This window comes from Chrysoperla carnea, chromosome 3 (genome assembly GCF_905475395.1).
Source record: "Chrysoperla carnea chromosome 3, inChrCarn1.1, whole genome shotgun sequence".
Taxonomy (NCBI): Eukaryota; Metazoa; Arthropoda; class Insecta; order Neuroptera; family Chrysopidae; genus Chrysoperla; species Chrysoperla carnea.
This window is the reverse complement of record NC_058339.1, coordinates 91,503,781-91,792,138: the sequence shown is the minus strand read 5'-3', so window position 1 is coordinate 91,792,138 and position 288,358 is coordinate 91,503,781. Positions and strand designations below refer to the sequence as shown.

At 29.3% G+C, this 288,358-nt stretch overlaps 1 protein-coding gene across 1 annotated transcript; it reads right to left on the bottom strand.

The window, feature by feature from the left end:
• Window positions 1-54,271: 54,271 nt before the first annotated feature.
• On the bottom strand, window positions 54,272-174,371 carry LOC123294539 (5-hydroxytryptamine receptor-like). Its single transcript, XM_044875600.1, has 3 exons — window positions 174,346-174,371; window positions 61,632-61,741; window positions 54,272-55,510 (listed from the first exon to the last, which is right to left on the bottom strand). Exons 1-3 carry the CDS (start codon window positions 174,367-174,369, stop codon window positions 54,295-54,297), a joined length of 1,350 nt encoding a protein of 449 aa, XP_044731535.1. The 5' UTR covers window positions 174,370-174,371; the 3' UTR covers window positions 54,272-54,294.
• Between the last annotated feature and the right edge of the window lie 113,987 nt (window positions 174,372-288,358).

Sequence of the window (288,358 nt, the reverse complement as noted above, 5' to 3'; positions counted from 1 at the left end):
TCTCGTAAGTACGCAAGTTAGAGCGAAACTCTGGTGTGCATTTTCTCCAAAACTATAAATGATAGAGAGTTGAAAATTTGTACGTAGCTTCAAGTAGTAAGCCTTCAAGAACTTTCGAGAAATGGCAACTTTAAATTTGTTGGACTTCTACAATTTTTCTAATTTATTAAAAATAATGCAAACACTCATTTTCAATATTTTCTCTCAGTAAATTATTATTTTTACTTGTAGGGCCTTTTTGAATAAACTGTCAGGCCTTTATGAGTAAAACTGATTTTAATGTATATAAAAACTATGAAATTACTTTTTCACCTAAATTTCTGCTTATTAAAATATTTACTTCTCTTAGAAACCGCTTGTTCAAGCTTTTACATATAACATAAAAAAACTATAGTATTATTGCCATAAATGATATTCTTACTTGTTGAGTGTTAACGCCCCATGTATATGACGTAATTTCATATCAAAACCAACGATATAACAGCAAAATTTCCTCTTCACCCCCACCACTTCAATAAAACAACAATAAAAAAACTTTTCATAGAACCACACATACCTTTTTGTAAAGAAAATATTTTTCAATTTATTCCCATAAAAAGATAAAAATTTAATTGAAAATATTTGACGTAATTATCCACCAATTTTTATGTTTCTTTGGTGGGAAAGAGAAGTTTTTTCAAATATAATGACGTCATAATATTTTCGTATATCGCCCTCTTTTAACCAACCCCTTTTATGGTACATATTACTCTTCGGTATTTAATTATCTCATCCCTTCTCGTATGAAAGTTTTATAGCACAATAAACCGCAGATGAAAAAGGTTGAAGAAAAAAGATAATAATTACAACAAACCTTTTATAATCGTTAAATTTTCATTTTCAATCAACATTTTTCACGAAGCGCCGGAGCACGCTTTACAGTTTTTCTTTCAAAAAAGTTTTCACAAAACTCACACTCAAACATTCACAACTTTTATATGTCACATTTTAAAAAAAAAAAAAAAAAGAAAAAAAATTTCTGCACACTATTTAAAAAGAAATCAGGAAAATGAAAAATTCCTCCGGAAAATTTTTGTATGCACAGAAAAACGTTTTTCACATGATAACTGGATCAAATATTGACAACAACTAAAAATATTTGTATATAATACACACACGATATTTTTTGAGTCATTTGCCACTTGCTAGCTCTACGCGCGACTCGAGACGACTCAAATAGCCGCGCTCCACTGGTGTCAGACAAGGATGACACTGAATGTGCAAATAATAATTTAACGGACAATGTGTGTATATGAGAGGTAACAGCACGGGGGCATCATACGAACGACACCAGCTTCAGAGAGTCTCCGTTGAGTAGTACCTCCGTTGTTGTTGGTTCCAGAGAGCGTGTTGTAGGTAATATAACGACTCGTGGAGTCCGCCGCCGATGTTGCTCGTATTACTCCATCAGCGAGCTAGTATTATAGTATTTACGTTTGTATAATACTATAGGAGTACGTGTAGTACCCCCGACATAATGTATTAGGTTGTTTCAAAAGTTTTATTTGTTTTAAGGCAAGTTTTTGTGGCTCCATATCTCGATAAATATTTATTGTGTCGTATATAGTGAGCGATAGAGAATTTTGTACTCTATACATTGATACTGTTCAATATTTCCCAACTTTTAATTTTTTCCTCTTTGATGATTTTACACGTATTGGAAAGAATCGGTTTTTTTTTTTTTAATTTTGTAAATTTCACTTGTAAATCAAATTTCTCCCCAAACAATTCTTTTTGATTTGTAATTTGGTATTAAATAAATTAATTTTATTCAATTTTTTCCATGAACCGTTTTTTCAGGCAATTCTTTCCCATTATTTTCGTACATAATCTTTCTATCTTTCTTCTGATACCAATATCGATTAGCTAACAGATCGGTGTAGATCTGTTAACACTATATAAACAGGTAAATCAATATAGGTAACTACTTCGATCTGTTAATCAATCGAAATTGGTATCAGAAAAAAAGATAAATTAATTACGAAAATAATGGAAAAGGATTGTCTGAAAAAACCGTTCATTTAAAAAATTGAATAAAATTAATTTATTTAAAAATAGCCATGAAAGTTTTTCGATAGAAAACTATGATAGCAGTGTCTAAATATTATTAATATTTCCAAAAAAATGACTCAACCTTATACCGTCTTTTAAACATATGACGCCATTCTTTAGAGTGAACTATCGTGGGATTAACTCAAGGATATTAGTCTGTGATCAATGGTACATTGTGATATTGTGCCATATTTCAGGAAAATATTATGGGTGTACACATAGCAGTACCATCAACATATATCCAGTTTTATAATTTAAAAAATGGCTTTTTAAACATTTTGATCGCTGGTACTGCACTCTCTTCTGTACTATAAAATATTTGCAACACATGCGCAATTTATGTTTCCATCATTGTTTAATATGGTACATTTTCATATGGGTTGTACTCTTTTTAATAGTTTTCACATCTTAAATAGAAAAAATATCACTATAGTAGAGAGTATATGTGATATTATGAGATATATTTTATCTGTACGTATCTGTTTACTACTCTCGTACACAAAATATTAACTATTTTAGATTTCGAAACTATTGTTATTCAATTACGACTACCAGTTGTCATGAGAACATCATTTTCCTTTCAATAGCTACATAATTCAACCTATAAAGTCTCTCCATATAAAGTTACCTTCTTTCCAGATTTGCTCGAGAAATCCTAAAAATTGTGTACTATCCCCGGCTGCCCATAATAGTATAAATTCAATTAATAAACAGATATTTTGATTATTTTTTTCATATTCAGGTAAATTTTATGGATATTTATTTGAAATTTTTAATTATGAAAAAAATGTAATCTCGTGGCTTTTGAGTTGACCTCCCGACCTGCGCCAGACTTTTGCGGTAGCACGCCTGGCCCCATATTGCAAAAAGTGGTTTTAGTCGGTATTCTGATCTGGAAATTTGAAAAAGAAATTTTTGAAAAGAAAAGAAAATACTTTTTTGCATATTTTCAAAATTTAGACACTTAAGAATATGTCCTCAAATGGATTTTTCAAAATTCCAATTAATTTTGATGATACAGTGGATTTTGATACGCGGCATCAACGGACCATCAACGGCAGCTGTTTCTAGAAGACTTGAAGACTCCTTCTTTCCAGGAACTACAGTAGAAAAAAGTTCCATTTCCAGTAGAAGATGTAAGGATCTAAGATCGCCGATTAATCCAAAGTGAGTATTAAATATTATTATCCGAGTGACTTTTCGAAACTACTTTTTTCGAGGTGATGATGGTGACATGATATCTCAAAATAAATAACCTTATCGACTGTGCTTTGGATTTGAAACAATTTCAATTTTGAATATTTTACCAGCCTATTCGATGAATTATTTCTTTTTTTTTTTACAATTTGTTTTTATTCTTGAAATGTCAATAAACATCATATGAAAAAATGGCAACAAAAGTATTTTTCATTGTTTTAAATCTAAGTTTGAAAAATGCCTAAAATTTAATCTTCTAGGCCAGAATTCCCCCTTAAAACATTGCGTCACCTTCTCCCAATCTATAAATCTTGATTTTTCATGTCATTACCTCAAATCTTTAAACTTTGTAAAATATGAATGATAGATAAAGTGTTGAATAATATTTATAGTCTGGCAGTATTAGTAGGTAAGTATACATGAAGCATGTTGAGTATTTTGAGTAAATATACATGAAGGTTGTAGGTACTGTAGTTTACTCACATATGTGTTGTGTTAAATGTAATTCTCATGCTGATATAAATTCTCCAAAATTTGACAAATGGAAAATTTGTTACTTCTTTGTACAGAATGTATCGGGTTAGTTAATTTTTCTTCTAACTTCTGAAAGATCTTGTATTAAATTATATAATTTTGCATCTTCAAAAACAATTTTATGGTTTTAATTTTTACACCAAATAAATTTTATGATTTTACGTTCTTGAGAACGTCGATTTCGAAAACTTTTTTTAAATGTAAATTATCAAAATTATTTATTTAAATTTGTGAGACAATAATATTAAATTTTCAATGTAGGTCTTAAATGCAATCCATACAATTATATATGCATCCATACAATTCTATAATTAAAGTAGTGTATCGTTACCATGGAAACATAACTCACGCACGGAGCGAATATGTAACAATATATTTTTTAAAAAATATATAATATAAGAATAAAAAATTAACAAATTATTTTTTTACATTTTTAAGTGTTTAAGTAAGCTTGAGTTCATTATTATTAGCTACTTTTATTTTTTTTATATTATTGATATTATAATTCGTAGCTGTAGCAGTGTAGTTTGATTGTGTCGTTGTTCGTAGCACTTGAAATTGAAAACGTTACAGATACTTGACCGACTTTGTTACTTGTTTTTACCCAAAACAATAGATACCTACAGAATAAAAGAGAGGTTTTGAATATTTATTATTAATATACAGAGTGTGTAACTAAGTTGGGTACATATGGAAAACATTTTTATTATTCGCTCCGTGCGTGAGTTTCGTTTCCATGGTAACGATACACTACTTTAATTATAGAATTGTATGGATGCATATATAATTGTATGGATTGCATTTAAGACTTTCATTGAAATTTTAATATTTTTGTCACACAAATTTAAATAAATAATTATGATAATTTACATTTGAAAAATAATATTTGTGCAATTTGATTTCTTATTTTCACAATTTTAATGCATAAGTTTAATTAATTCGTGTTTTTCAATAATTTTAATTTGACATTTTCTATAAGATTAACATGTAAAGAATTGCAAATTAGTCCATAACAGCCCCCTTTAACGCAAAAATTTTTCACTGGAAGCGCTGGCATCGATTTTATTGTCCCTACCATGACTACGCACACAACGAATACCCTGTATATCTGTAACTGTACATACAATGAATTTGTGGTGGAGTTGGAGCGTTTTGATGGGTGTAGGTAGGTACATGTGTGTGTGTGAGATTGGTAAATGTCAAATGTCAATTTTATAACTCACTTTTTGTGAAAATATTCTTCTTTCTTGTTGTGTATTACTACGAAGATAGCTGCTCTTGAATGGATGCACCTTAATAGAATTATTTAAAAATATTTGAATGGAAAATTCTGTTATGATTAAATTAAAAATTTGAAGAAACCCTCGGATATAAAATCAAGTCTGCTCGATTTGTTTGTGGCATCGTAGCTTCCAAACGCATAAACCTTCATTTGTTTATTTAACAATTTATAAACATTTATTAAGCAAAAAGTTTCAAGGAAATTGGTGAGATATCTCCATTTGTTTCAGTTGCAAAATTGAAAATTAATAATTTTAAGTTTTGTACATATGTAACATATATCAAGGTATAATATGCTTAGTCCCAAGTTAGTAACACTTAAAAATTGATGCTACAAACAAAATTGTGATATAGGTGTTCATAAAATCACCTAAAAAGTACATTTCCGGTTTCTGTTTTCTGTCTGTTATCACGATATCAAGCTAAAATTTTTATAGCATACACTAGACGTAAACTGTATACATCCCGCTTTTTTAGTCGGGGGTTTAAAAAAATTTAACGGGTTTTGCATCTAATTCAGCTTAAACATTTTTTAAAGATGGTTTTTACATATACAAGACATTTATTTGTTGTTATTTTGATTTTAAAATACAATCAAAAGTTATGAAAACATTCTCAATTTATTTATAATTTGAAATAAAGTAAGAAACAAGTGAAAACAGTGTAAAAACAATTGACTGAGTTAATTGTTTAAATAGCCTGTATAGAAAGTGTTCAATGCGAGTGCTTGGATTATTTTTAACAAATTAAAAAAGTTTAAAAAAACAACACAATTATGGTGAACTTTCCTTATTTTTCGTTTTTCGAAAATCTTTCACAAGACCAATAGTTGAAGTTACGTGCAAATTTTCAGCAGCTTTGTTTTTATAGTTTTGGAGAAAATGAACACTTAAGTTATGTCCTAATTTGCGCCCTCACGGGTAAAAAGTAATGTAAGCGAAAAAATGTTTCAAACAAGAGTTTTTTTTTCTAAGGATTGTTTTTATATTTAAATTTTTATGCTCTCTCGAACGGTTTACAATATGGGTCTTACGGACCCAAGACCTTGATCTTGGTTGCTCATTTACGAACTCAACCTCCCGTTTTACGCCCTGACAAGCTATTAATTTCAGCTTGATACCCCTTTTCGTTTTTGAGTTATCGCGTTAACAGACGTACAACCCGAAATGGACTACATAGGTGATTTTATGAACAGCTACACCAAAAATTTGTTCATATCATCAATAGTTTTAAGCGTCACAAACTTGGGACTAAACTTAGTATACCTTGATTTATATTTCGTATATACAAGGTATAAAAACATGATAGTCTGCTTTGCGGGCTCGCTAGTGAATGGGAACATTTAAAGTTGATAAAAAGTTTTTTAATAAGTTTTTGTTTGTGAAGCACAGTCACCAGTAGGTAGCTTTAAATTGGTATGTGGTATGAAGCTTGAAGCTATCAGCCAAATAAATATGAACTAAACAATATTTAGTACCAGTAACAGTAAGTAGTACATTATATGTAGTCAAGTTTTATGAATATTTATGGATTTTACAATATTATATTTTGGTATACGTGCGTAGAGTTCTATCAAAACTAAGTGGCACCGAGCAAGAGAGAGTGTATGATGTATATGTATGTGTACTCGTATCTATACTCTCTCTTGTTCAGTGCCACTTAGTTTTGATAGAACTCTAGCTGTATATTTCAAGTAATAGTGAAGTAAATGAAGCCGAACATACGGTCAAACCTCGGAATTTATTTGGATGAAACATACTGCATTCGATTCGATTTTGCAAAGATTAAAAAGTTCTGGTTTTAAAAAAGTATGGATTTTTTTGAAAAATATTTGGAAAATACTGTGAAAACAGAAACTCAATTCATTATAGAATTTATTTAACATTGCGAAAGCGTAATTTTTGATAAAGTGACAAAGCTAAATTCAACATGGCGATAAATAATATTCAAGTTTTATTGTGCTGAGAAGTGCATGTGCAATACGCTAGTTTCCTGATGTCGAATTTTACCATATTACGCATTAAAATGTAAAACTAGACTTGATACCATAACAAAATTTGGAAGTAAAATTAAAATTGATTAAAAAATGAAAAAGTATTCAAAACTTGTTGCCCATCTCCTTTAAGCAAAGTTTTATATGTATTTCTATGATGATACCGGACAATGACGTCATTGACCTATATCTTCCTTTTTCCTTAATGAGGAATTTTAAACATTCATATTTTGCGTACTTCTTAAGATTTTCAAAAACAACTTCACTTTTCTGGGCGTGCAAATGCCTATTGAATTACTGGCATAAGAATTCATGTTTTAATAATAATAATTGCTTTCTTTACTAATGAGTAATGACTGACCTATAACTCACCCAATTGGTGACCCATTGTTACCAACTCATGACCAATTGAATAAGCGTTTAATAAGCAAAGTATGTTTACATAAGGGTGTTGGGTTTTTTTTTTGGTGCATCATTGAAAATATCGAAAAATTCACAAAAAAATATTTGATATTTTAAAAGGTAATTTTGGTCTAAAAAATTCAAAATTCGGGTTCATTTAGGCGATTGAGCTCGTATTTTTTCGGGTCACTGTAAAGTTTTTAACAACCCAAATAAATCATTCTGTATACACTGATATAAAATACATATTCCACAGAATCAATCTATATACATTCATGCATAGTTAAAAAGACACACATAATATTTAAATAAGTTTTTCTTTACATTTTTTTTACTTGGTTTTTTTTTTCTTCGAAGTTGAAAAGAAAGTAAAAGTTTTTTAACCAAGAGTAGATTTGATAGAGTAAAAACTTTTTTGAAAGTAAAAAGAAACCCCTGCTACTATTTGTTTATTTTTGCAATCGAAAGTAAATTTATAAAATATACCGATGAATTTGTTGCTTTTCAGAACAGAAATAAAAAAATTACCTCTTCGAAAGTGTAAAAGACAAGGATGCCCTTGAAAGAAGCAAAATTTCACGTTCAGACATGGAGCTACGCCATAGATCAACATAACCGCTAGACGTCAGTCTTGAAGTCATTTATCATAAGTCAAATATTTTATTACCACACTTGTTCGTATATTTTCAACATTTTACTGGCATAATGTTTAAAATTACACAATCAAATGACTCTCCGTGGGTAAGCATTGAAATATAGTCGACATACGAAGTAGTAATAAAGGGTCCTTTGTAAATCGTTGGGAGGCTCACTGGCAGCCTACATTTCGATTTTCATGATTCCAAGTCCGCTACGTCATTACGTCATCCACCATCTTGAATTTCAGGGTGAATTTTTGTTTATTTAATAACTCGATTATTTTCAATTTTACACGGAAAGTGTAGTACAAAAGTTGTTAAAAATTAAATATCCTAAAATATTGGTCGTTATCTATTTTTCTTTAGGATCGATATTTTTCGATTTAGACTCGAAAAGCGGAGGTGTGTTCTTGTTTAATAAATAACTCGTTTATTTTCAATTTTACACAAAAAATAGTTATTACCAAAATTATTTATAATTGAACATTTGAAATGGGTATAATTTTGAAGATTCTTTAAGAGTAAACTGAAGTAGGATATAGGTTAAAATGGTTCAAAGGCCGTATATCAATACTGAGTCTTTTAGATGAATTTACCTACTTCCAATTTTACGCACATACTTTGAGTATCTATTCGTTTAAGTTGAATTGAGCTACCAAAGATGGTTCTACGTTCGTATGTTTGCGAACCAATATTTATAGTTAAACTAAGTATATTAAATGTCACCATCCATCAAAAATATGTAAAAAAGAATACTTACATTACATTACATTCATGCTACTAAACAAAATTGAAAGCAGCATTTGTAAAGAATAATATTTTTTTTAAATAATTTTTAAATTTATTATTTTTAACATTTTGTTACATCTATATATATAACAAGTGAAAACAAACAATTGACTGAGTTAATTGTTGAAATACCATGCATAGACAGTTGCTAATTGCGTTTACATTTTACCCAGAATTGCTTTAATCTAAGATCCCACTTTCCCAAATGAAAGCTTACCCTGATAAAAAATAGAAAGAGTATTAAGTCTGTTTGAGTCTTGAATCACTTTTGTAAGATACTTGAACTATGTGAGGCGTGCCATTGAATTACACAAGAAAAATTTAATTAAGATAAAAATCAAAGTATCAAAATATTTGGAATAAATAAGAAAGATATCTAGGACATATCGACAAAGAAACTGAATTTGAAAGAAAACAAATAAAAAAAAAAGAGTCTAGTAATCAGATTAAAGTAATTATCTTGTAATAAAATTAAAAAATTGTTTAACTGTTGAAAACAATACGTATTACACCGCCAGTATGCCTCTGCCCCGTAGAACAGTCATGCACAATGCCAACGGTGGTCGATCGACGTGCTATGAGTGAAAGTAAATAATTTTGTTAAGACCTACTGTGTTGATGCCGGCTCAGCTCGACTCGGCTCCTATTTATAAATTCATGATATTCATAATTACATATTTTGTTTCAAGTATTAAATAATGCCCTTAATTTATTACATGTACTGCAACTCTGCAAGTCATTTTATTTAATATCAAGTATTTTATAACGCAATTTTACTGTAATTACCTGTGAATGACATCGGTAAAGATCGATTTAACACGATCTTAAGAATTCAGTGCAAATTTTAAATAAAAAAATAATAAAAAGTTTAAAGCTTGTTTCTTTCTTGACAATCGAAGATACAAATAAGGTTTTTTATTTCGCATTTTATACTATTTTACGCATATAGGGACTGATTAATCTAGTTGGGAAAAATGTTCTGGGAACATGAATTCTGGATATACAGGGTAGAACATTTTAATCTATTATGGCTAAAATAGTTCGTTCAGATTGAAGCTAGTTTTTGGGGTTGCTTTATTAATCAATTTTAATCCTAAAATGTAAGAGATAGCATAACACATTAAATTAGGAAATTGGTTGAAAATATTCTTTCGAAAATTGTAAGATTTCGGAGGAAATACGACGAAATACGAAAAATATATCATTGTTGCATTGAATCGAAAGAAAAAAAAACGCAAGATACAGAAAAATGCTTAAGCAAAAGTTGTCCAAATGTTAAAATAATAAAATAATATTTGCAACTAATTTAACAGCACTTAGAATCGATATCCTAAGCCAATATTTATGTTCTAGTGATCAATTAATAAATTATTAATTTATAAAGAAATAAAAAGCACAAATTTTATTACAAATTTTATATTTTCCGGCATTGAAACTTTATGATACCTTCAAATATAATTTATATGAAACAAAATATTGAATCACGAAAACCATTGAATCTTGTTGAGTTGGATAAATGTTGTTTTGGATGACTTATTTACAAGAAACATAAAACAAATACTCACGTGTGCTGTTAAGTCTGTTGTTTGTTTAAATGTTTGTTGATATTATTTATATTCGATGGATATACTTGAAATTTTGGCAGATCGTTGCATTTTTAGCCAAGATTGTCATTTGTAACCCAAAATTCTCACTGTAAAAGAAAATCATTATAAAAGAAATTTGTATCCGTTTCCACACTACCATTGAGGTAGGATACATCAGCGCGTTTTTTTTTACGTGGTATCCCCTATAGGCCTAATCCACGATCTTTTCCTTCTATTTAAGTGCATCCGGTTACATTTAAACAGAAGAAAAAGATAAATAATCATCCAATTTGTCGTGACCGGAACATGACAAATTGGATAACATTATCGCAATTCCTAAAAAAAAAATTCACAATCCCCAAATACTATCAGCCTAAATTTGACATCACTTAATATAATTACAGGACAGGTATTCCTAAAATATAAGAAAGAGATAAAAAAAAAACATAAATATCCCTGGAAAAAAATTCAATTATTTCAAAAAGAAAAGGGATAAATAAAAATTGCTTAATTTACAATAACCTTTATGCATAAATATTTTTGAAGGTCCATTTGAATTAACCATATCAACCTAGTTATAAGTAGACTTACCCCAGAATGAAACCAATCCAAAATATCACAGGCTATAACACAGGCGAAAAATCCATGTAATCAAGATCATTTTTTCCGTACATTATCTGTCTAGATATACCTAACTCACTTTAAGTGATGACTGCGCTTTTTTGCATGTCCCGTCTCACCGTCATCATGAGTTGATACATAATCCCCTATCGAGGCGCTTAGCTTTTAGACAGACATAACGAGAAAAAATTGATTTTTGACTACACAATTTGTCATAGTGTTATAACACATGCAACAAATCGAACGAGTTTTTCCTGAGAAACATCATACTAACCTTAGTTAGTCAACGTCGCTTCTCAGAATTTAGGGCAGACCGAATTTACAAATTTAAAATAATATATTTAAAAAAGAAAATAAAAAAAATTTAAAAAGAAAAATTAGGCAATTTTTCAACCCAGTTATAAGTTGACTTACCCCAGAATGAAACCAATCCAATATATCACAGGCTATAACACAGGCGAAAAATCCATGCAATCAAGATCATTTTTTCCGTACATTATCTGTCTAGATATACCTAACTCACTTTAAGTGATGACTGCGCTTTTTTGCATGTCCCGTCTCACCGTCATCATGAGTTGATACATAATCCCCTATCGAGGCGCTTAGCTTTTAGACAGACATAACGAGAAAAAATTGATTTTTGACTACACAATTTCTCATAGTGTTATAACACATGCAACAAATCGAACGAGTTTTTCCTGAGAAACATCATACTAACCTTAGTTAGTCAACGTCGCTTCTCAGGATATAGGGCAGACCGATTTTACAAATTTAAATTAAAGAACTGATATTTAGAGTAAAATAAATTGAAAAAACCAAAAATATCTCTGGGCATAAAAGTTAAAAATTGCTTAATTTGCAATAATATTTATGCATAAACAATTAAAGAAAGTTCTAGGATAGGATATGATAAAAAAAGGTAATTCTAGGATAGGATATGAATTTTACAAGTCACAAACACAGAATTATACGAATGACATTGTCGGAGATGAAAAAGCATAAATATCTCTGGAAAAAAATTCAATTATTTTAAAAAGAAAAGGAATAAATAAAAATTGCTTAATTTACAATAACCTTTATGCATAAATATTTCTGAAGGTCCATTTGAATTAACCATATCAACCTAGTTATAAGTAGACTTACCCCAGAATGAAACCAATCCAAAATATCACAGGCTATAACACAGGCGAAAAATCCATGTAATCAAGATCATTTTTTCCGTACATTATCTGTCTAGATATACCTAACTCACTTTAAGTGATGACTGCGCTTTTTTGCATGTCCCGTCTCACCGTCATCATGAGTTGATACATAATCCCCTATCGAGGCGCTTAGCTTTTAGACTGACATAACGAGAAAAAATTGATTTTTGACTACACAATTTGTCATAGTGTTATAACACATGCAACAAATCGAACGAGTTTTTCCTGAGAAACATCATACTAACCTTAGTTAGTCAACGTCGCTTCTCAGAATTTAGGGCAGACCGAATTTACAAATTTAAAATAATATATTTAAAAAAGAAAATAAAAAAAATTTAAAAAGAAAAATTAGGCAATTTTTCAACCCAGTTATAAGTTGACTTACCCCAGAATGAAACCAATCCAATATATCACAGGCTATAACACAGGCGAAAAATCCATGCAATCAAGATCATTTTTTCCGTACATTATCTGTCTAGATATACCTAACTCACTTTAAGTGATGACTGCGCTTTTTTGCATGTCCCGTCTCACCGTCATCATGAGTTGATACATAATCCCCTATCGAGGCGCTTAGCTTTTAGACAGACATAACGAGAAAAAATTGATTTTTGACTACACAATTTCTCATAGTGTTATAACACATGCAACAAATCGAACGAGTTTTTCCTGAGAAACATCATACTAACCTTAGTTAGTCAACGTCGCTTCTCAGGATATAGGGCAGACCGATTTTACAAATTTAAATTAAAGAACTGATATTTAGAGTAAAATAAATTGAAAAAAACCAAAAATATCTCTGGGCATAAAAGTTAAAAATTGCTTAATTTGCAATAATATTTATGCATAAACAATTAAAGAAAGTTCTAGGATAGGATATGATAAAAAAAGGTAATTCTAGGATAGGATATGAATTTTACAAGTCACAAACACAGAATTATACGAATGACATTGTCGGAGATGAAAAAGCATAAATATCTCTGGAAAAAAATTCAATTATTTTAAAAAGAAAAGGAATAAATAAAAATTGCTTAATTTACAATAACCTTTATGCATAAATATTTCTGAAGGTCCATTTGAATTAACCATATCAACCTAGTTATAAGTAGACTTACCCCAGAATGAAACCAATCCAAAATATCACAGGCTATAACACAGGCGAAAAATCCATGTAATCAAGATCATTTTTTCCGTACATTATCTGTCTAGATATACCTAACTCACTTTAAGTGATGACTGCGCTTTTTTGCATGTCCCGTCTCACCGTCATCATGAGTTGATACATAATCCCCTATCGAGGCGCTTAGCTTTTAGACAGACATAACGAGAAAAAATTGATTTTTGACTACACAATTTCTCATAGTGTTATAACACATGCAACAAATCGAACGAGTTTTTCCTGAGAAACATCATACTAACCTTAGTTAGTCAACGTCGCTTCTCAGAATTTAGGGCAGACCGAATTTACAAATTTAAAATAATATATTTAAAAAAGAAAATAAAAAAAATTTAAAAAGAAAAATTAGGCAATTTTTCAACCCAGTTATAAGTTGACTTACCCCAGAATGAAACCAATCCAAAATATCACAGGCTATAACACAGGCGAAAAATCCATGTAATCAAGATCATTTTTTCCGTACATTATCTGTCTAGATATACCTAACTCACTTTAAGTGATGACTGCGCTTTTTTGCATGTCCCGTCTCACCGTCATCATGAGTTGATACATAATCCCCTATCGAGGCGCTTAGCTTTTAGACAGACATAACGAGAAAAAATTGATTTTTGACTACACAATTTCTCATAGTGTTATAACACATGCAACAAATCGAACGAGTTTTTCCTGAGAAACATCATACTAACCTTAGTTAGTCAACGTCGCTTCTCAGGATATAGGGCAGACCGATTTTACAAATTTAAATTAATGAACTGATATTTAGAGTAAAATAAATTGAAAAAAACCAAAAATATCTCTGGGCATAAAAGTTAAAAATTGCTTAATTTGCAATAATATTTATGCATAAACAATTAAAGATGGCTCATTTAATCTTAATTTACCTTTATTAACATAAACTTACTTAGAAACAAACCCGAAAATGAAATTTAAGATTTGGAATTCAAATGAAGGGAATAGATAAATGTCAAATAAATAAGCTATTCATAGTGAATAGTAAAACACACACTCAAATTAATTATATTACTAAGAATAAATTATCACATGAGATTTAGAAAATAAAAATAAAAATTTTACTTACCTGGATTTTGAACTCCATACCTGTGTAAGAGGAGTAGGACTCGCTATACTCTCTGCCACACGACTTGATGCTTGTTACAATTTAAACGGCCATAATCGGTGATAAAACTGGACCAACCTGATGAATAAATATATTTTAGTGATAAATAATTAAAATAATTAAAAATAATTTTATTATTAGTGTATGTACAAATATCAGCCAATTGATTCTCTGTAGGTATATGTTCAATTTTTAAATTATCTTTTTTTAATTCTGATCGGATGAAATGGTATTTAATGCCAATATGTTTACTTCTTTTACTTTCCCAATTCTTAACTTATTGAATACTTGATTGATTATCCTCAAAAATTACTGGTTTAACGATCATATTAAAACATTTATTTTGCAAACCGCAGCTAGCTAATGCAACAATATTCTGTTTTTTAGATTTTCAAAATATATTATTTCCAAATAATTGAAGGGCGTACATGCGTCAACGATAATAGTAGAGAAATAAAAAACAATATGGTAATGCGATAGTTTAAATGATTTTCTATGATTTAAGACAAGAAAAATAACCTGTTATCGAATTATTTTCATTGAATTTTAAGTTTAAAAAATTGACTAAAAGTAAGATTTAATATGGGACTAAATGGAAAATATAAATACGATATTTTTCTAAAATTATATCGATACCAATACTTTTTTTTACAAGCTTTTACCAGGTAATAATTATTTAAACTTTTAATAGAATTTCAAAAAAATTTCTATTAATTTAAAATTCTTTAAAATTTACATACTGTTTCCCTATGAACGCACGTAGCAAAACAGGTTCACGCATGTACGCGAACTTAAATAACATTTCATTCGATCAGAATTTTAAAAAAAATTGATTATATACCTACAAAAAATGAACTGGCTGATATTTGTACCAAAGGTTTATCAAATCAAAAATTTCACAAATTTGCTAAGTCCATAGGAATCTGTTTTGTTTGAATTGAGCGGAGTGTTGAAATCAATTGAATACAAATTTAGTTTTATTTATTATTTTGAGAGAATTTTTTTCGATATTTAGTAACGGAGTTGTTGATTAAAACAATAATATTAAAACATTTCATTAATATTGTTCAAGTGATTTTAGAGTTATTTAGTTATTCATTTAAGGACGTACATTCATGAGACTTGTAAGTAGACAAATAAAAATAATTATGATGATAAAAAAGTTTAAATGATTTTGAATGATTTAAGAAAGAAAAAATATACAATTATATAAATTAATCGAAACGTAATTAATGTTAAATTTTAAATTCAAAAAGTGACAAAAATTAATCTTTAACATAGGTTTAAATGGAAAATATAAATCGATATTTCTCAAAAATTATATCGATAACTATACTTGAAACTTTTATCAGTTAGTAATTATTAAAAATTTTAATAAAATTTCAAAATTATTTCAAATTTAAATACTGTTTCCATATAAACGCACAGAGCAAAACAGGTTGATGAATGAACGTCTTTAAATAAAAATTATAATTATTAATATTAAAACTGTGTGTTTATTAGTAAACTCTACATCTAAAATAACACTAGCGTCAAAAAATTTTATCGAACCATAGTACATATTCATTTTGTTATATTTATTATAAATAAATTTTGTATAAATGAGATTGAATCTCTTGGGAATAAACACAAGCTCGAAAAATTTTGAAAACAAATAAAAATACTTGTAGTCAATCACTAATAATAAAACAACTAATTCTAGAATGTGATTTCAATTAGAAAAAATAAACAAATGATTCAAACATAATTTTTTAAAATTAATATTAAAAGTTTTGTGTAAAAAAGTATTTGGACAAAATGTGAAACAAATTAAATATAATATAGAACTTTACAATGTACAAAAAAAGAATTAGAAAAATGTAAATTGAAACAAAAACTTACTCAGAAACAAATTCGAAAATGAAATTTGACGTTTGGAAGTCAAATGAAGGTGAAACACAAAGCACAAATGTAACCAACTGTCCACTATGAACGATGAAACACTACTGACCTAATGAATAATTTTGATTGACCACACCCGAAAAAAGCGCGGAAATTTAACACGCATTTAAATTAATGAAATTAATTTGAATAAATCAGAACATGAAATGTAGAGAAAAAATTTAAAATTTTTATTTGCCCGAGCTTTGAACCATAGACCTTACATCTACGAGTCGCACCGGCTTAACACCGAGCTGCGACACCTCTTATATGATGAAACAATATCAAGAGACATTATGGGTGATAAAGCTGTACAAACCTAATGAAAAACTTTGAGTGACTAAAACACCTGTGGGATTGTTACACAAACTTAAATTAATAACGTAGGGAAAAAAAAATTTTGTACCTTAGTGGGTTTCGAACCCACGATCTTAGTACTAAGAGTCGGACTCGCTCACCACATCGCCATATGACCCGACATATATACATACAATTTAAACAGCCAATATCAGTGAGAAAATTATATTAACCTAATGAATAAATAAATTTAACTTATTCCAAAATAAATGCGGATTCAAATTAATTTAATTGATTTGCAAAAAATCATATTAATAAATTCATTAAAAAAAAATTAAAGTTTATACTTATCCGAGATTTGAGTGAGAAAACCGAATAAGTATAAACCGAAAACACATGCTTCTAAACCGAAACACATTAAGTCATTCGGATACAGTGTAGTAATAACTATTCATAGACCCTATTTATTAAGAATTTTTGGCTTCTATTATAAAATGTTCTATTACAAATATCAGGTTTTTCCTCGGTTTTTTTACTACATTTATGTTGTAGTTAATCTCTTATACGAAAAGTTTTTTTTACAGATTTCACATGATTAATGCTTTTTTTTCCACTGTAAATGATTAACATAATGATTATCATTAAAATTTTTCGATATGTGGATTAATTTTTAAAATATCGAAAATTGAAAATTTTGTTTAATTATTTAGCTTTCGATATTTCGATAACCAAGACAAATAACGAAAAATTTCGTATTTTCATGATCAAAGTTGAAAATAAAGAACAAATAATTTCAACCACGAATCTCAACTTGATATTACTATGGGCCATTTTAGGAACCGGACTCTCTTAGGTCAAGGAAAATCCCAAATCGTTAGAAATATTTTCTAAATCGATATTAATGTATTATTTATGTATTTTTATTTATTCATATTCCAAAGTATTTTTCTTATTTTAAATACACAGTTCGTTAAAAACTTTTCCTTCATTCAATTTTTTTTTCTTGATACAATTAGAAAGAAAACAAATTATTTGTGCACTTCATTAAAAGGGATGACTTTCTCCAGATTACGTACCTACACTAAGATCAAAGTAATCAAAAACAATATAAATGAAAAAAACTCAATTTTCAATTACTGTTATTAAAATTATTATGATACAAAGAAATATAATCACAGTTTGAATTTGATTTTATAAATTTTATAAATTCTATTTCTAACGGTTTACAAGATGAGTCCTACGGACCTAAGACCCAATTGACCAATGTTAATATTTTTAAGCGTTACAAACTTGGGACTAAACTTGGTATATTTCATATACATGTTATAAAAGGTTTTTGTTTTTTACTTGCAACCATTTTACTTGATGTTGATGATTTTATAATAAAAAAAAACAAGTGAAAACAAACACTGAGTTAATTATATTAATACATACTATAAAATGTGCACCTAATTAACGCCCTCGTGGGTACACAGTGATGTTTACAAAAAAATGTTTCAAACAAAAGTTTTTTATTTTTTTATAAGGAACATTTTTTACATTTTAACTTTTGTTCTATCTCTAACGGTTTACAAGATGGGTTCTACGGACCCAAGACCCAATTGGCCCATGATGCTCATTTACGAGCTTGACCTCACTTTTTACGTCCTGAGTACGCTGTAAAAATTTCAGCTCGATATTTTTTTTCTTTTTTGAGTTATCGTGACCACAGACGGACGGACGGACGGACAACCGGAAATGGACTAATTAGGTCATTCTATGAACACCTATGACCAAATTTTTTTCCTAGCATCATTATTTTTAAGCGTTACAAACTTGGGACTAAACTTAATATACTATGTATATTTCATATATACATGGTATAATAAAATGAAATAAAACCATACTTTAATTGTATGCTATTTCCAGCTGGCCCCTAAAAGCAATTTAGAATGAAATTTACTTTCTTGGCGTAATTACTGGGTAAGTGCCAATTTCTCAGCTAACCTGTAATATACCTTGAACAAAATCTAATGTAAAATGTAATTTGATTTATTTAGTTCAGGAGGACTTGAGTTAAGTCAGCAAATCATACTGGAGCTACGCGAACCATATTGGTTAATTATCAGAAAGTTGTGAATCTGAATGGATAAGGATAAAATAAGGTACACAGATAGTTCGAAATCTGGATTAACACACAGAATATTTTATTTCTTCCTAGACCCAATTCTGAAGTCCAGGCAGATAGACACTTTCAGTTTTTTGCCGCTTGATTTCTTTTAAAATGGCAATAAATGTAAAAATTATTTGCCTTTTTTGACAAAAATAGAAAGATCATATAAGTTTTATAAAAAGGCTGTTTTTATTTTTCATGATAGTTTTAAAGTTGAAGGCAGTTTTAAAAGAACTTTTCAAAAGAGAAACGAAAACGCCCGACAAAAATGTTCGAAAAAGATCGTGTAACGTCATAATGTTAATTAATAATTGTATACAGTATATATAATATTCAATTAACATTATTACGTAAAAACGATGTTTTGCGAACATTTTTTTTTGTCGGTGTTTTCGTTTCTCTTTTGAAAAGTTCTTTTAAAACTGTCTGTAACTTTAAAATTATTATGAAATAATAAAAACAGTTTTGTTGTAAAACTTATGTAAGATATTTCAATTTTTATCAACAACAAAAAATTTCGTTCAAAATCCCATTTATAGACTGAATTCCCAACTATAGAATATACAAAAAATTTCGAGCCGAAATCAGATTAATTTCCTTCGTGAGTTTGTAGAGCAACCCATGTACATTTTTCATATTTCATATTTTGGAGAATAACAACAAATTTGTGTATTTCGATGCAGGTTCAATAACCTTTTGTTGTTTGTAAAATAGATGTGTAGCCATTTGTTCGTCTGTTATATTTCAATTGATGTTGAGTATATTTTATTCATACATAATTTATATCCTTGTGCTAGCAAATAATTCAGTTTTATGGCAAGTTATTCCGCTTAGTCATCCTGATGACACTTGCTGATGATAAATCTTAATACAAAAATTTTTATGTAATATTTTTTGACAATACAATCTTCTTTTTTTCATATTATTATCCTTCAGAGAGCTATAACTGGATGAATTTATTTTTTATTCGACTATATATAGAAAAAAATTCGAGAGACTTTTATTTCAACATCTATGAAAATAGCCCAACTTACAACCCAATTTTCAATTTCCCAACTAAATTTGGTAATGCTGGCTAGAAGTTCCAAGCAATAAAAACCGCGAAAAAAATATAATAAATTGATATAAAACAAGTAAAAAGAAACAATTGACTGAGTTAATTGTTGCAATACACTGTATAGAAAGTATTGATTGTAAGTTCTTGCATTATTTTTTATAATTTAAATAGCAACACATTTGGGTGAACATTTTGAAATTTTTCAAAAGTATTTTCTACAATTTTTTTTCATTTTTTGAAATTGTTCCACAAGACTACTACTTAACTGAAGCTACTTGCAAATTTTCATCTCACTATCTTTTATAGTTTTAGAATGGACACAGAAATTTTGTCCTCGTGGGTAAACAGTGATGTTTACGAAGAAATATTTCAAACAAAAGTTGTTTAATTTTCAATACTGTACATTTTTTACTTTTAAACTTTTGTTCTATCTCGAACAATTTACAAGATGAACTCAACTTCACTTTTTTACATCCCATAAAAATTTCAGCTTGATATCTCTGTTCGTTTTTGTGTTATCTTGTTCCCAGACAGATAGACAGGCAGATGGACAACCGGAAATGAACTCTTAAGGTGATTTTTATCACACCTATATCAAAATTTTGTTCGTACCATCAATATTTTTAAGCTTTACGAACTTGGTACTAAACTTTGTAAACCCTATCTTATATATTTAAACGAGCAATTATTGTATATATATATATATATATATATATATATAAATATATCAACGATCTTGGAAATGGCTCCAACGATTTTCATGAAAATGAGTATGTAGGGGTTTTTTGGGGCGATAAGTCGATCTAACAAGGTTTCATTTTAAAAAAAACGTCGTTTTATTCCTTTTTTCACGAAAAACTGAAACATACATCGCAAAATATGACTCTTCCTGACATCTATTGGTGTATATCGTAGTTAATGAAATACAATGCAAATTATAACTCTTCCTGACATCTATTGGTGTATATCGTAGTTAATGATTCAAATTGGTATTTGTGTGGAGACATTTAAAACGGTCTTCTATTAGTGATAAAATTTGTGTCTTTTTAAGAATACCGAGCAAAGCTCGGTCATCCAGATATTATATATATATATATATATATATATATATATATATATATACAGGGTATAAAAATACAGTGAGAAGCAAAATCGTTAAATGAAGTATAAATCTATGATTATTTTCTTTATTGAAAATTATCAGCTGGGTGACCTTATAAGAGATTCATTTTCTTACTGTCACGGCGCTGAAACCTTAAAAATTTGTTCGAATATAATTTGCACTTATAAATACGACGCCATAATTAACTTGATTGGTTTATTTTCATCTACATACCATACCATATATGTCTATGAATAACACATCCTTCTATCAATCCATATAATATTGAATACAAAAGGGTGTTAGGTTATAGTTGAATTATCTTAATTGAAATCTATATGAGCAAACAATATGCAACTTGCTATACACACATGTTGTACATTACAATATTTCGTATTATTATAGTACAAAAGATGGTAGGTATAAGGTCGATTTTCACCCATCTGATAATCAGATAATAGATATTCTTTACCCAATTTTATTGATTTATAAAAACGTCGATCATAGTTTTTCTTTCAACAAGTGTTCATGGCTACTTTTAATTTTTTTTTTTTTTTGATACTCGAATACTCTGTTCGTTGTGTGCGTAGTCATGGTAGGGACAATAAAATCGATGCCAGCGCTTTAAGTGAAAAATTTTGGAGTTAAAGGGGGCTGTTATGACTAATTTGCAATTCTTTACATGTTAATGTTATAGAAACTGTCAAATTAAAATTATTGAAAAACACGAATCAATTAAACTTAATGCATTAAAAATTGTGAAAATAAGAAATCAAATTGAACAAATATTATTTTTCAAATGTAAATGACAAAGTTCGCGATTTTGAGGGTCATGTCCCATTTAAAGCATGTAAAATGTCCGGTCTCTCCAACTATTTTTATGATATTATTATATATTGAAGAAAAAGTAGAAAAATTTTTAAACAATACAATTCTAAAAAAAAAATTTAGAAATTAATTTTCACTTTCGAGATATTAATTTTGACGTAAATTGATCGAAATTGGGACGTTGGCATAATTATTTCCCATTTTAAACGGTCAAAATTTCTGAAACTTTGGGAATTAATAGTAAGCATTATTAAATTCTTAAATTTAATTTTTCGTTAAATTCTGTCGAAAAAAAAATTGTACCATTGCTTTAACATAGAAACTGCAAATACCATGCTGGAACATCGTTAATGAACATTCTGTATGTTTTTGTTTGGCTGGATGCTTTATATACTTTTAGTTTTCAAACGATTTTCGTTGTAACTATAAATAACTAATGATTCGTGTATGACGTCAACAAACGTATTCTCATGGTTCTGGGTTATTGATTTTGGAAAATCCCTTGGGAATACTGTATTAGGTATATCTATAATAATTCCTTTTTATCGAAATGCATAATTAAACATTATCGTCAATCAATCAATTTGAGCATTTCATTACTTGAACATCGGAATTTAACTTGATGAAATATGAATCGAAACTTTTGTGTATGGGGCTATTCTGATAAAAATCGTTTTGTTCCAAGTATTCACAGTTTTTATTTTTCGAAATATTTGCCAAAACGAAAAAATTAAAATTAAAAAACCCGACTGTGCTCAATAAAATCTGAAAATAAAAAAACAAGTCCAGTAGCACATTGCAAATTTTTCAGTCGGGGTCTGTTAATATCTAAACCGGATAAAATTTTCCCAACAATGGACCCCGACTGTTAAAGTCGCTATGGTTTTTTAAATTATGTAAATTTCACTTGTATTGAACGTATTATCATTTCACGACAAAAAGCCGCCATTTGGTTTTTTGTCAAACACTTATCTAAGAACCTTTGAGCTAAGGCGAATATAACGATATCTTAACTGAAAATCTATCGAGCCGCTTTTGGAAGATACGAAGTTATAAGTAAATTTAGATACGCGCGAAAAACATGACCACTCCTTGAGAGTCGCAACCCTAAGCTGTGCACTTGAAACGTATTTAAAAACAATCTCCATTAAATTACATTTTTCATTTGAGCCTTCTCCAACCTGAATCGATTTTGACGTTCCTTGCCTATTTTTTAATTTCTCAGGGTACATAGCCCTAAACTCACACTTGAAACATAGCTAAAAACACTCCCCATTAAAGTACCTTTCAAACGAAACAAAATCCAAATCGGTTCAATCGTTTATGCGCTGCGATGCCACAGACAGATACTTAGACAGACACTCAGGCAGACACACGGGCAGACAGACAGACACACATAGTGGTCAAACTTCTAACACCCCTTTTTTCGTTCGGGGGTTTAAAAAAAGAATTCAGGAACCGTAAAGAATCACAGAGAAATATAAATCGGCCATCTTATATAAGTGGTCATGTACGTTCGCCTGACTTACTTTTTGAATAAAATATTTGAACTGGGTATCTGTGTAGCTTTAAGCTTTGATTTTTGTGGTCACGTAACTAAATATTAAAATAAAACTATATTAAATCATTTAAGTTAAGAATGGTTGTAACTCTAGGTAATATATTTTATCTAACTATTCTAGTTTTAACTACAAAGAAACTTTTTTATATTACATCGCGTCGTTTTATTTAACATTGTTATAGGTTTAAAACCTTATCGTATGATAAGTTAGGTAAGGTTCTGTTTACTTGCTTGCATGCATGTTTGATGCCAAATATTTTAAATAACTATATTATTTATATAATTTATGGTACTTCACCATAGATGTATTTATACTCTTACTAGCTGTTAAGCCCGCTTCGCTGGGTTGTTTTTGCACATTTAAATATCAAAATTGTTAAATGAAAGACTTTTTATTTAATTCTCTCTGTGTGTACGGAACAGTAAGATTTTTTTGGCCGATCCCAACATTATGTCTACACTCTCTGTGTGTAAGAAAAAGTAAGGGAAAGATCGATAGAAACCCATGGAACATTCCAGACTATTCGAGAAAGTTCTAGAAAATTCGATAGAAATCTATAGAACATTCCAGAATGTTCGAGAAAATTCTAGAAAATTCGATAGAAATCCATAGAACATTCCAGAATGTTCGAGAAAATTCTAGAAAATTCGACAGAAACCCATGGAACATTCCAGATTGTTCGAGAAAGTTTGATAAAATTCAATAAAAATCCATACAACATTCGAGAAAGTTCTAGAAAATTCGATAGAAATCCATAGAACATTCCAGAATGTTCGAGAAAATTCTAGAAAATTCGATAGAAATCCATGGAACATTCCAGAATTTTCGACAAAAATCGAAAGACATTTGCGCCAGTAGCGCCATCTAGTGAAAATTGTACTATTGACAGTGGGGCCTATTGTAGTATTAGAACTATTTTTTTAATCTATTTTCTATGAATTTCTAGATCATTTTTAATTCCACCCCCACCAAACTCCCTTATTCACAATGGGAGCCTAAGGGCTACCCAATGACATAATCCCCTACCGAAGGTCAATGGTTAGTTTTAGGGAAAATCGGGGACATACAAACAAACACTCTCTTTTTATATATATAGATTTATGGACATCTGTTCAACCAAGGCTAGTAGACATAGTACTTTTTACAAAAAAATTAATTATACATATAAACTATTGCTTAAAAAATGGAAATAAGTAAGGAGAAACTAGGATTAAAACTAACCGTTAAACAAACTATTTTTTTTGTATTACGTAAAAAAGATTATTTCTTTTAAACTACGTCTTTTCAATGAATATGCAATAATCAAAATTACACTTCTTCGATTGTTTTGCATAGATCAAAGTATATGTATCACATAGATTTATGAAATGTCAAAACAAAAAATATAATTTCTTAATTTTTTTTTTTAAATAAATCCTTAAAAAATGTTTCTCATGTGTTATTGTGATGTTTGGGCTATATTTTTTCAAGTTCCATTGAAATCCATTCAGTAGTTTTTGTGTGAAAGCCTGGCAAACAAACAACAAACAAACAATTTTAACAATTCTTTACATTAGATAAAATTTTCCGAAATAATTAACTTCTCCCGTAAGATTCAAAAGTTTCTGTGGTATAAAAACGTTGATTTGTATAAGGCTTCTGCATACGATAGTAGTACCAATTTTGTGTCCAACAATTGGTTCCATAACCTTCAACGTGACCGATAAAGAATTGCACGTTGGCATGCGCTAGAATGATTTTCTTATAATCTGAAATGAATTTGTCTTCTTCTCTTATTGTGAAATGAGTTTTTCTGAACAGGATATAAAGAGACATTTCTAAATGCAAAATAGTACAAAACATAAATAATCGTATGCATTTTATATAGAAATTTATTGGTTCGGTGAGGTTTGGCCTCTCTTTACAAATTGTACACATAGGAATGATTTTTATGACTCATCCTTAAAAATGCATTGATGTTTTTAGGTTATATGTTGACATGTAGAGTTCTATATGGCACGCCATTTTACTATTTAATGTCCGAAAAAAAATGATCGTAATAATAATACATTATTATTATGTTATCATCATAATAATAATCATTTTCATTATGTACATAATTTTAATTCAATCATTTTTATTATGTACATAATTTTAATTCAATCATTTTTATTATGTACATAATTTTAATTCATATTAAATAGTAAAACGGCGTGCCATATCTTTCCATTATGTACATAATTTTAATTCAATCATTTTTATTATGTACATAATTTTAATTCTCTATTTCCATTATGTACATAATTTTAATTCAATCATTTTTATTATGTACATAATTTTAATTCTCTATTTCCATTATGTACATAATTTTAATTCAATCATTTTTTTTAATCTAATTCAAATAAAATTAACTGATTTATTATTATGTATCATCATAATAATAATACATTTTTATTATGATGATAACATAATAAAAATGTATTATTATTATGTATCATCATAATAATAATACATTATTATTATGATGATACATAATAATAATACATTTTTATTATGTTATCATCATAATTTTAATTCTCATCTCTCTTTTCTCATCTTATCTTATATCAATCTCTCTTTTACTAAGATTTATTTTACAAAATATAAAATATAAAATAAAAAATTTTTGATTGAAAAAAAATAATTAATTAATTTTTTTCTCGATAAAAATTAGCCCATTAAATAGTAAAATGGCGTGCCATAGTTCTAGAAAGACTTTAAATAGTTGGACTAAACAATCTGTACTGGGTGTTCATCCGTGAAAGACGGTGGCTTCAAAAATGAACAAGCCGTGGGTGTGGTCTGATGGGATACTTGAGGTCCCCATGATAACTCTTCTTTTAATGCTATGCATTTATTTTCGGATCATTATTCCGTTAATGCGGTCCGTTCGACACATCACGTTAATAATTTAAATTTACAAATTATGAAATTTTAATTATATTAATTTAAAAAAAAAAAAAAACTAAACACAGTTATTTCAAAGTTGTAATTTTCTCCGATTTTAGTAGCGTAGGATTACATTGAAAAGGATAGTGTACGACGGCTATCAAAATGTATGTTTCCAAGCTGCGTTTCAATTACTGTAAAGAGTAAGATATTAACCTCCTACAAGGACTTTTCACTTTTTGTAAGGTTGTATTTTTATTAAATCTAGAATTCAAAGTTGATATTTTCTGTAAATATAAATGCATAGAAATGTTAAGAATTTATATGTACAGTTAAAAAACAAAATTATAATCATATTCAAAGAGTCACAAAGCTATGGAATGCAATGTAAGCAATATAAATAAAATAATAATAATAATTTTGTTTGCAAGCTATTTATTTGCGTTCATTTATACGTTCACTGAACCTACCAAGGAATTTATTAAACGCAGGAAATGTGCATACAAAAACCGTCAACTTTTAAATATCATCCATTTTCTAATGTAAAATAATAATCCAATCATAGGAGAATCAGATATGTTTTTTAAGTTGAGAAAATTTTATAAAAACAAAAAAGATTATAAAATAATAATGATGCTAAAAAGAGGAAAAGAAAAATTAAACAGAGTAAAATAGTTAAAATAAAAATAAGAAAAGAAAAAAAATTAAAATCATTAAACATACAAAGGAGAAAAAAAGTAACTAAAAAGATAAAGTAATTAATAAATAAAGTTAAAATAATTAACTGAACACTGATAATGGGATTGAGGCACTAATCAAGTGAGAATTGTATGATTCCTTGTCTTTGGAGCATTGATATAAAACTCTCAACAAAAAAAAAAAAAAATTTTTAAATACATCTCAATGCCCCGTTTTGAGAAAAATTTGTTCTCAATGGTCCTTTTAATTGCTACCGTTCACTGCGAACAGCGTTACTGCTTTGGAGATATTTTGTTAAGAGGGCATATCAAAATTGCCGGGTTTTTCATTTTCAGAGGGAAGGAAAAGCGCACTTGTGGTACTGCAAGTCAGATAGACTCGAAGTTCAAAATCTTATTCTAAATCTGTACCGATCTCTTATTTCACTTCAAAGTGCTCTATAAGTACACTGTCCAAGCGGCGGGCACGCTGAACGATTAAATCTACCAATACATCACGATTATTGCAGTTGTTTCAATGACGGGGTGGAGGAACCGATGACTCATTTTCTCTGTTACTCTTCAGGTCTTGGCGTGAGAAGATTGGCTGACTTGAGTCAGATCTGAAGTCCGCTGACGTCAAGTTCGTAAACCTCTCCAAATGGTTTATATAGTAGAAGCCAGGGACGAGCTAACCCGACATCTTAGTCTTACAATCATAGGGTCCGGTCTAAGTGTGTATTACCTCAAGACTTCTGTATTAATTTTAGTGATAATACTTGTGATAACAATTAATATTTATTAATTAATTTTTTGTATAATAATTTTAATAAATGCAGGTGACGTTGTTGTAAGTATATTTTTTATAATTTATTTATAATTTTTATTGAAAGCATTCTTACTTGTACATAATCTATTTATTTTCTATATAAAATCGTATTTTTTAAATTTCCAAGAAAAAATTCAACAAATATTCACAATATAATTAATGAATAAGATTATATTTATTATATTTAGGTTTTTTGGGGCGAAAAGTCGATCTAGCAAGGTTTCATTTTTAAAAAACGTCGTTTTATCCGTCTTTTCATGAAAAACTGAAACCGGCAATGCAAATTATAACTCTTCCTGACATATATTGGTGTATATCGTAGTTAATGAAATAAAATACATTACCGGGACATTCAAATTGGTATTTGTGTGGAGACATTTAAAACGGTCTTCCATTAGTGATAAAATTTGTGTCTTTTTAAGAATACCGAGCAAAGCTTGGTCATCCAGATATTAACCTAATTATACGATGATTCGTCCGTCGACTTAAATATCTAAAATCAAAATTTTTCCGTACTATAATAGTAACATGGTGTAACTCAGGGTTGTACTCACATAAATTTGATACATAAATGCCACATATAATAATGAAAGTAAATGAACACATATCGTTTGTGCTTTGTGACACGACAGACAAACAGACAGTACAATACATTATTCAGTTTGTTGTGTATGTTTTAGATAAGAAATTGAGGACAAATTGTTTGCAGGTTGTTCCACTCTCGCAAACCTACCAAACTGTTGTTGGCAACAATACTAGGAATGGTATGAGTTGTGAGTTGCTTGTGGGAAGAGTTGGGAATAAACGAATAAGTTTGTCAACTTGTGTTGTTGTTGTTGTTGTATTATGTATGCATTTAAATCAACATTATTACCATATGTAATATTATGCAGGTGGTTATAGGCTCATAAATATGTGTACCTAGGAGTCCATGTGCTGTGAGCTGTGAGCTAGTGTGCTTATAGTGCAGCGTGTTCTAGAAAAACTTTAATAGTTCGAAAAAATATGATATCCCTATCCCCATTATATTATAACTGCGAAAGTAAGGATGTTAAAATGAATGCTAATGAATGGATTTTAATGAAACTGAACAATAATGTAGCTCATACATAAGAATAACACAGGAGCTATATCTTATAAACATATATTTAAAAAAATTCAAAAATTGTCAAACAATTCATGGCCTTCTTTTCTGATATACTCAATGAATTATGACTATTATTCTCTTTAAAAAATTGAAAACTGTATATATTTTAGGTGTGTAAAACAATCCCTGCGACTGTTATGGAAGTGATATCAAGAGACATATAAACTACTAGCTGGGAACTACCCGCTTTGCTGGGCAACATCCCCACTTGCACCCCTCCCTCCACATTTCCTTGCGTTGGATAACAGTTTTGTAATGTACACGTCATGCTCTTTTATTTGATACCCCACTTAGGTATATTTGTAAATATTCGATATTTCCTTCCCACTTTCTCGCTACACCTTTCTACCCTCCGAAGGTTAAAAAAATTTCTAAATGTAATTTAAAACATTCTGACCAAGTTTTGAACTATTAAAAGCCATAATTGAAAAATATGAATTTTTTATTCATGAACACCCCCGCAACCCCCCTTGTGGGTAGAATTTCGTAAAATCCGTTCTTAGCTGACCTCTACTTGGCAAAAGGAATATTCATGCCAAATTTCAAGTCTCTAGGTCTTATAGTTCCAGAGATATCGTGATGAGTGACTATCTATATCTATAGAAAGTCTCCTATATATTTATAGATAAAGCGGTGGTTTTACTTTTAAGCCCAGTGAAGCGGGCGAGTATCAAACTAGTATATTATATGAAAGTAAGAATGTTTTTTGTTTGTTTAATACGCTTTCACGGAACAAACTAGCGAATGGATTTGCTCATACACAATAAAGCTCATACATCAGAATAACACATGAGCTATAATTTATAAAAATATATTTAAAAATAAAAAACATTAACCAATTAAATTTATCCTGACATTTTCCTGCTCCATGTATGATCATCATTTTGAATCATAAATTACAGTTCTGTAAAAGTTTAAAGTAGTAAATGAAGAATTATTCATGGCTATCTATTCTCAAATACTCCATGAATTATGGCTATTTTACACTTAATTGCACTTAAAAAATCGAAAACTGTGCATATGTTATACGTGTTTAATAAACAATCTCTTCGATTGTTATAGAAGAGGATAAGTTAGATCAAGAGAGATCAGGCTATAAGGCGGTGGTTTTTAATTTAAGCTCAGTGAAGCGGGCGCCTATCAAGCTAGTATTTAATAATCGTGAAAGTTGGATGGATGGATGTTTGTTATTCAATCACGCCAGAGGAAGCTTATAGTATAGAATAGCACATAGGCTTTTTATCCCGGTAAAATTTATGGTTGCTGTGGCATAGATTTGTTTTAATTTTTCATAGAGCGCACGATCGACACGATTTTTAGCATAGGAAGTGGGGTCCGTTAAGGGGTCCGAAAATAACCTTGGTTAATTTTTATCCCAGAAAAATGCACGTTCCTATGGGATAGTAACCGTCTTTTTTAAAGGGTTTTGTTAAAGTTGTTGAAATAGATTTTTAGCGCGTTTTTCACAAGAAGGCTTGACTAATTTACACCATTAATGAGAAAAACTCTCAAAATCTCTTTTAATCGCGGGGTGCAGCTAGTAGTTAATATTTATAAATATCCGAACCATTTTTTCAGAAAATTTGATTAATTTGTTTAGTTTGGAGAAAAAAGAGCTTTGAGTAAAAATTCTTTTAATAGAATATTATTCTAACACAAATTTGGACACATCTCTTACCAGTAGTAGTTCAGTTACAAACATGAGCTATTTTTTAGTCCCATACATTATTAAAAATCTACGACAATTTTGTACTTAGCACTCATACATGTCTCATGGACCGCCTCTGGAAAATATCGTTGTTAAATCACTGCCTATTATGCAATATTTCATTTTTGAACTAAGGAAGTAAAACATTAAAAAGTCCAGTCGTCCTAAAATGATACTGGATCATTCTGTACCTAGAATACATTGTTCCCAATACTATGCAAGCTAATGTGTTTGAGCCACTATATCCATATATTGATGATGTGAATCGTATGTTGCTTATACCCGTATGTTGCTTACAGTGTTATTTAGATATTTAGCAAAACGACATTGGTTGTATGAATACTTTGAAGATAAGGTCTTGTATGTTAAGTGAGTGTTTAGGACTCTTTTCATATACTGTTTATTGTAATAATAATATACTGTTCTATACATGTATAAAAAAATATTATTGTCTAGATTTCGCTAGAAGTTCATACAATTGTACATCCTCAAATTTTCTTGTGTTTATCGAAGATTTTTGCAAATTTTTTCTGAACGAAAATATGGATCCAAAGTTTTTTGTGTTTCGAATTTCAAATAGATTACACTTCTTGTAATCTTTAGGAATTAAACACTTGTTGAGTCGAATACATAGTTTATTTGTTTAATAATAATAGTTTATAAGTTTTCTATCGAGTGTGGGCAAAATGCTCATAACAGGAGTGCTGACGCATTAAAAAGTTTATACCTGGCTGAATTAGTGGGAGTTGTATAACAGGAACCATGCGAAATAGCTAATAGCCGTACTATGACTTAAAAAAAATAAAAACTTTAAACTTAAAGTTCCTTCTAATCAAGAGAAAATTGTGACAACCCCGCCGTGATAAACGACTTTAAACAAAAAAAAAAAAAGATCGACAGTTTAATAATATTTATAGTGGTACGTGTTATATATATAGAAACATTTTTGATGATAAAACTGTTAGCAAGTAAAATTTTATTCGTATTTTCTGTTTATTAACTTTCTAATAGAAAATTATTTTTTCAGCCCGAAAATAAAAATGAGAATGTATATCTGGGCTTTATGCATTAAGCTTTAAAAAAATGTGTCGGTGATGACAAAATTTTGTAGATTTTTTTTTGTATTAATGAGCAGTGTCTTTTAAAGTGGGATATCTGTGGGTTAATGGCAGTACAAGGTAAAATGTTTTCGTAACAGAGTGGGTTCTTCAGAGAAACCTTTTGATTATTTTGAAAGAAGAAGTATGCCGCTATGATTCACCACTGGGTAAAAATACACGAACCTAGCATAATTTTCTAGATTATATTGAACCTATCGAAAATCTTCTTGACTTTTCCTGAGCGAATCTAACCGAATAATACCTGCCAAAGGCCAATGGTGAATCTGATATATATTATAACCAAGAAAGTTCGGATGTATGTATGGATGTTTGTCCCTCAATCACGCCAGAACGGCCGAACGGATCTGGATGAAATTTGGCAAAAAGATAAACTATAGTCTGGAATAGCACATAGGCTAATCCCGGTAAAATGAGTTTTCGTGGGATAAATTTGTTTTAATTTTTAAGAAAGCAAAGAATCGACACTATTTTTTGCATTGATAGTGGTAGTTTAGTTATCAGAAAATCGCAAGGGATAATTTTTATCCTGAAAAAATGTACGGTTTCTATGAGATAGCATACAGGAATCGTGTTTCTTAGAGGATTTTGTAAAAGTTCATGAAATAGATTGTTAGCGCATTTTCACATTTTTCTTAAGAAGGATTGATTAATTTACACAGCAACTACAAAAACTTGCAAAATCTCTTTTAATCGTGGGTAACATCGCGGGGTGCAGCCAGTATTCATATAGCTTACAGTAATTTACTTAATCAGAAAGTTATTGACATAGCAACTTAAGATTGTACCCATCACGTCGTGTTTGATTTGATTCAATAAGTAATTGTGACCCGCATCTTAACCATTATTACATTAATAGTATAAAATTCAATTTAATCTGATTTCAACTTTACACTTAACTATTTAAATTGATAAGCCAAGTTTGTTTTTTAAACTACTAATAATGGATGTTATTCATAGATCTTAAAATGTTATTTGGACAAGAATTTAAACAAGTTTTTTGTAATTTCATTTAACCCGTTTGTACTCGCGTTATGAGCATTTTGATCATGCTCGATTAAAAACATAAATAACATTTATTTATCAAATGGTATACGTAAATTAACTTTTTCTATCTTCATGTAATTTTATTTATTTTTGAATTATGAATTTTTCAGATTCTTTACAGAGGGTAAAGATGTAAACAAAAAATATAAACTTTATAAATTTTCGGCCCTGCTCATCTACTTTCATTTGTGTAATATAAGTCGTACTCAGTAAATTCAAAAAACTTGTGATAGAAATATGGTGAAATTAGTTAAAATGAATTTAATTATTTAGATTATTTCTCTGCTCTAATATTTTCACTCTCACACAACATTCAATAATCACGTAATCAAACTATTTTTAATTAGCTACTAAAGATTGTCGAACGGTAAACGCTAGTGCTGACGGGTTAAAAAAACCAAAAATTAGTTTGTAAAGTTTGCAGACTGTGGTTCAGATTAAAAATGATAGCAGATGGTCAAAAGTATACTTTAATGTAATACATAAATTATTTTAACACGTTTTAGGTTTTCGGTTGAAAAGTTTTCCATTTAGAAAGTAATTAGATTATCAAATATAATATAATGTGATTCTTTCGAACAATAAATCAATTTTAATTGAAACTCTGGTTGTTTTAAAACGTTTCACATGAATTGATTTGAAATAAATTGATCATTGACATTGATTCATTTGCTTTTCACAAACAAGGAATAACATTCTCAAGATTCAAGTTCACCGGTATTACTTTCTCAAAATCAATAAAAATAATGATGTGGGTGGCAAAACAGGCCCCGGGATTGTCAAGACAGTTTCAATAAGGAGGTACAAAACAGAAGATTCTAGATTCCTGCTAGGAATTTCAACCATGCTACGTTTGGTATATCTACGTGGAGACGTTACGCTGAGCTTCAAGTTAGAATGTATCTAGGAATACCCAAAATAAATTTTGTCGCTGAAAAATGATTACCTATTTTTGCCGTGATTGTAATACTGTTTTTACTTTGCACAAGAGAGTAAAAAAGGTGAGCAATTCTATAGTAGTAATATGTCAATAAAATCTTACAACAACAAAAAAAAAAACTAAAATCGCAAAACCCGGTGTAAAGCTGCTTTTTGGAATGTTATTTGGACCACTTAGTAGTAAAACGTAGTTTCACACTCCCTAAAATATCGAAATAAAATACCAAAAAAGCAGCCTGTCACCATTTGTCCTAGTATTTTCTAGAAAACGTTTTTTGATTCACTAGTTGAAGCTATCTAAAAATTTTTCATCTTTTATGTTTTGGAGAAAATGAACCCGTAATTTTCTCCTCACGAGAAAACAATGATGTTTATAAAAAATTGTTGCAAACAAAAGTCGTTTATTTTTTAACGACTAAACATAAACAATACTCAAATATTGAAAAAAGTTTTAAAAATTATCAGTTTTTCACGAACTACGCGCGGGAAGCAAAAACTCCCCTCAGGATACCAAAAAAGCAGCTTTACATCGCATTCTGAGATTTTAATGCAGAATTTTTACGTATAATCTGATGTCAAATATCAGAATAGTTTTGAGCAGGTAATTTTATCAGTTAGTTGAGGAAATGAACCCTTAGTTCTTGTTTTTGAGTAGCATCCAATTTAAAAGAAAGATTTTAATGCATTATTCATTTTCAGAACAACAGGGATATCTAGGAACAATAATAGGATTCAGGTTCCCTTTTATCACGAAGGCAGTTTAAAAGATGAAGCCTAGAAAACACTTTCATAGATGGCTCATGCAAAATAATGATGTAATGAAGAAAATTGATATATTGTTAAAAGATTAGTTATAAATTTTTCTAATGGAAAAGAAAGCTGTTATATTTGTGAGAGGAAATAGTAAAATTGGCATCATGTATTAAAAAAAATTTGTGCGACCTCTGCAAAAAATTGCGTTAATTTCAGAAACTAGTCTTTGTGTATTTATGCGTTACCTGAACTTAAACGTTTTTTCACGGACGAAGAGAATTCGGAATTCTATATTTTTTAGAGGCACCTATATCTTAAACTACGGACATCTACCTTTTCTAAAAGGTGAAGACAAAAAACAAACGGTTTGAAAACACGAAGAATCAATTGTTTGTAAATTATGCAAAAATTGTAAATTTTCACGTAGAATTTAATCTGGTGGGTGGTTTTATGCTAGAGGAACCATCTTTTGAGAAAAAGATACACTATTTTTCATGATAATAAATATTTCTATAATTTACTCCCCGATAGTGGTTATATGTTGTATAGAAAAGAAAATCAATATTTTCCTATAGAACAACTGCTTTTGGTATAAAATATTTCTAGTGTTCACTTCTAGATAGCTGTTAGTGTATTATACACAAAATTAATATTTTCCTAGAATCTAACTGGTACAGCCGTTATCAAATATCGCAGTAATATATCCCATTCATAGATGGGACTCGCATCAACCGTTCAGTAATCATGTGTCAAATATTTCGCGCGTTAAATATTCAGTGAATAATTTGAAAACATAAATCAAAATAATCATAATCATATTCAGGAATTATACTGAAAATATTGATTGAATTCATTCTTTGCATATTAAAAATGCCGATTCTTATAGAGAAAATAAATATACTTGTACGTTATTTACCAGTAAGAATGCTTTCAATAAAAATTATTATACAAATAAATCATAATCAACATTAATACATGAACAGGTTCAAAAATTTCCGAATGTAATTTTTTTTCGTCTACATCTTTAGCTCTTTCATAAAAAAAAATGCTCACAACATCTAAACAGCTTGAATGTTCATTTTTTTGGAGTAAATGATGATTTTGAAGTTCAATGTCCCTTGATTACAATAAACAGTTTTGGGCCCTCTTGCGGGGCAAAGTTTTGAATTATTTCATTTTAAAATTGTGATTTTTAACACAGTATCATATGGAAGAACTCACAATAATGTTAATTGTACAAAAACTAATCGATGCATGAGCTTCAAAAAGTTTTCATCATGAAGAAAATTTATCAGAAATTCTGTTTAGGAAAAAAAAAGATTACCATATGGTGATTTCCTAAAAGAAAACATAAAAAAAATGTTGGTTTTTGATGTTTTTTCGATATTTTTAGGGCATTTTTTACATTTACGTCATACAAATTGCCTAGTTTACGATATTTTTAGAGCATTTTCTTACACTTACGTCCTTCTAATTGTCTAGTTGACTAGTTGACTAGCGACGTGGCAGCCGAACCACTTTAGATACTGTAGATAGGTTGAAAAAAATCTGAAAAAGTCATAATTCAAAAGTAAAATAATATTGGTAAAATATTGAAACTTTAATTAATGATTTGTACTTGTTACGACATTGTGATCAAAATTTTTATACCATGCATATATGAAATATACATAGTATATTAAGTTTAGTCCCAAGTTTGTAACGCTTAAAAATAATGATGGTAGGAAAAAAATTTTGTCATAGTTGTTCATAAAATCACCTAATCATCCATTTCCGGTTGTCCGTCCGTCCGTCCGTCTGTGGACACGATAACTCAAAAACGAAAAAAGATATCGAGCTGAAATTTTTACAGCGAACTCAGGACTTAAAAGTGAGGTCAAGTTCGTAAATGAACATCATAGGTCAATTGGGTCTTGGGTCCGTAGGACCCATCTTGTAAACCGTTAGAGATAGAACAAAAGTTTAAATGTAAAAAATGTTCCTTATAAAAAATAAACAACTTTTGTTTGAAACATTTTTTTGTAAACATCACTATTTACCCACGAGGGCGTTAATTAGGTGCAAATTTTATAGTATGTAGGTATTAATATAGGAATATCAAAGTGAATATCTTTTGTTATTTACGTGACGTCAAAGAAACAAACGATTGCGCATCAACACTGTCTATACATTTTTGTATGTGTCATGTGATAAAGAAATCAACACTGACTATGCATGGTATTTCAACAATTAACTCAGTCAATTGTTTCTTTTCACTTGTTTTCATTAATAAGTGTATAATGGTAAAAATCAAAATAATAATTTGTATATGAAAATTTTCAAAATAATAACAATGATATATTTGATATTATAAAAAAAGTTTCAATCACATTTATCATTTGCAAAATAAAAGTTATTTATGTTTTGAATGGAGCGTATTTTTGTTGATTTCATGAACCCTCGTAGTTTACAAACGTTAAAATTAAGTTTATTTAATTTTTTTTTCTGAATTAGTGGTGTCCATTTTATTTATCAATTGGTGTTGAGGATAACAATATAAATAAAAATTTGATATATTTTCGATTCCAATCAATATGTTAAATAATTTTGTTGAATTATAGCCATAAATAATGCCTGAATTGGGAATTGATTGATATAAAAATCATCAAAATCGACCCACGATATATATATATATATATATATATATATATAATATATTTATATATATATATATATATATATATATATATATATATATATATATATATATATATATATATATATATATATATATATATATATATATATATATATATCGACCAAACTCGTGGGTCGATTTTGATGATTTTTATATCAATCAATTTGTATTAACTTTGAAAGTGCTACTGAAGATATATGACTGATATATGACACATTACCACTCCTTGCGTGGCGTAGTCGGGTAAAAAACTTCTACTTTGTTATACCAAAAATCTGTCCATTCGTTACCCATGTTTTTATTCCTTTTATTAAATTCGAGAACAAACCTTGAATGCCTTGAATGCCTTGAATGTTTTCTTTTTTCACCTAAAATATTCAATAGACTTCCTGTATAAATATATGATGCATCAGTATCACAAAGAAGTTAATATTTATGTTAAACGGATGTTGATTTCTAGTATTCTATATCTATTCCAATTGTTTATTTGATTTGATGACATAGAAATGTTTTCTATCTTTTCTAATATAATTTTACAATTTTATATCCCACCCACCCATTCGCTGTACTCACCTGCTCACCCACGCCTACACCATGTACATACAAAACTGATTCATTTGTTTAGGTATTGTTTTGGAATTTATGAATTGTAAAATTATCGACTGTCTCTTATTGTTTGTTATTGGTAAATAGTGACCTGAATGCTTGAGGGCAGGTGTACCACAAATACCTCTTTGTTTCCCTTTTTTGAAAATAGTTGAACTGTGAAGATATATAGGAACGGGGAATTATTTTGATTTCGAAAACTTTCTATATTTACTGTCCTCTAAAACCTTCTAGTACAAGTGATATTTACTAAATTTAAAAAACCCCGATAAATTTTTCAGATAAGGAACCCTAAACTTGCACTTAAAACTTATCTAAGAACACTATTAATTAAATTATATTTTTCCTTAAAGTCTTTTTTCGATACGAACCCTTAATTCGAATTTGAAACATAGCTCAGAACACTCTCCATTAGACAGACAGACAGACAGACAGGCACACTCACATAGCGGTAAAACCCCTGTTCTTTGCTACGAGTGTTAAAAAATTATCAAAGATAATATATGCAAAGTCTAAGTAATTGAAAGGCTAAAATAGCGTTCAAACGGCTCAAAAATGTATTTAACTATGATCCAAAATAATTGTAGCTTGCTTGAAGTTTCGACTAAATTTAGGGTCTCTTCATGACATCTACAGTAAAATCCTAACTAAAAATAGATAAATAAGTTTGCAGTATTAGGTATTAATTTCGATTTTCACTTGAATGTTGATTAAAATTAGAACCATTTCGTATAAAACCCATAAATATCGTTCAATGGACTTCGAATAAAGACATATTTACCCTACATAAATAATAAATTTGAAAGTAGGAAAGGTGTTAAATTTTACTGGTAAAAAAAAACATTCACTTTCAAATAGTAATGTATATATAGACGATTCTTTGCTAATAGAGTTATAATTGAAAGAAACCGAAGCTATTTTAAAATTTATGTTAGATTGTGAAATTTATGTTGTGTCGAAATTTCTGCAAATATCCATCCATGTCCTTCCTTTAAATATCTATCGATTAGTATAGATATCAAAAGTTACCATCTCAAGCAAAAATACGCTTTTAATTTTCTTCCAAGCCAAGTTTTCAAAAGAAAAATCAAATAATTGTGTTCCCTTCACAAATTTTAGACAATTCTGACGAATAATTACCGAGAAATTTTATTTTTTTGTTTTGCTCTGTTGCTTAAAAATTTCTACAAACTTTCAAATATCGCAATAACTTCCATATTTTGCTCATTTGCCAAAGGCATTATAAATATCTTAAAAAAAAGGTTAACATCAGAATTCATCATTTAAATAATGTTTCCCTCATTCCCGAAAATTATGTTTAAACTACACTGCTCTTTCATTAGTCACGGTTTTTTTCCATCTCGAAACAGGAAAAACAAAATTCGATGAAAACCCTTATAGTTAAGTATCCCAGACTCATATAATTAAAGTTTTTTAGAAAAAGATGGAAACATAAGGAAAAAAATTATTTTATGGAAAATTTCATCGAGAATTCAGAAAAATTAGTTTTGCGTCTATCAGACACCATTTGTTTAACAATTATTTAGGTGAATATGTTTATACATAGTTTCGCTCATAGCTTCGCTTTTTTATTTCCTTACGAATAATTGAAGCTTTATTTCAGTATTCTATCATTTTTGGAAGCGGAGCTATAAGTGAAAATCTGAATAAAAACGTTCACTTTTATTATAAATTGATAAATAAACAAATAAAATCGATGCCTAATACAAGCAAAAATATTTTTTCCAAATTACGCAAGGATATTTTGCAAAAAATAAATTTTTCCAACTTTGTGTAATAAAATTTTTCTTAGATACCGAACTATTACAAAACATATCCGTTTAGTTAAAAGTGAATTATTGCAAAACTCACCAGAAGAGTAATAAAAAACATGGTTTGGAGTATATTTTTTGGTGTGAAAAATTGATATCATTATTTATATAAACATATACTCAATGTCACAAAAAATGCTCGTTTTAAAACATTCTAAGTGTTACTATTATAACATAACATATGATGCGTACGCTTAGAATGGTTTTAACTGTGGCACTTTTTCTGACAGTGAGTGTACATTTACATTCGGTACCCAGCTGACTGTATAGTTGGGTACAATCAGCTATCTACAGTCTGTACAGTTTGAAGGCAGTACAACGGTCTACTGTTTACATTTTATATTTTCACTGATGTTCAATCAAAAGGTGAAAATAACCACTTTCCCAAATTAAACCGACAATATATAAAATTTTTCTATGTAGAATATATAAGAAAGGAAAATATCTTCTACATTCGTTTCGTTTATTCATATGAAATAATGTGTTACAAAAAGCTTAAATAATTGATTGATGAGAGCTTTAGTCTCTGAAAAATCTAACTCCACTTTTGCCAATCATTTAATGGAGGAAGGTCACAAACCTTCATCGGATATGGAAATTTTGCATGTCCAAAATAAGGGCTTCAAACTGGATGTTCTAGAAGCTATGGAGGCTTACAAAAACAAAAAGGATTCTCAAATCCTTCTAAACGAACAAACGGAACTTTTTAATTCCAGATTGTTCCCTTTGCTTTTAAGTAAGTGCAATATATTTATGTTTTGATTTTGACTTAATTTAATTTAATTTAATTTATTTAGTTTTTTTGTTTTTTTTGTGTACCTGTTATTGTATTTTTATATTTTAATCCGAAAACCAATATTCTTACCTTATATGGTAATTAAATGTATTATCGTTTTAGTGTAAGATTGTTTTTTTTGTTTACAAAAACAAATTTTTATGTCTGTTTTTGTCTAACACACATAAGCAATGTATATCCTTTTTCTAATGTTTACTATATAAACAGAAATATTTTGTTAAACTTCACATTTGTATGAATATGATGTAAAAATCGAAACAATTGTCACAATTATTTTTAATTAAAGTGGACTTTGCAAAATAAATATTAATTAGTTTCTAATTATTTACAAGTTTTAAAAGCTTAAATAGTCAAAAACTTGCACTTCAGAGGTAACTATATAAGAATCTCTTTTCTGTGCCAAAAAAAAAAAAAAGAAAGTAAATTTGGTGGGAAAGAAAACAAATTTGGTGGGAATGTTTGAGCAGAAAATTGGTTCTACAACCGTCTTGGTTGTACTACGCGTGGTAAGACTAATCATCACATATGTTCGCTGAAAAAATAATTAAAATAATGACAACCTCATTCCGAAGTTGGCAGTTTAATATTAAAATAAACTAAAAGTATTTTCAAACAATTTCGTATTGAACAAGTACAGCTAAATATTTGTATTTACAATAGCATGGAATTGAATTAAAAATATGAATTCATTGATACAAAATCACTGAAGTTAAATAAACAAAATAAATACTTTTATGAAACAAATTGATTTTAGTTTAAAGTCATGCATTTTATTGATGGAAAATACAATTGTACTGAGGTGTACTTAATATTTAATCGTGTAAATAAAGCGAATAGACGAATGAAAAGAAAATTTCTTTGCGTTTGCTTTAAGAATAGGAATTGGTTACAACATACCTGTCATGTCTAGCCAATGTGCGGTTGTGTCAACTACATGAAAATTGTTTTTACTAATTTACCGAGAGTTTGAAATAAACTTATTGATCATTTTTATAATACATACACATAAACCATCGGTAGCCCAGTTGACCCAACGTGGACTTAAGACACTAAAATCAATAGTAACTTCACTCAATGCTGTAATGTAGTTCTATCATATTCATGGCCTTAATCGCCATATTTGCATCGCGATGAGGTTGATACTTAATCGCGAGACCTCGTATCGGCTGATATTAAAACTTTTTCAGTGTAGACTTACTCTTGTAGAACTCCATGAATATGAAAATTGGAAATCACAGGTGAGAAGAGAAATATTACATAGACTACGCTAGAGATCCTAGATCTAAAACACTTAGTTTTCAGTCAAGTTTTCGGTAACTCAGGGAGCTGAATTTGTGGAAATTAGAGACATGAGACTCGAGGATACTGTCAGAGATGAGAAATATGAATGGAAATCCAAAGTCAGAATTCTTTCAACTATACGACCTCTAAAAAGAATCATCATTTTGGTACAAACTTTTGAAACACAAGGTAGTATGTAGTTAAAAGGATGGTAAAAAATAAATAAACTTCAAATTGATCCTCTTTAGGTTTCTTTAATAAATCCATTTAAAAGGAAGAATATGCATGGATAGTTGTATATAGTACTCTTCTATTCCAGGAATAATTTTTTTTTTTTGCATTATACAGACTGTCTGTTTTAACACGCTTTTATTAGCTTCATACGTATGTTAGTATGTTTGTATCATGTTTGTATGTTAGTATGTTAGTATGTACCGGAATCTTTGAACATGATTTTGACCCCCTTCAAAACGTCAGATTACCTCGAAATTTGGCATACTTATCAAGGGGCGATGGCAATATAATAATTAAATAAATTCATTTTACTATCCTGATCAGGATTTTCAGGTTTAACGATTTCCGTATCTGAAAAGAAGTACATTTACTTGCGCTCCCACCATATTTTTACTGAATTTTTGATAAATAAATAATAGTCTAATCAAAACTCAAATAATAGCTCTAAAAACTTAAAAACACGCTTTTATAACTAGCTGAACTAAAATATAGAAAAAATGATTGGCACCCCACGCATTTCTACGATAAAAAGATTTTTTTCATTTGAAGTAATTATTTTCTACCTTTTAGTTCAGCTAGTCACAAAAGCGAGATTTTTCGATTTTTAAACCATTATTAATTTTTTAAGTTGACATATGCTTGAAACTCGAAAATTGAGTTTTATCGATAAAAATGCTTAAAACAAAAAATGTTGGATCTCTAGGCACAAATCTTACACAGACATTAAACTTGGTCCTTGTTTTTAGGCTCCATGAAAAGCTTACCCTATTCCATATCTGGTAATCGATAGACACTTTAAATTAGAAAGTAGTTATCGATTAAAAAGGTAGCATTTTTTTTATCGAAACATTTTACCTTAAACTGTATGGTTTAGGTTTAGGCGAAAACGGCCTGAAAACGTTTGTCCAAATTTTCCTTATTTCTTCTGCGGAATCTAGGCACTCGTCGAAAAAAAATTCCCAATAACGGAAAAATAAGACTCATTTCAATACCTGTATAAGATGTATGCATTTGAAATAAGCATTTTTCGTTGGAAGCATTTTCCTCGATTAAAGTTATTTTTCGAATTTCGCACATCTGTCAAGTTTCAACACAATCCGTATACATAAAATCTAGTATATAATCCTTAAACTGCAAAAAAAGGTTAAATGTTGCTTGCATATTGTAACAAAAGAAATGAGAAGAATTTAGGAGGTGTAAAAAGGAAAACTATTGGAGTGAGTTGGGATAGAAATAATACCAAACCCTTCATCCTTTCTAAACATGCATACATAATATTTATAACAGTCTAACAGTTCATGAATATATTTTTTTTATAAGTTAGACTAAATTTTCTCTCCTTAATCGGTAATCGAATCCCCTACCCTTTGGCATACCGCGTAAATGCGCAACTGAACTACTAGGGTTTGATCGTTTCCCTACTGTTGAACCTTTTTTTGTAGAATAGCCCATATAAATAAAGTTATATAAACTATATATAGGTATAGAAAACAAAATTCTGTAACCGAATATAATGCATTATCGAATATTGAGGGTTTGTTTTAATAACAATACGTTGTTGTGAACACCAGGTGTTTGGTTTATATTTAAAATGATGGCATACAGAGCTTGTAGAGTTGGTAAAGCTAGTAGAGGTGGAACAGGCTGAGAGCTACTTACTCTCAGTTATATATTGTTACAGTTTGTTGTACAAAATTGATTGATTTATTTACATAACGTCAGAATTAGTTTAATTATATTGATTTACAATTTGTTTTTAAACAATACATTTATATAGACATGTACACGTCCTTTGCGCCACTTCCATCTATATTATCTATATCTAGATCAACCGGATGTCTCAGATCAAGCTTCCTTTTTTAAAATCCAAAGTATTTAATTAATTGATTGTTACATATTTTTTATCGCCTGTGTCCATGACTTTGACCTACAATTATTAAGTAACTTGACCTACAATTATTAAGTGTATTTTCTTTCAATTAAATGCAATATAACGGCATATTTTAAGTCGCATTTCCTCCGAAAGCAAACGATTGTTGAAAGAATGGTTTGGTTAAAAAAATCATAAAAGGATCAATTTTCTAATTTAAATTTCTTAATATTGAGTGTTGGTTGTTAAGGAGTTATAAAATCTGGCCACTGCATGTGCTCGAGGAACTAAAAGATGATGTAACGACATTGCAATTGCGTTTCTATCGAATGTATGTACATTCGAAAGATGCGACTTTGCTTTGTTGACAAATATTACCTAAGTAACGCATGTTGTGTATACTCCATATAATTGCGGAATAAATTCTCATAATTTTATTTCGTAGACAACTGAGACGGTTACAACACATTAAATTCTGAAAGGATTTTTTTTTTTTTTTTAGAAGTAGTGTACGCGTTTTTGACACAGCCAGTATATTATATTAAATTGTATCCAAACATTCGACATAAAATAGCTACCGGAAGAGCATAAATATTCGAAAAATGGGGAAAATAATCCATTGGCAACTTCAATCTGTAAAGTGAATTATGTGATGTTGTATAAACCAGTAAATACTTGCCTTTTTATACCATGCATATATGAAATATACATAGTATATTAAGTTTAGTCCCAAGTTTGTAACACTTAAAAATATTGATGCCACGCACAAAATTTTGGTATAGGTGTTCATAGAATCACCTAATTAGTCCATTTCCGGTTGTCCATCCGTCCGTCTGTGGACACGATAACTCAAAAACGAAAAATGATATCGAGCTGAAATATTTATAGCGTACTCAGGATGTAAAAAGTGAGGTCAAGTTCGTAAATGAGCATCATAGGTCAATTGGGTCTTGGGTCCGTAGGACCCATCTTGTAAACCGTTAGAGATAGAACAAAAGTTTAAATGTAAAAAATGTTCCTTATCAAAAATTAAACAACTTTTTGAAACTTTTAGTTTGAAACATTTTTTCGTAAACATCACTGTTTACCCGTGAGGACGCCAAGTAGGCGGAAATTTTATAATATGTACTATACTTGATTATCAGTTATGTATGTGTCACATGTTCGTATGTGTAATGTGTTAAAGAAATCAACACTGACTATGCATGGTATTTCAACAATTAACTCAGTCAATTGTTTGTTTTCACTTGTTTAATTTAAAATATTATTCTAACTCTTACCATTTAGCAACTCGAAAACTAAGTCCAATCAGATGTCAGAACATGATGCATCTCATCAAACTTTGCAACTTTTGTTAAAGTTGGTTAACTACAAAACGTCTTACTAGCCATAATAAACTAAAAAGGTTCATCCTGTATATCGCCATTAGCAGCATTAAAAGGTTTAATAATATTTTTAGTATACTAGTACATATCGATATCTACTAATGATATTAATATATTTGGATATAAATATTAATATATTTGGTGTATTGTTTGTAAGTGTGTTATAATTAATTAGTCACAAAACTGTCATTATTTCAAGTTAATTAACGGATATAGGTACCTACGCCTATCTATCAATAATAATTTTATTTATAATTAATATTATTATTATTAATATTAATATTAATATTAAAATTAATGTTAATGTTATTATTATTATAATTATAAATATTATTTATTGATGATTGATTAATGAATTTATTATGAGTTTGATTATATTCAATTTTCTCACAATTTCTGATGTACTTAGGGAAGAAAAATATATATATAATAAGAGAAGACAAACAATTGACTAAGTTAATTGTTGAAAAACCGTGCATAGACAGTGTTGATTACTCTATCACATTACACATACATACATGTCACACATACATAACTGATATTCTCATATAATACATACTATACAATTTACGCCTAATTGGTGCCTTCACGGGTAAACAGTGATGTTTATGAAAAAATGTTTCAAACAAAAGTTGGTTATTTTTTTATAAGGAATATTTTTTACACCTTAACTTTTGTTCTATCTCTAACGGTAGATGGGTCCTACGGACCCAAGGCCCAATTCACCTATGTTACTCATTTACGAACTCGACCTCACTTTTTACGTCCCGAGTACGCTGTAAAATTGATATCTTTTTTCGTGTTTGAGTTATCGTGTTGATATTATGATCACCTATACCAAAATTTTTTTCATAACATGTTTCACACCGATTTTTTATACATAAAGCCAATCAAATTCTACCCTTATCGCAGATTTACTTTTTTTTTTTTAATTTGTTCATTTTGAGTTCTTCTTTTGAAATATCTCGGTGTGACAACTGAAACTTGACCAAAATATCCTGACAAAAAATATTTCTGCCAGGATAAACCCTGGCACACCTAGTCTATATCGTTAAATAGTATTCATTCATACGTGAAATTTTGAAATCTGTGTGAGTGCAGTTTTACTGTCACTGGCTCCAGGACTATTAAATATATCTGTAAATATAAATACTTGCCTGTATATCTACATCGTTTTCCCAACATACTTACCAATAAATCTGTAATTTCAAAAGATACATATATTTGAAGAAAGTATTAAGGAAAACTATGAAAATAAATTTTCACTTGCATAAAATTAAATTATTTAGTATTTATTTACAATTAATTAATTAGTTTACATCAGATATTTTTTTCTTAATAATTACACTTATCTATATTTATTTATAATATTTATATTTATATATTATTATGTTAATATTTATCTACTTATAATATTTATTTAATTACTCATTTAATATATTTCATTTACTTTTTTGTATTTACAATATTTATAATATTTGTTATTTCTTAACTTTTTTTTTTTAATTTATAATTTTACTTTGATATACAATATTATTATTATTATTATTATTATTATTATTATTATTATTATTAATAATTAATTATACTATTTATGTTAGGGCATGGAATTTTCTTTCTTTTTTCGATTTTTTAAAATTATTTTTAAATTGTCCTTTTTTATTCTTTTCAATAAACATAATTAATTTCTTTTTTTTTTCATTAAGATGCTATGTTATTATTATTGTTATTCTTATTATTATGAACAATAAAAAAAGTTTTTTTTTTTTACATAAAATTACTTTTTATTAGGATAATATTTATTTTCATTGCGTAATGAGAGTAAAATATAATTAAGTTCTGTTTTAAATATGTCTCAAATTGATTTCCTGTTGTAAATTGGTATTAGAAGACAGATAATTTAATTACGAAAATAAGAGTATAGGCTTCCTTGAAAAAAAAAAACAGTTAATAAAAAATCGATTAAAATTAATTTAATTAAAAATAACCATGAACACTTTTTGATAGCAAAACCATGATAGAAGAATTTAAAAATAAATAAAATTTCAAAAAAATATGTCTCATCTGGCTGTCAGATGGGTGAAGATGAACTGTACCTCTTATACTATTATTAAGCACGAGTTCGCTCTATTAATCATTTTCAGTTAAACTGAAATTTTAAACGATTTTATTTCGATTTATTGCGATTATGCGAAATCACTTAAGAAATATTTCAAACAGTCCAAAATCTTTTCAATTTACATAATGAGTAAAAATCATTTTTTTAATGCAAAAATAAAAATTAAAAAAAAATATTTGTATTTTTTTTTTCTTGTTCGAAAAAAACTCATTTACGTAATTTTTTTTTTGTATTTGAATAATAAATAAGTTTTTATCCAGTTTTGGATCCATTTTTATTTAAATTTATTATTATTTAATTATAAGAACAAACACTGGGTTTATACTTCTTTACATACGTTTACGTTTAATTAAATATTATCACATTACTTGAGTTCAACATTTATATAAATTTTTAACATATTCTTTTTTTTTACAATATTTGTTAGATAACAAAAAATAATTTTTGAGCTATATTTACAGGAATTGGTTAATTTTAAGTCAAATAGTTTTTCGTTCCTATGAAATCAATAATTTATTTAATCTAAAGAGAATAAATATTATTATCCGAGTTACTGCCGGAATTGTATCTCAAACGCGTTTTTCTATCTACTATGTTTTTGGAGGTGGTTGACATGATATCTCAAGTTCTACTCGACCGATTCCTTTGAAATTTGGCGGGAATCTTCTTTATAAATCTCTCTATCGTCTCAAGACTGGATTTAAAAAAAGTCAATTTTGGGTACCTATTTTTAACAAAATTCGAAAAGGTAAATTTCATTTTGATGCCGTTTTGTGAATTTTTTATTTTATTTGTTGTTTTTTAGCTGAGGTCCAAACGAGAGCGACATCTTTAGTAATTAACAATTTTTCACACTTTTTTGTTTCGGATCACTACAAGATCTGGAATCGTGTTAACCAGGGTGCCTTGTTTTTTTTTCTTTTGTAGAACCTACTTCAACTTGGCTTGTAATTCGAAGAATTTTAATTTTTTTTTTCACAATTTATTTATTAAATTTGTTTAATGTCAATAAATATCATATGAAAAAATGGCTACGAAAATGTTTTTCATTTTTGTATAATCTTAGTTTGGAAAATGTCTACAATTTAGGCTTCTAGACCAGAATAGGAGGAATGCTATTGTATTGCAAGTAAATATTTTTTTTAAATTTTAGTTCTGTATTTTCATAATAAATTGAGAATCATACTCTGGATGAGTCTAATTTATTTTTAAGCATCTCGCATTCGTACGAATAGTCTGCTCGTATTCAAAATTTTATTTTTCTGGTTAAAAAACGTTTCATGTTTTTCACTCACAGCAAGTTTTTTAAAAATGTTATTTTATTAACCAATTTCCGTAGATACTTTTAATACAAAATATTATTTACAAATTCGTCTTAATGACACACACAGATATTTAAATATGTTTTATATTTTAGAATAACACTTAGAAATAGAATTTTCTAATTACTTTTTTTTTCGAAATCTAAAAAACAACATATATACTTTTATAAAAACATTGATTACAGTTTCATCAAAATTATATGAACAAATTATTTTCTTGAAAAACGTTTGGCTCAATTTTTTTTAAAAGGGAATTCTCAAAAATAATTTTTCAATAGTCTTGATTGGCTCATTGAAACCGGAATAAATGGTTTTTTTAATTTCTTGCTATAATTTATTTATATTTTTTTTTTAGAATATAAAATTTTAATAAGCGTTTTAATTTTTTTAAATATAATTTCATTTTTTTTGAGTTAAATAAGTTCATAAAAGTAACGTTTTTTATACATTCATTAAAATTAGTTTTATATTATATTTATAAAATATATGTTTCCCGTTTCACCGATAAGATTTCTCTTGTTGAAATATAATTTACAAGTTTTCCATTGTTTATTTACAATTTACAAGTTTTTTTTTGTCAAATATTTTACTTGATTATAGAAAGAATAAACTGTACAAAACAAAGCTCATATTCAATGATTTTTAAAAAATCTTCCAGTGATTTTCTGGGTTGTTTTGAAAAGTGACTTAAATATCTGATGTTTTCGATGTTGACATTCGAATTTTTATTTTGTCATCGCATACAGACAAATATATTTTTATTTCTGGATCCAGAGCAGTAATACAGTAAACAAGACAAACCGTTTCAGCTGAAATGGTGCTTAGAACTATTTTTTATTATATTGATTCAGTCAATATAGACGAAAAAAAGGCCGGACCTGGAAAAAATTACAATGGTGACTCTGAGGTTATAGATCGTTAGGGGGGCATGTAAATAACTTTAAAAAAAATTAAGAGAATTTTTCGTTCCGCTGTTTTTGAGAAAATAAAAAAAAAATGGGGGAAAAAAATTTGGAATGCGTTTTTCTCGGAATCTATTGGTTTAAGGGAAAAGTTTTTCAAATAAAAAATGTAGAAGACATTGTCAGCTACATTTTATGTAATTGGAGCAACGTCATACGAGTTAAATTACAAAAAGTAGGTGGCGTTAAAGTATCAAAAAAAGGGTTTTTCACGATTTTCATTAAGAAAAAATGCTGACAATGTCTTCTACATTTTTTATTTGAAAAACTTTTCCCTTAAATCAATAGATTCCGAGAAAAACGCATTCCAAATTTTTTTTCCCATTTTTTTTGGATTTTTTCAAAAACAGCGGAACGAAAAATTCTCTTAATTTTTTTAAGTTATTTACATGCCCCCCTAACGATCTATAACCTCAGAGTCACTATTGTAATTTTTTCCAGTCAAAATGCCAGATTTACTGTACCACATGTATTTAAAAGGATTCGAATATCTCTTTTTTTGATATATTCGAAATAATAGCAGGAAGGTTTAGGAACCATAACATTGGGAAAAACTCAAAAAAACTGCCCGAAAATAAATTAAATCCTCTCATAAGTGATTTGTTGTTGTTTATGCTTTAAATATTCATTTTTGAAGCAAAATTTAAATTATTCCAAATATTTGTAATATTTTGAAATCATAAAGAAAGCGCCGATATGATTAATTACTGACGTTTAAGTGTTATTTTTATCTAAAAAAATATCGAAATCAATTGCAAATAATTTTTTGAAACTAAATTTTTCTCTCTATCTTGTTTCTAACAATGCTTAAAAACGAAAATTTAGAGGAAACCATGAGAATAATCGATGTTATGAAAATCACCTTTGCTGTATTAAACAGTCAACTTCATCTAAATTTCATACTCAAAATCTTTTACCTTCATGGGCGTTCAAATTTTGGGTTAAATAATGTATACAGGTTCCCTTGAGAATTCGTGTCGAAGTCATTTTAAACATATTTTCAGAGTGTTAAATGTACTTTTATATATTCTACTAAAACTGTATATTTGCTATATGACATGTCAGCTCAGATAGATATCAAAAAAATGAATTTCATATTTTAAACTTGAATATGAGCTTAAATTAAATATTGCTTTATTTTTCATAATCATTATTTTATTTACAAAATTAAAATTTTCATTTAATAATAAAAAGCCACAAATTTTCAATAACTACTCAACATCAAATATTTATTTTTTTTTTTATATAAATTTTCAATTTAATAATTTTTTAGAAAGACAATGTAGTAGCAATCAGTTTATAAAACTGAATATAATGATTTTTTTTTTTGGAAATATTTTTGGAATTTTTTTTTTTTTTAAATTTCTATACAATATTAATTAAAAATTAAACCACACTGACGGACAAAAAAAACGGATGTGTAAATATACGAGAATTCTGGGAAATGCATGCAGCAAACATCCATTTGATCAAAACCATCAATCCTTTTGATACGTTGCTGTCCATTTGTACTACCATTTGAAGCTTAAACTCTTGCAAATAATAACTAAGTTTAAAATTTTCAATAAAGCTAACTTACGTTGTTTCGATACCAAAAAAACTGCCAATCGCTATCAATTTTAACAAAAGACGGATCAAATTTTTTTGTTATCGAAATTTAGTAATAGAAATTAACCATATTCGCGATTATATCTCAAATGCATGTATATGATTTCGCTCGTTGCTAGTTACAAAAAATAAGTGAGTATACTTAGTGAGACACTTTCTTTACCAGTCAGTATAGTTTATTTGTTTTTCTACACAATTAAAAACAAAATGAAAGGACATCAATTTGAAATGTTTGTAGTATGCAATCAATATAAAATTATTCACGGATTCAATAAATGAATTATATTGAAAAATATAAATATGAATTATTTTCTGTTTGTGTCTATTATAATGTACAGGTAATTTACAACAAAAGTTTTCAATCTAATAATAGATAATATTTATATCTATACAAGAAATTTATCAGCATTTTTTATATAAGTTTTATTTTATAGAAGAATGGACTCCATATAGGTTGTCTTTTTTTAAGTTGACATATTATGCTTGAAACTCAAATAAATTTAATCAAGGATACGAAAAATGTTAGTTTCAATTGCACACATATTATACCGGAATGAATTGGATCTAAGTTTTCAGGTTCAATTAAAACTTCACTCTGATTCATAACTGACAAACATTAAATTAACACTTTAAAATAGAAAGTTGTTCGTTAGAAATACGCAAACATCTTTTGTTTGAAACATTTTTTTGTAAACCGAATAGTTGGGACAGTAATGGATAGCAAAAATATAGTTTATTGTGCGTTTGTCAGACTTAATAGAATCAGTTTAAACAAAAATAATCTTTATAGAAAAGTAAACCATTTTTAATGGCTTTATTAGGATATTTTTGTCTAAGAGTGGCTAGATTTCGCAGAAATAATTATGCGAAATAACAATTTTGATACGAGAAAATAATTTTGGGCAAAATTTTTCAGTCCACTTTTGCCTAAACTGTACGATTTGTGGAAAAATGTTTCGAACAAAAATGTCACTTTTTTTATCAATAACAATTTTTTTATTTAAAGTGTTCATCTATCGATTACCAGTTAAGGAGTAGAGTGAGCATTTCATTGAGCTTCAAAATCTAGGTAAAGTTTAATGTGTGCGTACGATGTGCGCCTAGACACCCAACATTTTTTGCTTGAAGCATTTTTATCGATAAAACTTATTTTTCGAGTTTCATGCATATGTCAAGTAAAAAAGCACCCTACATACTGTCTACCCTTGATCCCGAATGAAGAAATAATAAACTGGGCTCTATAGACAGTAAATGAGGGCAGCGAAACAGAAGACCACTATATTGAAAACCATTGTATTCTGATGACTGTACATTCTAAATGAATATGCGATTTTTATTTAATAATAAAAGAGTTTTTTGCGTGTTAAAATAACTAAACATATTTTAGCAAGATATTAATTTAACAACCGTTATCAGTCGATATCGTTCACCAGAAAAATTCACTATCAATTTGCATTAAAAATAGAAACAAATATTTAATATGATTTTTTTTCTTTCCAATTTTGTAGAATTCTTCGAATAAAGTCAGTTTAATTTATTTTTATTTATTTTTAATGAATTTGCATTTCAGTAGATTTTATAGTTAAAAAATTTTCATACAAAGTAATAGTTTGTTGAATTTTTACAAATGGCACTCTCAATACCCAAAATTTTTAATTAAATAAATTTTAATCAATTTTTTCCAATAGGAATTCCATTATTTTAGTAATTAAATTATCTTCCTTCTTATACCAATTTCGATTGGTTAACAAATCGGTGTAGATTTAATTAAAACCGTTCATGGAAAAAATTAACTTAATTTAAACGAGCCATGAACATTTTTCGATGAAAAAAACTATGATAGGAGTGTTTAAAAATCAATAAAATTTCAATCGACCTAATACTGTCTCTTAGATCATTATGTTTGCTACGTCTGCTTGATTAAGGTCAATTTCACGAGATTTCCCCAAATATTTGGGTACCAAATTGCACGGAAAAGTTATTTAACTGTAAGAGGTCAAATTATTATAGTGAATTTTTCTGCGTTTTTTGAAGACGGTTAAAAAGCATAACCATATTTGGATATATGAATATTATGGAGCAGAGTTATTAACATAAAAACAAAAATTTACGTTCATACTGTGTAAAAACTATTCGTTGAAGTCATGAACTATAACCTACTAAAATTATAAATTCTAATGTAGGTAAATCATAAATTCTACTTTAACTATTTCCATAGTGTTTCTTGTTTGTTCGTAATTTCGTCATCGAATGAAAAAATATTTTTTTCTGAAAACCATTTTGAGAATTATTAAATTTTTAAAATTTAAATACTCACGATAAGAGCTGGGGTATCAACTAGTTCCTAATTCGAAAAACAGGTCGATATTCCAATCTAGACACCTGCACTTATATCAATTGTTAGAATCCCTCCTAGGAACATTTTTTCTTCGAAATATAACAATCTTAATTTTTTCCCCCGTATATATGAAATATTTATCACGGTATACTAGGTTTAGTTCCAAGTTTGTAATGCTTAAAAATATTGATTTGAAATTTTGGTAAAGGTGTTCATAAAATCGATAACTAAAAAACAAATAGAGATATCAAACGGGAATACCATGCTCAGGACGTAAAAAGTCAGAGGATTAAATGAGCGACATAGGATAACTGGGTTTTGCACCCATCTTGTAAACCGTTAGAGATAGAACAAAATTTTAAAGTAAAAAATGTTCCTTATAAAAAAATACAAGTAATAATAATCAAAACAATCTGTTTATAGTGTCTTAAAACATTATGGAAATAACTAAACTAGACCATACATTTAAAAACGGTGGTTGCATTCCTCGTTTATATAAAACGCAAAAGGCAGAAGCCGTACATTTTATAGAACTAAAACTATACACTAGAAACTTACGACATACACACACATACACACCGACAAACATTCTTTTATCTAATTTTACCCGAACGGAAATTACGAGTGCCTCGAGCACCACCTGGCCCACTTCGTGCCCCACATAAGATACGTGTAAACGCTTGTCTAAATTCAGGACTAAATATTGTATATATTACAGGATTCAGTGTTGAATTAAAATAACCTAACCATAAAAATATACTTGCTACATAATCATTTATAACACAACTGGAACAAAGTGGCATCACCAGGGCCATCACAAAAAATGGTAACCAGCAAACAACAAACGCACCGGTAATAATTGCTAAAGTCTTTGCTGCTTTTCGTTCTCGCTTCGCTTCTAAACTTTCTTTTTTATCGCGTCGATTATCACGTGTTAGCGTAGCGATGTTGCTATTACTGTTTTTATCTTTATTATGATCGTGCGGATGAAGTAATCCTGGTGAAGGTGCCGTATGCGTGGCCGTTGCTTGGGGAGTCGTTATACTCAATTGTTGATCTTTTGTTAATATTTCCACACGACTGATATCACTTATATGACTTTGATGACTTGCTGAACCATTATTCGTTGTTGTAGCAGAAGATTTCTCTGGCGAAACATTATTCGAAGTTGCACCTACCTTACTTTCTGTTGGAGCGCTTTCCATAGGCATTGCGGTCTCAGTTGTTCCCGTACTTTTTGATATCGTAAACGCGGTTGTAGTTTCTTCATTGTTTGGATGATTACCACTTGACGCTTTCTCATCGAATTCCTGTACCACGTCCACTGTGGTCGTTGAATGTCCTTCTACCATAACCAACGATGAAACTAACGCTTCCGCGGCCGTAGATTTTTTCTTACTTTTACATTTTTTCATACGTAAAAATTTCCGTTTTGTTAGAAAATTTTTCGTTATTCTTGCATCATTACTATTATTATTGGTTTTCGATGATAAACTATCCGGTACACGTTGTTCTCGCCGCCGATGGATTCGTTTTCGAGCTGTTTGGAATATTTTCCAATACAAGATTAATATTACAAGTAGAGGCACGTAGAATGTTGAACATGTTGCAAATATTTGATAGCCAATATCTTGACTTGGTAAGCAACGGCGTTCTTTGTTGATCCGATCCAAATATTGATCGTCTTTCCAACCAAACTGGGGTGCTAATGATACAATTAATGCAACCGACCATACAACTACAATCATACCTCCGATTCGATTTCCGTTTCGGGTATGAATGTAATCGACATTTGTTACCGCCCAATATCTGGAAAAGAAGAAAATACATTTTTAATGAATATTTCGAAAAAATTTAATATTAAGGAAGAACATCAAAATCCAACAAAAGGAATTTGGCAGTAACAGGAGTGAACTTCAGGGTTAAATATTTAGGCCCGCAATGGTTTGCTTGTCTAAAGATCATAAGGATTCGATATCTCTGAGAAACAGACAAACATTTTTGAAAATTCATCCTAGTCACTCGAAATAATAGTTTTAATCTAATTCGAAAACGTTTTTTGTTGTTGTAATTTTTACAACATTAGTTGAATTGTTCATAAGAATATCAAAAACATTAACACTTGCGCTTGTTTGATCGATCCAATTCGATTCCAAAAATCGCTCTTCGGATAACTTAAAGCGATATTTTAGAAACTACTAATCCAATTGATAATGAACTCGGTTTTTGGATTTTATGGATCAAAATAATTATGTTGTATAGTGAGTTTTTTAATAATTTCGGGGATAATTCTTTTATTGAATTTTGTAATTTTTCTTAAATAAAGAGAAAGGAAGAGTTATATCTGAAAAATTAATCATTCAAGTCAGTCTAATTTATGTGGTTTTTTGGATTGAATGGCTTAAAATTTATTGAAATTTGATTTTGTTTGTCTTCGGTAGAACCTTTTGAAAATATCCAAAAAATCGAAAATAGTTTTTTAGATCGAAATTGGATGAACCACAATATCTAAAGTAATTTTGGTCAGTCAACCCAAATTTAAACCTCGAAAGATTTAAATTATCAGTCAATTTGATAAATAACTTTACTATATATAGGTACATCCAAAGATAAACATCCAAAGTATTAAGGGAAAATTTGTTCACCCAAAATTTTACCCTAATTTCATAGGGCTTTATCTCTTCCAAAAAATCCCGAATTGCAATAGCTCGTTTGAAAACATGTAACTTCTAGTTTTGGAATCTATTGATTAAAAACTTTTATCACCCGTTGTTGTTTTGCAACGGAGAGTTGAAAGGGTGAGAACGTTATCCCTAAATTTTATATAAAGTTTAGAAACGTACCAAAATTATAAAAATTATTTTCAACAAATTTGTTAAAACCATTCGAAAGTTGATTTATTTTTCTTGAAAAAGAGCTGTTAAAATTTCTCGTTCGAGCTTTTTGGACCAAGATATTCGCTTTCCAAGCAAAATTGACACTTCTGAATTTAGAATCGTGTAAAACACTGAAACTTTTTTCATATGATTCGAAAATTTCTAATTTTTTTTGGGCCCTGGCATATTGTTTTTGGAATGTGAATATCTTGGTCCAAATGCTCGTACGGGAATTGGTAATAGCTCAATTTCAGGTTAAAATAAACAAAATTTCGTATGTTCTTTTAGAGCAAAATTAAATGTTTTGAATTTTGATGATAAACCCAACCAAACCCAACAGTTAAAAAATATATAATTTCGGTATATAAATTCGATTTTCTTGGTAACACAAGCAAATTTGATCGGATCTTATTGGAATTTTTTTTGAAATCCACTAATTTTGGGTTATTCTTTTCAGCTGTGATGTCAGTTTTTCGCTAGTTATCACTTATGTGATTAATTGCGGGACCAGGCCTCCACATTCTTGAAACCTAATAGAGCTAGGTTAATTTTGATAATAAATTTGAAAAGTATGGCCCAAATTTAGTAGGATTTCATACTTTGTTTATCAAAATTGGATAAAATTTCGATGTAATAGAGCAAAATTAAATATTTTGAATTTTGATGACGTCATCAAGTTCAAAAATTCGATTTTTTTAAATAACAGTCAATTTTGATCCGATTTTATTGGAATTTTTTTTGAAACCCACTAATTTTGGGTCATTCTTTTCAGCTGTGATGTCAGTTTTTCGCTAGTTATCACTTATGTGCTTAATTCCGGGACGAGGCCTCCACATTCTTGAAACCTAATAGAGCTAGGTTAATTTTGATAATAAATTTGAAAAGTATGGCCCAAATTTAGTAGGATTTCATACTTTGTTTATCAAAATTGGATAAAATTTCGATGTAATAGAGCAAAATTAAATATTTTGAATTTTGATGACGTCATCAAGTTCAAAAATTCGATTTTTTTAAATAACAGTCAATTTTGATCCGATTTTATTGGAATTTTTTTTGAAACCCACTAATTTTGGGTCATTCTTTTCAGCTGTGATGTCAGTTTTTCGCTAGTTATCACTTATGTGCTTAATTCCGGGACCAGGCCTCCACATTCTTGAAACCTAATAGAGCTAGGTTAATTTTGATAATAAATTTGAAAAGTATGGCCCTAATTTAGTAGGATTACATACTTTGTTTATCAAAATTGGATAAAATTTCGATGTAATAGAGCAAAATTAAATATTTTGAATTTTGATGACGTCATCAAGTTCAAAAATTCGATTTTTTTAAATAACACAGTCAATTTTGATCCGATCTTATTGGAATTTTTTTTGAAACCCACTAATTTTGGGTCATTCTTTTCAGCTGTGATGTCAGTTTTCCGCTAGTTATCACTTATGTGCTTAATTCCGGGACCAGGCCTCCACATTCTTGAAACCTAATAGAGCTAGGTTAATTTTGATAATAAATTTGAAAAGTACGGCCCAAATTTAGTAGGATTACATACTTTGTTTATCAAAATTGGATAAAATTTCGATGTAATAGAGCAAAATTAAATATTTTGAATTTTGATGACGTCATCAAGTTCAAAAATTCGATTTTTTTAAATAACACAGGCAATTTTGATCCGATCTTATTAGAATTTTTATTGAAACCCACTAATTTTGGGTCATTCTTTTTAGCTGTGATTTTACAAATTTGATGAAATTTTTTAAAAAATTTTTTAACGCTTTTACATTTCTCACCATTACAACCCTCAGTATAACGCAGCAAGGAGTAATAAACTTTTTGAGTAACAGATTCCAAAACTAGAAACCATGAGTTTTCAAACGAGCTATTGTTGAGCTACAGTTGTTTTAAATTTTGGTAAAATTTTGTGTTAAACAAATTTTCCTTTAATACTTTGGTTTTGTATACTTGTGAATTAAACTGGGAAGGACTGTGAGATTCAGGGATAAAAGGATGAAACCATACATATAGCCTAGAGCTATGCTTGAAAAAGAGGATATTGATTGATTTTTCTACCACTATTTGAAGAAAACCCTTTTTTTAGTAAAACCTTTTTTTATCTTTTTAATTTAAAAATAAATGAATAGATTCATTTTTCTAATTAAAATACATATCTAATAAATTTAATATTGGTAAAATTAAAATAAAAAAAGAAGGTTTGGTATTCTCGTCCCTATATTCCATGTTTGTCACACAAACCTGCACTTCCCACCCACCGTTACCACCCCACATTCGGTATAGTAACAGATATAGATATATTAAAATAAATTAACACATAAGCAGCCAACAGTATTTTCTTGTGGTACGTTTGGAATATTTAATTAATTTAATCTTCAAACGAATATTTCAATTCCAGGTAATGAATAACTTAATAACAGAGAGAGAACGAAAGGTTTTAATAAATATCCAATACATATTGATTACCAATTAAAATTGCCTTTAATGATTGGATATCGAAGACTTTTATTTAAAAAAAAAAAAAAACGATTCTTTAATTTAGTATATTGGCCAACATGATTACCATTCCCGAATTATTTGGACTGTAAGTCTTTGTATAAGAAAACATTGTTATTTTCAGATCTGCCCTTCGGTAGAATGAAAAAGGTCAGTTTGTGAAGAAAATTGAGATCATCGTATGGAATTTGTGTTGTAACTAGTTTTACAATTTTGTTGTTTCAGAGGGGATTTTATTTTGATCTGCAATATGCAATATTTGCTCTAAATAAAAAAATCTTGTCGAAAATGTTGAAAATTTCATACATTTTTTATTTTTTATATGTTCTGCGATTTATTGTACGTATTTATTTTGCAAATACTTTCTTTTATCAAGCTGGTTCTTGGGACCATTTGAAGACCTCATTTTTCATTTTTCGTTTTAACCAAATTCTTCATTTTTAATTCTCCAAACGAAACAGGCATCTGTTCACTTTGATGGACTGTGAACTCACCAATCTAACTACAATTTTTTTCGATTATAAAGAGTCTATGGAAATTAGCAAAAAAGTAAACTGTTTTCGAAAACCTACTAATAGGAAAAAAACTATTGGAAAGTATGTATTCCTAAAAAACATATTTCAATGTTAAGATGGCTTTCAAATGAAGGAACAAAAATGGTAACTTTTTTGTTTTTACTATTTATCTCAAAATTAAAAGTTCTATATAAAAAAGTTTCACATAAAAGTTATAGATAATTAAATTACCTACATTAACTTATGTATGAAAATTTTTTTAGTATGAAACTTTTTTAGTTATCGAGATATGATATTTTTATTCGCGGAAATGATTAAAAATGGTCATCTTTGGATTTTGTATGGTTTATTTTGATACTACATATGTATACGAAAAAAAAGTTCTTACAAAAGTTGTATATAATTCAATTTTCTACAATATAGAGGCAATACAAATTATTTTATAACATAAGTTTTATTCAAATCGGAAAAAAAAATTTTCTCAAATTTGGTATTCGTATTTTTTAAAGGAAATTTTCGGTCACAAGTTTTCGACTGGCCTTTGTTAAGTAGTTTTAGATTACTTACTTTACCTCGGCTCTAATGAACTTCAAGAGCTGTTAATAGAATTTCATTTTGATATTCAGAGTGCAGATATCACCCACAAATCTCATTCTTCAAACTTTATACTAGCAATTAATATTCAATTTTTAGGGTACGATACACCAAATTGTGGCATCAATTCTTTTGAAAACTTTTAACTTGATAAATGTGATTTTGTTACGCCTTTCCAAAGTGATGAATGATAGGTATATATCGTGTAACATGCTACATGCAAGCCATATTTTGATAAATTTTTGTTTTTGTGCAACAAATCTGGCTAGACTACAATAGCAGGAATCTCATTAATATTTCAGCATGACAAACAAAATATTCAACATTTGGAATGTAGTCAAATAAACTGTAAACTGCACGATGAAAATTGTTTATATTTTATTTGTATTCGAAATGAAAGGGAGAATTAGTGGTTGAAGCGGTATAGGTGTAGGTGGGAGTGGAAACGGAAATGTATGTTTGGAATATTATTAATAACATGTTTGAAGTAGCTCTTTATTCATACAATACTATACTAAGTTAGAAAGAGATCGAAAACTGTAGCTTTCTGTACAATATTACGAAGAAGGATTTCTCAACGAAGGAGTTACCTAGTCATGTTCTATGTTTATCAGAAACATATCCTTAAGGCTAGTTAATTATACATTCAATACAGGAAATACGTACTCGTTAAAATTAAGTTACAGATGATCGATTCCGTCTCTAAATATTTTCTAAATAAAATTTTCGCTTGTATGCAAAATGGATTAACATATTGTACAAGCAGGTTCATTATACTTCCATATTCAAGATGTGTAATATGAGGATCTAGTTTCTGATGAGATGACTTGAAATAAAAACTCATAAATTGTGGACGGGTGAGGGCTCCCCACGTTCCGATATTGTCGCTCGATAGTTACTCAGTTCTTTCGAATGATGAAATAAGGAGTGAGTCAAGCACCCGCTTTTTTAACCCTTCGGAACTCAAGTCAACTGTCCGATAATGTGATAATAAATTTGCTCAAACGTTCTGTACCTGCGTTAAATATATTTCGCGAGTGAAATATTTCACGACTTTGTGAAAATATCATAACCTCTACATAATTTCATATAAATTTATTTTTTAATACACTTGCTTATTAAAAATAGTTTGATTACGTGACTATTGGATGAAAATATTCCCTACTAAAGACTGGTAAAGACCGGTTATAGCCTTTACCTCCCTCGCTCTCATTTATACCTATAGGGATAGGTATTATTATAGGGATAGGGATTGTTTGGCACAGGTAAAATGTATTTAGTTTAAAATTTTTTTTTTGATTAAGTGTAAAATAGTCAAAATTTAATAGTCAATATATCAATATATCAGAATAGATGGCCATGAATTGTATTTTTAACTCCCGATCTACTACAAAAAGGAGTGTTATAAGTTTCACCGCTACGTCTGTTAAAAAATTTACTTACCTATCTACAGCAATAGCCACTAAATGTAATATTGAAGCAGTACAACAAAGCACATCACTCGATGTCCACATATCGCAATATTCTGGTCCTAAACTCCATCCTTTACTAATCTGTAACAAACAAAAAAACACACAAAATTAAAATCAAACAAAAATATAAAAATGAAATTTATTGTAAAAATTGATTTAAACAAAATTTTAGTTATTTATTAAATGATCAATTGAGGATCATAAATTTTACGAACAAAAACTGAATTTATTTGTTTATCAATGAAATGATTACAATGGGCCATACAATGCCAAAATATTACGTTTTGAATTCCGTGCCGTCAGGTATAAAGGTATAAGGTGTTAAAAAAAGTCATTTTCATGGTTTTATTCTGTTGAATGTTTAATTTTATCTCCATAAACCTTTGCTTTGACATTGTGTAAAATCTGCAGTTCATATTTTGCATATCAAAGTAATATTTTCTGATAAATACTTACTTACTCTAAATAATAGACCATGGGACAGAAAAGGTGCTTCGTTAAATGATTAATACATACTTGAAACTTCGAGAGGGGCTCTTTTTTGGCGAGTCTATTAAACTTCTCCTAAGACTTTTTTCCAAATAAGTATGTTATAGTTAACGAAACATAATATGATAGAAAAGAAAAATTTGGGTACCTTAAAGATCAATTATGAAAGTAATTAAATAATTAAAAATACACTAAATAACATAGCCTGTTATGCGGATGGTTATGTCATCATCGATATGAATAAGCTAATCATAATTGACCTAATCACCTGATTGAAGCTGAGTGGCTGACGTGACAATAGGGTATTATCGTTAGTCAAAAATAAATCATGAAATTTGAAAAAAGTTAAAATTTATGTAAAAATATTAAATATTCTAATTTCGAGTCATAAAAGCACATAATTCTTTTAAAATATTAAGTATGAGTCATAGACCATCAGTTAGTTCAGTGTAGAGAGCTGGGTATATCATATACATAGATAATAAGTATTTATATTTATATTATAATCAGATGTCTATGAATATATCTGTCAAAATTATTTGTGTTATTTCGTATAGTGATACCCATATTACGTCATCAAATTGTATGCCCGCGTTTTTGACAGTTTAAAAAAGGTTTAAACTTTAATTTAAGTTTTTGGCCAGAAAGCGTTTGTATTTATCCGAAATAAATTTTTGGTAGCTTTTTATTAGCAAAATCAACATTTTGAAGTACGTTTTCAAAAATAGTGGAATACCCTATTTGTCAAATACTTGAAAAATATAAATTGTACACAAACCAAAACATAAGTTTGCAAACCGTCACCAAATTAGCAACGAGTAATATACGATATTTATACTTCATTCATACTGATGATAACTACTTGATAGTCGAAATATATTTATGTAATACAAAAATTGATCTAGGAAATTGGAGTAAAAACCAATTTTATATTGAAAAATTCTAGAGTTCTTATATAATTATTACTTCACTTACTCTTACTTCTTGTTTTAGAAATAATGCATTTAAGTTCTGCTTTATGACTTTAAAGACTGTATCAAATATGCTACCCTCCTCTTGATTAAGTAAAATAACTTCAAATGCAGTAAACATTGATTTATTTTATTTTATCAGATAATAAAGGTAATTTAACTAATAAACTCCTACTTTCTGACTTAGTACATCTATACCCGACGTAGAAAGGTTGTGAATAACAAATATCTATATCTATCCAAATGATATCAGATCAGATCATATGAATTATAAATTAATATGTTACAACAAATATATTTTGTATTGGAACAATAAAATAAAACTATTAATTTTTAAACACTATTTATATCAACAATCTATATCTATAACATTCAAATTGTTCATAAATCACTGAACTTTTAAAGGACTAGTTCAAACTGAAAGAATCATAATAATTTTTTTAAAATTTTTAACATGTCTAATCAAAATCATTAAAGGTATTCTACTCTGTTTGAAAATGTACTTGAAAATGTTGATTTTACTTATAAAAAGGCACAAACAAATATATTTTGGCAAAATAAACACGCTTTCTTGCCATAAAGTTAAATAAAATTTTAAACCTTTTTATTCTCGCAAAAATCATGTCAGCCATTTTGGTGACGTAATATTGGTAAAAACAACAGTCGTATATTATTATATGCATACATAAAGTTGATGGTAAAATAACCTACAACTACCATGAAAGAAATCAACAAATGAGTAATTAATGCATATTATTTTTGCCTATATAATGTCACATCATGGTGGTTCGTGTTTTGGGTCACGTGGTATACAAATTAAAAAAAGACAACTTTTAATTTTAATATAGTAAAACAATAAAGTGCTTTTATGACTCAAAATCAAAATTATCAAATTTCATAATTTATTTTTCACTGCCGAAAGTACCCTATATCACATTTCTAAAAAAAATTCAAACGAAATAAACACGTTTTTGTTTCTCCTTAAAAACGTACTAAATTTTTTTGTATTTGTTTGATTTTTCGAGACAGATACTTTTGGATATTTAAGATGCGTATGATTTGCTTGGTCATAGCGAATTTTCTGAGATGAACCCAAAACTTAGCTACAAAAGAGCATAAACAAATATAGATTCTTAACATAAAAGATAAAATTCACAATCAGTATGAATCAGGCATTAGAATTGTGTTGTATAAATACAATAATTTTTCACGTGACTGGATACATTTAACAAAATCAATGTAGATTGTAATTGTATTAGAAAAAAAAACTATACATTTCGATACAATTTAAACGATATTTTATGTAGATACGATATTATTCATTACTTGCCAGCTGCATTAAATAGCTAATAGAAGCTGTAGCTGTTGTTTAACGTAGTTCGGCAGTTTGGGCAAGTACGATGAATGTTAATTTTTTTTTGCGGTTTTTTTGATAGTTCAAAGTTCTTTGATCACAAATAAACACAGTTTTAGGGCCTCCTGCTGGGCAAAATTTGGAATTGAAGAAATCACAATAATGTTAATTGTACAAAAATCAATCGGTGAATGAGCCTCAAAAAAGATTTCATCATGAAACAAATTTATCACAGACTCTGTTTATGCAAAAAAAAAATGTTACCCCACGGAGCTTTCCAAAAATAAAACATGAAAATACTTTGGTTTTTGACACTTTTACGATATTTTTAGAGCATTTTTTTACATTTACGTCATACAAATTGCCTATTTTACGATATTTTTAGAGCATTTTCTTACATTTACGTCATACAAATTGTCTAGTTTACTAGTTGACTAATCACGTGACAGCCGAACTACTTTAATTATACCATGTATATATGAAATATACATAGTATATTAAGTTTAGTCCCAAGTTTGTAACGCTTAAAAATAATGATGCTAGGAAAAAAATTTTGTCATAGGTGTTCATAAAATCACCTAATTAGTCCATTTCCGGTTGTCCGTCCGTCCGTCTGTGGACGAACTCAAAAACAAAAAAAGATATCGAGCTGAAATTTTACAGCGTACTCAGGACGTAAAAAGTGAGGTCAAGTTCGTAAATGAGCATCATAGGTCAATTGGGTCTTGGGTCCGTAGGACCCATCTTGTAAACCGTTAGAGATAGAACAAAAGTTTAAATGTAAAAAATGTTCCTTATCAAAAATTAAACAACTTTTGTTTGAAACATTTTTTCGTAAACATCACTGTTTACCCGTGAGGGCGCCAATTAGGCGGAAATTTTATAATATGTACTATACTTGATTATCAGTTATATATGTGTCACATGTTTGTATATGTAATGTGATAAAGAAATCAACACTGACTATACATGGTATTTCAACAATTAACTCAGTCAATTATTTGTTTTCACTTGTTTAAAACTAATTTCAACTAAACAAAAACTACTACCTACACTATAAAATACTGTTCTACTAAATTAAATTTACATTTATATAAATTATATTATCAACTCATTTATGTATTGTGTATACCATGGGCGTCGCTAAAATTACATTCCGGGGGTGCATCTGTATTCACACCGAAAAAATGATTGCTAAGCACCACTAAAAAATGTTCTCTAAATAAGAGATATTAATATTAACAGGAAGGTCTTATTCATCAAAGTTTTCATTTTTAGCTCAACTCATTGTGAAAAAATTCATATTTCAACACATATTTTCGGAGGAAGTTTAACGTTGTATAAAAACGGGTTCTGACACTTTTTCCACTAATTTAACTATTTAAAAGATAATATCTGGATGACCGAGCTTTGCTCGGTATTTTTTGAGTTAAAAAGACACAAATTTTATCACTAATAGAAGACCGTTTTAAATGTCTCCACACAAAAAACCAATTTGAATGTCCTGGTAATGTATTTTATTTCCTTAACTACGATATACACCAATAGATGTCAGGAAGGGTTATAATTTGCATTGTATTTCATTAACTACGATATACACCAATAGATGTCAGGAAGAGTCATATTTTGCGATGTATGTTTCAGTTCATGAAAAAACGAATAAAACGACGTTTTTTAAAAGGAAACCTTGTTAGATCGACTTATCGCCCCAAAAAACCCCTACATACTCATTTTCATGAAAATCGTTGGAGCCATTTCCAAGATCGTTGATATATATATATATATATATACAAGAATTGCTCGTTTAAATATATAAGATTAAAGGGCAAAATTTGAATTTATAACTCGCTCATTAGTAAAAATCTTTATAAAATGGATATTTTTTTACGAAAATTAACTTCACTACAAAAATGGAATTTGTTGTTTATTAGATTACTACTGTAAGCGTTATAAAAGATATTCGTAACCAAAGATAAAAGCTGACCGATTTTCCGAAGTTTTTAATAATTATCTTAGGAAATACGATTTTAAATAATTTATTTTTGGAAATATTTCTAAAAATTTCGAGGTTTCAAAGCTTTTTAAAAACAATTCTTTTTTTGAAAAACAAAGCTTTTCAAAAGCTTTCAAACAATTTCTAGATAGACAAAAGTAAGACAAAGTGTATGATGGCGAAGCAAACAAAAACAAAATGCGAATTAAGAATTCATAACCGCATGGTGGAACAAGTGAATCAATATGTATACCTTGAAGCTCTTATAGTTGAAGACGGTAGATGTGCACCCAAGATCAAGAGGCGTGTGATCCTCACAAAGATAGCATTTAATAAATTCAGCTAGTTATTGGCAAAAAAAGAAGAAAACATTTCTAAAAGAAGAAAGAGTTGAGTGTTAAAGTGTTATGCGTGGGCTGTTTTATTATATGCATGCGAATCTTGAACTGTGACAAAAGGAACAAAACAACTTCTGGAAGAAGCGGAGATGTGGTTTTATTGACGAATTGAGCGTTTTTACTTTACGTTTAATTAATGGTGAGGCATGCATTTTTTTGTATGACACTGAAGTGGAAAAAAGTAGAGAACAATGAATTTTTCATCTTTTTTCGTGTATTTTCTTTCAAGACAATAGGGGCACTCTCTTACACTACCCCCTTTTCCAGCGCGCATGTGTGTATTGATTCAAATTTTGTATATTCTCTAATGTAGTAGACAACGTGACATGAACATGGGCACAGCAGGTATAGTAGTGCTACTTTAATTTTTAAATGTTTTATTTTTCAATTCTGTGAACAAATCGAAAATTAATTCCGCCAAATAGTGATAAAAATTTGAACTAATTGAAACAGAAAGAGTACCGATTTTCCAGTAATTCGAATTGTAATTACCAGGTCAATTACCATTTATCAATAGATTCAAGGTATTCAAATTCTGTAAATTATTAAATATGAAATGTTTGTCCTAAGACCACATAAACAAATATTTGTAAGATGACAAACGTTCGATATAGGTGGGTGAATGGTTTGAGGTGACTAAGTACACTTATAAAGTCAACATTAAAACAAACAACATACTATGTAAACTAATGTCTACAAAATCTTAGAATGATATAGTAACCACATGTAATATTCAGCTTATATATAACCACAAATATCTCACAAACTGTTGTTTAAGCTATTAATTTCATATTATCTAGATATCTTATCTATGATATTATTATACCTAGGGTTCGTTCAAACCAAAGTGGCACCGAGCAAGAGAGAGTGTATGATGTATATGTATGTGCACTCGTATCTACACTCTCTCTTGTTCAGTGCCACTTTGTTTTGTACGAACTCTACTTAGTATTTATCCATCCATCAATGTTTACAAATTATTGTCAACATCTGTGTACAAACTCTATGCTTATTAAAAATGCAATCAAAACTTAAAATGTCATGTATGCTTTAAGGATGTACGAGCGGTAAGGAAATTTTGGATAAAAGGATTGATTTGTTTTTTATAATTTGACTATTTGACTAAGCCTAAACCAATTCTAAAAATTCTAGGGAGGATTGTCCGATTATTTAAATAAATAAAAGACTTCAAAAGTAGGTATATTGAACATTGGTTTTATGGTAAAACGGTAGATGGATGATATGTTTTCCTAGATTTCTCCAAAACTAGTCAGTGGAAATTAAAACAAAACTATTTAAATCAAAGTAAATTAAATCTTAATAAATTCTTGAAAACAAAAGTTTGTGCTCGACTAATTAAGGATATATGAACATGGTAGTGGGGACACAAATTTAAAAAATAAATATAAATTTTCAATTTTAATGGTGAATTGTGTTATAACTTGTCAATATAAGGCGTAAAGTAAAAATAAAATTTTTCGATTTACGGGATAATTTTCAAAAATCGAGAAATGCAAATTTTGTATAATTATTTAACTTTCGATATTTCGTAAACTACGGCAGATTTCGAAAAATTTTGTTCATATTTTTCGTCTACAGTCATGAAATGTTAACAAAATTCTACATCAAAGTTGAAAATATGTAAATTTCGTAATAGTAAGCTTTCGGAGGAAATGCGACTTAAAACTATGCCATTATTGTATTTAATCGAAAGAAAACAGATAGAACATTTGCCTGTGTCCATGAATTTGATCTGAAATTATAGTTTCAAGGTCATTTGATTTTCTTCTTCAAATGATTTTGAAAATTTAGCTGGGCTTAAAAGTTATTGACACAGACGAATAACGTTTATTATCCTTGAAAACTTTTGTCAAAACAATGTTTGTGTTGCTAGCGTAGTTTCTTTCGACTAAATTGCAAAATTTTAAGTCATTATTTCCGAAAGCTAACGAATTTCGAAAAAATGTTTTAAATAAAAAATGTTTTTTTTTTTAATGAGAACCAACTTTCTAACTTGAAGTGTTATTCTTTCTCTTACGTTTTAGGATCGAAATTGACTATTAAAGCAACTCCGGAGAAATAAGTCGAATCTGATGTGAGAACATGAGGTCCTCCATCAAACTCTGCAACTTTTGTTTGACATATTTATTGATTGGTTAACCACAAAACGAGCTATAAGGGTTCATACATTTCGGTTATAACAGCTAATTTCACTGTATTTTGTTACAGTGCATATCGTACATTGCGTATAAAAATTCCTGAAAAATAATTTATTTAATTGATAATAAACAAATATTTATAAATTTAATTAATAATAAATTATTTGTGCAAACATAGATACAAATGCAACTGTAAGTGTGCCAAACCATGAACCGATCGCGATATATTGAATTATAGATAAATAAATATATATCTATCTCTATGATAGTTAATAGATATATATCATAGAGATAGATCAACGCAATTAGATGAACTAATATGATAAATATAAATATACTGAATCAATTAATTAAATTTTATAACTAACTATATAGATTATAAATATAATATTAATTATAGATTTCATATCGTTAATTGATTTTGTAAATTATTATTATTTTATTTATCTATTTATCTCATTATAATGATTACACACGAGCTGTAATACCTAGCGCCACTCTAATAATTTTGATTCAGTCATTATAGACGAAAAAAAGGCCGGACCTGGAAAAAATTACAATAGTGACTCTGAGGTTATAGATCGTTAGGGGGGCATGTAAATAACTTAAAAAAAAATTAAGAGAATTTTTCGTTCCGCTGTTTTTGAGAAAATCCAAAAAAATAGGAAAAAAAAATTTGGAATGCGTTTTTCTCGGAATCTATTGATTTAAGGGAAAAGTTTTTCAAATAAAAAATGTAGAAGACACTGTCAGCTACATTTTATGTCATTGGAGCAACGTCATACGAGTTAAATTACAAAAAGTAGGTGGCGTTAAAGTATCAAAAAAAGGGTTTTCCACGGTTTTCATTAAGAAAAAATGATTTTTTTGTAAAAGTGTAAATGAAAAAGTTGTTTGACTCAAAATTAGCTTCAACTTTTATTTAAACAATTTTTTTGTAAAACTTACCGTTTTTGAAATACAGCTTGATAAAAAATCTGAAAGTTAAGTTTTTTAAAATTTTGAAAAGGAGTACTTGATTTCCTTTTTATTTTCTTGGTTTATTTTAAACATACATTGTTTTACTATAGCTCGGAAACGGTAAGTTTTTCATAAAAATTGTTTAAATAAAAGTTGAAGCTAATTTTGAGTCAAACAACTTTCTCATTTACACTATTACAAAAACATCATTTTTTCTTAATGAAAATCGTGAAAAACCCTGTTTTTGATACTTTAACGCCACCTACTTTTTGGAATTTAAACTACTTTTTGTAGTTTAACTCGTATGAGAACTTTTGTTTGAAACATTTTTTCGTAAACATCACTGTTTACCTGTGAGGATGCCAATTAGGCGGAAATTTTATAATATGTACTATACTTGATTATCAGTTATGTATGTGTCACATGTTTGTATGTGTAATGTGATAAAGAAATCAACACTGACTATGCATGGTATTTCAACAATTAACTCAGTCAATTGTTTGTTTTCACTTGTTTTTTTGAAAATCACCAACTTATTGAAGTAATTTACCTTGAAATATGTAGATGCAAACAATTTAAATATAATACAAATTAAATAAATTACAAACGATAAAATGAAATAAAAAAATGAATAATTTTAATAACTATACCAATAAAAAGAAACAAAGCTACCGTTAACTAAAATAATTATCATTGAAATAATTTTCTTTTTATCTTCACGTTAAGCTATTACACGTGAACAGAAGAACACGATACGAATAGGAAAAATAACATTAAGTTGGATTAAAAATAATTATTATGAAAATCCTACGATTATCATTTTTATACTTAATACAATAACTTATCGTATCCTTTTATACACGTAAAAATAGAATCATGTATACACTACGTGAATACAGAGTGGTTCGATTCGGGATCACATAGGAAACAAGTCGTGGGCTGGGGCTGATACGACCCTTGAGATCCACACGAATAAATTCCAAGTATAATAAAGAGTTATAAAAATATTCCAACAAATTTATATTGAAGTGGCGTGAATCTACCGGATTTTGATTATTAATTAGGAAAATTTTGGGAGAAGGCTTTCTTTTAAATAGGTTTCTTTCGATGTAAAACAGAGAGAAAAGGAGTTTTCCGGTTCCGGAACGTTCCGCATGACAATCTGGTCGCGGTTTTGGGACAATTTATTTCTACATTATTTTCTTTGGTGACGTTTTTCTTGAATATCTCTGCTTCTGTTGATCGAGTCCTGAATTTAGCAAAATAACATAAAAATCTCAAAAAAATACTGTATTCCATATTTTCTTTGATTTTTGAAAAATAAAGGAATTGTGTTGAAATTCCGGAAAATGATGTAACTTATGATCATAAAATGTGTGGTAAATTTTAACTCGATACATAAACTCAATTTTGAGAAAAACGATTTTTCTCGTACAGTTCAGGCAAATCATCGGATTTTAACAATTTTTTTTTTTAAATAACAGAATTTTTGTATATACTTTTGAATGTTGCCAATTGTTTTTGTTTTCAAAATCTGATTGTGAGACGAAAGGTTTTTTTTTCAGGTTTTGAATACGGTTTTTTTTTTCGAAATCTGAAAAAAATTGGAATTACCTACCACTTGCAAATTTTAAAATTTGAAGACCGCGATTTTTATGAGCGGATTATTACAATAACTTCCCTATAGACCGGTAAGGTAAAAATTTCTAACATAGAAAAGAATATCTCTCCAAAGCCTCTAATGTAGATCGAAAAAAGAACACGAGGAAAAATATTTAGGTACTAAATAAATTCTGGGATCTAACCTATCATCGCAAAACTGTAAGGTTTGCAAGGGGCAAATGGGCTGAAATTACAATCTGATTTTCTGAACAACAAGACAATTTTTTGTGTTTAAGAAATACTATAGAAATCAAATGGCCTTACAGGAACGAGAAAATGAAGCATGAAATTCATAAAAGTAGGTTAGTTTTTTTACAAACCTTTCTAGTGACACAGTTTACACAAATACATACAATAAAAAATGTTTTTAAAAAAATGATTCCATATTATTAATTGATTCTCATTATCCTTTTTCAAAAAATAAAAAAGAATTATCCTTCCTTTTTATACTTGTATGTATTTTATACTCTTCAAATTAAAAATATTCGTGCAACATTTAAATAATTTTCTCCTTAGTTTGAATGTATTCTTCGTCTTTCTACCCATTTCAATAAAAATAAGTATATTTTCCTTTATTAATAATTATTGAATGTATAATGGAATTAAGAAAAAAACGAAACTTTTCTTTTAAAAATTATTTTCAATGAACAACTTCATCATATTAAATTTGATTATTATTTTCAATTTGATATATTTTAAATATTTATATATGATCCATTCAAATGCTAACGTTAATCATCGAAATAATTATTGAATTGTTACTCTCCTTTTTCGAGAAACTATTCATCTATAGATAATATTTCAAGAAAAACGACAAAAGCAATATAATAAAACAAGTGAAAACAAGAAATAGACTGAGTTAATTCGTAATAAAAATATTTTTGTTCGCACTTATAAAGTGGATATATGCTATAAACAAACAAATACATACATACTGTATGTTACATATAAATTTAAAATGTATACAATACCTGCATACATACTATATAATGCTTCTAACCTAATTTGCGCTCTCACGGATAAACCGTGATGTTTACAATGAAATATTTCAAACAAAAGTTGTAAATTTTTTTTTAAGGAAAATTTTTTACATTTTACTTTGGTTCACGCTATAAAAATTTCAGGTTGGTAACTCTTCGTTTTTTAGTTAATTTCACAAATTCTGAAAGACTTATATATTTTTTTAGATAGGTTGAAAAATTTATAATTCGAAACTATTTAAAACTATAGAAAGTAGAAAAAGATTCAAATTCCGAAAATTTAACGACCGTTTAAATAAATAAATGACTTCAAAAGTAGATACATGTAACATATGGTCTTATAAGGTAACGGTAGATGGATGATATACTTTCATAGATTTTTCAGAAACTAGTCGGTCGAAATTTAAAAAAAAAATTTTAAATTAAAGTTAAAACTTTAATAAATTATTGTAAAAAAAAAAATCAGTTGGGCCCACCTATTTAAGGATATATGAGCACGGTAGGGCAGGGGACACAAATTTAAAAAATATATTTCCCATTTTGATGTTGAATTATTTTATAACTTAACAATATAAGACGAAAAGAAGAAATAAAATTTTTCGATATGTGTGTATCGTCATTCATGAACTTATAACAAAATTCGTCATCAAATTTGAAAATAAAATGCAAACAATTTAAACAACAAGTCAAAACTTGCCTTGACGCTCACACTACCTTAAACATGAGTAAAATGTTCATAACGCGAGTGCTGACGGGTTAATTATTCTTTTTATAGCGCTTGTGTGTGAATGAACACAGTATGTTTATAAATAATATATACAAAGTTTTAAAATTTTTAATATAATTAACAAACACAATTTGATAAAATGCTACGAACAAGTAATTAAACCAACCCTTCTATGGAAAAAGTTATTGTGAAGAAAATTATATTCCTCTCATTCATTTTTTTGTTGATAGATTCTATCGCTAAGTAAAATGGTAGCTCTACGGACGTTCGTCCTCTTGAGCATTTTGATTAGCCAACATTTCGGAACGAATGGAAAAAAAGGAAAGAATTTAGAACCAGATCTGAAAAAGCTCAAAAGCTGAATGAGACTAATGGTACAGTAAATCTGGCATTTTGACTGGAAAAAATTACAATAGTGACTCTGAGGTTATAGATCGTTAGGGGGGCATGTAAATAACTTTAAAAAAAATAAAGAGAATTTTTCGTTCCGCTGTTTTTGAGAAAATCCAAAAAAATGGGAAAAAAAAAATTTGGAATGCGTTTTTCTCGGAATCTATTGATTTAAGGGAAAAGTTTTTCAAATAAAAAATGTAGAAGACACTGTCAGCTACATTTTATGTCATTGGAGCATCGTCATACGAGTTAAATTACAAAAAGTAGGTGGCGTTAAAGTATCAAAAAAAGGGTTTTCCACGGTTTTCATTAAGAAAAATGATTTTTTTGTAAAAGTGTAAATAAAAAGTTGTTTGACTCAAAATTAGCTTCAACTTTTATTTAAACAATTTTTTTGTAAAACTTACCGTTTTTGAAATACAGCTTGCTAAAAAATCTGAAAGTTAAGTTTTTTAAAATTTTGAAAAGGAGTACTTGATTTCCTTTTTATTTTCTTGGTTTATTTTAAACATACATTGTTTTACTATAGCTCGGAAACGGTAAGTTTTTCATAAAAATTGTTTTAATAAAAGTTGAAGCTAATTTTGAGTCAAACAAGTTTCTCATTTACACTTTTACAAAAACATCATTTTTTCTTAATGAAATAAATGGTGTACTTCATATGAACTATCAGATGATATTTGTGTACAGTTTAAATAAAATTTTGAAAACAATATGTTTTTGATTATATTTCTAGGAATATTTTATTCGAATAAAATTGTTCCTGGAAAATTCAGTTCTAAAAGCTATATCAAAAGACGAAAATATAAATAGCTATTTATATAGAACAAAAATTGTAAAATATAAAAAATTTAGCATCACGAAACTTATTCAGAAACCATCTGCGTTTTATATGAATATTACAAAACAATACGTTACTTCATTACGGAGCTTCTTAGACTAGTGTCAGAAAACTTTTAGAATAGGGCACTATAGTGTTTTAGTTATAAAAATTTTTCGACATATTTGTAGGTGGATTTTGTCTCCGGAAGTCGGGCAATTCAAAAAAAAAAAAAAAAAAGAAACAAAAACGAGGTAAAACAGATGAAAAAAACTACTGCCTTTCCCGGCATACATTATTTTAATTTTCTACTCAAAAACAAATACAAAAAACGGTAAAAATGGGCATATCTGGGCTCCATGACCTTTAAATAACCTTCAGTTGTCGAGAAATTGTGCGTATGTACTCGATCTACAATTTTTTTCTGAAAGATTTTTTTATCTGACCCCTCTGTTCAAAGATTGACCAAAAAAAACCGAAATTTTCATGTTCAATTCAATTTCCGCATTTAAGAATGGCCAAATTTTATTTTCTAACTTCGGGAAGCAAACTGAAAAAAAAAATTCGAGATCAGCGCAAAAAAGTACCCATTAGAAAATTATTTTCAGCAATTCGCAGTTTTCAAGACGGGCTCGATTATCTGGCTTAAGAAGGAAAAACAGATGTTAACAGCTTTATGTTAACCCAGTGCATTTCAATTTTGAACATATCTTTTAACATATAAGGCAAGTTTAAAATTTTTCGTTAAAGCTGCGCCTAAGTGTCCTATACCTTAAAGCTCTGAATGAAAGCTTTCTCTAGTAAATAGTACAACAAACACATCAGCATCACATAAATATTGTTTATTCGTTGGCTGAAAGCCAACTTTATGGAAACATTTGTTGTAAATAGTTGATTATAATTTGTAAACTTATCTCATGAAAACTTAGAAAAAAGAAGATTATTTGAATTTTTTTTGCACCCATCTACACGTTATAATGAAAACGCATTTTAAAATAAAAATTACCTCGACCATCTCTTTAAAAGTTAATGTTGCTTGAATCCAGAGTGAGTTTTTACTAATGGAAACTTTTGTTTGTTAATAGCTCACAAGAGGGTGCTTTCAGTACTTCCTCTATATACTTTTTCGACATCCATATAATGTAGAAAGAATTATTTTATATTTTCGGTACAATTATCAATTTTTGACTGTATTTTGTTAAAATATATCCCCTTCAGGATCCACAAATTTACCTTTAGTACCCTTAATTTGAATAACAATTTTCGACTGTTTTAGAAAAAAATATTTTTTATTATTCGACTGCGAGACAAAAAGAAATGGTTATGTGTCTATGTATGTTCCTATGTGGCACACTAGAAATCAAACGCGTTGACCGATTTTGATTATCCTTACGTCAGTGGATTTGTCTGACTCTTGCGAGTGCTACGGAAGAATACTCAATGAAAAATTAATATGGGGACCACCAGAGACCATATAGTGAAAAAGAAAAAAATTGGCTGAATATGTTAAGTGGGGTATCAATGAATACCTATGAAATAGACAAATTGATTGACGTGAGAATCATTGAAATCGGCTCGCGTGTTTGGTCTCTTTCGCGTCATGAAATGAAATTTTTAGTTAAGAAACTTTACCGAAAGGTGACTGCGGATTAACCTGCTTACTAGCTTGCAGTGTGAAGACAGGTGGCAATAGATTCAGACATACCGAGTACTTTTGAAGCCACACAATCATTAGAAACTTGCAAGAAATAAATCTTAGTATTTGGGGGGAGGAGGGTTGTGAATTGTATGAGGTCGCATACTTTGGGTGTACCTCAACATTCCGTATCTATTTGGCCCCCATAAAGGATGTACCATCGTCAGATCAATTTGGGATAAAAGGCTTTTTTATATGAAGTTGGAATAAGTCTAAATCAATTCTGAAAATTTTAGGGGGTTTGCCCGATTATTCAAAAGTAGTATTTATAACATTGCTCTTATGGGAAAACGAAAGATAGATTATATGATTTCATAGATTTCTCCAAAATTTTTTGGTAGAAATTAAGAAAAACTATTTATAGTTAAAATCTTAAAAAATTATTGAAAAAAAAAAGAAACCCATTTTTTTTTTGTGCTCGACTAATTTAGGATGTATGAGCACGGTAGTGGGGACAAAAATCAAGAATAATATATATATTATTTCAATTTTGATGGTTAATTATTTTTTAACTTGAAAAGTAAGATTAAAATTTTTCGATATCTAGAATAATTTTCAAAATATCGAAAATTAAAAATTTTGTTTACCTACTTATAACATGCGATATTTTGAAAAATAGGGCAGATATCGAAAAATTGTATTCTAATTTTTCGTCTTCATGCATGAAGTTATAAAAAATTCATTATCAAAGTTGAAAATAAGGTACAAAAATAATTTTAACCACAAGCCTAAAGTTGCCTTGGTGCTCATATTACCTTAACCACGGTTTGATATCGTCAGTGAGATGAAGGTGATTGTTTCGGAACATCCGTATTTATAACGTAGATAGCTTGATATACACCGGTTATGTGGAGGTTTTTATCAGATTTTTAATAATTTTTTGTATAACTTTTTAGAATTACTTATAATTATTTTTGTAAATGACTTATAAACCATTAACTTTATTATTAATATTCCAGTAATTATATTTCCAACGGGACAACCTATTTGGTTATCTGTGTTTGTACCTATTTAGAAGATTATACTTACTTATACAAAGTGGCCTATAAAAAAGATAATTTCAACCAAATTAAATTAAAGTTGATGGCGTAAATGAGCCAGGAAATCAGTTTTTTCCAATTATAAATGTAATAATTGTGAGCATTATTACACTGGAAATTAAGTATTTTTTTTATATTATAGAGCATGTAAAAAATAAATAATTAAAGAAATCTAAAACCCGACTGCGTTAAATAAAATCTGAAAAGAAAGAAACCAGTCCAGTAGTTTACATAGCCACTTTAATAGCCGGGCGTATTATTAGGAAGATTTGAGTTGGTCTAAATTTTAATAGGCTCCGGCTGATAAAGTTGCTATTTAAACTACTGGACTTGTTTCTTTCTTTTCAGAGTATATATAACGCAGTCGGGTTTAACATTTTTTTAAATTTTTATTTTATTTAAGACTTTTTAGAGACCCTGTACTAAAAAAACCCTCTCATTAAATAATATTAAAAGTTTTATACCAATTGATTACTAATAAATAAATTTTAACATATTTTGATACTCTACTCGATAGGTTTTGTTAATTTTTTTTTTTATTAACGTATTACATGAAAAACCGAAGGTCAAAATTTCGTTTTTCATATTTTTCGACATGATTATTTTTCGCTCGTTTCCCGGGATCGAAATGTTGAGAAAAACAAAAATATCTGCTCTCATACAAGGCCCAATGTTTAATTTGATTTAGACTTTAAAATACTATGGCTGGCGCTTGACTATAGAATTATATGGAACCAGTTATATATAGCTCTTAGCTACTAACTACAGCTTGCTGTGCGATAGAGCTTTCTACATAAATGTAGCACTATACGTGTAGCTCCTGTATGTGGTATTTATGATGACAGTTATTTGATGTTCACCATAATTTAATCAATTTTATATAACATTTGTTGATATATTCAGGAACGAACCATGATGCGATGAAAATATAGGAAAAATGATGAAAATATATGTGAAATGAAGTTGGTGCTTTATTCTTTTTTCATAACACACCACCGTTTCACTAGCATTATAAAAAAAATATTGTTTCAATGACAAAATTAGTTTCCGCAGTACCTGTGTATTTGTGCTTGTTTTTATCGATTACCACATATTTGAATTTGAATTTTATCTTCATTATGAAGAGTTTTAAACAACCATAATTTATTAATATTCTCGAAAGTTTAATGTTTTCTTTCGACGAGGGAAATTTCGAATTGCTTCATTATGCTAAAATTTATAAATATGGCATTATTTTAATTATTTGAGAAAGTAGGATGTTGCTAAGAAAAATTCTTATGATGTTCTACAAATATAGCTTACATCAAAACGTCGTGCGTAGGGCTTGGAGCGACCCTTGAGGTCCACACGAATAAATTAAGATCATAAAGAATTTGACTAAACCAATATAATAAAGAATTTTAAGAAAGATAAAAAAATAAATTCTTTTGCGCGATATTCATCAAGACAAAAAACACTTGAACGATTCGAAACGACTCGACTGAATGTTGTGAAATTCTTTTCGGATCATATTCACTTCGATCTCCCCGTCAATTCGCTTCTATCGAAAAAATCAATCAGGAATAAATTTTATAAAAACTTGACCGGCTCGAAACGACTCGACTGTTATGAAATGCTCTTCGGATCATGATACCGTTAGTACGCTTCGATCGAAACCTCAATGAAGTCAATATTAGTTTTTTTCGCGCGATATCGATCAAGATAAAATTTTTTAAAAATGGCTGGACCGCCTCGAAACGACCAAAATTTGAAATAATTTTTTTCTTCTGCATCAATTAAAAATTGTGCCAGACCAGTGATTATTCCAAATAGCATTGCAAATAAGCTCTCAAAGTTCTACACCAAAAGGCATCCGACTTTCTTCTTCCGAATTTCTTCCAAATGTTTAATTTTAATCATTGGAAGTTATTTGAATAAAAAAACTTAACTCCGAAAAAATATGTTTTAATTGTTCCAAATATTCCTTATATCTTAGAATATCGATAGGGAATTAGAGAATAGCCATACATCAGTTAAAATATTAATAAATAAAAGTTTAATTTTCTCTTTTCTATTAAAGCTTGGATAAAATAATGTTTAACATAATATTTCGTGTAAAGTATCATAATCTAGACCCTCCCAAACTTAAACTTAAGAACATTAAATACCCTTAAGATATCCAGATATTATTTCGATATACTTAATATGATTTTAATTAATTGAAAAGTATCATCCATGTGTGTAAGAAATTTTCCTTTTGGAAAAACCTTTTCAATATTAATATTTGAAAATCTATAGATTATTAGCAACTAGAATCTATATGTGACAATTATAAAGTATCTTTATAGTAATAATAAAATCTACAAATATTAATATTAATAATATTATTATGATACGAAAATGCAAAATAATTATTAAAACCCCAAACAATATTCTGTATCATCGAGTGTTTAAAACTATGGTATCACGTTTTATAAGGTAAAATGCCGAATCAAATTGATTGCTATATATTTCCTCAGACGATTCCAATCGTTTAATTGCAAAAAAATTTAAAAGAAAAAATTGTTGAAAAAATATATAAAAATAAAGTTTTTGCGATTTTATCAATTTTACTTATTCTCTTTTACCATAATCAAATATTAAACTGGTTCTGAGTGAATCAATTTTGTGATAACTTAAGGCGGTGTTCTGGTCTAGAAATTTGAAAAACACCACCTGTTCTCATATTTACCGAATGTACAAAAAAAACTAAATCTAAAATTTCTGGACATAATTTTTTGAAACGAATTCAGAATTCTTTTTCAATAACTCGGTTAAAATAGCTTTTCATTTTTGAAAATGCTAAGCTAAATAGTACTTAGTAAGGAGAATCTTTACATAAAATGTTTCCTAAAATAATATTTGTATTGCGTCATTGTGTGTTCAGCATTAGATATACCATAATTTTGAAACACTTGGTGATACATACAATCAATTTAAAATCTTATGAATAAGAAATAGATTTAATAAATTAAAATAGTTCTTAAGAGGTAATTCTAAGTGTGCCATAAAATAGTTATATAATATGTTTTAGTTCTAGAATCAGGGTACTTTAATCAATTTAATTTCCTAAGGATAGAAATTTTAGTGGCTTAAAATCAAGTTTAAATCTTAGAGCTTTTGCCTCGTCGAAAATTATCATAACTGCAGTTTTTTCTTATAAAGGGCCAGGCATTTTTCAAAACGGTAGTTGCCTGATGTCGAATTTACCATATTCCGCATAAAAATGATAAAGTTAACTTGATACAATGACTAAATTTGTGAGTGAAATTAAAATTGATTAAAAAACGAAGAAGTTATAAGTATTCAAAAATTTTTTAAGTCAACAAGCCGATTACAAAAATTTTTATGTTTGATACTTACGCAACATGTGTGCGTGAGCCCACTGAACTCCGTACTCTTTGAGATTTTTTTTAAATTCAATCATCATGTTATTTGAATATTCTCAGCAGATATTGATTAATCTTGGAGTAATTAAAACTTTCCTCGGTCTCTTATGAGAGCTATATATAAGAATTTGTCGCATTTTCTGTGCTAAAGATTATGCGGTTCATCACATAAGTTGTGAAATTGTATCCTGGCCTTATTCCTATAATTTTAAGTAATTTAGATTCAACACTACATCGCTAGCTTTGTATATTATTATGAATTAAGTCTTTAGTAGTTCTTATTATATTATAAGAGTACCTTGTGGAGGGAGGGGGTAATGGTAAGTATGTTAGGGGGGTGTACTTGGTGGATATACACGCATTTAATTATATATAAAACAAAGTTGTGACGTAGGTTATTATCATAAATAAATAAATACTCATTATTAAGTTTTGTTGTTTGAAAATATAGATATTAAATAAGTTTATAATCGTTGGTGCGCCTGTATGTAATTTCATCAGCAGCATTTCATTCAAGACCAGCCAAACGTGAAAGCCAAAACTAACTGTAAGACTCCTTTGATCTCCCTCTCCCATGACGATATCCAACATATAGTTCAGTAGTCGGCTCACTGGACGAGTGAGTAAAGGCACAATCGCCTTTAACCGTTTGGCTGAGAGGTTGCGGGTTCGAATCCAGGCAGCGGCAGTTAGATCAATTATAATTAATAATTAATGAGGCGGTAAATTGATTACACTGTTGTCGCTTGGATAAGAACGAAATAATTGACTCCACCCACATCATATATATATAAATATATATATATATAAATATATATATATATATATATATATATATATATATATATATATATATATATATATATATGTATATATATATGGCTTACAATAAAATAATAGCCTAAAACGCTATGGAACTTTGTTAACATTGGTCAATTGGATCAACTTGGACTAGAAATCACTTAAATCGTTAGAAAACTGATTTTCTGAACGTTCTGATTTTTTAATATGTTGTTAGGACCACTACGAGATGTGTATCCTTTATATCCTTGCAGCTTCGAAGGATCTGTGCTAACTTACCATAATTAGTTTAAATATGTAAAAATACCTTTGCTTTTTACCTGATTTCAAGTGAACTGATGTTGAATGAATGTGTACCAAAATAGGGTTAAAGGGTCCATATCAGTAAGTTATATCATGTGATGATCATTATTTATAAAGTTGATAAATTGCTCCATTGCGTAGCGGATGGATATTGGCTAGTATTTAGTAAAATAATAATAATTTTGTACTTTATAGTAAACATAAGTGTTGTGTGTTGTGTAGATTAAAATTATAACGATACGATATTTAATAAATTGTTGTTTATAGAATTCAAAATTACAAAATTATTATTATTATTATTATCATTATTATGTGTTTAGTCTTTAACCCTTCATTGCTTGTGTAAAATTGTGGTAAGTTGGGGACTGATCTCATAGCAGGCTTCGAATCATTTTAAAAATTGTCAAATAGGGATGTTTAGTAAATTTTTTTGTATCACTTCAGATGAAGACTTCTCACTGTGCGGGCAGAAAAGTGAAGTTGGTTTTTGAAAATATTTAGTAATATGAGCCATATGAACGTTTATAAATACTAATTAAACAAAGAGGGAGATAAAGATTTCAGACGTCATTGCACGGTATCACCATAGAGATAACAAATAAAATTTTGTTTTGCTAGAGTAACAATCTTTGAAAGAACTTCGTTTTTTAATAAATTTTAATTTTATTTTCAAATTTTGTTATGGTATCAAGTCTAGTTTTACATTTTTATGGGTTTTATGGCAATCACCGTGTTTAAGATGCCGATGGAAAGCGGATATAACTTTAATACTCATTTTCTCATCTGAATATTGTTTTCGCTCAATATTCTTAATTTTGAAACTAGCGGTGCAGTTAAAAATATTCCGGTCTCTCTGAAAGAAGAATCCAGGGATATTTTGTATTTTAAGAAGCTGTAAGTCAGAACCTGGACAACAAACACGTATATTTCCATCTTCTAAAAGTTCAAGCACTACAACTGGCCTAAATTGTACCACATTTCCCTATTATCTGAAATAAAAAGTTCAGACTAAAGGTTTCAGAAATATATATATATATATATATATATATATATATGTATATACAACACCGGTTAGAATGACATATCGTCTAAAACTCTAAAATGACCAATATTCCTTACCAATAAAAATTAACATAATACTGACTTTACCTATGAACCCTATAAACTTTATTTTAAGGCCAATTAACCTTATTTTGGACCGTAATTAATCATATATCCGTTAAAGCGACCAATCGACATTGGAATACTTTCATTTATGGAACATTCTTCCACTTTAATACAAACATTTACATATCGATTTTCACGATTACCGATTATATGACGATATTGATGGGACCGAAATTTTTGTTTGATTGAATAACAAGTAAACTTAACGTTGCTTAAGTAGGGTTAATATTAAATATATGCATCCCTACATTTCAATTCCAAATAAATTCCTTCGTTGTGTGTGGATTTCGTTTGGCAAATACTTTCAAAATTATTAAACTAAAATACTAAACTGAATAAATCATTTGTATTCATCATTATAGATATACATATATATATATATATATATATATATATATATATATATATATATATATATATATATATATATATATATATATATATATATATATATATATATATATATATATATATATATATATATATATATATACATATATATATATAAAACATTATATCATTATAGTTAATATTATATATCTAAAATAATGGACCATTATAATACCTTTAGTCAAATTATAATTCGTGCCTTTAGTTTGAATTTAGTTTTAGTTTGGTTTTATAAAATTGAAGTTTATTTTTTAATATTAATTCTATTTTCATATTTATACTATCTACACCCCGCGGTGTTTCTCGTTATGAAATTTTGAGAATTTTAATCGGTACTGTGTAAATTAATCAAGCCTTCTTGAGAAAAATGAGATAAGAATTTATTTCAATAACTTTTAAAAAACTCTTTAGACTGTGTCATTATCCGAACCTAAACTACCACTAACTATGCAAAAAATCGTGTCGATGCTTTGCTCTATGAAAAATTAAAACAAATCAATCCAATGGGGGCCATACGTTATATCGGGATACAACGAAGTAGCCTATGCGCTCTTCCAGACTATAGTCAATCTCTATCCCAATTTTCATCCAGCTTCGTTCAGCCGTTCCGTTCATTGACTAACAAACACGATTATAATATACCAGCTTGAAATCCGTCCGCTTCACTGGGCTTCAGAGTAAAAACCGCGACTTTATAGCCTCCACCTCCCTTGATCTCACTCACCCCCCTTCTATAAAACTCGACGGGATTGTTTTACACAGCTCAAATATATGCACAGTTTTCAATTTTTCTAAGTGTAAAATAGTCATAATTCATTAAGTATTTCAGAAAAGATGGCCATGAATTGTTTTGCATATAATATTTTGTATTTTTTACAGAAATCTTTAATTTATGGTTCAGAATGCTGATCAAAGATGGAGTAAAATGTAAGAATAAATTTAATTTTTCAATTTAAACCAATTTGGGACTGAGATAAATTAGTTTGTCCCATATACGGGACATCAGTAGTCAAGAGGTTAAATATGATGATTCTGATGTAATAACTGCATTAGTTTATTTTTTGGTATATCATAAATTTCGCATAGATAAATAGATTGATTTGATAAGCAGATATAGATGAATTTGCCACGTGTAGATAATTTGAATTCATGGAATTGATAATATCGGCATCGGTTTTAGTTAATAAATTCTTGAATACATTACAGATAGATTATTATTAGAGATAGATTCTTGTATATACATTATATGTTTGTATTATCTAAACCAACTTATTGATCAACTTTTTGTGGAACTAATTTTGGTAAATAAACTCAATTGTTGATTATAAGTACCGAATGGTCTGTTTTTATTATAAAGCTTAGAAAGCTGTTATGTTCCTGCCTGTTTGATAATAGTGCAATTTTCTTTTAAATCGCACACGTTTTATATTAAAAAGCAATTTTATAAATTTTCAATTGAATAGCAGTAGATTTTAGTTTTATTTAACACGCCAGCACTTCAAATGGTATTCGTTGTGTGCGTAGTCATGGTAGGGGACAATAAAATCGATGCCAGCGCTTTAAGTGAAAAATTTTGGAGTTAAAGGGGGCTGTTATGACTAATTTGCAATTCTTTACATGTTAATGTTATAGAAATGTCAAATTAAAATTATTGAAAAACACGAATTAATTAAACTTTATGCATTAAAAATTGTGAAAATAAAAAATCAAATTGAACAAATATTATTTTTCAAATGTAAATTATCATAATTATTTATTTAAATTTGTGAAACAAAAATATTAAATTTTAAATGTAAGTCTTAAATGCAATCCATACAATTATATATGCATCCATACAATTCTATAATTAAAGTAGTGTATCGTTACCATGGAAACGAAACTCACGCACGGAGCGAATATGTGGTAGAAACTTTTTCTTGATAGAATGGATTTTGAATTAAATTTTTTTTGACAAAAATGGACAGATCATATATAAGTTTTATAAGAAAACTGATTTTATTTTTTATTTTTCCATGAAAATTTTAAAATTTCAAATAGTTTTAAACGAACTTTTCAAAAGAGAAACGCCCGGCAAAAACGTTGTTCGTAAAACATCGTTGTGACGTAATAATGTTAATTGAATAGTATACACTGTATACAAATATTAATTAACATAATGATGTGACAAGATCGTTTACGAACATTTTTTTTGTCGAGCGTATTCGATTCTCTTTCGATTATTGAATTATGAATTTGTCAGATTTTTTCAATTTATATACAGTTTTAAAAGCTATTTTTTTTTCATGTTCTTCTGAAATTGTGACAGTTTATCTCATCACAAGAATAAAGATGTAAGTAAAAAATTAATAATAAGTCGCACCAAGTACAGTAAAAAAAAAACTTTTGATAGAAATATGCTGAAATTAGTTAAAATGAATTAAATTATTTAGACCACTTCGCTGCTCTAATATTTTTACTCTCAACTCTTGAATTAGCTAGTGCACTAAACTTTTATATAAAATTATGTAGAGGTTATGATTTAAAAATTAAAGAATATTTACCGCATGAAATATTTGACGCCTGTGCGAAACGCGTTGATGTGAGTACTGACGGGTTAAATTAGCTAAATATTTAAGGCTGACCGTACCTACAAAAAATTGATGTATATTTGACCTAATGGTCTTGTATGTGCTTATAAATAAGTCAATATCTCGAAGAAAACTGAAATTAGAAAGTTAGAAATGAATTTTTGTTTGTATGTATAAAGAAACATGTTCACCTGAGTATGTTTAAGCTCCATTCTTGAAACTTGTTTGAACACCAGGTGCCAGCCTGTAGTTACCTTAGATATGTAGTCAATATATCATATTCAATGCAGTGGTAAACATACATTTTAGATTCTAATATGTGGTTTGTAAGCTATAATAAGCTTTAAATGTTTACATTAACTAAATAATATTATATTGTATTCTATTTTGTGCTTATTACGATAGTGTTATATACACACTAGCAGTTACTCTCACGCTTTGCTTCAAAAACAATTTCAACTTTAACAAGAGAAAACAAACAATTGACTGAGTTAATTGTCGAAATACCATGTATGGACAGTGTTGATTACTCTGTCTGATACTATAACTGATATAACCATAACATACATACTATACAATTTTGTGCTCTCACGGGTAAACAGTGATGTTTACGAAAAAATGTTTTATAAGGAACATTTTTTACATTTAAAATTTTGTTCTATCTCTAACGGTTAACAAGATAGGTCCTACGCAGCCAAGACCCAAATGACCTTATGACCCCTTCGAAAAATTCGAAAAAATCGTAAAAAATTATGTTTCGGAATTTGATGAAACTCAGTTTATAAGGTAATTTTGACCCAAGAAATTCAAAAACGAGTTTATTTGGCGTTTGGCCCAGTAATTTTCGAAAAAAAAACGATATTTCGGATCGATTTCCGGTATTATCTCGAGAATTATTCGCCCAATCGTTAAATGAAACCGATTTTTGTATTTTTTGGGTCAAAATTACCTTATATACAGAGTTTTATCGAAATTGGAGACGATAAATTTGTATAGATTTTTTGCAATTTTTTCAAGGGGTACCCCTTAGAAAAATTCGAAAAAATCGTAAAAAAATATTTGTTTCGGAATTTGATGAAACTCAGTTTATAAGGTAATTTTGACCCAAGAAATTCAAAAATCGAGTTTATTTGGCGATTGGCCGAGTAATTTTTGAAAAAAAAACGATATTTCGGATCGATTTCCGATCGATTTACCTATACCAAAATTTTTTTCGTTCCATCAGTGTTTTTAAGCGTTACAAACTTGAGACTAAACTTAATATACTATGTATATTTCATATATACATGGTATAAAAACAAACACTACCGTGACCGTTATGTAGATAACCTTCACTTCCTTCCTCTACGGTTACTAATGTTTAATTTGTAATTCGTAAACACCAAAATTAAGAAAAAATTACAAATGCGAATTTGTTAATCAATTTTAACTTAGTTTCAAATTTCGTCATGGTATCAAGTATAGTTATCAGGCAACTACCGTGTTGTAAACATAGCTCAATATACAAGCATACAGAAAATTTAATGGATACATATAGCTACTAATAACAGTATACATATCATTCTATGAAATAACACACTTTAGTGCACATAGGGCAACATTCTTCAAATATCAACAGCTTTAGGCTAAAAATATTTGTAGCAAACGACTATATGTATTACATAATACAGCTGTGTATGTTTTAAAATTAATTTTGATGTTCAAAATATGTTACACAGTTACAACAAATATATTTTCTTTACTCATGCGGGCTGCGTACCGTTTTCTCCGAACTGTTTTTCACGGTCCGTTACGAACATTTCTTTTTTAAACCTGCCTGGAACTTTAAAATTCTCATGAAAAAATAAAAAATTAGTTCTGTTATAAAACTTATCTATGATTTTCCATTTTTGTCAAAAAAAAAAAAGAAAAATTTTTTGTTTCAAAATCCCAATTATAAAAAACTACTATATTGAAAGTTAATATTATCGTGCTGATATCGATTGTCTCTTTCGTGCTCGATTTTGTTCGTATTTATAAATCCGTTCTCTTAGTATTGTTAACAAGTTTAAATTGGTGGAATATAGAGATAATTGTCGTAAAAATACGTGTGACAGCTCATAGATTCAGAATGTTATTTAGATGGTACAGTAAATCTGGCATTTTGACTGGAAAAAATTACAATAGTGACTCTGAGGTTATAGATCGTTAGGGAGGCATGTAAATAACTTAAAAAAAAATTAAGAGAATTTTTCGTTCCGCTGTTTTTGAGAAAATCCAAAAAAATGGGAAAAAAAAATTTGGAATGCGTTTTTCTCGGAATCTATTGATTTAAGGGAAAAGTTTTTCAAATAAAAAATGTAGAAGACACTGTCAGCTACATTTTATGTCATTGGAGCAACGTCATACGAGTTAAATTACAAAAAGTACATCAGTCCATCCACTGCATTGTATAGCACTTGTTACACAATATACTATTATATTTCTACATCGAAAACATTGAAAATGATGTGATATTTTTAATTAAAAATATTTATACGAATGTTATTCGAATATCATGATGAATGCTAAATAATTATGATGAGTTACTGTTAAGGAAGTATGAGCGCCAGGGCAATTTTGGATGAAAGGTTTAATTTTTAAGTCTAAATTAATCTCGAAAATTTTAGAGGAGGTTGCCCAATTATTTATAATAATAATAATAATAATAATGGCATATACGCCTATAACAGAGGCCACCCACATCATTATTTGTTAACCTTTATTTATTTTAATTTCATTAATATTTACAATTACATTTTGATGTGGGTGGAGTCGGTTACTTCGTTCTTATCCAAGCGACGACAATGTGATCAATTCTGCACTCCCATTAATTATAATTGTTCACACTGCCGCTGCCTGGATTCGAACCCGCAACCTAAGTCTAGACAGACGAACGGTCTAACGCCTTAGACCGCTCGGCCATTTAGGTTGCCCAATTATTAGAATAAATAAATGTCTTCAAAAGTGAGTGGATGATCTGTTTTCATAGATTTCTCCAAAACTAGTTGGTGGATTAAAAAAAAAAAAAAAAAACTATTTAAATGAAAGTTAAAACCTTAATAAATTATTGAAAACAGGAAAAAATCCGTTGTGTTAAACTAATTAAGGGTGTATGACGGCGGTTATGGGGGCACAAATTCAATAAATGTATATTTTTAGTTTTGATGTTGAATTTGTTATAAGTTGTTGAACTAATTTGTTATAATATAAGACGAAAAGTATGAATTGAATTTTCCTATATCTGTAGTAGTTTTCAAAATATCGACAATTGAATATTTTGTTCATTATTAAGCTTTCAATATTTCGTCTACTTTCATGAAATTTTAGCAAATTTCATTATCATAGTTGCAAATAGGTACAACTGATTTCAACCTCAAGTTTAAACTTGCCTTTTCGCTCGTACTACTTTAACATCACGACACATTTAAAATCACTGTTTTAACGAGTTCACGCATTGTGAATTTATGTTTTTGAAACACGTGTTCGAGCAAAAATTATTGTTGGTGTTTTCATGTAACATAATTTAAGAAAAATTTTAACAAATTGCTACGATTTTGTCTACTTTGCTATATTTATTGAATAAATTTTATGAAATAGCCCAGAATTAAAAAAAAAATAAATGGGCCTAGAAGTGAAAACAAGCTATAAGTTTTACACTCTTTTGTTCGGGAGGGGGGGAGGGTTGACTCCGAAGTTTCGCGTCACAGAAAAAAATCATTCAGTGAAGCTACCAATAAAAGTAAATTGTTAAAAATAATTGTATTTAAAGTTTGAATGCAATTTTAAATGCTAGTCAGTAATTACTTTTAATATTCTTATGCAATTATTTTAAAGATAAGAACAAAATTACCTTTTTATAGCTTCACATGTGATGCTGATGTGAGGTGTTTTATTTTATTATAATAACTAAAACTAAAACGTGAAAATACATCTACGGTAAAAAAAAATCTATGCAAGAATACCTGACTTTATACACTGAAACCATGTTCAAGATATCTTGTACAAAAATATATATTCGTGCCTATTTAAGGATAGTTTAAATTTCTTCTTCAAACGTTATTTATTCACTACGAAAATTGAAATAATATTTTCTCATATAATTACATTTAGGTAGAGAAGTCTGCCAGGTTAAGATACCATAACACATAGATGTTGGCCAAATTTTAGGATAACAGAACATCAACCCAAATATATTTGCAGCCAAATTATGAATAGCAAAGAAATGGTTTTAACAAAAAATATAAAATACCAAATGCGGATTTCTCTGTTATTATTAGTATAAATGGAAATATTTATCAAAAACCAAATATTAATTTAGCCAAATGTTGATCGTACTCTGTACGAGTTGCAAGAATATGGACCAAACCTAAAATATTGAATAAGCCTGGCTTTATTACCATAAGAGCATCTTTCCTTTTCAAAATATCGCTGATCTTTTAGTCTAAACAGCGATTAAAGTACTCAGTTATAGTAAATTGTTAAGAAAATATCGAAATCGTTAGTAAATACGTCTATGTTTTCGTTTATAATAGGGATCATTTTAGTGTATACCCTTATGCCTTATATGCCTTATATGTTGGTACATAAGTAAACAAAGTCGTCAGTACGAGTTATACTATAGCGACATTTTTTTTAAACAGCTTACCATTCTTGTTAGCCTTTTTTCGGTTGGAAATATTAATTTGCATTGTTCGAGTTCAATAGATTTCGATCATTTTTCTACATATAGATTTTATTTTCTAAAATTTTAACATTTCCGACTGATCTGGCTTAAATTCCTCGTTGGACAACATAACTGAATTCAGGTATAAATAATTGTAATGCATTTTTAAAAGCATTCTAATTACATGAGCTTTAGGTAGTCTAATACAACAGTTGTAAGCTTTTATTTTTAATACTTCACAAGGTAACTTAATTAGAAAACGGATTAGTATGAAGAAAATTTCTATTTTTTAAAGCACGGACGTGATTGAGTTTTAAACATTTAAAGTGTAACATTTAATATCATTAAATAAAATTATTAAAAAAAAATTTTATTTTTGCAAAAAGATTTTATTATTTAAACTTCTTTATTTTCAGTTAATCTGCTACACATATTTATGTCAAAATTTGAGCTTGTCCTAATTTAGACACAGCTGTGAAACATTTAGTTCTAATTATAATTTATTTCTGAATTTATGAAATTCGAAAATATGTTAATTCGAAAATATGAAAATATACTTATTGAATGCGGAAAATTTACGATTAAAATTTGTAACGCTTAAAAATATTCATGCTACGAACAAAATTTTTTGTAGTTGTTCACCTATTACTTTTTGTCATTTCTAGCTGTCTGTCGATCTGCCTGTCCGTAGACACGATAACTCAAGAGATATCAAGCTGAAATTTTTATAACGTGCTGAAGGTGTAAAAAGTCAAGTTGAGTTCGGTAATGACCAGCGTAGGTAAATTGAATCTTGGGCTCGTTGAACCCATCGTGGAAACCGTTACAGATAAAAGTTTAAATATAAACAAATGTTCCCTATAAAATAAATAAACAACTTTTGTGTGAATCATTTTAATACCATGTATATGAAATATATCAAGGTATACTATGTTTAGTCCCAAGTTTGTAACGATGAAAAATATTGACAATACGAACAAAATTTGGTTATGTTACCTAATTAGTCCATTTCCGGTTGTCTGCCTGTCTGTCGTCTGTCTATCGTCAGTCCGTCTGTCATCACGATTACTCAAAAACGAAAAGAGATATCAAGCTAAAAAGTGAGGTCGAGTTCGTAAATAAGCAACATGGGTCAATTGGGTCTTGAGCACCTAGGACCCATCTTGTAAACCGTTAGAGATAGAACAAGAGTTTAAATGTAAAAAATGTTCCTTATAAAAAAATAAACTACTTTTGTTTGAAACATTTTTTCGTAAGCATCACTGTTTATCCGCGAGAGCGCAAATTATGCGCAAATTGTATAGTATGTATTATATGAGAATATCAGTTTTATATATGTGCGACATGCATGTGACAGAGTAATCAACACTGTCTATACATGGTATTTCAACAATTAACTCAGTCAATTGTTTGTTTTCATTAGTTTGTTAAGTTCTAACATTATATAGAATGTATTATATGGGAGCATCAGCAATGAGTGTGTGACATCACTATACAACTATGTTTATCTAAGATGGACTATATTTCTTCGTATTTTATAAACTGTAAAAATCCTTTTAATAATAGGTGATTAAAATGTTTACAATCAATTCACGCAAGGTCGCGGTCGCAATCACAGTGCATACATGAGCCTCTGTGTCTAAATCTAGAATAATTATACTTTCCCTACTTTTTATATATTCCTTTATTTTTTACAAAATTCTTTTCTAATCTATACCGTTTATCATCATCTGTATTTATTAACTTTATTGAACTAGATATAATTTCTGATTAAATTATAGTTTATAGTTTAATTTCAAGCATAAAAAAAGACCATAATACAACAAAAAACGATATTTCATTGCCGAAGGCTACCAAATTAATTAAAAGTTTTATTATATTTATTGATTATTGTATGTAAAACAAAGAATAAATATGAGTATAAATAATAGAAGTAACTTCATGTAATTAATATCTTAAATATAAATAAATGTAAAAGTATTATATGTATGTATTTATGTATATTATAAGCAATTGCTTTTAAGGGTTTTATGTTAGGAATCCTTACCTGCGCTTAACTAGGAACAATATAAATATTAAAAGCGAAAAAAAGTTGTGCTACCTGCGTAATCTGTGGAAAGCTGCACTTGCGGACTTCCAGTTCAATTCAAAAGGTATGGGCTTTTAACAATAGTTGCTACTATCACTTTGACAAGTGAAGTCAACTCACAGCTCCCGTATGTAGAATAGGTTTTGAGATATGATGCTTGAAAAATTTACATGGTTTTCTGAAATGTTAAAATTTTGAGTTTTACTTATGTTTAACTGTTAGAGATAGATCAAAAGTTTAATGATGAAAAATTTTTCTTATAAAAATCTTAACTTAGCACAACTTTTACTTCACACTTCCCTAAAGGATCCAAATAATATTCCAAAAAGCAGCTCTACATCGCGGTTTGCGTTTTTATGTAGAATATGGCTGGCGAAATGACGCAGAATGAATTTAGTTCAAATTGACACTAGAACCACATTTAACATATATATGTTTTTCAGATAAAAAAGACTGATCTTGTTTTAAAATCGATTGCACTATGCACGCTAATCGATTTCTTTAAAGGAATTGTGATCAAAAAAAGTTATTGAACTAAAAAGAACAATTTCATTCCATGATTCCAAGATTCTTTTTGAACCTATAGTTTCCTCTTTTCGTATAGCGTGAACTTTTCAACGGACAACATCAATAGCGTACATTCGGTTGTGAAAAATAAATTATGAAATTTGATAAAAATTAAAATTTCTGTACAAATATACTTAAATATTCTGATTTGGAGAAATAAAAGCACATTATTGTATTATTATATTAAAATAAATAGTCATAATTTTAAATCTGTATATCACGTGACCTAAAACACGAGCCGCCATGACTTGACATCATATAAGTAAAAATAATATGCATTAATTACTAATTTGGTGATGGCTTTCATAGTAATATATATAAAGATACATCAACTTTATATATACGCGACTGTTGTTTTTACCAATATTACGTCACCAAAATGGCTAACAGCGTGTTTTCGTGAATTAAAAATATTTGAAATTTAATTTAATTTTATGGAAAGAAAGCGTGTTTATTTTCCGAAATATATTTTTTTGTGAACTTTTATTATGAAAATCAACATTTTGAAGTACTTTTACAAACAAAGTAGAATACTCTATGATTTAAGTTGACTATTACGATACCAAACCTTTACCTCACAGTGATTAACACTTGATCGATTTATTTATATTTTTTACAAAAAATATAAAAACAACTCTTAATTAAATTTTTTTCTTCTTCTGTAATTACACATCGTGAGCTATAAGCTACACGTTTCTACGTATCAGCCTCGTAGCATCGTAGTAGCGTTTAGCATCTCTTGGCTTGCTATAGAAATTACATTTAATGTTATACAAAAACATAACGACTGACGCTGCTGTTAGTTCATCCATTTATTTTAACACAAAACACATATAGAAATTTATTGCTTTGAGTTATTGTAGTGGAGATGAATGGGAGCACCATTCTTTTTAAGAGTGTAAATGGTTTAGAATCCTGGTTTGATATTACGAACATGAAAAACTGGTTGAACAACTTATACGCGATTTTTGCTAATTTGATATTATTACTAAATAGAAAAACTTCTGATCTGGTCAACTTCTTCTTTAGAAAATTTCGATGTGAGGCTTAATTGGTTTATAAATTCCATTTCCGGTTGTCCGTCTGAATTTCTGTCTGTCCCGAAAAAATACGATTAATTAAAAACGAAAAGAGATATCAAGCTGAAAAGATTTTTACCGCGTGCTCAGGACGTAAAAAGTCAGATTGAGTTCGTAAATGAGCAATACAGGTCAATTGGGTCATGGGCCCGCAAGACTCACCCTGTAAACCGTTAGAATTTAGGCAAAATTTTAAATATAAAAAATGTTTCTCATGAAAAAATTAACAACTTTTGTTTGAAACATTTTTTCGCAAACACCACTTTTTACCGTTAAGGACGCCAATTAGTTTATAAGATTATAGTATATATTATGTGGGAATATCACACGACTGTGGCCTATCTAAAAGTGACTATCTTCCTTTACTTACATGACGCTTACTACAGTCAATTGTTTGTTTTCACTTGTTTTAAATAGTCTCATATATTATAATCGTGAAATCACACCAGAATGGTTGAACGGATCGCAATGAAATTAGACACATGGATAAATTATAGTCTGGAATAGCACATAGACTTTTCGCTATTACGGTAATATGTGTGGTTCCCGTGGGATGAATTTGTTTTGATTTTCCATAGAACAAAAGATCGGCATTTGTATAATTAGTGGTTGTTTAGGGGTCAGAAAATGACAAAGGCTAATTTTTATATCGCGAAAAATGCACGGTTACTATGGGATAGCATACAGGAACCGTGTTTTCTAAAGGGTTTTTTAAAAGTTCGTGAAAGATTTTTAGTGCATTTTCACAAGTTGACTTGATTAATTGACATAGTAACGATAGAAACTTAATCGCGGGTAACACCGCGGTACGCAGGTGGTTTACTTACATCTTTACAAAAAAAACGTGTATTTATAATGTAAAGTGAACAAGGGGACGTGAAACGTTTTACATCGTTCACCGGACATTCAACACTATTATATAATAAATAATAATAGTCTTCTGGACGAACGAACTCGAACGGTTGGGCTAGAGATATTTATTTGTTTTAGTAGCTGATGATAGCATCAACCGTAAAACTTACCACAACAGCTTCTGGTAGAAGTTTGTGTTGTATGAGGATGAATTCATTATGTTTTTAGTAAAATTATTATTATAATTATTATCCTTAAAGACATTAATCCTTTTTTTACAAAACAAAATTAAATAATAATTTTTATTAGTTTTTTTTATTCTTTCTGGTTCTACGTAGGAAGGATATGAATAGATAGGATAAATAATACATGTACATACATGTACTGAATTCATTGTTTTTGTAAATAAGGATATCTTATCGTGTGTTCCGAAATGCGATAATTTTGGAGGTTATTTGAAAATTTCGTTACTGTAAGCGTTCACCGTATGGACTTAGACGGGATCGAACCTTTTGTTGATCGACGTTGAACCATCTGAGAGTGTAAGAGATGTTTGAAATTTGATTGCTATTCCTTATTCTTAAAATACGAACCATAGATTTTTCCAATAGATCAATTTTCCACAATATTGGTCGAAGTTTGACGCAGATCGCACCTAATTGTTGAAAATCCTTCAAACAATAGTTCTAGCAAATTTAAATCGTCGTTTTTTGTTTTTTTACTAAGAATCTAATGTTTTCTTGCAAAAATATAATAATAAAAAAAGTGGGAATTGACCAAACCAATGAAATAATATAATAGTTTTTTTTAAATGTTTTTTTCAAAATAATATAATCCAATTGAAATCAGTTCATACCCCTTCTTTAGTTGCATATTATCAAATGACATTTATTAATATCTACTGATTATCATTGGCTACTGGTTATCGAATGATAGCCAGTGAATTTACTAATTTATCAATTTTTGTCATACCTGTAGCGCCCAAATTAGGGCTCAGATCCAAAATTGGTAAATGACTTTTTCCTTCGTCTTTATGAGCTTATTCTGTAGGCCCACGATCTGCAGTTAATAACAGAACGCCCTACATTTGCTGACATAATCTTTTTGTTTAATATCTTCCCCACTACTTTATTTCTGGTACACGTTATACCATTGCAGTTTCTATGTGATCTTTCAAAGAAAATTTTACTATAAAAAAGAAAATTGTATAGTTTTAGCTAACTTCCAATTAGAATTTTCTTATCTTGAAAAACTATTAAAAAATTTTTAAATTAAAAATTATTCAAGCATGAAACACCCTTACTATGCATACAATGTCTTAGATTTACAATATTCTAGAAATTCTAGAATGAAATGTTTTAAACTTATTAATAAAGATATCTGAACAATTAAATTTTCTTGTGAGTATAGAAAAATTACCAATAATATCTATTATCTTTTCAATTTTGTGAAATTATTTTAATGGGCCTAAAAATCCCTGATAAAAATACTAGAAAAAGTTGAGAGTTGAATATGAAATATAAAGGGAGAGGAAAAACATGAAACTTTAAATGTATCATCCAAATGGAGAAACTTTGCTATAATTTATTATAACTTGCTCCTGTGGTTAAAAGCAACAAATTTCGTAGAAAAAAATCAAAAGTTATTAAATAAATATTAGGAAAACATATATGAAAACAAGTGAAAACAAACAATTGACTGAGTTAATTGTTGAAATACCATGCATAGACAGTGTTGATTACACTATCACATTACACATACATACATATCACGCATACATAACTGATACTCCCATATGATATATACTATACAATTTACGCCTAATTTGCGCCCTCGCGGGTAAACAGTGATGTTTACAAAAAAATGTTTCAAACAAAAGTCATTTATTTTTTGATATGGAACATTTTTTATAATAAAACTTTTGTTCTATCTGTAACGGTTTACAAAATGGACCATACGGACCCAAGACCCAATTGACCAATGTTACTCATTTACGAACTCGACCTCACTTTTTACGTCCTAAGTACGCTGTAAAAGTTACAACTTGATATCTTTTTTTGTTTTTGAGTTATCGGGTTGACAGGCCGATTTCAGATTTTGCGAACACCTTTACCAAAATTTTGTGAGTTGCATCAATATTTCTAAGCGGTACAAACTTGGGACTAAACTTAGTATACCTTGCATATTACATATATGCATGGTATAAAAATATTAATTCTATGCCTAGAGTATTAGCTGAACATCCGTAAAAACGAACATTTTGCCTAATAATGTTTTGAGTATTATATGTCTAGACTTCTAGAGTATTTGGAGAGCATCTTTTTTCTAGCGTGTTTTTCCTAAGCGGCACATTTTTAGACCGAGAGTATATTTTCATTAAACATAGACATAAGCCTGAAAAGGACCGGTGAATCATGGAATTTGATAAAGGAATAATTCAGATAAGGGTAGGACAGAAAAAAATTGCTAGGACAATATTATTTAAATTTTACTTGTAATAGCCTTTTCTCGGATCTTGTTGTTGTAAATATACATCGATTATGATAAATTCGTTTTAAATAGATTATATTGGAAGTAAATTCTAAATATGTTGAAGTATTATATCAATTTTTTTATATGTTTATAAAACGTATTTTTTCGTTTCTACAAAACTGATTTTTTACTTAAAGAATTTTTTCATTAAATGTTTTACGATTATTTTATTTAACGAAAAAAAAAACCTTACATTGAATGAAAATTGTTTAAAAGAAAATTTTATAGGTTTCCTATGTTGTGTTTGTTAAGTTTTGTATAGGGAATATAAGCGGCTTCGACAGGAAAATATTTATGAAAATTGTTTCCCCAACAAGTAAAATTTACAAAATTAAAAAAAAAAATCCCGACAAACTTGTTAAAGTACGGAACATATAGACAGCCAGGCAGACGCACATACATAGCGGTAAAACTTATAACACCCCTATTTTTGGTTCGGAGGTTAAAAAATGGCACAAAAGACGTAAGCCATTAAAATTTGAGTAAGAATCGCTTTAACAATATTTTCACACACCATAACTCCGTACTTGCAATTCAATGTAAAATGGATTTAGAAAAAATAGAATAGAAAATTTCTGTAATTGTGTCCCATTTTTGAACGCAAGGGCTAAAAACTTTAAAACTCAACCAACTCCTCTAAACTCAATCCAACCAAATCTTAATTACCACAATACATCGGGTCTGTAAAATTTCGATCTATTTTTTGCGAATCAATCTTTCCGATTACCTTAAAATAAACGTATCTATAATAGGAAAAGAGACACTATAGAATACTTTTCCTAGCAAGTGTGTCAATATACCCCGTACTATAAGGCATGATTTTTTTTTCTATTTTTTTCGTTTTTTTATAGTTTTTCTTGTAAGGCTTATAAATATCACAGATATATGTGTGTGATATTATTTGACTCAGGTGACAATTTATTGTATTTTAGAATTACGTTCAGTTTCAAGAATATCATTGCGTGATTTTTTTATTTATTTTACCTCTATGTACAAAAATTTTACATTCCGATCTCATAAAATAATACAGAGCAATTAATGAATCGATGATTTTCAAGATACTGTGCTATTGCAAACTTTATAAGGCCACTGCCTCAGAGTTTGACACAACATACACGCTAAAAACCCGATCTCCTTACTTTCTTTTGCTAGATGACTAAAATGAGGGGAAATCAATCATGAGTTTTTTCTACATATTTTCAATCAAACGATTGTATATGGAGGTGTTGTGACGCCAAGGTGGAATTTTCATATATTTTATTAAATTTTTATCAGGTTATTTTCTTTCTATTAGCCTTATGAAAATTGTTTTAAAGATTCGACGCAACGGTATTTGAAATAAAAAACTTGAATACATTTTCTTTTTATACTATGTATTTATGAAATATACATAGTATATTAGGTTTAGTCCCAACTTTGTAACGCTTAAAAATATTGATCATACGAACAAAATTTTGGTATAGGTGTTCATAGAATCACCTAATTAGTGCATATCTGTCTGTCTGTCCGCCTGTCTGCCAACACGATAACTCAAAAACTTAAAGAGATATCGAAATGAAATTTTTATAGCGTACTCAGGACGTAAAAAGTGAAGTCGAGTTCGTAAATAAGCAATATAGGTCAATTGGGTCTTGAGTCCGGCGGATTCATCTTGTTAACCGTTAGAGATAGAAAAAAATTGTACCTTATAGAAAACTAAAATGTTCCTTATAAAAAAATAAACAACTTTTGTTTAAAATATTTTAAACAAAAGTACACTTATGGGTAAACATCACTGTTTACCCATAAGTGCGCTATTTAGGTGCAAATTTCATGGGATGTGTTAATATGGTAATATCACTTATGTGTGTGTGGCTATTTAAAAGTGGATATGTTTTTTTATTTACGTGACGTCAAAAAACAAACGATTGCGTCATCAACACTGTCTATACGTGGTATTTCAACAATTAACTCAGTTAATTGTTTGTTTCACTTGTTATTGGTATTTTCAAGCACAGCCTTTTCTTTTTTGGAAATTTAATTACAATAATATTTTAAGAAGATATTAATTGACTGTCTAGTCTTATCAACAATAATTGCATCAAAGTTATTTTTAACCCTATGTTTTTATGTTTCAAATGCGAATTTAGGGTTACGTACCTGAAAAAACTAAAAAATGGGCGATGATCTTCAAAATCGATTCAGTTTGGAAAAAGCTTTAAGGATAAAGGTAATTTAATGGTTCTAAGACAGGTTTCTAGTGCGAGTTTAGCGTTCCGTACTTTTGTCGGGGGATTCTTAAATTTTGTTAATTTCGTTTGTTAAAGATATTTAGAAGATACAATGGTGTCCTTGCAGGTCAGTAGTCTAAATGCGTGTATCACAGGGCTTACGTTCGCGAAATCGGCCTAACGTAAAATATTCGCGCCCTGGTATGATATATAAAAGCTCAGGAGAGCATCTCAGGTTCCTCCATTTCTGGCTAGTCTTTGGATTGTTTTGTCTGCGTTCGTCAGTGGTTTTTTGGCGAGAATGACGCCTCGCAGTATAAAGTCTAGCCAAGAAAGGATGACCATATATGTGGCTTCGATATGCTCACACAATATTCTTCCATTACAATAAGTATTTCTTCATTCATGAAAATAAGCACAATTTTCTAAATAGAATAAAAATTTATAATTTGTTAAATGGTTCCATAATTTTGTATGATGAATACATGAATTTTATAAGAAATCATTGAAGTGTAAGTAAATTATAGAAAAGGATAAAAAGACTGTGTTGCTTGGCTTGTATTTTGTTGTGCTACAAACAAACAAATAAACATTCTATTCAAGTCAATTCAATAATTTCGATAAAAAACTAAATAAATAAAAAGCTAGAATTGAAAACTACTCGTTTAAATTGAATGAATGGAATAGTTGAGAAAAACATATTTCTTTTTTGTTAAGCAATACTGATATTAACGAACTTCCTAACGAATTGACGAATTTTATTCATAAACAGTTCAAATCAAGCAAAAGCGCTACTAGCGAAAACCATATTCTGAATCATTTAAGATAGTACGAGCACCAAGGCAAGTTTAGACTTGTGGTTGAAATTATTTGTACCATATTTTAAACTTTGATGATGAAATTTGTTCATCCAGCCTTCATGCATGCAGACGAAAAATAAGAATATAATTTTTCGATATCTTGGTTTTCGAAATATCGAAAGCTAAATAATTTTCAATTTTCGATATATTGAAAATTACTCCAGATATAACTCTTATATTAGAGAGGCACCAAAGGTTTTTCAAAAATTTATTAAGGTTTTAACTTAAATTTAAATATTTTTAATCCAGTTCATCTATTGTTCTCCAAGAAGGCAAATATTAAATATGCCTAGTTTTGAAGTCATTTATTTATTTAAATAATCGGGCAACCTCCCTAGAATTTTCAGGATTGATTTAAAAGTCCACCTTCATATAAAAAATAATCAAACTTTTTATCTAAAATTCTCCTAGAGCTCGTACATAGTTAATCATTTCTAAATTGTAGAATCATTACCGGGACCATTGAGACTGTTTCAATAGCCACTTAGTTTTAGCATATGGCGCGTCAAATAATCCACGAACCCTAACTTTCTGAGCGTTGCAAATAAGCTCGTGAATCGATGTGCAGCATTATTTTCTTACAGGACATATATATGGCAGAACGGCTATTTTCGAGATGGAGGGTGGGTGTAGAAATCTGGGGAAAAAGTCAAGTGCAGAAACAGCAGTAAGCCAAAGCCTTCATATTTTATAAACCGGGAAAAATAGTGGTAGGCTAACCTTTATGGTGGTTTCGGGGGGGGGGTAGGTCTTGATGGTAGAATCAAGCTTTGGATAATGTTCCAGGCTCTTTAGACGCCATATACCAAAAGCCATTAAAAATGGGTAACCAATCTATGTTTCAAATGTACATCTGTGATTGTATTTGAAAAAGAAAAAAAAGTGACAATTGTCGAAGTGTATGTATGCATACACTGTTATAAAACTGTTCTAGTTCGTTACTAACACCTAGCATGTGATAAAACTGGACTTGAACATCGACATCAGAGGGGGTACACACTGATAGTGTACAATGCTTACATGCTGTGCTTGAAGAGAAAACTTTCAACTTGGAGGTAGAAGAAATATAACTGAAAATGATGTGTACTTGTCTTTAGATTGAACTTACTGTACTCGCTTCTATTAGGTCTGGGGTCAAGTGAAAAAATTTGATAGTCATATTTGATAGAAATTTTAAAGTGCCTAGCTTAAAATTGACAGACGTGTGACAACCATATGCGTGAAACTCGAAAAATAAGTTGAATCGAGGAAAATACTTCAAACGAAAAATATCAATTTCAAAACAACATTAAATTTCCGTGATAATCTGCCTCTAATTCATAACTGGCAAACATTAGACGAACACAATTAGAAAGTTCTTCTTTATAAAATGCAAACATTTTTTGTTGTTTGTCTGAGTAAGATGTGCGCCTATAGACCCAACATTTTTTGTTTGAAGCATTTCGATCAATAAAACTTGCTTGTCGAGTTTCAAACATACATCAACTTGAAAAAGACGGTCTAAAATGATTATCAAATACTGTCCGCATGGCTCTAGACCCATTTGTGTGCTCTTTCCTTGCATTTAGTTACAAGTACGTTATATTTATTTATAGTTGATATTGACAAAAATGTATTGCACTTCCATTATAATTCCCAATGGACACTTCACAATATTGACCTAAATAGCCTTTTCAATAAAAAAATTTTGTCAAATCAAATTCATGAGATGGAGAACGACGAATGGATAGAAAAATCAAATATTTATTTTACCGAGAACAATTTATGTCGAATATTAAAAATTATTGTAGTTTTTTTTTTTTTTTTTTAAAGAGAAATAATGAAATTTAAAATTATCAGAAATACGAAAAATTTCATTTCTGCATTAGTATTTGTCGCTAAGATACATGGTAAACACGTACTTGCAGGCATTTTCAGACCCCAAAGAGTGCGGCTATAAATTATTCTTCTGTTTTGAGCATTCAAGATTCTCAGTTATTGCATTTTGTTAAAAGCTTTTGAACTTTGGACATCATGAGACATATTTTAAATATTGCACTAAACATATTTTGAAGATACAAGTGAAAACAAACAATTGATTAAGTTATTTGTTGAAATATCCTGTATAGATAATTTTTAATGTTACTGCTTGCATTAATTTTTCATAAATTAAAAGAGTTTAAAAAACGAAAACAATTATGGCAACCTTTCTGTTGCCATTTATGTTGGTTTCGAAGTATTTTCAAGAATTCGCTTTTAGAGAATGTTTCACAAGACCACTAGTTGAAGTTAATTGCATATTTTCAACACCCTTTCTTTTATATTTTTGGAGAAAATGGATACCAAAGTATTGTCTTAATTTGTGCCCTCTCGGGTAAATACTTCTCACTTTTTATGTCCTGAACACACTAAAAAATGTTTAACTTAACGCCTTTTTTGTTTTTGAGCTATCGTTTTTACAAACAGACGGACCAACAATATCTTTAAGCGTTACAAACTTGGGACTAAACTTAGTTTTCTATTTCATATATAGGTAGTAATGGAAGTATAATATGTTATTTCTAGTAACAGTAAAAAAAACTTTACCGAAGCTAGCAACCAGCAGCTACGATCTGGCAGCCAGTCAAGAAGTGAGTTTAGTATAGTTTCTTAGGACATCTATTTAGACGATAACAATTTATAGACTGCATCAATAACTTCAATAAATGCCAAACCAACTAACTTTATGACTTTATTATACTGACACTGACTCTCTGCATGCATCAAGCATCATGCATCATGCTAGAACTAGCATGTAGTGTAGATCAAGTTTATTTTAACTTTATACGTAACAAGTGAAAACAAACAATTGACTAAGTTAGTTGTAAAAATAACATGTACAGACAGTGTTAATGACGTAATCGTTTGTTTTTTGACGTCATGTAAGAAAAAAAAGATATCCACTCTTAGATAGTCACACGTTCAAAACTGATATTTCCATATAATACATCCTATAAAATTTGCACCTAATTTACAAACAAAAGCTGTTAATTTTTTTTTAGGGATTTTTTTCCATTTTTTAAACTTTTGTTCTATCTCTAACGGTTCACAAGATGGGTCCTACGGTCTCAAAGCCCAATGGACCTATGTTGCTCGTTTACGAACTCGACCTCATTTTTTATAGAGTGAGCACGCTATAAAATTGCAGATTTATATCTTTTTTCGTTTTTGAGTTATCGTGTTGACAGACGAACAGACAGACAGACAGACAACCGGAAGACAGGCTAATTAGGTGTTTTTATGAACACCTATATCAAAATTTTGTTGGTAGCATCAATATTTTTAAGCGTTACAAACTTGGGACTAAACTTAATATACTATGATATATTTCATAAATACATGGTATAATAAGAGTTAGCTAAGAAAAGCACAAGCAACAAGCTGCCTACCTTCTACCTATCTAGAATAATGCTATCCCATCAAGAGTTCTTTCGACACTCAATATAAACATTCACCAATAAATTTTTCAAACTATTCAATTTTCTTAGTGTAGACACTTGAAAAATGTTTTAGTTGATTTATTTATTTATGGATGTGAAAACTTTTGAGACATAGTTTGTTTATGTTTGTTCATATACATGGACTATTTTGTCCAATAAAATCAACTTTTAAACTACCATTCAAACTGGAGGCCGGCATTTTTGAATAAAAGTTCGTTTTGACATAAATTTGAAGTATTTGAATTTTATAAAAATCTGGTTTGATTGGTATTGAAAAAGTAACAGAAAAAATTTCTGCGCAATATCAACAGTCTGGTGATTTTAATCGATATTTCAGAAATTACTCGTCTAATCGTCAAAAGAACCCTAATTTTGTTATTTATGGCCTAAATTAATATATAGCATATATTATTAGCATATGGAACACTTTTATACCATGTATTTATGAAATATACATAGCATATTTAGTTTAGTCCCAAGTTTGTAACGCTTAAAAATAATAATGCTAGGAAAAAAATTTTGTCATAGGTGTTCATAAAATCACCTAATTAGTCCATTTCCGGTTGTCCGTCCGTTCGTCTGTGGACACGATAACTCAAAAACCAAAAAAATTATATCGAGCTTAAATATTTACAGTGTACTCAAGACGTACAAAGTAAGGTCAAGTTCGTAAATGAGCATCATAGGTCAATTAGGTCTTGGGTCCGTAGGACCCATCTTGTAAACCGTTAGAGATAGAACAAAAGTTTAAATGTAAAAAATGTTCCTTATCAAAAATTAAATAACTTTTGTTTGAAACATTTTTTCGTTTACCCACACCACTGTTTACCCACGAGGGCGCCAATTAGGCGGAAATTTTATAATATGTACTATACTTGATTATCAGTTATGTATGTGTCATATGTTTGTATGTGTAATGTGATATAGAAATCAACACTGACTATGCATGGTATTTCAACAATTAACTCAAAAAATTGTTTGTTTTCACTTGTTTTCATTAATCTTATAATAAAAAAGTATAATATGCTGCTAATATATGCTGTTTATTAATTTTACCCTATAAAATACAAAATTAAGGTTTCTTTGATGATTGGACGAGTTATTTCTAACATATCGATTAAAACCATGCGACCGATATCCTGGATATCCTATTGATATCCCGGAGCAATTTTTTCTGTAACTTTACCAGTTCAATATCAAATAATGCAGATTTTTATTAACGATTGAAAATAATGTGGAAAATGATTTTAATGAATAACAAAACTAATAATTTATGGATGAAAGTATTGTCGAGCTTTCTGCCAGCATAATAGAAAAATGATTTATGCAATTATTGGAAATAAAATATTCAATCATTCAAATATTTCTATAGTATTTTGTATTTAATTCGAACTAGATTCAATATTGGAATATGCCAATTAAATCACAAAATATGCCAATTTGTATTTTCATCAATTGTTTATTATTATAGATAACGAATTTCTTTTATAATTTCAAAATAATTAATTGTATTCATTAATAATCAAATTTTCGCAATTATTTTATTGAAATCGATGAAGCTTATGATGAATTGGATCATACCAAAAATAATTGGGACGATTTAAAATTATTTTTTCTGCAACAAAATTTTTCGATTTTTTATTAAAAACGCAGCATAGAAAGAAAGTTACTATCTTGAAGTAAACGCGTTCACTTGACTATTGATAACAAGTGGATATTTCTTGTGTCAACGAAACTTAAACAAGTAAAAAACAAACAATTGACTGAATTAATTGTTGAAATTATTATTTATTAGTTTATCAGAAAAGATGGCCATGAGTTGTTTAACATTTACTATTTTAACAAAAAAATTTACTTTATGTTTCAAAATGATGCTCATAGATGGCGCAGTACAATGCCAAATCAAAATTAATTTTTTGAATAATGAATCAGTTTTATTGTTATAGAATTTCATTCTAATCCATTCGGTAGTTTTTGCGTGAAAGCGTACGTAACAAACAAACAAACAAACATCCTTACTTTCACATTTATAAAATATATATACATGCTACAAATCTATTGTTTCAGATTGTAATACAAGTTTTTATAGCAAAGTGACGAAGGAAATGGAGCTATTGCTTTTGTACTGATGATGGAATTTTGAAAAAAAAATTTCAAATGTTCATTGATCCTATCTAATAGATGTCAAAAAAGACCATCGTTAATATTTATAGGTATATATACATACATTCTTGTATACGTTAAATTAAAACAACGCCTTTTAGGACGTAATTTGTTTTTTTACTAAGAATCTAATGTTTTCTTCGAAAAATATAATAAAAATAAAAAAAAGTAGGATTTGACCAAACCAATCAAATACTTTTTTAAAATGTTTTTTCAAAATGATATAATCCAATTGAAATCAGTTCATATCCCTTCTTTAGTTTGATATTTTTAAATAAAATATACTAATATCTACTGATTATCATTGGCTACTGGTTATCGAATGATAGTCAGTGAAGGAACAAATTTATCAATTTTTGCCATTCCTGTAGCTCCCAAACTAGGACTCCAATCCAAAATTGGTAAATGACTTTTTCCTTCGTTTTTATGAGTTTATTCTGTAGGCCGACGATCTGCAGTTAATAACAGAACACCTTGTATATACATTTTTGTGTCTGTACACTCTCTAGCGGTCGAAATTTAAGTAGGGTTTTGGTATTGAAGATCAATTTCGTTAATGAGAAAAATCGTCCGATAAACAAAGAGTGGGGGGATGCGCAAAGTACAAAATTTTGAATTATTTCAAAATAAAAAATATTTTTGTATTTTTTAAGCAAAAAGTAAGTACACTTGTGATTTTTCCCTAAAAGCTTAGTTTTTGAAATAGAAATTCTTGATAAATCAAGAATGCAATATTATTTTATTTTTTAAATGTGTTATTTTTTTCAATCTCTGAGCGAATTCGCTTAGCTAACGCAACTCGTGCGATACGAATTTTATAATATCTTTTTCTAATAAATTTTCAACAATTTATAATAGAATGTATACATTTGTAATAAAAATGAGAAATACATAATTTAGATAAGGATGGAATGAGTGTAATGGTAGAACATATTTTATAGCAGTAAGATAGATATGTGGTAGTATTTTATATGCATTGAATTCTACCATCATATCGTAAAAGATATTTCCTCTTTGTAATGCTTGTTGGTTTGGTGTTCTGGTCGAAGATAGATTTATCGTCATATCTATAGACACCATCACCTATATGGTCATGTCTTATACCAGGTGGTCTGAGAAATGCAAATCATTATTTGAGTCATATCTGTACGAATTCATTGAAGTATATACAGGGTGGGTCATTTTTGTTGTTAACCAATTAAAAATAACTTAAAAAAAAGTACCAGACTTTGATGGGGGACATCATGTTCGGACTTCAGATTGCACCTAGTTCTTCGGATATCTTTAATAGCCAATTTAGATTCTAAAATATAAGAGATAGAATAAAACTTTAAATTAGAAAATTGATCCTCATTAAAAATGTTTAAAACATATTTTTCGAAAATCGCTAGCTTTCGGAGGAAATGCGACATCGTTATCTGTTGCCCTTGACAAGTTTTAGCTAAAGTATTTTTCCGTAGTTAGCGTGTTTTATTTAGACTAAATGATATAAGAACCAATTTTTTAGTCGTATTTCCTCCGAAAGCTGACAATTATTGAAAATATGGTTTAGATGAAAAATTTTAGTTTTTTTTAATCAGTATCAGCTTTCTTATTTAAAGTGTTATTCAATTTCTTACCGTTTAGGATCTAGATTGTCTATTAATGGAACTTGAAGAACTAGGTCGGATCTGATGTCAGAACATTATGCCCCTTCCCCATCAAACTCTGAAACTTTTGTTTCAGATATTTTTTGATTTGTTTACTACAAAACGAGATAATTAGTTGTATAGATTAAAAATCCCACCCTGTATATCTTTCCTTTTTGAAAAAATTCATTGACATTAATAAAATTTACATATATTTTTATAGGAAATCTTGACACATATTTTTATAGGAAATTGATCGCTCTACAAAAGAGGTATCTTACACTTTTCCCACTTATCGAACCATTTAAAAGATATTCAATGACAAAATTGGAAAAATGAGGAAAATTTCATTCTCACAGAATGAACTAAACATGTTTTTGTAAAACAAAATGATTTATAAAAACAGTCTCTATTGTTTAATACATTACTGTAAGTGTTTAAAAAATATCGTAACGAAAGTTCAAAGTAGGATTTCGAAGATTTCAATTAGGCCCTTAGAAAATATAGGTTTAACTCATTTATTTTTATTAAAACCATGAAAAAAAAATTACAATATTTTCCTCTGTATTTTCTTTTTGGAAACAGGGGTGCAAATGCACCTCCTTGCACCCCCGTCCTTGCACTTTCCATGGCAGTAAGCCTATTTATTGCTTTTTTTTACCGATATACTCATACACGTATTCATATTTTTACCCATCTGGCTTTTTGGTTAAAATTAAAGCTCTTGATTTGCTGGTGACATTTATCCAGTTGGTAAATTTTTCATAACCATTCAGTTACATAATATAACTAACTAGCGACCCGCCCCGGCTTCGCTCCGGTTAAATGCTGATACTAAATACACTACAGAAAAACTGTGAACGTTGTATATAAAAACATAGTGGCCCGCTCTGGCCTCGCAAGGGTATGAAATATATAGCCTATGTGATTAAAATCGATCCAGTAGTTTTGATTTATTCATTACTGCCCGTTGCCCGCACGCGTTAAATTTGGAGTAAAACAATCCCCCTTTCCCTATACCATGAAGATTTCCTGCTATCTTTTGAATATCTAAATTCATACACTACATTTTTACTTATTTACTTTTTACATTTTTAACTATTTATTTTATTTTTACACATCACATTAGAAACCTCAAAAATAGCAGTACTTCTCCACTATTTAATGGATGTTATTATACATATAAACCTTCCTCTTGAATCACTCTATCTATTTAAAAAAAAAACTGCATCAAAATCCGTTGCGTAGTTTCAACGATTTAAGCATACAAAGGGACATAGGGACATAGGGACAGAGAAAGCGACTTTGTTTTATACTATGTAGTGATATGTATATTTTTTCGCACTTTCTATATACATTTATGAACATTATGTGCTTCATCTACATTGCAGGCAGCTTCACAACTTTTGTACCTACTTACAGAAATACAATTTTATTAAAACCATACAACTTTATTGTAACACACTTCACTTGAAAAATGTTTTCATCAAATATTATTTTTATTTATTTACTTTTATAAAATTTATTGCCAACCAGCAAAAAAACTGTAAAAGAATCATATTTTTATCAAGAATATAAAACACATCCTTTCTGACTTTTCTTTTACATTTCTTAGTTGAGAATAATGAAAATATACCATTGCATTAGAATGAAAACTTTATTTTTCTCAACAAAAAAAAAATTACGTTATTTTCAGGGCTTCGTACCCAAACTGTATTTAACATTACCCTATTAAAAAGTCTCTGCTAGCCGCCCGTCTGTCGTCTAGTAAGCCGTATATCATTACCCACAATAGTTAGAGAGCGCTATAACTATAAACTGGTAAAGTGCAACTAAGTTTTTTCTTTTACAAAAGTATTTAATAACAATTGAAAACAAACAACTGACTTAATTGAGTTAATTGTTGAAGTAATCTGTATAGAAAATTTTGAATATCAGTGCTTGCATTATTTTTAATTAAGTAGAAATGTTTAAAAAACGAACACAATTATGAAAACCTTTCGGTCACCATTTATTTTGGTTTTCGAAAATTTTCTAGATTTTTTTTGCGTTTTTCAAAACCAACATTTAAAGCTACTTGCAAATGTTTAACATGCCCATCTTTTATAGTTTTGGAGTAAATAGACGCCAAAATTTTGTCCTTATTTGCGCCTTCACGGTTAAACAGTAATAATTACGCAAAAATGTTTTCAAACAAAAGTTTTAAAAAAGTTCTTTTAACTTTACATCCCGCCCACGCAATAAAAATTTCAGCTTGTTATTTCCTTTCTTTTAAAGCTATTTCATCGACGGCCAGACGGGCGACCGGAGAACGGACAGGCAGAGAAAGAAACAAGTCCAGTAGATTACATAGCGACTTTAACAGTCGAGGCCCATTATTCGAGAAAATTGGAAGATTCAAGCCTAGGCCAATAACCGGGTATTTTTGTTTGAAATTTACTGCAGAAATTTTTGCCATGTTGAAATATGTTAAGGGGTATTCCCCGAGTGTTAATCCAAATCCATTCCCGGGATGCAGGGGTGTGAGCTTCAGCCGCCATCTTGGAAAACACGGGCTTATTTCTTTCTCTTCAGATTTTAGTTAACGCAATCGGGGTTTTTTTTATTTATTTTTGTACTTTTTCTTAAAACCGCTTCATTTTCTTAGGTTGGGATAAGAGGTGAATATGTTTATTTTATATAACGATATTGATATGTAAACTTCTTGTTGATTGCTTATTAAATAATTATTAATTTAATTTCTAGGAAATGATAATTAGTACTAATTTATAATTAATAAGTATAATAACATATAATGATTATCTTACAGAAATAATTACATCCATCAGTGATTAATTACTACAACAGAATATGTATATCTTTATCACTAATTAGTTCGTGAGAACTGGCAAAAAATAATTCAAATTATTCTCATCGAGATTATATATAAGCGAAGCAAAAAGTGTGTTAGCCTATAGAAGTCTTTTATCCTGAAAGAATACTCTTTTTCATAAAATTAACAAGAAACTGTTCGAAACATAATTCAAATTGAAACTTTTGAAATTTGAATGTTTTCTATATGAGTTTTTCTCATCCATAATCATGGATACTTTATTTTCCATATCAAAATCACAATTGAAAAGAATGCTTTTCATGTTCATATCAAAATATAGAGGGTGAACTATTTTAATCTATTTATTCCACTAGTCTGTTTTGTATTTAACCAATAAAAAAATAATTTAAATAAAACTTGCAATTGTACCTATTTCTTCGGGTTACTTTAATAGCCAATTTAAATCTTAAAAGGTAAAAGAAATAAAAACACTTTCAATTAGAAAGTTGATATTTAACAAGTGAAAACAAACAATTGACTGAGGTAATTGTTGAAATACCATGCATAGTCAGTGTTGATTTCTTTATCACATTACACATACAAACATGTGACACACACATAACTGATAATCAAGTATAGTACATATTATAAAATTTCCCCCTAATTGGCGCCCTCACGGGTAAACAACAGTGATGTTTACGAAAAAATGTTTCAAACAAAAGTTGTTTAGTTTTTGATAAGGAACATTTTTTACATTTAAACTTTTGTTCTATCTCTAACGGTTTACAAGATGGGTACTACGGACCCAAGACCCAATTGACCTATGACGCTCATTTACGAACTTGACCTCACTTTTTACGTCCTGAGTACGCTGTAAAAATTTCAGCTCGATATTCGTTTTTGAGTTATCGTGTCCACAGACGGACGGACGGACGGACGGACGGACGGACGGACGGACAACCGGAAATGGACTAATTAGGTGATTTTATGAACACCTATGACAAATTTTTTTTCCTAGCATCATTATTTTTAAGCGTTACAAACTTGGGACTAAACTTAATATACTATGTATATTTCATATATACATGGTATAAAAAGTAAATTTCCCAGATCACTTAAACGTCAAGGTCAAATGACCATGAAACCAGAATTTCAGGTCAAAATCCTGACGAAAATCCTCCCGTTTTAAATAAAAAATGTTAGTCTTTTTATAAGGATCAACTTTCATACTTAAAGTGTTATTCAATTTCTTAACTTTTAGGATCTAAATTGACTATTAAAGCAACCCGGGGAACTAGGTCTAAACTGATGTCAGAACATAATGTCGCCCATCAAATTCTTCAACTTTTATGTATGTTATTTTTTGATTGGTTAACTACAAAACGAGCTATTAGTCACAATATATTAAAATGGTGCTCCCTGTATATGTTCCATATATGCTTATGACGGATCGATACGATTTTGAGATCATCCCAAAAATAGATTATTTTGAGAATATTGCATGTTTCTTTCAATATCAATTACAAACAATTTTAACCATTTAATTTACAAGGCATGTTATTGAATCTATAGGTATTCTTTCAATACTCGGGCCAACAAACCTTGGCTCCGGTCAAAATTTTAACTATAGGGTACTTTTGAAACCAATGAGCTCTTAACTGTATGTACAATTATTGATAATACTGTGATATTATTAAATGTGGCAACAAGTGCATAAATATATTTTACCCTTTTTTTTTTTTGCACTTAACGAAACGATAAACGGAAAAGATAACCTCTTCTTCATATTATTACTGTGGCATCAAATATGTTAACACCTGTTTTCAAACATCGCTATATATCGCTAAGGAAACAAAAATGGGGCGATGTTCACAATAGGTATGTTGCCTAAATTTTTTTTATAACTTCAGGTGATGGATTGTCCTTGCACGGCCAGAAAAGTGAAATTTTGCGGTTTTTTGAAATCTTAATCTTAACGCAAAATATGAACGTTTGAAATTCCTAATTAAACAAACAGGAAGATATAGGTTAATGACGTCATCGTCCGATATCACCATAGAGATACATAGAATAAAAATGAAGCTTTGTTTTGCTAAAAGGAGATGGAAATCAATATTTGAATCTATGAGATGTACAATCAATTTGAAAATATATAAAAACAAGTGAAAACAGACAATTGATTGAGTTAATTGTTGAAATGCCATGCATAAATAGTGTTGATTACTATATCACATTGCACATACATATACAATTTATATAATACATACTATACAATTTACGCCTAATTTGCGCCCTCACGGGTAAACAGTGATGTTTACGAAAAAACTTTGTTGATGTTTATGAACAAAAGTTGTTCATTTTTTGATGAGGAACTTTTTTTACATTTAAACTTTTGTTCTATCTCTAACGGTTTACAAGATGGGTTCTACGGACCCATAGGTCAAGACCCAATTAACCTGTGTCGTGCCCACAGACGGACGGACGGACGGACAATCGGAAATAGACTAATAAGGTGATTTTATGAACACCTATACCAAAATTTTGTTCGTAGCATCAATATTTTTAAACTTGGGACTAAACTTAGTATACCTTGCATATTACATATATGCATGGTATAATTATAAGAAGACAAAAAAAGTTTCAATCACATTTACCATTTGAAAAATAATACTTCCTTATGTTTTAAATCGAGCTTGAGCAAAATGCTCATAACGCGAGTATAAACAGATTAAGTGGTCAAGTACTTTTTTTCTTGAGTTTGGTATCAAGTACTTATTTTCTTGAATTAAGTATCAACAGCCTTGTAAATACGTTTACTTGGATTCAATATTTTTTTTAGCTATGTGTGATACTAACGTGAGTAAATTCTATTTAACTGGTGCGAATCGAACGATTGTACACTTTGATTAACGCAACGACAGGTTTTTTTAAATCAACCAATGTTATTACACAGCGTTAAAGTTATAAAAAAAAGGAGGTGCTAGCTCACTTGAAACCTTTTAAAGTTTTAATGTTTACTAAAAAATGAGAATACTGGGAAAAATAAAACAAAATACATACATACGAATGAAGAAAATTGTTTTTTTACGGAAAAACTCCAACCAAATGTATACCGTTTTGATAAAAACGAAAGAAAGGAATAAATGTCTTTTATATGTTTGTGCAAAATGTTTTGAATATTATTCGATGCTAAACAGAATGTTTAGAATACAGATGCAGGTAATGCTTATATTATATAGATGTCTTTTATTTAAACTTTATTCAAAATTATTTTTTAATCGAATTTTTTACTTATTGAGAATTGTATTTTTTTTATGTATGATCATTTGATAATGGTTTCATTTTCAACTTAATGAATAATAAAAAAAAACTTTTAACAAAAAGAAAACCGACTTCAAAAGATAAACTTTTCCAAAATAAATTAAAATGCACTAAAAAGTAAAAAAAATAACGATAATATAATGTAGTTAAAATTATTGTTATTTTTGGAGTCGGTGTCAGCCAAGCTAATGTAGCAAACTGTTCTGTCAGAGTTGTTTCCTTGGCTGACACCGATTCCAAAAATAACAATAATTTTAACTACATTATATTATCGTTATTTTTTTTTTACTTTTTTGTGCATTTTAATTTATTTTGGAAAAGTTTATCTTTTGAAGTCGGTTTTCTTTTTGTTAAAAGTTTTTTTTATTTTGTGATTTTTAGTGAATCTGAAGTACACTAACTAATTTGTCACTAAAAAAAGAATCATCGAAGTGATATTGAGTTATTCGTCCTCTTGTCGTGCATACTTAATGCACATTTAACACTCTTATGATTTTCTCATGGATGCCGCTGTCAGAACTGGATCAAAATGAAATGGGACCAAATGGGAAGCACCAGCTTTCAAACAGATAAAGAATCATCAAAATCGGCTCACCCAGTCAAAAGTTCTGCGGTAACAAACATAAAAAAAAAAAAAATAAATAAATAATAAAAAAAAAATACAGTCGAATTGATAACCTCCTCCGTTTTTGTTTGAAGTCGGTTATAAAAGCATTGAAGCCGATTTGTTATGCATTATTTGAGAGCAATGTTATGCATAACATATAGAACCGTCCCTGGCTTTTTTTTCTAAGATAATATTATCTTAAAATAGATATTTTGTTATGAAAATTTCCACAAGTATTATAGTTTTGGTTCATTTTTCTCATTTTGTTTTCTCTTCAAGAACGGTATTGGGCCAGAAGCTAACAACTAGTAAATGTTATTAATTTTCAATAAAACGCAATAAAGGCCGGTAAAATGCGAGTTGGGATCACACATGAAGGGTTCCGTACCTTCGTACAAGATATAATACTATGTACTTTTTATTAAATAACTTTTGTAAAAGCAAAAAAAAAATTGCGAAACCCTTCGTTTACCAGTCCATCTTGAATTTGACCAGCTTTTTCTTCTCGACATGTAATAGGAAAAAATAAACTCGAAAGCAATAGATTGGGAAAAAATTGAACCGAAAAACTTGACCATTTGATTGGCCCAGAGTATTATTGTAATTAGGAGTTGGTTGGGTTGAGTTTACCAACTTTAGAGGAGTTGGTTGGGTTCTGAAATTTTACGGCCTTGCGTTCAAAAATGGGATACTATTACAGAAATTTTCCGAGTGTATTTTTTCCTTAATCTTTAGTAACAGGGTTTCGTTGGTTATATTTTGAGTAAGGAAAGCTAAAACTTTAAGAACGGAATGGGAATAATTTTCGCCTCTGGTTTTTAGGCGCAGATTGTTTAAACTAGTTTACATATGGCTATAAATAGAAATTTGTTGGCTGTGTTATTATTTAGTAACAAATATGAGAAAATTTTGCGAATGATAACTATGGTGAAAATTGAAAATTAAAACCAATCAATATATTTTAAAATAGCTTTATGTAAGACAATTTTAAAGTGCTATTAGCTTCCGGTCTAAAAGAAAATCTTGTATAATATATATTTCATATATTATTATATGTATGATCACGTGTGTTTATAAAGAAAATTTTAATTTCCGCTTAAATTCACATTCACTTAAAGCACGTTTGTCTGTTTGTCTGTCTTCGTACATTTACAGCAAGCAGACGCAAGCTTAGAGACAAACTCTCACTCACTTATATAATAAGTGTTTAAGCATTTATTGAAAAAATTCGCATAAAAAGTATTTGCTCAATCATCTGGAAAATATTTTTGCAATGATAACTTCATTTTTGTATGTATGTACACTTCAAATCATTAAAATTGAATCTACTTATACGAATATCAGGTTCAAACTTTAACAAAATAACTGAAGAAAAAAAATTTATTTTAATACATTTTTGTTGTTTGACTTTTATCATACACATAAATGGGATTGTGACCTTGGACCTTGGAGATATTATTATATAAAAAACAGAGAATGTCTAGGTAAACAGCGGAAAGTGTTGATAAAAATTTTTCAGCAATAGATTCTTAAACAACAAAGGGGCTGCTTTCTAATGAGCAAAATAAGAGTTTTGATAAAGGGTTTCTTGTATAATAAATATTTCTTCTGGTGAAAAAACGCCTAAAATATATGCAAGAATTCTATTTTTTGACATGTTTGAAAAACGAAAAGTGGGAGACAGCTTCAAGTTTTTACAAAACAATATGCCAGGGACTAAAAGAAGGCAGAGTAGTTTTCGAAAGATATTTAAAAAAATTTTCGGTGCGATAATTATTTCAATGATGAAGATACAGGATTTTAAATCCGAAATGACAATTTTCTTGCAAAGTAAATATCTTGGTCTAAAAAGGCTCATGCGGAAACTCATTTTCAAGAAAAATAAACAAGCTTTCAAGTCTTAGTAAATTTTTGAGCAACAGATACCAAAACTAGAAAGTAGAAGTTTAGAAACGAGTTATTGATATTCGAAATTCGATAATTTTTCTCAGAGATACAGCTGTTGAAAGTGGTAATTAAATTTGTTTGTTAAAATAATTTTCCTTCAATACTTTGATTCTGTATTTTTAAATAAGTCTTGCGAAAATAGAGCACATTTTATTTAGCATAGATACAAACTAGAAAACAAAAGTTTTAATCTAATAATTTTTAGTTTTTCATGTAATCATTATTTTAAATTAGTATTTTTAATTAATTTATTAAATTTAAAAAAATAAAAATATAGTTTTTTTTTGCAGTAAAATAATGAACAACAATTAGTATAAATTACAATTAAACATAAACACAACAGAATTATATGAATTATTAAAATTTTGGGCTACATATTGTATAAAACTACATTCAATATGCAGGTATACCCAACTTTATATCTACGGGGTGTTTAAGAATGTACTTCAACCAAATCGATGAAAATATGGTTCTGTTTTAGGCGTTTCGCTACCAAAACAAAAACTCTACCAGAAACTGAAATTTTATGGGTCAATTAATGAGTATTTATATATACGCCTTCTGTATAAATTTCAAGTTGATTCTCTGGACGGTTTACGGTAAATTAATAGGGTATTATCGTTAGTCAAAATTAAATCATGAAATTTGAAAAAAAAAAAAATATATTCTGATTTCGAGTCATAAAAGCACATGATTCTTTTAAAATATTAAAATTAAAAATTGTAATTTTTAAACTGAATTTGTTTACGTTAAATTAAAACAACGCCTTTTATGACTTAATTTGTTTTTTTTACTAAGAATCTAATGTTTTCTTGGAAAAATATAATAAAAATAAAAAAAGTGGGATTTGACCAAACCAATCAAATACATTTTTAAAATGTTTTTTCAAAATGATATAATCCAATTGAAATCAGTTCATATCCCTTCTTTAGTTTAATATTATTGAATGAAATATACTAATATCTACTGATTATCATTGGCTGCTGGTTGTCGAATCATAGTCAGTGAATGAATAAATTTATCAATTTTTGACATACCTGTAGCGCCCAAACTAGGGCTCAAATCCAAAATTTTTAAATGACTTTTTCCTTCGTCTTTATGAGCTTATTCTGTAGGCCGACGATCTGCAGTCAATGACAGAACACCCTGTATAGGTATATACCTGGTCTGATACACACTGTGTACTCCGTAGGTAGGTGGTAGGTATTCTAGGTATAATTATTATTTTATTAAATAAACAAAATGTTTATTTAAATACTGCATACATACACTACTTATACATGTACCTATCTTATATATTATTACTCTAGCAAGTTTCTTTCTGTCCTACCCTATCTTCCTCATTCCTAAATCAAATTCCATTATTCACCCCGCATTTTAAAGCTTATTAAGTCAATAACAGAACGACTTGTATATAAACATTTTTTATTCCATGTATATATGAAATATACATAGTATATTAAGTTTAGTCCCAAGTTTGTAACGGTTAAAAATATTTATTCTACGAAAAAATTTTTGGTATAAGTGTTCATAGAATCAACCAATTAGTCCATTCGGTTGGCTGTCCGTCTGTCTGTCAACACGATAACTCAAAAACGAAAAAAGATATCAAGCTGAAATTTTTATACCGTACTCAGGACGTAAAAAGTGAGGTCGAGTTCGTAAATGAACAATATAAGTCAATTGGTTCTTGAGTCCATACGACCCATTTTGTAAACCGTTAGAGATAGAACAAAAGTTTAAATATAAAACATGTTCCTCATAGAAAAATAAACAACTTTTGTTTGAAACATTTTTTTGTAAACCTCACTGTTTCCCCACCAGGGTGCTAATTAGGTGCAAATTTTATAGTATGTGTTATATCGGAATATCAATTATGTGTGTGTGGCTATTTAAAAGTGGATATCTTTTTTTATTTACGTGACGTCAAAAAACAAACGCTTGCTTCATCAACACTGTCTATACATGGTATTTCAACAGTTAACTCAGTCAATTGTTTGTTTTCACTTGTTTTAGTCTTACATTAAAAATTTTAATAAAAGATACTTTTTAAGGGACAAGCTTTTTGCAGAATTCCGAACGGGACGAGCCAGTGTATGTATGTATGTATGTTATATTTGTTTATGTTGTGTTATATAACATTTTGTTATATTTATTATGTTTATGTTTATGTTGTTGTTCTATTATGTACAGTACCTACACCTTTCTGGAACAATACAATACTGTTGTAGGTACATTGTGCATTGTACAATACTTGTATTTATATTTCATTGTTACACAAATAAACTTCTGTATTGTTTAAATATTTTAACGTTGGTACATACATGACATGACGACTAGTGAGAACGTCATAACTATGTTATTGTTGCGTTCGTTCTTCATACTTTTTATATGGGGCAATACAAGTAACTGCTATTTCTAATGAGTAAGAAGTTAACATTGACTTCAAACCTACCAGATTTGGATATGCACCGATGTCCCCTTTTGCGAATATAAAATAAAAATGATAAAATTTCTGAAAAAAATTCCATGTTTGACGCCATTTTGTTGGTTAAACATGTTGCACCACTCCGAGAAAGTAAAAAATTTCAAAAAATACTTATTTTGATGTGAAAAAAAAACCCCAAAGTTTCGCTGAACGAACTTTTAATCCATATAACAGCCTCTTTTTGCTTTTTTCGCTTTTTTCTAAATTTTGTATGAAACTGTTGAAACTCTTTGATCATGTTGTCAATATCTAATTAAAGTAAATTGGATAACATAAAGTATTAATTTTAGTTCCCATGGTAACGTCATCAGTTTTTGTGCTGTTTAAAACATAAACAAAAGTACGAGAAAACATCTTTTCATTATTACTCCGTTAATTTTCGTAAAAATGACTTGAAACTTTTTTTATTTTCAAGATTTTTTATGCTTAAAAAAGTGTATGATAAACGTTTTCCAAAAAACGTCAAATTTTTCAGTTATTTTAGGTTAAATACTCGAATCAAAATATACAATCACTTAGTCTAATCACTTTGCGGCGCTCGTACGCCGAAACTATTGATTTTATGAAAGAAATTGTGAAGACTGTGACATAAACTGTAGGAAATTTTCTGAGACTTTTGTTTTTTCGACGCCATTTTTCCAATATAACGACGCGAGCGGCAAAGATGCAAGGTAGAAAAGTGGAAATTCGAAAAGAGCACCTCAAAATCTTAAAATCACTCATTTTCCAAACTCCCGGAAGACTATCCACCAGATGGCTATACTATATGTAGTTTTTTTAAATGTTTGAGGTTCTTTTTTTTCAAAAATAGTACAAAACAAAAACCAACCATAATAAAACAATAACCAAAAAGTCTTTTATGTATTAAAAATGTATGATTTAAGTTCTTACTCTGGTAATATACGTGAGCGTAGTTCTACGTCTCGCTACTAAAACGTAGCTATTCAACAAACATAAAAGGAATAATGAATTATATATAATGACTAGCTGTGAACTACCCGCTTTGCTGGGCAACATCCCCACTTGCACCCCTCCCTCCACATTTCCTTGCGTGGGATAACAGTTTTGTAATGTACACGTCATGCTCTTTTATTTGATACCCCACTTAGGTATATTTGTAAATATTCGATAATTCCTTCCCACTTTATCGCTACACCTTTCTACCCTCCGAAGGTTATAAGTAGATAAAAACAATAGATCTTTGAAGCTGGTTGTATATCGTGTCAATATTTGAGCTTAATCGATGCACAACTTTTTTATTTTTTGAAGCATATCCCTTTCAACCCCTATTTCAACCCCTTACTCTACTATAATATGGATGTATTATACATAAAAACCTTCCTCTTAAATCACTCTATCTATTAAAAACAAACCGTTATCCGTTGCGTAGTTTCAAAGATTTAAGCGTACATAGGGACATAGGGACATAGGGACAGAAAAAGCGACTTTGTTTTATAATATGTAGTGATGATTATAAATATATGTTTCTGTAGGTAAAAAGCTATTAAAAGACCTATGTGTACAAGGTAGAACGCACACTGTACTGGTTAAGTATAGACAATATCTATTTGATCTATATACAGAATGTCTTTCTTAAGTTGACATATGCTTGAAACTTAAAAAATAAGTTTTATCGATAAAAATGTTGGGTCAATAGGCGCACATCTTACGTAGACATTAAACCTAGGTTTGCAGACCCAATGAACAGCTCACTCTACTCCATAACTGGTAATCGATAGATGAAACAATTTAAATAAGAAAGTTGTTATTATTTAAAAAAGTAACATTTTTTGTTCGAAACATTTTTATGCAAACCGTACAGTTTTTAAAAACAGACTGAAAGATTTTCCCTAAAATTTATGTGTGTGTGTCTTCTGCGGAATGTAGAAATTCTTTTCGAAAATATTTTTAGAGTCCAAGTGATTTTTTTGTCTACAAAGACCATTATTGCTCAACTTGAGTGAAGAAACGCTTTCCTATAGGGTCTTATAAGGTATTTTTGCTATGAGTTGCTATCTAAACTATTCGATTTACAAAAAAATGTTTCAAACAAAAAATGTTTGCGCTTTTATAAAAAATTTCTTATTTAAAGTGTTCGTCTAATGTTTGCCAGTTATGTATGCCTGTATATAAAATAAGAACTGACTGACTTATCGACAGACAGCCCAAACTCCTGTCGCTTGAATTGTATTTTGAATTGTTTTTTTTTTTTGAATTTCTTTAAAACTCTAGGCGGGCACGAGGGAAAAACTTTAACTGAAAAGGTGATGAAATTTGTTTCAAAGTCGTTGAAATTACCCATCCAAGCGGGTGGGTATCTGCTAGTACATAATAAAGGAGCAATAAATAATACTACCTTCAAAACTAATACCAAATTTAAAAAAAAATTACATTTTTATTGCACTAATGAAAAATTTACCTGAGATACGTAAATATAACCATTTATAAAAGTTTTAGTCCGTTGAGTGCTTAGGAAATTAGTTTCGACGATTTCTATGTATTGTATTTAATAAGTTTGTTAAGGTTTGAATGTTCAAAATTTATAAATTATTCATCTACTCAGACAAAAGAAAAGAAAGATATTTGGTAATTGTTTTATTATTGTCTTAGTACAATAAGTTCGAGTAGCCACTTTAGAAAACTATTTCGACCTCAATAATATTTGACTACCTAGGTTACGTGTACACACTACCTTAATACCTACATAATTTGTTCTACAGATGAATGTATGTAAAAGATCTTTTATAATGTAAAAACAATAATTTTATAAATGGATTTTGTAAATTATGTTATTACGATTCCGAAATATTAATTGTTTTGTTTAAATAGCTGAGATTTAATTTAATTGTTAGGAGTTATTCAATCCTTTAATGCTGTTCAAACATATACTTAAGCCTTTAAATGGCCTTCAACGCATTATGAACGAGTTTTCTACTCTAGTTTCTATTTCTCTTTCTAAAAAAAAAAATTTTATAAAATAATTATTTATTAATTTGAGAAGTAATACGCAATACTTCTTACGAAAACTTACACAATTCTAAAATTTAAAAAAAAAACGAACACACTTATAATTTGTTCCGAGAGTGAAGAGCTGTGTAAACCTCAAATCGCTTTAAATAGTGTTAATAGTCCAATAAAATGAATATTTAAACTAGCATTCACTAAAAACCTGCATTTTTTTCCCAAGTTCGTTTTGACATAAATTTTAATAATGCATGGTTAAACAAGTGAAAAAAAAACAATTGGCTGAGTTAATTGTTGAAATACCATGCATAGTTAGTGTTGATTTCTTTATCACATTACACATACAAACATGTGACACATACATAACTGATAATCAAGTACAGTACATATTATGAAATTTCCGCCTAATTGGCGCCCTCACGGGTAAATAGTGATGTTTACGAAAAAATGTTTCAAACAAAAGTTGTTTAATTTTTGATAAGGAACATTTTTTACATTTAAACTTTTGTTATATCTCTAGCGGTTTACAAGATGGGTCCTACGGACCCAAGACCCAATTGACCTATGATGTTCATTTACGAACTTGACCTCACTTTTTACGTCCTGAGTACGCTGTAAAAATTTCAACTCGATATCTTTTTTCGTTTTTGAGTTATCGTGTCCACAGACGGACGGACAACCGGAAATGGACTAATTAGGTGATTTTATGAACACCTATGACAAAATTTCATATATACATGGTATAAATTATTGAATTCTATTCATTAGAAGAAATTTAAAAACTACCCCCAAAATTATTTTTTTGAAAATATCTAGAAAATATACGAAGATATGAAAAAAAGTTGTAAAAAATAAAATATGTAGATATTAAAATTTTCTACAAAATCAATTGTAATCACTTTTGAGGTATTTGCAATAGAAACCAAGATATTTCCAATAAAGAGGGGGTAAGTACTCCCTACCGAGCAAAGCGAAAAATAATTTTAAAAATTACTGCCACATTTCATAGGTACGATAAAAACAAATTCTACGTATTTTTTGATTTTTTATGAATTTTTTCATATTAGCGGATGAGCTGTAAATTAGATTTGTTTCTGGCAAATATCTCGGTTTCTATTGCAAATACGTCAAAAGTTACGTCGAATATGTTTTTATAGAAAATTTTGATATCTACATTTTTTGATCACAACTTTTTTCCATATCTTCGTATTTTCAAGATATTTTCAAAAAAGGGATTTTGGGGGAAGTTTTAAGTATAAGAGTGAGGTTTGCATTCAAAGCACAGCTCACCAGAGGCGGAAAGTATGGAGGGCAAGGTACTCTTTACCCACCATAAAGTTTTATTTCAGATGCCATGCTTCTCTGAAACTGGAATAAATATTTGAAAATTTGGTAGAGATGTTGGCATTAATGTAATAAGCATTATCATTATGTAATTTAGCAACAACATTTACATTAACAACCCTTAAAAATTCCCCTCGCCTCAATAGTTTTTGGAACTTGACGTCCCTGCCTCTCAACCACCTACAGAATGAATTACCTGTCAACCAATATTTATTTTATATTAAATATTAAATTTTATGTATACAAAATATTTATCTTATCTTATATATTATTACTCCAGCAAGTTTTTTTCTATCCTACTATTATCTTCCTTATTTCTTTATCAAATTCCATGATTCACCCCTCATTTTCCAGCTTATTATGTCTAGGTATGATGAAAAATTTACTCACAGTCAAAAATGTACCGCGTAGGAAAAAACACGCTAGACAAATAATATGAAAAACCAAATTTCATAAATTCAATAAAGAAATTTAAATCTCTCTCTCTATATATTATAAATTCGAAAGTAAGTTTGTTTGTTTGTTTGTTTGTTTGTTTGTTACGCTTAAACTAGCGAATGGTTTTTAATGAAACTGTACAGCAATACAGCTGACATATCAGAACTGAACACATGAACTATAATTTATAAAAATATATTTTAAAAAAAATAAAAAAATAAAATTAAATTTGACATTTGAAATTACCATAAATTACAGATTTCTGTAAAACTAGTCAATATAAAATATTTCACGGCCATCTTCTCTGATTTACTCAATGAATAATTACTATTATACATTTAAAAAAAAATATATTTTACCTCTGTAAAACAATCCCCACCATTATTTCGAGTGTTATAGAAATGGGATAAGCGGGAGCAATCTTTGTCAATCATTACTTTTAGGCCCAGTGAAGAGGGTGGGTATCACTCTAGTAACAAATAAGGCAAACATGTTCATCTTTATAGATGCTCTCCTCTTACTCTAGACATATAATTTTCAAAACATTATTAGGTAAACATGTTCCTAATACTCTAGATATATAATTACTATTTTTAATACATGCTCTCTTAATATTAAATATCTGGATGACCGAGCTTTGCTCGGTATTCTTAAAAAGACACAAATTTTATCACTAATAGAAGACCGCTTTAAATGTCTCCACACAAATACCAATTTGAATGTCCCGGTAATGTATTTTATTTCATTAACTACGATATACACCAATAGATGCCAGGAAGAGTTATAATTTGCATTGTATTTCATTAACTACGATATACACCAATAGATGTCAGGAAGAGTTATAATTTGCATTGCCGGTTTCAGTTTTTCATGAAAAGACGGATAAAACAACGTTTTTTAAAAATGAAACCTTGCTAGGTCGACTTTTCGCCCCAAAAAACCCCTGCATACTCATTTTCATAAAAATCGTTGGAGCCATTTCCAAGATCCAACATATATACAAGAATTGCTCGTTTAAAAAAGAGATAAAGATTTAAGAACATTTGATTTTTTCCAGTACTTCTCTACGAAATTTTATGTTTGTTGTTTTTAGCTACGAGTTGCGATATATACGGGAACTGAATTCTTCACGGATCGAGCTAGTGTATACATATTATACAGACCACTGCAGCGATTGTTTACAATACTTTTATGAATATATTAAAAAGTAATCCATCTCTTTTTTAAGTTGAAGTGTTGAGTTGAAGTGCTTACAGCTACATGAGATACCTCCAACGCAACAGGAAGATAAAATTATAAAGACAGATATTTATTGTTAAATAGATTTACTATGTATGATACAAAATGACTTGGTGAGTATATTTGGTTAATTTTTAATGAGATAAAAGTAAAAGGTGATTTCAAGATGGTTCTACAGTGAAATCACTTTTCAAAACAACGATGCAATAAGAAATTATTGTAATTGAACAAAAAAAAAAAAAAATTGAAAACAAACAATTGACTGCAATAATTTTCGAAATTACATAGACGATGTAAGTTAAAAAAGATTGTCACTCTTAGATAGCCACATTCGTGTATATAAAACACAGTTGTGATGTCACACACATGAAACTGATATTCCAAGAATATATACAGGTATTGCAAATATTTTAAATTTATACGCTATCTATTTTATGTATGTGTTTGTTTCCATATAGCATATATCCTATCCGCTGCAGAAGTGAGAAAACAGATACTCTGTGTGTAAGTTACTTTGTGTGTAATAATTGCATAATCAACACTGTCTGTACATGGTATTTCAGCAGTTATCTCAGTCAATTGTGTGTATTCATTTGTTTAAACTTTGATGTATAACTATAACGTGGTTATTTATTAAAATATTCTTTTGTTTTAACTTAAAAGAAACTCAATTTTTTACTACGTTACCGAGCTAGTTCGAAGATCTTGAAAATGAAAAATTTACCTGAAACAATCAAATAACACATAAATAAATACCATATCATATAAAATCAAAATTGTTACAGTTAAAAAATGATCTTTGATTTTATAACCTAAAAGGTGTAGTTTTTGAAGTACCTTTTCAAGATTTTTTTAAAGTTTAAATTTGCTACAATATGAGACTAGAATCGTCACTGAAGACTAAATAGTTGAGAAAAAGGCCACAAACTTGGATTGTTCATTGGGGTAACATCTTAAACAAGTTTGCTAAAAATCAGAACTACCGGATTTGACGTTAGCTCTGATGTATAAAGTTTCGTCGATAAATTTTGAAAGGCTTTATCTAGGAAAGTATTGGGTCTACAGAGTCCATTTTCATCTCCTAGTAGCAAATTTAGTCTACATTAAAAACTTTCTGAAAAAAATTTATCCTAATACTAGTCCTTTAGGGTAGTTATCGCCATAATCCAAAATTTTCCAAGATTTTTCGGTTTTTGACAAAGTTTCGTTCAGCGGTTGAGGTCACAAACTTGGATTATTTATTAGACCAACATCATAACTTTATTTTTATATGTTGTTTAAAATCAGAAACCTTTCAAAGGGGAAAATTATCTGGAGAGGGAAAAGACAATGTCCTGACTGGTATATCAACGCCTTGCCCAATCGCTAATGATAGAAATTTGAAATTTTGAGATAATAGTTTATACTGTAGGTGACATTTGAGAAAGGATTTTTCGAAATTTATTCCCTAAAAGGATGAATTTTTTTTATGAAAATATATACAAATTTTAATTTTTGAGTTCTCAACCGATTATAAAAAATTTTTCACCTGTATAATGCTTTTTCAATGTAAAGTTTCATCCCCTATTTCACTCTTTTAGGGGATGAATTTCGAAAAATACTTTCTTATGTGACATCCAAAGTATGACACCTATGTATTGTTACTACCACTGTATTGTTATGTGACACCTACTGTATGCAATCAATATCTTCTCGAAATAAGCGGTATAGGCTGGGTATCGATATATCAGTCGCGACATTACCTATTCCCCCTCCAGATTATTTCCTCCTTCGGAAATGTTTCTGATTTTAAAGAGTATACAAAAAGAATAATTTTGAAAAAAAAAATCATCAAAATCGGAGCTGTTATTGAGGACCCCCGAGTAAAAACATTCATTGATGCGACTATATTAAGGCTAGATTTGGATAAGCAAAGCTGGCTCCATCTCATTTCCCTCGTCAAGGTAAGCACTGTCTACTCCCATTTCTTGAATAATGGCTATTTCATTTGAAGTAGGTGTTTATTTATTTAGGTTTTATAAAAACAAATTAATCTTATTTTTATTTCATTTATTTAATATTTCAGTGTCAAAATAATAAATAAAATACTACTTAAATACTAAATATATATGTTTAGTAAAACTGTGGATAATTATAAAAGTTTTTTACCCCTCATTTGTTGTTCGAACCCAACACAAGGATACTAAACCAAGAAGTAGCTTCACTAGAACACTATACCTCCCTCATTCGTTTAATAGAAAAACTTCCTCAACAAGTTACTAACACCACATCAAGTTAGAATGAATGATATTATTCTACAAACATAGATACACTTGTATTATGACTGGCAGCAAATAAATTGAGAAGAATATGTCAGAAATAATAAGTTTTTCATTCTTGCTTTTCCTTTTCTATATATTTTGATTAACAAAATAATATTTTGATTTGATTAACATTTAGTCATTGAAAATTATCATTTAAATTTTGTAACTTTATTATTTTGAATTATTAGTATTTTAAAAGTTGTTTTGTATGTATTAATCGAGGAAATGAAACCAAAACAAGTGAAAACAAACAATTGACTGAGTTAATTGTTGAAATACCATGCATAGTCAGTGTTGATTTCTTTATCACATTACACATACAAACATGTGACACATACATAACTGATAATCAAGTATAGTACATAATTATTATAAAATTTCCGCCTAATTGGCGGCCTCACGGGTAAACAGTGATGCTTACGAAAAAATGTTTCAAACAAAAGTTGTTTAATTTTTGATAAGGAACATTTTTTACGCTTAAACTTTTGTTCTATCTCTAACGGTTTACAAGATGGGTCTTACGGACCCATGACCCAATTGACCTATGATGCTCATTTACGAACTTGACCTCACTTTTTACGTCCTAAGTACGCTGTAAAAATTTCAGCTCGATATCATTTTTCGTTTTTGAGTTATCGTGCTCACAGACGGAAATGGATTAATTAGGTGATTTTATGTACACCTATGACAAAATTTTTTTCCTAGCATCATTATTTCTAAGCGTTACAAACTTGGGACTAAACTTAATATACTATGTATATTTCATATATACATGGTATAAAAACCGTCTAACTGAGGAATTCTCTCCTCATCAGTAGATTTTTATGGGAGCTGGTGGGAAATGTTTGTCTGAGTGTATCGTGTGTTGTAAAGTATCGGTAGAAAAATATGCCATAATTGAAATATTCTTTTGGAAAACAATTGTATTATATAAAAAATAGAACTGACGATGTTTAACCTACAGATTAGGGTAGACTTAAACCTTTTTGTTATAAAAACCTTGCTTGTGTGGAAATAACGATATATTGTCATTGACTTTCTTTTATTATTTTCCTTTATTCAAATTCAAGAATTAAGATGGATGAATTCTCTGTGAACTTTTAACAAATAACTATGTTCGTCATCAATAAATAATATGTGACTGAAGCCAAACCATCTTTAACAACAAACGACCGAGGAAAGGAAGCTGGATGGATGTACCCATCTTTGAATAGTAGTTTTTGTGTCTAGTAGAAATTTTATTGTTTTTATCCCCAAAAATGAAATAAAAATATTTATGTAAATTAAGTTCTAAATTTCGAATAGACTTTTTATACCATGTATATATGAAATAGACATAGTATATTAAGTTTCGTCCCAAGTTTGTAACGCTTAAAAATATAGATGCTCATAGAATCACCTAATTAATCCATTTCCGGATGTCCGTCCGTCCGTCCGTCCGTCTGTGGACACGATAACTCAAAAACGAAAAAAGATATCGAGTTGAAATTTTTACAGCGTACTCAGGACGTAAAAAGTGAGGTCAAGTTCGTAAATGAGCATCATAGGTCAATTGGGTCTTGGGTCCGTAGGACCCGTCTTGTAAACCGTTAGTGATAGAACAAAAGTTTAAAAGTAAAAAATGTTCCTTATAAAAAAATAAAAAACTTTTGTTTGAAACATTTTTTTGTAACCGTCACTGTTTACCCACGAGGGCGTTAATTAGGTGCAAATTTTATAGTATGTATTAATATAGGAATATCAGTTGTATGTGTGTTTATTTAAAAGTGAATATCTTTTGTTATTTACGTGACGTCAAAAAAACAAACGATTGCGCATCAACATTGTCTATACATTTTTGTATGTGTTATGTGATAAAGAAATCAACACTGACTATGCATGGTATTTCAACAATTAACTCAGTCAATTGTTTCTTTTCACTTGTTCAAAATAGTTATTGGATGTCAGCTAAAGATCATAGTCTCTTCATCTAGTTGGATAGCTGGGTAATAAATATAGTCAATATAATATAATTTATCCCGTACGTCATTTATCATTGTATAAAAGAGTTGATGATGTATACGATTGAATATTCATGGATAAAAAAATAGATATTTACCAATATGGAGAGATAAATGTAGAACGTTATTATCTTAGAGGACGATTACTTCAGACTACAGAGAATTTTTTTTCTGTACTCCATTACAGGAGTTATTTTTGAAGTGAAAACTCACGGGCATGCTCTTGATTGGCGCATGCGCAGTAACCGTGTACTGAGCGCGTGGGACGCTTTTTGGATTATGTGAAATCTTGTGCGTTCGCGTCACCGACAAGCTTATAGCAGTATATCTATAGCTATACAGCTGACGTATTGTGTAACATTAGTGCTGCGTATATATTAAATATACATATAATATTTATATTTAAATATTTATTTGTATACTAAATATACATATAACAGGTGAAAAAAAACAATTGACTGAGTCAATTGTCTGAGTCAAACAAGTCTGCGAAAAGAACTGCCGGATTTGACACAAGCTCTGGTGAATAAACCTACTGGATTAATAAATAAAATTATATTTAATTTTCATCACAATCTTAATATTTATACATTGATTCATTTATTATTTATTATTAAAAAAATTACAATATTAAAGTAGATACGACAATTCTAACTCTAATATTCAAGATTTTATGTTTAACATTGATTTCTAATATAACATCACGTACGTTTGGAACATAGAACTTTCTACGTACGTTCCACGGATGTACGCTAGAGAATAAGCAAAGCAACAACATAAATGTAACGAAACATTGGTAAACGAAAATATACAGGGTGAACCATTTTAATCTATTTATCATCTATCAGTCAAAAAATAACTCTAACAAAAGTTGCAGAGTTTGATGGTGGACATCATGTTTTGACATCCGATTGGATCTAGTTATTCGGGCTACTTTATAGTGACTGTAGATCCTAAAACGTAAGTGACACTTCAATAATACTTTAAATTAGGACGTTGGTCCTCATAAAAAAAAACTAACAATTTTTAATATATTAATAGATAAAATGCAATAATAATATATTTTTAAGTCGCATTTCCTCCGAAAACTAACGACTTTCGAAAAAATGTGATAAATAAAAAATATTCGTTTTTCAGATGTCAGAAAATTGATTCAGTCAATATAGACGAAAAAAAGGCCGGACCTGGAAAAAATTACAATAGTGACTCTGAGGTTATAGATCGTTAGGGGGGCATGTAAATAACTTTAAAAAAAATTAAGAGAATTTTTCGTTCCGCTGTTTTTGAGAAAATCCAAAAAAATGGGAAAAAAAAATTTGGAATCGGAATCTATTGGTTTAAGGGAAAAGTTTTTCAAATAAAAAATGTAGAAGACATTGTCAGCTACATTTTATGTCATTGGAGCAACGTCATACGAGTTAAATTACAAAAAGTAGGTGGCGTTAAAGTATCAAAAAAAGGGTTTTCACGATTTTCATTAAGAAAAAATGATGTTTTTGTAAAAGTGTAAATAAGAAACTTGTTTGACTCAAAATTAGCTTCAACTTTTATTAAAACAATTTTTATGAAAAACTTACCGTTTCCGAGCTATAGTAAAACAATGTATGTTTAAAATCAACCAAGAAAATAAAAAGGAAATCAAGTACTCCTTTTCAAAATTTTAACTTAAAACTTAACTTTCAGATTTTTTAGCAAGCTGTATTTCAAAAACGGTAAGTTTTACAAAAAAATTGTTTAAATAAAAGTTGAAGCTAATTTTGAGTCAAACAACTTTTTTATTTACACTTTTACCAAAAAATCATTTTTTCTTAATGAAAACCGTGGAAAACACTTTTTTGATACTTTATCGCCACCTCCTTTTTGTAATTTAACTCGTATGACGATGCTCCAATGACATAAAATGTAGCTGACAGTGTCTTCTACATTTTTTATTTGAAAAACTTTTCCCTTAATTAAATCAATAGATTCCGAGAAAAACGCATTCCAAATTTTTTTTTCCCATTTTTTTGGATTTTCTCAAAAACAGCGGAACGAAAAATTCTCTTAATTTTTTTTTAAGTTATTTACATGCCCCCCTAACGATCTATAACCTCAGAGTCACTATTGTAATTTTTTCCAGTCAAAATGCCAGATTTACTGTACCACATGGTGCCCTCCATCCAACTTTGCATATTTTTGAGTGGAGCTTTTTTTTATTTTTGAGTGGTTAACTACAAAACTATCTATTACCCATAATAGATAAAAATGGTACACCCTGTATATACAGTAAAAAAAAAAATTATACATTGGTACATACTATATAATAAAAAAAAAAACACTCTAACTATATACGATGGACTACCTTTGGAGTTGTCGACAAACCGCATTTTTATAAATCCACAATTTTTATAAACCAATGTTTTTAGAGTATATTATTTTATTCCTGTTACACATTATGCATCGCGAAAGTATTAGGAACTTGGATACTTAATATTTATAGACAATGTGATAACCGTACAAATTTAGTCGGCATCGAACAACTACTTGGAAAAACGGAAAGGAAAGAAAACTAATTGGCAGCTTCTTGCTCAAATAAGTGGTCACACATATTCTGGGTAGCAGGTATAGATTCTTTACCTGGACACTTTAATATACATAAAATTAATGGAGTATTTCTCTGTATGTTAGTCAAATTTTCAAAAGAGTATCTTCAGACGAATTAGGAAAAGATAAAAAAAAGTTAAAGATCTTATGATTTTCTGAGTAACAGAGGAACCTGCTTTAACAGAGAAAACTCAATTTTTATGTGGCCAAGATATTTCGCAACTACACCAGTCAGTTCTTGTAACTTCCCTCAGACACTAACTTTAGTTAGACAGTAACTTCCCTTTCAAAAATCTTTGTCAAAAATAGCAAACTAATTTGAATGTAACAGACTGGAGTGGTTTTAGAATAAAACTTTTTAAGGTATGTATAAAGTTTCGAACATTTGCAAAAAGAAGATGATCAGTGCCGACTGCTACAAAAACACATGACATATAACGGATAACTTTTGAGACTAATATTTTGGAATACTGTTTCTGATAAATGTGGATTAGGCATAACAAATTTATGTATAAAAAGATTGGTATAGAGGCGTTCATTTCAGTAGATTGGTTTAGGTTAGCTGCTGGCTGGTTGCGCTATGAGTGTGTGTTCTGTGCCTCTCTCATCGTTTTAAAAGTCCATTTCGTTAATGGAATTTAACCTATCGTTCGTTTCTCTATTTACCACTCACTCATTCATTTTCCCTAACAACTCTTCCCTGCTCCTAGCTTCTAGTTCTCTCAATACTCGTACCGTTCGTACATGGTTTACAACATATAAATCAGTTGTAATGAACACGATCTTTAGGGGCCAAACTAATAGTTTTCTGATTCCAGCATGGTATTTGTAGTTCTTATGCAAAAACTATGGTAAAACCCACTTTACGTCAGAATTTAACGAATTTTTTCAAAGGTTCAGAAATTTTCATCGTTTAAAACACGAGATAATTAATACTATTTGCGTCAGTAATAATATCTGAAATTCAAAACGACGTAGTATTTTCAAAATCATTTCATTCAACTCTCTTTATTTTTTTGTTCAATTATGTTGTTTTTCTCAAAATTAGGGTTATGTATCGGGCTAAAATACCACATTTTTTTATGATTATAGGCTACATCTATTTCCAGAATTTCAACTCAATTCCTTCAATTTTCAAAAAGTTATCAGTGGAAGTTTCCTTGAGATTTCGAGGTTATTTTTCTATGTTCAAGGTGCGATAATAGGATAGTTCGATGCACAAATTCATAGCTAACAATTCTTTTTTTTTTTGTTAGCCTCAATCCGATCAATAAAAGCAGAGATATTCAAGAAAATATAACCAAAGAAAACAGTGTAGAGATAAATTGTCCCAAAACCGCATGGTCGTACGGATCGTTGCGGAACCGGAAAACTCCTTTAATGTATTTTTTACAACGAAAGAAACCTATAAAAAAAATAGTTTCTCCCAAAATTTTTCGAATTGATTATCAAAATCCGATAGATTTACCCAAATTCAAACCCTAAGTCTCGGTTTTTTTCTCCTCACCAAGGTTATAAGTCCGCTTGATACAAACCGAGACATTTCAAATTTTCAGTTTATACTCCAGAATACGTCTTTGCTATCTTTAAATGTGGCTTCATGTCTTTAAAACTTGAAGATAGTTAGTGAAGTATTAAATTTCGATTTTCGAGATAAAAGAAATAATTTTCTTTTAAAAAAGTTTAATATATGTTATGTTTTGAACGTTATTAGAACGGTGTTCACCCATATTATGTTTGTATCTAGTACTCACTCGTTGCTGGCCCTAGTTACCCCGGTGGCTCTAGGTAGTATGATTTAATCTTTTTTTTCATCCCAAATCGATTGTCGAGTCGAGTCGAGTCTAGTTGTTGTGTATATATCCATGTTCTATGACTGGTACATATACACATGTATATACTTCTATAGGTCAAGGTATCTTCTTTTCTATGTTTTCTAAATCTACAGGTTGGCCTCATTCATCAATTGTATTTTACGTAAGGTTAGGTTGAAGTACATGGTCGACAGTCATACGATTCATTGCCATATACTCTGTATTAGAAACTCGTTCTAAATTAAAACGAAGCTCATTATTTTTTCGATATTCATTTCTGCGCCATCTTGAAGTTATTTAGAAAATCTAACGGAAGAATTGGGTGTCAGCTCCCATGCAGTTATTTATTATTTAAAACGCATTGGAAAGCTAAAAAAAACTCGAAAAGTGATGCACTATAACTTTCTGCAATCAGACTAAATCATCACAAAAGAGTCCTTTTGTGAGGAAATCGACGCAATGTACCGAAAATTGCGTCAGCAGCAGCTGGTACTGGTCTGCAGAAGAGATCAGATTCTGCACCACGACAACGCCCGTCCGCATGTTATCAACATCCGAAAATAAAACGAATTGAGCATACGACTAAGTAAAATCTATAGATCCGAAAAAACTTTAGCTTTCACTGATTAAGAGTGAAATACTATGAATTGACTTTTTGATGCCTAAATTCGACTGCTTCTTCAATCTGATGAATTTTGATTTCTACCTATAATTTTATTCTTTTCTCAATATACGCGAATCACTATTGCCTCTGAATACTCGAACGAATCGATTTCAAAGTTGTAAGAGAGGAAGATAGGCTTGTGTCTTGATGAAAGTCATTAATTCATAGGGCATTGATTTTTCTAGTCCAATGTATAAAATGTAAATCAGCCAAGAGGAAAAACCTCAACATTTCTAATACAATTATTCATTCAGCATAATATGTTAACGTTTGGTTCATCTAAGTGTTTATTTCTGATATAAACGTGATGGTCGTTTCGATACGGTTTAACATTAAGAGTGTCCCAAATTTAAACTTAACAACTTGTCTATGCAATTTTTATGACATACGCAATTTCCCTGCGAGGCATACATTCTAAAATAATTTAAAATTGCTCGATCACACATTATCGATGGATGCTTTGTTTGGGATTACTTTTAGGGCCCTTCGATCAAACATCTCATTAATTTTCATACAAATTTCAATAATGATTTTATCAATATTAATTTAATCTGGTTGGCCAGCGAAGCTGCGGTTGCCATTTGAATGGTTTCCGACACTACAGAAATTGGCATAAAATACTGTTTCAAATAAATTAAAAAAAAATTATGATATCTTATTAATCAATTGTTTAAGTTTAAAGATATGGTACTCTTAATGAAGAACCCACCACATTTCTTTGCCTGCCTGGCTGACTTGACCGACTGTTTGCTTTAACTCTTTGTTGTTTGCTACTTTTTTTTTGTATTTTTCTCGCTTCATCGTTATTTGAATCGTTTAATATTAAAACGAGAGTGAAAAAAGTGCAATATAAATCTATCTCTTGTTTTTAAGATTCTTTCTTTGTTTTACAGTTTTTTCGCTTCAATCTTTCATGAGAAATGCTATGTCGTTATATTTTTAATGTTCGGCAAAAAAAGATTACTTATGAGGATTCAGTTCCAGTCAATATTCGTACACTGTGAAAAAATGTACTAATTTCAAAAAGAATGTTCTTTACATATGATATCAAGTAAACATTTTCCTGGTTCCAGAAAATTTTTAAGCAGTCAAATATTTATTTTGTTCAATTAAGTATTGAGATCGTTGATTCAAGAGATGGTAACTTGTTATAAGAACATCTATAGACAAGTAGTCGCGCTGACGCTGACTTCAAGCCAGTAATTTCTATTATTGTGTATAATACGCTTTGTATACTTGGATGTTCGGGGACGGAGGCAATTTTAAATAAAAAGCTTGATTGTTATACCATGTATATGAAATATATCAAGGTGTATTAAGTTTAGTCCCAAGTTTGTAGAGCCGGGTAAAAAAAAATTATATATAATCATATATAATAATACATAATTATATAAAATTATATATAGTTTACATATAATTATATATAAATTACATATAATTAGATATACTCATATACCACGGTATACCGTGTACGGTATACCGTGGACGGTATACCGTGGACGGTATACCGTATACGGTCTATTCAGACGCGGTATGAAATTATTTTTGCCCTTTTATACCGTGGGGCCCTTATACCGTGCACGGTATACTCTTTATGCCGTCGAGCCCTTATACCGTGTGCGGTATAGTCTCGTGAAAAAAAAAGTGAAAAAGGTCTTTTAGTGAAAGAAGTCTAAATAAAATATATATATATTTTGTGGCATTCAAAAAGTTAAAGACTCAACGAACAAAAATTTCAAATTAAATCAAACCAAATTCTTTTTTTTGTCATTAAAAGTCATGATTTTGACATTATATGATTCGAGTGAACAAAGATTAAATTCGAAGAACAACAACTACATAAAATTATTGTTGATATTTATTTGAAAAATGAGGAAAAATTTATATTGTTGGAAAAGTTAATATTATAAAATTATGATATGAAAATAATGAAAAGTGGAAAACGATTATATAAGTTTATAATATTATATATTACAAACAAACAACCAAACACATTAGTAGAGAGCTACTAGTTGGAGCTGTGTGCGATGTAGCTCGTGAGTTGTGTGCGCTTGAACTGAACGTAATAAACATTGTTTATGAGTTTAAGAGTATGTTTATGAAATAAATATTTATAAAATATAAAACCAATTTATCATTCAAATTTAATTTACATTTTTGTGATATAAATACGAGTACAAACAAAACTCAACTATACAAAAATTGAAAATTTTTTAAAATTTATTATGGACAGCGACTGCCAATATAGACCAGGCCCTGGCTCGAAAAACGAGACCCTAATCTGTCTAATATGTTGATTTTTCTCATAAACGAACTTGACCTTTCAAATACCAAAACCCTTCTTGACACAAAATTTTATTCAAATCGGACTTAAATTGCAATATTATTTTCAATGGTTATAAAGCTATAAACCTAAATTTCTACCTAATCTATAGAAAAAAACCGAGAGAAAAATAATTGAAGATAGAAATTGATAAAATTTTTTTTTGCAGATTTCTAAAGGAAACACAGTATAAAAGAATTTTTTACAAAATTAAATATCATAGAATGAATATTTGATACAGAAATACTAATATTTAGAGTTGTATAAAATATCTACTAAATTATTTCTTTCCTCTCATGAACATTATGTTCTTATTCATATTTTAAGTATTTCAATTAGCATGGAATTTTTAATCATAATTAATTAATTTTTTAATAATAAAATTATAATTTTTCAATAATAATTTTGGAAAAAACTTTTTCTAATCAAAAAACTAAAATCAAGTATGAAAAGCTAAATTCTCAACGAGTAGCATCATGGAATGTTTTCAAAGAGATGAGGGTTCCACTCCAAGATACTAAAACCAATCTTTGGATTTAAAATTTAAGCGAAGCGGGTGTTTAAATGTTAGTCTAGTAATATTACCAAATTTGACCAAGATCCAATTTCCGTTAAATCTGTACTAGATGATGCACCTTTTTAAGGATTTTGCACATTTTTAATGCTACAAAAACAATTGATTAAAATCATTTTCATTTTATTAAAATTAAAATAAATAAATAATTTTGTAACCACATTTTTTTTTACCCCGACTATACAAAGGCGAGGGTTATGTGTTTGGTACATGTGTATGTATGTTCATCTGTTCCCATCTAGCTTCTAAACTACTGACCATAATTTTACAAATGAGATATCGTTAGAAGCATTTTGATTGGCCGATGGTTATAGGCTATGGCGTCACACTAAATTGAATCTGGCGCCCTCTAGAGAACATAAAGTTATGATCGAACAATAAATTTCGATTAAATGAATGACTATATCCCCAAAATAGTTTAAATAAAATAAACTTCAAAAACTAAAACCTCCACAATTACAGAATCGTGCTCTTAAAAGTATGAAAACAAGAAAACATTTTCATCTGAAATTGTAATGATAAGTAAAATCGTCATTACAGTCGGGGGACTTCTTTTCGATCCTGTGGAAAACTGGTTACTCTTCGAGGTCCTCCGACTGTAATGACGATTTTACTTATCATTACAATTTCAGATGAAAATGTTTTCATGTTTTCATACTTTTAAGAGCACGGTTCTGTAATTGCCGGGGTTTTAGTTTTTAACTTTATTTTATTGTTATATTTTGTGAAAGCCCTTGCCTACCCTACATACTTAAATTAATTGTATTTGTGGATTAAATTAAATTAAATATAATTTGTATTACTTAACAATTTACGCATTTTATATAGAAAGACTTGAATCACATTTATATATAACCTCCCTTTTACTTCCACACCTATTTTGTGTTGTGTGAAGAGTTCTGATTCTGATGTTGAACTAACAAAGAAGCTTTCGTGTTGAGAAATATTTATTAGTGAAATTAATAAACTTTAAATATTAATGCCACATTCATACCAATAATGTTTTACATGTACTTTAGAAACGCAGAAAATTGGAGTGTACATTAAATAAAGATAAAAGGTAAGACCAACTTAAAATCTCAGCAACAAATGAATCTGTGGATCTTTCTGTCTGTGTGTCTGCCTGGAGCATTTTTATTCCCAAACGGATAAACGGATTATTTGTTCATGCTTGAAAAATTCTTGATCGCAAGTTTTCAAGGAATTGCCCAGGGTACAAAACGGATTTTTTGATGTTTTAAGGCCCTTACTCATATCTAGAATCCCTCTAAATTTGGATAGAGTGCTGAAAATTTGTATGTAAGCTCATGTAAGTAGCTATGCTATGCCGATTCTAGGACACATAAGGAAAGCTTTTTCGAAAAAAATTAACTTTTCGTGTGTGTGGGCGAGAAAGTGAGTGATTCAGTGGAGCGATAAAATAGGAGGTGGCGGTAGAAAAGTTAATGGACCGCGCTGGCCTTAGCTATGAGTCCCAACGCAATCCTTTTGGTTTTCATTTTTTGGTAGTAGAAAAGTCGTTTGGTCCGCGCCGAACCCTAATGCCAGCCTTCGAAGGTACATTTCGAGCCGATGTGTTTTGAAATTTTTACATTACACTTGTTGAAACACAATGAAAAATACAGTTAATAATACGGTAATTTCCTAATGTTGATTTGCCATATTACGCATAAAAATGTCAAACTAGAATTAATACCATGACAAAATTGAAAGCGAAATTAAAATTGATTAAAAAACGAAGAAGTTATAAGCATTCAAAGATTGTTGCGCATCTCCTTTTAACAAAACAGTTTTCTATGTATTTTATATGTATCTCTATGGTGATATCAAATAATAACGTTAGTAGCCTATATCTTGCTCTTTGTTTAATAAGGAATTTTAAACGTTCATATTTTTCAAAAGATTTATAAAAACCAACTCTACTTTCCTGTTCGTGCAGTGAGAATTCTTCACCTGAAGTGATAACAAAAATTTAGTCAACAAGCTTATTGTCCATTAAACAATTTCCCGTGCGTAAAAAACATGCGAACATGTCTTTAAATAAAATTTCATATGACAATGTGTGGTAAAGATATTCGTTTTACTTTACCTCCTTATAAATAAAATGAATGATTTCATTTAGAATGAAATGCAATATGATTTTCTTGTCTCTCACGCAACATACCTATGTCAAATAAAATACAAGAATAAAATTTATTATCATTTATATTTGGTGGTACTGTTATTCTATTTAACAATATTGTATGTTAGTAAGTGACGTCATTTGACATGTTGCGTTTATTGTAATGAAAGTTGTAAATGTGTTGCAAAGAAAACATTACATTACATAACATAACATACAGATAGAAAATACTTATAAAAGTGGATAAAATATTAATGGTATATTAAATCTTTTAAGATACAATCATAATATATTAATGTATACAGGTTGGACCATTTTTATATATTCTGGCTAATAGCGCGTTTTGTAGTTAACCAATCAAAAAATAACTTAAACAAAATTTGCAGATTGTTCTGACTCTATTTCTCTGGTAGCTTTTTAAGTCAAATTAAATCGTTATGAGATGGAATAAAACTTTAAACTAGAAAGTTGATCTCATAAAAAAGCATTTTTCATCTAAAATATTTTTCGAAAATCGTTATTTTTCGAAGTAAATGCGACTAAGAAATGTGCTATTATTGCAAAAGTTGTCAAGGGCAAAAGATATTCGCCAGTGTTGATGTCTTTGACCTGAAATTCTAGTTTCATTTGACCTTGATCTTCAAACGTGCTTCAAACTACAAACAGACGAATGACCTTTATTGTCCTTGCTAAATTTTGTCTTCAACATTTTTCTCAAGCTAGCGTATTTTTTTCAATTAAATGCAATAATAACATACTTTTTTGTCGCATTTCTTCCGAAAGTTTTAAATAAAAAATGTAAGTTTCTTTATGAACTAACCAAACTCTGCAACTTTTAAGTTGGTTAACTACAAAACACTTTTAGTCATACTAGATAACCCACCTTGGTCCACTTTGTGTATATTATACAAGATGGCACACTTTCTGCATCCTATTTTCATAAAAATTTGGTAAATAACCAACCACGGTGAGACAATAAGCCCTTGCATCGAAAAGCATTCCGTTTCGATAGTTATAAAAACCATTCTTATTACACCAATACCGTCTGAACCAAAAACCTCCCTGTATTCCGGGATACTATTCCATTCATGATTCGTTTCTCATGTAAAGCCACACTAATATTTCTTTTATAATATTCATATTGTAAAGAAAAATCTAATTAGAATTCCCGTTTTATAGGTATGACGTAAAAACCATTAGCCGTAGGTTATTGATACTTTCGATTTAAAGTATTTATTTGTACATTGACAATTTCAACTTCCAATTTTGAACACAAACATATGTTTTGTCAATCCTCTTCTAATCTTACGAAATTCATGAGAAGCCTACATCCGTTTTTCCAAAGGTCTTTTTTAGATAAGCTTTTTGTCGTCTTGCAAAAATTTCTATTGGTTTCATTTCCTATAAAATATATTTAATTTGATAAAAGATTACGAAGCTTGTTTGCAATTTTATTCTGTTTTTTAATCGATTCGAATGTAATTTCTAAAACCATTAATAAACCATTAATTCATTTGAATTTATTGGCAAAAAAAAAAAAAATAAATAAATAAAACAACAGGAAAATAAATTATAAATTTAAAAAGTACAACAAAAAACCAAACCAAGCTATAAATAAAAAAGCCATTCTTCAAACGAATTGATAAATTAATCGAAATATGTCGAATACAACACAACGAAATAAAATGAATAAAAAAAAGACATAACAAATTTTTCTATCGATATATCTATGTACGTATAATAAATTCCTATATGTAAATCGATATTAATTAATTTAATATCATTAATAAAAACGAGATAAATATCTATACAACGTCATGCAATAAAAACCTTAAAAAAAGTATTGAAAAATATCTCATATTATAGGTACACGGTAAGAAATGTTTATTACAGTGCTGGCATGGTATTCGCTCCGTGCGTGAGTTTCGTTTCCATGGTAACGATACACTACTTTAATTATAGAATTGTATGGATGCATATATAATTGTATGGATTGCAATTAAGACTTACATTTAAAATTTAATATTCTTGTCTCACAAATTTAAATAAATAATTATGATAATTTACATTTGAAAAATAATATTTGTTCAATTTGATTTCTTATTTTCACAATTTTTAATGCATTAAGTTTAATTAATTCGTGTTTTTCAATAATTTTAATTTGACATTTCTATAACATTAACATGTAAAGAATTGCAAATTAGTCATAACAGCCCCATTTAACTCCAAAATTTTTCACTTAAAGCGCTGGCATCGATTTTATTGTCCCTACCATGACTACGCACACAACGAATAGAGACAGATATTTAAAAAGTATCTGATAAAACTATAATATTGCCATGATGCCCATAACTATGGCGTTATTTACAATACAGTATGGAAAAAAAACTTTGGCGACAGTTACATTAGTAAATAGTAAGTTCAACTCGACAGTATGTGTGCCATATTACACAGTAGATGTCGCAATGAAACTTGTTTTCACGGTACGATTTTTGGTGCGTTTATCAATACGCCTTATTGAACTACGATCCTATTCAATATAGGTGTAAACGCTATGTTTGTTGTCACACTGCTCGTCATTCTATTATCTGAACCAATTTTATCATTTTAATACATATTGCTGGTATGCCATTAGTAACAACAGTGACATCGACATAGTAACATCGGCTCAAGCGCCCTAACTGTTTCTCATGTTCTGAAATATTTAATGGTAAAATTATATATGTTTAAAATTTTATAGCAAATCAAAATCATCGAAACCATGCAGTATTGCGTTCTCGCCTATACTTACATAGTGATTTCTACAAAAAATTTCTTATCGTGTACATATTGTCCTTATATATCAAAACAAAATGCAAAATATTAGGTTTGTATCATTTACCAGATAGGGTAAATATATTTTTTAACTAATTAAAATTTTTTTTTGTAATTTTGAAATGCATATTAATGAAGTTACTTGTGAATGTATTTGGAAATTTTAATTTGATTTTGTGTGATATAATTTATGTACTTTTTCAATGGAAATTAAAGTATATCAAAGTTTCCAAGCCTAGTAGTGTTTTTATAGATACCGAATATTGTACGTGAAATAGAACGTTACAATATTTTCAGATTTTTTCACAACTCTTAAAATAGGTTTGAAGAGATTTTTTTCATTTGAAAGGTATTTTTGTTTGAATTTAAGTACACACAGTCTAGAGTCTCAAATATTCTGCATACGATGTAGATTATTCTCATACTATCTCAAACCAAGATCCCAAAAGTAAATGGGCATAAATCTTTTGAAAATTACAATTAGGCATTTTTCCCTATATAACATCGTAGCAGATATTTATATTAAACACATTAAAAAGGTTATTATAGCACCAAATTCCGTTTCATTTTTAATTTACATCAAATTTATTATTCGTAATTTAAAATCAAACATTTTTTCTAGGTATACAGGATGTTCAAGGTTATAACAGTAGGATTTCTTCCAATTGTAGATAACGTTAAAATATTAAATAACAAATTCTAAATATACTTATAGTCGGAAAAGCGTTATTTTCTAGTTACATGGTGTTTTGTAAAAAAAGATGCTTTTGGGAATGTTGTCATTACGACTGTTTAGAAATTGGAAATTTGGCAGTATAAGCTAAAGCTAATGATTTAAGGCAATGGTGATAAATTACGATCGCAAGCTGTAAATTTATGGATGTACCTACCACCATCCTGATACGAGAAAAAACCCCAAATAAAATAACTTTATGCAATCATGCCTGGGGGTTGCATGCAAAATTTTTAGTTTTTCAAAGCAGACGCTTTCGTGATGTTTGTAAAAATATAAGTATAATTTTGAGGAGTTATATCCAGTTGCAAACGCAAAAAAACAGGTTTTTTTATGAGTTTTTTTTTTGGGAAGATCATTTATTTAATATTAATATAAAAGACGTACACATATATAAAATTTCCTTAGTTTTAAGATCCCGTTGTCCAATTTCAAAAATTTAATATGGTACTGCTTCTGTAGGCGATCTACTGTACATCCTCCGAAGAAAGTTGTTCGGTGGTGGGTATCTCTGATTTAGACTACATAAAATGAAAAAATCCAGGTTTCTTTCGTCGATAGATGAATACAGGTCGATAGATGAAAGACGTTTAACCTAAGTTAAAAAATTCTTTTGATGCATATATCTTCGTGAATACTTATCGGATGAACTTGAATATAATTTCTTAAAATGTTATTATTTGAACGTTATTCACCATTTTATGAAGTCTTGCTTTTATAACTTAGTTCGCTTTGTAGAACATTATCAAAAAGCTCCATGTAATTAATTTTAAATAACTTTAATTATATTTAAAATTTAAAACATTCGCTATCATTTGGCTACAAAAATAATTATAAAAAATAATACCTATATATTTGTTAGTTTATATTACAAAGGTATCGGTTTATTTTTTATCCTGTGTATCCTGTGTATAGGTGGGATGGTTTGGACTCTCTGGATAGGATTGAATTACGAATAGCTATATTCTATATGGAATATGTTTTTTGTAAATTTGTTATTTAATTCAGTTTAAATAACGTACACAAAATTTTTATTTTAAATTGTAAAAACAAAAGTAATATTATGTTTAGATAAACATAGTAAGTAAGAGTCGGGCTCGCCGACGAAGAGTTCCGTACCATTATACAAAATATAACATTATGTACTTTTTAATATTAAATGTTTTTGTACCTAATCAACAATATGACCTAATTTTTTTGAATTTTCATTAATCCAATACCTTTAGTAACTGTAACTAAATTTTATACAACAGAGCTTGTTTCAAATTCGGTAGTTCTGATTTCTTGTAGACTTGTTTTTGATGTTGGTTAAATGAATAATAAGTTAGTGATCTCGAGCGCCGATCTTTGGCGATTATGACTCTTAAACACTTGTTTTTGATAGTATGTTAAACACTAGTCTTTTCAGGACGTTTTTAAAGCAGACTAAATTTGTTAAAATATGAGACTAGAATTGTCTATAATATTTGCAGACTTAATATATCAAGTAAAGCCATAAACTAAAGTGACTTTAATGTTTATAGAAAATTTATATGTATAATTCATTCTTGAGTAAAAGGGGATAATCCTGATATTGAATTGGCCATATTACTCATAAAAATGTAAAACTAGACCTGACGCCATAACAAAATTTGAAATGAAAATAAATTGGTTAATAATTGAAGAAGTTATAAGCAATCAAAGATTGCACTCAAAGGTTTCCCATCTCCTTATAGCAATGCAAAGTTTTAGATATAATCTCTATGCCGATATCCACGTATGACGTCACTAGTAGGTATCCTCCTCTTTGTTTAATTAGGAATTTCAAACGTACATATTTTGAATATTAGTAAAGATTTTTAAAAATCAACTTCACTTTTCTATTCGTGAAATGATAATTATTCATTCGAAGTGATAAAAACAATTTAGTCCGATCCCCTAATGTCAAATTTTTCTTAAATTCTTAAGTCTTAAATTCTTTTCACTCATGCTCACTAAAAAATTTTGAGATACCTGCAACAACAAATTATCATAAAATATTTTCTTGCAGATGATAATCGTAAAATATTTTTAAAACTTAAAAAAAGCACAAAAAGCTCCTAAAATTTATACAATTTACTACCTATATATTTTTGTATGAAGTGTTTTCATTGTGAAAATTATGTATTGTAGGTACTTGAAAAATTTTAATACAACAAAACAGCTGAACAGAGCGATGGTAGCCACTTTATTAAGGTTTATTATTTATGTTAATAAAACCGTCAAGGAATAATAATATTATAATATTTTTAATTTATGTGGATGTGTGTGTGCTTTTGAAAATAGAAGTTTTATAACGCAAGCTTGTGTGCTTTATGTCTCCATTGGCTTTTTTAGTAGGTATGATCATTTTTAACCAAAATAAAATTATATACAAGTAATGTGTTGCAACAACGCTCATGTAGTATTATTTTTTAATGTGAGGATGTTTTAAGAAAACCGGCAAGTTCGAATCGGTCTCGATCAAAATTTCATCTTTCTATTTATTGTGGATTTTGAGATACAGGCCGCTGATAGACAGATCGATGGATTAACGGCCAACGGTCAAGTCTAAGTAATAAGGTTCCGTTGTTTACCCTTCGGGTACGGGGCCTTAAAGACCTGTTAAAAAATTTATTATTTAAGTTTTTTTTCATCTTAATTTTCTATATTTAGTGGGGTTCTAAAAACTTAAGAACCCAACTCCTCTATAGTCGATAAACTCAACCCAACAAACTCGTAATTACAACAATACTCAGGGTCTATAAAATTTTTGGTCTATTTTAAACGGGGTTTATTTTTACCGATTACCTACTTTTCTGTATGTGTGAAAAAATAACTTCCGTTCATTTTTGAAGTGAATAGAAAATATAAAAAATAAATTGGGTTTCTTTATAAACATTTTTGAGACATGATGAAAAAGTAATAAATCTGATAAACCGGAAGTTTTCAAAAGCTGAATCAAATCTGACATTGCATTGAAAAGCAATGAAATAGCTGGTGTAGAATACAAAGGGTTTTTTATTTTGGTTTTTTTGTCTGCTTATGCATTAAAGAATAAATAAATTTGCAAATAGCGAAAGGAGTTGAAAATAAAGCGCGTTATAAAAATTACACTTTTGAACTCTTTCGACAAATTATTCCTCAAATTATTTCAAAACAGATTCTTAAAAATAAGTTGAATTACATAAATCTACAAAATTTTCAATATAATTACCAAAAAAAAAAGAGTAAAGAAACTTTAGGTAGTTTAGGACTAAGGTATATTCTTAAATGCTAAATCCAAGGTAAAACTTAGTAGACACACAGAACATTTATTTACTTTTTTTTATTGTTTTGAACCTTTTCTCACAGGTAAGTAAGATTTGTGTAGGTCTGAGGCCAGACACATTACCGACTTGAAAGCTATTCAAAGAAATTTCCGTCTATGAAAAATTTCACAGTTGGAAAATTTTCATTCGGCGGACATGTAAAATTATTTTGTCAGAAAATAAAGCAAGTAGGACACCGCAACATTAGATAGGAAAATGGCTTTCTGTGAAATTTTTTCTAACCCAGCCTGTAATGTTCTACTCTTTGACTAGATAAATGCTCGAAAATTGCCCGTTAAAACCCGTTTTTGAGTAGAACGATCCGCCGAACTTTTGTGAGTGGTATGTAAATTTTCACAGGAAGCCATTTTCCTAGTCATATAGGTACTATAAATATTATATTTGTGTAGCTTTGATCGCCCGTGGCTTGATAACTGCTCGTAAAAAAAAATTTTGTCGCCGTGAGGGTTTTTGATCAGAACGATCTGAAGAACATTGTAAGGGTGGTTTGAAAAAGTTTCATAGAAAGCCATTTTCCTAAAACATGTAAAAAATTCGTAGCTTTGAGCAGCCGTACTCGAAAACAAACCCGTTAAAAATTTTTGTGGCCATGATAGCCTTTGATCAGAATGATTCAAAGAACACTTTAGGGTGGGTTAGAAAACGTTTCACAGAAACTCCTTTTCTTATCTAATCTTGCAGGGTCCTTTCTCACTCTTCTGAAATAACAAACATTGTACTTGGCCCTAAACCTACAGGTAAAGGGATATATAATTTTCTCTAAAATTTATAAATTTTGTCCGTAAGTAATCGTACATCCCTTTCGTACCTTTTCGTGAGTTAGCTATAGTGTATAATACGTTTATTACACAATTGTGTTGTAAAGTGATTTCTTGTATTATATTTTTTATTACCCAACAATAAAACTTTGGGTTTTTATGTCTCCAACATTACTTTACTTTTGTTTTTTGAAAGATTATTATCTTGTGAAAACTATTTTTTGTATAAATTATTACACTTTAGTATTGACTGTGTTATACAAGAAGGTGTTTTTATACAGGGTGGGCTAATACCTTGTTTTGTATTTAATCAATAAACAAGTAAAAACAAACAATTGACTGAGTTAATTGTTGAAATACCATGCATAGTCAGTGTTGATTTCTTTATCACATTACACATACAAACATGTGACACATACATAACTGATAATCAAGTATAGTACATATTATAAAATTTCCGCCTAATTGGCGCCCTCACGGTCCTGAACAGTGATGTTTACGAAAAAATGTTTCAAACAAAAGTTGTTTAATTTTTGATAAGGAACATTTTTTACATTTAAACTTTTGTTCTATCTCTAACGGTTTATAAGATGGGTCCTACGGACCCAAGACCCAATTGACCTATGATGCTCATTTACGAACTTGACCTCACTTTTTACGTCCTGAGTACACTGTAAAAATTTCAGCTCGATATCTTTTTTCGTTTTTGAGTTATCGTGTCCACAGACGGACGGACGGACGGACAACCGGAAATGGACTAATTAGGTGATTCTATGAACACCTATGACAAAATTTTTTTCCTAGCATTATTATTTTTAAGCGTTACAAACTTGGGACTAAACTTAATATACTATGTATATTTCATATATGCATGGTATAAAAACTTGGGACTAAACTTTATATACTATGTATATTTCATATATACATGGAATAAAAAGGACATCCTCTATTTAATAATATTATAACTAAACTTAAGTAAGAGCTTTTAACAAAATGGGAATCATTATAACTGGTCAATTGGGAATAAAAAATACAAAAAAAACGCATAACAAGGCAAAAATAAATGAATGACTAACTACCAACTATTATTATTTCATACACTGTACTGTGTACTGTTACAGTTAAGTTAATGCTAGTGAATGAAAACTGAGCATTGAAGATGGAGCTAGTTAGTTAAGTGAGAGCTACTTAATACACTTGTTAATATTAATGGTTAGGAATGAATGAAGAATGCATGCAATAATAATTATTTGTTTGAGTGAGCTTGGAACCAAGTCCGTTAAGTGTATGCTTTTATCAAATGTATTTTATTATTAGGTACTAAGTGATTATTGTTAATTCATGTTATGTAATTTTATAATGTTTTAATTCACGAACAACGATTCAACGATTCAACTACTTCCTATTATTGAATGTTTTCGTTGAAATAAGATTTTTTATTTTTCTTGTTTTTGAATATATTAGATATGCACAAAAAGGGCAAAAAACGGTAATGACATCTTCATCCCTTACCAAAAAAGACGAGAAGGGTGTCTCTACCAAAAGGCAGTTCCTTAACGTTTAATTCATTAAAAACAAATTTCAACCCTTTAGCTGAATTTGAAATCGCGCAAGGCATAAAAGCACGATATTTCGCCATAAAAAACGAAGAAAAAATCCGAGAGCTAATAAAAGCAAAAAACATCTACTAACACAATTCTCTCTAAATTATTAGAAGGTGTCTCTCAGTCTATGGTATTGGTGTCATTCTAAGGTTTATTAACTTCCCACTATAGGAAGTTCTTGTAATGGGTCCGATTTTCGAAAACGAAACTTTCAACATATTTTTAAGTTTCATGGTTAGGACAAAGCATTAGCACCAATTTGGAGAAGAAGAATGTGTGTGTGTAAGTACGTACGGCCGTAGATATTTTTCTCGTCGTCGATATCGTGCGAACAAAAAATCGATATCGACTTCGTTGAGGTGTCCATCAAAGCATATTAATAAAGGCAATATGATCCGAAAAGAATTTCATAACAATCGGTCGAGTCGGTCTTATTGTCTATAACAATAACAAATAAATATCAGGTTCATTGGATCCATTAGTAAATACCTTCTAAGATCGAAGAACGTTCTAAATCGATCTGAAAAATCTTTTTTTTTTTGACAAATTTTAAGGCACTATCCCTGCATCTTATTATCTAATTGTCAAATAAACTCAATTTCTACAATTTTTGAATCATATTTAATTAAATGCCGATATTGATTGAAATCGGAAACAATATTTTTTTTTTTCAATTTTTCGCAATTTTCTTAAGGAGTACTCCTTTGGGAAATCGAAAAATATAGAAAAAAATTTGGATAAAACTAAGTATTTTGTTTCCAATTTTAGATAAAAATAAGGTAATTTTAATCAAAAAGATACGAAAATTGAAACCATTGGACAATACGACGAACTTACTCTCTCGAATTCAGTTTAAATTTTAAGAATTTTTTATCCACTGCTCGAATAGTATGTTCAAAGAGTAATTTCTACATAATAAATTCGAAATAAGAAAGTGATAAAGAAATTTTACGCTTACAACGAAAAATAGATTTGGATAAAAACAAGTGAAATTTAAAAATAAAAAAATCTCCGTTTTCTCTTGTTGAAATCTTGAAATTTTTCGACTACAGAACCCTAAACTGACACTTGAAACATATCTTAACACATTCTCCATTAAAATAATTTTTTCCTAAGACCCTTCTCCAAACTGAACAGACTTTGAAAATCATCGTCTATTTTTTAGTTGTTCCGGACTCGGAACCCTATACTCGAAACATAGCTAAGATCACTCTCCATTAAATTACGTTTCAAACGAAACAAAAAATCAAAATCGGTTCATCTGTGTAGGAGCTTCAATGCCACAGAAAAACAGACAAACAGACACACATAGCGGTCAAACTTATAACACCCCTTTTTCGGGGGTAAAACATTGATAAATTTTCGTCTTTTAATTACATAATACCAATCTTTAACGATAACACTGTAATAGTTAGCCGTATGGCGACTAAAATACAGGAGAGCTATTTGATGTTAATAGTACCAGACCTCTTTCTACAGAGAACACAGTTCCACAGCTTCAGAGCTAGTAGGTAGCTTGTACATACCCACTTGATAATATTGTAACACAAAGCTTCAGAGCTTCAAAACACTACAAACTCACCTCTTCACCACAGCTTATTATTTTATTGTATGTTTGAATTCAATTATAAAATTTGTTCAAGTTTATTTTATTTAAGAAAATTATTATTGTTATTCATTTTTATTAAAATTATTACGCTTTTACGACCATCCACGACTGCTACCAGTGTTCCAAGCTGCAAGTAATAATAACACATGTACACACAGGGACAAACAAACTGAATTGTTATGGTTCAGTTTTCAAAATCACCAGTTACCCTGACTTTCTGTGATTTAATTAGTAAAAACTTAACGTATGTCCTTTAATTCTGACGGGGGCGTAGGGCTTCAGCAAATAAATCAACGCCACCGAACTCGATTTTGCGCTATGAACTTGATTTCTCCTTAAGACTTGCTTATTTCAGCAATTTCCTTTTCTATGCCAGGAGTGTCGGCCTTTTATTTTTCCTTGGACGTATCATTCCAATTCTCCTTGGCAACCTTATTTTCGCTTCTCAACACGTATCTAGTCTACTCATTTTTGCGGTGTTTTATGGTGGTATTCATTGGTGTTTGTTGGAATATGTTTCATAGCTCTTCGTTGGAGAACCTTTCAGGCCAGTGGATATTATGGATGTTTCCGAGACGACGGTTTGTAAAAGTTGCCTAGAAATAATTAGGACAATTTCCAGGTTTGACATCCATATAACAACCCAAATTTAACATTTATTTCGAAGATTCTCAGTTTTTGGTGCCTTCTGAGTTGGTTTGATCTCCATATTGAGCCAATACTTCTCTCTATGAATTCTTCTTACCACATCTTCGGCAGAGCCGCCCAGTTCCCAAAGTATACTATTCTGGTATTGGAATTCTGCAACTCTTTCTATTCTCGCTTTGCTGACTTCGAGGTCTTCGTTATTGTTATTGTTAGTTCTCATTTCTTTGGTTTTCCTCCATTAATCTTTCCCTCTAGCCCAACTTTCCTCTCTTCTTCTCTAAATCATTAATATTGAATTCCTTTTGGTGTATTCTGTTATTTTTAGTTTGAAAAAGTTAGACTATTTCTAGAAATTTTTGTGGTTTCAAAATACCGCTGGTCACATATTTCAAAACACCAATCTAGATAATCAATTACCTATAGAAACTTTCAAAGAAATAGTCAAAATAATTTTTTTAGTCTTAATGCGATTGATTATTTTTGGCGATAATCGATTCTCGTAAAGGTTTTTGTTACTTACAAATGTGATACATCCCGGAAAATTTTGGATATGCTGACAATTATTTAAAATAGTGAGACCAATGATATTTTTAATAAGGTTCTGAAATAATTGGAGTACCTTAAATAAAAAGATTGCTTAATTGTAAACGCATTGGTCTTTGCTGCATGTAATTTTGTGCAAGTAAGTATTCTATAATAACCGCCTATGTTATTCATAAATTCAAAACTTGCCAGACCAGAATATATATGTTTTTGAGTCGTTCAAATATTTTATTCACACAAGTAGTCTAGAAGGCTAATTCAGACGAAAAATATTAGACTTTTTTAATTAAAAATTGTTCAAAATACACCATTTTAAAGTTTGTGCACAACGAGTCACAGGCCACCTTGTATATTGTATAAACTCAACCATTATTAAAGCGACAATACAATTTATTTTGTTCTTTTTAAATTTTCTTAATAAATTTTGAATTATTAAATATTGATTCAGTTTTTTTTGTCTTTGGCTATAATAATAAAAAGTAAAAAAATTTTATGAACAAAAAAAAAAAATGTATATATATATATATATATATATATATATATACATATTATATACACGAAAATATCCCCGGAAGATAATGAAAGTAATTTTTGTAAAAACAATTTTTGTTAAATTAAATTACAAGCGCACACACAAACACATAAAAAGCTCTGAAAAAAAAAAAAAAAAAACTATGCAGTACGATGATTTTATTTTGTTTTTTTTTTGGAAAAGCTTTTTATTATTAAAAACATTTATTTATTCATAACGTTGTGTTTTCTTGACTATATTTTGAGCCTGGTTGTGCTGGATGAAGAAAAAAATTTTGTATAATAATATTTTCTTTTTGTTTATAATTTTTATGGTTCTGTACCCAAAATAAACGATATGATACGGAGTCATTAAAGTTTTTCATCTGTATATTAAACAACGAGATCATTGTGAATTTTCTTATTTGTAAATAATGACATAGACTTTCACATAAAAACTGACAATCGAACCACTGTATTGTTAACTCCTTAATTGACTGATCAAAAGTTTGCCCTTATTTGAGCCCTCACGGGTAAACGGTCACGTTTACGAAAAAATGTTGGAAACAAAAGTTGTTTATTTTTATAACGGAAATTTTTTATTTTTAAACTTTTGTTCTATCTCTAACGGTTTACAAGATGTGTACTTACTACGGACCCTAAAGACAGATTCGAGAAAACGGAGTACTTTGATCTTTCGTCATCATACGATATTTCAATGAGTCAAGACTGCTGCCCACTTGATTATAGTGTCTTATTATTATACCATGTATATATGAAATATACATAGTATATTAAGTTTAGTCCCAAGTTTGTAACGCTTAAAAATAATGATGCTAGGAAAAAAATTTTGTCATAGGTGTTCATAAAATCACCTAATTAGTCCATTTCCGGTTTTCCGTCCGTCCGTCTGTGGACACGATAACTCAAAAACGAAAAAAGATATCGAGCTGAAATTTTTACAGCGTACTCAGGACGTAAAAAGTGAGGTCAAGTTCGTAAATGAGCATCATAGGTCAATTGGGTCTTGGGTCCGTAGGACCCATCTTATAAACCGTTAGAGATAGAATAAAAGTTTAAATATAAAAAATGTTCCTTATCAAAAATTAAACAACTTTTGTTTGAAACATTTTTTCGTAAACATCACTGTTTACCCGTGAGGGCGCCAATTAGGCGGAAATTTTATAATATGTACTATACTTGATTATCAGTTATGTATGTGTCACATGTTTGTATGTGTAATGTGATAAAGATATCAACACTGACTATGCATGGTATTTCAACAATTAACTCAGTCAATTGTTTGTTTTCACTTGTAGTGTTTTATTATTTTTAATCTAAAAATAATCTTTTCCATAAGCAAGCAGTCAGGCTATTCGTTTACAGTCTTCCGAATACAATTGAGTTGATATTTAATAGTTTTTTTTACTCCCTTGTACAGAATAAAAGTAATGTCATAATAAAAATTCATTTTGATCAATTTCGCCGTTTGGTATGGAACATGTACATAACGAGTAACGTATTGTAACGAGTAACGTATTGTCGGTAAAAAGGTCGTTTTTGGAATAATACACCCTCATCTTTTCTTTATTTATGCGACTATTGATTTGAAATTTTGCACAGCCCAGGCGCGGATCTAAGGGGGGGGGGGTCACATGGGTCATGACCCCCCCCCAAAACAGCCCGCATTTCAAAAAAAAGAGCTGAATCAATATTTTACAAACCGAAAAACAAAAAAAAATCTTTGTTTATTTGGTTTTTTTGTTATTTTATTGAAAAACAAAAATGACAAAAATTCTACGAAATTTTTATGTTTTTAAATTTAAATATCCATTGATTGATTAGTTTAGAAGCATACAAGGGAGTCATGTGGAATTAACACCAAATTTTGTTTACTATTTTAAAATAAAAATCCTTATTAAACTTCAATAGTCACATAGCATATTTATTTTTATATTAAATTCCTTTTCAAAAAATACTTATCGTTAAGCGCACAACAATATTGGAGTTCGATACTTCGATATTCGATATTCGATTTATAGAATATTTGAAATACAATGAATGGTGACAATAACAAATACTTTTTTATTTTATTTAATTTCAAAAATAAATAAATTAACTATTTATTTATTGTCTTTTTAGATTTGTTCGTTCGCTTGATTTTCGTATCAATTTGTATGAATTCGAAACATTTAAAAAAAAAAAGAAACGTTCCATCTTAATTGCATTTGTTTTTGTATACAATCAATTGATTGGTTGGAATCTATCTATCGATATAATAATATTTATGTGAATCAGCTGTATAATTTAATTGTACAAACTTCAAAATAAATTTTATAACAGGGTGTTCAATAATGAGCTCACACAAAGAATAGGTACAATAGTGGATTAAGAGCGAAGCCAAAAAAATTCGTTGAATTTACTAAAGCTGATCATTTTAGGACTAATTATAGTAGTTGTGTACACACATACTGCAGTCAGTCAAGTGAACGATAGAAGCGGGGTCAGATATGATATTTTTGACAATATTATGAAAAGACCACTTGGAATTTATGTCAAGAATTGAATTTGCAACCACTTGCTTGTCAGGCGAGCGCTCTATCTACTGTGACACCTAAGATGTAATCGTGTTTGACTAGTTTTAGCAGTATAATTTTATCGAATTATAAAATTTTCAAATTTTTTCACCGTATCTCAATTTTTAAAAATTATTTTTTTTTTCAAGTCTTTTAGAAATTGTAAGAATTTCTCTCATCATGAGAGTAAAGGTGTAACTAAAAAAAATTTACTTCGAAAATTTTCAAGCCTCGTTCGTTAGTTAATATAAGTCGTACTCAGTAAATTAAAGAAACTCTTAAAAATATATGGTTCAGTAAAAGTTATTTAGATTATTTATCTGCTCTCATATTTAGATGCTCAATTATAACAAAGTGAAAGCAAGTTGATAGACAAACCGTTTGTCATTCTGCATGTTATATTATCATTTCTTTGTGCATTTTCACGTCACTGGCGTTTCGAAAAAAATAAAATCAAAAAAACATAGAACTTTTCTAATATGACTTACAAAGTTAAAGAATATTTAACGCGCGAAATATGTGACGTATATGCAGAACGTGTGAGGAAATCCCTCAAAAAGATTTTTCCTATGTAAGTTGAAACAATTTCAAATAGGCATTGGGGTCGACCGACATTTGTTTAGTTTCAACATCATCTTTCGAATTTTTGTTCCTTTTTCTGGCAGACTTTGTGGTTTAGTTATTTTTTCGATTTTAATGTGAATAAAAATTTTGTCATGAACTCTTGAACGTATATATTTTTAGTCGAAGAAATAAAACACTAAAAACGGTCGAAGTTTGAGAAATTTGAACAGTAAGTCGGATTTGAATGCGGTTTGCGGCATAATTCGGCGATTTGAATTTCGGATAAATAATATGCAGTTTAAATTAACCGTAAATGTATCAAATTCACAATTTGGTTAATAGTGATGAAAATGATTCTATACTTGTTACTCGGGGCTTTTGGGGTCGCTGAACACGAATATTGTGGCAGAATTGATCTTCGAGGTAACTGGTGTCCTGGGTACCATGTACATGGTGTCCGATTCTGTCGCGATATTCGTGTTCAGCGACCTCAAAAACCCCTGTGTAACAATTTTGGACCGATTATAAAACGAATTTTCCAAAAGCTCCAGGATACGGTGGGGATGCCGTTTACCCTGCACAACAGATATCTCGAAGATCAATTCCGACACGATATTCGTATTCAGTGATCTGAGTGACTCCAACACCCCCCGAGTAACAAGTTTAGAATCATTTTCATCACTATTAACCGAATTATAATTATAAATTTATGCAAATTGCATATTTTTAATTTCTAATAAATTAATTCACAATCCGATCACAAAATTTCCTGACGCTCTAACAAATTGAATGCCGAAAACCACATTCAAATCAGACTCTCTGTTAAAATTTTTCGGACTTCATTGCTTCGTTTCTGCGACTATTGATAAAATGAATGGATGCGATGCGATGATATAAATTGAATTTAATTTAATTCTTATGTTCTCAATGTCATCTGGTATTTATTTAGGCAACCATCTATACATGTGTGTGTGTGTGTGTGTGTGTGTGTGCGCATTATATATTTGTATATTTTATAGTTGTAAAGTTTATTGAGCGAAGCTTTTAAATCCAACAACACTCATTCATTCATCTTCTTGCCTCATCCATTGTTTATAAATTTTAAGACGATACGATACAAACCATAACCATACAAAACCAAACCATCAACATATTTTCATTTATCGAAATCGGTCAACTATGAAATTTATATATTTTATGAAGAAGTAAAATGAGATGTTAGAAATAAGTTGTGTTAATTGTTTCTGTGTTGTCATTCTGATTGTGAGCGCTTTGAAATGCTTTTAAATTATGAGGTATTAACGCTAGCTTTGTGATAAAATTCGAAATAATAAATGTATGAAGACTTTTAAAATATTTAGTACAATTAAAAAAAATTAGAATCTAAAACGGAAAAAATTAATGCATCTTTGAAATTTTCCTCAGTTGATTACAAGGTTGTAATCCTACATCTTTTTGAGGGATCTTTGGGAGTTTTAATCAGTTTTTTACAAATAACAAAAAAAAATATTTTTACTTGCTTTACGTTAAAAAATATACGATAGCGTAATAACACGGTATTTCAAAAATTAACTCAATCAATTTGTCAATTGTTTTCACTTGTGCACACCTAAAAAACTTTTTCTCTGTTTTTTTACACTAACACTCAATATGGTTCATTGTAAAATCAAGTTATTTTGTGAATATTTTATTACTTCTTTATGTTACAAGCAAAACTTTTATTGGAAAGGATTCAATCCATTCACAAACTAAATATTTATATGACGGACGGACGGACGGACTGTATAGTGTAGACTTCAAACTATAAACTGTTTGTAACTGACAATGAAATCGATCTGAAAAAGTTTAAAAGTAGTAGGTTTTCTAGCAAAATAAATTTAATACATTTGATCGTTTTATAAAATGTTTAAACAGATACTTTATTTAAATTTAATGTATTTAAATCAATCCATCAACTGTTTTTATTAACATTTTATTACTTTTACTAACAGTTACCCGTTCGCTTCGCTTTGAAATTTCTACTTTAAAAGCAAAGATTTTCAATATACAGCTTGCACTTCCCTTGCTCTCACTTTTGTTCCAAATTTCATGGGTTTTAATTTTTTGGTGTTGAACATCTATATATCATATACTAGCTGTGAACTACCCGCTTTGCTGGGCAACATCCCCACTTGCACCCCTCCCTCCACATTTCCTTGCGTGGGATAACAGTTTTGTAATGTACACGTCATGCTCTTTTATTTGATACCCCACTTAGGTATATTTGTAAATATTCGATAATTCCTTCCCACTTTCTCGCTACACCTTTCTACCCTCCGAAGGTTAAAAGTAGATAAAAACAATAGATCTTTGAAGCTGGTTGTATATCGTTTCAATATTTTAGCTTAATCGATGCACAACTTTTTTAGTTTTTGAAGCATATCCCTTTCAACCCCTATTTCAACCCCTTACTCTACTATAATATGGATATATTATACATAAAAACCTCCCTCTTGAATCACTCTATCTATTAAAAAAAACCGCATCAAAATCCGTTGCGTAGTTTCAAAGATTTAAGCGTACAAAGGGACATAGGGACATAGGGACAGAAAAAGCGACTTTGTTTTATAATATGTGGTGTTGATATCAAGGTATACTTAGTTTACTCCCAAGTTTGGAACGCTTAAAAATGATGATACTACGAAAAAACTTTTGGTAAAAATGTTCATAAAATCATCTAATTAGTCCATTTTCAGTAGCCCGCCTGTCTTTAAGCACGGTAACTCAAAACCGAAAAAAATATCAAGCTGAATTTTTGTACCGTGCTCAAGACGAAAAAAAGTGAGTTTGAGTTCGTAAATGAACCACAAAGCTCAATTGGGTCTTGGGTCTGTAGGAACAATTTTGTAAACCGTTAGATATAGAACAAAACTTTAAAGGTTAGAAATGTTTAAACGTCAAAAAATCAACAATTTATGTTTGAAACACTTTTCAACGAAATAAGTTTCGAACATTATATAGTATGTATTTTATAGGAATATCATTTTTGTGTGTGTGTGACAACGAAGTCGTGTGATATAGACACGACTATAGCTACCGAATTATAGTCACTATCTTTCTTTACTTATATGACGTAAAAAATCAAACGATTGCGGAATTAACACTATCTATACATGGTATTTTAACAATTATCTCAGACAATTGTTGGTTTTCACTTGTTTTTTAATAAAATATATCCTTTATTACTTGCTGATAGTATAACTTTCTATATGTGAAAGTTAAGCAAATTTTTGACATCTTTTTGACACTGATTTTAAAAAAAATACAGCTCATATTATTCCTCGCGAAACTTACTAGCAATCCCGACACGACGGACTGTACAGCTAGTACTTTATCACTTCTGTCTCTTAATAATTGCAAGAGTTAATTATAATTTAGAATTTGGAATTTTGGACGCGAAGTATTGGAAAAGTATCAATAAAGACAAATCAATAAATTTTTTATTGTTAAATATTCGAATAAAATTCGTGGTTAATTTGAAAATTGAATGGAAATAATTTGATTATAGGTAATGTAGGGATCATATAACAAAATACTATTTAATTTAGTTGGATTTAATTTAAAACTAACCGTATAACCATAACCTGTTGCCTTTCAAAAACCACTTGAAGAGTAGTAAACCTAAAACCATAACTCATTTATTTGATAGTTAATAATAAACAATACATAAAGTCACATTTACATGAATTAATTTTACTGGCTTAAGTAATGCTTCTAACATAAATTAGTGGATATTGTTGTTGAAACGTATGAATTGATGATTCATGGTAAAGGACCCAACGTAAAAAAAGAAATCATAAATCGGCAAGTTAATGTTAAGGCAGTCAGTCTGAAAAGAGAACTTCCCGTAGGCTATACTAACAATAATAACATATTTTCAATTTATTTGATCTTTGTAACGATATTTTCCGATATCGATAAGATTTTCTTACAGAAATTATAAATTTTTGTAATATGTATTGCCTGTGTCGACTGATATTTGGAAAAATGGGTGCTGCAATTCCTTTAATTTTCAATAATTTTTCGCTTCTTATGTAGATTGTTGTCAGGTCAAAACCCATACAAGTTAATAGAATAAGATTTTTTAAAATTATAAATACATAATTTTTAGCGATAAGAACATAGTTCCTACAGGGTGTCCCACATAGCCTTTTGCATTTTTTTTTTTTGTAGCGTTCATTATAATTTTGATCTAATCCTTCTAAATTAGTTTTTCCATAAGTTTCAGTTATTTCACCCATTCTCAACTTTCTTAAGAAACAAGCGTTGTTTCTTTCTTAAATTTTCAGATACATTAATTTAGTTTTATTCCGTGTGACTGCTTTATCAGTGGTATCACTTCAAGTTTGCGGATTTTTACTGTGCTTTGAGAAAGCACTTTATATTAAAACAAACATTACAATATTTTCAATTATAAGTTAAGCTATTAATATTAATTATTTGTAGCTTGAAGAAATGAATGTGCGGCATCAGACTCATATAACTGAAACTTAACACCTAGTTACTCTTAACAAAAGATATACAGAGTGTTACAGAACAACTGACCCTGGTATAAGAACAGCGTCCCGATCAAAAGTATATTTACCTTTGATCGGCCACCAGTTTTTATCAGAAGTTTTTGTTTTATGCAACAAGTAGCCAGTTGATTCATTGTGAAAAATTCATATCGATTCTCTGTACGGTTTGGGAGAAATTAACTATCAAAGTCCACGAAGTTTAAAGCTATTAGTCGTTAGACGAAAAAATGTGAAGGAAGAAATGCTAATTTTGTATTCGTAAAAAAGCAAGTGTGAAAAACTTGAGCAACTCGAGAAGTGTTCCATATTTTCGATTTGATGGGCGAAGGGTGATTTTTGGCATTGAAAATAATCAACATAGTCCCTCAGCATATCGACAAAATGATTTTGCGGAATACTATAACTTTTATTGCTAGTCAAAACTTGATGTCAAAAAATATAGTCAAAAGATGATCAACGTTTCTTCTTTATGATTAATTAGCTCAAAATAACAGCGGAACGTGGTGAAGGATCCTGGTGAACGTTATTTTTAGCCACATTGTATATAAATATATACATTACATATACTAGTTTTCTGTTGAATTACATAAAATAAATCTCTTCTATAATATATGATATCTATTCAACGAATATTATCATCATTGACTCTACTATATTCTATTCTAGAACCTTCTAGCTTAATAGCTATAGGCAATCTAGTAAATACACTACCTCATTTCATTGAGGTTGAGAATTCTGAAGTGCTAGTATTCAATAACACTGTTTAAACTTTTACTTTGAACTTTTCATAATTTGTAATTTAGAATGTTTATATTTTTTTATACAAATAGCTCGCTCGCTCGAAAAATGCACACCAATTGTAAGATTTGCTGATAATTCTCAATCTCGTTTATTTCAAAAAATACCTATTTAAAAACTTTTTTATTATGATAACAGCTTAGGAAATTATCCAGAAAGGGTCTACAGTTTTGAATTGATAGCATATAGTACAAGAGATGATATAAGGTCGATCTTCACCCATCTGATAACCACATGGTACATATTTTTGATTTTTTATTGATTTTTAAATACTCCAATCATAGTTCTTCTTTCGAAAAGTGCTCATGGCTATTTTTAATTAAATTAATTTTTAATAAATTCTTTCGTTGAACGGTTTTATTTTCAGACATGCTTAAACTATTAATTTCGTAATTCAATTATCTTTGTTCTGATATCAATTTCGATTGGGTAAAAAGTGTAGATATATTCAAACCACATGAACAGGTCGGTCAAACTATGGGTAAAACTACACCGATCCGAAGTTAACGAATCGAAATTGTATCAGAAGAGAGATAATTTAATTACGAAAATAATGGTATAGACTTGCCTGAAAAAAATGGAAACAATTTTTGCATATTCTCAAAATTAATGGCAAGCTGAATCGATTGAAAAAGTTTTAGGTTCCTACGCAACCTACATGTCGGTTTTTGGTGTCGTTTTTTCTTTGTAATTCTTTTTTTGACTTTATCAAACAAATCAGAACGATAATGTGCGATAAGGAACATAGTTGAAATAAAGATTTTCTTCATAAAATTAAAACTTCGTTCCGAAGAATTTCTAGATGTTCCTAAGCATTTCTTAAATCAATATACGACTATGAATACGGCTTGATGTTACGTCTAATGTTATACGGTGTCTGTAATAGACGAACCAACAGTGAAAATGAAATGCATTAACTTGAGAATAAATAGATTCTATCTTCAGTAGCTGTACGTGGCGTGGGTATGGGAACATCAAGGAGAGAGTGTGGTCATTTAATTCAAAGATTTCCTTCTTGTTAGATCTTTTTTACTGTTTTATTTTATTATTTATTCATTAGCCTGATTTCATGTTTGCCCAAGAAATAATTTACCATTTAAATGTTGTATAATTAAGCAAATTCTGAGAATGAAAATAAAAATTGAAATTGTAGTTAAAGGATTAAAAGTAATGTTTCTATAACCTTGCTGGCTTGGTGCTCAGTATAAAACAAACAAAGTTTCGATTGGCTCTAATCATTACCACATTTTTAACTATTTTCAATTAAGTTAAAGCTTGGAGACTGAGCAGAAGTAAGCCAGATTTTGGAATCAATTGTTTTTCAACTCTAGATAGCTTATCACTTGCTATTCAGAAAGCGAGTAGAAAATATCCCGGCTAGAAATGTAGTGAGGAAAGCCAAAGAGTCAGGCAGGGGTCAATTCTGCTTGTTTAACTTACGCAAGCTTAGATTGCGCCTTATTTGCCGACAAAATTTCATTGCCAGACTGGTATGAAGTAACGGTAACCGGAAGTTTTCCGAAGTTCGGCTTGCCAAATTTGGGCGCAACTTAAGAAATCTATAACAGTACCGCAGTTTGGCATACAAGAGGAAAGCCGGACTGGTTTGAAGCAAGGGTATCCAGAGGTCCTACCTAATTTGGCTTCCAAACTGCTACGTAACCAGAAAACGAAATTAGCCTGGTTTGAATGCCACACTTACCGCAAGATTGACCTTCAATATGCCTTATTTTGAGACAAATCAAAGCCACACTAAAATAGTTGAGATGATCTAGTTAGCTGTAAGACAGCTGAAATGTTGGTTTAATTTGAGAAATGGCTTTATTATGGCATCTGAACGTCTTAAGTAAACGCATATCAAGCTGATCAAGCAGTATAATGATAAAGGCACACATACATACACTGAAAAAACTCACTGAAGTTAAATAAAACAAGTGAAAACAAACAATTGACTGAGTTAATTGTTGAAATACCATGCATAGTCAGTGTTGATTTCTTTATCACATAACACATACAAACATGTGACACATACATAACTAATAAAGTATAGTACATATGTAAATGACTTTATAGGTTTCTGCATTACCGACCGACATTTATTGTATAGTTTGTACACATATTATAATATTTCCGCCTAATTGGCGCCCTCACGGGTAAACAGTGATGTTTACGAAAAAATGTTTCAAACAAAAGTTGTTTAATTTTTTATAAGGAACATTTTTTACATTTAAACTTTTGTTCTATCTCTAACGGTTTACAAGATGGGTCCTACGGATCCAAGACCCAATTGACCTATGATGCTCATTTACGAACTTGACCTCACTTTTTACGTCCTGAGTACGCTGTAAAAATTTCAGATCAATATCTTTTTTCGTTTTTGAGTTATCGTGTCCACAGACGGACGGACGGACGGACAACCGGAAATGGATTAACTAGGTGATTCTATGAACACCTATACCAAAATTTTGTTCGTAACATCAATATTTTTAAGCGTTACAAACTTGGGACGAAACTTAATATACTATGTATATTTCATATATACATGGTATAATAACGTATCTTTACGTTTGCTTTAAATATAGAATTTCGTTATTACGAACACATAACTATCATGTCTACTCTGTATGTGATTGTCTCAACTACATGTAAATTGTTATTACTGACTCACAGAGAGTTCGAAATACACTTATTGATCATTTTTATAATATTTAGCATATTTGTGTACACGACAACCATCGTGTAGCGCAGTTGGTACAAAGATCGACTTAAGACACTAAAATCAATATTAATTCATATGTCACTTGTTCCAACCTGATTCGGAGAAATCTTTTTTTAAATAAACCTAATAAACCTGCTCATATGGTTGTGACAATCAAATCAGTATTTTGTTATAATATTTATAAGTGGTAGAACCAATCAAAAAAAGATAGTGTAAAACTATGTTGCATTTCAAAACAACAATATTTTAAATTTGTTGAACAGTACATTACTTTCATTCAAACAACTCATGCGTTTGTGTTAACTTCACCAGTGAATCCCGTACGGTTGTTTTATCACATTCGTGGCCTCATTCGCCTTATTTGATCTCGCGGTGTAGTTGACACAACCTCATATCGGTTAATTTTAATAATTTTTTTCTTCTGTGTACATTTTCTTGCAAAACAATACATTCTTTCTGGGGAAGTTGAATAAAAATACCTAGTTCTTATCATTCTGTATCTCAATAAAGCAATTCAAATTTCTATTATTATTAGAAGTTTGAAAGCAATAAGAAAATCCATATTAAACATTAACAATAATGATGGTAGATTGGACTTACAAGTTGTAAGGTTTGGAGCATGAAATGGAATCGTGTAAGAACTATAAACTGAACTGACATTTACAACAAAATAATAACGAGAAAATCAATACAAGAAGCATTTGTATATCGCTCAAGATATGGACGTTAATAGATAGTATTAAACTAACTGTCATTGAGTATGTAAAAATATTTGGTCGTTTTTCAATAATAGTTGCAGTACAGGGTTATTCAATTAGACGTTTCTACGTAAATGGAAGACATTTTGTCTAAAAGAATGTTATCACTTAACATACTACTTCAATGGAGAAGACATGTATTGTAAAAGAACAATATATGTCGGGATATGGTCTGGTAATTTGAATTGAAAGAAGTATTATTTTCACACTAAAATAAATTATTTTATTTTAAGGTAAGGGTGACCGGGGCTGGTCGACCAACTCTCAGGTTAAACTTTTGTATTTTTTTGTATTTTTGTTGCTTTGGTGTTTATTTTTATAAAAAGCAATTCTATTGATCTTGACACTATTAAGCTTTGGAAAAATGGTGCCAATTAGCTCGTTATCAATTACAATTTAGTGTACAAGTTCGATTTTATAGAATGAGAAAAACTAGTCAACCTACTCCCTATCTGGGATAAGTTGACTTATCACTAGGGGTAACTTGACCTAAGAAGTAATGAATAAGAAAAAATAGGATTAGAAACAAATTTTCGAAAATTATCCTCCTTCATTCACCCAGAAGGATAAGCATCACCATCAGAGATTATCGGTCCATCTCTTGTAAACTGGTCTTTATTTAAACTGGACGCGTACCTCGTTAAGAATATTTGTCTATTTGTAGCCAACGCTCTACAAAGGTAAGTCTAGTATATAAGGTAATTTTGACCCAAAAAATTCAAAAATCGTATTCATTTGATGATTGGAAGCATAGTTTTTGAAGTATCACCCATTAGCCCATATTTTGGCTCAATATCTCCGAAACTAGTTGCCTAACCGTTATATTAATACCATTTTTGAATTTTTTGGGTCAAAATTATCTTATAAACAGAGTTTTATCGAAATCGGAGCCAACATTTTTTTTCGATTTTTGTAAAGGGGTACCCCTTAAAAAAATTCCAAAAAATCGAAAAAAATTTATGGTTTCTGATTTCGATAAAACTCTGTTTATAAGGTAATTTTGACCCATAATTTACAAAAATCGTATTTATATAACGATTAGGAAACTAGTTTCGGAGATATCGGGCCAAAATATGGGATAATGGGTGATATTTCTAAAACTATACTTCCAATCATCAAATGAATACGATTTTTGAATTTTTTGGGTCAAAATTACCTTATATACTAAGTTTTACCCAAATCAGAAACCATAAATTTTTCTCGATTTTTTGGAATTTTTTTAAGGGGTACCCCTTTACAAAAATCGAAAAAATCGAAAAAAAAATGTTGGCTCCGATTTCGATAAAACTCTGTTTATAAGGTAATTTTGACCCATAATTTACAAAAAACGTATTTATATAACGATTAGGAAACTAGTTTCGGAGATATCGAGCCAAAATATGGGATAATGGGTGATATTTCTAAAACTATACTTCCAATCATCAAATGAATACGATTTTTGAATTTTTTGGGTCAAAATTACCTTATATACTAAGTTTTATCCAAATCAGAAACCATAAATTTTTTTCGATTTTTTGGAATTTTTTTAAGGGGTACCCCTTTACAAAAATCGAAAAAATCGGAAAAAAAATGTTGGCTCCGATTTCGATAAAACTCTGTTTATAAGGTAATTTTGACCCATAATTTACAAAAAACGTATTTATATAACGGTTAGGAAACTAGTTTCGGAGATATCGAGCCAAAATATGGGATAATGGGTGATATTTCAGAAACTATACTTCAGAAACTGACCTCACTTTTTACGTCCTGAGTACGCTGTAAAAATTTCAGCTTGATATATTTTTTCGTTTTTGAATTATCGTGTCCACAGACGGAGGGACGGACGGACGGACGGACAACCGGAAATGGACTAATTAGGTGATTTTATGAACACCTATGACAAAATTTTTTTCCTAGCATCATTATTTTTAAGCGTTACAAACTTGGGACTAAACTTAATATACTATGTATATTTTATATATACATGGTATAAAGATATACCTTATTCTTAATAAGCATATCTAAACTGTTGTATATTATCTTGAAAATTGGAGGATCAATGAAATACGTAAACTTTATTAATTAATTATTAATTAGCATCCATAATAGAATATTCAATCCGTTTTTATTGTAACTAAAATATGATTATTAATTCATTCACAATGAAACGAAAACCTGTTTCTAAAGACTAAACATCGGAGAAATGACCCGAAATATATTTTTATAACATGTATATATTAAATATATCAGAGCATTCTATGTTCAGTTTAGTTTAAACGCTTAAAATATTGACACCACGAACAAAATTTCGATATAGGTGCTCATAAAATCTCCTAATTTGTTCATTTGCGGTTGTCTGTCATCAAGATAGCTCAAAAACGAGAAGAGGTATCAAGCTGAAATTTTTAAAGCACGCTTAGGATGTAAAAAGTCTCGTTGAGTAAATAAATAAGCAATATCGGACAATTATTGCATTTAGTCGAACGATAATACGCTAGCTGCAGAAAAAGTTTTTAGAAAAAACTTTTGAAGGACAATGAATCTTATTCGTCTATGTTAATAATTTTTAAACCCAGGCCAGGCAAATTTTCAATTATATGATTAAGATCAGATGAACTTGGCACTAGAATTTCAGGTCAAAGTCATGGACACCCGTAAATGTCGTTTTTTGCTCATGAAAACTTTTGGCTAAAGCATTTTTCTGTAGCTAGCGTGTTTTCATTCGACATATTTTTCCGAAAGCTTACGATTTTCGAAAAAATGTTTTAAATAAAAATTGTTAGTTTAGAGTATCAACTTTCTAATTTATAAATTTTTATTCTATCTCTTACTATTTAGGAATTAAATTGACTATAAAAACAAACCTGAGGAATTGGGCTTAATCTGGCTTAATGGCAGAGCATGATGGCCTCCATTCAACTCTAGAACTTTTGTTTGAGTTATTTTTTGATTGGTTAGCTGCAAAATGAGCTATTCGTCATTATAGATGAAAATGGTCTACCCTGTATATGAATGTAATGGCTATAACAACAATGAAGGGAAAATTATGGTCGTTATAATCGATATTAATTGTATATCGATAAGACAAGAGTCATTTAGAAAGCGAATGCAATTCACGAAATTTCAGGTGAATAAAGATACTTTCACAAATTACACCATCTTTTCGTTTCCAAGAAATGATCGCTCAATGATTCGTAAACCCAAGTTTTCATGAAAAGACTCCGTGTACAAAACAAATGATGATAAAAACTACAATCAAATGTTTTCAGACAAATGAATGAAATAAATGACTTGATAAAAGTTTTTGAATCAATTAAAATAATTGTAATTAAATGGATTTTACATCTCATCTGGTGGTAAAGCTGTTTGCTGTTATTCAAATAATATAAAATGTGCAAAACCATACACGTTCCATCCACACGGCGCGCGGCGGAGTTGGAGTAGTAAAGTGCAGATAAAAAGTTTTGAAAAAAAAAAAACTCAATTTGCATAATTTCAAAAAGCATATTTTTTTGCACGAAGAAAATTTTTATTACAAACTATTTTTTTTTTTTTTGTAAAAAGAAAGAAAATCATTTTTATACAGAAATGAAAGCAAACAATTGACTGAGTTATTTGTTGAAGTACTACGTATAGATAATGTTGATTACGTCATGTAAGTAAAGAAAGATAGCCACTATTCCACACAAAGTAATAGGAGTATCCTTCTTCTCCATTCCTCAGTGGATAAAGTATATGCGCTAAACAAACAAACACATACATGATATATGTAACCTATAAATTTAAAATATATACAATAATGTATACATACTATATAATGTTTGAAACCTAATTCACGCCCTCACACGGTAAACAGTGATGTTTACGAAAGAAGGCTTCACACAAAAGTGTATATTTTTTAATGAAAAACATTTTTTTACATTTAAACTTGTATTCTATGATGTTGCTCATTTACGAACTCAATCTCACTTGTTATTTCCTAAGGACGCTGTAAAAATGTTACCTTGATATCTTTATTTTTGAGTTTGCAGACAAACAGACAGACGAACAGATGGGCGGACAAACGGAAACGGACTGACTAGGTGATTTTATGAACACCTATCCCAACATTTTGTTCGTAGCATGAATATTTTTAAGCGTTACAAACGTGTGACTAAACTTAGTATACCTTGATATATTTTATAATATACAGGATATAAATATACATGTAAAATGTTAATCGATGTGATTTGTTCCGCAGACGATATATTGGGTGATTTGAGAAATATGTTGGAGTTATTTTCATATTCTGCCATGAAACGAATCTTCTTAAGGACGTTTATGTGCCATTATGTTCTGATATGTACGTTCATAGGGAATAAAAGTAAATTTTATGTAAATTTTAAATGATTTTAAATAAGTAGAAAATTAAAAAATTTGAGGAAAATTATGCAAAGCTAGGTAGATATTTATATATATATATATATATATATATCTACCCAGATATATATATTTAATACTTAAAAACGGACAAATTGTTTGAAGCAAAAATTTTTAGTATCAATCAAAGTATTATTTGATTTTTATCATGTTTTTAGTATCGAAAAATATCAAATCACGCAATTTGCATGTACAGTCGACTTTTGACACCCTACGAGGAGGAGACCGAAAGAAAATACTTAAGTAGGTAAAGTTGGAAGACAGTGGATACTTGAGGATATAAAGTATCGACTTAAATCAATCATTCTGTATATGTATATACAATATAAATAAATTGAATAAAAATCATGTTTTTTATCGTTGCCTCGATTCGATTAGAAAATGTGTGTTGTATGTTTCTATATAAAATTCTATTATTTTCGATGTGTATTATATTTTTATTTTCTAGTCTAAGTATTCTATGGGGCAGTAAAGTGTCAGATTTTGAAAATGCTATACAAATAATTTTAATCAATTTTTCCAAATTATTTTAAGGTAATTCAGTTTGTTTTGAAGGATGTACGAGCGCTAGGGCAATTTTGGGGCAATGGCTTCATTTTTTTTATAGGAAGTGGGACTAGGTCTAAATAAATTCTGCAAATTTTAAATAAGGGAAGGGGTTGCCCGGTTATTTAAATAAATGAATGATTTCAAAAGTATTCGTTGTGTGCGTAGTCATGGTAGGGACAATAAAATCGATGCCAGCGCTTCCAGTGAAAAATTTTGGCGATAAAGGAGGCTGTTATGACTAATTTGCAGTTCTTTACATGTTAATCTTATAGAAAATGTCAAATTAAAATTATTGAAAAACACTTATTAATTAAACTTAATGCATTAAAAATTGTGAAAATAAGAAATCAAATTGCACAAATATTATTTTTCAAATGTAAATTATCATAATTATTTATTTAAAGTGAGACAAATTAAATTTTCAATGTAAGTCTTAAATGTAATCCATACAATTATATATGCAATTCTATAATTAAAGTAGTGTACCGTTACCAAGGAAACGCCTCCTTTAAAACTCACGCACGGTGCTAATAGGCTTATTTAAATTTGTCTTATGGGAAAACGGTAGATGGATGATACGTTTTCATAGATTTATTTAAAACTAGTCGGTGGAAATTAAAAAAAAACTATTGAAATTAAATCTCAATAAATTATTGAAAACGAAAAAAAAAACCGTTGTGCCCGCCCGACTAATTAAGAATGTATGAGCACGATATTGGGGTTAAAAGTTAAATTAGTATTATTTTATTGTTTAAACAACTATTAGAGATATCGGTCAAATAGTCAATAAGTAAATCGTCATAGTCGTATAAGTCATAAACGGTTAGCGATACAAAAAAAATTCTCAACAGTAGGTAATTCAGTTATCTACAATAAAGGTTATTACCATTTTTGGTCTAAAGTGTACGGCTATGGAAATATAGCCTAAAAGGGTTTTCCTTAAAATTAAATAATTTTCACTTCCACGTCTATTTTGTAAGGATTTTGGGCATTTACATTCAATACGTGATACTGAACCTATTTAAATAAAAAATTAACTCCTGTAATTTAGTGCATTAGGGACAAGAGTAACGAGCTTCTATATAACCTGTGTAGTAAAATGCTTACTTGAATATAATTCGAAAAGCGATTTTAAAATCACCCACTTCTTTGCCGCACCACGTACACACTAGACAGCCAATGCACAATTTCGATTGACTCTAAACACAACTCTATTCAGAGTTTTCAATATATTTAATAAAATTATTCATAAAAATATAAAATATCATGTGACATGACGTCATATGATGCTGTGCATGCTAATATTAGTTTTTATTTTTAATAAATATAATATGAAATATAACAAATCGATTAAGTATGAAACATTCCGATCACATCAAACATTCAGTACCTAATACTTAATATTTGTTGGAATTTATTGACAACAGTTAAAGTATCCAGCCTTCGCAGACCTTCTTGTGAGATATTCTCTCTAGAATGCACTACCAAACATATATTTAATTAAAACGAATTTCTAATAACATGGATAGGTTTCGACCTGACTATCTTCTGCATAAGGGGTGGGCACCCTAGTCACATTGTGGAGATTACTATTAATGAAGTAACCTTGTCGCCTGAAAGTACGGGGTAATTTACGTCAAATTACGTAGTTCTGATTTTAAGCAGGCTTGTTTATGATGTTGGTCCAATGAATAATCAAATTTTGTGACCTCGAGCGCCAAACGCAACTGTGTCAAAAATCGATAAAACCGTGAAAATTTCGGGTTATTCCAGATTTTGGTGATTATAACTCCGAGGGACTAGTTTTTTACAGTACTTTCAATATCTGACTAGAATTGTCTCTGAATACTCAATATTTTCATACAACATCAGAGCTTGCGTCTAATCCGGTAGTTCTAATATTTTGCAAACTTGTTTATGATGCTAGTCCAATGAACAATCCAAGTTTGTGCCCTTTTGTAAGGTCCTAGTTTTTGATTGTATCAATTCAGGATGTTTTTTAAAAATAATGACTAAATTTTCAGCAGTATGAGACTATAACTTACTCTGTATACTCAATAGTTTCCCAGATAAAGCCTTCCAAATTTTATCATTATTTCGAACTTCGCAATGTATTGCAATATTCTGCCCTTCTAAATGAATTTTGGACCTGATTCTTCAAACGCAAGCTTTGATTTGTAAAGTTATTGAACTTTATAAATATTTAAAGATAATATAATAATATATTTAATGTAATCAAGATAAGATTATCCATCGTTTATCCTGGGTACCCGGGTCAAGATACGAAAATTTTAAGCTTAATATATCGTCATCGGGCGGTGATAAGTATTTATCGGATAATTGGAGGTAGATTAAAATAGACTTCTTTGATTTTATTATTTTTTTTTTTTGTTATTACAAATGAAGGTAATAAAAGCGCGGTAAAAAGAAAATTGTTGTTAAAACCATGATTATGATTATTTGAAACAGTACACTAGGTATAAGTACAAACTAAATAAAATATAATTATTTTAAAATATAAATATTAAATAATAAATAATAATGGTTTAATTAAAAACCATTTAATGTTAAAAATATGTTTTTAAAATAACAACTTTAACAAGATTTTTTTGTGTGCAAAATTAAAAAAAAAAAAAATGTAACAAAAAACAGTAACTGCTAGTTTTAAATAAATTTATAATAATTATCATTGAAATATTATGTCAAAAATAATTAATAACTATAATTCGATTTAGAATTTGAATGGGGGCTTAGTTTTGTTGTTTTTTTTTTAATAATTTGAAACTAAAAAAGGATTTAGTTTCATATTAATTATTTAAATAAACAAAATATTGTCATGCAATTAATACAAAATATAATTATAGAATTATAACTCTGGTATTAATTACTTTATTTATTTTAATTATTCGCAAAACTGCTATATAAACAGAATGTCCCATTTTACTTGAACTTTATTTCAAAAAACAAATTTCGAACAAAAATTGAAGAGTTAGAAATTTATACCGAAGCAGCACTATAAGGTTCACCTGAATTAACAAGGTTTTTCAAAATCAACCCTTGTTCAAAACTCGTAATCAATAGACGTATAGTTTAAACTGGAAAATTTTCGTTTTAACAAATCCTTGTTCGATACATTTTTTCAAAAACAGCTGAAAGTCCTGCGATACGAGTGACACTTTTTAAGACTTGAATAAAAAAATCTTTTTATAACCTATGTACACATTAATGAAAAGAACAAAATTTTGGTATAGATGTTCTTCAAATCACCTATTTGACCCGTTTCGGGTTTCCCACTCCGTCAGTATGTCTGATCGATAAAATGAAATTACGATAAAACTTTGGTGTCCAAAATAATGAAAAATAGGGAGTTGAAAATTTGTAGATAGCTTTTACTAGTCTAAAATGATTAAAATAATTTAAAAATTGTCAATAATTTCTAATTTAAAAGCCTCTTATAGGTGAATAAATATTTTTTTTAAATTGCTCTTCCTTAGCTAATATTTCAAAAACAAATAGAACAAAATAATTTAAAAATAAATAAATATTTACAATACCTTAAGGATTATTTGCTTCTGAAATTTAATTTTCCAAGCATCCAAGATTATTAAATTCAATTTCTTTGCATATAAATATTTAATTTTTCATATTACCTACCACACACATGGAAGTGTCAATAATATCTGTTTCTATGAACGTTCTACGTATATCGAAGAGGAAAAACTATTGGGAATTCCAATACAAAATTTTCAAATACAATTTTCGTTTCATATCATCCACAAAGATTGTCAGAAGACAGAAGACGAATGAAGACGTTATTACTGCTGTATGCAGACTTTTTTTGGTTCATCGTATAAATTTTTAAATTGAATTTTCACACGTGTGTAGCAAAAGGAAAATGCACAAATTAAATTGGATCACAAACCATATAGACTGTGTCCTCTGGATGAAATGAAGATTATATTATAATTATTTTACCTCAATTTTATTTATTATAACAAATTTAATTTTATCAATTTTCCCAAATAAAAGATAAATAACTTTTCTTCATTATACAAGATGGACCACTTTAATCTATTTTGGATTTAATAATTTAAACAAAAGCAGCGTTTAATGGGGGACATCATGAGTTGCTCCGAGATGTTTTAATACTCAATTTAGATTCGATAAGGTAAGAGATAGAATGACATTTCAAATTAAATCCTCATGAAAAAACATTTTTTTTTATTTGAAACATTTTTTAGAAAAAGGTTAAGATTCCGAAAAAATTTCATTATTACATTTTATCAAAAGTAAACACGCTAGCTACAGAAAAATGATTTAGCCAAAAGTAATCAAGGGAAATAGAGGACATTCGTCTGTGTATATGACATTGACCTGAAATACTATTTTCAAGTTCATTTAACTATAAGTCTACAGTACAGAGGAGGGAAAGACTTCGTGACTAACACACTCACGAAATTTCGTGAGTGGCTTCATTTCAGTGTAACCTACAACATTTTTATTTACGAAAACTTTGAAAATTGGGGCGTTTGCATAATAAAACATATAGTCGTTAAACTGACGTGCTTAAGGCGTAGGTCTGAGAAAACGGCTCCTAAAATATGAAGTCATACTCCCCTATGTACTGTACTATTTGATCTTCAAATTCTCTAGAATAGTTACTTGGACTTACAAGTTATTAACAACGACGAATAACATTTATTGCCTTGATTACTTTTGTCTAAAAAATTTTTCTTAAGCTAGCCTATTTTCTTTCGATTAAATGACATATTTTTTAATCGTATTTCCTACGAAAGCTAACGATTTTTGGAAAAATGTTTTAAATTAAAATTGGTATTTTTTTATAAGGGTCAATTTTCAAATTTAAAATGTTATTCTTTCTAAGTTTTCGAATTTAAATCGATAATAAAAGTAACCCGTAAAACTAGTTCCAATCTGATGTCCCCCATCAAACTCTGCCAATATTGTTAGTTAAGTTATTTTTGGATTTGTTAACTACAAAAACTATTTCGTAAACCATAATTGATTAAAATGGTCCACCTTATACAATCAAGGCACAGAGGGCACATTCATAATCGATTCCATTTCAACATGCGAAATTTCTTACGCGAAAAAATTAAGTTTTTCTTAAATTTCAGCGGAGTAAAATGTAAACCTTAGTGCTTTGAAAAATAGTTCATGAACATTATAAAAACATTGCTTTCATATTATTCCTAGTGATACAGTTTCATTGCTTATCAGGGTATTATAGATTATCAAATAAAAATCACCACTTACCTCATAAATTGCACCAAAAGGCATTACAAGGCATGCAACCATTAAATCAGCAACAGCCAATGAAACAATTAAATAATTTGCAACATTTTGTAAATTACGTTGAAGTAAAATTGCAGCAATAACAAAAACGTTTCCTGAAAAGAAAACAAAACATATTAATATTTCAAAATTGATTCGCAATCTTTACAGGGGTTTAAAAACAAATTTTCTAAATTGAGTTGAGAACGTTTTTGTTAGTATTCTGCTAACCGAAAGTATAAAATTAACTTGGGAGTTAAAATAATTTAAGATCGAACAACGCCAGAGGACGAGAATTTCATAAAGAATTCATTATTAACTTCAAAGTATAGAAAGTTTTGGTAATGGGTCCGATTTTCGAAATCGAAATTTTTCTAATCTTTACGTTTCATAGCCACCACAAGGCATTAACACCAATTTGGAAAAGGAGAATGTATGTGTGTGTGTGTGTGTACATTTTTTCCTAATCTATATCGCGCGTACAAAAATAGATATAGACATTGTATCGTTAAGTGTTGATCGAAGCATATTAACGGCAATATGATCCGAAAGAATAACATAACAATCGGTCGAGTGGTTTCGAGTGGTTTCGAGCTGGTGGATTTTTTTTTCCTGATCGATATTGTGCGGACAAAAAATGAAATCTAGTTCATTAAGGTGTCGATAGAAGCGATCTTATTGGAATTTTTTTTGAAACCCACTAATTTTGGGTCATTCTTTTTAGATGTGATGTCAGTTTTTCGCTAGTTATCACTTATGTGCTTAATTCCGGGACCAGACCTCCACATTCTTGAAATCTAATAGAGCTAGGTTATTTTTGATCATAAATTTGAAAAATATGGCCTAAATTTAGTAGGATTACATACTTGGTTTATCAAAATTGGATAAAATTTCGATGTAATAGAGCAAAATTAAATATTTTGAATTTTGATGACGTCATCAAGTTCAAAAATTCGATTTTCTTAATAACACAGGCAATTTTGATCCGATCTTATTGGAATTTTTTTTGAAACCCACTAATTTTGGGTCATTCTTTTTAGATGTGATGTCAGTTTTTCGCTATTTATCACTTATGTGCCTAATTCCGGGACCAGACCTCCACATTCTTGAAATCTAATAGAGCTAGGTTAATTTTGATCATAAATTTGAAAAATATGGCCCAAATTTAGCAGAATTACATACTTGGTTTATTTATTCACGGCAATATGAAAAAAAAAAAAACATTACCTTACAGCGCTTTCCAAAAAGAAAACATTAAAAATATTGGTTTTTTAACGCTGTTTCGATATTTTTTAAGAATTTTTTTACATTTACGTCATACAAATTGCCTAGTTTACGATATAGCCGAACCACTTTCAGCTTTGAATCCATTACAACGTGCCTTGCCCGAAAAAAACAATGTTTATATTAAACTGTTCATCCAATTTACACTCACTGGTAGGGACCAGAACAAAGGACATACTATATTACGAAGGATTATTCAGGATTATCTATCCGCACATAAGAAGGCATCTTATTATCACTTCATGATGAAATTTCTTCCTTCCTAAATTTACTTGTTTTTTATTTATATTTTGATCTACACATACATCCCTTTCTCTTTCAACATTGCGTAGCTTATTAAATAAAATGAATAAACATTTACAGGAGTACACAAAATATTATTGAACATATAAAAGGTGCTTTTATCAACTATTTGGATTTTGAATTATTAGTCGGATAAAGGAATACATAAAAAAAGCCATTCTCAGCGAGATCTGAATATCAGCTCAGATTTTGATGATTTTTTTTTAAATATTCCTTTTTACATGTCGTTTAAAATCAGAAACCTTTCAAAGGGGGGAAATTATCTGGAGGAGGAAATGCAATGTCCCGACTGGTTCATCAATTCATGTGTTTTATTTTATTTTCCAAAAAGTTAGGATTCCGCACCAAAAGTTAAAATCCATTTTTATTGTTAGTAAGTTAAAATACATTTTTTGTGGAAAAAAATCATACAAGAGTGATTTTTTTATATAAGTTGTACAAATTTTGTTTCAACAATATAAATAACTAGCAGATAGATATTCACGTTATAATCTTCAATTCCTTCGCTTTTGTTCATTATTTAATAGATTTTAACTTTTAGTGCGAATCCGTAATTATTTTGAAAAGAAAATACGGCCATGTCACTGACTGATAATGTGGCATTCTATACTTGACAGAATTTTTAAAATGTTTTGAGTAGGGAGCTCAAATATGACGGTTTTTATATATTTTCATACAAACTTTAATCCCCTATTTCATCCTTTTAAGATATGAGTTTCGAAAAAATTATTTCTTAAATCATACCTACAGTACAAAATCAATATCCTCTCAAAATTTCAAACCTCGTATCATTAGCAATTTAGGCGGGCGTTGATATAACCGTCGCGAAATTGCCTATTCCCCCACCAGATTATTTCCCCCCTATGAAAAGTCCTGGTTTTAAATAATGTACAAAAAGAATCATTTAAAAAAAAAGCATCAACATCGAAGCTGTTATTGAGGACCACCGAGTAAAATCATTCGTTGATGCAACTGTATAAATACTTCTACCGCCTGTTATATTGTAGAGTATAATAATATGTTTAGGATACTTGTATATCATTAAATTTAGGAAAATATAATGTCGCTGAATGGATAGAAAAATAGGGTTGAAAGGATCATAAGCTTATATACATAATATACAGGTAGGACGCTAAATTCATTTCTGATTATCAAGATTTGCTTCAGGTCTTTGCTTTCTTTCGTTCTTACCCAAGCGATGACAATGTGATCAATTCTACCGCTCTCATTAATCATAATTGTTCACACTGCCGCTGCCTGGATTCGAACACGCAACCTAAGTCTAAATGGACAAACAGTCGCGGACAAACGCCTTAGACCGCTTGGCCATTTAGGCTCTGTGACTCTTTAGACTTTTTTATATATATTTTTTCGAGTCTTTCAGAATTTGTGAGAATTTCTCTCACTACGAGTAAAGAATAGAAATAGAGTGAGGTGTAAGCAAGGAAATATTAACTTTGCAAATTTTTTGTCTTTGTGTGAGCAATTATAATTAATGAGGCTGTAAAATGGATGAAACTGTCTTCACTTAGATAAGAACGCAGTATACGACACCACCCTCATTATAAAAATTGGATATAGATTAAAATAAAATTAATAAGATTAAAAAAATTATGATGTGGGTGGCCTCTATTAAAGATAGATATCTGAAAAACGGAGGTGAAACCCGTTTATCATTATTATTATGTATGTCAAACTCAATAAATGAAAAAAACTTGTGATACAAATGTGCTGAAATTAGTTAAAATCAATTTAATTGTTTAGATTATTTCTCTGCTCTAATATTTCCACTCTCAAAAATTATTCAATAATCACGTAATCAAACTATTTTTAATAAGCTAGTGCATTAAAAAATAAACTTACACAAAAATATGTAGAGGTTATGATTTACAAAGCTAAAGAATATTTAACGCAACGAAATAATTGAGGCATGGGTAGAACGCATGAGGAAATCTCTCATCAAACGGTTGACGCGAGTGCTGACTGGTTAAAATTATTATTCATTTTTTGCGTTTATTTTTTTTTTTTTTTTTTTAGTTTTTTTAAGCGAATATTAATTCTCTTATCTGAAATGTTTTAAAATACCGTAATTAAAACTGAGTATCATTTTTTTGCGAAACGAGAAAAAGGTTGGTCCAAGTTGGCTGAATTATTAGCTTAAAATAGAAAAAGTAGGAATTGCTTCCCGTTTCCGTGGTCTAGTTATATTCAATTCGGGGTAATAATATTGGATAATCTCTGTGATTTAGTTTTGATTTGTTCATTGAAGAACATAAATTTGCTTGGAAATTATATATCTAATTTTTTTAAATGTTTTAGACGATTATTTCCCGAACACTCTGTATCATATATATTACTGAAACATTACATATTATATCAAAATGTGAGTGGAATGTTTATAAATGTAATATAGGGGAAAGTGTTGTTTTGTTTTGTATATATATAATGGAATGGAATGGTAGTGAGGGTAATGTGGGGTAAAAGTGTAATATACTCGGATTACAGTTAATAATTAACATATTTCAGACATTTACAAATCTGTCCAAACACAATATTACACTTGTATTCACTATACAAGTACACTCACGATACGATAGTGATGTAAAACAGTGTTCTGGTGTACTGTACTATGTTATCAAACCACTTTAAATATAGGTTGATCTATTTAAGTTAAAAAAAAGTCGAAACAAAGCTTAGTAGAACTCACTAATAATGACGCGATCTGATCTATATACTATTTGATCATCATTGTTGTAGGTTTTCTAACAAGATATGATAAAAATTGTATGCAAAAATAAAGATTTCTCATCGTTTTTACCCGACTGCCAAGGAGGGTTAATGTTTTTCGCGCATATCTTGTGTGTTCGTAAATTTCTATATTGACTCGTATCTTCCAAACGGCTGGATGAAGTTCGACAGTTAAAGTATCGTTATATTCATCATAAAATCCCGAGTATCCTTAGATAGGTGTTCGAAAAAAACAAAATGGAGAATTTTTTGAGCATTATTAAGAGTAAAGAAAAAATTAATTAATTGAGTAAAAAAAATTAACCAAATTTATTAGTATTAGTTATATGTTAAGTGTGTTAACCAAACAGATCAATCTATATTATAATATATATATATATATATATATATATATATATATATATATATATATATATATATATATATATATATATATATTAATTTGTATGTGAATCACATGTATACGCAAAAACATACGCCATATTATTTTAATTACTATGTACAAGTTTTGATACTAAAATAATTCTATGTTATTCTAAACCATTTTCTAAACCATTTAGAAATTGTGCCCATTTGGTCTTGTCTATTAAGTACATGTATTACGACTTTATTATTACAACTTATTTATATACAAAAGAGAATGTGAAACATTTATAATTTGGGAGACAATATTTAATAGACTCTGGAATTTTATTGAAATAAACTGAATATTTAATATCCTTGGATAAAAATGACAAAATGTTCTCTAAACAGAATGGAACATTTAATTTTTGTCTTAATTTTTTATTGTTCTTGTAAAAGACTCCAAATCTGTCAATGGAGGGACGGAGAAAAACACACACACACACACACACACACACACACACACACACACACACACACATACTTCTTCTTGCCCTAACCATGATTTTGAAAATCGGATCCATTACAATAACTTCCTATAGTGGAAAGTTAAAAAATGTTTGATCAGCAAAATATACTTACCAATAATAGTAATTAGAATCATAAGTCCTAGAAATACAGATGTAATCCCCATTACAATAAAATCATACAAGGGTTCTTCTTGCGTTTGACCCACAAATGTATTATTAATGCTTGTAACATTATCCGCACATGAGATGTTATTACCAAACCAATCCGCCGTACTATTATTGAATGCCAATAATAATACATCCATACTATTCGATGCCAGATTCCCATTACCACCTCCACTACCACCCATGTTACTAATCGGTTCAGGGAATTGATAGAAGCCATCACTGTTGAATTCAATGGAGGATGTTTGTAGGACATCGTTAGCGTGACCAGAGGATGTAGCGACCGGTGCACTCTTCAATGGATTCACAGTCACAGCCATGTTATAGTTTGAAGGAACCACCAGTGATTTGTTGAATTTATGATATTAGATAGAATTTCGATGATTGTTGAACATTTAATCGTCATGTTGTTGCGGGGATTATCTCAGCCAGCTTCGTTAAACCTGTAACAAACAAAATTATGACGTATTAAAACGAATATTGTTAATTGTTTAAATACTCTGTATGCACTGAAATCTAGAGTTTTATGAATAAAAGTACCCAGGCAATAATTCAAAAGTATATTTTATCATGGATGACTACATTATTAATTTCAGAAAAAAAGTTTCAAATAAAAGTTAATACATTTTTTATAGGTTTTTTTTTTTAATGGAATGGCTTAAGTGATCCTGCAAAAATAATTTGCCCTTTCCTTTTAAAATAAAATACTTGTTACGTGCCTATAAATTTAATATGAACAAGTGAAAACAAACAATTGACTGAGTTAATTGTTGAAATACCATGCATAGTCAGTGTTGATTTCTTTATCACATTACACATATACAAACATGTGACACATACATAACTAATAAAGTATAGTACATATGTAAATGACTTTATAGGTTTCTGCATTACCGACCGACATTTAGTGTATAGTTTGTACACATATTATAAAATTTCCGCCTAATTGGCGCCCTCACGGGTAAACAGTGATGTTTACGAAAAAGTGTTTCAAACAAAAGTTGTTTAATTTTTGATAAGGAACATTTTTTACATTTAAACTTTTGTTCTATCTCTAACGGTTTATAAGATGGGTCCTACGGACCCAAGACCCAATTGACCTATGATGCTCATTTACGAACTTGACCTCACTTTTTACGTCCTGAGTACGTTGTATTTCAGCTCGATATCTTTTTTCGTTTTTGAGTTATCGTGTCCACAGACGGACGGACGGACGGACGGACAACCGGAAATGGACTAATTAGGTGATTTTATGAACACCTATGACAAAATTTTTTTCCTAGCATCATTATTTTTAAGCGTTACAAACTTGACACTAAACTTAATATACTATGTATATTTCATATATGCATGGTATAAAAATATAAACGAAAATATATCACTTATTACAAAACAAAGAAAATGGCACGTTGAAAATTCAATTGTACACAAAACGGATGGATTCTCTTCTAACTGTTACGTTTTTGATTAAAAATGTTAATATTTCAAAATAAAACTTTTTGATGCATATAATTACTCTATTTTATTGTACAAATAAAAGCTTTTAAAAATTTTTATAATATCATTTTATTACTAATTAGCTATGCTTTTCACATGGTACTGACATTTTCCTTTAAGATAGCAACTTGTAATTAGTTGGTAATGAATTTAATAATATCCATTTACCTTATAATTTAGGCTAGTTATAAGTTATGAGTAAGTACAAAAATTTATTATGATAGAAAATATCAATAGTTGATGGCTGTCATCAATGCCACGGTACTGACAAATAAATTTATGACATACTGATATAAATTCTTTGCACTATATCATCAACTCGATGTTTTGAAACATTATTCGGGAGGCGTACTTTCAATATGACCTACAAAATTTATTGAATCGGAATTCAATGTTCCGACTTAAAGCATTGATAAAAAAATTGTGCACATTTTTTAAGTTTGATCATATACATTAAAATTTGTGAGATAATAAATCTGAATTTTTGATTGCGACAAAAAAAATCGAAAAAAATTTATGGTTTCTGATTTGGATAAAACTTAGTATATAAGGTAATTTTGACCCAAAAAATTCAAAAATCGTATTAATTTGATGATTGGAAGCATAGTTTTTGAAATATCACCCATTATCCCATATTTTGGCTCGATATCTCCGAAACTAGTTTCCTGATCGTTATATAAATACGATTTTTGTAAATTATGGGTCAAAATTACCTTATAAACAGAGTTTTATCGAAATCGGAGCCAACATTTTTTTTTTCGATTTTTGTAAAGGGGTACCCCTTAAAAAAATTCCAAAAAATCGAAAAAAATTTATGGTTTCTGATTTGGATAAAACTTAGTATATAAGGTAATTTTGACCCGAAAAATTCAAAAATCGTATTCATTTGATGATTGGAAGCATAGTTTTTGAAATATCACCCATTATCCCATATTTTGGCTCGATATCTCCGAAACTAGTTTCCTGATCGTTATATAAATACGATTTTTGTAAATTATGGGTCAAAATTACCTTATAAACAGAGTTTTATCGAAATCGGAGCCAACATTTTTTTTTCGATTTTTTCGATTTTTGTAAAGGGGTACCCCTTAAAAAAATTCCAAAAAATCGAAAAAAATTTATGGTTTCTGATTTGGATAAAACTTAGTATATAAGGTAATTTTGACCCAAAAAATTCAAAAATCGTATTCATTTGATGATTGGAAGCATAGTTTTTGAAATATCAACCATTATCCCATATTTTAGCTCGATATCTCCGAAACTAGTTTCCTGATCGTTATATAAATACGATTTTTGTAAATTATGGGTCAAAATTACCTTATAAACAGAGTTTTATCAAAATCGGAGCCAACATTTTTTTTTCGATTTTTGTAAAGGCGGACTGCAGCCCGCCACCAAATTAGCAAAGAGTAACATTCACTAGCTAATTCTTACTGATGATGACTACTTGGTAGTCGAAAATACGTATTTTAAAAATACAAAAAACTGATCTAGGAATTGGGGCAAAAATCGAAATTTATAACCCATTTAAGATTTACGAAGCACTTTCAGTTGACAGTATCGATATAAATGGCGATCAGATTCATTAAAAGAATCCTTATACATTTTCGGGCTTAGCACAACTCGAACAAGTGCAAATAGCACATCGAACAGTTAATATAATTATATAACTATAAAATTCTGTCATTTTATTACGATTTTTGATTGTCGTTTGAATAACGCGTGACCTGAAAGAATAACAACAAAAAGCTTCAAGAGAAAACGAATAATAAGTGATGTTAGACAGTCTGTCTGTCTGACAATCAATTGAACATGTCTGATACTCACTTGATACGAGATCAGTCTCAGAATATTTGCATAGGTATACATTTCTTTTAATAAATATTTTTATCTTAAAAATTATTTGATTTTTTATATTTTCTTAACTCATTTATGATAAGTAAAAATAATTTTTTTCGGCATTTTTTTTTTTCGTTTTCAATAAAAACTCCATAGACAGACTTAAATCAATTTATTTTGGCATAAATGTTATTGTAAATGTAGGTTGAAACGCGCTGGAAAATTATCTTTTGTAGTCAAAGTGTTATTTTTAGCCAAAAGGTCGTAAGTAAATACAAAGACTTTGAAAGATCGTAAAATCAGGTCAATGCTATACCTACGTTATTACATGACTTGCTACCTGAAATGACGTACTCTCCTTTTCTAGGTATCTCCTAGAAACTCGCTTTGAGTGTTCAAAATGTTCGTTTTCACAGTTTTCTCATTGTACAGGATACGATAAAAGGTTGCTTTTCTGATAACTAGATGAGAGATATTTTTATGAAATTTGTTTGTTTGATAAACACGCCTAAGATAGCTTGTATATCGAAAATTATTTTGCCTATTTTAATTATATTAAATTTTATCAATTTTTTATCTTTGATTGGTGTAGTCACTGGATCAACATATCGGTGTAGTCACCTATTAGTCTTACTTGTTTACACAGTATGAACAGATCTACACCGATCTGTGAACCAATCGAAATTGGTATCAAAATAGAAATAATTTAATTACGAAAATAATGGACTTGCCGAAAGGAAAAACCGTTACGAAACAAAAATTGATTAAAATTAATTTGAAAGTTAATTCCGGGACCAAGACGCCACATTCTTGAAACCTATTAGACCTAGGTTAATTTGAAAAGTATGACCCAAATTTAGTAGGATTCCATACTTGGTTTATCAAAATTGGGTAAAATTTGGGAAAGATAGAGCAAAATTAAATTTTTTGGATTTTGATGACGTCATGAAGTTAAAAAATTTAATTTTTTTAATAACACAGGCATATTTGATCCGATCTTATTGAAATTCTTTTTCAAACCCACTAATTTTGGGTCGAACTTTTCAGATTTGATGTCAGTTTTTTGCTAGCTATCATTTATGGGCTTAATTTCGGGAGCAGGACTCCAAATTCTTGAAATCTATTTTAGCTAGGTTAATTTTGAAAACAAATTTGAAAAGTATGACCCAAATTTAGTAGAATTCCATACTTGGTTTATCGAAATTGGATAAAATTTGGGGAAGATAGAGCAAAATTAATTTTTTTGGATTTTGATGACGTCATGAAGTTAAAAAATTTAATTTTTTTGATAACACAGGCATATTTGCTCCGATCTTATTGAAATTTTTTTTCAAACCCACTAATTTTGGGTCGAACTTTTCAGCTTTGATGTCAGTTTTTTGCTAGCTATCATTTATGGGCTTAATTTCGGGACCAGGACTCCAAATTCTTGAAATCTATTATAGCTAAGTTAATTTTGAAAACAAATTTGAAAAGTATGACCCAAATTTAGTAGGATTCCATACTTGGTTTATCAAAATTGGGTAAAATTTGGGGAAGATAGACAAAATTAATTTTTTTGGATTTTGATGACGTCATGAAGTTAAAAAATTTAATTTTTTTGATAACACAGGCATATTTGCTCCGATCTTATTGAAATATTTTTTCAAACCCACTAATTTTGGGTCGAACTTTTCAGATTTGATGTCAGTTTTTTGCTAGCTATCATTTATGGGCTTAATTTCGGGAGGAGGACTCCAAATTCTTGAAATCTATTATAGCTAGGTTAATTTTGAAAACAAATTTGAAAAGTATGATCCAAATTTAGTAGGATTCCATACTTGGTTTATCGAAATTGGGTAAAATTTGGGGAAGATAGAGCAAAATTAATTTTTTTGGATTTTGATGACGTCATGAAGTTAAAAAATTTAATTTTTTTAATAACACAGGCATATTTGATCCGATCTTATTGAAATATTTTTTCAAACCCACTAATTTTGGGTCGAACTTTTCAGATTTGATGTCAGTTTTTTGCTAGCTATCATTTATGGGCTTAATTTCGGGAGCAGGACTCCAAATTCTTGAAATCTATTTTAGCTAGGTTAATTTTGAAAACAAATTTGAAAAGTATGACCCAAATTTAGTAGGATTCCATACTTGGTTTATCAAAATTGGGTAAAATTTGGGGAAGATAGAGCAAAATTAATTTTTTTGGATTTTGATGACGTGATAACACAGGCATATTTGCTCCGATCTTATTGAAATTTTTTTTCAAACCCACTAATTTTGGGTCGAACTTTTCAGCTTTGATGTCAGTTTTTTGCTAGCTATCATTTATGGGCTTAATTTCGGGACCAGGACTCCAAATTCTTGAAATCTATTATAGCTAAGTTAATTTTGAAAACAAATTTGAAAAGTATGACCCAAATTTAGTAGATTTAATTTTTTTAATAACACAGGCATATTTGATCCGATCTTATTGAAATATTTTTTCAAACCCACTAATTTTGGGTCGAACTTTTCAGATTTGATGTCAGTTTTTTGCTAGCTATCATTTATGGGCTTAATTTCGGGAGGAGGACTCCAAATTCTTGAAATCTATTATAGCTAGGTTAATTTTGAAAACAAATTTGAAAAGTATGACCCAAATTTAGTAGGATTCCATACTTGGTTTATCGAAATTGGGTAAAATTTGGGGAAGATAGAGCAAAATTAATTTTTTTTTATTTTGATGACGTCATGAAGTTAAAAAATTTAATTTTTTTGATAACACAGGCATATTTGCTCCGATCTTATTGAAATTTTTTTTCAAACCCACTAATTTTGGGTCGAACTTTTCAGTTTTGATGTCAGTTTTTTGCTAGCTATCATTTATGGGCTTAATTTCGGGAACAGGACTCCAAATTCTTGAAATCTATTTTAGCTAGGTTAATTTTGAAAACAAATTTGAAAAGTATGACCCAAATTTAGTAGGATTCCATACTTGGTTTATCGAAATTGGGTAAAATTTGGGGAAGATAGAGCAAAATTAATTTTTTTGGATTTTGATGACGTCATGAAGTTAAAAAATTTAATTTTTTTGATAACACAGGCATATTTGCTCCGATCTTATTGAAATTTTTTTTCAAACCCACTAATTTTGGGTCGAACTTTTCAGCTTTGATGTCAGTTTTTTGCTAGCTATCATTTATGGGATTAATTTCGGGACCAGGACTCCAAATTCTTGAAATCTATTATAGCTAGGTTAATTTTGAAAACAAATTTGAAAAGTATCACCCAAATTTAGTAGGATTCCATACTTGGTTTATCGAAATTGGGTAAAATTTGGGGAAGATAGAGCAAAATTAATTTTTTTGGATTTTGATGACGTCATGAAGCTAAAAAATTTAATTTTTTTGATAACACAGGCATATTTGCTCCGATCTTATTGAAATTTTTTTCAAACCCACTAATTTTGGGTCGAACTTTTCAGCTTTGATGTCAGTTTTTTGCTAGCTATCATTTATGGGCTTAATTTCGGGACCAAGACTATAAATTCTTGAAATCTATTATAGCAAGGTTAATTTTGACCACAAATTTGAAAACTATGACCCAAATTTAGTAGGAATACATACTTGATTTATTAAAATTGGATAAATTTTGGATGTGATAGAGCAAAATTTTATATACATCTAAAATATTTTCTAGGAACTGATTTTAATGGAGTACACAACATAATTTTTTTAATTTTTTATTATTTTGTACAAAAAAAAACAATGAAATCACAGCAGATTTTTGCTTTCCCATATTCTTCTTTCTTTCTATGTATGTGCTAATTTTCGAACATACTAACAACACATTCTTGACATGTAATAAATAAACCAATTGTAAAATCTTCTCCTTTTCATCGAATTTTCGTAACAAATTTTTATTTTTATTACTTTTTATTCGTTTGTACCGTAATAATAACAACGTGAAGTAACGTAGACAACTTACTACATTTCGTAGTACTTTTAAAAAATACTCTTGTAACAAATAAATATAAATTAGAACTGTTTCAATTGTGAAAGATTTATACTCTTGTAGTGAGATCTTAATTGAAATGAATGTTTTATTACCGAATTAACTTTTTAATGTGAGCTTTGTTGATGCTTTTGTTAGGTATGGTTAACGGTTTTTTTTTTTTTGTATTTAAAACAGAAAATTTAGATTTGATAATATAATTTATATTAGTTTTTATACCATGTATATATGAAATATACATAGTATATTAAGTTTAGTCCATAGTTTGTAACGCTTAAAAATAATGATGCTAGGAAAAAAAATTTTGTCATAGGTGTTCATAAAATCACCTAGTTAGTCCATTTCCGGTTGTCCGCCCGTCTGTGGACACGATAACTCAAAAACGAAAAAAGATATCGAGCTGAGATTTTTACAGCGTACTCAGGACGTAAAAAGTGAGGTCACGTTCGTAAATGAGCACCATAGGTCAATTGGGTCTTGGGTCCGTAGGACCCATCTTGTAAACCGTTAGAGATAGAACAAAAGTTTAAATGTAGAAATGAAGAAAATAGAGCAATTTATGGATTATATGAAGTAGAAATGAGTAGAAAATATAGAAATAAATAGAAAATAAAATACTTAAGGAATAATGAAATAAAAACAATGTTGTAATCATAGAATGAATTACTTAATCCCTTAAAATATTTGTAAAGATTATATTTTTAAGATATTTATAATTGTTTGGTAGTTAATAAAAAACTATTATATTTAATTTTTTTTATATTTTATTAGAATAATAATAATTCTTTTTATTTTTATATTAAAACAGAAAAATTTAAGCAACAAAATAAAAGAAAGAAAAACACATAAAACCACAAATGAAAATATGTGAAACGTACTCTTGTTTATACAAAGTGTTTCATGAAACCTTGTAAAAAAATCATTCCGAAAACAACAAAAGTTTAATTTTACATAAAATGTGTAATTTGGAACAATCACTTTTTACACATTTATGTTTGTATGAACTTCGGAGCAAATAAAAGTTTCGCAATTCTATCTTTATATCCTCAAAATCAAAGCACTATCCGAAAATGGCTTACAGAATACTATACACAGATGATTTGACTCCCTATTTTTGAGCCCAAGGGAGCCTAGGATTAAAGAATATCCAGCCCTAAGGTAGTTGGAAAGCTCAAGCAAAACTTTATCAGTCTCCACCACGTTCCTACAATAACGATTCTGTACTATTTTGCCGACCATATGACCCATTATAATATCAAACCTAACAACATTTTGTATATATATATATATATATATATATATATATATATATATATATATATATATATATATATATTTGTGTTTGTGTATGGATATATGGTCGTTATTATTATTGTATAAAACCATTTGGATAGAGAGAAGAAGTAAGAACATAAATAATAACTTTTGAAAAAAAAAAAAAAATCATAAAAATGTCATGAACATTTGTGGCATTACTACACTACGTCACTATACTATACGATGATGTACGCTAAACTAGACTGGGCTTTAGCTAGAGCAGCCACTAACAACACATCAACACCAACATAAAGGTCTCTTTCATACACTCACAAAAATATAACAAATTATACAACGAACGCTTAATGTTTGGCTTGGCTGCATAACGTTGAACGTTGATCGTGAAACGTGTTTTTATTTGTCAATCAATCAACTTTTTACTAAACAATATATTATTTTTATTTATATTTCAATTAAAAAGTTCTACTCATTCTCTGGTTGACTCGACGACAATTGTGATGGATAAGATAGGAATAATTCGGGAAGAAAATCATTTTATTGAATGGTTTCACTGGCATAAAGATGCAAGAACGGTCTCATGTATTTTGAGAGAGAGAAAAAGAGAGACCGTACTTCGGTCACTAGAAAACTAAAATTCTGATCGTGATTACACTTAAGGCGTTTCGATATCAAAATGAAAGTTTTACCAAAAAAATTGAAATTTTTGTGTCAATTAATGGGTACTTAATACGACTTCCGTATTAACTTTAAGTTGATTCTCTGTACGGTTATCGAAAGATTAATTATTAAAAACAACCCTTTTTACATGATGGTATATGAAGAAGTCGTAATAAATATTGATTTTTTAGTCAATCAGTGCTTTTAAAAATGTTTACATTTATATAAAAACTTTTATCAATATTATTCAAGTTTTTAGCTTTAAATCAAACCAAATGAAGAATTGTGCATAAAAATGAAAAGCTTTTTTTTGTTAAAAACACTGACTTTGATAGTTAATTTCTGCTTACCCGTTCAAATAATCGATATTAATTTTTCACAAAGGCCGTATAAGTATATATCATTCATAGATTGAACTAATAACATCAGCTCTTCTATAAGAGTAAGCTAATTCAATCAAAAGAATCAATTCGTGATTTAGATTCGTTTAATTCAATACACTCCATTAAAAAAGCAACCATATAAGTAAAAGTTCTCATGTAAAAAAATTTTTTTTTTGTGTTAATATAATTTTTTCCTGTTTTTATTTAGTTTTAAAACGTCAACGTCGATATCTGGACGTAAACTTTGCGACAAAATCACAGGCAAAATATGTATAAAAAAAATGTTCTCCTTTGAAGTTTGATAGAAATAAATGACATAAAATTATTATTTTTATAACAAATAGGTAACTATCGTGCTTAAACAATTTCTAATTTTAGAGAAAGGATAAATAGAAGGTTACCTTACAAAAGGTTCAAGGTCAATCGTTTAAATTTTCTTTTTGTCCTAGTGAAAACAAGCAATTGACTGAGTTAAATGCTGAAATACTATGTATAGACATTGTTGATTACGCAATCATTTGCTTTTTTACGTCATGTAAGTAAAAATAGGTAGCCATATTCTTAAACACAAAGTAATGAGAGTATCCATACTAATATTATAAATGCGAAAGTAACTCTGTCTGTCTGTCTGTCTGTCTGTCTGTTACTCTTTCAAATTTGGTATGATAATAGATGATAACCTAGAAATGGTCATAGGCTATGAATAATCACGCCATCGTTCTTAGGGGGTAGGAAGTAGGCAGATAACTAAATTGAGTTAGTGATTTTTAGTCGTTTTTGTTGGGACTTTTGCTCTTTCACGTCTAAACGGTTGAACAGATTTTGATGAAATTTAGTAAGGTAATAGATGGTTACCTAAAAACGGATATAAGATCAAAATGATCACGTCATCGTACTTAGGGGGTAGGAAGTAGGCAGAAAACTGAATTGAGTTAGTGATTTTTTTATGGTTTTTGCTGGGAGTTTTGCTCTATCATGCCTAAACGGCTGAACGGATTTTGATGAAATTTAGTTAGGTGATAAATAGTAACCTAGAAAAGGATATGGAATATGAGGGGAGGGGTGAAAGTGGGAATGTTGCCCAGCAAAGCGGGTAGTTCACAGCTAGTATGCTATAAACAAACAAATATATATATAATATATGTAACATATTTTTATATCTACAATACATCATGATGAAAGAGTGATGTCTACGAAAAACTGTTCCAAACAAAAGTTCTTTGTGTTTGAAGTGAAAACTTCTTTTGGCAAGTCGAGCACTTTTTAGAGAGAACAAACATTATGAAACGCGCATTATCGGTGTTTGTAGTTGAACTTCTCCTAAGCGGATGGACCGATTTTGATAAAATTTTGTGTGTATATTCAAGTAGATGCGATGCGATTAGATGCAAATATATTCACAATTCGGACCATTACAAAATGTTTCAAAACGCACCAAAAAATTAAAACTCAGGAAATAAATGGCGGAAACGCATATAAACAATATATTACACTATTTCTTATTATTCTAATGCATTTATTTGCGCACCCACCATATTATTCTACAATTGTGAATAGTTATTTGAATAGTTTTGAGGTATTATTATTCAAGTATTACGACTAGGCTCTTATTAAAGATATATGCCAGCCAGGCCAAAGACTTCCGTCGACAGTCTCAAAGACTGAATTTTTTTTATTTTTTTTTTAATAAGAAACGTTTTATAAATATTTATGGAATATTTAAACTCTAACAGTTTTCCAAATGAGTCCTACGGGCCAAGACATTTATGGACAATGATATATGTTTCTCATTTACGACTTGACCTCACTTTTGACGTCTTAAACACGCTATAAAATAATTTCAGCTTGATATCTCTTTTCGTTCTTGAGTTATCGAGTTTGCAGACAAACGGATAGACGGACGTACAACCGGGAAGGGACTAATTAGGTGATTTTATGAACACGTAGGTATACTAAAATTTTGTTCAAAGCATCAATATTTTTGTGTTTACTTCTTAATTTATTAACCGAAACTTGTTCATTTATATGTATTAATTTGTTTACTCCTTAGTAAAGTTATAATGATTGGTACAGTAAATTCAGCGACTTTAAAATATAAGTAAGATAAGATAAACATATCAATAGTTGGATGCCATAGAAGCAAAATAAACATTCAATAGTTAAACATGATAGATATGATGCGATGTAACGTATTTATTATTATAAAGACAAGAATACACCAATCAGTTGTTGACCTTACATTCATACAAAACCTTTACGCCTTAAGAAAATAGTAATAGTCCGAGAGTCAGATATCATATATTGCATAAAGTATTCGAGTCGGTTGATTTTAGATAATAAAAAATATTCCAGGAAACGTAACTTAAATTAAAGAATAAATCTTATATATTTAAACGAGCAATTCTTGTATATATACAGGGTGTTCTGTTATTGACTGCAGATCGTCGGCCTACAGAATAAGCTCATAAAGACGAAGGAAAATGTCATTTACCAATTTTGGATTTGAGCCCTAGTTTGGGCGCTACAGGTGTGGCAAAAATTGATAAATTTGTTCATTCACTGACTATGATTCGATAACCAGCTGCCAATGATAATCAGTAGATATTAGTATATTTCATTTAATACTATTCAACTAAAGAAGGGATATAAACTGATTTCAATTGGATTATATCATTTTGAAAAAACATTTTAAAAAAGTATTTGATTGGTTTGGTAAAATCCTACTTTTTTATTTTTATTATATTTTTCCAAGAAAACATTCGATTCTTAGTAAAAAAACAAATTACGTCATAAAAGAAGTTTTTTTAATTTAACGTTTTAAGACCCCATTGATTCTTTTTTCTCTTTTTTAATCTCTTTCTCTGTTTTTTATCTTTTCTCATCTCTTTCACATGTTGCTCATCTCTTTTCGTTTTTGAGATATCGTGATGACAGACAGACGGACAGACAATCGTTAATGGAAACTGAACCTCAATTTTTTTTGTCTTGAGTACGCATTAAAAAGCTTAATTTTTCTTTTCGATTTTGAGTTATCGTTTTGACAGACAACCAGAAATGGATTAATTAGGTGACTTGATGAACACCTATACCAAAAATTTATTCGTAGCATCAATATTTTTAAGCGTTACTACCTTAGGTCTAAACCATGTATACCTTGATATATATTTTATACATACAATTATGGTCGCTAGTCTTATAATTTGCTCCCAGGCTATAAAGTTATTTTACACAGAACAGTCTACGTAGACATTCTACAACACATAACGTAGACAATACAATATTGAAGTCTTGGATATTTTTACATTCATTATTCAATATACAATTTATTTATTTATACTTAGAGATCTGTTTTGAAAGATAAATATGTATTTTAGTACAAGTTAGTTCTCTTACTGGTGAGGAAACAACAATTTACAAGTCCTGTGGGAACAAACAAATTAATTCTAAATTATTCGTGCTTAAGAGCTGTAGTGGTAGGGCACCATTATGTTAAATTCGAAATTTTGTTAATATATAAATTTTCAAGTATAAAACGAATAACCCATGTCAATACAAAGGTACTTTTTATACCATGTTTATATGAAATATACATAGTATATTAAGTTAAGTCCCAAGTTTGTAACGCTTAAAAATATTGATGCTAGGAAAAAAATTTTTTCATAGGTGTTCACTAAATCACTTAATTAGTCCATTTCCGGTTGTCCGTCCGTCCGTCTGTGGACACGATAACTCAAAAACGAAAAATGATATCGAGCTAAAATTACAGCATACTCAGGACGTAAAAAGTGAGGTCCAGTTCGTAAATGAGCATCATAGGTGAATTGGGTCTTGTAAATTGTAAACCGTTAGAGATAGAACAAATGTAAAAAATGTTCCTTATCAAAAAATAAACAACTTTTGTTTGAAACATTTTTTCGTAAACATCACTGTTTATCCGTGAGGGCGCCAGTAAGGCGGAAATTTTATAATATGTACTATACTTGATTATCAGTTATGTATGTGTCACATGTTTGTATGTGTTATATGATAAAGAAATCAACACTGATTATGCATGGTATTTCAACAATTAACTCAGTCAATTGTTTGTTTTCACTTGTTGTGAATTCAGTTTCGTCCGTTTAGTATGACTTTAATGAAATTTCATTTTGATGTCATTATAAAAGAACTTCACTGTAAAATATGTTATGATATAAAATGTATAGAATAATTGGTGGTCGTACTTTTTGTATCAAAAACAGCAAAAGGTTAAAAATGAATATGTTTTTATTTTACATAAACACAAGAGACCATGAGTCCATAAAAATTTATTTTATTTATTTGAAGAATTGGTAATGATAACGTTTGATATTAAGAAAAATTATATTTAAGCTGTGGCTACTAATCGAGTTCTTAAATTTTCGTAATACAACGATTTTGCTCGTTTTTTTATATTGTTTATGTTAAGTATGCACAATCGCCAGAACAATTTTGGATAAAAGGCTTGATTTTTTTATATGAAGTTGACTAAGTCCAAATTAATTCTGGGAATTTTAGAAGAGGTTGCCCCATTATTTAAATAAATAAATGACTTCCAAAGTAGGCATATTTAATATGGGTTTTATGTAAATTCAAAAAATTTATTATAAATTCAAAAAATTCTTTGTACTGGACTAATTAAGGATATATATGCACGGTAGTGGGGACACAAATTTAAAAAAAATATTTTTTTTAAATTTTGATGGTGATTTTTGTTATAAGTTGACAATATAAGACGAAAAGTAAAAATAAAATTTTTCGATATCTAGTATTTTACGAAATATCGAAAATTTAAAGTTTTGTTTAATTATTTAGCTTTCAATATTTCGAAAATCAACGTAAATATCAAAAAATTTTATTCTGATTTTTGTATACATTCATGAAATTACAACAAAATTCATTATTAAAGTTGAAAATAAGGGACAAATAAGTTCTACCACAAGTCTAAAATTTCCTTGGCGCACGTACTACCTTCAAAAGAAAAATTTCCTTAATTTTTTTGAAGAATTGATAAAGATAAGATAAAGTTGTTATAAAGAAAAATTAGGTTTTAGCTGTGACTTAAAATCAATTACACAATAACAATTTTTGCTTGATTATGTTAAAAGAATGTCGACAAAAACAATGATAAATCGCCAGATTGTAAAAAAGGTTGAAAAATCCTTTTTTTGTTTGTGTGTTTCGTGTTGTCAATGATTTTCTGTGGGCTTTGGTAAAACGAACCAAACTTTCCAAAGTTTCAAAAAGATTCCACTTCAAAATGAGCTGACGATCTAAAAGATACATATATTTACATTAACTGATTAAAGTTGATATACATTTGTAAGATTTATGATACTAACATTACACCCAACAATCACCATACATACCTACTATCATATGGTAGGTTATGTGCCCAGACTTAGATACAAACTTATATAAAATAAGACAGTGATAAATGCGTTACATTATAAAGAGTTAGTCGCCACCACTTACAACGACAACGGCACCGTTTTTAACTCTTAGAAAAGTATAATAGTGTTCGTTATCTTTTTTGAAACATTACAGAATGTGTCTGATAATATATGTCAACAGTATCGGATAACATCTGTTTGGTTTTTTAATCAAATTATTTTCAAATGATGTCAAAAGGTCAATAGACTCGTTCTGCAGTATTCACTTCAGTCCGTGCGTAAATCTTTCTCGCTAAGGGTAATTATCGTACTTATATAATTCGAAAAATGAGAGTGCAGTTTTTCAAAATTTAATAAAAAATCATGATCATAATGAAAAAAAGTGTTGCGAAATCGACCTCTTGGAGGGAGTTTTATCCCTTTTTTTTGAGGGTTAGTTGGGAGTTTTAACCATTTTTTTACAAATGACCAAAAAAAAAAACAATGAATCAAATAAAAAAAGGTCAACTAAGAGTTCTAGCTGCTTTAATTTTGCACATTTTTGTTTTTTTTTTTACTTTGCAGTCTCAAAATTACCAGAGGTATGTCAATTTAAAAAGGTGTATTTTTGCTCATTCAATCAAATGAAAAGGATCCATCTTGTAAACCGTTAGAGATAGAACAAAAGTTTAAATGAAAAAGTTATTATTTATAAAAACATAAATAACTTTTGTTTGAAACGCTTTTTCATAAACATCATGTTGCCGGTTGCTTCAACTTGGGTGTTCTCGAAACATTCTTGAAGAAAATAAAAGTAAAGTTTTTCTAGACGCCCTTACGGCTATACAGTGATGTTTACGAAAAGTTTTTTGAATGTCTTCAAAAAAAATTTCTCTCTACCGCAGTTCAGAGAAATATTTACTTTGAATATAACGATTTCATTCTTGTTTACACTTTCGATAAAATATGTAAAACTGTAACAAAACTGGTAAATTGCGTCAGGATTTATATATATATTTTAAGGCGAGACAGACTATTAGAGAAAAGTCTTCGATAACAATTTCCCGATCTTTTTTCTTATCGACTTAAGATTTTTATTAAATTTCTAACCCGTATTTGATGAAGCACTTTCAGTTCTTTTATGGACATAACTGACGTTCAGATTTAAGAAAAAAACAGATTTCGAAAGGAACGTTAATAAAAATTATTGGAATAGGTTAGAAATGTTTTTTTGAAGGGATTCCAACAACTGACGGATATATAAACTCCCGAATTGATGTCAAGCACTTTCTCTCATAGGACATATATATGACAGAGCGGCCATTTTTGAGATAGAAGCGAAGAGGAAAATAAAATTACTAAAAATTTAGAAAAATTTCTGCCCCTTACAAAAAAAGCTCCATAAAGATGGCATAAACGTTAGATACTGCTGGCAGACATTTCCTCTCTCCCCCTCCTTCGAAACGCCTGAAAAAGGGTAACATGGTTTGATTGACTAGTCGGAAAGGGAAAAAGAATTTTTCTGCTAGCATCACGTACCATTTGTGCAGTCGTTAGGGAACTTAATTGACAGGGAGCAGAAACCTTTTTGAATGTTTACTCGTTTTATTTTAATGTTCCGCATCGACTCGGGAATTTATTTACCACGCGGCAGAAAGTTAGGTTTCATAGTTTTATTTTTTTACGTGGCATATCCCTTAATAGGGGTGTCGACCAGATCACAGTTCTTCTAATAATAGTATACGCATTTTTATACTTGCAAAGAGCTTGAAGAAGCCCTCGAAAAGACTTGCCACTAGGTTCAAAATGTCTCTGGAACCCTCTGTACATAAATATATGATATAGTATCGTTAGATATGAAGTTTGAAGTCTATTGTATTGTATAATGTTCTTAGTAAGTTGAGTTGTTGTCAACGGATCGGGTCACATGAAAAGGAATTGCTTTTGGGGTTGAGAGTGATATAAGTGAATGAATGAGTGTTTGGTTACGCTCCTACCTTCTACAAAGTCACACTACATACACCCCACCAACATTATAGCGAATGACAAATAATTCTCTACCTTCAGGCTTGATATTTTGAATTATAGTAAAGTTCTTCTTTCTAACGGGAAAAAAATGATTGATAACTCCTGTTTTATATTATATTTTGAAACATACTTTTATTTTATTCAACATAAGGGATAATCGAGAAAAAAAAACCATCGAACGAATCTTATTTTAATGCGGTAAGGAAAAAAAAAACAATTTTATTTGAATTTTTATAGATTGAGAAATTTAATTCTACCAGTCTTGAAAGTATAAAATGCTTGGTGTATCGATAATAAAATCAAGGTAGATAAAAATTTGAGAAAATCCCTAACGACGTCAAACAATCAATATGGCAGTCATACGCAGGCTTATTACAATGAAATTCTCCACAGTTGATTATTAGATTTTAAAATCCTTTCAGGAGTGACCTAACCCTTTTTTATGGGGGCTGGAGGTTTTAATCCTTTTTTTACAAATTGCAGATAAGTATGCATTAAACAAACAAAATTCCAAATAAAAGTTGCAGCTGGTTTATTTGCTGCACTTTTATTTTCGACTTTCTAGCTCCAAAATTGACCGAGATATAGCAATTTAAAAATGGTGCATTTTTTTGGCCCATTCAATCAAATGAAAAAGGAACGAGCTTGTAAACCGTTAGAGATAGAACAAAAATTATAAAAATCAAACAACTTTTGTTTGAAATATTTTGTCATAAACACTGTTTGCTCATGAGTTGAAAATTTGGAGATCGCTTCCAACTATGGTATAAAACATTTTCGAAAAACGACAAAAAAATATAGAAAATACTTTCGAAATTTTTGAAAGCAAATCGAAAAAGTGAAACTGAATGAAAAAACAAAAATGTGCACATAAATAAATTACCTAGAACTTCCTTTTAATTTGATGCATAGATTTTTTTGTAATTTGTAAAAACTGATTAAACTCAACGACTCCCTCCAACCAAAAGGGGGTTAGACACCCTTCTGAGAAACTGATTTTTTTTATGGTAAGTTTTACAACTTACCAACAACTGTGGAAAATTTACTTTAATTTACTTAAAATGGGCTAGGTTTGAATACTTCGTTTGTATATTTGAATAGTTTTGTGGCCAATTACTATTTTTCTATTTATTTAACGCCTGCTGAAGTCCAGTTTGAGTCTGTTCTCGTAGTTCTATTATAAGCTAGTGGTTTCCGCAATTCAAAATGATTTTCTCAATTTGATTGGAATTGGAACAATGAGGGAAGTTGATGCATAATCTAATAATAGTTCTGTTAAAAAATCCCTGTTGAAAAGTTAAGATTTATTTATTATCTTAAAGTCGTCTCTTGTCTTCTTTTAATTGACTCAGTAGATCTCAGTCAAATTAACTATGAAAGTATAATGTCCCCCTCCCCTTCGTTGAATACAACAACTTCTCTTTGAATTTTCCATCAACGTTGGCTAAGGATTTTTGGTACATATTGTATGCCAGACCGAAAGCTTAATAGTTGCAACAATTTATTGCTTATCTAGATAGTACGATGCGATGGCTGTATAGTTGACTTGACTATGTATAGGTATGTGGCTGTATTATTCTTATTGTGTGTGCTTAGTATTCTTTTTTAAATAGATTTCATCCCATTATTTTATGAGTAAAAGAATAATACAAAAATTTATAATCATAATAATATTGCTATTATTATAATGCATCACAACTTCATCCGCTATTCAATGGGTTTGTTCGTTGCTACGATCAAACCCCATTCTTCATTTTGACTAGAACAATATTTTTACTTTGCATTGTAAAAGATTTTCATAAACAATTTTAATAAAAACTTTCATTTATAACTCTTTACCAGCGTATGATGATTAAGGCAGTACGAGCGCAAGGCAAGTTGAGACTTGTGGTTGAAATTATTTGTACTTTATTTTCAACTTTGATGATGAATTTTGTTATAACTTCATGAATGTAGACGAAAAATAAGAATCAAATTTTTCGATATTTACCTTGGTTTTCATTGAAAACTGATTATTACAAAATTCACTATCAAATTTCTGTTTTCAACAATTTCAAGTTTTGGAGAAATCTATGAAAACCTGTCATCCATCTATCGTTTATCCATAAGACCAGTTAATTATACCTACCTTTGAAGTCATTTATTTATTTAAATCATCGCCCTCCCCCTAAAGTTTTCAGAATTGAATTAAACTTGCTCTAACTTCATATTTAAAAAGAATCAATTCTTTTACATAAATATTTCTTTGGTGGTCGTACATCCTTAACTTGATGGATTAGTTATAATATTATTTAAGGCATTGAAATAAGTCAGACAAAATTGTCGTAGAAAATTAAGCATGCAAATCTTTTTAACGGTATATTTCACACGTCACGAGGAATATCTGAGGAATAAGTCAAAATATCCTTTCAAGTTTTCTCATTCGATACACCACTAACCCGTCCACACTCCCATGAAGATCATTTTGCTCACGATCGTATAAAATATAAATAACTTTTCTTTTTAAAATGATATACGTTGAAACTTTTTCTACTTTTATATTATTTTATCTATTTGCGAATTATGAATTTTCAACCTAATTACAGTTTTAAAAAATATATTTTTTTCAAGCCCTTTAATAAATGAGAGACTTTCTCTTATCACGAGAATAAAGTGTAAGCAAAAAAATATTATCTTCGAAAATTTCCGATGCTGTTCGTGTACTTTCGTAAATTTTCGTATATTTGGCTCTTTACGGTATAAGGAATTGAAATTTATTTGTCATAATGAGTGCAATACTATATGTTTGTGTAATAATTTTATTGATATTAATTATTAATTAGTTTTAGTAATAAGTTTAATAAATACCGATGAAGTAGTTGTAAGTAGCTATTTGATGACTTTTTAATGACTTATTTATATTATAGTTTTTATTGAAAGCATTCTTATTGGTACAAAACTTATAAATATATTTATTTTTTGCAAAAAATTGTCATTTTAATATGCAAAAACTTAATTCAATAATTATTTACAGTATGATTAATGAATATGATTTTGATTATTTTGATTTTTGTTCAAAAATTATTCACTTATTCAAATTCGTATTCAATTAATTAAACGAATTTTACTAATTTTATTAGAGAACTTTATCGTATAAATATAAATTTCCTAAATATGTACATTCAAAGTTTTAAATTACACAACTAGGAAAAGTCGACAAATTTTATATTTTAGAACTTTGAACTTAAATTTCTCTATAAATATTAAGCTGAGGGAAGAAATGGTTAGATAATAAATTGTAGTAAAATTTATTTCCAAAAACTTAAATCCTCACTTTCATTTGACAAACTTTCAAAACTAACATATTATATATTAAATATTTGTTTTGTAATGATATACTTCAAAATTCCAAAATTCGGAATTGAAGGATAACCAACCTCTTACAGGGCATTGAAATTCAAACGTAAAATTCTCGCAAAAAAGTAGATTTACATGACATGAAAGTAAATATGAGTATTTTGCATATACAATTTTTTTGTTTAATTTATTTAAAATACACATTTAAGTGGCATTATTTTGTATGTCAGTTACAGCAGCATTCATTCAATGTTTATAAATTTATTTTACTTTTTTTTTTTAAACAAATTATAAAAATAAAAATATAAAATTGTTTCTATTAAAAACATTTAATTTAATAAGTACGTCTATAAAAATATAATCATGTTTAATGCATTCAAAAAAATTATAAAAATGAGCATCTATTTTATTATCATAAATAATTAGTGAAAATAATGAGCATATTAAAAAAATATGTTTTTAAGTATTTCAAAATATATTATTAAATAATAAGTTTGAGATAAAACCAACACGTTTAGGGTAACATGCACACAAAAAGAAGAGAAGCAACAATTTTGCATGGAAAAAATGTTTTTTGATTCATTTCAGGAACATGCATCTGATCAACAAATAAAATTTTCACTAGTACCAAATTTGTTTTTTTTTAGCAAAAATTTTAGACACAGTTTAAAAGTATGATTTGCTCTAACTTTTCCCACTGTGAAGATGATATCTCGAAAATCATACCTTCGATGGGTTTTTATCATCGTCATCGTTTTAGCTGGATCCAAATTAGCTTAAAAGAGTGAAATTTATTGAATTTGGAAAAGAAATTTTCAATTTTTGCAATATTTTTAAAATGCGAAAAAAGTTTTCTGTTCCAGATTAAGATGAAAATCATTTTCTTAGCTAATTTTGGGCAAAACGTTTCAAAAATCATTTTAACGGAGGAATCACGAAATTTAAGATGTGCCATTGACAGTTCGCTGGATTTTGAATTTTAGTACCGTGGAACTGATAGTGTGAGAACCACAGCTCTGACCGGTTTTTGAACATCCAAATCGTTTTTGCGGTGCAATCTTAATTAACCCAAAACAGTGATTTTTATTGAATTTGGAACAAAAAGATTTTGTTGAGTCTTTGGAACAAAAAGAAGTTGAAGTTTTTATTGAAATATAAAAGTGATTTCAGTTTAGTTTAATCTAAACAAGCTGCAGCGCATGGATTTTATAACAGGAAGATCAATAACTTACGATAAATCTAGTTATTGAATTAATTTTGAAACAAATGAAAAGTTAAAAGTTTTCTTCTATTTTTTTAAATAAAATTGTATATGGTAGAACAATAACCATCCAAGTAACTTTTTATACATGTCAGAAAATAAAGAAAATGAGTTCTTAATTTTTAAGGAAATTAATGATTTCTACCAGTTAATTAAAAAAAAGTAATAGCCGTAGTTAGATTAAAGGAAAAATATTCTATTCAATTAATAAAAAATAATAATAAAATAAACATAAAATAATTCATTTATTTTATATAATATAAATAAAAATATTCCTTTTGAAACATTAAAAAATTAATTATTCGTGGAATAAGAGATTGGAAAAGCTTTTAGGTAAATGATACGTGGATCATTGTGGTTCTATCATCATCGAAAAACTCCGAAAAATCAGTTTTCGTTTTTATCTACAGATCATACTTAAATAATAAAATATAAAACAAGATAAAAAGAAAAACCAAATAAAAATATTATTTTGTTAGTGGTAAATGATGAATGAAATTTAATTCCTTCCTTTTTATTTTTTTCAGTAAGAATTTGCTTATGATTTATTTGATTGAGAGTCAGAGTCAGTAACATTATTTATTTAAAAAATAAGTGAAACAAATTGACTGAGTAATTTGTGGAAATAACTTGTATAGACAGTGTTGGATATCATTACTTCCATGAAATATTTTAAAATTATTTTGGTTTTCGAAAGCAATTTCTAGAACGATTTTTTTTTCATTTTTCCAGAATGTCTCACAAGACAGCATGGGTAAACAATCATGTTTACGAAAAAGTGTTTCAAACAAAGTTATTATTTTTTTATAAGAATTTTTTTTTACACTGGAATTCTTTTTTATCTATAACGCGTTACAAAAGCATGTGTTATAAGGTTGCTCATTTGCGAACTCGACCTTTTTACGTCCTAAGTACTCTATAAAAATTCAGTTTGATATCTCTTGTCGTTTTTGAGTGCTTTTTCACTTAAATGCTGTCTTACGGAAAGATTAAATTTAACTTAATAAATTTCTAAAAACTAAATCTTTCTTGTTAATTATTTTCGAAAAACTTTCTCTCTACGTTATTTCAACTTTTTTGGGCTGAAATAATAAAGTTCATTTGGATTCAGTGAGAACTACGGCCTTTTTTATATTTATGTCTTGGTGGGATTGATAAATTATTATTAATTTTACTCACATTAACAATAAGAACCACCTCATACTTAATTGTGTAATATGATGAACTAATGTCTATCTTAAAAACACGAATTGAATTCTATAATAACACACTTATAACTTGTAGATAATATAATTTATAACACACTTTAATCGTGTAGTCAGCCAATCGTTACCGCACGATTCAATTCACGGAAATAAATGAAAAAATATATAAAAAATTGAAATAAATTTCAATTTTTTTTTTTTTATATATATGTGTATTATAGTTTCAGGTTGTTGATGCAAATAAATAGAATTAATTAAAAAAAATTATACTATTTTTAGTGATTTTAAATAAAACCTATTATTAGATTAGATTAGACAAATGAAATCGGGTATATAAATTATGGGATATTTATGAAAATTATTTTTTGGATTAATAAATCAATACTATTCAATATCAATATTAAAATTTGAAATAAGGAGTAAAAATACTCAAAAATAATTTTTTTTATCTTTTAATCTTTACCATATGGGAAATTTTGATGCACTTTTGTCATTATCTATGTTTAAAAATTTTTTACAACTGAGTTATTTAACAAATCAGTTTTTTGACATGGGCACCACCAGGATAACATTCAAGTGGATGTATCTACATCTACACTTGTTTGGGTGAAAACAATAGAGAAATGTTTCTTTGACTTTCGATACCAAAAAAAGATTGATATACACTTCTAGAAAATTATCTCCAAGCATGAGATATTAATATTAATGGGAAGGTCCTCTTCACCAAAGTTTTCGTTTTTACCTCAACCTATTATGAAAAAATGCATATCTCACTTATGAGCTCTTGAAGACGGTAAATGTGAACATAAGATAACGAGGCGTATGATCCTTTCGAACGTAGCTTTAATAAATTCAGGTCATTTATGGCAAACATGTCGTTTCTAAGATAACAAAGACTTGAGTACTTAATTGTTATGTGTGGCCGGCCTGTTTCATTGTATGCATGCAAATCTTGGGCTATGACAAAATTAACAGAAAAACTATTGGAAACAGCTGAGATGTGGTTTTATTGACCAATTGAGCGTATTTACTGTACGTTTAATTAGGAAAAGAGTAGAGTAGGACAATGAATTTTAATATTTTCCTGTGTTTTTTTTTCAAGAGACGGGGTATAGCAACACTAAACAACTGAAAAATAATATAATAAAAAATGTATCGAACTTCTAACGAGTATAACTGATTTTTTTCGTAACGAATTACACTTCTATTAACAAATTTCAACCTATATTCATTTTAATAATTATGTTTTTTATATTGAACCTATCGATTTATAGTGATCCCAACGCTAGGTCAGCTTTTCGTTTGTGTTATTACAAACAGAAGATTTTAGAAAAACACGGCAACTTACATACTAGAAATTTAATTAAGAAACTAAATTATTTCATTATTATCTTGACTCAAGTTTTGATTGGGAGCTTTAAACATTTGTATTGCATCAACCACCTTAAAGTATATTTATAAAAGTTTGAATGAAATTTGATATGATTAGGTTTATATATCTGTTGTGTACGTATATGTAACCTTAAGGACATAAGGTATAAGGTATATTATATGTAAGGTTTTTTTTTTTATTATTTGTTGTTTAATAAATATAAAATGACATTTGATTTATTAAAAGTAATTTATTTTAATGATAATATCATGTAATTTATCTACACAAATATTATTAGTTACTGTTTGATTCTAATTTTTATATTTTTATATATTTTTGGTGCGTTATTTGATATTATTTTAGGATAATAATAAGTGCGTATGTGTGTATGTCCATTATGATTGAGGTTAGGCTTTGAGTATGAGACTAATCAAATTTTGATACAGGGTTAGAATTCAATTTAATTAGCTGCTTAGACACTAGTATAATGATATTATTCTTAATGTACACAATCTTACTAATATTCAAAATTCGAAAATAGATTTATTTGTTTGTTTGTAATTTTAGAAATATTTTATGAGTCACATCAAACTATGTTATTTTTTAAGTTAAAAATATAAAAATTGATATATGAGCTCATGGTTTGAGACAAAAGTTAATTTTTCTTTCTTCATAAAAATCCATTCTTTAAGAGGGTCAAAATCGTCATTTTTTGAATTAACTACTTAACCGATTTTAAAAATTATTTCACCTATAATAAGTTACAATGCAATGAGTTTCTGAGATATCGCAATGTTCGGTTCGATTCTAATCCGTATCTCAAAAACTATTCGACCAGTCGAATCAAAGGCAAAAAGATTTTTGTACTTTTTGGGTCAAAATTACTTTATATATAAAGTTTTATCGAAACTGGAGATAAGAAAAATTTCTCGATTTTTTTCAATTTTTTTAAAGGGTACCTCTTTGATAAAATCGAGAAAATCGAAAAAAATTTTTTGTTTTGGAATTTGATGAAACTCAGTAGATGGGGTAATTTTGATCCAAAAAGTAGGAAAATCGGGTTAATTTAATGATTAGACACATAGAATGTTACAATGTCAGCGAGTATCATGGGCAAAACTTCATGTTCAAAAAAAATAGAGTTCCCCACTAAAAAAATTGTGGACAAAAGAGGGCTTTCACGTGATAGTCTAAAAGAGAAATTGCCCAGCAAAGCAGGCAGGTATCTGCTAGTTTGTCTATAAAATTATTAACATGGAGTTCCGATATACAAAATTCACATCCCCTTTTTAACCCCTTACGGGATGAATTTTCAAAGATCCCTTATATATGCTCCCTTGGATTACCTAAGGAACGTGTGTAAAAATTTCATGCTTCTAGACCTAACTGTTTGAGCTATGCGTTGATCGATCAGTCAGCTTCCATTCTTATATATATAGAAGAAAGATTTCTTCATTACCTCGTATCTTCCAAACAGCTCAATAGACTTTAACATTTAAGGTTTCATTATATTAGTCTCAAAAACCCAAATATTTTAAGATAGGTTTTTGAAAAAACAAAACAAAATGGCGGATTTTTGGAGCAAAGTTGTCATTCGTTAGTAAAAAAAATTAAGACTAGGGTATCAAAATAAGGACAATTAATTAATAATTAGGAATAATACATTGGTTAAAAAGTTTTAAAAAGTTATTGTTTTAGTGCTGGGACACTAAAAAGTCTAAAATAAAATAAATCATTTAAAAAAAATAAAAAAAAACCCGACAGCATAATAAAATCGGAAAAGGAAGAAACAAGTCCAGTAGTTTACATAGCGACTTTAACAAACGGAGCCTATTAATTATATGAATGAATGGACTTTAAGGATAAGTTTCTTGAATTGGCTCGAAATCAAAGTTTTCGTTTTTCACAACCCTGTTTGATTATTTATAAAAGTTTGATTTTCACATTTTTAATAATAATTTATAATGTTTTTAATATTTTTTTGTGTATGCTTTTTAATAATATTAAACTACTAAAATAATAATAATTTAGATAAAATGTAGGTAAATTATATAGAACTGGGTAACTTGTAACTGGTAGCTTGATATTTGTACGTGTTTTTTTAGACTTTAAATGATAATAGCTTTTAGCACGTAACACAAAACAAATAACAATTGATATCGATACCCTACATAATACGATCTACTACAATTCAATTAATTACATAATTACATACAATTTTGGAGTTAAAGGGGGCTGTTATGACTAATTTGCAATTCTTTACATGTTAATGTTATAGAAATGTCAAATTTAAATTATTGAAAAACACGAATTAATGAAACTTAATGCATTAAAAATTGTGAAAATAAGAAATCAAATTGCACAAATATTATTTTTCAAATATAAATTATCATAATTATTTATTTAAATTTGTGAGACACTAACATTTAATTTTCAATGTAAGTCTTAAATGCAATCCATACAATTATAAATGCATCCATACAATTCTATAAAGAAGTGTATCGTTACCATGGAAACGAAACTCACGCACGGAGCGAATAGCTAGATATACATATATAACGCGTAGCTATAGTACAAGATACAGTGGCTTTAAAATACTTTCTAAATAAATGGAATCATTTTAACGAAATATTCACATAACAATTTAATATACAAGGTGCTTTTTTTAAGTTCTGGCTTCAAGCCAAAAAAGGGTGTGTAGGCGCACAAATTAAATTTGAAATAGATTTTCAAGCTCAATGGAAAGCTCACTTGACCTACTCCATAACTGGCAATCGATAGATAAACACTTTACATAAGAAAGTTGTTATTGATTAGTAGAAAATTTTTCCGCAAACCGTTCAGTTAAGACAAAAACGGACTGAAAAGTTTTCGAATAAAAATTGTTATTTCGTATAATTATTTCGGCGAAATCTGTTTAGTCATCGAAAAAAATTTTCCAATAAAAGCGGTTTGTTTTTCTATAAAAACCAGTTTTGTTCAAATTAAATGAACATACGCACAAAAAGCTAGATTTTTGCTATGAATTACTCTCTAAATTATTCGGCTTACAAAAAAATGTTTCAAACCAGAAATGTTTGCATATTTATAAAGAATAAGTTTCTAATTTAAAGTGTTCGGTTATGAATCAGGACGAAGTTTTAATTGAAACCGAATACTTTGATCGAATTTGATACCGGAATAAAATGTGTGCCTTTGAAACATTTTTCATTTGCAACATTTTCGAATAAATTTATTTACCGAGTTTCAAGCATATGTCAGCTTAAAAAAGACACTCTGTATGTACCTTCAGTGTATATCACATACACAGGGTATAAAAATATTTTTGCTTTTTAAAGAAATCCATGTCTTCAGAAGTAGAAGTAAAAACATTAAAATCATTTTTTGCTCAACAATTCATTTCTGCATTATCTAAAAATGGTTGATTTACATTTTGAACTGGCTGCTTCTTGGACTATAGATTGTTGGTATTGGATGTGAAACATTGAAAACACATTACTCACTTGGGATGTATTTTATTCCCCACATAACACAAAAAGGATTCCTGTATCAATTGAAAATCCTTTTAATTGAAATATATGTTTGTTTAATTGGTTTGGTCTTATTTGTAAAAATTAAATAGAAAACAAGTTGATAGGGTAACAAAATTATTTGGGTTAGAATCACAATCTTATATTCAGACAATTCTTTTGGTAAGGAGTTTTGAGCGTATTCCTATAGGTTATATTATTCTATAATTTTGAGCAATACAAATTTTATTTTAAAAGAAATTAAAATTAGTTCTAAAATAACTAAAATTTTTGGTACTTAACAAATAACAAGTATTCATAAAAATTGTCTGTTCTGAAAAAAATTCGACTATTTTTATTTCAAATCAGTCTCTAGTGCGAAATAAGAGTCGGAATTTTACCCACAATAATTTTATTTGAATCTCTACAAAAACACTTGTAATCTTGTCCGCTAATTTCACATCGTTTGCTTCCTTTCTCAAATAATTACTTTCTCAAATTCTATAATTTACTCCTCATTTGTAAGTTTACCATGTTGTGGCGAAAAATAGACTCATGGCCTTAAAAATATACCACTTAGGAAAAAACAGGCTAGTCAAATAATTTTAAGGAAGCAATATCAAGAAGCAGAATATCTATAACATCCTAATACTGAAGACACAATTAAGAAGTAACATCACATATTTTAAAATTATGAAACTATTTTAAAACACGTATTCCTTATACTTTTTTAAGCAAAAATATTTGATTTTTCACCACTTTCCTATGAAATTATTTGCTTTTTTTTTTTAGCCAAGCTACGGATGGCTAGTACAGGATGTCAACAAAGCTTATGGGAAAAGGCTAAAAGCTAAATTGTCTAAATTTTTGATATGATAATGTTCTTAGCCTTCTGATAAAGTGCCTCAATGGGCTCAACGAAAAATAATGTTTTTATCCACTGATAAAGCAACACTTCCTTTGTATGTATATTCAGTACGAGATAATAAACCTATTTAAAAAAAATACTCCTGTTTCAAAATGATTACAAAAAAAGCAAATTTTGAATAGAAATTTGATTTTAAATATTTCACCATTTTTGGTTTTCTAGTGTAATTCTAAAAAGATGCGACTTATTTTATTCATATAAAATTCAATTTCCAATTTTTCAAAAACTAGAATTGGAAAATGTCATCAATTTATTGAATAAAAGAACAAGAGAATAGAAGACAAGAATGAATGAATATATATTTTAAGGATTTCATTCACAGATCAGATCTATAAAAGGATTCCTTGTTCGTTCTGACTGTGACTGTAGATCGTGTGACACATATGGATGTGATTCTTATTCTTATTCTAGTTATATTCTATCATAGTCGTAGTCTACAGAGATACAAAAATAAAATTTGATAAACAAGGAAACTGTGTCAAAGACATTTTATCATATCATAAAAAATTGACTTAATATATACAGGGTAAATCAGAATAACTGGTACATCACGTGATCACGTGAGGCGGAGTTTACATACATAAGGGTTTACCCTTATACAAATATGTTTTAAATAGTAGGAGATTTTTGAATAATTCAAAATTTTAATTGACCGTTTAGATAAATTTTAACCTTTATTGGTTCGTTTTAACATGAAATACTTATTGCTTTATTGCTTTATTGCCTTACAAGTAAATGAGAGAAATAATATATTTGAAAAATATAGTTTTATGTTTATTGTTATTATTTTTTATTAAAAATCTCCTACTATTGGATATATGTACATCCAATGAAAATACTAAATTCAATACTGGTAATTTAATATGGTACTTGATGTACCATATATGCTGATTTACCCGGTATAACAAAAATGCAAAAGACTAAAACAAGAAATACAGTCAGATACCTTACATAAACAGGTTGTATGCTTTGCAACTGGACATGTACTTTCAGTTCTGATTGGAATTTTAGTTTTGGAAGATTGTATACAGTACTACATAATGGGAAAACGAAGTAAACAAGACAACAAGCTCCCTTTTAAGTGACCCTCTACCCTCTCTGGTATGTTGATCAAAATATTTTACATCAGTCTCGAGATCGTTGAGACCTCTTGTTTATATTCAAACAGTAAAAACGGCTTGCTATATACAAAGTCGAGCAAAAATTAATTTTCATTATAAAATACATTATCTTTCATTAGAATACAAGAAAAGTGGATATCTATCTGTTTCTGAAAAGTGCAATATTGGGAGCGCATTAAAATATTTCCCTAGTCCCGTCAAAGGTGCACCCCCAGTATTATTGTCTTCAAGACGCTTAACGGAAACTGCTGAATGGACATGTATCTCGTATATAAGTTTGTAACGCTTAAAAATATTGATGCCACAAAACAAAATTTTGGTGTAAATGCTTGTAAAATCCATTTCTGGTTGCCCGTCTGTCTGTCTGTCAACACAATAACGAAAAGAAAAAAAACGAAAAGAGAAATAAAGCTAAAATTTTAATGGCGGTGCCAAGGACGTAAAAAGAGGGGTGAAATACGTAAATGAACAACAAAGGCCAATTAAGTCTTGGATCCGTTGCATCCATCTTGTAAAGCATGAGAGATAGAACAAAAGATTAAAGAAAAAAATGTTTGAACTTTTGTTTGAAACATTACCTTACTTACTGTGGAAGAAAAATACTCATTGTGTGCAAGAGTAACTAACTTATTTTACTTACATGACATAAAAAACAAACGATTATGTAATCAACACTGCCTATACGTGGTATTTCAACAGTTAACTCAGTCAATTATTTTCACTTGTTCTATTTGCATTTATCAAAAGTTCAGCCTGTAGACTATGGCGTATACAGTCAAGCTCGAACAGGCAGCTCGTTCGTTGTAAACAGTTGGTTTGGTATTATCTAATCTAACTGTCTTGTAGTGCACCGATGTACCGAATAGCTTCATATGTAACTTAGAACAAGCTGCAAGCTACACCAGCCCACATTGCAAAGTCTAAGTTCTGCTGTCATTATAAATTTTACATATATTTGATCGAAAAAATGTCACTTATTTTATGTATTTTTAAGGTTGAGAGCACTAGTATGTGAAAAATACTAAACACATATATACTGGGCGGCCTTTCGTTAGAAATATTTTTTACTGTTGCATAACCTAGAACATACCAAAAAGTCGACAAAGTATGGCTAAAACTATATTTTTTAAGCGATCGATTATTAATTAACTGTTTCTGGTCCTACAAAGAATTAAGCGTAGATTTCCATTCACCAAAATATGATTACCAGTGCTATCAGAGGTATAAAATTAAATTTTAGTGTTAAAGAAGAGATTTTAAAGTTGATTTTGGGATTAAAAGGGTATATGTATGCATTAGTTATTTGAGAAATATTGATGATCCGGTTGACCGCCTGTCTGTCAATCCATTTGTCGCCACGATAACTAAAAAAAAAAGAAAAAAAGAAAAGGGATATATAAAATATTATGCGGAAATTTTTGTAGCTTTCTCTGAACGTAAAAAGTGAGTTTAAGTTCGTAAATGAGGAACATAGCTCAATAGTCTCGGATTCGTAGAACCCATCTTGCAAACAGTTATATATAGAACAACAGTTTAAATGAAAATAATATTCCCCATATAAAAAAAAAACTTTGGTTTAAAACATTGTTTATCCGTGAGGGTGCAAATTAGGACCAAATTTGTTGTCTATTTTCTCAAAAACTGTAAAAAGGCAGTTGAAAATTCTGTAAATGATATGACAAAAAGTGAAATTAAAATTAAAATCGGCCAAGAAATACGAATGATGTAACTAAGCATTAGTTTAAAATGCTTACCTAGTTAATTAGACAGATATTAGACAGAGAGCTCAGGACAAAGAACGTGACGTTATATATTATGTTTACCATAAAAACTCCATTCTATATTCTGTTTTCTAGAAAGAAATAAAATGAAATCTTTGATGGCTTTTATCAGGACTGTTTTATAGTCAACAAATGTTTCTCCATTTTTTTCTTTCAGGAATGAATTTTTATTTAAAAAAAAAAAATCATGCATATTCCCTATTCTCCTACTACATCTATAAGTGAGAAAAGTGAAGGGTAAACTCTCTTATCTGAAAATACAGCAAAAAATGCCGAATAAAAAGAATCACAAATGAAAATTGATGATATGAGAAAAAAACAACCATTTATACAGTATTTATAATTTTCTGGTCTATTAAAGAATTATTTGTAGCTGCAAATATCAAAAGTCATTATCTTAGATTACATGATTTATTTGAAAAATGAATCCAGAGTGACCATAGATAACGATTTGAAGGAATATAAAAAAACAAACATATTTATATACAATTATTCCCTGGAGACAACTTCAATATCTGGATATAAGAGAATGATTCATTCATATTAAAAGACCCTCACATCCAAACCCATCATCATTTTTTTCTTTTATTATAAATATTATTTTTTGTGCAAGATATAAGGAAACACATTTAAGAGAAATAACTTTAATGAAACCTTTTATAAGGCAGTAGGGTTGCGGCAGTTTGGCTTTATTCAAAGAAAAGTAATATTCTAGTCAAAAAGTAGTGGAATATTTTCTCACATAGGGCATATATATGGCAGATATGCCATTTTCAAGATAGAGGGGTGTCAAAAAAAATTTGGGGGAAAAGAGTGGACCCTAACCATCTGGACGTAACGGTCACGTTTCGTAAGTCAAAGCCTCCATTTTTTATAAACCGGGAAACAACAACCACAAAAGGTTGTAACAAAAAAATAGCTGTTAAGTTTATCCGGTTAGTATTTATTTATTTTCCAGTTTACTTCAAACCCAGCATCCCCCGAATAGCCAAAATGTTTTGCCTGCCACTATTTTCCAGGTTTATAAAAATGAATGCTTTGACTTACAGATACTTCCAGGAGGTTAGGGTCGACTTTTTCTCTAAAATTTTTACAACCCCCTCTATCACGAAAATGGCCGTTCTGCCATATATATGTCCTATGAGAGAAAATGCTGCACATCGACTCAGGAGCTTATTTACCACGCAGCAGAAGTTAGGGTTCATTGATTTTTTGACGAGCCATATCCTAGATTATATAGTTCTAAGTTTTGAGTTTGAATTTTTGTACGGTAATATCAAAGCATATCGCACAGCTGGTACCGCGCCTTTTCGGTTACTCAATTCTTGGTTGAATTGAATGAATAGTTGGACTTAGTTCAGTTGTTACGAGTTGATATTTTTTCGATAACTCATAAATTAAACCTTCAATCCAAGTTCATTCTCATGACAATGATTATCGAGTCCTGCAAGTTGTTGCTCCGCCACGAGTCAGGAAACAAAGATTCTAATGAAGCACTATATATGTCATTGGAATAGTAAGTCTGTCAAAATATGCGCATGAAGAATAGAGTCAAAACATCCTATTTTTATTTATGCGTTTAATAGAAATTTGGACGCCCGCGTCGTAATTCTAAAAACATTTATAATTGACTTTTGAAAGTTTGAGACTTCTCTGGATAGGTAAATATTTTACTAAATATTGGATCCTGGAAGCGTGTTTTTTTTGTTAAATTGACGCCTGATTTACTGTCCAAAATGAATTTCTGGACTTAATGGCTTATGAGCAATTAAAGCATCATCCAGAGATTATCAATTTATCGACACTATATCTGAATTTACACAAATTATTTCCCTGTTTATGAGCGCCACCCTATAAATTTCTATATAAGTATTTTGTATAGAGAGACGAAGAATAGTTGGTATATTATAAATGATATAATAAAAATAGTTTGCTCGTCTCTACATTGGGTGGGTTTTTAAACGATCTTCAACAATTTTACATATCTTATTTTAAAAACGTTCATTTACATTGAAATTGGTTGAAATTTTATGTGAAATATTTCATTGTTTAACGAACATCAAGATGAAGTATTCTATGTTTAAGGCGAAACGTTATTACACAAAGACATCATCTTATATATTATTACTCTAGCAAGTGTTTTCTGTCCGATCCTATTCCTTACTCCTTTTCAAATTCTATAATTCACCCTTCATTTTCAAGCTTAGTATGTCCAGGTTTGACGAACAATATACTCACGGTCTAAAAATGTACCGTTTTATTCATAATTTAATCTAATAAAACACAACCTTTTCATAGCATGTGTTTTATCAAAGTGTCTCAAAATGCAAAATTATTACAAAACAAGTGAAAACAAACAGTTGACTGAGTTAATTGTTGAAATACCATGCATAGTCAGTCTTTATTACATTACACATACAAACATGTGACACATACATAACTGATAATTAATCAAGTATAGTACATATTATAAAATTTCCGCCTGGCGTTTGAAGTCGGTTAATTAAAGAACTTTTGATTTTTTTACGGTGACTACGGGAACGAAATTCCGTACTGGTAGCGCTAGTATCATCATATTCTTAGCATCAAAAACATTGTAATTCTATTTTCAGTTTTTTTTTTTTTTTTATGGCTTTTTGTTGTTGTTGCTTGTATTTACATACATTTTTGCTCATGTTTTACTCATGTTCAAGTTTTTATACGCTTTAAAAAGTATCATAAAAGCATAAAAAAAATATATCCTTAATAGCATCATTATCTTAACACAAGTTTTTCTTTTAAATTAAAAAACTACAGTTTTATCCGCAACTCATCCGTAGACTTACAATGAAGAATGACTCATGGCAAATTTAAAAAAAATACAAAAAGAGTCCTACCAACAAATTTCAAAGATAATTTTTATACCATGTATATATGAAATATATTATACCATGTATATATGAAATATACATAGTATTATAAGTTTAGTCCCAAGTTTTTAACGCCTAAAAATATTGATGCTACAAAAAAAAATTGGTATAGGTGTTCATAAAATCACCTAATTAATCCATTTCCGATTGTCCGTCCGTCCGTCTGTGGACACGATTACTCAAAAACGAAAAGAGATATCAAGCTGAAATTTTTACAGCGTGCTTAGGATGTAAAAAGTGAGGCCAAGTTCGTAAATGAGCAACATGGGTCAATTGGGTCATGGGTCCGTAGTACCCATCTTGTAAACCGTTAGAGATAGAACAAAAGTTTAAATGTAAAAAATGTTCCTTATCAAAAATTAAACAACTTTAGTTTGAAACATTTTTTCGTAAACATCACTGTTTACCCGTGAGGGCGACAATTAGGGCGGAAATTTTATAATATGTACTATACTTGATTATCAGTTATGTATGTGTCACATGTTGGTATATGTAATGTGATAAAGAAATCAACACTGACTATACATGATATTTCAACAATCAAGTCAGTCAATTGTTTGTTTTCACTTGTTATTAGTCAATTTTTAGCATTCTGAGTTTAAAGTTCAGATATCGGTTAAATCTCTCAAAAAATGTGATCTATCACCCTATATGACTGGGGGTGTCTTCATCTTAAACGCAACACACTGTAGACATATAAAATACCTATATTCATACTGTATAAAACTTATTTGCATACTGTATATTGTTTTTAACCTAATTTGCTCCCCCATTGGTTAACAGTGATTTTTAATAAAAAAATTTCAAAAAAATAACTTTTTACATTTAAACATTTTTTCTATCTGTAACGGTTAACAAGATTCGATAAAGACCCAATTGACCTATAGTACTCATTTAAGAAGTCAACTTCACTTTTTACGCCCTTAGTACGCCATTTTAGCATGATATCTCGTTTTTGAGTAATCATATTTACAGGCAGACAATTTAGTGAGTTTATGAATACATATAGCAAAGTTTTGTTTGTAGCATCGATATTTCAAAGCGTTATAAACTTGAGACAAAACTTATTATACCTTAATCAAAATAAAATGAAAATAATTATATTTATTTAAGTTATTAAAAAAATAAATATAACTAGGTTGCTGAAATAATAATAATAATAATAATTTATATTTGTGCTTGGATCTCAATTAGTCAGAAGTAAATAGAGATAGAAAAGTATTCGAGTAATTATAATTATAAAAACATATGAGAGAGAAAGAGAGATATAAAAACAGTATATTATGTATAATAAACAAACATTACATAATTGAAATTAATTATTAAGAACATTATAGCTTGTATATGTTTGTTGTAAAGCTGTTGTAACATTGAAATGCTTTTTAAATGATAAATGTATGAACAGTGTATTTTACCATATAAAACTAAACAGCAGCTTTACATTCAAAGCTTTATTAACTTTCTGAACGAGCAGTTCTTAAGGGAGTTGCAGCTCATATATACAAAAATAAAAAAAATCGTTGCGGTTTCTTCATAATTATATCTCTCTCTTTTTTTATTATACTCAATTGGAAAGCTCACCCAAAAGTTTTTCCCTTTGGTACAGTAAATCTGGCATTTTGACTGGAAAAAATTACAATAGTGACTCTGAGGTTATAGATCGTTAGGGGGGCATGTAAATAACTTTAAAAAAAATTAAGAGAATTTTTCGTTCCGCTGTTTTTGAGAAAATCCAAAAAAATGGGGAAAAAAAATTTGGAATGCGTTTTTCTCGGAATCTATTGATTTAAGGGAAAAGTTTTTCAAATAAGAAATGTAGAAGACACTGTCAGCTACATTTAATGTCATTGGAGCAACGTCATACGAGTTAAATTACAAAAAGTAGGTGGCGTTAAAGTATCAAAAAAAGGGTTTTTCACGATTTTCATTAAGAAAAAATGATGTTTTTGTAAAAGTGTAAATGAGAAAGTTGTTTGACTCAAAATTAGCTACAACTTTTATTTAAACAATTTTTTTGTAAAACTTACCGTTTTACAAACGGTAGTTTATGGAAACATTCAAATAGATTAGCTTAAAAACTACTTAACCGATTTTAAGAATTATTGCTCGTACAGAAAGCAACTATATAAGTGAGCAACATGGGCTTATTATTTTATTAGTAATTGACTGGCATGTCTTGAGCACACAATGTCTGACATTATTATGTATCGATTCCAAAAATACTATTGCTCACATTACTAGCATCGAAATAAATTTTCAGGGGCTAGTTAAAATTTAATGGTTTATCGAAAAATCAATCGAAATCATGAATAAAGTCACCCTCAAATCACAATTTTCTCAAAACAGTTCTTAAGTCTCTAATATAAACCTCTGTGATACAAACAACTAGACTTTTTCTTATAGAATACCACAAAAAGTAAAAGAATAACATTGAAAAAAAAAAAAGAAATAAAATATGATTACAGAAATACAAAACCACATTTTGAAATGAATAAAGTATTCATTATGCATAATATTATTTTGCATGTTGCAGTGAGGTTAGACTTCGATACAGAGTGTCCAGAAATCACCGCACACAGTAAGAAATTTATCCGATATCACTATGTCAGTATAAGCATGAACGCAATACTTTTAACCCTTTAGCCACCATCTTGGAAATAACTTCTTTTTTTTACGTTTTGGCCTATATCTTGCGTTCTATTCATTCAAATTTGACGATTTTGATGCCGTTGGCCTGGCCTGCGTTTTATCTTCAAAGACATTTATCTCAAAGTAACGACTGATAGAAAAAAAGTTATAAGTGTTCAAAGCCAAAAATTTTTTCGTGAGTATCTTTTTGTAACGGTTTTTGCAAATAGTTTTTTAATAGTGCACAGTAGCTGTTGATCAATAGAACTTTTTTTAAAAAGTGATGAATTAATTAAAAATAGTCATTTTCCAAGGTGGCAGTGAGAAGGTTAATTTCCCGAATACCCAAAATCAGATTTAAGGTTTCCAAACATCTCCCTATCGAATAAATCAATAAAATGATCTAGTGTCAAAACTTTTGGGTCAATCCGTAAGTGCGCTGGATTATTCAATTTGTTATAAAATTCTAAACATAGATGATTTGATCATTAAATGTATCGAAACGTAGTTGAGAAAAGTAGTCCTCAATCGTTAACATGTTGTACTGCACCGGGTTCAAAAATCCCCGATTAAAAGTGTTTTCGAGTGAATTCATAGTTTCTGCTTGGTTCGGTGAATGAAACACACCCTGTTTATTGTATGAGTTAAATAAAGATAGATATAGGTACCTAGAACAGAATATAAATTAGGGCAATATGTTTCTATTTGTTTCTAGTTTGATATTTTTCTATGTTGTGTACAATTATACTTACCCAGCATTCGTTAATTTAAATAAACTATATTTATAATAATTTTAAAATTCATAACTGAAATATTATACATAATATGTATAATATTTCAGTTATGAATTTTAAAATTATTATATATTATATTATATATTATATTGTTATATTCATGATAAAATGAATCAACTATATACTCCAATAAACGAGAAGAAAAAATTACGAAATTTCTAAATTTTGAGTTATAGAACCGATTTTGATGAAAAATTGATATTAAGGTTTGTTCAACCTCCAGATCAAAAGTTATATGGTGCCTAGTGGTGCTTTTTCACAGGGGTGGTAACCACCCCTTCTAGAGGGGATCGATAGAGCGGTAAAATCTATGCAAAAATTGTCATTTAATTATATTTCGAAAAGTCAATGCTTTCCGAGCTATTTGCAATTGAAACTCGGAGTATTTAACGGTTGGTTAAATAACTACAAACTTGGGCGTTTTTAAAAAATTGTATTCTGTCCACTTTTTACCTACACTTAAAAACCATGAAAATGAAAATAGTTTCAAGTCATTTGCATGAAAGATACGGAGAAAGTTACTTGTACCTTTCTTTTATGTTTTATTCAGCACAAAAACTGATGAATTTACCACAGGAACTAAAATAATGCTTGTCACTTCCCACCCTTTATTTTGTTACTGGCCACATGTTAAGAAAATAAAATTATAAAATATTGCAATTTAAAAGAAAAAATTTTTTCGAAAAAAACAAAAAAATGTCTTTATTGTTAAATAACTCGAAAAAAAAGAAATGTTCATGAATTGTCAACATAGTCCAAAAAACTACTGCGTTAAAATCAAGAATTTTTCTTTTAGATTTACTTTTTATATGACTGGTTCAGAATTTCTTGATACAATGTGTACGATTCATATCAATCCACGAGATTTTTCTGATTTTATTTATTATGTATTCCGAAATGTTAGAATACGAAAATTATCTAAATTTTATTTTATGTTTAAATAAAATCGAAAAAAAATTTTTTTGATAAAAAAGGTCTTACTTGTTCCGTAATCCAGTTGTTCTTTACAACAAGCATATTTTATATTAATAACATTGAGAAAAATTTCGAATTTCTGAGAGTTTTCAGCGATCCGAACTATATTTATACACAATCGAATTATATTTACAATACAAATATTTATATAGAAAAAATATATATTCGAGAAAAAGAAGAATAACTTTCTTGAAGACGTCAGAAACAGTACGAATAATATTTGTGGATAATATAATGTTTGGTCATATAGGGGTATTCATCCGTATCCCTAGTTACGATATTGTGTGTATATGTCTTGTACACTGTACAGAGTGATGCATGATCTACTAAAACAAGTGAAAACAAACAATTGACTGAGTTAATTGTTGAAATACCATGCATAGTCAGTGTTGATTTCTTTATCACATTACACATACAAACATGTGACACATACATAACTAATAAAGTATAGTACATATGTAAAGGACTTTTTAGGTTTCTGCATTACCGACCGACATTTAGTGTATAGTTTGTACACATATTATAAAATTTCTGCCTAATTGGCGCCCTCACGGGTAAACAGTGATGTTTACGAAAAAATGTTTCAAACAAAAGTTGTTAAATTTTTGATAAGGAACATTTTTTACATTCAACTTTTGTTCTATCTCTAGCGGTTTACAAGATGGGTCCTACGGACCCAAGACCCAATTGACCTATGATGCTCATTTACGAACTTGACCTCACTTTTTACTCGTCCTGAGTACGCTGTAAAAATTTCAGCTCGATATCTTTTTTCGTTTTTGAGTTATCGTGTCCGCAGACGGACGGATGGACGGACAGCCGGAAATGGACTAATTAGGTGATTTTATGAATACCTATGACAAAATTTTTTTCCTAGCATCATTATTTTTAAGCGTTACAAACTTGGGACTAAACTTAATATACTATGTATATTTCATATATACATGGTATAAGAACTCATATAATTTAATGCAAGAAACAATTCTGTATTTTTTGTATCAAAAAGTGAAAATTTGATTTTAAAATTAAATTTACTATGAAGAAATAGCATACCAATACCATTCCCCTTGGAACTCCCTGTATATTATTGGATTTGTTTTTTTTATGCACATCATATATAGTATTTGGGATGGTCATAGAGATTGGTCGAAGCAAAAGACATACAGGTCTAAGTTGGATAAACTTTTTTTTTTATACTAAAGCAAGCCGATCATGTGGATGTTTCCGGTTTAAATGTCATTTTCAAATAAAAGAGAGAAAAACCTTATCATTTTCAATTTTCAATTCAATACCATTTTGAACATTATTTTTTACCATTAGTTTTTTTTCGCCGATTAGGATGCTGTAGAATGTAGGATGCTGTAATAGTTTTTAGCAACAACTGTGTTAAATTAAGCATAAAAGTTTTCTGATGGAATAGCCCATGACAGAATTGAATTGACAGAGTCAGTTGTTGAAATACCCTATATGGACAGGTAAGTAAAGAAAGATAGTCACTCTGACACACAAAGTAATAAGATTTTTTTTCTTTTAATTTCCTCAGAGGTTATACTATATGCTATAAACAAACAAACACATACATAACATATGTAACGTATATAAATTTAAAATATAGGCAATACCTGTATACATACTACAAAATGTTTCTAGTCCAATTTGCACCCTTACGGGTAAATAGAGATGTTTACGAAAAAGTGTCTCGAACAAAAGTTGTTTATTCTTTATAAGGAGCATCTTTTACATTTAAACTTTTGTTTTAACTCTAACGGTTTACTAAAGAGGTCTGTAGGAGACCCAATTGACCTATGTTGCTCATTCACGAGCTCGACCTCACTTTTTACGTCCGCTATAAAAATTTCAGCTTGATATCTTTTTTTTTTTCGTTTTTGAGTTATCTTTCTTGAGTGTCGACAGACAGACAGACGGACGGACAACTGGATATGAACTAATAAGGTGATTTTATGAACATTTCTTTGTTCAATTCACCTGCCTTTTATTAAAATTAAAGACGTGTCTTTCACGTTTCGTCTTTTCAACTTTTTGGCTTCTATATAATGAAGACGAGAGCCTAAATGGCCGAGCGGTCTAAGGTGTTTGCCTTTGACTGTTTGTCCATTTAGACTTAGGTTGCGGTTTCGAGTCCAGGCAGCGGCAGTGTGAACAACTTATAATTAATGGGAGTGCAGAATTGATCACATTGTCGTCGCTTGGATAAGAACGAAGTAACCGACTCCACCCACATCAAAATGTAATTGTAAATATGTTTGTAATTAAATAGATAAAGATTAACAAATAATGATGTGAGTGGCCTCTGTTATAGGCGTATATGTCAGAGAAACGGAGGTTAAACCCCATTATTATTATTATTATTTTATAATGAAGACGACACACATTTTTCTGAATGACTGTATTAGAAAACTGAACCATAAAATAATGATTTAAAAATAAATACACATTTTCTCTTTGTCTTTCATTTACCATTCTTGGACTAGCAGAGGAACACCAGTCTCATACACTTACTCACACACCCATTCACACACACATACAAAACATATTCTTCTTATCCCAATTTTATTCAATTTTTTTTACCCAATTTACAGTTCAACAGATTTGTTCAGTTTATTTACATGTCGTTCGTTCTTCGTTCACTCATTCGATGCGATGTATCTTCTTTCTAAAAAGGCATCACAATCCATCGCCAGTCTGTCATAGTCAACCTTTTTCTATGTTCTATGTTTTCTATACGATTCTTGACGTGCTTCATTCAATTTTTCGTTGTTTAATTTTTTGATCGAAAGTTGCTTTTCTTAAATATACAATCCAAAAACGCAAAAATTTCTCGCAAGTTTTTGAGGTAACGACAGATGAAATTGTTTTTGGACATTTGCGTTCTTGAACGATTTTAGTCAATACTAAAAAAAAGGGATGGCATCGTTGCGCCTAAAGGGATCAACCGATTTTAATTTTCAAGGGTTTTGGTTTTGTTTGAAGGGTAATTTAACGGAGGATGTTCTAAGCTATGTTCCAATCCGATCGAAGATCATCAAAATGTTTTCAGGAAAAAGGTAATTTAATGGAGAGTGTTCTGATATATGTTTCAAGTGCGAGTTTAGGGCTCCGTACTTCAAAAATAGTCGGGGGCTTTTTAAATTTTGTAAATCTCACTTGTTGGGTTAAAATAACCTTAGAAAATGATTTGTATTAGAATTTAAGAACAAATTTGTATTAATTTTTCCTTTGAAAAAGTCAAGAAAATTACTACAAAAATATATTTCGGAATTGCTTGAAATTCATTTTATGATTTTATAGCGAAAGTTTGATCCAAAATTACAAAAATTCATTCAATGGCTGGTCTTATTTAGGTATTTTAAGTTTTAATAATTCTGTTAGTTTACGTCAAATTAAAACAACGCCTTTTAGGATGTAATTTGTTTTTTACTAATAATCTAATGTTTTCTTGGAAAAATATAATAAAAAAAAAAAAAGTAGGATTTGACCAAACCAGTCAAATACTTTTTTAAAATGTTTTTTCAAAATGATATAATCCAATTGAAATCAGTTCATATCCCTTCTTTAGTTTAAATTATTAAATAAAATATACTAATATCTACTGATTATCATTGGCTGCTGGTTATCGAATCATAGTCAGTGAATGAACAAATTTATCAATTTTTGACATACCTGTAGCGCCCAAACTAGGGCTCAAATCCAAAATTGGTAAATGGCATTTTCCTTCGTCTTTATGAGCTTATTCTGTAGGCCGACGATCTGCAGTCAATAACAGAACACCCTGTATATCTTCTTGAAATTAGTCCTATAATTGGCCAATGAATACCAGAATCGAACTCATTGGTCTTTGCGTTAAGGGTCATATCCATCACAGTTTGTTTGTGTTATTCTCAATTGAATATTGTTATCACGCAGCGTTAATTTTTCTTTCATTCTCACAAAAATGGGAATAAAAACATTTTTAATATCAATTTGTATTTGAAGAATACGAAAATCATTCAGATTTTTTTATTTTATTTTTTTCCAACATGTTTACTTTTTCCGCATTGATTTGCAATATTTGGTTTTTTATTTCTTTTATAATACGTTTTATTTGTAACAAAAAAAAATTAACTAAAGTGGAAAAAATTATAAGGTATCCTCCCATGTCAAAAATTGAAAAGATTTGAGGAAATGTAACATATGCAGTTTTATTCGTTGTGAATTTTTCTTTCTTTTTTTTTATTGATCATCTACCAAATAGTTTTAAATTACAAGTGAAAACAAACAATTGACTGAGTTAATTGTTGAAATACCATGCATAGTCAGTGTTGATTTCTTTATCACATTACACATTCAAACATGTGACACATACATAACTGATAATCAAGTATAGTACATATTATAAAATTTCCGCCTAATTGGCGCCCTCACGGGTAAACAGTGATGTTAACAAAAAAATGTTTCAAACAAAAGTTGTTTAATTTACGGTAAGGAACATTTTTTACATTTAAACTTTTGTTCTATCTCTAACGGTTTACAAGATGGGTCCTACGGACCCAAGACCGAATTGACCTATGATGCTCATTTACGAACTTGACCTCACTTTTTACGGCCTGAGTACGCTGTAAAAATTTCAGCTCAATATCTTTTTTCGTTTTTGAGTTATCGTGTCCACAGACGGACGGACGGACGGAATGATGGGATAAAAAGGTTGATCGGACAGTACACAGTAATTTTACAGTTGGTACAAGCAAAATTTTTACAGAAATTAAAACTTTCAACCCGTTAGCACACGCGTTATGATTATTGATAACTTTTATTTTTTTCGAATTATGAATTTTTCAGATTTTGCAACCAATATATGAGTTAGCAATTACAAACAGTCGAAAATTCATATTTTTATTTATACATTTCCCGTCCTTAATTTCCGTCCAACCTTAAAGAAAATAAAAAAAAGCTTCATTGTTAAGTATTTTGTACGAAAAATTATTTTTCCTAAATTTGTATTTATATATTGGAACTGATGGTCAAATTATATGAAAAGTACAATAATTGTTATTGATATTCATCATATATATCATTAAAGCTTTTTATTTTATTATTTAAAGCTTACTATTGCAGTCACATGGAAGACATAAATCAAGCTTTGTGCTTCTATTTAAATTTGTAAAATTTTTCAATGAAAATATTATTATTCTGATATTAATAATATATGATATAATAGTGTTAAAACTCACTCATATGAGAGATAGATTGACATGTCACTGATTTATATTGACTGATGACGTGTCAATTAAATTCATTTTATTACCTACATCAAGAATTGATTATTTTATTACTTAAAACAGATCGAATTAATTTTATTTCGAAATGATTTTCAAATCTTCTAAGCCGAAATAGAAAACAGTTAACATTAAAGAAATTCTACTATTGGTGATGTCATAATAGCTACTAACAAAATTTGTCAGAAGAAAATTCACCAGCTTTTGAGGCCTCACTTTGAATTGTCAACTCAAACAACTAAGATCGCACGATAATGCTAGTCACAGATTATAATTTATTAAATAAATAGATAGGCAACTCTACTGTACATGGAATGTTGTCCAAAAAGCCCCTTGGAGTAAGGCACTTACAGAGAACTATTTAAAAAAAAAAAAAGGAGGGAACTATTTGAATTATTTCTATTCAGGGTAAAAGTTCAGTTTAAGCACTTTTTCTTAAAAATCATCCTAGAACATCAGGAAAAAAACATTTTCAAGTATTTTTTACGTAGATTACGAACCCGTATGCGACGATACCGAAAAACTTACAGTTTTTCTTTAATTCAGGAAAATTAAAGAATTTGAATCTGAATTTGATAGGTTTGTGAATTAATAAATCTTTCTATTTCCCATAGGCACATCTCCCGAATCTGTCCTCAGATCGAAATTTGGTAAAGAGCTTTTTTGTTCGTCTTAATGAGCTTATTCTGTAGGCCAACGATCTGCAGTTAATAACAGAACGCCCTGTATATAGTCGAATTGTTTTGAAAAATGACCAAAATAAAGTGTTACGTTTTTAAATGACCCATTTTATGATATTAAATAACATTATGAATAAAGTATATGATCTGTTATTTTTTGAAAATGCATGTGGTTAATGTATCTAGGGACGAGTTGGTCATTTTAGTTTCTATACTTTTATTGAATACATAAGTTTTATAACGACTAACGATAAACGTAAATTTTGATGGATACAGAACAAATCTCATACCTGAATGGTTTGGAAGGTTTTTTGAATTATCAAAATATGTTTTATTTTAAATCAAAGCGAATAGAGCTAGAAAATTTTAGTGATTTTGTTGGGAAACGTAAGGCAGTTAAGTTTTCGCTGAAAATTTTTGGCTATTTTTATATCTTCTTATGTGTTGCGTTTCTTACAGGCGACGCCAGTTAGACATTCAGTTAGAAAATTTTAATAATTATGAATGGTTTTAACTTGTCATTCCTCTGTTTACGAGGTGTTTTGAGAGGAAATCATTTCGTGAAAAACTACATAAAAACTGTTAAACTTTCGAAAAATTTAAATCTTTCTATAACATTATAATTCTATATCGAAAAGTTTTGGATGGCAGCAATTTGATAACGACCTCCTTTTTATCTTTAATGAATTTTTCTAAAATTCACTTCCACGAAAAACTTCGAATACTTCCCTGTTTATTTTTTGAAGATATGTTTTATTATCTCAAACATCTATCGATTAAAAAAAAAATTCTTAATTAAATTATTCTTAATTAAAGGGGGTACTTCCAAAAAATTGAAAAATTTTTGTTGTCTCCAATTTCGATAAAACTCAGTATATAAGGTAATTTTGACCCAAAAAATTCAAAAATCGTGTTCATTTTATTATTGGATGGGTAGTTTTTGAAATATCAACCAACATCGAATATGAATAGCGATTTTCTCCGAAATTACGCATCCAATCATGATATAAATGCGATTTTTGTGTTTTGTGGGTCAAAATTACTATATAAACTGAGTTTTATCAAAATTGACTTCAAAAAATTTATCTCGATTTTTTCGATTTTTTTTGAAGGGGTACCCCTTAAAAAAATTTCAAAAAATCGAAAAATTTTTGTTTTCTCCAATTTCGATAAAACTCAGTATATAAGGTAATTTTGACCCAAAATGTTCAAAAATCGTGTTCATTTTATGATTAGATGGGTAGTTTCGGAAATATCGACCAAAATCGCGTACGAATAGCGATTTTCTCCGAAATTACGCAACCAATCACAATATAAATGCGATTTTTCTAAATTTTGGGTCAAAATTACCTTATAAACCAAGTTTTATCAAAATTGGCTTCAATAAATTTTTTTTCGATTTTTTCGATTTTTTTTGAAGGGGTACCCCTTAAAAAAATTTAAAAAAATCAAAAAATTTTTGTTGTCTCCAATTTCGATAAAACTCAGTATATAAGGTAATTTTGACCCAAAAAGTTCAAAAATCGTGTTCATTTTATGATTAGATGGGTAGTTTCGGAAATATCGACCAAAATCGCATACGAATAGCGATTTTCTCCGAAATTACCATTCCAATCACAATATAAACGCAATTTTTGAAACTAGGGTTCATTGCACTGTTTGAAAAAAATTGCTTTTACACAAATTCTAGGCCAGCCAAATTTTTCTCAACTCTGAAGTTTTTACCTTTTATTAATAATAAACACAAATTGATACCGAAAATTTCCGATAGAAAAAATAACAGATTAAGAAAATAAAATGTTTTTTCAAAAATATAGCGGGTTTGATATTCAAGAAGTTTTTATTTGAAAGTTGGATCTTTATGGAAAACAATTTACCAACAAATGGATCCAAAAAATATTTCGATATCTTTTTACTAAATTTCTGGGTTTTGTTGCTATTGTTTAGAATAATGTGAACAATTTTACCATAAAAACGAAGAGGTATATTACAAAGAAGTTCTTGCTACAAGCAAGCTTCTTAAAGCGAAAAAGAAGTCATTTTTTGTGGTCTATCATTTTGTGCAAAAAAGGATGCAATGTGCAATGTCAACATTATCCGTATACCATGTGACTACAGAACTCTTGACTTTCTAAATAAGCTTATAAAGACAAACGGAAAACTGTTTATCAAATTTCGATCTGAGGGCGAATTGAGGAGGAAAGAAGGAGGAACAAAATGGCTTTCTGTTAAACTTTTACTAACCAAACGAAAAATGTTTTTTTGATCATTCTGATGAAAAGCTGTCACGGAAACAAAAAATTTTAACGGGTAGTTTTCGAGCTACGGGCTATATTACTATATGAATGTATGTGTAGCTTTGATCGCCGATAGCTCGAAAATTACCCATTAAGAAATTTTGTGGCGATAAGAGCTTTTGATCAGAACGACCCAAAGAACATTTTAGGGTGGGTTAAAAAAAAATTCACAGAAAGCCAGTTTTCTATCTAATATATCGCCGTTTCGTATAAATTGAAAAAAGTGTTGAAACGATATGCTAAAAAATGATAATTTTATCTGATTATCATTTTGAGAACATTCTGTTTATTTTATGTTTTCATAGGTTCACTCAGTCACACTAAGTCACTATAGCTCTTCGTATAGTCAGTTCAGGTAGGTGATTTGTGTGTGTCTTGTATGTATGAGTTTAACAAAAAGTTTTTCATTATACCCGTGGGTGATAAACTCTTCTACAGTTTGGCTAGCAACTGTAGCTTGGTTGCTGTATGCATGATATATGCTCCGCTATACGATTTACCAACACCAAACTACAAACTACTTTTCACACAACCTTACGAGTACCATAAAAGACATAAAAAAGTTTTAAACATCGCAATATGTGGGTAATTTTCAGAGCATTTAAAAACCGAAATATTTATTTAGTCACCAAATTCATAATGATACTAAAAAGAATATTTCATGCAGTAATTTACTGTTCCAATATTCAAATGTTTCATTTTCTTCGTTTTAGAAACTTAAAGACTTAATTTGCTTTTATATGCAGTTGGATTTAGTCTAAATCAATTCTGAAAATTTAAGGGGCAGTTGCCCGATTATTTAAATAAATAAATGATTTCAGAAGTAGGCATATTTAACATTGGTATTATGGGAAAACGTTAGATGGATGATACGTTTTCATAGATTTCTCCAAAACTAGTCGGTGGAAAAAAAAAACTATTTAAATTAAAGTTTAGACCTTAAAAAAACCGTTGGGCTCGACTAATTAAGGATGTATGAGCACGATAGTGGGGACCCAAATAAAAAAATATATATATCGAATATTGAAATTTTTTTTAAATTATTTAGCTTTCGATATTTCGAAAACCAAGGCAGACATCGAAAAATTGTATTTTTATTTTTCGTCTACATATTCGCTCCGTGCGTGAGTTTCGTTTCCATGGTAACGATACACTTTTTTATAGAATTGTATGGATGCATTTATAATTGTATGGATTGCATTTAAGACTTACATTGAAAATTAAATGTTATTGTCTCACAAATTTAAATAAATAATTATGATAATTTACATTTGAAAAATAATATTTGTTCAATTTGATTTCTTATTTTCACAATTTTTAATGCATTAAGTTTAATTAATTCGTGTTTTTCAATAATTTTAATTTGACATTTCTATAACATTAACATGTAAAGAACTGCAAATTAGTCATAACAGCCCCCTTTAACGCCAAAATTTTTCACTGGAAGCGCTGGCATCGATTTTATTGTCCCTACCATGACTACGCACACAACGAATATGAATTTATAACAAAAGTCATTAAGTTGAAAATTTCAACCACAAGTCTTAACTTGCCTTGGCGCTCGTACTGCCTGAAATAAAATAAAGTTCAAAAACTGAAGCCCCGGCGGCAAAATCACGCGCTTAAAAGTAGAAAATATGAAAACACATTCATCTGAAACTGTTATGATACCTAAAATGCTCGTCAGTACAGTCGAGAGACCTCTTTTCCGTCCCCCGACTTTAATGGCGATTATATTTACCATTACAATTTCAGATGAAAGTATTTAATTGTTTTCATTCTTTTAAGAGCGTTTTGTAGTCGGCGGGGTTTAAGTTTTTGAATTTGATTTTATTAGGATGTTGAAAGATGTTTTTTGACTGCAACCAAGTAGTATCACAGACCATTAGACGAATATTTCTGTAATTTTAGTTTGTGCTACAGCCGTATAACTTATTTGCCGTAGGTAGATGATAATATTTGTCGCAAGAGGTCTATCTTGTCGGTACACGGTAGTCATATATAGTCAATAATATACATACGTTTTGTCGTATATTCATCGACTTCGTCAGATGTGTACAATAAAAACAATTATTTTAATGTTTTGGTACAAAACTTTTTATTGTTGGTAAAGAAGTTTTCTATGTTTTTCTGGATGGATGTATATTTTATCTTTTTATTATTTCTTTTTAGTTATTTTATTTTATGTGTCATATGTATTTAGAATAATAATTTATTTTTATTTTTTTAAAAAGAACGAAAAAATGATTCAAAGAGCTTGTTAAATTAGACCGGAAGGTAATGACAGCTTAAGGTGTTCCGTTGGAGACAATTCGACTGTTTTTTTTTAATGTTGTTACAATTATTGTTATTTTTGCATGGGTGTCAGTCTAGTTAATGTAACGAACTGTTCTGTCACAGTTGATTCCTTGGCTGACACCGACTCCAAAAATAACAATAATTGTAACTACATTATATTTTCGTTATTTTTTACTTTTTAGAGCATATTAATTTGTTTTTAAATTTTTTATTTGTTTTTAAGTCGGCTTTGTTTTTGGTAAAAGTCATAAAAACTCTTGTTACTACATATATGATAATGGAAAACAGTATAAAATCCAATCTGTATATGAACTATTCTAAATCCTTTCTTATAATAATAAAACTAAGAATTATGAGTTTAAAATATATATATATATATATATATATATATATATATATATATATATATATATATATATATATATATATATATATATATATAAACTGCAAACAACAATTGATTGTGCTCAAAAAATGATGAGCTGCTATCATGATGATAATGATGATTATTATTATTATTATTATTATTATTACATTGTTGATGTGTTCAACAAAGACAAGAATAACAAAATTGAAATGACATGAACAATAACGTGACTTGAACAATGTACCAAGGGCAGTACAGTTGTGCATATCAAAACAAAAGCAAGCAAACTGTGCTATGTGTGCTATGTGAGAGCTATGTATGCTCACATCATAGTTCGCTATCTTTTACTTTTTATTTAAATAGACTTGAGGCTAAAACTAAATAAATGTAAGTTGAAAATAACTATCTCACATCTGTGTAAAGATTTAAGGATTGCAATCCATAAAAACAAACATTCCAAGTTTATTGCAATTTTTTTATCCCCCGAACTAAAGTGTGAGTCTGCCTGTCTGTGGCTAAAAAATTGACGATAATCTTCAAAATCGACTCAGTTTGGAAAAGGCTTTAAGGAAAACAGTTATTTAATGGAGACTTTTCTTATATATGTTTCTAGTTCGAGTTTAGGGTAAATTTGGTAAATGTCACTTGTCTCCACTAGGTATTAAAAATATTTAACAGTTGAGTGTCAAATTGCAGAAAATATTAACAATTGTATGTTCTCTTAGTGAAAACGAATCAAAATTGACCTTTGGCGCCGCCAGAATTAAATTCAGAGTGTGTGCATCAGCATCTACATTGGCAATACAATCGACTATTTTCTTTTACTTTCGATACCGAAAAAATGGTTGCTATGCACCTCAGTAAAATCATCTCCATGTGAGATTTTATTAATAGAAAGGTCCTCCTCATCAAAGTTTTCATTTTTACTTCAACCCATTACAAAAAAATTCATATCTTGCTATTTATTGAATGTACCGCGAATGTCAACAATATTTTTGTAGGAAGTTGAAGGTTTACAAAAGAGGTGTCAGACACTTTTTCCACTAATATAACCATTTTAAAAGATATTGAAAGACGAAAACTTGAAAAACTGATAAATATATATTTTATAAGTCGCAAATTAATGACAATCATAAAATATTTTTGAAGAAAATAAACTACAAATATAGACTCTTTTGTTTATTAGATTACTGTAAGTGTTTAAAAGATATTCGTAATTAAAGTTCAAAGCATACCGATTTTCGAAGTTTCTAATAATTAATTTAGAAAATACGATTTTTAATTAATAATTTCAGGCGAAATAAGAATTTATAACACCATGGTGGAACAAGTGAACCGAAATGTATACCTTGGAGCTTTTTATAGTTGAAGACGGTAGGTGTAAACATTAGATCAAGAGATGTGTGATCCTCGCAAAGCTAGCTTTAAATAAATTCAAAAACAAAAACATTTCTGAAAGAACAAAGGCTACTAAAGTGTTATTCTTCACCTGTTTTATTGTATACATGCAAATCGTGGACAGTGGCAAAAAGAACAAAAAAACTGCTGGAAGCAGAAGGAAACATTTTGTTTAATTGACGAATTGGGCGTATTTACTGTGCGATTAGTTAATGGTGAGACGTGAAGTTTTTCATATGGGACTGAGGTGGAAAAGAGTAGAGGAAGACAAGGAATTTTTAACCATTTTCTGTGTATTTTCCTTCAAGGCAAGGGTTGCAAATGCACTCCTCCTCCCGGCGCGCGTGGAACTGGCCATTTTTCTGCTCAATCTGCAATCATTCTGAGTCAACAATATACGGCTAGCTGAGCTTAAAGAGGTCATTGTATATTTTCAAGATAATCTCAGCTTTGTTTGCATTTCTTGGAGACATTGAACAAGTTCACGGAGATTGTATAGGTTTTCAAAAAAAAAAAAGACGAAAATAATTAAAATGCACGCTTGTCTGTATCTGAATGATTCTAATATCCACACTTTGATTCCTTATTATTTTTCTGGTTCTAGTACAGAAGAGAAAATTATAACTAACTGGCCTTTCTTTAGCAGTTCTTGAATGTGAATGGAATATGAACGAAAATAGAATGGATTCTTTAAAGATTATCGATTTGGGTAAATAATTTTAACCTCTCGAGATTCAATCTAGATTCTTTTCACTGAATGTCTATTTTTTTTAACGTTTGGCATAGAAAAAGGAAAATGTATTTTATAATGGCAAAAGTTATTAAAGTTGAAAATTTTGGGAGATGACTTTAATTCAGGATATTTGAGAAAAAAGATGAGAAATTTGAGGTTTTGGTCATATATACGTAACTTTAAGTTGGAGTAGAAAAGTATCGGTGTATCTAACATGGCAAAAGAAAGTTTTGATAGCAATTAAAATTGAATTGATATTCTGCCTGTACGTTCCAGTTTTGGTTCATGCACGTTTGATTCGTTCTTTTTCCATATTAACAATATGTACGCTCGTATAAACTGGGGTAGCGTAGAGGTATTGTTGCATCTATTCACTCATAATTTACATTCACAACGCGTAGCGTAGGTAAAAATGAAAATGGTAGAAAAAAACAACAGATTTTTATTATTTGAACCATAATTACGTTTAAAAACTCATTCGTGTATCCCTATATATTCTTTCTATCCATTTCATTCATCACAACGAACGTTACACAATCACAATTGCGTGAAATCGAAACGGATTTATATTCTAAATTCTTCTTTTTTTTTTTAATTTCACATTCAGGTTGTATTTAAAAGCTACTGTATATGCACTTAGTACTGCTATTTACTCGTTTATAGACCAGTCGCTAGATAAAAGTTTCGACACTTTTTCGAATCGGTTTTCAATTAGACTTAAATATCTAACCCATTTGTGCTTTATCAAGCACTTACAATTTTTACATAAATGACACTCAAATAGAAGGAGATAAGGTCTAGAAGCCTTAATTTTAGGTATTTTTCAATCGTCTGATTGTCTGCCTGAAAAAAGAAAATTAAAAAAATGGCGTCAAAATAAAAAAAAAAACTGTTGTTTTGACGCCTTTTTTGACCTTTTCAAATTTTTAAAGAAAACTCAAAATTGGAATTTTTTTAAATGCAAAGTTCAGACGATAGAAGATTCCCATTAAATTTCATGCATCGGTCGAGTAGAACTTGACATGTCTTGTCAACCACCCCGAAAAATGTTTCAAGTTTTAAGAAAAACGCGTTTTAAGTTTGAGAGGCCATTCCGGCAGAGTAACTCGGATAATAATATTACTCACTTTGGATTAGGACGATCCCAAATGAATGCATTGGGTCTCTTTAACTTGATATGCAATATCTGGCAAAGGTATTTTTGCTAACCGAGCTGTTTTGCTTTTTTTGAAGCAGCAGAAACTCGCAGTTCAAAGAAATCAATTCGAATTTCTTTACCAAAAAATCCGCTGTATCACCAAAAATAATTCGAATTTTGAAAAATCCGCTTAAAGGCATAAAATTGAGGTAGATGTACTAGCCAGTAGTAGAATTGATGAGTTTAAAAACAGAAATGTGTAATGCCATAATAATTTAAGAACTTTCTATTTAGAATAGTGAAAGTTATGAATAGAACGCAAGCAAAATTCATAAATAATAAAGTTTCTAATAGCGTAAAGTATGAAGAACTAATACCCAAACAAGCCTAGTCAAGTTACCGACCTATAAAATAAAATTATCTTACAACAATAGTTTCTTCATATTCTACAAAGTCTCTATATGTATATGTATAAGAGAAATACCACTGACTGTCTGCTTTATCACGAGATCTCTAAAACTATTCACCCGATTGACTTGAAATTAGGCATAGTTACTCCTTTTGAAATCTAGGCGCTCACTATGAACGGATTATTGGAAATTTAACTCCTAAGGTAAAAAGGGAATGAAAGTTTATAAATGGATACATCATGAAAATAATTTTACAGAGAAATATAAACCAACGTTTGTTTTAATGTCAATGTTTCTTCAATATTATAAACTTCATGTAGTTTATAATATTTACAAAACAGAATCTTACTTATTCTTCTCACAAAGAGTATGTTAGCAATGTTTATTTGTAAATCGAAAGTCTTAATCTATAATAATCGTTATAAAAAAAAATTTTGAGACAATGGTTATAAAACTATAATATGTATTTATTTACAAACTGGCAGAGTGTTGAGGACAAAAACTTTTGAAGATAGACGCTTCAAACAGAGTATAAAAGATTTTCTTAAAAATCAAGTATCATTAAATGAACATTTTATTACTACACTAATAATAGTTACGATTCTAAAAAATGCCTACTATATTTTTTCTTTCCTCTCATAGACATTATTTTCCTGTACATATTTTAGGTATGAAAATTGACATCCAATTTCCTGTGCAAATAAATAGGGTAACAGTGATAAATATTCTTTTGAACAGTTATTTCTTTCTGTTGATAAAAATAAATATTGCTACTCAAAAAACGAAAATCAATCAATTAAGTTTTTTTTTAAATATTATAAAATTAGTTTTTCGAAATATTCTGGTTTCTGTTTTTGCACTAAAATGTTTATTCTGTTTTTGCACTAAAATGTAACGTTCACTTGAAATTTATTGAGAAATAAATAATAATCTGAAAAAAGGGACTAGCATGAAAATTTGTTCTTAAAGCAGCAAGCAAATTACAGCACAAATAAAAATCAAAGCACTTTGATTTAAGACAATATTTTCAAGTCAAATACTCATGTTATAGAATTAAGGAGGTCCTTTCGCCGCCCTATAAATAATAAATTTTAATAAAAATGTACAACTAAGTTTCAGCCAACGAAACGACCTCCTTAAAAATTATTTCACGTAGGTATAGAACGCTATATTATCAAATCGTGCCATGGGCTGTTTTCAACAAAATTAGGGCTCTTCACCAAAAAATTAAAACCAACGACATTGTGAACCAAATAATTATAATTGATGGCAAATGAAGTGGCTGTAACTCTATAATCTTTGTATTTAAAATTGAAGTTACTCAGCAAAGCCGGTGGTTAACAGCTAGTACTATTATAGTTATGAAAACAAACTAACGTTATTATTTATAAATACATGACAAAACACATGAATCAACAAACTTGCAGGACTAAGATAGTTGCTTCGGTTATTTCGGAATCAACTAGGATTCAATTTATAACAAACTTTAGCATTTCATGTACGGGTTGGAAGGAAATATGATTTGTTTCTAAGTTTCTATAAGCTTTCTTGTTTTGAGTATTAACAAATTATATCGTAAATCAATTTAATGACTTTTTTTTCAATACCATGTGAATTGTATGAACAAGGGCAGAATAAAACAAGCTTTGTGTGACCTTTAGAAGCTAATCCAATAGTTTATTAAAAATTTAAATTGTATTCATTCCGAAATAATTATAAGTATAGTTTTTATTGCGGAGATGAAGACAATAAATCATGAAATTAAAAATAAAATTGCAATATACATTACCAAACATGTATTTTTATTATTTATTTCTTGGAAATTACCTGAAACAAAAAAATCATGTATTCGACTTAGAAAGTTTATAAATCAGAGAATTTATGTTATGTAATGTTATGAGTAGCTTAGTATCAAATAAAAAGACATACCCATGTTTGAAGTTACCTTTGACCTAAAAAATTCAAAAATCGGAACTGGTTTTTTAATTTTTCTTTATCCTAAAAGTTATTTATATGTTTTTAATCGAGCGTGAGCAAAATCCTCATTACTGACGAGTTAAGCGAAAGACATTGAAATCTCGACCGTTGAATTTTAAAAAATGAAGCAATATCATGAAAATGTTCCAAGAAATAAGCCAATTTTGAGTTGCAAAAAGGGGTAATAGGAGAAAATAATTTCACGGGATCAATTTTGGTTCCGCTAAAAAGAAAGAATGTAAACATGGTATCACCTGTTGAGAATCCAGGTGGAAACTGGAGTAGAACATCCTAAAGTTTTTCTCTTCTATTTCTGTTATACAACCTTCTTAAAAATTACAAGTCCTTAGAAGAAAATAAAAAACTGAAATAGACGGAGAGCGTGTGTTCTTGAATTAATATTAACTTTTGTTCTGAAATATATTCTATATCCCACAGGACAAATGTAATAATTCATTTATATACCTGTCAATCATGTCAAAACAGTTCGACATGAGTTTAATAAAACTTTACAGAAAGTAAATTATCCCTATGAAACGAAATTATTGTGCCAATGAATCAAGGGACACAGTTAATTAATTAACAATACCAAGAAAGTTTTAGTGTAACATGAAACCACTTTGAATTCTATTTGATATTACTTGTTTACAAGTAAGATGAAACCTCTTTCTATTATTAACCTGCTTTCTTCAACAACCCAATTATATCTAGTTGTCATCAAACAACCTGTATACAAATACCTTACATAAAAATAAAATATAAAAGAAGTAAGAAAAAACCTTGGTGGACTTTCTATATTTGTTGCAATTCCATAAACGTAGGTAGTAAGTTAAAGTTGACCACAAATTTATATCAAAACGAATAACTTTGATAGCTTTAATCAAGTGAGTAGTAACGTACTGTGGAGGTAGGGGGAGAACCATCAGCCATCGATATGACGATACATCTCTCAAATTAGTCTGGGGGCTGAGAAACATTTTTTTAACACTTACCCATATATCTACCGTCTCTTGGTTGATAAATCAAGAGTTAGCGATTAGAAAATACTTTTTGAGGATACTGTCTGAACGGGTTGAACTGAGAAATTTTTTGTTTCTGAAATTCTATAATATTTCTAAATTCTAAAATTGGATATAATTTGGATGTGGTAGAGCAAAATTCAACTTTTTTTTATTTTGATCACGTGCAAACAATCTATATTTTTCATAATACACAAAAATTCTATCCGATCTGAATGTAATTTTTTTTGAAACCCACTAATTTTGGGCCAAAAATTTCATTGTTGAAGTTAATTTTTAGCCAACATTAGCCTTTGTGCGAAATATCGGTACCAGGACCTATCATCTTCAAAAGTGTTATAGGTTGGTTTAATTTGACAACAAATTTGAAAAGTATATCCCAAATTTAGTATAATTTTATACTTGGTTTTTTAAAATTTGATATAATTTGGATGGGACAGAGCAAAATTCACTTTTCTGGGTTTTGATGACGTGATAAAGTTCTAAAAATCATAATTTTTTTCATAATACACCCATTACATAAAAATGGCCCTCAACTTCTAGGCTAAACTAACTGCTCGCTAGTTTTATTACACTTCTTTCTCATTTCTTAAGTATAGTTGTAAGTCAATGTAGAAGAAATACGAGGGAGGCTAATGCATGGTTGGTTGGTATGAGATACTTGTGTCATCCATTCAAACATAACAAACATGTCATTGCTTGCTCGTTCGAACGACTGTCTTTAAAATAAATAAGAAAAAAAAAACTTAAACTATAAAATATAGTTGGTGATAGTAAAGCAACTAGTTTTTTTCTTAAGAAATAGAAGAATAAATGTATTTATTTTTTAACATTCTATGATAATATTTATTCAGTTTTTATTCATTGATAAAAATTTATTTTTGTATTTTAATTACAGATATATGATTGTTTTTTCTGACTTTATGTGCAGACTATTAACTACGGAAGCCTGAATGTCTCACTATCAATTTATGAGAAAGTGGCGCTACAATAGCTTAAATTTTTAAATGTTTACTACCCACAAGTATAAAAGTACTAGTTTATTTTCAACAAGTGCACTTGTGACTTATGGCATTATGGAAACGAACCTTTTTGAAGATGCCAGTCGGTGATGGCTATTCTTTATTTAGCCACTACCGAAACTGTCTGGAATTATTAATTTCCGTTTCTTACTTGAAATGGAAATGTTAGTATACCTGGTAAAATCCGTCATTGAGCGTGAATAATTTTCAGATGAAAAATTTTTGCAGGATCCAGTCTAGAAGAGGTTCCTGAACGTAAAAGTGCGGGGTGCCAGTGGATAGCCTGGTAGGATGCTGTTAATAATTTTTTTAAGCAAATAAATAATATGAACCAAGTCGATTCGGAAAAATTTTTACCATATAATTCGGGTCATAATTTTAAAAAAAAGTTTTTGAAACGACTTTCCGTATGTCCTCGAAACCTCACCGAAAATATATTTTCTGTGATTTTTTGTGTCAAAGAAATACGCCGTTTTTGTATTCTAATAAATAACTAAAGTGCTCTAGGATAATCCTGGTCGAAATGAATGCAATTTCTTTATAAAATGCATGAAATCATTGTTTGTCGACAAACCTCTCTTTATCCTAGTTTTTATTCATGCCTTTATCCTTTTTAAGATTCAGAATACACGATAAAAGTAGTTTATTTTTAAATTACCAGTTTATCTAAAACTATAAAACCAAAGAAAAAAAACGACTGGACGTAAGAACTTTAAGTAAAATAAAATAAAACTGTGGATGCTTATCATGATAATAAGTCATCAAAAATTATGTTTTATTTTATAAACACGACTATAATGATAAAATACATAAAAATTCGTAGTGCAGGATCTACGCTAGCTAAGCGAATTCCCTCAGAGATTGAAAAATAACACATTTTTCTTAAAATTAAGAGTAATTTTTTTGGTTAAAACTTAAAAGTGGTCAAAAAGTATAAAAATATTTTTTATTTTGAAAAATTTTGTACTTTGCGCATCCCCCACCCCTTGTTTATCGGTCGATTTTTCTCATTAGCGAACTTGACTTTTCAAATACCGAAACCCTCTTTGATATAGACGTATAGATAAATTTTAATGATGGTAATTTTTGAAATCTATTAGGTAGGATCGGTGAACATTTCAAGAAATTTTTTCAAAATTCCATCATCTCCACAAAAACAGAGACCAATGTTTACACTTCTTATAATGGCAAAACAGGAAGGGGCGCTCACAAAGTCTAATAGCGATCAAATAACTAAATTATCAGCGCGAAATTGGATGGGTTATTTATAGGGGGAAACTGAAAACTATTGGCTTAAAAAGATTTTTTGTTTTGTTGTTGGCCGTTTTGAAACGGAATTCCAAAAACGATAACAACGTACATACATCTAAGATGAGTGTTCAAATGGTACACATAAAAATTTTAAATAGCAAAAAAAAAAAGAAAGTTAGTCCGTTCATCGTTCATCTCTCCATTAACGTCTTTTAAATCATAACGTCATCTCTCCATTAACGTCTTTTTTATCGTAAAATATATAAATATATCTTAAATTATTCCAGTCTGTTGAAAACGATTGTGTTTTATTTACATTTATAAAAAAAAAAATCGTCTTATGGATGTCAGATTTTAAGATCATTCGTTAAGCCCAACGTAATAAAAAATTTCAACCAAGTATTCGAAAACCACAAAATTCCAATTTGATTCCAGAGTTCCCTTTCTCGTATGTGTGTAAAAATATTATTGATTAAACTGAAAATAATATTTACAATTTTCAATACGTCTACATGTGGCAAACAATGTAGCAAAACTAAAAGAATAGCATGACGAAGAAGAAACAGCTTATTAAATATGTTATTAAAAAACGAGAATAACATGTTGTTTTAGCAGAGTTACCATGCGCATTGATAAACCCGGTCAACTTTGGAGCGCTGTAACTACGTTAAAAATTAACAAAAATTAATAAAATTTGCGGGGGAATGTTCATAAACGTATTCTCTATAATAGTGCTCTGTCCTAATTATATGAAAAAATAACAAAAAAAGTTATTAAACAAAAAAAATTTTTGACAAAATTTTGTCACTTTTTTGCTCATAACTTTTTAAATTTTAAGGTTATTGCAAAAAATTACAGAGACAAAATTGTAGCCACGACAATTTGCTACAAATTATGCCTTTACAAATTTTTGGAGAAATCAATAGTTTACAAGATACAGCTAAAAATATGTTTCCACCCCTTTTTATCAAGATGGCGGGCGGAGGACAAGGGCGCCAACCCCACAAACTTGGGGTTAAGGTTGCATTGACCCCCCTACATGTTCCACAAATAAAATCGCGTCCTCCCAAAAATGTTCAGTTTGGCCCTAAAATTGTACAATTTCAATGGACTACCTGTACATTGGATACACTTCTAGAAGGCCACATTATCAGCGTGTAACATGGGCAGTATCCTATTTTCAAAAAATTAAGACCTCACTACAAAAAATTTAAACAAACAAATTAGCGACGGCAAGTGATGGCAAATGCAAAAACGCAATAGTATTTGTGTTTAAAATTACAATTTCCCACCGAAGTGGGTGGATTAATTGTTAGTTCAAACATAAAACAGGATGATTCTTCAAAAATTCATAATCGAGTTTGTTGGTGGTAACATTATTCCAACTTTAGTACGTGAATAAAGTTAAAATAACTAACACTCTGTAAAAAGAAATCAGCAGTTTCACAAACTATAATATAAGGTCTTTTGGTTGGTGAATTATTTGGCAAATATAATTATTTTTTATTACCCCACAGCCATATTTTTTTTATAAAACAAAGTGTAATTAACGCAGCATTTTTTTAAAAGTGACCACGTCACGTAATTTAATTTTTATGTAAAGAATAAACACAGTAAAACAGTGTTGTAGTAAAATAAAGTAAAAAATAATTTTTAATTAACATTTATTTTAACTATTAAATAAAAAAGAACATTTATCTTTATCTTAATGAATAAAAATTAATGACTTTTACAACACATAGTTTAGTTTGTTTATACTAAAAGTGAACGAACAGAAGAAACACGGTGAAAAACAAACATTGAAAATTGAAATAAAAATATATCACGAAAAATTTCATGAAGAATGTTTTCAATTTTCGTGTGCTTTACAAATATTTTATTGTTGGCAATTAAACATGAAATGTGTAATTAAAATTCACTTTATACCGTATGTTAATCTGTATGCTGTTCCATGAAAACTTTTTATCATCTCATATATATAGAAATGTTGGACTGAAGAAATATAAATTACAAAATACATTTACAGCGATAGTTGAGGAAATAAGGTATTTGAAGTCGCAATTTAGAATTACACCTCTGATTTTTACAGAACTGGGTGCAAACTGTTTGTATGAGGGTGTAGAAAAAAGTCAGTTTGGTCAGAAAGTGTGATCTCCAAATTTACGCGCGTGAGTTCGCTTATGATAACAACGAATCGTACTGAGAAATCATAAAAAAAAGTACGATAGTTTGAGTGTTTTTTGTTCTTTGACGTTTTTTTCTAAACCTCGCCGTTTTTTATATACAAGCATTCAAAAAAAAAATCGTTATTTTGATGAAATTTTATTATTTCCGAAATTCACACTTTTTAAGGCTAAAATTTTTATTGACAAATTTGACTATCGAATGGTCTTGTTAACTTTTAGTTACTTCTCCTTTGTACAAAACGATGTTAGAATTTGTTTAGTTTGCGATATTTATATTCAGTTTTGACTCATTCTTTGAATTGAGTTAGCTTTTTTATAAGAATAAAAGAAAGTCATGAGATGCTCATATCAGCCTTTTTTACAAATATGTCTTTTAAATTGTAAAAGACAAAAATTATTTTCATTTAAAACATTCTTGATAGCCAGACAGAAATTTAACCGATCCCAACAAATTTTAAAAATTCAATTCAATTATACATTTTTTTTTTTAAACAATACAATATTGTACAGAATATGCCATTAAAAAGGGATAGGGAATAAGAAAGGTAGGGGAAGATATGCAGCTATGGCTGACTTTGTTAGGAACTATCTCAGCATTAACCTCGTGCAAACCTAATGGAAAATCATAGAACACCATAGGTAGGACAGCCAGCATCTGATACTAAAAGATCTAGTGCCGCCCGAGCTTCAGTGATTCGGTTAAGGAATTATAATACAACTGGTACTTATATGAAGTACATAATAATTAAAAAACAAAAACAACAATTCATTTCTTTTAAAATGAAACCAGTATAATTTAAATTTCAATGTTCTCATTATTATCAATTCAACTGAGAAGTCAAATATTTAAGGAATATAAATCGTTACAATAAAATACTTTAATCAAAAAATATATCCATAATAAAATTTGCAAAGCAATTTGTAAGTCACCTAATTGCTTTCTACTTTGAGCATTTTAATATCGTTTTAAAATTTCAACCGTTACCTCGAAATTAACACACTGCATAATATAAAAATAAATCTTAGCAATACCATTAAATAATACTTATCTTGTGTTATATTTTTTTAACAGATACATATAAGAAATTAAAGTTGACTTACTATTATTTAATAGAAGATAACATCTATTATTATTAAAACTAACAGTGATAAAAGTAAGCTATGTAGCTCTGACTACACAGCTATTTATATTATAGAGCTAGCTAGCTAGTTAAAGCTATTTACTAAGGTAATAGCTATTGACTAACATAAGTAATATAATTTAACAACCTATAAAACTATAAATGTAGGTAAACAGAATTCTTTCTTATTCTACGATTATAAAAATCATTTTTATTTACAGAGCTAAGAAGATAATAATTGACATGCTTTAAAATATTAAATCCGTTGTAATCTGGGTGAGTAACAATTAATTAATAATCATTATTTATGCTTTTAACGACATTCCAGTCATTGCTCATTCGGATTATTGCCTTAGCATCTATATTTTATGTACGATATTTGGGTTTTTATTATACCATGTATATATGAAATATACATAGTATATTAAGTTTCGTCCCAAGTTTGTAACGCTTAAAAATATTGATGCTACGAACAAAATTTTGGTATAGGTGTTCATAGAATCACCTAATTAATCCATTTCCGGTTGTCCGTCCGTCCGTCATATATTCACATAATTTGTGAGTACTGCTTTTTAGATTTTGTCCGTACACACGACCACTAAGACATGAATGGTACTAAAGGAATTTAATGTGAAAATATAAGAGAATATAGGAAAACGTTTCAAGAAAACTTTCCTTTCCACAACTTTTGGTTCAAAAAGCTTTTTTAAAATCAATAGCAACTTTAATATGTTTAGCAATTATCCTCTATCGATTTTAGCCACTTTAAAAACAGATATTTAGGCATAAAATAAAAATGATATTGTTGATTTTATAGAACGTAGAAAGCATACTTAGAATTCTAAATAGAAATTGTTGCTTTATTTTGTGTATAAGAATGGTAAGATGATATAGACATTTTTATTCATTCCATGCAAATAAAATATAAGGACTAAGGAATCGAGGTACGTAAGAAGTAAGTAAGGCAAATTGCTGGTGGAAAGTTTATGTGCACATTTTCTTAACAATGGTAATACACTACGCCAAGTGTAGTTGACTAAGCACTCAACCGCATTATAAAACAATGTTTTCGAATACAATTCTAAGTTTTTATTACACATTCTTAAAATTATAGTATTTTTATTCTACACGGTAAGAAATGCATGACGTTTTTTACAATGCTAGTATGGGAAAGATTATCAAAAAGTATCTGTAAATAATATTGCCGTAAGATCCATAACTATGGCGTAATTTTCAATACTGTATGGTGTAAAAACTTTAGCACCACTTACTTACATTAGTAAATAGTAAGTTCAACTCGAAAGTACCGTCTTGAGTCTCATACCACATTGCAGGTGTTGCAATGCAATTTGTTTTTCTCGCTATAATTCTTGCCGCGTTTATCAATACGCATTATGGAACTACGGTACAATTCAGTATAGGTGTTAACGCTATGTTTGTTGTCACACTGCTCGTAACTCTGTTATTCTTAACCTATTTTGTCATTTTAATAAATATTGCTGGTATGTCATTAGGAGGGAGCATCAGTGGCATTGTAGTGTTAAATAGTACTATTCGCCAGAAGTATCGTGGATATCACCAGTCAGTATGTGACTGGCACCCACACTGACATCCGCTCATACGCCCTAACTGTTGCTCATGTTCCGATTTATTTAAAAATAAAATCATCTATGTTTAAAATTTTATAAATCAAAATCATAGAAACAATATAGTTTTGCGTTTACGCCTATACTGACATAGTGATATTGGAAAAAATTTCATACCGTGTAGTTAACAAATAATAAGACACTTAAAGTGGAATTTAGCCATGAATTTTAATTATTAATTACAATTCTAGCTTTTTCTAAGAAAAGTACTTATTCTAAGAAAATTCTATGCCAACTCGGATTGTTCCAGCCAGTTTTCAAGAATTATTATTCATTTTATTTTGCTCGATGCTCTGATCATTAAGCCATGAAATTTAATTTATTTATTATAAATTCTAGTTAAACAAATAATCTTTAAATTTTATGCTACAATGATATTGAAGTTTTCGAGGAGTACAATAAAATACATTCTTCGAGATAATCTGGATAAGAGTATTTAACCATGAATTACTTTGTTTAATATATATCTTATGTCCATATCATGTGACTGGTTAATAAATGGGTTCAGGAATATTCAAATGGGGATGCTTTTTTTATCACTTCAGGCAAATAATACTGACTGCATGGGCAGAAAAGTGAAGTTGGGTTTTAAAAAAATATAGAAGTATGCAACATATGAAGGTTTAAAATTCCCAAATAAACAAAATGCTTATAACTTCTTTGTTTCTTAATCAATTTTAATTTCTTTCTAAATTTTGTAATGTCGAGTCTAGTTTTTCATTTTTATGGGTAATATATTTTTTTGGAGTGCTGATATCATATTTTAATTTCCTCAAAATTTAAAATTTAAGGGTAGACGAACAAAAATTTTAAGTGGACCAATCGTTGCCTATCGAATGATATTTGCACATTGTGAAAATGCGCCTTTAGGGATGCTGAACCAAATTTTAATTTCCTTATTACTTAAAATTAAAGATTGGGCAATTCACAATTTTGGGTGGACAAACGTGGATACATAGTTTTCAAACGAATGACATCTAAATTTTATAAAAACTAGCATCTGGAGGTACTAATGTAAAAATTTTTAACTGTGTCATAGCTTTTCATAGTATAGGAAATTTATTACAAAAATCGGCTAATAAAGTCAAATGAGAGAAACTGCTCGCATTTTGCTAAAACCTCGTGAAATGTGTTTCTTTGGCAGCAAATTTCAATAGTAAGGCATGAGTGAGTGACGCAAATGTTTCTATTTGTTAATAAACACTAAAGTTTTAATTTAATGAAATATAATGTTTGTCAAATTATCAAGAACTATTATACATGTATAACGTATACGTAATTCAAATTGCCTATTTATTAATTTTGTTAGTCAACTTTAACATTAACCGTTTCATTGAATAATAAATTTACTGTTTATTAACAAAAAGAAACATATGAGCCTCTAACTCATGCCTTACTAATAATATTTGACACCTAAGAAACACATTCCATGAGTTTTTATCAAAATGCGAGCGGTTTCTTTCAATTTTCTTCATTTTTTATATATTTAACGGTACTATGTTTAGAGGATGGACAATTGAAAACTTTAGATGGGCAAATGTGGACAAATGACGGACAAACGAATCCATAGGGGTTAAAAATCGGTAGATTTTCGTGGGTACTAGCATTATAATTCTAATTTGGAATCAAACACATTGTACCTTTATAAGACACTTTTTGTACACTTTACTAACTGACATAATATGTACATCTCATAAAATATACATCAGAATAATATTGATTGAAGAAAGACAACAAATGTTAAGTTGTGTAAGTTTTAAGTTGCAAGTTGTCAGTTGTCGTTTGTTAAAAAACTTCTTGATATTATTATACGACCGTTCTTCTGTTACAGTTAGAGTAGTGACTGACTGACTTGAACTGGTTGAAAAGTAAAATGGTTTTAACTTAAAATGTTGTTTGAAGCGTTATTATTATTTGTTTGTAATATCAAAAAAATATAATGCTGTCAGCAAAATAGTCTTATATTTGTGAGAATCAAAAGTACACGTAAAGATTTTCTGGGTATTGAAGATTTAGTAAAGCAGTGGAATTTTGAGAAAGCTTCAATTTGTTTGTACGGTAAATACGTATTTATCACCAGTATGAATATTTTACTTGTCGCTGGTAATTATTTTTTGTGAAAGAATCACTAATTTAGCATATTTACAACCTAGACGCAGCATGAAAGCACTTTTCGACAGATTAGGTTTATTTTATTTTTCCACAGACTTAGGATAATGTTAGCTGTGAGATCCTGAAGTTACAAAATTTTTAGTCGTCTAGATTGCGAGACAATCAGGTGCCAAGTTCGCGTTTTCGAGGGCCAAAGCATGCGAAAATCACTGTCCTCCTAGCTATTTAAAAAATTCTCTCGATGAAATTGAAAAAAAAGTACGACAGTTAAAAGAAATTTTTTTAGAAAAAAATAGCATCTCGTCGTCTTCTTTTCGAGATATTAATTTTGACGTAAATTTTCAAAATTGGGAACTAAAGCACTTATATCTCGTGCTTTTAACGATTAAAGTATCTGAAACTTTGTGATTTAATAGTTAGTCCTATTCTTAGCCTATGAAAAAAAATTTGTTATTTCTGTAGAAAAGTGGGTTTTACAATACGAACTGCCAATATCTTTATTTTCTCTGCGCATCTGAGTAAACGGCAAATGGTAAATAATTCATCATCAAATACATCAAGAAATCATTTCATGGCAATAATAGACTCTTTAAGCACTTTTCTTTGTCTTGCTATGAATGATAATTCACTAATTAGAAAATATCGAAAACCGCATGAAAGTAAAACATGCTCTTTTCAATCTTCTACGCCAAGTCATTGGCAAGTATAGTCAAAATAAATTTGATTTTTATAGGGCACGATTTTCCAAAAAACTGAAGTATTTATGAACGAAGTTATGAAATTATTTGTGAATAAGGGACTCAATGAGTGTTTACTATAAATATAATTTTTTCCAATTGTAAATTCTAATTTTGAGCACATATCAAATATCGCGATACTATTTTATAGAAGTGGGTTGTAAATTTCATGAACAAAACTCATGTGTAGTTTTAATTTCTTAAAAAAAAGGTCTCCGTGTATTTTTATAAAATCGAAAATAAGTACCTTCTAAAAATAGAACATCAGCAAGCTTATGGTACACAAGAAAGAGTATTGTACGCATTGAATTAGAAAAATAAATTGATCAAACACAAATATGTTTGAATGCGTGTAAGTATAAGTTTAATATGGGCATGGAGTGCTCCAGAAGTAGGTACCGCACTAGAAAAAAAGAGCGATACATATATTAAGAATGAAATACTATGTAGAAAGTTCCCTTATAGTTTTTAAATCCAATGTACCATTAACTGAATGAAGCTACTTTATTTATCCTTTTTAATTTTGAGAACATCCCGATAGACGATTTATCGAAAGAAATTTTTTCCCAGAGTAGAATTTTTACGAACCTATTTGAAATATAAAAAATTTAATTTATATTTAAATGTAATGATTTATACTTTAAATATGCAGAATAATTGGTAAGGGGATATACGAGTATTACATAAAAAGTCATAAAAAGCTTAGTTTGACCAATCTTAATCGAAATGTTTTAATTAAGGAAACTCCATCTCGCTAACGGGTGATTGGCTTCAAAAAGTGTAAATAAACTACCACCTGAAAATTTCATTTTGTTCCTTTCTTTGCTTGAAGCAGGTGGTAGTTTTGGGACACACTGTACGTGTATATAAAATACTTTTTTGTATGTTCGAATCTTTAAATAAGGTTAAGTAAATGATCCGTATATGATATTTTTTTTACGCATTGCCAATAAACTTGCACAAAATAAGAAAATTATGTACATTATATTGGCACAATCATATATACAACTAGCTGGGAACTACCCGCTTTGCTGGGCAACATCCCCACTTGCACCCCTCCCTCCACATTTCCTTGCATGGTATAACAGTTTTGTAATGTACACGTCATGCTCTTTTATTTGATACCCCACTTAGGTATATTTGTAAATATTCGATATTTCCTTCCCACTTTCTCGCTACACCTTTCTACCCTCCGAAGGTTAAAAAAATTTTTAAATGTAATTTAAAACATTCTGACCAAGTTTTGAACTATTAAAAGCCATAATTGAAAAATATGAATTTTTTATTCATGAACACCCCCGCAACCCCCCCTTGTGGGTGGAATTTCGTAAAATCCGTTCTTAGCTGACCTCTACTTGGCAAAAGGAATATTCCTGCCAAATTTCAAGTCTCTAGGTCTTATAGTTCCAGAGATACCACCTCTTCTTGTGTATAGACCATATTATCAGTCCTAGAAATGTATCGGATCTCTGATCAGAATCCACTCATATTGACATCCTCTAAAATCCCTTCAAAACACTATTATAATTCCCATTTACGTTTACTACAAAAATAACGATTTAACTATACTTTTTTTTGTTGAACCTTAAAGCGCTTTATGCTATAACGTTCTATCGCCCGTACGTTCGATACAAAAAAAATATCTCAATTGAAAACACTGCACTATCCATCGTCCACATTGACTGTCCGTAGGGTACTCTCTAAGTCGATTGACTTGTTATTTCATGGTATCCAAAACAAAATAATTATATATAAGGTGTTGCCATGGAAATTATGTACTGTTTTTGTTATTCACAGCTACCTTATATTATGTTTTTTCTGGAAACGACCTTCACAGTTATCCCGACGCGAAACTCGTTCCAGTATTATCAATAAAACAGATTATCAATAAAACAGTATTATCAATAAAACAGCAAAATTGATCAGAGGCCTCCGGATTTTTTCATTTTTAAGACGAACGATACAGTCAAGCAAAAATCTATATGTATCAAATTATTCGCTCTTTTGCGAATCGGTTTTAAATTTTAGTTAAATAAGTTACCCGGTCTAGTAATGGATTTTTAGAAAGATAATAATCACTAATAGTTAAGTTTCGTATTTGATTTGTCGAAGGTATTATCTCTGTGAATTATGGGAACATTAAATATTTGTATTGGCATCTTTATTAGAATCTGTAATAAAAACGTTCTACTTAGAATCGTCTAACAACTATGTACCTCGAACCTCTTATTCAGGATGGTATGGCCTCAAGGATTTCGTTCGTATAAAATGCATTTCTTCAAGTTTTATTTCAATCATCATCGTATACTTAGAATAAAACTTACAAAAAAACAAAAAACAAAATCACTATATCTTTGGTTTTAAAATAATGTCGGTTTTATATTTGTATCTGTATGTATCTATGTAGAAGCTTTTACAATTGTCTCTTCGGTTCTGCCGTGCTCCGTTCTCGGTTCTCGGTGCATACATTGTTAATATATTTTCTATTCGTATACTTAGTTTAAATTATTACATAATATATTTCCGCTCGTACTATCGTTTAAGTATTCAACATTATTTTAATAAAACAAGATATTTTAGTTGCGTGCTCGAAAAAATGTGCCACAATACCGATTTTTGATCCACGACCAACACTATGGGCCAATTTTTGCCACTACTGTTAATTGGTTACAAGTCTAAGGGCCAGTCAAAATCTGTTAGAAGCTCCCATTTGGAAGAGTGGCAAGAATCTCTCACAAGCTTTCTGAAGTCTAACAACATTTCCCAAAGAGGGTTATCAAGAAAATTTCAAACGTAATAAATGATTTATTTCTTTTTTATTTAAGGAGGATCCCTCACCAGTAATAGAAAAAAATAAATTAGTAGAAAATGATCCAAATTTTTAGTATGTTGTAGTTAACGATACATATTATTAAATCAAAAAAAAAAATTGGATATCTTATCGATCAATTAAGAGAGTAATTAATTAATTAAAAATACACTAAAAAACATATCATCCTCATATCATACTATGTTATTTCACATTTGTTATAAGCTAATTTAAACGACTAGCACGTGGTAAAAAAATGTACTAAAATTAGTCTCCGAATCTCCTTAAATCTCCGGCCTATTTGGCTAGATAATCTAGCTAATAATGCAGAAGAACATTTTCCTTCTGACTTGGTAGGAAACTTTATGATATTCGGCTCACTTTTTTATAGGTTTTTGTGGATTATTTTTGTTAACCATATGGTTCATATAAAAACTTATACTTATTATCTAAGAATGTTTGGAGTATTAATAAAAAAAAATTGTACTTTTAGTAAGTAGAGTAAAGTAGTCCTAACCATTCATTCATTCACAAGCTCAATACAAACGTAGAAAAACACAATTTTTATACATTTTTGTCATCCGCCAATGCAGATTACTTCATAAATAATATAATTTTAATAAAAAAGTATAGTCTTTACTTTATTTCTTCTTAAACATATTTTTTTACGAATAATTTATATCTATCACAAGATACACAGATGTGGTTCTTTGTATTTAGATTGCTGGATAACCATTATGTAATCCATTTTTTGCAATAAATCTAAAGTTAAGAACAGAAATTACTCTTGAACAAAATTCTACGAATACGGTTAGTGGTATTAAGATATTTCGATAACAAAAAAAATGAATAAACGGTCCGAAACATCGGACAAAACTTTATTATATTATAAAATTGATATATTATTCTTGTAATATTTTGATTGAAAGCAGCCAATTCTCTTCTTTCATTTTGGCTCCACGGCTCCAGGGGAAGTTATATCAAACCTAGGACCTTGTTGATATAAACCCTGATACGAAGTTTCATTGCTGTCCCCTCAGCCTCTCCCTAGAAAATACCATTTTCCTGTCTTTTGAAATGTTTTCCCTAGGGTGTGGTCTTCTCGAATTTTTCCGCATATGTGGCTTAAACCAAAGCTAGGAACACCTTATGGTTTAGCCTTGTGCCAAGTTTAATTGAAATCGTTGGCAACATTTTAGAGAAAAGCTCAAAAAAAGGTCTTCGCAAGGGTGTGGGCCTTCTCGAATTTTCCTGGATATGAAGCCTATACCAATCCTAGGAACACCTTAAGGTCTAGCCTTGCGCCCAGTTTAATCGAAATCGTTTGAGCCATTTTTAAAAAAACCCCAAAAAAAAGGTTTTCCTTAGGGTGTGGGCCTTCTCGAATTAACCGAATATGTGGGTTAAACCAATCCTAGGAACACCTTAAGGTCTAGCTTTGCGCCCAGTTTAATCGAAATCGTTAGAGCCGTCTTTGAAAACCCCAAAAAAAAAGTTTTTCCCAATCATGTGGGCCTTCTCGAATTTTCCCGGATATATGGCTTATACCAAGTCTAGGAACACCTTAAGGTCTAGTTTTGTGACCAGTTTAATCGAAATCGTTAGAGCCGTTTTTGAGAAGACCCCAAAAATCCTGTTTTGGCCTAGAGGGAAGTACCCTTAAAAAAAGGCGTAGGAAAAAAAAGCAAAAATCGTCAGGAATTATGACCAATCTGAACCTTTGTATCGAGTTTGAGAATAATCGGTTGAAACCACTTTTTTGGAATCAGGGACCCTCAAAACGTGTATTTCCGTTGAAACCCCGATATCGATTTTTTTTTTCGATCACAATACTTTATTATATTTATAATATAATAAAGTAAAAAATTTGAAATTTAATTTATCAATTAATCATCCTTTTATACCGTCTTTTGTAAAAAATTCATATCGATTCTCTGAACGGATTTGGAGAAATTAACAACCACTTCAGTACTAGTCAGTGTTTTTACCAAAATTAGTTTTTCATTTTTATGCACAGTTCTTACTTTTGTTTTAAAGCTTAATACTTGAGGAATATTGATAAAAGTTTTTTTATGTAAATAGTGAAACTATTTTAAAGGCCTTTATTCGCTAAAAACCAACATTTATTACGACTTCTTCATATAATACCATGTTAGAAGGGTTGTTTTTAATAAACAATTTATCGTAAACCGTACAGAGAATCGGCTTGAAATTTACACAGAAAGCGTATTAAATACTCTTTAATTGACATGCTAAATTTTAGTTTTTTGATTACACTTTCGTTTTGATATCGAAACACCTTAAGATAAAACAAGCATAAGTTCTATTTTAGAGTATTAAGATTGAAAAATAAAAAATTACCTGTTGTAAGGTTCGTATTTAATAGTTTGCGAAAATGTGTCCAAACCATAAAATACAAATTGAATGGCAGTTTGATGCAAATAATCCTTGAATCGTGTTCATATTAAACATAAAGAAAAACGAGAAAATTAAAATAATGTTGACACAAAAATCGAGAGAGACCTATGGATGGGGTTATTTATTTTGTGCGGACTACGAAATTTTACTTTCCAAATTTTTCATTTGTGTCGACTTAGTATAATCTAAACATCTGTGACACACCCAAATAAAGTATTATTTGCTATAGAAATGTATATGATCGTATCAGTTTCTTCTTTATTTTTTATCAGCTTTACTTTCATCGGTAGTATGTTGATACCAGCTACATACAATCAATTTTAATATTAAATTTATTTATGCAAATAACATTTAATATACAAGATGTATCAATTGAAATTTGAAACTTAGCTGTTACTAAAAGTTTTTAAATACAATTTTAGATCGTAAAAAGTTATACTATGAGTACTATGTTGTTGGCCTGGACTTGAAAGGTTTTTTTAAAGTCAACTGTTGTTCATTACTAACTAATAAGAAATAGAGGTATATTAGTGATGAGCAAAATTAGTCTCGTTTTGCAGTCTTGGTCTTGGCCTTGCAAATTTTTCTAGTCCAAAACGAGACCCAAAAGATTTCACTTAAACACAACTAATAAAGACCCTATCACTTAAACACAACTAATAATACCCAGACCCTATCTATATGAATTAAGATCAAGACCTAGACTTAACTCTACAAGACCAAAACTTATGTTCGCAAGGCTAAGACTCATAACAAGACTTTTCCAAAACTTATTTACTGAGATTATTTTTGTAATACCAAGATTAAGAAGTGAAATTTAGAAAATTTAAAAAACTCCAGACAAATTTTTCAAGTCCGACAAACAGACAGACAAACAGACAGATAAACAGACAGACAAACAGACAGACAAACAGACAGACAAACAGACAGACAAACAGACAGACAAACAGACAGACAAACAGACAGACAAACAGACAGACAAACAGACAGACAAACAGACAGACAAACAGACAGACAAACAGACAGACAGACAAACAGACAGACAAACAGACAGACAAACAGACAGACAAACAGACAGACAAACAGACAGACAAACAGACAGATAAACAGACAGACAAACAGACAGACAAACAGACAGACAAACAGACAGACAAACAGACAGACAAACAGACAGACAAACAGACAGCCAAACAGACAGACAAACAAACAGACAAACAGACAGACACACACACACATACATACACACATACATAACGGTCAAACTTATGACAACTCTGTTTTTGTTCAGGGGTTAAAAATAATATTGATAGACCTTATGCCAATATAAAACCATCAAGATGACTATGGTCTCGAGCTTGATCTTGGCATTGCTCATCACTGAGGCATATTTGAAATTATAAAGTTGTTCTGCATAACAAAGACAACAAATTTAATTCGAAACTTTTTTTTTGAAAAGCGAAAGCATTCGGAATTAGTTTAGCAAAATTGCCTTTTAATAGTATAAAGCATCTTTTTTTTTAAGGAAAATGACGTAAAATTTATTATCTCACAGTGCTTATCGATTATTTGTGATCAATCAAACATAAAAGAAATCAAATTAACTTTAGATTTCAACTAAACGATTTTGTTTTTCGTAAAACATTCCGTAAATAAGTTGCAAGCTTTGTTATGAAGAACAACTTTTCAATTTCAAAGCCTTTTTTATCAGTTACCTACAAGGATTGATATTTGAAATATCTTTGTTAGTCAAGTTACAGCTTTAGTCTCGAGTTAATTGCACATTCTGTACATTACAGATACATAGATAAAAGTTTAAATCAGCTAAAAGTTTGTTCTTTTTTTTCATATCATATTCTGGTTTGGTTTGCAGTTTATAGTCTGTCGAATCATTTTGTTGACATTACTAAATATTTAATATGAATTCATCACAAACAAAAACTATTTGATTTTATTGTATAAATATTATTATAACATTAGGTTATGATTGTTTTTACGTGCCACGTGGAAAGTTAAATAAGTTTATACTGTATCAGTCAAGTTTTGTAAAAGTCCGAAAAAAAGGGAACCAAAACATCCTTAAGATAATTGTGAAAAATCGAGAAAATTTGTTTTCGATTTATTTATTTATATTAATCACTACATAGTATAAAACAAAGTCGCTTTTTCTGCCCCTATGTCCCTATGTCCCTATGTCCCTTTGTACGCTTAAATCTTTGAAACTACGCAACGGATTTTGATGTGGTTTTTTTAATAGATAGAGTGATTCAAGAGGAAGGTTTTTATGTATAATACATCCATATTATAGTAGAGTAAGGGGTTGAAATAGGGGTTGAAAGGGATATGCTTCAAAAACTAAAAAAGTTGTGCATCGATTAAGCTCAAATATTGACACGATATACAACCAGCTTCAAAGATATATTGTTTTTATCTAATTTTAACCTTCGGAGGGTAGAAAGGTGTAGCGAGAAAGTGGGAAGGAATTATCGAATATTTACAAATATACCTAAGTGGGGTATCAAATAAAAGAGCATGACGTGTACATTACAAAACTGTTATACCACGCAAGGAAATGTGGAGGGAGGGGTGCAAGTGGGGATGTTGCCCAGCAAAGCAGGTAGTTCACAGCTAGTTTATAATAACTCAGTATTGTTGTAATTGTTTGGGTTGAGTTCAAACATTCCACATGAAGTTAAAAAAAACTATAGTAACATGACAAACATGCAAACGTTGATCTACATTTGCCAAAATTATTAACATGGGTTTTCTATATACAATATTCGCATCCCTTTACCCTCATAGGGGTAGAATTTGAGAAAATCCTTTCTTATCGGATGCCTGCGTCATACAAAGAATATACTCTCCAACAAGTTTCGGGTCTCTAAGATCAGCGATTTACGCTGTGCAATGATCCGTCAGTCATTCAGGACCAAACATTTTATATGTACAGATTAATATGTTATATAATATTAAGGGGAAATGGGGGAAATTTATATAACAACGTAATATATTACAACCTAATTTATTTATTCAAAAATTCAAAAATATAATATTTATTAACTTTATACAAATAAATTATATATCAAAAAATATTGAAAACAATTGAAAATGACAATAAACCACATGAATGAAATGAAATGCGAGGAAAGGAAAGGAATGAAAGAATAACTAAATGGGATAGGAGCTGTGTTCCTACTTACTTTACTTACATACAGTACTACATATACTTACAATGAAACAGGAAGGAGACAAGTATGTGGCATATTATTTATTTCATAAATGACGTCTTCTTTAACGGAAAAGATAAATTCTATTAGAATTCAAGATTATACAACCAACTTTCTACTACAAGCGCTGAAAAATAAATTTTTAGACAACTAGAAACAGATATTCGAGGTAGCTGTATAAAATAGATAAGGATTTATTACCCTTTTTCCAATAATAAGATTTAAACAAGTGAAAACAATGGACTGAGTTAAGTGTTGAAATACTATGTATAGACGTTTTTATTACGATATGTTTTTTTTACGTCATTTAAGTAAGATAGCCACTCTTACACACATAATAATAAAAGTATCTTTCTTCTCACTTTGTCAGTGAATGTAGTATATGCAATAAACAAACAAACACATACATAATACATGTAACGTATAAAGTTAAAATATACCAAATACTTGTATACATACTATATATAATGTTTCTAAACTAATTTGCACCCTCAAATGTAAGCAGTAATTTACGAAAAAAATGTTTCAAATTGTAAGATTTTTTATTTTTAAACTTTCGTTCTATGTACGAACTCGGACTAACGTGGTTCTCATTTACGAACTCGGACTAACTTTTCACGTTCTAAACACGCTATGAAAATTTCAGTTTTTATTTATCGTGTTCGTCGGACAGGCTGACGGACAGACGGAGGGATAACTGGGAATGGATTAGTTAGGTGATTTTTATGAACACCTATACTCCATCTATTTGTCATGCAAAATTCCTTTTCCTTATTCTAGTCAAAATTGAAATAGTTTTCAGGCATTTTTCGAGGAAAAACTGAGAAAATCTTGAACTAACAAAATGTGCAAGTTTATGAAATTGGGTCCATTCGAAATTTTTTATCTACACTTTGAGAAGTTTTGCATATTTTTTAACTAAAACTACTATTCAGAATTACGTCCTCTCCCCATGGGAAAAAAGAGAACCTGCAGGGAACTTGGATATATAATTATTTTGATTATTGTACAAACTTCCCCCAGCGAAGAAACCCAGCTCATGCTCTAAGAGGTTCCTATTATTAAATCAGCTAACTTTCTTGGATCTTATTTCCAAAAATAAAACAGTGCGTGGGGTAGACTTGGAAAGACCTTTGAAGTACACGAATAACTTCCAGTATTATAAAGAGTTATAAAAAAAATGAAAAACAACTTACTTTACCGACTCGACTTAATGTTCTGAAATTCTTTTTTATGAAATTCGTTGAGTTGATCGACACCTCAACGAAGTCTTTATCAAAACAAGCAAAACTCCAGGGACTCAAATGCCTCGACAGAATTTTATGAAACTATTTTCGGATCAGATTGTCGTTAATACGCTTCAATCAAGGAAGTCGATATACTTACCATGTTTGGTTTGTTCGATATCGATCAGGACAAAATTGATCATGAACGTACACGTACGGATACACCTCCAAATTGGTGTTAATGCCTTGTTTTGACCATGAAACGTATAGATATGTTGAAAATTTTGACTTCGAAAATCGGACCCTTTACAATTATTTCTAATCGGAGAAGTTTGAGTATATTTTGGATGTCAACGTCGACTAGACTAAATGATAATAATATATTCAATGTACCCTTGGAAGTGATATTGTAGGGTGTGGTTTTTCAAGCATCACTTTAGAAGGAAAATATTCCGGTATAATGAATATATGTATGTTAGTAAACAGGTATTAGAAGGCATATTCCAATCTATATATCTATACTAACTGTAGAATGAAGTACGTACGATCAACGGTGAACGAAGTACGGATCTCCATAAGAATGTATTTTATTATTAAAGGTAAGCAAAGAATGTTTTTCATTCTACATTCTTACTTCTGCATACCCTAATCATTCCATTGCGCTACTACCGTTCTGTTTGTTTCTCTTGTGTGTGTGCGTGTTGGAGTGTATGTGCCTATAAATTTGTTCGTTATCGTCACATACAATTTTGGTTTTTGTGTTTTGTTGAGTATTTTATGGTATAAATTACAAAAAAGATATCTAAAAGTAAATTTAATTTACTTTGGTACAACTGTCATCGCTTTCTTGTCTAATCCAATATTATTATACCATGTATATATGAAATATATATCAAGGTATAATTAATTTTAGTCTCAAGTTTGTAACGCTTAAAAATATTGATGATACGAAAGAATTTGGGTATAGATGTTAAAAAAACAAACACTTATTAGTTTATTTCCGTTTTTCCATCCGTCTGCCCATCCGTTCGTCAACACGATAACTGAAAAACCAGAATAATAACAGACTTTTTCAGTTGCATTTCCTGTGAATATAATTTCTTTTCCCGAAAAACTGAGAAGCAGCTCAGTAATTTAAAACAGTTTCCATATTTAATCAAAATATATTTTAAACAATTTGAAACATTCAATCTGCAGGCTATTGATTTTATATTATACTCATTATAGATTGTTTAATTTGTGAACAGTATTTAGAAAACCTGGTAGACACACTTTTAGGGTGTCAATATACAACTATTTACAGACTTACAGCTGGGTATCTCGAATTCCGAGGTGAACTTACTATAATGACTAGTCTATGATAAAATACCATTTCCATTAAGTTTGAGAACTTTATATATTAATAATAATGATTATGATTAAATTTTTACAACAACATTATAAAGAACTGTTTAAAATAAATTGTTCCATCGGGCCACCCACCAGTCTAATACCATATTGATAATAACATCAATTTATATTTTTATAACTTTAAATAGTTAATTAAACGTTTAAAGTATTATTATGGTATGAACGTACATCCTTCTTCAATGTTGTTCAATTCTCCAGAGGATTTTAAATTACATTCCTACTCATTCCTGTATAGGTACTACGGTATAAGACCAGATAACACTCCAATAAGATGGTTTGTGTATAAGGATTCACAGACCTCCTACAATAGCTTTATCGCCTTATTATTTACAACACATACTTATAAGTACAGTTTGTTTTATCCTGCATTCTCAACGTGATCGTTATCTTTAAAAAGGAAAATCGTAAGGGGTTAATTATCTAATAGGCGTTTATTCCTTCAGTTTCTTAATATACTAAAAGTCAGTGTTATTAGATGGGCAACTTTTTATTTTTATCTCGTTTGTAATCATACTTTTTTCAACACGCTTTTATTAGCTTCCTACGTATGTTAGTATGTTTGTATGTAACTGAAAATTTGAACATTATATGGATCCTATTCAAAACGCCGGATTAACTCGAAATTTGGCATAGTTATTAAGGACTGATGACAATATAATAATTTAATCTGAAAATGTATACATTTAGTTGCGCTACCACCATATTTTTACTGAATTCTTGATAAATAAATAATAGTCTAAAAACCCACCAACCCCACGCTTTTTTCCGATAAAATGATTTTTTTGAATTTAAGAAAATTATTTTCTACCATTTAGTTCAACTAGTTACAAAAGCATGTTTTTTAGTTTTTTAACCTTTATTTAAGTTATGCTTCTTTATAATCCCATCAAGTTAAATGTTGACCAAAGTTTTGAGTATAACCAATGAAAATTGGTATTAAAAAAGATAATTTAAGCACCGTTAACCTTCATTAAAATTAATTTAATTAAAGTAGCCATGAACATTTTTCGATAGAAAAACTATTATAGACGTCTTTATAAATTAAAAAATATGTCTCAATATTTCCAAGTTTGTAACGCTTAAAAATATTGAAGATATGAACAAATTCTGGTATAAGTGTTTATAAAATCACCTTATTAGTCCATTTCTGGTTTTCCGCCTGTCTGTCTGTCTGCGTGTTTGTCTGACCACACGATAAATGAAAAACGAAAAAAGATATCAAGTTGAAATTTTTGCCCCGTGGTCAGGACGTAAAAAGTGAGAGTTTGTAAATGAGTAACAAGGTCAATTGGGTTTCGGGTCTGTAGACCCATCTTGTAAACCGTTAGAGAGAGAACAAAAGTTTAAGTGTAGGAAATGTTCCTTATCAAAAACCAAACACCTTTTGTTTGAAACTTTTTTTTCGAAAACATCCGAAAGTACCCGTGAGGGTGCAAATTAATTTCCAAAATCGAAAAGCATGTATTGTATGGGAATATCAGTCATGTGTGTGTGACATGGTTAGCTGGTTATCTCTCTTTCCTTACATGACGTGAAAAAACAAACGATTCCGTAATCAATTACTTTAACTTGTAAGTAATCTTATCAGTTTGGACTTCTTCTAATTTGAGTCATTGAGTCTGTCATTTTAAAATGAATTCCTCGTGGAGATTAGATATAAATTTTTTGATCGGAACCTGATTTTTGATTCATATTAAGCGTAAAGAATAAATTTTGTCATTTTTGAATTAGTTTCAACGAGAATGAAACTAAACACCTTCAGGGAACTTGTCGGTGTTGTTTTGAAGTATAAAAATAAAAACAGTTTAACATTTAAAAAGGTATTTTTTGTAGATTCACCTCGACTATTTTTTTTTTTTTAAATATTTAAAAAAAAAAACGGCATAAATTACTCGCCATTACAACAAACCGAATTAAATTTGAATTGAGATGGAAAATAAACTACCACTAGTTGTGGAAAAAACCGTAACAATAAATATTTTTCCAGTTATCATTGTATATATTTGCATACAAAATTCGAAACATTTCACTCACACTACCTACTGGTTGGTTGGTTGATTCACCATCCAATCCACCCACAAATAAAAGGTAGTTTTATTTATTTTTCGTGTGTTGTATTATTTGAAATATTTCGATACATTTTTAAGAGTTATATTGATAGTACCTAAAACGATAACAATTCCGTTTATTTCATGTAGTGTTTATTAACAGTATTGTATTTAGGATAAAATCAAATGTATGCAGGTAAGGATCCAAAGCTACTAATAACTGAACTTACACTACTGATAGATAGATTGCTCATTTTTCCACGGAGGTAAAAGTTGCATGCATTATTTGGCAAAAAATAAAATGGTTAATAAAATTCGACTCCTGTGGCATGACATGGATATTAGTAAAACTTTCCTAAAATTCAAATTTTAAACAAAATTTATTATATTTGGTATCAAATGAAAGGTCTCAAAAAGTACATTCCAAATTTATTATTTTCTTTTGAACTTTACATTACTTGCTCGTCATTATGACTGACTGTATTGTACCCTTATAAATAACCGATAATTGCCTATAGAAGTCAAGCGGTAAAAACTTCCTAAAAAGTCATATTTGATAAACTATGATTATTTATTATGCGCTGTATATCTGTTTTATATATCAAGGTATATTAATTTTAGTCCAAAGTTTGTAAGGCTTATTGGTGATACGAACAAAATTTTGTTATAAGTGTTCGTATAATCACCTAATTAGTATATTTCCGTCCGCCCGACTATCTGTCTGTCTGTTTGTCAGCTGGAAAAATAGAAAACTTTTATAGCGTGCTTAGAATTGAGGTCGAGTTCTTAAATGAGCAATAGAGAGCAATTGGTTCTAAGCTTTGAATGACCAATCTTTTAAACCGTAACCGATTGCACAATTGTTTCAAATATAAAAATTTTTTTTATGAGAAAAAAAAAATTTTGTTCGAAAAATTTCTCCGTAAATATCAATGTTCTCCCGCGAGGGAGTAAGTTATGGAACTATTTTAGTGTCCCTTTTCTCCAAAACTATAAAAAGTAGGCAGTTGAAAATTTATAGAAAGCTTCAAGTAGTAAATCTTGCAAAATAATTTTGGAAACAAATTTTTTTTAAGAAAATACTTTCAACAGAATATTTCAAAAATTAACTCAGGCTTATTTTCACTAGTATTTTTTAACTGAATACACCCCTGCAAGGTAAATACTACAGATAATGTATACATATAATTGTTAATGTTTGAGATAATATTTTCTTGAGAATCAGTTGCTTGTAAAAATGTAAAAAAAGTAAAAAATGAAACGATGTGAAAACCATCTGGAATAAGGGGAATGAGGGAAAAGTAGTTTTATATAGTATTTTAATAAAATAAGGAACAGAAAAAGAGAAGAGAAAGTTATGTTACTAAAACTCAGTTTTGCATGATCATTGTGAAAATAAAATTGTATTTTACTATACATTTATTATTGTTATTATTATTATTATTATTATTATTATTATTTGTAAATATGTATATTTGTGAATATTTTCAACAAGCTGTGATAAGGAAGACTCTTAGAGACCCGAACTTTGTTTACTGATAAGGATTATACTTAACTCGTCAGTACTCGTATTAATTTGCTCACGCTCGACGTAAAACCTAAATAACTTTTATTTTTCAAATGGTATTTATGATGTAACTTTTGCTCTCTTCATACAATTTTTTATTTATTTCCAAATTATGAATTTTTAAATTTTTTCAACCATTCTATAGTTTTTAAAGATATATTTTAAAAATAAGTTTTTCAAAAATTGTGGAAATTTCTCTCATCAAGAGAGAAAAGGTGAGAAGCAAAAAAAAAATTTTTGCTTCGGAAATTTTCGGACCTGTTCTTGTACTTTTGTTGTAGCTTAATATAAGTAAATTATTAAAGCACGAAAGATATGATTATCAATCGCTTAGCTTGTTTATATTGATCAGGAAAAAGACTTTATTTCATTGTTTTTTAGTTAGCTGCAGGGGAGGCTTATATGTTATCTTATAGCTTATGTGTGTTATCACCTAATTAGTTCATTCCCGTTTGTCCGTCTGTCCGTCTGTCTGCCTGACAACATGATAACTCAAAATCGAAAAGATCAAGCTGAAATTCTTACAGCGTTCTCAAGACGTAAAAAGTGAGGTCTAGTTTGTAAATGAGCAACATAGGTTAATTGGGCCTTGAATCCGTAGGACCCATCTTGTAAACCGTTAGAGATAGAACAAAAGTTTAAATGTAAAAAATATTTGTTATAAATAATTGAACAACTTTTGTTTGAAACATTTTTTTTGTAAACGCCACTGTTTATCCGTGAGGGAGCAAGTTAGGACAAAACTTTGGTGCCCCTTTTCTCCTAAAATATAAATGATAGAAAGTTGAAAATTTCCAGGTAGCTGCAACTAGTGGTCCTGTGAAACATTATCGCAAATCGGAACCCAATTCTAGAAAACAATTTCAATAATTTTCGAAATTTTCGAAAACCAAATAAATCGCGGCCGAAAGTTTGCCATAATAGTGTTTGTTTTTACACTCTTCTAATTTATAAAAATAAAAATAATGCAAGCACTGAATTCCAACACTTTCTATACAAAGTATTTTAGCAACTACCTGATTCAATTGTTAGTTTTCACTTGTTTATTGTAATTTTCGGTACGAATAGAAATAATTTTCTTTCTATAAGGTTTATAAAATTGTATTCAGTGTTCATGTTATCTCATCACTTTTCTTTAACAAGAGAATAAAATTCTTTTTATCATTATTTGGGTATTTTACAATATTTCCAATATATTACATATCTTTACATTCGGTCGGAAAATAACAAGTATCTATAAGTATAAGTATACAAGTATCTTTGCTGTAACTTGTAGCGCTACGTTAACTCTACGGTAGTAACGTTTTTTATAGTACAAGAATCATCATAGATGCCGCACACATATTTCATAGAAATAAGATGGCTTACATTTTAAAATATTACTGCATGATATTTTATGACATTCATATCTAGGAATACAGAAAATTATTTTATTTGGGAGGATTTTTAAAAGAAAGATGTTTCAGACAATCACTGATGGATCCCTTCGCCAAGTAGACGACGGTAACAGGTTTCACATGCTTAGTTTGTTACATTTTGCTACACTTCGTAACGTGATCAAAATAAAACACCAGTAGGTTAATTCGTTTAAAACTTTGCCGTACTTTAATGTTTAACACAAAGATACTTTAATTTTTCCACGCAAAATCATTTTAAAACCTTACCAAATGTATTTACAACCAATATTGTCTACAACAACTTTTAGCATTGTACTGTAAGAGCGTCCGTTCACAATGCCAGTCCATAGAGAACTGCCTGGAGATACAGGTGCCCATTTGGTTATACCAACAGTCCTTATTCCAAAATTTTACCATGACATAAATTTGCGGATGTTATATGACAGTCGCATGAGTATCTTAGACAATACAATACTTTTTTTTCAAACCATATCAATAAATATACAACGATGTTACTTTTTAACAATAAAAAGTTTTCTATTTTTCGTGGAAAAATAATTGAAAATCTATTGCTTTTCGCGTTTAAATGAAGAAATACATCAGGGTACTTCAATTTTATTTTTAACGAACCAAGCTACGTTCTTTTAAACTACAGCAAAATATTTTGATATTTGAGTACCCACATATTTCTTAAGAATAGAAATTTTATTTGAAAAATTTATGTAAAAAATGTAAATATGTATCTCGATCCTCAGAGCCAATCCTTATCCCGAAGTAACGTATCTATTTTTCCGACTTTACTAGAGCGTTTCCCGTATCAAAGTTTGAATCCATACATTTCTTTTTCCGTATAAATTGAAATACTTTAATGGAAGTAATTGGAAAGAGACTTAAAATTGGTCAAGGTCATTGTGATATTATATAAAATCGAAGAAATTATACTTGAAAACCATTTTCCATTAAATTATTTTAAAGTATAAACATCAACACCCACCCCTTACAAAATGTATAATTCTTGTTTTACTTGATAAAAAGTTGACAAAACTTTAATAATATTCCTGTTGAAAGTTGTGAAAACCCTCAAAAAAATAGATTCTATCGCCTATTAACACGGAACATTTTTTGTTTTTGGCATGTATTTTTAATAACTTGATAATTTTTACATAATACAGAGTGTTCCAGTTAAAAATATAATTTCGTTAATCTAAAGGATTTTCAATCAAAGTACATAAATTTCCACTATCCATTAATAAAAGACGATTCCTGTTTCAACATAGGCGAAAATATATACTTTTGGGATTGATTATAGGGTGTGATAATCACTTCGCAGAAAAAAACTCAAAGAAAGATTTAGTTTTACGATTGATTCAAAAATACCACCCAAAAAATTGATAATTTTATTTACATATACTCCATTAGTAGCATAGATTTATATTGGCGTGTTTTATTCCTTAAGTTTGAATTTGGTCCTTTTTACCTTTTGAAAACTGTTATGCACTCCCCAAAGACTCTTTATGGGGATTAATTAAAAAAATATTAAATTTGAAGGCAAAATAAGTTTTTTTATAATAGTTTAAGTCTATATATTTATCGTGTGATGAAGTTTCAATTTTTCTTGAATTATTCTAACAGTTATCGATTAGATTGAGTGAAAAAAAAAATTGAAAATTAGTTTGTCGACATATTCAGTTTTCTGTTTTTGGACTAAAATATTAAATTTACCATGAAATTTATTGAGAAATAAATAATAAACTGAAAAAATAATACTGGCAGGAAAGTTTTCTTGCTATACTTTAATTTTTAAGAGTCAAATACTTATTGTGTTGAATTTTGGAGGTCCTTATGCCGCCAATGTAAATTTAAAAAAAAAAATGCACAATTTACTTCCAGCCAATAAAAGGACTACCTTAAATCCATTCTTTCAGATAGTTAAACCCAAAATTCATTTCCTATATGAAAAAATTCAGGATTTTTTGAATTCAAATAGCATATGTATTTTGAACATCCTTTAGGCACCGTATGTAGGTTAAATTTTCTTTTAAAGTATCTATTTACAGGACCACATAACATACACCCACATACTAAAACTATTTCTAGTACAGGACACTATAATAATAATAATAATAATAATATATTATGTAGACGGAAACTGTAAGTTAAATGTACAGGAATACAATGTCAAGATTTTAACGGAAGTACATGTTTTATGGTCTATAAAATATGTATAGGTATGTTACCATGGAAATGAACACACGTGAAAACTGTATATTATGTATATATTATGGAATTTTAATCAAATTTAAAGATATTTTATTTATTATACCGTGTATAGTATGGTATTCTTTTATTCATTGATGTATTTATTCTTTTCACTCGTAGATCGCTAACACCAAATTTAATCTACTTACATTAAGTATGTCATATTATAAACCAACTTTACTTATATAATAGTACAGTAAGGTAGTTGTTGCCAGATGTTTAATTTGCCATAGTACGCATAAAAATGTAAAACCAAACTTGATACCATGAACAAATTTGAAAGTGAAATTAAAATTGACTCAAAAAGAAGTTATAAGCATTCAAAGATTGTTGTCAATCTCTTTTAACCAAAACAAACTTTTGTATGTATGATATTTTGCATACTTCGAGAGATATTCGAAAACAAACTTCACTTTTCTGCCCGTGCAGTGAGAATTCTTCACCTGACGTGATAAAAAAAGAACGACAAGTGTCGCGGGACACCTGGTAGGAACTATATTCCTTTCGTACCTTGGTACATTTTAAATACAGCGCTTACTTATTTTATTTAATTGATATTTTTCTGAAAATTTAAGGTATTTATTTAGAATTCAAATATTATTTGATAAATAATTTAATTTTATAATCACATTATCTTTATACTTTGTCATCTTTAACAAAAATAATACTCGGACACCAAAAACTTGGAGCGTAGGCTTGCTATTAAGTTTATACAAGAACATTTATGGTTATTAAAATTTGTTTGAAATCACTAAAATATGATGTTCAAGTAAATTATTTATTATACATGAACTTTTTCAAATAAAGTTCAAACTCGTTTCAAGACAATAAACCATATTTTATTTTAGGTTATATTATATTCATTGTTTTCATATAACTGTGTATCCATACTTTCCCGCTTTCCCCTTTCCTTAGAAAGTTTGATTCATTGATTCAATGTTTTCGTTTATGCTTTGGTTCGATGATTTTCATTTAGAGTTAATTATCGTAAATTTTCTTACAACGAATGTAAAAAGTTTTATAATTTAAGAATTTATCAAATTATTTTCAACTCAGATTAGATAACTTGTAGGTGATAATTTTGAGTATTTGTTGGTAAATTTTTCTCTCCCAGAACTTACGATACGGCTTACGATAAGAAACATTCATTAATTTTGTATGCAATTTAAAAATATTTCGAAAAGACTTTTATTTTTCAAATGGTTGGAACTTTTTCTATCTTCAATCTATCCACAATTTAAGCATTCGATTTAAGTTTTCAAATTCAAGTAAAACCTCAATCTGATGCATAACTGACAAACATAAGATGAACGCATTAAATAAGAAAGTTGTTCTTTATAAATATTTGTTTGAGACATTTTTTGCAAACTGAATAGTTTAAACAGTAATTGATAGCAAAAATCTAGCTTTTTGGGCGTTTGTTCATTTTGAACAAAAATAATCTTTATAGAAAACAAACCACTTTTACTGAATTTATTGGCAAATTTTGTTCAAAGAGTGCCTAGTTGTCGCTGAAATAATTATAAGAAATAACAATTTTGATACGAAAAAAACAATTTTGAGTAAAACTTACGCAACGTGCGCTTACACAACAAAATTTTTTCGAAGCATTTCTATCGATAAAACTTATTTTACGAGTTTCAAGCATATGCCAACTAAAAAAAAACTGCCTGTATATTTGTTCAAATCCTTGAAAAAATATGAAAATTTCTCTCATCACGCGAGAACAGGTCAAAGCACAAAGTCGTACTCAGTTAATTAAAAAACTTGTGGTAGAAATATGGGGAAACTAGTTAAAATAAATTCAATCATTTCGATTATTTCTCTGCTCTAATATTATTCTCTCTCAAACATCATTCAATAATCACGTAATCAAACTAGTACATTAAAATACAAAATTATGTAGAGGTTGTGACTTACAAGGTTAAAGAATAATAAACGTGCGAAATGCATGACGCATGTGCAGAACGCATCAGCAAATTTCTCATCACGCGACTAAAGATTATCGAACGATTGACGTGAGTACTGACGGGTTAATTTGTAGATATTTTTAAGTAATTAAGACCCAAATGGTGTGATGATGTTTAGCCTACAAACCCCAAAGCTCTCAGTTATTTCTATATGTATGATAGATATTGAATTGCATTTAAATATAATGTACTTGGAATTTGAATGAGCAGCAACAGTAATGTATTCCTATACTGATCTGAGCTACATAGTGAACACGTCTAATGATTCAGTCAGTATAGACGAAAAAAAGGCCGGACCTGGAAAAAATTACAATGGTGACTCTGAGGTTATAGATCGTTAGGGGGGCATGTAAATAATTTTAAAAAAAATTATGAGAATTTTTCGTTCCGCTGTTTTTGAGAAAATCCAAAAAAATGGGAAAAAAAAATTTGGAATGCGTTTGTTTCGGAATCTATTGGTTTAAGGGAAAAGTTTTTCAAATAAAAAATGTAGAAGACATTGTCAGCTACATTTTATGTCATTGGAGCAACGTCATACGAGTTAAATTACAAAAAGTAGGTGGCGTTAAAGTATCAAAAAAAGGGTTTTTCACGATTTTCATTAAGAAAAAATGATGTTTTTGTAAAAGTGTAAATGAGAAAGTTGTTTGACTCAAAATTAGCTTCAACTTTTATTTAAACAATTTTTATGAAAAACTTACATGCCCCCCTAACGATCTATAACCTCAGATCCACCATTGTAATTTTTTCCAGTCAAAATGCCAGATTTACTGTACCATAAGCTGTAAGTAGCAACTATATAGTTCCATATAGTATACTATTTACAAGTATAAATACGTACATTACATGATGTATGTATTACATATTATAGATTAGCTGGGTATTTTTATCTTGTAGGAACTATGATTCGTAGTCTGTACGTATAAAGCTCAAAGCTCAAGTTCTTTGGATTGATAGTAAAGTAGTAAATATTATGCAGTGTAAAAAGAAATTGTATATCAATGCTGATATTATATGCATGCATCATTTCAAATTTATTTACTGCAACGTTTACACTGAGATAATGTAATTTAAAAAATTATTTTATTGATTTTGTATTGATTAACGGAAAATCTTTCTATATATATATCAACCCCTATTATTCTGCTGGTCACGCTATAACTTGAGAATGGATGGAGAAATTTTTTTGGGGTGCTAATAACTGTGGGAGAAGATTCTTATGAACGAAAAATTAGGGAAATTGTGTGGGGCATGGTAGAAACGCATTTAACTAATGCATTATATTCCCTTACTTTAGCTTCTTACGTATTTATTTGCGCTCCTACCATACTTATCTAGAATTGTGAACCTGTATTTGAATAGTCTTGAGGTAGTATTTAATAATATTCTTGTGTTGTAGGTATTTATTATTAGTTATGTGTAAGCGTAGGGAGCTCCACTAACGAAGGCTCCAGCCAGGCCCAAGATCTAAGGCCTGCCCAAGAGAGTTGTATAGTTTGTGTTTAGCAGGCGGGCTAAGCAAGGGGTGGGCTTGCGAGTTGAAATCTACTTGTGAGTTAAGCTTAGACAATAAATAATATACCTTCACAGTCGTTATCGCCTGGCAAGAAAAATCACTGCAAGAAGTGATTTAATGTATTTTTTAATGTCTATCCTATGAATCACCAAGCATTTGGGTGAAGTTTTCATTTTTATTAAAATTAAATGGTAGAATAAAAACTTGATTCTTCATATTATAAAAACTTGAAATTTTAGGATTTTTTGTCAGAATATAATTTTCCTATTTTAGCTTTTTTTATCTATTTTATATTTATTTAGTCTCAATGGAGCTTGTTCTCTTATCATATCATAAAATCAACTTGAAAAATGGTAAATTTTCATTCAAACAAAATACTAAAACTATTCTTTTAAAATTCTTGATAGACATTTTGGTACAAACATGATAGCGTCAATAAAATATTGTAAGCAGTACTTTAAAGCTCTGTGTTACAATGTTTTGCATTTGATACGTGTAAGATATAACTACAATATAAAATTGAATGTGTTATATAAAGCTCAAGCTCATGTTTGAGTAGCGTGTACTTACATTGCATTCGATAGATATATAAATATATACATACACCTTATACAGGATGTACAAAAAGACCCTCAAAGCTGGAGAAGTAAACACTATAAACTTGACATTTACTTTTTATTGACTCTTTAAAAAACAAATTTTATTTATAATAGGGTACTTTCGGTAGGGAAAAATAAATTATGAAATTGAATAGAATTAAACTTTATGTAAAAAATATACTTAAATATTCTGATTTTTTTTCTGATAAAAGCACATTATTATTTAATTATATGAAAATTAACAGTCGTAATTTTTAATCTGTATATAACGTAATCTAAAACACAAGCCACCATGATAAGACATACCATATAGGCAAAAATAATATGCATTAATTACAAATTTTTTGATGGCTTTTAAGTAATTGTAGGTTATGTTACCGTCAACTTTATTTGTACATGTAATAATTACATACACGACAATGTTGTTTTTACCAATATTACGTCACCAAAATGGCTTTCAACGTTTTTGCGAGAATAAAAAAGGTTTAAAAGTTAAATAGTTAAATTAGTTTTATGGCAAGAAAGTGTGTTTATTTCTAAATATATTTTTTGTGGCTTTTTATTAAAAAAATAAACATTTTGACGTACTTTTTCAATCATAGTAGAATAACCTAGTATCAAAAACTTTCAAAATACGTCGTTTTTTGAGATTTACGATGATTTTTCGAAAATTTATATCTTTGAAATGCGAATAGTTATCTACCCTGAAATTTTAGCCACAGTACATTGTCTAACATAGTAGAATATCCCACTGAGATAGATGTTTATTTTAAACTTAAATGAGAAAAATTAAGCAGAAGACATTTTCTATTCTAACATGGAAGTGAATTTTTTAATTTTTGAAAAAATTAAATTGCAAAGTAGGGTCTATAAGAAGAAAAAGTCATGCAAATATGGAAAGCTTAGTGTCTTCATAATATATGTTCCCCCAACGCGAGTATAATTTTTATTCTCTAAAATATTTTAATTTTTGAGTGATATTTTCGATCGTATATTTTTGCACCCGGTAATAAATTTTCGTACAGTGTTAGACTGAGTATGATAATGTTTTCAGATGTAATGCATGTAATGTAATGTAGTTGGCAAAGTAATTCTTTTTTATCATTATATATGCACATATTTAATAAATATATTTATTTACAATCATTTTTGATTTTTTTTATAGTAAAATATATACTTTTATGTTTGATACATAAATTTTCTGTTCAATATATGCAATTTATCATCATAAATATGACAATTTAATTTTTAAAAAAAGCCCTTCATAATTTTACCATTTTACAGATCATTTTGGGAAATTGTAGAAGAAGAAACACGATTTATTGCATTAAACAGTGGATAATAATTTTAATTGTAATGTAAAATTCAATGCGTGGGATGTTCGATATCTGTCAAATCAGCGACTTTAAAGAATAAAGAAAGCACCCTACGCTTTGAATTTTACATTACAAATAAAATTATTATTCACTGTTTAGTGCAGTAAATCGCGTTTCTTTGCTTTTTTAAACTTAAAATATTATTATAATATCAAGATAAACTATTAATTTTTATAGTTAATAACTTGTATACATGTTATAGAGATCAAGGTATACTAAATTTAGTACTTAGTTTGAAACGCTTAAAAACATTGACGCTACAAACAAAATTTTGGTATAGGTGCCGAAAGTTGACACTAACGGAGTCAATGTTTGGTTGTCCGTTCGTGTGTTTGCGGACACGATAATTCGAAAATGAAAAGAGATAGCAGATTGAAATTTTTATAGCGTACTCAAGACGTAAAATGTGAAGTTGTGATCGTAGACGACCAACATAGGTCAATTGGGCAGTCCGTAAGACCTATCTTGTAAACTGTTAGCGATAAAACAAAAGTTTAAACATAGAAAACTGTTTGATATACAAAAATAAACAACATTTGTTTGAAACATTTTTTCATATACATAACATTTTTTCCGTGCGGTCGCAAATTAGAACAAAACCTTGGTGTCAATTATTTCTACTTTAAACTATAAAAGATAGGGAATTGAAAATTTGCCGGTAGTTTCTTTAGTGGTTGTGTGAAAATATTCTCAGAAAAACGAAAAAATTCATATTAAAATAAATATGATTTTTAAGCATACATTACCCATTTGTTTCGGATAATTGGTATTGAAAATGCATGTTGGAAATTACCTGAAACAAGAAATAAACATATGAATGAAATAAATGTTTAAATTAAATAAATTTGTTGTAAATCCTAATAATAAATTTTCAGAATTGTTACATTTCCAAAAAGGTCTTTTAAATATTTAAATCCTTTCTTTCTCGTTTATAAATAATAGCTAAAAACAAATATATTAAAATATCATAAATATTATATTCGTATTAATGTAAAACAAGTGAAAACAAACAATTGACTGAGTTAATTGTTGAAATACCATGCATAGTCAGTGTTGATTTCTTTATCACATAATACATACAAACATGTGACACATACATAACTGATAATCAAGTATAGTAGGTACATATTATAAAATTTCCGCCTAATTGGCGCCCTCACGGGTAAACTGTGATGTTTACGAAAAAATGTTTCAAACAAAAGTTGTTTAATTTTTGACATTTTTACATTTAAACTTTATCTTCTATCTCTAACGGTTTACAAGATGACCCAATTGACCTATGATGCTCATTTACGAATTTGACCTCACTTTTTACGTCCTGAGTACGCTGTAAAAATGTCAGCTCGATATCTTTTTTCTTTTTTGAGTTATCGTGTCCACAGACGGACGGACGGACAACCGGAAATGGACTAATTAGGTGATTTTATGAACACCTATGACAAAATTTTTTTCCTAGCATCATTATTTTTAAGCGTTACAAACTTGGGACTAAACTTAATATACTATGTATATTTCATATATGCATGGTATAAAAATCAGTTATCATACAACTCTGCTGGCTTATTAGACACATTTCCTATAATACAGAATGTACCAAGGAAAATATTATAGAAATCTCACAGTTCCTATAATTTATACGGTATAAAGATGCAATACATAGGAGAAAATTTTCGTTGAATCGTTTTATGTTTTTCTGCAGTTATTGCTACTAACTGAACAGTATTTGTATTAAAATGAGGGTATTTTATCAGAATGCAGGTAGGCTGAAAATTGTTTGTCAATATGGTTCAAACAGTCAAAATTTCGAAATGATTTGAAATGCATTCCTTTAAGAAATTGAAAAAATGTTAGTTTTGATTTTCAATACTACACCCTTCCCCTATTTTTAAAGAAAACTTGTAGTTTATAAAATTGTTATTCAGTCAAAAATCATTCGTGTAAACAAATATTCTTGCCTGCCCAAAAATATGGAAATTTTTCGAAAATGAGACTAATGTACCCTTAGGGCGACATTGTTTGCCAATTATTCCGGGCTTATGGCTTATTTTAAATTTGGTCCCACTAGCATCCAACTTACATAAATATATATAAGTAATATGAGTTTAATTCCAAGATCTTAACGCTTGAAAGTATTAATGCACGTACAAAATTTTGATTCAATTATTGACAAAATTATATTTTCCATATCCTAATCAGTCCATTTCCCGTTGTCTGTTTTTTTATTGCGTACTCAGGACATAAAAAGTGAGATCGAGTTCGTAAATGAGCAACATTGGCCAATTGGGTTCATATGATCCATCTTGTAAACCGTTAGAGATAGAACAGAAGTTTAAACGTAAAAAAATGTTCCTTTTAAAAAAATAAACAACTTTTTTTGGAACATTTTTTTTAAAAATCAATGTTTACCTGTGTGGGCGCAAATTGAACAAAATTTTGGCATGCATTTTCTCAAAAACTATGAAAGATAGGGAGTTGAAAATTGTGTTGGTATAAAAATAATGCTAGCCCTCATTTTGAACACTATTCATACAGGGTATTTTTACAATTACCTCAGTCAATTACTTGTTTTCACTTGTTTATAGACTATTTTGTAATACAAGTTTCTCGACAAGCAAGGAATCAATCGTTTTTTGTTCCAGGCATATCTGATAACCGATAAATATCTCATAAAAGTAGGGATTTTTATTAAGAATAATTTTTCCAATAAAATTAAAAAAAAAAATCCCCTTACTAACTGCATCTGTTTCCACACCTGATTTTTCCTGTCACACTCTGTACAACAGAACATATTATAGTAGAAGTGATATGGATCGTTGTTAACATGTATACTGTTAATTAAGTTTAAAGACTTTACTTATAACATTGTATAATATTTACATATTGTTAAGAAGATGATACCAACTCATCTTATACTAAGTTAAATAAGTCTTACAGCAAGCAGCCAGTCTTTAAGTCTAACAAGTCAAATAATAAATATAAGATGGTTGAGCTCCATGAGAATATTATCCATATATAATATTTGTTAAGTTAATTATTGAATAATTTAAAATTTAATTATATATACATCATATACAGGATGCGCTAGACCCTCTGTGTATCGATGCTCACTCAATTATAAACATCTTGTTGTATGGATAGCTTGAAAACTTGTATTAATAAATAAGCAAGCTATATCGATTGGGCATGTATTCAGACTCCAACTTTCACTGAAAAAGATACACCCTTGTCATGCACAATGGTAAAAATATAGAAAACCACTGTAAATTAGGAATTCGATAGAGAACTTTGTATTCTAAACATTCATGCTTTTCATTTTTTCTAAATTTTAATTTTTTGTTTCTTTGATAGCTTAAAACGAATTGAAAAGTTCAAAAAGTTCCAAAAGTGAGTAAGTACACTATAACTTTCTGCAATCGGGCTAAACCATCTCAACAGAGTCCTATTGTGAGTATATCTTAACATTAAACCGAGAATTGCGTCAGCAGTAGCCGGTAATGGTCTAAGAAGAGGTCCTGCTTTACGACAACGCCCGTTCACACGTTTCACAAATTTTCAACCGAAAATTAAACTAACTAACCGTTGAAGTTCTACTTCGCCCACCATAATCCCCAGACTTATCGCCAATCTACTACTATCTTTTCAATCTCTTCGAAAACTTTTTCACCGGTAGAAAATTTGCCAATTAAGACCTGATAAAAGCGGCCTTCATCAACTTCATCGAATCCTGCGCACCCAATTTTATTCCAACGGAATTAATCGACTTGTGCTACGTTGGCAAAAGTGTCCTGATTCAAATAGGGCTTTTTTTATTTGATTCATTGAGAAAACACAGTTTAAAGTAGACTAAGAGAGGTATTGTGGGACACCCGGTAGGAACTATGGTCCTTTCGTACAAATATTACTTTTGTGGTTAGCTACCTTGCAGGTTTAGTGTGATTAGTTTCTTGTTGTTTTTCTCTCGATTTTTTTTTTGCATTTTTGTAATTTTTGGTTTAATTTGTTTTTTTGTTCCTGTTTTTCTTGCACTATGCTGTTTGCATATCTGTGCATTGGTAATTCTGAAAATTCAAAGTATTAATTAAACTAGTCAAATACTTTACGTTCTACTGTTTAAAAAAATTCAATATTATAGCTTCTTTAACTCTATACTTTATGAATTAATTGTAATGTTGGCTTAAAAAAGACATACCTCTAATCTAGTAGTCAACCCCAATATGTGCGTACATTACCCAGAATTTGTTTGATCATGATATTTAATATGACATAACATAAAATTTCCTTGTACTTATTTTAAATTATCACTTTCATAACTTCTGATCTCTCTGATCCCACAACTCATTTTTTTAAATGAAAAAAATTTTGGACAAAAAAACAAATTGACAGATTGTAAAATAATATTTCATGGCAAGCTGAATCGATTCAAAAAGTTTTAGTTTCATAGGTAACCTATGTGTCGGATTGTAGAGTCGCTTTTATAAATTGCACTTGTTTTAGTTTTACTTCCCAACCAGCAAACAAATCATAACGTGCGATAGGGAACAAATAAAAACGCACAAAATTTTTGAAACGGCTAATAATATGAATAGACTTTTTCGTCAACTATTTCTGGAGAAGGGGTAAAAATCGATTAAATGCGATTGAAAATTGTATTAGTTTATTTCATATTAACTGTTTGTCTGCCACATATACTTTGAATCCTAGATAAGGTGTACGAATGTGATATGTGTTTGCTTAGACATTCTGTATATTAAATATGTATAAATATATTACATAATACATGTGATACATTACATTATAATATATGTAAATATAATATAATATATATATTACATAATTAATATGTATTATTATCTAATGACTGATGATGATGTAATTCATATTATTGAACAAATTTACTGTACTAAGTATAATTAATATGCCGTATAATATTCAAATTTGAACATAAGGCGTGTTCAGTGCTTACAAATCAATAGAACACAGAATCGTAGCGGAAGCGGAATTTTAGACATGGACAAGGAATGTGTTATTGTCTGTTACATGAAAATATATGTCGACACCTGAGGGAAATGTTTCGGTTAATGAACCTGTTTTCAGAGAATATGAAGGTTTACTTAACTTGATTTTCAAAGAGACATTTTTACCGTTCTGGTAATTATAATAAAATTTATTTAACTTTATCATTCCTGTTGTTAACTGCAAATAAATAATTACTTTTTATACCATGTATATATGAAATATACATAGTATATTAAGTTTAGTCCCAAATTTGTAACGCTTAAAAATAATAATGCTAGGAAAAATATTTTGTCATAGGTGTTCATAGAATCACCTAATTAGTCCATTTCCGGTTGTCCGTCTGTGGACACGATAACTCAAAAACGAAAAAAGATATCGAACTGAAATTTTTACAGTGTACTCAGGTCGGAAAAAGTGAGGTCAAGTTCGTAAATGAGCATCATAGGTCAATTGGGTCTTGGGTCCGTAGGACCCATCTTATAAACCGTTAGAGATAGAACAAAAATTTAAATGTAAAAAATGTTCCTTATCAAAAATTAAACAACTTTTGCTTGAAACTTTTTTTCGTAAACATCACTGTTTACCCGTGAGAGCGTCAATTAGGCAGAAATTTTATAATATGTGTACAAACTATACACTAAATGTCGGTCGGTAATGCAGAAACCTATAAAGTCATTTACATATGTACTATACTTGATTATCAGTTATGTATGTGTCACATGTTTGTTTGTGTAATGTGATAAAGAAATCAACACTGACTATGCATGGTATTTCAACAATTAACTCAGTCAATTGTTTGTTTTCACTTGTTTAAGTGATATAAACCGTTACAACCATTACAACGTTCTTATTCTACATAACGTATAAGAAACACACCTGCGTTACAACGCGTCTCCATCATCCAAATATGGCTACAAACAGATCCTTGTTCTGTCTTATACTCATATTTTATGATGACAGGTTAAATACAGTCATTTTTAAATATTATGTAACTTTTGCAAAATTTAAGAACGAATTTGAATTTTATTAACCGATTTCAAACAAAAAAGGGGAGGTTCTTAATTCGACTGAATTTTTTTTATGTTTTTGAACTTTTGACTTTGTGAGCCGATTTTGATTATTCTTTATTTATTTGAAGGGTGGTGCTTTCCCTGTGGTCCCATTTCAATTTGGTCCAGTTTTGACAATAGCGTTTTTGAGAAAAGCATATAAGTCTAAAATTTGCATTAAGTATGTGCGCGACAAATGGATGAATAACTTAATATCACCCCAACTTATTTCGATGATTCCTTTTTTAGAGAAAAATTAGTTAATGTACTTCACATACACTAAAAATAAAAAAAACAGTGTCAGCCAACAACTGTGACAGTATAGTTTGCTACATTAATTTGGCTGACACCGACTGCAAAAATAACAATATTTATAACTACAAATTTTTTAAAAACACTCAAAATTGGAATTTTTTTCAAATACAAGGTTTAGCCGATTGAGAGTTTGATAAAGAAGATTTTCGCCAAACTTCAAAGGAATCGGTTGAGTAGAATTTAAGACATCATGTCAACCTCCTCTAAAAATGTAATTTCAAGAAAAACGCGTTTTAAATTTGAGAAACAATTCCGGTAGAGTAACTCAGATGATTATATTACTCACTTTGGATTAATTTTCGATTTCAGATCCAATATATTTGCCTTCTTTTGAAGCAGCAAAAGCTCGCAGTACAGAGCGAACAATTAGAACTTCCTAATCGGAAATGTAAAGAGTGTACCCGTAATCTTGCATAAGAAAATTTCGTGCACCGTTTAACCCCAAAATTTTAACTGTTTTCGAGATATAAGATCCCGTTTATAAAAACACTCCACTTCGAGAAAGAAATTCATCCATAGAGAAGTGTAATCAACCCTAGCAATTCCATTTTCCTAGCGTTGCGAATACCTTGAAAGTTTCTATAAATGAAATGAAGGTAAAAATTTAAGATTTTCTTAAGAGGCGCTGAAAAGTATATCTTAAACTAATTATAGTATGTATTTATATTTTAAATTCATTCGAAACTATTCGATAAATAAAATTTATTACATAAAAACAAGTTTTAATTACTTCATCGATGAAAAATTATGAAAATGGAAATATGTTTAACAATTATTATGTAATATAAATAATACACAATTTTCCAAGTTTTTCTTCTCTCCCAGTTTTCAATTTCACCCAGAGATATTTATTACGATACATTTAATAAAATATTACATTTTTAACCCCGTTTAACTACTTAAATTCCCCCTAACTCCTTCCCCAATATCAAAATTTCATAAACATTTACCGTATGAAAAATATAAAATAATTTCAATGTGTTTTATGCAAATATGAGAAAATGATGATATGGGGGAGGTATGTTAGTCAATTTAGCTGTGAAAAATATGTGTTTTGTTTTATTTCTCAGTTGATTTATTTTGATTCCTTTGTGGTTCAGTTTCTATATAAAAACATTTCCTTAATTTTGGCTAGATCGAACATGTTTTTCTTGAATTCATGGACTTTATGGGAACGATGATGAACAATATCTACATGAGGCGTCACAAAAAAATCCGACTCTAGGCTTGGCTGAAATGTGAAAATTGAATATGAAACAAACATTGAAACTCTGTTTTTATAGCATGTATATATGAAATGTATCAAGGTATGCTAAGTTTAATGCCAAGTTTGTAAGCAGAGCAAAATTTTTGAGTTTATTACCTCCAAAACTTTACGAGTAAACTTTACAGTGATCATGCGTATGATGGCAAAAGTGGGCTAGAAAGCTCGACTTTTCTCGGCAAACCCTTCACTTTTCCAGGTACTAAGTGCTTATAATACTTTTTGTAACAGTGCTTATTATTCTGTTTGTAAAATCTTACTATAAATGATTTAGGTACTGAACACTTTTAGTTACACTTTCATCTCAGACTTAACTAAAAGTTTGTGTATATTTTTATATCAAAATGTTTCACACTTTTATTGATTTAATCGTATTAAAATCAAAGTTGATACCTACAAAATATTCGATTAGAGAAATCAATTAATTTAATCTGTTTATTTTATTTGTTGGTTGAATTATACATTGTAGTTAGTATATAGATAGGCAGCAATCAATACCCACAAAATCTCTACGATTATTTAATTAAGTTAAATAGGAAAAAAATTATTATGGGTTGTGACTTTTAACATCTGTTTTCATTCGTTTTGAGCTGAATGAAGTTTTATAAAAATTTCCATTAGTTTCTCAACTAATTGTTTTTGAATGAAGATTTAAGTACTGTATGCGAATTGGTAACTTTATTTGTAGAGGATATTTTTTTATTAGTTTAGAGAATTAGTGCAATATCCAAAAATCAATCTGATATAAAAAACAATTTTATGAACCTTTATCAATTTTTTAGGAAATTTTTTATGTCTTTCGACTTTTTATTCTACAAAAGTTTAGAAATAACCTAATAGAGATAACCTCAAAAAACGATTCTAGCTGTCGTTTGTCTCTGAAACAACTAGCTGAATCCCCAAATGAACCCAATTTTGCAACAAATTCGGTGTGAGTTCTTGCAAACAGAATATCTCTGAGTGGATTGACAATATATTGTAAATATTTTTGATAAGTAAAAGTAATCGGCGAAAATATCGAACATTATACAATAATTTCAGAATATTTCAGAACTTTTGAGAAACTTCCTGAACTTTCGAGAACTTACATACGCGCGAAAAAAAACATAATAAATCCTTGAAAGTCAGGTAAATAAATGGAAGAATTTCCTTGAAAATTTTGCAACTATGGAAATACTTTTTGAATTATTAATACCACATTAGAAATAAAATTTCTTAAGAGATTACGAAATCTATTTGGGTAACGTCAAGCATTAGAGTTAGAAACCTTGTAGAAAATAAAAATCAGAAGAATAGAATATTAAATTTCTTGAACAATTACTATAAACTATTATATAACTAGCTTGACCCGTGCGGAATTCTGCTCCTGTGGCTAAAACCAACAAAAACAAATTTCGTAGAAAACTGGTGAAAAAATCAAAAGTTCTTAAATATATATTAATAAAATAAAGATCGAAAACTGAAACTCCGACAATTACAGAATCGCGGTCTTAAAAGTGTAAAAACAATAATATATTTTCATCTGAAATTGTTATGATTAGTAAAATCGTCATTACAGCCGGAGGATCTCTTTTCGGTCCTGTGGAAAACTGTTCATTCTAAGAGCCCTTCGAGCTTTATCTTTTAATATTTTCTTCGAGCTTTATATTTTATTTAAACCATTTTGGGGTTTAACCAATTTCGTGAGAAAATATAATATATATGTAGTTTAGAAGCTCTCTATGGAAAATACATACACTTTAAACAATTTTGAGGTTAAAATTTCGAGATTAAGTATACAATATATATTTTTTTTTTTTTTTTGAAAAGTGAAAATTATGCTTTTAATTTGATACCAAACACGTTATACTAAATCCAAATTTGTTTTTCGATCATAACTTTATTTCCTCTAGAGGGCCGCCATATTCAATTTAATTTTGACCCAACGAAATAGTTCAGAAGCGGGAACAGATGAAAAATAATAATTATATGTCTTGAGTATTAGAAGATAATAGAGAGCCTAAATGGCCGAGCGGTCTATGGCGTTAGTCTTTGCCCGTTTGTTTACTTAGTCTTAGGTAGCGGGTTCGAATCCAGGCAGCGGCAGTGTCGCTTGAATAAGAACGAAGTTACCGATTCCATCCACATCATAAATGTAATTGTAAAAATTAATGTAATTTAATAAAATAAAGATTAACAAATAATGATGTGGGTGGCCTCTGTTATAAAGAGTATGTCACAAAAATGGAGGCTAAAACCCCATTATTATGATATTATGTATTAGAAGAGCATCTGTAAAAACCAATATGTTTTCCTAATAACATTATAATTAATAATTATTAAGCGGCACATTTTTAGACCGTGACTTTATTTTTCGTAAAGCCTAGACATAATAATCTTAAAATCGAGGTGAATCATTGACTTTGTTAAAGGAATAAGTAAGGGTAGGATAGAAAAAAACCTTCCTAGAGTAATAATATATAAGATGCACAAACCAGTTAAATGAATAATATTTTGTTCTCTATATAACGTTTCGTACCATTCGTTTCACAAGTTTTACTCATGTCTCATCCATAAATCATTTGATGGCCTTTAATAATCATAAAATAAAATATTGTTGCATACAATTTATTATAATAACATGGTTGATAAAGAAGGGCATCAAACAGAGCTGGTTGGTTGGTTGGTAACTAGGAGCTAGCTATAAACTATTAGTTATTATACTGACTTCACTTGACTTGCATATTAATTTAAATTTTAAAGATAAAACTTTTTAAAACTAATATAAGTCAGTCAGTCACATTTAATATTAACTTTTATAGACCATTTGGCCCGTGAGTCCATAACACAGCAAAAATTCGAGAAAACTTTATATCTTCCCTATGGATAATTGATTACTTAAAAATTAAAAAAAAAACAAAACCCTACTGTGTTAAATAAAAACTGAAAGTAAAAATAAAATTCCATCGACTTTTACAATCAGGACCCATTAAAATCTATACCGGCTCAAATCGTTCCAATAATAAAGTTTTAAGTCGCTACCTAGCCTAACCTAACATAAACAAGTTAGGATTTTCAAATACGAATGATGTCCATCTTTCCATAGTTTGTTGGCTTTCATTTTCCGCCCGTGTATGTATGTTTTGTCTATTGTGGCACTCCTTTGTAACGTGACACTAGAAACACTCGATTATCAGTTCTCCAAGGAGGATAATAAAATTGTCTTTTTATTATGAGCACACGGTCTTTATTTAACTATTAGTATTACTAGAGTCACTGAAGTAAGTACTTCTAAACATATTCAAGTGTTGTTTGTATACAACATTGATGCTAAATAATTAATTATTATAAATTATTTTAATTAATTTGTTTGTAACATCATAAAATTATTATATTAAAATTTATACCTCAATATTTATGCAAAATCGTGATAAATTTTATTTATTAACTTATATTTTAATTTCATTTTTTATTTATTTTTTATATTTGTTTGGTAAATTTTTTGTACAAATTTAAACGGAAATATCTTACGATTAATATTGATGTTTTGTATGATACAATGGCGTAAACTATTAAAACAAATAACTTATCAAGTTATATCGTTAATTCTTTTTTCTTTTTTTTTTTGTGTGTTAATTATTGTCAGGCGCAGGCACTTATGAAAGAAAGAAATAAAAGAAGTTGAGCGGATAAAATTTAAGACAACATATTAAATGCAACGAATGGTGGAAACGCATATAAATAACGCATCATATTACCTTGCTATGTTCTTTTGTATTTATTTACGCTCCCACCATGTTTATCTATAATTGTGTACAGATATTTGAATAGCATTGAGGTAGCATTTATTATTAGTAATGTATCGTGAATAGGTATTTATTACAGCTGTATGCGAGCGCAGGTAGTTCCATTGCAGAAAGCTTCAGCCAGGCCCAAGCCTATCCAAGAGATAAAAGAGTGGTAAAATTTGTGCAATAATAGTTTATCTACATACTATTTTTCGAACCTTTATATCATCGAATATCTTTAATTATAGGTTTATATTAAACTAGCTGTGAACTACCCGCTTTGCTGGGCAACATCCCCACTTGCACCCCCCCTCCACATTTCCTTGCGTGGGATAACAGTTTTGTAATGTACACGTCATGCTCTTTTATTTGATACCCCGCTTAGGTATATTTGTAAATATTCGATAATTCTTCCCACTTTCTCGCTACACCTTTCTACCCTCCGAAGGTTAAAAGTAGATAAAAACAATAGATCTTTGAAGCTGGTTGTATATCGTGTCAATATTTGAGCTTAATCGATGCACAACTTTTTTAGTTTTTGAAGCATATCCCTTTCAACCCCTATTTCAACCCCTTACTCTACTATAATATGGATGTATTATACATAAAAACCTTCCTCTTGAATCACTCTATCTATTATAAAAAACCGCATCAAAATCCGTTGCGTAGTTTCGAAGATTTAAGCGTACATAGGGACATAGGGACAGAAAAAGCGACTTTGTTTTATAATATGTAGTGATGTTTATCCTACACAACCCTCTCTTAAATATTTTTTTGACCGTTGATAATAACACAGTTCATGAATACCAGACTATAAAATCCCAAAGGAAAAAAATTTACAATAATCTCAATTTGTCATAATAGAATAAACATTTTAAATACATTTCTAAATTCAAATAATAATAATAATAATTAGTGAATTTAATATAATATAATAACAATAGAATATAATTCTATTCTAAATGCCTTTAAAAACATATGTCATGTATAGGAAAATTATTAGAAAATGTTTTTCACTTTACTTGTGTGTATGTGTGTGTGTGTGTGTGTGTAAAATTATTAGTTTTGGATGAATAATAGTTTTAAATATGAAGAATATACCTACCATAATACTATTCACATGAAAGCACATTATTGGGTTACGGGTGCCGTTATAGTTACAGTTGGGGATGGGGAGGAGAATAAAGCTATGTGACGTAGCGTGTCTACAGGATACATGCGAATATTTCCGTTTATTGTCAGTCGTTCCAGTATACCAATTAGATCTGTAACCATATCCAAAAAGAGGTTATCTTTCCGAACTGGAAAGCTACTTATGTCAATTGTAAAAATATCTTCATACAAACTTTCTTGACGAATCAAAAAATTTTTTCCCACATTTATTTGTAATGGGATGTATTTATTTACTATATTCTCCATTTATATCAACACAAACACTTGGCATCTAGCGTATGGTCTGACCACTTTGTTCTGAATATTTACGAATCTAACCTACACTGATTTTTGCAACTTTTGTTCAAAAGACTATCTAATGAATTGAGAGCTAGACCAAAAAAAATTCGTTGAATTTACTAAAGCTGATAATTGGAGGATTGGTTATAGTAGTTGTCAAGCGAACGATAGAGCAGGGGTAAGATGGATTTACGTGGTACTAAAATGAATTTACTAAAGCTGAAAATTTTTATATAGATTGTATATTTCTTATAAATTACAGTTATGATTAACAGTCAGTTAGGTATTAGAACAGGGCTGGTCAGTCAGCCCTTATTTATGAACAATTTAAATGAATTTATTAATGCTGAAAAATGTTATACAACTTGTACAAAATTTTTTACCTTTAATCAATTCATTTGAATACCACGAAAATCATAAATAAATCTTATTTATTGTTCATTATGTAATCTAAATGCAATATTCAAGTTGTATTACAATTTTCACTGCCTTGGCTCAAACATATCCCATTTTGATACAAAACAAACCGTAGGCTGGGTCTAGTACGACCCTTGAGGTACACACAAATAGCTTTAACAAAATTAAAAACGCTTCGATCGACACCTGAACGAGATATATTTCTTCCAAATTGGTGTGGATGCTTTGTCCTAGCCATGAAACGCAAGGGTATTTCGATTTCAAAAATCGGACCCATTACAATTAAAGAACAAACAAAAATCATCATATTTCGATGGAATGTTGGAGTAAGCTAGATTTGATCTTCAAAGAATCTAACTATTTCCATTAATGACGTTGAAATCAAGAGTAGAACCAATTTCTTGTAAGCTATTGGACTAAAAGTAGGTATAGTTAGTTCAAAAACTATTATTTATGGCATAAGTGGTTGTCTGATGTTTTTGGTGATGTACTGATGTGATATTATGATATAATGTGATATGTATACTTTATCCAACCATCCGTCAACAACGAAAAGAACGGGAAGATACAGTGAAATGTTTTCATCCAACCCTTTAAATACGGAGTGAATTTAAAAAGAAGTTAATATTTTATCATCGATATCACATTGAATTTAACAACGGTAATTAAACGAACTATTTATAATGGAAATTATTGACACTTTCGTGTATAGCTTTAATCATCGCAATACGAATTTTTTTTAACATGCAAGCGACAGGAGGCGATAAAAGTTTTTGAGCTTTAGATTCCAAAACTAGATATAACGTAAGTTTTCTAATGAGCATAATAAAATTTTTGATTAGACCTTTTTTTCTAAAATGTCGGACCGGTGAACGCCTAAAATATGGAAAAAATTATATTTTTTAAAATTTTTTACATACGAAATGTGTTTGTGAGATAAAAGATTTTATATAGCAATATTTCCGATCCAAATAGTAGCATCAATGAATGTTTTTATACGGGAGTTCTCAATAACAGCTCCGATTTGAATGATTTTTTTCAAAATGATTCTTTTTGTATATTATTCAAAATCAGAAACATTTCAGAGGAGGGAAATAACCTGGAGGGGAAAAAGGCAATGTTGCGACTGATATATCCACACTTTGCACTTTGGTAAATGATAGAAGTTTGAAATTTCTTACAATTTTTACAATTATATGCTTCATTCAAATCGTAGTCTACAAAAAATTATATATTTTTCCACAAAAAATTGGTGCACCCTGTAAGTTAAAATGTTAAAATACATTTTACGTATAATAACAACAATAGATCATGTAAATAATATAATATTACTTTGAGGCTGTGGGTGGCGTCTAAACGTCTCTTGCCTCTTCTTCAAATTTTGGTATTTTGGTTAAAATCGACGTTCTAACATATACCTAATATGAAATATAATTATATCGACTTTACTAAAATATCAAACTACTTTATACAGAGTGTTCAAGTTTTATATGAAACATATCAAGGTTTACTAAGTTTAGTCCCAAGTTTGCCACGCTTAAAAATATTGCTACGAAAAATTTTGGTATAAGTGTTCATAAAATCACGTTATGAATCAATTTCTCAAAAACGAAGCAAAAATAATGGATAAAGCACGGAAATTTTAAACAAATTTAGACACATTGTACATAAATTTAATGTACATTGTCTATGATATATCTATCTTATGAAGCTCACATTAAGCTTAAGCTAGTTAGAAGCTTCAAAGTAACATACATACACACATACATACATATATACGTATATACTTGTTAAGATAGTGTCATTTGCAAAAGCTCTTATAAATGTCTATCTGTCTATTTTCATTTAATCACTTAAATTACCAAAAAGTATGCAATGTAATTATAGATAAGTAACATTATTTATCATCTTTTCTACAATGGACCACCTACAAACACTAAGCCAACTAATCGAAAAGTGCAATGAATACCAAAAACCCATGTTCTTGTTATTTATAGAATATATCAAAGCATTTGATTCCATCGAACACGCATACATATGGCAGTCGCTTAAGTTTAGAGTGTTGATATTTAACAATAATTATAAATTATATCTCATGTGTTATTCTGAAGTTTGAGCTTTATTGCTGTACAGTTTCATTAAAAACCATTTGCTAGTTTTAGCGTGAAAGCCTAAGAAACAAACAAAAAAACAAACAAACATGCTTACTTTCGCATTTTTAATATATAGAGATAGACATTGCCAAATCTGAGCTCGGACTTTATGCACCATCATTTTTGTAAACAATTTTAACCATATTTCCGGTTCTATTGGTCATATCAAGACGAATAAAAAAAGGAATATTACCTATTTCTTGCAAAATAAAATGGTACACAATTATTTCAAAAATTTTCAATAGTCTAGGAGCTATAGCCGTATAAAGAATTTATTTGTTTAAAACAATTTTTCCTACACTCTGAGCGATGAGCAAGTCAAAAATTCGGATTCAGCGTGTCAAAATACGTTGAAATATACTCTTTGTTCGGTAGGACCTGAAAATACATACGAAACCTACTTTAGCGCCTGCACTATTTTGAACCTTTTAGTATTTTAAGTATTTGGGTTGTATGTTTTGAATTTTAATAGACATCAAATATTTAATATCAAATTTTAATAACGTACAAGTCACTTAATAAGCAATCAATGGTTTTACACTGACTGCTACTCGATCAATTGAACTGAGAATGTTTTAATTGAAATATGTGTCTGCATACTTTGAGTATATTTTGATTTGTAATTTATATCACTTGGTTTGTAAATTGAAATACTTACTTTAGTTGAAATATATGTGGTTTATGATAAACTTGAAATAGAAATTAATGAAATGGTGATTTATAGAAATAAAAATGATAATAGAGTCATAAATTCCTTAGGGGATGGGGACATTCAGGAGAATTACATTTTCCAAAACATATAAAGTAATGTACTTATTATCGTAATTAATATGTAGCCATTTTAATCAGACAATGTGAAGGTTGTTTAGGATCTACAAAAAAAAAAACATTAATTTTGAGAAATATTAAACATTAGCTCGAGTCGTGCAGAATTCCGCTCCCGTAGTTACCTTAACCCATAGCTATCCTGTACTCGTGGCTAAAAACAACAACAAACAGCAAATTTGGTAGAAAAGTGATGAAAAAAGTAAAAAATCCATAAATCAATATTAGAAGAACATGTATTAAAAATAGTAATTATATTTCTAGAGTATTAGTAGAACATCTGTAAAAACTAACATGTTTGCCTAATAATGTTTTGAGTATTATAAGTCTAGAGTATTAGAAGAGCATCTTTAAAAACTTACATGTTTGACTAATAAACTTATTATTTAAATTTATGATATTTTTCGTTCAAATTATTTGTCTAGCGTGTTTTTTCCTAAGCTATACATTTTTAGGCGTGAGTATACTTTTCGTCAAATCTAGAGATAATAAGCTTAAAAATGAGGGTTGATTCATGGAATTTTATAAAAAAAGTAAGTAAGATAAGGGTAGGACAGAAAAACCAAGCTAGAGTAACAATTATATACAAGATGTTAAGTAAGTATACCTATCACCTGCACGTGTATCTAACAAATGTGTTTTACTATAATTTCAAGCAGCTGTATTGCAAACAGCTGTAAATCATAAAATTTCCAATCGCTCATTTGAAAACTTGTACCTTCTAGTTTTGAAATCTATCAAAAACTTTTAAAGCCCCTTTTTAAACCTCTCATATGCTTGAAACTCAAAAAATATGCTTCAAGCGAAAAATGTTGGGTATGTAGGCGCACATCTGACACAAGCATTAAACTTGGCCTAGGTTTTCCAGCTCAATGAAAAGGTCACTCTTCTACATAACTGGTTATCGATAAATGATAAGTTTAAATTGGAAAGTTGTTATTGATTAAAAAAGTAACATTTTTTTTTCGAAACATTTTTCCGGAAACCACACAGTTTAAGCAAAAACGAACTGAAATTTTGTCCCAAAATTGTTATTTCGTATCTAAATTGCTATTTCGTATAGTTGTTTCTGCGAAATCTAGACACTCTTCGAAAAATATTTCTATAAAGATCATTTTTGTTCAAATTGAATGAACAAATGCACAAAAAGCTATACTTTTGCTATAAAATATTGCGTAAACTTAATAACGTTATGCAAAAAAAAGGTTCAATGAAAATTTTTTTACGTATTTAGAAAAAACATCTTTCTAATTTCAAGCTTTCATTTAATGCATGTCAGTTATGAATCAAAGTGAGGTTTTAATTGAATCTAAAAATTTTGATCGAATTCGATTCGGTTTGAAGCATTTTTCTCGATTAAATTCATTTATGGAGTTTCAAGCATATTAAAAGCACAACTTAAAAAGATATCCTGCAATGAGATAAATAATTAAACTTGGGTGTCTATACTAAAAGTAGAATATCTTTAGTTTGCATGTAAACTGAATATACTGTGAACGATATACATGTTCAGTTTACAGATTACAGTATTAACAATGTAAGTAAGTAAGCTAAAGTGAAGTAAAGTTACCTTTTAAAGACAACATTCACGATAATTGTATTGTAAAAGTACATGAGATCCAATAGCAGTGATAGTACCTACCTACTGCATATAACAGTGATAATGGTTCCTTTTAATATACAACAATGTAGGAACATGTTATGTTCATGACAACAATATCAATGTAGAACTCATTGTTCAAACTATATTTAGTTTTAATTTAAGTAAACAGACATTACATAAATGGGCATGTTTAATGCCCTACACATAGTTTAGAATATTTTTAAAAAAAGTTACAGTACGACGGCAGACAATATTTAAAAAAAAATTAAGGTAAAATGACCGTAAAACTAATTTGTTTACTGCGTGAAATTGAATTTTGTGTAGATGTTAAGAATAAGGGCTCTACACGCCGCTCAAATCTCAACGTCGCCCAACTGTCAACTCTCATCGCCGCTCACCTATCAATGCC

Bases quoted from the DNA above. Each gene is read 5' to 3' on its own strand.
- LOC123294539 (XM_044875600.1), bottom strand. From the start codon at position 174,369: ATGCCTTTTGGTGCAATTTATGAG. The intron at 61,742-174,345 runs GTAAGTGGTGAT...TGTTTGTTACAG, and splicing joins CTTTTGGTGCAATTTATGAG to ATTAGTAAAGGATGGAGTTT. The intron at 55,511-61,631 runs GTAAGTAAATTT...CTTCTTTTCCAG, and splicing joins GTGGCTATTGCTGTAGATAG to ATATTGGGCGGTAACAAATG.